At 43.4% G+C, this 235,725-nt stretch overlaps 6 protein-coding genes, 3 long non-coding RNA genes and 1 pseudogene across 24 annotated transcripts; 5 read left to right on the top strand and 5 right to left on the bottom strand.

Annotated features, from left to right (window-relative positions):
- Window positions 1-7,550: 7,550 nt before the first annotated feature.
- Window positions 7,551-122,723, bottom strand: FKBP5 (FKBP prolyl isomerase 5). 13 transcript variants are annotated; one of them, XM_055407236.2, is made up of 14 exons: window positions 122,571-122,703; window positions 117,617-117,777; window positions 117,098-117,206; window positions 83,674-83,784; window positions 74,258-74,383; window positions 62,862-63,006; window positions 47,610-47,752; window positions 46,552-46,666; window positions 27,090-27,246; window positions 21,383-21,473; window positions 18,628-18,711; window positions 13,054-13,239; window positions 10,582-10,912; window positions 7,551-10,489 (listed from the first exon to the last, which is right to left on the bottom strand). In XM_055407236.2, the coding sequence occupies exons 5-14, from the start codon at window positions 74,360-74,362 to the stop codon at window positions 10,461-10,463; spliced, it is 1,386 nt and encodes a 461-aa protein (XP_055263211.2). In that variant the 5' UTR covers window positions 74,363-74,383; window positions 83,674-83,784; window positions 117,098-117,206; window positions 117,617-117,777; window positions 122,571-122,703; the 3' UTR covers window positions 7,551-10,460. The 13 variants fall into 13 exon arrangements, with proteins under 13 accessions (XP_055263211.2, XP_055263210.2, XP_055263204.2 ...); XM_055407235.2 differs by lacking the exon at window positions 83,674-83,784 and adding an exon at window positions 116,199-116,303; XM_055407229.2 differs by lacking the exon at window positions 83,674-83,784 and adding an exon at window positions 121,772-122,181 and having other exon boundaries at window positions 122,571-122,674.
- LOC129543865 (uncharacterized) lies at window positions 10,517-27,276 on the top strand. Its single transcript, XR_008683349.2, has 4 exons — window positions 10,517-10,651; window positions 14,065-14,140; window positions 20,717-20,823; window positions 27,140-27,276. It is a non-coding gene; the product is annotated as an uncharacterized LOC129543865 (long non-coding RNA).
- Window positions 74,393-83,662, bottom strand: LOC148774100 (glycine cleavage system H protein, mitochondrial pseudogene; annotated as a pseudogene).
- Window positions 122,724-145,468: 22,745 nt separating the features above from the next.
- LOC148774101 (uncharacterized) lies at window positions 145,469-146,746 on the bottom strand. Its single transcript, XR_016036001.1, has 2 exons — window positions 146,439-146,746; window positions 145,469-146,213 (listed from the first exon to the last, which is right to left on the bottom strand). It is a non-coding gene; the product is annotated as an uncharacterized LOC148774101 (long non-coding RNA).
- A 4,632-nt stretch (window positions 146,747-151,378) lies between these two features.
- Window positions 151,379-153,721, top strand: LOC148774102 (uncharacterized). Its single transcript, XM_088831033.1, has 3 exons — window positions 151,379-152,251; window positions 152,384-152,497; window positions 153,382-153,721. Exons 1-3 carry the CDS (start codon window positions 152,175-152,177, stop codon window positions 153,578-153,580), a joined length of 390 nt encoding a protein of 129 aa, XP_088687159.1. The 5' UTR covers window positions 151,379-152,174; the 3' UTR covers window positions 153,581-153,721.
- A 4,289-nt stretch (window positions 153,722-158,010) lies between these two features.
- ARMC12 (armadillo repeat containing 12) lies at window positions 158,011-173,689 on the top strand. Of its 3 annotated transcripts, none has more exons than XM_088831032.1 (7): window positions 158,011-162,204; window positions 162,615-163,662; window positions 164,575-164,720; window positions 164,943-165,077; window positions 171,623-171,796; window positions 171,930-172,001; window positions 173,353-173,689. In XM_088831032.1, the coding sequence occupies exons 2-7, from the start codon at window positions 163,503-163,505 to the stop codon at window positions 173,680-173,682; spliced, it is 1,017 nt and encodes a 338-aa protein (XP_088687158.1). In that variant the 5' UTR covers window positions 158,011-162,204; window positions 162,615-163,502; the 3' UTR covers window positions 173,683-173,689. The 3 variants fall into 3 exon arrangements, with proteins under 3 accessions (XP_088687158.1, XP_088687157.1, XP_055262811.2); XM_088831031.1 differs by having other exon boundaries at window positions 162,642-163,662; XM_055406836.2 differs by having other exon boundaries at window positions 158,011-159,112; window positions 162,642-163,662.
- A 16,771-nt stretch (window positions 173,690-190,460) lies between these two features.
- CLPSL2 (colipase like 2) lies at window positions 190,461-192,804 on the top strand. The gene is made up of 3 exons (XM_088831431.1): window positions 190,461-190,544; window positions 191,272-191,394; window positions 192,709-192,804. The coding sequence occupies exons 1-3, from the start codon at window positions 190,461-190,463 to the stop codon at window positions 192,802-192,804; spliced, it is 303 nt and encodes a 100-aa protein (XP_088687557.1).
- A 10,304-nt stretch (window positions 192,805-203,108) lies between these two features.
- CLPS (colipase) lies at window positions 203,109-206,033 on the bottom strand. Of its 2 annotated transcripts, XM_055407077.2 has the most exons (3): window positions 205,382-206,033; window positions 203,781-203,903; window positions 203,109-203,350 (listed from the first exon to the last, which is right to left on the bottom strand). In XM_055407077.2, the coding sequence occupies exons 1-3, from the start codon at window positions 205,463-205,465 to the stop codon at window positions 203,219-203,221; spliced, it is 339 nt and encodes a 112-aa protein (XP_055263052.1). In that variant the 5' UTR covers window positions 205,466-206,033; the 3' UTR covers window positions 203,109-203,218. The 2 variants fall into 2 exon arrangements, with proteins under 2 accessions (XP_055263052.1, XP_088687457.1); XM_088831331.1 differs by lacking the exon at window positions 203,781-203,903.
- A 10,369-nt stretch (window positions 206,034-216,402) lies between these two features.
- LHFPL5 (LHFPL tetraspan subfamily member 5) lies at window positions 216,403-225,242 on the top strand. The gene is made up of 3 exons (XM_088831229.1): window positions 216,403-217,209; window positions 221,970-222,206; window positions 225,178-225,242. Exons 1-3 carry the CDS (start codon window positions 216,798-216,800, stop codon window positions 225,240-225,242), a joined length of 714 nt encoding a protein of 237 aa, XP_088687355.1. The 5' UTR covers window positions 216,403-216,797.
- Window positions 225,243-226,483: 1,241 nt separating this feature from the next.
- Window positions 226,484-227,635, bottom strand: LOC148774103 (uncharacterized). The gene is made up of 3 exons (XR_016036093.1): window positions 226,908-227,635; window positions 226,680-226,791; window positions 226,484-226,499 (listed from the first exon to the last, which is right to left on the bottom strand). It is a non-coding gene; the product is annotated as an uncharacterized LOC148774103 (long non-coding RNA).
- Window positions 227,636-235,725: the final 8,090 nt, after the last annotated feature.

Genomic DNA, 235,725 nt, shown 5'->3' on the forward strand with positions numbered 1-235,725 from the left:
TCTAGGTTGTCCAATTCTGCTGTAATATAATTGTTCATGTGTGTGTTAGTTGCTCAGTCATGTCCAACTCTTTATGACCTGATGGACTGCAGCCTGCCAGGCTCCTCTGTCCATGGAATTCTCCAGGCAAGAATACTGGAGTGGGTAGACATTTCCTTCTCCAGGGACTCTTCCCAATTTAGGGATCTAACTCACATCTCCTGAATTGCAGGTGGATTCTTTACTGCCTGAGCCACCAGGGAAGCTCATAATTGTTCACAGTGGTTTCTTATTTCCATAAAATCGGTTGTAATCTCTCCCCCTTAATTTCTGATTTTAGTAACTTGAGTCTTCTCTTTTTTGTCTATCTAGCTAAAGTTTTTTCAGTTCTTGATCTTTTCAAAGAACTAACTTTTGATTTCATGTATTTTCTGCATTCTTTTTCTATTCTCCCTTTCATTTGTACCTACTGTCATCTTTATTATTTCCTTTCTTCCGCTAGTTTTGGGTTTAGTTTGTTCTTTCTCTGGTTACTTAAATTATAAAGTTAGGTTGTTGACTTGAGATCTTTTTTTTTAGTGTAAATGTTTATAGCTAAAAAATTTCCCTTTAAGATTCCTTGGTGGGCCAGTGATTAGGACTTGGAATTTTCACTGCCAAGGACCTGGGTTCAGTCCCTGGTCAGGAAACTAAGATTTCACAAGCTAAATGGTGCAGCACACACACACAAAATTATTTCCCCCCTTACTTAGTCTCACTTTTACTGTGTCTCTTAAGTTTGTATGATGTGTTTTTATTTTCATTTATCTCTATTTCTAGTATCTCCTGTGATTTATTTTTTGATCTATTTTTTAAAGTATATTAATTTCCAAAATGTTGTGTTCTTTCCAGTTTTTTTGTTATTGTTTCTAACTTCATCTTATTGTGGTCTTGCAAGACATTCATCTTTTAAAATCTGTTGTGGCCTAACATGTGGTCTATCTTGGAGAATGCCCTGTGTGCACGTGAGAAGAATGCATATCATGTTATTGTTGGGTGGTGTTCTGTATGTATCTGTTAGATCTAGTCCTCTGTTTCCTTAATTATCTTCTGTCTGGGTACTGATGTCTCCAACTGTTTCTGTAGAAATGTCTCTTTCTCCCTTCAGTGCTGTCCATTTTTGCTTCATATATTTTCATGGTTGGTCATTAGGTGCTTAAACATTTTAACTGTTAAATTTTCTTGCCATACTGATATATTATTAATATATTTTTGTTGTTATTCAGTCACTAAGTCATGTCTGACTCTGACCTCATGGACTGCAGCATGCCAGGCTTCCCTGTCCTTCACTATCTCCAGGAGCTTGCTCAAGCTCATGTCCATTGAGTCAATGATGCCATTCAACCATATTGTCCTCTGTTGCCCTCTTCTTCTGCCCTCCATCTTTCCCAGTATCAGGTTTGTTTTTTTTTTTTTTTCCAGTGAATCAGCTCTTCACATCAGGTAGCCAAAGTATTGGAGCTAGAGCATCAGTCCTTCCAATGAATATTCAGGGTTGATTTCCTTTAGGATTGACTGGTTTGATCTCCTTGCTGTCCAAGGTACTCTCAAGAGAAAGCATCAATTCTTCGGCACTCAACCTTAATGGTCCAACTCTCACATCTGTACGTGACTACTGGAAAAACTATAGTTTTGACTAAACGGGACTTTGTTGGGAAAGTGATGTCTCTGCTTTTTCAATACACTAAGTTTGTCATAGATTTCCTTCCATGGAGCAAGTGTCTTTTAATTTTGTGGCTGCAGCCACCATCCACAATGATTTTGGAGCCCAAGAAAATAAAATATGCCACTGTTTCCATTTTTTCCCCATCAATTTATTTATATATAATGTTCTTCTTTGACTTGTAACCTTTCTTGGTTTAATGTTTGTTTTGTCTGATGTTAGTACAGCCACTTCTGACCTATTTTGGCTACAATTTGCATGGAATATATTTTTTAAATTTCACTTTCAACCTGTTTGTGTTTTTGGATTTCAGGTGAATTTCTTGTAGGAAGCATATACTTGGACCATGTGTATTCATCCATTCTGCCCATCTCTCTGTTGAATGGAGAGTTGAATCCATTTATATTTAGAATAATTACTGATAGGAAGAGACATCTGTTATTATACTTGTCTTCTATATGTTCCATAGGCTTTTTGTGCCTCAGTTGCTACATTTCTTCTTTTGTGTTTCAGTTCAGTTCAGTCGCTCAGTCGTGTCCGACTCTCCGTGACCCCATGAATCACAGCACGCCAGGCCTCCCTGTCCATCACCAACTCCCAGAGTTCACTCAAACTCATGTCCACAGAGTCAGTGATGCCATCCAGCCATCTCATTCTCTGTCGTCCCCTTCTCCTCCCGCCCCCAACCTTTCCCAGCATCAGAGTCTTTTCCAGTGAGTCAACTCATTGCAAGAGGTGGCCAAAGTATTGGAGTTTCAGCTTTAGCATCAGTCCTTCCAGTGAACACCCATGATTGATCTCCTTTAGAATGGACTGGCTGGATCTCCTTGCAGTCCAAGGGACTCTCAAGAGTCTTCTCCAACACCACAGTTCAAAAGCATCAATTCTTCGGCGATCAGCTTTCTTCACAGTCCAACTCTCACATCCATACGTGACCACGGGAAAAACCACAGCCTTGACTAGATGGACCTTGGTTGGCAAAGTAATGTCTCTACTTTTTAGTATACTATCAAGGTTGGTCATAAATTTCCTTCCAAGGAGTAAGTGTCTTTCAATTTCATGGCTGCAATCTTTTGTGTTTAGCTGATGTTTTTTAGTGAAATGTTGAAATTCCTTTTTATTTTCTTCTTTGTATAATCTATAGTTATTTTTTCAGTTATCACAGAGATTATATTTAACATAAACTTATAACATTCTATTTGAATTTATAGTAGGTTCATAATATACAAAACTGGTCCTTTACAGCTCCATCCCCAATCATTTCAGTTGTTGATGTCATTAAAATTACATCTTCACACACTGTGCCCAATACATAAGTAATCATTCTTTCAAATGTATTAGTTTCCTACATTATATAGAAAACAAGATTTGGAGTTACAAACTAAAGTTACAGTAATATAAACTTTACATTAATAATTGTTTTTTCTTTAGATATGTTAGTTTCTTAAGTCGTATAGAAAACTAAGGACAGTTACAAATCATTTTTATAACATTACTTTTATTATTACCCATGTATTTACTGTTACTGAAATTTTAATTTCTCAATATGCCTTTGAAGTACTGTCTTGGGTCCTTTCATTTCACCTTGGAGGTCTCCGTTGAGCAGGTCTTAGTGGTAACAAATTCCCTCAGCTTTTGTTTATCTGAGAACATCTTAACTTCTCCCTCACTTTTGAAAGGCAGTTTTGCTAGGTAGAGGACTTTTGATTGACCTTTTGATTTGAGCACTTTGAATACACTGGCCCACTGACTTCTTGTCTCTAATTTTTTTGTTTTTTTGAAGTATATTTGACCTACAACATTACAACATAGTGATTAGATATTCCTGTGCATTACAAAATGATCACTATAAATCTAGCCACTGTGTGCCATACAAAGATACAGTATTATTGACTATATTCCCCACACCATACATTTCATCCCTATGACTCATTTGTTTTGAAACTGGAAGTTTGTACCTTAATTTCTCTTACCCCTTTCACTCATCCCACACTCCCTCCCCTCTGGCAAGCACCTTTTTGTTGCTGTTTCTGTGACTCTATTCTATTTGTTCATCTGTTTTGTTTTCTAGATTCCATATGTAAATAAAACTACAGTATTTGTCTGACTTATTTCACTTGGAATAATATCTCTAGGCCCATCTATATTGTTACAAGTGGCAAGATTTCATTCTTTTTTATGGCTTATAAAGTGTTCCACACATGTGTATCTATCCAGTCATTCATTGATTGACACACTGCTTTCATATTTTGGCAGCTGTAAATAATGCTGCAATGATTTAGGATCTTTTCTGTTTCCATACAAATTTTAGATTTATTTATTCTAGTTCTATGAAATTCCACTGATTAAAAAAAAAAATAGCTTCATCAGCTCTTAGTTGTGGCATGTGGGATCTAGTTTCTTCACCGAGGATCCAACCCTGTGCTGGTCCTTTCTTCTCCCAGGTATGCTGAGCATCTTTATGATCATTACTTTGAACTCACTGGATAGCTTATCTCCACTTCACTTAGTTGCACTCCTGTGCTTTTGTCTTGTTCCTTCATTTGGAACATATTCCTTTGTTGCCTCATTTTGCTTAATTCTCTGTGGTTATTTGTGTGTGTTAGGTAAGCTGTTTATAGTTCGCAGTGTAGGAGATGTCCTTGTGGGGCCCAGGAGTACACCACCCCCTGGAAGCAAATTTATAGGGGTGCTGACTTGCTTCTCTCAAGATTGATTGTATATCCTTTTGAAAGTATGATTATAATGTGTTGGTTTTGGTTTCTTTGAATTAATCTTACTTGGAATTTGTTGAGCTATTGGGATGTTTACATTTGTGTGTTTCATTAAAATTAGGAACTTTCAGCCATTATGTCTTCTAATACTTTTCTGCCCCTTTCTTTTTCTGGACTCTCATACCTACTCAATGGTGTCCCACAGGTCCTTCAGGCTCTGTTTATTTTTGTCACTTTTTTTCTTTTTGTTCTTCAGTCTGAATAATTTCCACCATCCTATCTTAATGTTTATTAGTTTTTTCTTCTGCCTGCTCAAATCTGCCTTGGAATACTACATCTAGGGAATTTTTCATTGCAGTTGTTGTGCTTTTCAGCTCCAGAACTTCTTTTTGGCTTCTCTTTATGTTTTTAAAAATCTCTTGATTGTCCCATTTTGTTTACACATTGTTTTCCTGACTTTCTCCATATCTACCTTTAGTTCTTCGAGCATCTTTAAGACAGTTGTTTAAAATTTTGGTTGTGTATCTGTCATGTCTTTTTCAAGGGAAGATTCTGTTGAATTATTTTTTCCTTTGAATGGGCCTCCTGTTTGTGTCTTCCAATTTTTTGTTGTTGTTGAACACTGGCCATTTTAATGTAGTAACGTGGCATTAACTCTGGAAATCAGATTCTTCTTCATCCTCAGGGTTTTGAGTTTTTATGATTATTGTAGGCTGTCTTTGTATTGAGAGTCAGTCTGAGGTATAAACATAATGTCTTCAGGTCTTAGTGAGCCTTTCCCTGGGCACATGTGGTCTTTCTCATTTTTCCCATATAGGTAGTTGTTTTTGAATGTTCTAGTTTTTAATGTTTGGCTCCTAAAAGGGAGGGGAAGATGCAAAACGTGAAAGGTAGGGGACAAAACACTGCTGGACTTTTGAGCCAGAGGCTTACATTGATGGGGGCGAGATGAGACAATGGCTGCCCACCTCTTTGCATCTCAGTAATCAAGCAGAAATCCCACTCAGGGCACAGATCCTTAATATCCAGGGAACAGAGTCCTTTTTGCCCACAAGCTGTGTCAGAAAACTTGCAGAGCTGCCTGCCGTGTTGCTGGTTATAGTGGATGGGTAGCTTCTATTGTGGTCGCTGAAATGAACAAAAACTGCCTACAATTTACCATCCAGCCTGGAAGTTGTAAGGTTTTCATAAACTCCAAAATTCCAAAATAGTTATATCGGACAGATTCTGCCACTGTAGCTGTTGTCTCGGTGGGAGATTCCTGGTGCTTCCTATTCTTTGATCTTCCCAGAATCCTCCTTCACTTCACATTTGATCTACCAGTGTGAGTGGAAATAGATTTAAGATCACTGTGGCCTGAAGACCATAGATCATTCTGCAGATCCACCCTGAGTCAAGTTGTTGGCTGGTTCCCAGAACCTCAAAGACCAAGATCAGGTTGCAGGGACTGCTAGAAAACCATGTGGTTCTGGCCTCCACATTTCAAGGCAAGTAATAGGAATGAAGGGCCACTGAAGTAAGAGATGTGAAGGGGAGGAAGCCAATTTGCTGAGTATCTACTGAGTACTAGTTTGGGTATAGTGTGCTAGATGCTAAGATGGGGATGAATAAAGGAATGTATGAGTTCCTTGATGTCTCAGCGGAGGGTCGAGTTTACTGTGTTTAGGCTGGTGTCACCTTTAGGAAGACTTTGGTATCTGTAGAGGGCAAGGGTATATAGGTGGGTTCATGTTTTTACACTGAAAAGATCAGAAGTTCTCACTGTGGAAACATGGTTGTAAGCAGATATCAAATCAGTAGAGTAAATGGAGTTAGTCACTGCACTGCCAAATACTAATGATTAGCTACTTGTTCTTCCTGCCTTATCTCCTTGGTCAAACTTTTAAGTAGCTAACTTGTTGTTATAGGCATTATGATTTTTGGCTTTAAAGTTATTTAAGAAAGCACATCATCCAAGTAGACCCAGGACAGAAATATTTAATGCCTCAGGAAAGGCTTAGACACTTGGGGAATATTTATAACGTGTCAAATAGCCAGGTTTGAAATACATATCCCAGAATTCCTTCCTTATAGCTTCAGTAAGGACCACACAATCTTCTGTGCAATTCAGAAGATGGCAACAGTGAAGCAGCTACATACTTTTACATGTGGAAGTGTGAAGGGGGTTTAAATGTCTGATGCATAGGATGCACCCAGTAGTTATGACCCGTTTAAGCCTGTGGCTGCAGGGCAGCTTGTCCTATGCACTGTTCTTAGCAACTCGTACCAACCTTACCCATGTCAATGCCTGGCAGATCACTGAAGATTCCACTACTTGCCCTTGATTATAAGGTGGGGGTCCTTCCAAACAAAGATACTGAAGTGTTTGCTCAATATGAGCAGGGTGCAGAGGAAAACCTTTTGCCTTTTACTGCTGCAGGCAGATTCTAGTGAGGATCTAATATCTGGTTTGTTTCGCACTATGAATAAGGGTTCACAATGTATGTGACATCAGCTCTTTAGGCCTTCACACTGTGTGAATATCCAAGAAAAATGCTACTTACGAGGAAATACTTGTTTAACGAACAACAGCGCCTGACACATGCTTATTTATATTTTACATATTTATTAAAGGGCACAAGTAAACCTCTTCCCTTCCTAAACCGACCCTACCTTACAATGAAAATGGTGGAATGTCTACTGGTTAATGAAAACACAGAATCCTCTTCTTTTTCTGATTATTTGGTTAATTTGAACAAAGATGCATAATTCCATTGCCTGTACCCCAATGCTGATCTCAAGTTGTGTCTTAGAGCAAGGAGCAGGACAGTGTTGTCTCTTGTCAATTTTCTGAGGTTTCATTTTTACAGCTGGGCCCCCAAAGTAGTTTCCAAACCAAAACAACCTTTTCCTTGAAGACTATTTGAGCAAAACCAAGAATAATGGTTGGGGTGGGGTGCTTCCCAGGTGGTTCAGTGGTAAAGAGTCTGCCTGCCAATGCAGGAGAAGCAGGTTCACTCCTTGGGTCAGGAAGATCCCCTAGAGAAGAAAATGGCAGCCTACTCCAGTATTCTTGCCTGCAGAATCCTATGGACAGAGAAGTCTGGTGGATTACAGCCCATGGGGTCACAAGAGTCAGACACAACTTAGCGATTAAAACAACACAACAACAAGAATATGGGAAATCACATTTTCTGAATTTATTTAAGGAACACCAAAAAAGGGCATCTGAATAGTTTTAAAAACCTATTTGCCATAATTCATCTGTCTCACCACTCCAAATGCAGTCTACGAGACAGTTGATTTCTAGACAAATTGTTTAAAATTACTGAATTTGATACAAGAATACATGAAGTTTCTTTGTCTTGAGTGGCGATGGGCACCTTGTAAAAGTTTCCTCTGAACCACCTGCCCACCCTTCCCCTCTCTCCCCTCTACACACTTTCTTTTCTGTTCCCATGACCCATAACATACACTAGGGAGACAGTGGGCTAAGAGAATCTAGTTTTGGGGATACTATTTTACTTGTTACCTGCAAAAATCTAACTGGCCTTTTTAGAATCTAATTTCAATCTTGGCCTCATTGGAGTCATGCTCTAGTCAACAGAGCTACAAATACTAGACAGTTAAGCAGATAAGCAAAATCAACTTTTGCTTTATATTCTCTAGGTGAGACTGGGGCTTTCTAAAGAAATACCTCATGAAAAAAGACAAATGTGTACATGAGAAATTAAAAAGGATTTTAGTTATCATTAAAGGAGAAACTCAATTCCATTTGTTCCACAGAGACAAAAACTGGTATAAAAAGGAAATGACTTTATGATTTAACATGGGTCCTAACCCAAGAATAAAAGTGTTTTGTTAAAACCACCATAAAAATAAAAAAGAATCTAAAATATAATTGCCAGTGCTTTTTAGGATTTAAAAAGGTAGATGTTCCAGGTTGAAACCAATGTTTTTCTGGGTTGCCAAATGCATTCCTATGAGTGTTTCTTATTTCTTAGGCTGTGGGCCTAGAAAGCCATGCTTAATCTCGCTTACCCGTAAGGACTAAAATTCAACTACATGTATGTATTTAAGACTTGCCCTAATTCAATGCCCAAGTACTGGAAATTTTAGGCTAGATGTTCCTGCATGGGAAGCTGTTTTCAACTCTTTTCCACAACTCATACCAGAACAAAGCAGCTATCAGTGCAGGAAAAGAAAGCTACTGCATGTCAAACCTGCAAGGAAAACGGTTAATGTAGAAGAGCAATGATTTATGTTTTCAACCTCACAGATTTTGATTTTAAAAATTAAGCTACTTAGTAGTAAAAAGTAAAAAAAAAAAAAAAAGAGGAGTGTAAATATACTTCCATATATCAATATACATGTGTTTATGAGACAGGAATTTAAAAAAGACAACAACAAAAAAATGCTTCAAGGATCCTAGATAGATAGGTTAAATAAAAACTCACTCCACGTCAAAGATATAAGAACAAGTCTGAAATTCTTGGTAAGAGAGGTTAGAATGGAAGTAAGAAACTGAACGGTAGCAATGAGCAGGCATTACTGGATTCAACATCCTTTCCTGACAGAGAAGGGAAGAAAAAGCACAATTCTGACTGCTCTCTTCACATTTCAGCGTCTCAGAACTTCATCCAAAGAGGGGAAAGCTAATCCAGAACCTCCTCCTGCTCACTATCATGGAAGAGTGTTTTAGGAATGACAGGGTTCCCCCTCTGGGGACAGGCTGTGAGGCAGAAACCGCTCTCCCAGGGGGGTTGCTTGACTAAGGTGGCAAAGTCAGCAAGCGAGACGCCTCTGAGGTTCTGGCTTTCAATTGTGTGATGCTGCTGTGGACCTGAGGGGGACCTGGCCCCTCTACAGTGGGTTCTGTTCGTTAAAAATGCAACAGCTTGCATTCAGAGCACTTCAATCATTTGAAAAACAAAGCCTCCCCCACCCCCAACTCTCCCCTGCCCAACTATAGGAAAGAAGAAACTCATCAAGCATTGATTTCTGCAGTGCTACTAAAGTTCAATCAAATGTAAAACCTAACAGACAGCCCCCACTTGTTAGAATGATCTCAAGGGACCCAGAATTGGATATTGCAAGTTGACATCAACTGAAATGAACTGGACTTAAGGTGCTGGCTCACTCTCCACACTGACAAGCGCTGCTCTGTTCCACCTGGAGTGGTCCCACGCCACCCCCTCGATGAGACCTCTGGGCAGCAGCAGGGTGGTGGTTTTTTGGGAAGCTACTGGTTTTGCTGTTTGCTTCCAGAATCACATAGACTATAACAAACTTTACATTAAACACTGTTTAGTCCTGAGTTGGGTGAAAGCCCATGGAGGAGGGGCCGAGTACTTAGGACTCTTCCCTCCATGGCGTGGTGTCATACGTGCCCTTCAGCTTTCTGCTCGTCCATCGACGGACTTCCTATTTCTTTTTCGTTGGTGACCCCTTCTAAAGTCTTCTTGCTCATTGCTTTACTGGCCTCTTCCTAAGGAACAAACAAGGAATCAAGAGGGTTAGAGGAAAAAAGAAATGTCCAGTTGCTTCCTGGCTCCTCTAGACGGTCAGGTCTAACACAAGAGGGCATGAGCACGACTGTATTGGGATTCACGGCTGGTCAGTCCCAGCGCTGCTGCCACAGTCAGCCTGGGAGCTTTCCCTTTTCTGTGGTTAAAGTGACCAGCCTGCCCCAGGGATAGCTTTGACCGTCAAGTCCACGTGCCCGAGAGTCTGAGTAGATGGTCAGTGAGGACCAGAATACACCTGAGCGGTCCAGGGGGCTGACTGCTCCTCTTGGGTTGCTAGGTTGGCTCTCAGGCCTCAAAGTAAAGGGCATGGGGTGGGGGCTTCCCCCTCAGAGCTTATTTCCTAGGAAGCTCCAAAGTTTCAACAAGCAAGTGTTGTGATTGGGTTTTAAAATAATAATAAAAGCCTTAGTGCACTTCTAGGGAATTAATTCCCCTCTTCTCTTGCATGGACGTGCCGGGACCTCACGACTGTGCCTCTGGTGAACAGACCGCGCACCCTCCCGGCTCGTCCTCTGGATCCAAAGCAGCCTCGATTGGCTCTGAAGTCCTCTTCCCTCCTCATGGCCTCTCAGGTTGTCTTCCTGGGCCTGTGTCCCACGAGAACCTCCTTAGGACAGAAGTCAGAGGCGCGGTCCTTCCGGCCTCCCCCCACCTGAAGGTGGGTGGGCTCTTCACGTACCTTTGCGTCCTGCTCCGCAAACTTCTTGAACATGTTGGCATAGATCCTGCGGTCCTCCCCGCACCTGAAGGTGGGTGGGTTCTGCACGTACCTTCGCGTCCTGCTCTGCAAACTTCTTGAACATGTTGGCATAGATCCTGCGGTCCCGCTCGTTGTGCTCCTTGGCCTTCTTCTGGCACATGGAGATCTGCAGTCTCGCAGCCTTATTCTGGGGGTTTACTTCCAACACTTTCTCAAAGTCGCCCTTGGCTGACTCGAACTCATTCATGAGCAGCTGGGCTTCACCCCGCCTGTACAAGCCCTTCTCATTGGCACTGTCCAGTCCAAGGGCCTGGGGACAGATGGGCTATATTTTAGAAAGGATGCATGTACCTTGTGGGAATTTGGAGAGAAAAGTCTCTGGCCAAGGGAATTAGAAAAGACCAGGCTCAAGGCAATTATATACTACTGGTCAAAATAATAAAATTCATTTCTTTTTTTAACGCAATTTCTATAAATATCCCAAGGGGGCTTGGGAGGAGGGCTTTAAGAAGTTCATTTTAAACGCCAGTGGAAGAAGTAAATGCCTAAGACTGGCTGGGAAAAGTTTTGTGAACACAAAAATAACGAGGGGACTTGACCTACCAGAAAGAAAGATACACTATTGAACTCCTGAAACCAAAACAGCTGTGAGCACCCCATGAAAAACAGGCAAGTGGAGCATAGCATCTGGAAACAGAGTCACGTGTATGTATATAAAAAAGGTTTAATAATCACAATAATGGTAACGTACATCATGTAGGAAAAGGATTAACTTCAATAAGTGGGGCTAAAACAGTGACTATCCATGTAGAAAACAGAGATTCTATGTAGACAATAAGATTCAGATTCTTACCTCATAAACACAAAAATAAATTCTAAACCAAATATATTTACATGCAACCCCCCATAAAAATATAATAGGGTTATTATTTTTTAAAAAAGCAAACCTAGTTGAAGTAGGTTTAAGTGCCAAATGGTTATTTTTTTTTTTTATAATCTTAGGATGTAAACAAGCAATTCAGAGAAGAAATAGTAGTTACTTCAATACAGGTAATGAAAAGATGTGCAACTTAGTAACCAAGAACTAAAAATGAAAATAAGAATTTTCTGTTGTCAATAATACTGAGGAATCACTGATAATATTCAATAATACATAAAGTATTAAAATTTAAACATATTTAAATATATTGGCAGAATGTCTTTTGACCCAGTATTTCGACTTCTAGGGATTTTATCCTAGATAAATAATCCCATAAATGTGCAGAGAGACACTATATCATTTGTAGTATCAGAACCCTGGAAATCTACCGAAATGGGCAGTTAAATAAACTGCTAAGATACTACACTGGACGCTACACAGACTTCACAAAGGATATGCCGCACTGATGAGATATGGAGAGACGTCCTTACTTTAGACACTGTAAACCTACACATCCTCATTAAAAAGCACACACGTGTTACCCTACTCATGGAGACAGGAAGACAAGAGGGATGTGTGTGTCAAGTGAATGACCATGGTCTTGGGAGAGGGTCAGTGGGAATTTTATGAATGGACTCAGGTTCTTAGATGTTTCTGTAACGTCTGACTATTGAATGACTTTATACTACTTCTATAAGAAAGAACAACAAAGGTTTAAAAATGTAATAGTAACATTATTCTCTTAGGCAAAATACCATTTAATATATTTAATATATCATGTTATATATTTCATATAACATACTGATCCACAAAACTCAAAATTTTAAAACTAATCTTACAAAGAAGGCCTGAAACAGTTGCTTGCTTTTCTTGTTCCCTTTGTCTATCTTTAAGATACATCCAGTTACTAGCTTGTACCCATAGTAAAATGTACACTGTTCACTCTGGGACCTAATACCTCACACAGTAGCATCATTAGTATAGAAAAGAACAGACTCATACATGCGCGGTACTTCTACCGGTCTTTCAGTACTTAGGTACTGCTTACTATGTTAACAATACAGATGTAAGGAAGGGTGTTGATGCTTTGTAGGTCTTGCAAATTATTTATGTGTAATCCTAGGCACTGAATAAATACAATAAAAAAGTGACTTGTATATATCCCGGGATGAACAATCACAGCCTATTCTTAAAGACCTAAAAGGCTTAATAAGTTAAATCTGTTTTTATAAAATTGTGTAACCTGGTACCAAATGCCATAGACTTAAGGTCATGGGTAAATATTGCTTAATTTTATCAAAACTTTTAATTCATAATGTATTATAAACAGTCTAGGCATTAGGAAAGTATGACTGTAGTAAAAAAAAACAACTTTCTGAATTTCCCAGTTCTTACTGAGAAATAAATAATCCCAAACAAAACAAAATGAAAAACCCAAACCCTGGCTGAGAGGAAGTGGAAGATGACTAAGCATGAAGACAGGGAAAAAGATCCTGACTATGTAACATTCATCCCACACGCGGACACTTTACCTTGTCGCAGCACTCCACGGCTTTGGTGTATTCTCTGAGCTTCAGGTAGCACATGGCCAGGTTCAGGAAGGCAGCGAGCAGAAACGACTCAGAAGCTTTTGATTCCTTTTCTGATAAGCCATATTCCATCTCTAACCAGGACACTATCTTCCCATACTGAATCACCGCCTGCATGTACTTGCCTCCCTAAGAGAGAAAAGCTAGTAATTACTTGCTGTACTGGCTCTGGAGCGAGTTCAAAGGGAGCGTAAGCTCAGCCCTCCCAGAACGAAGCAGATCCTCAGAAGGAAACCACCACCTCATCCCAGGCAGGGTGTGCAACAGTGTCCTGCTCTCCAGATACCTCTCCCTGTTCCTTCTCAACCCCAGTGACCTCTGAGCTGCTGCAGGGCGGGCACCGTGATGCTGTTTGCCAGCATTTACAAGTTCATCCTTTTCAGCACACGGGCATCAAGGCTTTTGAGTTACATTCTTCGGTGTCAGTATTTACCAAACTTTCATAAGGCCTGTGAGTAGCCACAGACTATATCACTAGTTTACCTGAAGGGAAATTACTTTCCCCTTTTCTCCTGATGATCAGTCCTGGACAGTGGATGCTATATTCTGGTAAGTGCTAGTCCCAAACCCAGCAGGTGTTTGTTAGCTAAACCAAGGGTTGACAAACTTTTCCTATAAAGGGGCAGATAATACCTTAGGCTTTGCAGACCAAACAGTGTCTGCTGCAGCTCTGTCTGGCTACTAAAGCAGTGACAGACAATATGTAAACAAAGGGGTGTGGCTGAGTCCCAGGAGAGCCCTGCCTACAGAAATAGGCTGTGGTCTGCTAACCACTGATCTTATACACGATGAACAGCTGTCCAGCATACCTAACTATAAAACAAAAATCACACAGGTGTTAGTCACCTGACTACATGAGACTTTTCTCTTAATCATATTTTCGCTCAGTAACAACTATGAATAAAAACTGTATAATTAATTCACATGAATGATATATATGTTCTATTACTGTAGAAAGGAAGCCCTGATGTCAGTTTCCGGTGATGAGGATGGATAGACACAGTTCCAAGAGAAGGGCCTGGATCTGAAGGTATAGTCTTCCTCAGCTTACAAGGGGTCACCTCCCAGTACGCCCCAGGGAAACTGAAATGCATTTCATATACCTCACCTACTGAACAGCTAGCCTGACCTACCTTCAGTGTGATCTAGCCTACAGTTGGGCAAAATCATCTAACACAAAGCCTATTTTATAATACAGTGTTAAATTACATGAGATATTCATTGAATACTGTCCTGAAAGTGAAAACCAGAAAGGTGTATGGGTCCAGAACCACTGTGTCGGTTGTTCAGCCCCGTGATCCCATGGCTGGGAGCTGTGCTCACTGCTGATGACATCACCAGTCTGGGAAGAGGCAAACCCAAATTCAAAGCTTTCACACAGGTGTAAGTTGGGGGCTGGCTGTCCTTGTAGTTTGTCATAGCGTTAGGCTCCACTACTCAAGATTAAAGTCCTTACCAGTTTCAGGGGCTGGCATTTTCTGTCATTGTCTTTTCTCTTGCTGGATTATGAGCTTTTGGGGACAGGAAGCATGCCCTATCCCTTCTGGAATATTCAGGTTTAACACGAGGTGGCTCTTGATGATGGTTTGCTAAGTAAATATTAAGGTCAAAGGAATATAACTATGGAATCGAGTTTTTCAATCATTGGCAGCAAAATGGAGATATGTGTCCTTTTGTTTAGATTCAGTGAGAAGGGCAGGCATTTTCCCTCTTACGTCTAGTTTCTTCTTCCCCTCTTCTCATCCTCCTCTAATTACCTTTCTATCTAATATATTGTCATAGAGCAGGGAAAGAGCCAGGGAGGACAAAGAGCAGACCCACTCACTTCAGTAGGTTCTGACTGTCAGAATGGCAGAGGCTATAGTTTCTGAAAGAAAATAAAAACCCCCAAAGTATGAGACTTTACGTAGATGTTCTTTACACTTAAAGAGCATTTTACTTTCTTGATAGTCCTTTCATATATAGTATATATACTTTTTATATCTCAACTTAAAATGAGCAAAGATCTTTGTGTTATTTCTGCTTCTGATGGACTAAAACTGGAGTTCTCTACTCAGGTGATTCTGTCCCCAGGTGACCATCTGGCAATGTTCAGAGATGTTCCTTAGTTGTCACAACTGGAGAATATGTACGTACCACTGGCATCTAGTGCATAGGGGCCAGGGCTACTGCTAAATACACAGATCCTCCCACCAAACAGAATTAACGTTACAGCCCCAAATGCCAACTGTGCCGAGGTTGAGACGTCTTCTTTACTTCACTCTTTTAGAGCAAAAGAGGGTTTTGAGTTTTTCTTAACCTAAAATCCAAGAGTCATGGACAACTTGTTTCTGAATCAGAGCACTGGCTTCCTGGTTCAGTAATGGTGGTCAAAACACAGCAAAACCTGGTGTGTCTGCAAAGGGTCCTGTGGCTGAAAGACGACCCTTCAATCAGGTGCTTTAAGAATGCTTTATCCCCAAAGAGCACAAGGGGGCGCAAGAAGTTCTTGGTAAGAAGTGTCCTCAGCCGTCTTATCACTCTGCCTCCAAGTCAGAAGAGAGAAACACTGACCAGGTGTGACAGTTAACGCTCTTGTCTCACAGAATGCTGTCAGCTATGAGGGCACAAATCATGTCTGTCTAACTGACTTGCACAGTGCCGGGTGCAACGTCATGTTCAGTTCAGTCACTCAGTCGTGTCCAACTCTTTGTGACCCCATGAATCACAACACGCCAGGCCTCCCTGTCCATCACCAACTCCTGGAGTTCACTCAAACTCATGTCCATCGAGTCGGTGATGCCATCCAGCCATCTCATTCTCTGTCGTCCCCGTCTCCTCCCACCCCCAATCCCTCCCAGCATCAGAGTCTTTTCCAGTGAGTCAACTCTTCACATGAGGTGGCCAAAGTATTGGAGTTTCAGCTTTAGCATCAGTCCTTCCAATGAACACACAGGACTGATCTCCTCTAGAATGGACTGGTTGGATCTCCTTGAAGTCCAAGGGATTCTCAAGAGTCTTCTCCAGCACCACAGTTCAAAAGCATCAATTCTTCGGCGATCAGCTTTCTTCACAGTCCAACTCTCACATCCATACATGACCACTGGAAAAACCATAGCCTTGACTAGACGGACCTTGGTTGGCAAAGTAATGTCTCTGCTTTTTAATATGCTATCTAGGTTGGTCATGTTACATGTGCTTAATAATTATTTTCAGAGCCAAATGAAGACAGTCCTCTCCTACCTCTCTTTAGTGTTCAGAAGTTCATATGAGGAGTTTATACTCTAAACACCAAGATCACTTCCATTTAAAAGCTTTTTACAATTCTACCCTACTAAGAGCAAAGACTTAACCACTTAGGTGTAAACCAAGCTGACAGGTCACTAAGAATAGGGCTCAATGTGTGGGTGGCATGACTGTCCCCCATCTCTGCTCTAGCCGCCACACCAGGACCCCGTGCTTGTGCATAAGGCACCAAGTCACACACCCTGAAAAGTCAAGGCCCAGGAAGGCTGCTCGGCAGACTGAAACTTGCCCTGACATCTGAAAAGGGAATGTGTATAGGAACCCACCTACCATTTCTAAAGTCGTACAGCTAAAACTAGGATTGCCACTGGGATCTTTTACCTATAAATGTGAAGGTACCTCCAGGGAAGTTTTTATTTTTTTGATTTATTTTTTTTTATTTTACAATATTATATTGGTTGGTTTTGCCATACATTGACATGAATTCGCCCCAGGTGTACATGAGTTCCCCCTCCTGAACCCTCCTCTCACCTCCCTCCTCCCTTTATCCTCCCTCTGGGTCATCCCCGCACACCAGCCCCGAGTATCCTGTAACATGCATTGACCCTGAACTGCTGATTCGTTTCACATATGACAACATACATGTTTCAGTGTCATTCTCTCAAATCATCCCACCCTCACCCTCTCCCACAAAGTCCCAAAGACTGTTCGATACACTGTGTCTCTTTTGCTGTCTCGTATACAGGGTTATATTTCCATCTTTCTAAATTCCATATATATGTGTTAGTATACTATATTGGTGCGTTTCTTTCTGTCTTACTTCACTCTGTATAATAGGCTCCAGTTTCATCCACCTCATTAGAACTGATTCAAATGCATTCTTTTTAATGGCTGAGTAATACTCCATTGTATATATGTACCAACAGGGAAGTTTTTAGTGCAAAATGTTCAGAGACATTCTGGGAGAAAAAGTCTTAGGTCAGTGGTTCTGAATCTTTTCATTAATTTTCCCCCAATAGACTAATGTTTTGAAAGATTTTGTTTATCAAATTGCATGTAAAAATAATGTTCCATATGTGTGATTCAGGTTTTATCTAAACATCAGTAATTTTAAAAGGGTTCATAACATTATGAAATACACAAATCACTATTGTGGTTATGATACTAAGACACAACGAAGTTAAATAATTGTATAGCTACTTTAGCAGTGATTTCTGCTGCTGATTACAAATTCTGGCCATCTCTCTGTATATATTCAGGACACAGCTATATGATACGTGGCTTTGCAACACTGAGTCATCAGCAACCAATTAGAGTTTCTGAACAGCTAAGCTGTTTTATTACACTGAGTTGAGATTGTCATTTAGTCACTAAGTTGTGTCTGACTCTGTGCGACCCCATGGACTGTAGCCCACCAGGCTCCTCTGTCCATGGGGACTTTCCAGGCAAGAATACTGGAGTGGGTTGCCATTTCCTTCTCCAGAAAATATTTCCAACAAAGGGACAGAATCCATGTCTCCTGCATTGTAGACAAATTCTTTACCTCTGAGCCACCAGGGAATCCAGTATATATGAGTTATGAATAAATATATATTATCTATACCCATAGTAAGAAATGTTTTAAGTTATGATTCGTACCCACTCAACTCATTTAAGCGGGTAAAGTGACAGATGGTGTTACATTCATGGTGTCACTGTTAAAGTGCATAATGAGAGTTACTAGCCTTTCTGGCAACTCTATGTTGATTCCTAACAATTTAACTTTATTATTTAAAAATCTAGTAACAAATGCTCTTTGCACTTTTTATATTGGGTTCAGTTCCTTTCAAAATCTGTGCATGAACTTTTCTTTTATCATGTACCTAAGAGACTTCCCCAAAACAGTGAAAAGGGAAAATGATATGAAACGTATCCCTTTGAATTCTATTTGCTAACTATTATTCTATTCATTCTTTGTTTTGTTGCACAAACACTTGGTGACGGCCCCCTATGTACCAAGCACAGTGCTTTAGGCCTTGACTGATACATGGTGAGTGGGAAAGCCAGACCTGGTCTGATTGTTATGGTTACAGTCTAGATTAGAATGTATAAAAGAGGCATTTGTATTCTGTGTCACATTAATTGATTCTGTCTTATCATTTCTTATACTGAAAATGACAGACTTGTAAAAATTCAGGCTTATTCTTATCCTGAAGGGTACTGACAGAATTCAGGGTAGGGGATATCAGCACAATTCACTGATACTTGAGTAAATTCTTTGAGATGGAAAGTATGTACAAAGACTCAACATACCTTGAAGTACACAGTCCCCTTCTCTTTGACAATGGCAGCCTGCTCCAGTTTTTCTTTGGTATCCATCTCCCAGGATTCTTTGGCCTGTTGTATAAATGCGTGACAATGGTTAGATGAACCGAGAAGGAAAAGCATCAGCTGATGTCCTTAAGAAAAAACTATAGCTACTTCTACAAAATACCCACACCTCAAAACACAGTGGCTTTTAAAACTGTGTGCCCTTGCCAATGCACTGGTAGGCTAGAACTCACGCTCCATGAGAACAAAGGTGTAGCTTGACCCACACTGCTCAAGAGGGAGGCCTGGGCGGTAACACTGTCAGGAACATGAACTGTTGAGCACTGTTAAAGAGTGCACCCTTAGAATTATGCGGTGAGGCCACGCAATGAAAGCTGGAGCCTCTTTTCTTCTCATTCTGCTGCTATCCTGTTATTACAATTTTGGGAAGTTGTTTCTCTCAAGATTCATTTTTTAACTCTAACATGGGAACACTACTGCAGGCAAGTCACAGTTTAAAAAATTCCAGGTCATGTAACTGTCTATTCACTGTGAAACGAACAGACCTGAAGCCTCCAAACTGTAGCAACTTGCAGAAGGAAAACATAATTGGGACGATGGAGGTGATGCAAAGACATGAACAACGCTTTCATGATCACCTGCTAATTTTGTGTGTATCATTACTTTCCGGCATTACAGATATGAGTCCAGGGACAACTGCACTTTTATTAAGAACAGCTGGATCATAAAAGTCAACAGAACAATCTGAGAGGTCCTTTAGGGGACCATTGTCAACTGATAAGAATTATGAAGCTTCAGTGGCTAAATATAAAATTCTTTATTTCAAAAGAGTGTTATATTCCTGGTGTCACCTTTAAAGTGATAAATGAGTTACTAGTCTTTCTGGCAACCCTATGTAGATTCCTGACAATTTATTATTTAAAACTCTAGTAACAAAGGCTCTTTGCATTTTTTTAATATTGGGTTCAGTCTTTATGGATTATAAATCTGTTCTTAATATTACAAAACAGAAAATTAAATCATGTTGCTACCAACAACATCACACACTGTCATATGGTTTCAAGTATAATCTCATAGCACTGTGGTCAGAAAAGATGCTTGATACAATTTCAGTTTTCTTAAATTTACCAAGGCTTGCTCTGTGGCCCAGCATGTGACCTGTCCTAGAGAAAGTTCCAGGTGCACTTGAAAAGAGTGTGTATTCTGATGCTTCTGGATGGACTGCTCTATAAATATCAATTAAGTCCATCTTAATTGTCTGTCATATGTCATTTAAGGCCTGTGTTTTCTTACTGATTTTTCTGTCTGGATGATCTGTTCACTGATGTAAGTGGGGTGTTAAAGTCCCCCACTATGATTGTGTTACTGTCAATTTCTCCTTTTATGTCTATTAACAGCTGCCTTATATATTCAGGTGCTCCTATGTTGGACTGTTGTATCTTCGTGGATTGATCACGTGGTTTCAAATATAACTAACAGCAGTGCAGCCTAGAATGTGCCCTTGGGGCCGTGACAGCACAGGCTTGCTGTGGTGTACTACTCAGGAGTGAGAGGGCGCCTCAGTGGGCCAGGGCCACAGGGCCACGATGGGAAGCGGTGGGGGTTACTTTACTGAAATGGAAACAAGAAAGCCAAAGGGCTAAATAACCATGTGCAAAAGATCTTTTCTTCCCCTATTTAAAACTACTTTGTGCCATGGAGACAACTTTGGAGGATCAGGACTTCAGAAGACATTATGTGACAACAAGCAATAGCTGTGCAGGGAGCATGTGTTTGTGTTATGATTAGGAACATCACCGTTAGGAGGGGATCCCAAAGCTGTCCTCCCCTTTCTCAGCCCAACATTAAGAGGCCCTCAGGACAGTGATTTCCTTTCTGTGTCTAATAACAAAAATGGTCATGTTTCTAGTCCAAAGCTTAAAGTAAGGAACATGGAGGTAGTGCTGGAGGGGATGAAAAATGTCTACAAAATGCACTCCCAAGGCTCTCAGGGAAGGGAGACTTTGGTGGGGCAGGGACATAGCTAGATGTGACAGTGTACCCAGCTCACGCAAATGTTTTGTTTGTCCAGGGAAGCTGCTGCCAGGAGCCTCCAGAGGTGGATCTGAGATGGAAGTATGCTCAAGGAGGCGTGCCATTTCTGGATCCTGAGGCCAACACTTTTTTCTACTTGGACAGGTATGAAAAGAAAAGGTCTAGGGTTAACAGATTTGTTCCTTGTGTCCCTTGTCACAGAGCCTGGTGGCCCACGAAGCCTTGTATTTTGGATAATAACTTGGAGCCACACTGACGGCCTCTTCGCAACTCCTCTGAAGGGTACAATCCGTTCAGCCCTGGAAAACTGCACCCCACTCCCCCAAGGAGCTGCTTGGCAAGAACATGAACCTTTTTGTCTTCAACCCAGGAAAAAAAGTACAAAACGAACAAGTCTAGGAACAAATAAGGGAACAAGTCTTGGCTTCTACCCAAAAAAGTTAATAATAATAAAAAAAAGGCTGACACATAGGAACAAAATAAGAACACTGAGCTCCTTGGTTGCGTATCAGCTGTGCTGTATCAGTTGTCCTGTGCTTTAAGAACAGCATCAGAGACAGGGGACAAACTTGGTCATGGAAAGCATGACATACAAACAAATACCATCTATCTACACCATCTGGTAATGTAAGATACTAATTTACAAGAAGTGGATGGAGAAGAAAAATCTGTCATGATTTCAGAGAAGTTGGTATTTTCTCACCTTTTCGAAGCTCTTAAGTGTAACTTCATATATAAGCTCAGCATTAGGTTCAATGCCAAATTTAGGCTTCCCTGCCTCTCCAAAACCGTATCTGAAATGGAGAGAGAAAAAAAAAAACAAACAACAACTTTAAAGAACTGGTTTACTTCCAGGCACCTCCTTCAGTATCTTGAGGCATCATATTAGCTTAGAGCTTTCATTTGCAAACTACACACATCAGAGACCCTGAAGATAAACCAGATGTTGGTCAGAAGATAACAGTGCCAAGTACCACTGCTGTGGTTTTTTAAGAAGTCGGGCTCCATTTAGTCTTCTTCCTTACATTCCTGTGTGATGCAACACCTGGACTCCTTGGGACAGCTTACTTAAGATAATTGTAAATGTCACTGTCTTTTTCTCTGCTTGATTTTGTATCTAGTTCTTTTTTTAAAAAACAGCTACTATTTGACCATCAGGGCTGAAGCTTCATCAGGACCAAGAGAAGACAGACACTGAAACTGTTCCAGTGCTATTTGAAAGAGGCGTGTTTTAATGAGCTTTTAACTTTAAAGTGCTGGCCCCTTCCTGAAGTGCCATTTCCGGCAGATAAAAGGGGGGAAAGGATCACACAACAGAAAGGATATATATCCTCACAGTATTTCTTCACAACTTTTAGAAGGCACACCAGAAAACACAAACTAGATAATTTAAAAAACCAGTGTCAGCAAGCTCTAACACCTCATCAAGAGAAATACCCTGCACTGAATTCCCATAGCTCCCTGGCTGTAACACTACCAAACACTGCATTTTTTTAGCCAAAACTTACTGAATACAATTACTGAGGATATAGAAATTTGTTTTTTTCAGACCATTTAAGATTTTAACAAATGCAAGGCATTCGAGGGAGCACACGTCTACGAGAACGGAAATTCTGATGGAGCTTTGTCTGTCTGGTTCAGTGGTTTCCCAGCATGTAGAACAATGCCCAGCATAATAGGAAAATGTTCCCTGGAATAATTCTGCTCCCATGTGTTTCAAGCCAACTTCTCTTTAATATACGGAATGGCACTGCAAAAAACTTAATAACTCAAACACTCAGGCTATGGGATGCAAGATGCCAAAACCAGATTGATGTATTAATACCTTCAGTTTTCTCTGGGGTAAGAGGACTGGCTGGAGTGGAACACTCATCTCTTGCTGTTTGCACCACTTCTTTCCTCCCTGCCTGAATTTTTCAGGAAGAAAATGTTTACTCACATACCTCTACTGTTACACAAGACAGTGGAAGCTGGAGCCAGAGAAAGGCACAGAGATGGATTGAAAGCTGGTAGGAATGGGGTATGGCAGTTTTAAACTTTTAATAGCAGGGCAAAGGGTATCTTCAGTGAAGAAATAAAAGCAGACATAATTACCAGTGGCCAATTGTAGGAAGAGGTGACTAGTTTTCTACTTTGAACTCTCAGACTGCAATATCTCCTATTTTGTTCCTGCCATCTGGTAAATAAAAGACATTCTTTAACTGCTAGGAAGCAGGTAGGCAGGTGAGTCCTTGCTGAGCATTATGTTTACTGACAGCATAGTTGCACACTCTATTCTGTGAAGATGTATATGGAACATAATCCCAGGCAACTGTTTTGGGAGCATCTAAATTGACTTCCAATTATACAGAAACTTGTCTGATTTACTCTGGAGTAGGCTGGGTGAGGAAGGACCCACAAATTCATCTGATTGAAAGACATGCATTCTCAGTCATGTCCGACTCTTTGCAACCCCATAGATTGTAGCCGACCAGGCTCCTCTGTCCATGGGATTCTCCAGACAAGAATACTGGAGTGGGTTGCTATTTCCTTCTCCAGAGGATCTTCCAACTCAGGGATCGACCCCACTATCTCTTGCACTGGCAGGTGGATTCTTTACCACTGAGCTGCCCGGGGAGCCCAACTGAAAGACCACTACAAATGGAATTTCAGGCTTAACCAAAAGACAAGCTGGGTTACAGTAACAGAAGGAATCCAGTATCAATGTTCTTAAACTGACAGGTGCCTGCGGAGAGCAGAGATACACTGATTGCTCATGACCATTAAGCCCTTCTGTGCACAGAAGAAGCACCTGTACCTTATATGCTATTGTTCCCTTTTTACAGATGAAGAAACTAAGACTCAGAAGTGCTTCCTGAGAGTTACACAGAGACAGTGGTGGAGCCAGGATTTAAATTCAGACTGTGTGGATCCAAGAAAATTGTTTAGTTTTTGAACCACACTGCCTCATAATGAGATACACTGGCTCTTGGCAGCCTGTTTTTGTTTGGGGTTGGTGCCGTACAGAAGACAAGGAAGAAAAAAGTAAAAACTAGCCATCAGTTCAGTTCAGTTGCCCAGTCGTGTCCGACTCTCCGCGACCCCATGAATCACAGCACGCCAGGCCTCCCTGTCCATCACCAACTCCCGGAGTTCACTCAAACTCATGTCCACAGAGTCAGTGATGCCATCCAGCCATCTCATTCTCTGTCGTCCCCTTCTCCTCCCGCCCCCAACCTTTCCCAGCATCAGAGTCTTTTCCAGTGAGTCAACTCATCACATGAGGTGGCCAAAGTACTGCAGTTTCAGCTTTAGCATCAGTCCTTCCAATGAACACCCAGGATTGATCTCCTTTAGAATGGACTGGTTGGATCTCCTTGCAGTCCAAGGGACTCTCAAGAGTCTTCTCCAACACCACAGTTCAAAAGCATCAATTCTTCGGCGATCAGCTTTCTTCACAGTCCAACTCTCACATCCATACATGACCACGGGAAAAACCATAGCCTTGACTAGATGGACCTTGGTTGGCAAAGTAATGTCTCTGCTTTTTAATACACTATCAAGGTTGGTCATAACTTTCCTTCCAAGGAATAAGCGTCTTTTAATTTCATGGCTGCAGTCAAAGCCTTTGTGTGGATCACAATAAACTGTGGAAAATTCTGAAAGAGATGGGAATACCAGACCACCTGACCTGCCTCTTGAGAAACCTGTATGCAGGTCAGGAAGCAACAGTCAGAACTGTACATGGAACAACAGACTGGTTCCAAATAGGAAAAGGAGTACGTCAAGGCTGTATATTGTCACCCTGCTTATTTAACTTATATGCAGAGTACATCATGAGGAACGCTGGGCTGGAAGAAGCACAAGCTGGAAACAAGATTGCCGGGAGAAATATCAATAACCTCAGATATGCAGATGACACTACCCTTATGGCAGAAAGTGAAGAGGAACTCAAAGGCCTCTTGATGAAAGTGAAAGAGGAGAGTGAAAAGGTTGGCTTGAAGCTCAGCATTCAGAAAACAAAGATCATGGCATCTGGTCCCATCACTTCATGGGAAATAGATGGAAAAGCAGTGGAAACAGTGTCAGACTTTATTTTTTTTGGGCTCCAAAATCACTGCAGATGCTGACTGCAGCCATGAAATTAAAAGACGCTTACTACTTGGAAGGAAAAACTAGCCATACTTCACCTCAAACAAGAAAGGTTAATCAGTCAGCGTATTTAAAACAATATTAAAGACACTGTCCTGATGAGAGGTGAGAAAATGATTCTCTGGATGTGTTTTATGAATTCTTTACTATGAAAACATCCTGTCAAGGAGTCTTGTGAGAATCAAAGAGAAGGCATATGCCCTGGAAATCTTCTGGAGAATGAAATACAGGTGACACTAAGTAACACCAAACACATACTTGCAATAGCCATATTTATACCACACGCAGCTGCAGTGTGTTTGTTAAGTGGGAACCTGGTAAGACAAGCGAATTCACTGCACATGCTCCCTGCACACCCAGATTTTCTATGTACACAGATCTTACATGGTGCACGAGTGGGCAGTCTCCTGTTATAGGCAATGTACTTCATGACTCCTTAACATACTAAGCAACATCTTAAAGAGGAAATAACGTGTTCCTTTCTAACCATGCTGTTTACAAAACATATGAAAAACCTTTTAGACCTAGAAATTCATGAAATCTTGTTGCCTACTTTTATGCCTGAAAAATCTACCACATGTTAAAACAAGGTTTCCTTTTCCTTGTGGTCTGAGAGTCAAATGAGAGAGAGAGTCATCAGGACAGCAATAACAGCCAATATGCTGAGGGTCCGGGTATGTCAGGCACTTTGCTACACTCCTTACCTGCATTCTCTGACTTAGTCCTCCACAACTCTGTGAGGTAGATACTGTTATCCCCATTTTATAGAAAGGGAAACAGACTCAGTCAAGTACACACAGCTGGTAAGCTGCATGGTTTTTTTTGTTTTTTTTTAAACTACTAATCATACAACAATTTAAACCTGCAAGGAACCATCTGCATTAATAAATATAAGGGTAATTCCGGTTTCTCTCTGCCCATTAAAATTGAGACATCTGTTCCCACAACTGGCTTATTAGCTAGGCTGAAATGTAATAAACTGATTCATACAATATTATATGTTTACAATACATGCAGAACTCCTCTGCAAGGAACTTAAATCTGAAAACATATGTGCATAAATACCACTCTCTCTATATGAGCTTAGAACTAATGTAACTTTGGGATGCTGGATTTAAAATAATTAGATATTACTTAGATATGGAAGAGATGGCCTGTCTGGGTCTATGCCCCACCTGAGTTAAAAAATAAGTTTATAGAAGAACTAGATTCATCTGAGTGAAATACATGCTACTATTTACATAGTAAATGCAAATAAAACACAAAGGTTGGAATATACTAGTTCAGAAAGGAATACGGCAGAGAAAAAGAAGGTATTAAATAAAAGGTGCCTCAGTGAAGGCTCTAAAGGGTTCGAGATGTAGAGCATTTTGCAAGGTTTTTCAAGTGGATTAGTGGTATGACTGGAACATCACTTGAGAAATACAATTATGGCTCAAGTGTCAGGGCAAAGGTAAATATGCCATTGGATTAGGACTAAGGCTACACAAGGCAAACAACTGTACAAAAGGCACAAGAATACCTATTGGCAAGTGCAGGTCATCAGGATTCCCAGTAACTCAAAATCCTACTGACTGAAACCCAAGGATCCAGGGAGAAAGAAGACACGAGATAAGCAGATGCACTTTCACACAAATAGAATCAAAACACCCTGGTTTCTCTCAAGGGTCCATTTCTCAAGACAGAAGGGTTAGATCCATGGTATAATTTTAGGTCTAAAAATAATACCAAACATGTTTTCACAAGAGAGACTGTTAGCGTCTGATAGTTCTAAGCTTGGAAGTGCTAATGGATATCCTTATGATGGGAAAAATTTAGGCAAAAATGAGTCATCTCCGCTGCCTTTAGATCCAGGAAGAGCACTCTTTTTTCAGGGAGTCTGTATAAGAACAGGTGGCACAAATTCAAGTGGTAATAAATCATCCAAATGTTGCTTCTACTTCCAGCCCCCAGTTTTACCGCCTCCAGCCTAACTCAGAGAAAAGCGGAGAAGGGGCAAGAGCTTCCTGTCTTGGCAACATGGCTGGCAAAACAAACAGAAGCAGAACTCGCCTGTCAGTCCTATCCTGAACACACATCAATCAAGTGAACAGGCTTACAAAGCTCTGTAATATTATAAGGCCCATTAACTCACCCTAACTGTAGCCTGATTTAATTAATTGTTTCCACTCTTGGCATTAACTTCACTGAAAATAGCAAAATACTGATTGAAAAAGCAAGTGTATTCCTGCTCTTTAGATAACGTCAGTCACGGTGTACTGAACCGGGACACTGCTCACCGTGGTCCAAGATGTAAAACACATTGTTCCTCACGCTGCATTTTCTCCAGGGCTTTGTCGATCCCGATTGGAATGTCGTGGTCTTCTCCTTCACCAACGATGAACCCCACATCTCTGCAATCAAACGTCCTCCCACCACAGCGGCCTTCCAGGTGGACTGAGAGAGGGGAGACAACAGTCAGCAGAGCTGCTCCTTGTGACTGGCTAATGTAGGGCCACGATAAATGAGTACTTCCCCTTCTTTGCATCTGGAGACATATGGAGCATGTCTTGTTGAAGCTTAGTCCACCCAGTTGGGAAATTTAAGAGCAATCATATTTATTTCTGTTTTAAGTTTAAACTTAAAAATTATTGTAACTATATGAATAAAATAGTTTAGCAGATAATAAGTGGAAACAGTTCTAACTTAAGCTGACAGAGATATCCTACTGTAACACAAGAAATACTAATTATTTCATAGGTAATTATCCAAAATGCCACAAATTTAATACCAAGTAGATAAAGGCTTAAACATTTTCTTAGCTTCAGATGTCTGGGTTGAAAAACAATTGAATGGCTATTTCTCCAGTGATATACAAGGGTTAACTGAATACAGAAGCTCTTTTTTAAGAGCTTTAACCTCATTCACAAACATGTTTAAATAAAATGGAAAAGTCAAAGGGCAACATCATCAATAACTAACACAGCTGTAATCCCTTAGTGGAATAATAAATGTAAAATGTGAAGGAATCAAGTCTACTATAACTTGACAAATCAAATTTCTCAGCCACCTCCTCAGAAATGTGAAGAGGTCAATTTCTCAGGGCCTACTTCACCACTGCACTCAAATTTAGCTCATTTGCAGGGTAATTTCATATTAGATAAGGGGCTATGTTAGTATAATATAGGAAAAATGCATATAGATATGTATTCTCCTCTTGATTGGCTAGACTTTTCCTTCTGGGATAAACAATTCTCTGAAACTTTCCAACTATGTTTAGTACTAAGGATATTCATTCCTTTCCATTTAGGTCTTTGACTCCCCAAGAAAAATGGATGGTTTGTATGACAGCACAGCAGCCAAAAAGCAATATAATAATTTATCTTTCATAAAAAATTCTTTATTCCTACTTCTGTAATATAATGGCCTTGCTTCAAATGTAATGAATTCCTAAAATGCTTCTTTTCTAAGACTGGTTGGGCTACTTTACTTTAGATCAATAACGTGCTTTAGAGACTAAACATCATTTGTTCTGTTACACCCGTTCCATGAGACAGTTATCTTCCAAATACAAATTCAATTTCAACTTATACTTTTCAACTTCTGAATCTCAAAGCTCCTTTGAAGCTCTAAAACTCTATAGTTCTATGACCCAGTAATGTAACTCTTGACACGGACCAGAAGCTAGTTTCAAAGCTAATTCCTGTAATTTGATCAGGTAACCTTTAGCCCAGGCCTAGGAAATGAGAGAAACCCTGAAGAGTAAACAGCAGTGGCATAGATACTAGGGGCCAAAATGTCACATGGACATTTATGCTTTCAAGTTCTCTACCCTTTTCTAATCACTAGGATTAAACTATCCCAATTTGTTCCCATCACAGATATAGGATGGAGCCAGACACTTGGGCCAAACTAGAGAAGGCCTGACTCGAGTCAGACCCCCTGAACAGGACAACAGCTAGACTGGTTCTCAGGGTGGAGCTGCAATAGAGGAATTTTGTTCTGTTCGATACTCATAAATACAGATGACTCTCAATTAACTCACCTTTGGAACATTCTAGATAAAATACAACTTAGCTTGCAGCACGGTGAAAGTTCTCTCAGAAACAGTCCCAAATAAATTCAATTTTATTATTTTCAAATACGTACACACCTGAGAGATTCTGCATGAAATTCTAAGTTTAAGATATTTTTACTAGAGGGACTTCCCTGGTGGTCCAGTGGCTAAGACTGTGCACCCAATGCAGGACGCCCGGGTTCCATCCCTGGTCAGGGAACTAAACGTCTGTCTGCATGCTGCAACTAAGCCCTGGCACAGCCAAGTAATTTTTTTTTTTAAGATATTTTTTACTAGAGTAAAAGCTCGTATTTCTAAAGGATTTGAGAGTTCTAAAAAGTTTATGTTCTTAAATATTTTAAAATCTGCCCAAGAAATTCAGACTAATGTGATGACACTTTTCATGAAAAAAAGATTTGCTGAGCAAAGTGAATTTCAGCCCACGTATTGTAGCACATCTCAGGCATTGAGATTTACGATCCTAGTAGCTCACAACTTTTTCTGTGTGAGGTTTATTGTTAGAAGTGTTTTCCTCCCTGAAGGAGAGAACATTTAGTGGGGGAGGAAGCTATCAGTACATTCGTTGTGGTTTTAGGTTGATCAACTTTGAATGTGTTTTCAAAACAGGAAATCCAGAGACTCTGCAAAAGATTCCTGCCTGTGTGTCAGTTTCCTAGGCTGGTTTTCAGCTTGATGCATATACTTGATCTTAAAATTATATAAATGATTTCAGAAATTCTCCTTACATGTGATAACCCTTCATGTTCAGTTTAGAAAGAAAAGACTGGCTACTAATAAAGATGCTGGGAAAGGTAAGTGAAGCAAGCAAGAAAAAAAAAAAGTTCAAGTCAAATTATAATGAAGATATAATTAAGAAAGCAAAAAAAAAAAAAAAAAGTTCACTGCAGCTGGTCTAAGAGAGATAATACTGGAAGAACCAGTGTTTTTAGCCACCCAATAGGGAAACATTTGCAATAATGCTTACAAACACTTACTACCTTATAGAGGAACTAATCTTTTTTTTTCTATTAAATCTCTTTTAAGTTGAACCTGAACAAGCACTATAATCTTAAATTGATAAACTGATATGCATGTGTGCACAGTGTATATAAAACCTTTTAATATTGACTTTATCTGGAATGTCAGTGCAAGAGGACGTGTTACAGCCTTAGCTAGTAGACAGCCCATTGATTCTTTACATCTACAAGTAGCAAACCCTATTGCTAGGTTAACTGGTTTCTAAAATTGGAACACTGGTGTGACATGTTTCATGTGACAGCTAATGAGAACTCACACCCCATCCTGGAGCTACAGAAATGTCTGAGGATCGCCACAGCAGGGTCCCCCATCATGGGGACAGATGCAGACATGTCTGGCTCCCACATATCTGTTTTTTAAAAAATTGTCTCAACAATCGCTACCAAAGGAAAACCATGGCAGTTCTGGCTGTGGAAGACCTGTGGTTGCTTTTGACCTTGTATCACTTAGTGCAAATACTCATTTAATAAATATTTAATAATAACCATCATGACTCACTGGGAGCTCGGCCTCTAGGGCTCAGGAGGTCTGTTGCTAATTCCAACCAGCCTGATTTACGGGAAGTAAATGATCTATGACGTGCCCAAAGAGAATAAAAGTACATACAGGATGCTTCTACTTAGGGCTTTTTTTGGGGAGAGAAAGAAATACACAAGTTAAAAAGGGACAACATTTTCTCTTGACTTCAAGTCTACATAACTTAAAGGGGGGAGATCCTCCAAACCCCACGAAATCAAGCCAAACTGAATTACCCGAGCCTCCCTGTGAAATCCGAGTGTAACCACATCAAGTGAGCCTGGTCTGCTGCAAAACATCACTTAAACTGGAGCTCTGACTTATTGTTCTCTTACTGCCCTAGAGCAATTTTGTTTTGAAGAGCACAGAACACCCTGTTCTGAATGTGGCTGGCACATGAACTCGATGTGCTGACAGCAATTTGTACTCTGATTAAAATAGGGGGGGAAAGGAAAGAGTGCACTGCAGTTAAGGAAAGAAAAAAAACCAGAATGCATTTGGGGTATAATTTGTATTTTAAGAAGCAAAACTGAGAAAGAGGCTCCATAACCTAAAAAAAATTTAAAAAAAACTGCTGTAATCCCTCCAGCCTAAAAACGTTAGCTCTGGTGAGTGTTTTTCCCTTTTCTAATTATAGTAGTTGGTGTCTGATAGCTTTGCACTCATTCCCAAAACAATTACTGGGTCATGGGGATCTGAATGGGAATGTTGTAATGGCATTACTACTAGACAAAACTGGCCATTTAGCCAGAGAAAACCAGGTTGTGACAGGTTACTCCCACTCAGCAAGGGTTTTCTCTGCTGCCTACTGCATGCCAAGGGAGTTTCTCTCTGCCTGCGTCTCCTGCCTAACAGAGCAGAGCACCCAAGAGACAGTAGGATCTTAATGACCCCCTGGAGAGGCAGATCCAGAGATGGGCTTCTCAAGTCAGGAGAGGCATATTAATCATTGAGCAGAAAAGAAACTGCTTCCCTCAGGCACAGTGGTCAATCCCCCCACCCCTCACTGCTTCCTGTCCTCCTCCTCACTGTTTTGTACCACGGTGAGCTAACACCACTGGAAGGCTGCTCAAGGCACTGAGCGACAGAAGCTAGCTGAGAGCAGGCATGGAACCCTGCTGCTTGAACAGAATAGCGGTTATGAATATATGGTTATACGTCTTAGTCTAAACAGGAAGCATACACATACACTCTACACCAACAAAACTCCTCACTACTCTCTCCTCTTCACACTAGTTCAGCACTTGCATCACTGCTGGATTCCTGTCCCATTCAGTCACTTAATTGTGGCTTTAGGCAAGGTCCCCGGTGGCTCAGAGGTTAAACCGTCTGCCTGCAAAGCGGGAGAACCTGGGTTCGATCCCTGGGTCAGGAAGATCCCCTGGAGAAGGAAATGGCAACCCTCTCCAGTATTCTTGCCTGGAGAATCCCATGGACGGAGGAGCCTGGTGGGCTACAGTCCACGGGATCACAAAGACTCAGACACGACTGAGCGACTTCACTTAGGCAAGGTCATTTAAATTATCCCAAAATCAGTTTCCTCATCTATATTTTAGGGAAACAATGTTAGCTAACTCCTAACTGTTGACAGGATTAAATTAGGTACTGAATTAAAGCTTTTAGCCCAATACTTGACATCTATTCATTTATATGCCAGGGCAGCTACTATGTGAAAACACTATTATGTGTGGCTGCTGCTGCTGCTGCTAAGTCACTTCAGTCATGTCTGACTCTGTGTGACCCCATAGACGGAAGCGAACTCAATGAACATTAGCTATGATTATTTTCCTGCAATTAGTGGTAAATTATACCAGATTAAACAAAAATTAGAACTTGGTATGAGAAACCAGTTAATGGCTCCACAGAGAGCTGTCAAAACATGAATAAAATTCAAAGTAGTCAAAGGCAATATCTTATTACACTTTTGTACCTCGCAGTGTGTGTAACTGTGTGTACAACACACAGTTCAGGGCCAGAAAGTAAATATTTACTTAATGATTAATCTGAAAACAGGGCATTAAGGAAAACAGTAGTAATTTTCACTCATTTATAGGAATTTTCTCTTTTGAATATATTAGAACTCCTATTTTTAATAAACATAAGAGCCATTTAAATTCTTCAGTGATATGGAGCTTTTGTTTTTAATACTATTCTAAAATAAATGGTCCATTGGCTGAATTTTTTAAATAACAAAAAGATTATTTTCTAATAAGATTTTAATCTACCTGAAGATTTGAAGATAACTTTTAGAGCTATATGGGTTTCCCTTGTGGCTTAGACAGAAAAGAATTCACCTGCAATGTGGGAGACCTGGGTTCGATCCCTGGGTTGGGAAGATTCCCTGGAGGAAGGCATGGCAACCCACCCTAGTATTCTTGCCTGGAGAATCCCCATGGACAGGGGAACCTGGCGGGCTACAGTCCATGAGACCACAAAGAGTCAGACATGAATGAGTGACTAAGCAGCCTTTAGAGCTATGTAAAACTGAAATATCTGAAAGAATAAACACTATCCATTTTAGACCAGGTGCTGTGCTTAGTCACTCAGTTGTGTCAGACTCTTTGCGACCCCATGGACTGTAGCCTGCCAGGCTCCTCTGTCCATGGCAATTCTCCAGTCAAGAATACTGGAGTGGGTTGCCATGTCCTCCAGGGGATCTTCCCAACCCAGGGATCAAATCCAGGTCTCCTGCATTGCAGGTGGATTCTTTACTATCTGAGCCACCAGGGAAGCCCAAGAATACTGCCGTGGGTAGCCTATCCCTTCTCCAGGGGATCTTCCCAACCCAGGAATTGAACCGGGATCTCCTGCATTGCAGGCGGATTCTTTACCAACTGAGCTACCAGGGGAGCTCTAGACCCACGTACCATACAGCATTATTTTGTGAAAATATCTAATAAAATGGTTTCAAGAACTGCTCTCTCTTACTGGACAAAATTTGCCAGGGCATTAAAGCATGTGAAAAACAAACAAAACCAGAAAAACCCTCACAGCTCTATCAGATTTCTTTTTTTAAAGAATTTTTAATTGGGGGATAATTACAATATTGTGTTGGTTTCTGCCATATATCAACATGAATCAGCCACAGGTATACACATGTCCCCTCCCTCTTGAAACTCCTTCCCAGCTCCCACCTCAGCCCACCCCTCTAGGTTGTCACAGAGCACTGGGTTGAGCTCCCTGTGTCATGCAGCAAATTCCCACTGGCTAGTTTACATATGGTAATATATAGGTTTCCATGCTACTCTCTCAATTCATCCCATCCTCCTCTTAGCCTGCTGCATCCAAAGTCTGTTCTCCATGTCTGCGTCTCCACTGCTGCCCTGCAAGTAGGTTCATCAGTACCATCTTTCTAGAATCCACATACATGTGTTAACATACAACATGTCTTTCTCTTTCAGACTTACCTCACTCTGTACAATAGGCTCCAGGTGGATGAACAATAGGCTCTAGGTTCATCCACCTCATTAGGACTGACTCAAGCGTGTTTTTAAATGGCTGAGTAATATTCCATTATGTATATGTACCACGATTTCTGTATCCATTCACCTGTCGATGGGCATCTAAGTTGCTCCCATGTCCTAGCTATTGTGAAAAGCTCCGCAGTGAACACTGGGGTCCACGTGTCTCTTCCAGTTATGGTTTTCTCAGGGTATATGCCCATGGGATTGCTGAGTCATATGGCAGTAGCTCCATTCTCAGCTTTTTAAGGAACCTCCATACTGTTCTCCATAGTGGCTGTATTAGTTTACATTCCCACCAACATGCAAGAGGGTCCCCTTTTCTCTACATCCTCTCCAGCATTTATTGTTTCTAGATTTTTTTAATAATTGCCATTCTCACTGGTGTGAGGTGATACTTCGTTGTACTTTTGATTTGCATTTCTTTAATAATGATAGCTCTATCAGATTTCAACATGGGCATACATTAAATCTTTCCTCTATTTTCAATTTTTGGACCATTTTGGTTTTTGGTGCTATTTATAAAGAACATATGTATTATTTATAAGGAACACATACCTAGATTTTGTTGTCATCTTTGTGTTAACCTCATGATAATTTCTTTTAATAAGTGACTTTACCTCATTCATATTTTTTAATAGATGACTTTGATTTTATTATTTCCGTCTTATTTTCTTATTTCCTATATAATGTTTTCTTGTTATTTTTCCTTTATTACCTTTACTAGATCAGTCAAATTTTCCTTGTTCCTTTACTTCCCCCACTTCATGCTGGTGGTTTGGAAGTTCTACATACTATTCTTACTGGTACCTAACATTAAATTTTGAACAAATCATTTAACACACACATATTTATCAATGCGAACTAATTTCAACCTCCTCCTGAGAAACCTGTATGCAGGTCAAAAAGCGACAGTTAGAACTGGACATGGAACAACGGACTGGTTCCAAATTGCGAAGGCTGTATATTGTCACCCTGTTTATTTAATTTATATGCAGAGTACATCATGAGAAATGCCAGGATGGATGAAGCACAAACTGGAATCAAGATTGCCGGGAGAAATATCAATAACCTCAGATATGCAGATGACACCACCCTTATGGCAGAAAGCAAAGAGGAACTAAAGAGCCTTTTGATGAAAGTGAAAGAGAAGAGTGGAAAAGATGGCTTAAAACTCAGCATTCAAAAAACTAACACGGCATCTGGTCCCATCACTTCATGGCAAATAGATGGGGAAACAATGACAGACTTTATTTTTCTGGGCTCCAAAATCACTGCAGATGGTGACTGCAGCCATGAAATTAAAAGAGGCTTGCTCCTTGGAAGAAAAGCTATGACCAACCTAGACAACATATTAAAAAGCAGAGACATTACACTGCTGACGAAGGCCCATCTAGTCAAAGCTACAGTTTTTCCAGTAGGCATGTGAGAGTTGGACTATAAAGAAAACTGAGCACAGAAGAATTGATGCTTTTGAACTGTGGTGTCAGAGAAGACTCTTGAAATTCCCTGGACTGCAAGAAGATCAAACCAGTCAATCCTAAAGCAATCAGTCCTGAATATTCATTGGAAGGACTGATGCTGAAGCTGAAACTCCAATACTTTGGCCACCTGATGTGAAGAACTGACTCACTGGAAAAGACCCTGATGCTGGGAAAGATTGAAGGCAGGAGGAGAAGGGGACAAAAGAGGATGAGATGGCTGGGTGGCATCACTGACTCGATGGACATAGTTTGAGCAAGCTCCGGAAGTTGGTGATGGACAGGGGCCTGCTGCAGTCCATGGGGTCTCAAAGAGTTGGACACGACTGAGCAACTGAAATGAACTGAACTAATCAGCAGAATCTGAGTAAGAAAATCATTTTAGCTGACTTCCTTCGTCCCATTTTCCTTCATTTCCCATCTGCGTCTCATTTTGTTAAAATGACCCAGACCATTAAACAATTACTATTTTTAACATTAGTTCTACCATTTGAGGGATCCCAACTTCAACTGTCATGATATGGAAATTACTTTTATGCTCACTGATTTTCTTATGGCTGAGTCTTCACCTCTTGGCTTTATCTTTTGTGATGTTTTCAGTTCAGTCGCTCAGTCGTGTCCGACTCCTTGCGTCCCCATGAATCACGGCACGCCAGGCCTCCCTGTCCATCACCAACTCCCGGAGTTCACTCAAACTCATGTCCATCGAGTCGGTGATGCCATCCAGCCATCTCATTCTCTGTCGTCCCCTACTCCTCCTGCCCCCAATCCCTCCCAGCATCAGGGTCTTTTCCTGTGAGTCAACTGATGTTTTAGCATATCCTAATTTTTTTTTCCAAAAAGGGCACAAGTCTGCATACTCACAACAGTTAATTTTGTTCTTATAGTTAAGTAGGAATTTGGCTGGGGATAGAATTTTAGGTTCAAAATACTCATAGACAATGCTCAAAACACTGTCTTTTCTTATGTAGTTTCACAAGTTCATTCTGATTCTTAGTCCTTTGCACAGTTTCTCCCTGGAAGCATGCAAAATTTTAAGTAATGGAATTAAGAAACTTCAGCAGATATAAACACAATGGAATAATACTCAGCCATAAAAATGAAGTCTTGCCACTTATGACAACATGGATGGGCTTAGAGCGTACTTATGCTAAGTAAAATAAGTCAGAAAAAGACAAATACCCTCTAATTTCATGTACATGTGCAAACTAAAAAAACAAAGCAAATGAACAAGTGTAACAGAACAGAAGCAGAGTCACAGATACAGAAATCAACAGGGTTGCCAGAGGGGAGAGGGGACAGTGAAACAGACGAGGGAGATAAAGAGGTGCAAACTTTGTTAGAAAATAAATGTCAGGGAGACAATGTACAGCACAGGGAATGCAGTCAGTAATACTGTAATAACCCTGCATGACAAATGGTAACTACACTTACCATAGTGATCATTTTGTTAATGTACTCGGTTGGCCAAAAAGTTCATTCAGTATCAGCCCACAGAATGAACTTTTTGGCCAACCCAATCTGAAACCAATATTTTAAGTCTATTACAGTTCAACTGAAAGAAAAAAGAAAGTGGGAAGGAGGAATTCCATCAGGATGTATCCAAGTGTAAAAGCACTTCTTTCTCCTGTGCCACTATCAACTGGCCCTTTCAATCTTAAGATTCTTCTCTCTTCCTGTAGGAAGACACATATTATCTATCTTTGATTAATTTTTCATCTCTTTGGGTTTTTTTCTATGTATTCTTTCTATGTATTCTGAGATATTCTTTACCATCTTCTGTATCACTAATTCAGGATTCTGAGACTGTCCATTTTGCTTTTCAGTCCTTCCTTGGTATTCCAGTTTTGATAATCCCATTCTTAATTTACAGATGCTTTCTTATCTTCATTTTCAGAGAAGCTGATCTTGAGTCATGAATTCAATGTCCTGTTAAATATTTCTGAAGGTAGTAATTAGTATTTTGAAAGTTCTATTTCTTAAGTCTATCTGAGTGTTTCTGTTTCATGGTATCTGCTGAGGATTCTTTATTATTTGGCCATATTATAAAGGAAGGATTCAGAAAGATCAAGTGAGTTCAGTTAGCTGGCACAGGTTTTCTAAGCCCTTGGATTAGGTAAGCCTTTTCCCAAGACGGGTGGGCTGATCATGGGGATCTCTGGGTGAAGAGCCCACAGATATTTATTGAGCATTTACTATGTGCTAAGATGATGTGCACAGGAAGGCTGGGGACACCTTTTTCCACTGGTAACATAGGAGAAAGTTTTACCTCAGGAACAAGACACCTCAGCTTATTTACTGTTGGGCAGAGTTGCTCTCTCACTTTTCTCCCCTTCAAATCTGTTTTGAAAGTTCAAAGGTACTTTACGTTATCATTCTGCAGTCCAAGTCCTAACACATGGAGTCTTCCAAGGCAGATCCCTATTTTATTTTAGAAATCTGGCCTGACTTTAGTCTGGGAGAAAAAGTCACAGCCAAGCCCTAGAGTAGTAATTCTCAATCCCTGGCTGCAAAGTAGAATCACCTGGGGAGGTTTTTTTTTTTTTTAAATCCTTATGCCTGGAGTTCCACCCCTTGAGATCTAATATTCTTATTTAACTGGTCTGGACTGAGACCTGGGCATCAGGCTTTAAAAAGCTTCCCAGGTAATTTTAAATTCAGCCAAAGTTGAGAAATTGCTACATACACAAGAGGCTTGCTGGCCCAGCTGTTCCACATTGTTTTATAACAACCCTGATGATTACCCCATAGCCTGCTTTGGCTCCCTTGCACCAGCTAACCAAGCCTGGAGTTCTGCCCAAGCTTGTGGAAAAGAACAGTATGTACCTCTGCAGACGTCTTTACACCTGTTGTGGGTTGGGTTTCCTGAGTCTAGTTTCCATCAGTCCAATTTTATCTACTTTACATATTCCAGAAATTCATAATTTTTGACGTACTTCTTGACGTTTTCCTGCTTTCCACCACTAACATGGATTTCTTCCTTTCTATTGAAATCATTCTCCACCCATCCCCTTCCCTTCCCCAACTCTCATTTCAGTGGGATTCGTGGAAGGAAAGAAGGTGAGAGGGAAAGGTACTCCCAACAACTCAACTCCCTGTAGATCACTCCGTTGAAATTTTCACATTTGAAAATACTGCCAACTGTCTGCGCTCTTTGCATTCAGATGTGGTTGAAAGTACTGTGAGGTAGGAGAGATTCACACAGAGAGCATTTTGATGCACCTACTCCAAGCACAAAGTTAACAAATCAGAAGAGGTGAGAGATGGGAGGTGGGGGAAGAGGAGCTGGTAGCTCTTCAGAGCTTTATGTCAGTGGATTGGTTTTTCTAAGAAAGCAAAGCTTAAAAGCAACAATGTAGCCACTACTGGCAATGAAACTAAAGTATGATGACTAAAGTATCAGTCATCATGATAATGTCAATTAGAGGACCTTAGAACACAGTGACTTTTCTTTAATGGAAAAAGGACATATTGCATAAAAATTACAAGATGGTCATCTTAATTGACATAAAAACACACACTACAACAGGATCTATTGATTTGCAACCATTAGGATCCTGACAGAGGGGGTAAAATATCACAATTTCTTTGAGAAAGATTAAATTCTGTCAAATTAATGTACAATTTTCTCTTCCACAAAGAAACAAACCATTAAAAGGAAGCAAAAGATCACAATTCAATAAAAGCCTTTTGATTCTATCCATAGCTTTGTTCTTCAAAAAAACCAACCAACAGAAGTCCTGGAGAAATATGATTTAGGTAAGATTACTAAGAAGGTATATAATTATTTTCAAGACCGTTACTAAAGACAAACTGATTATGGGTTCTAGATCAACCCTGGTAGAGGAAAAGGATTTGCTGATGGATTGGCTGGAGAATAAAAGGGCAAGAGAAGTCAAGGGTTTATTTCCTTATATCTATTTAAAAGAAGCAAAACATATGATATAAACATAATATAGAGGATAAAGAAATTAAGTGTCTGCCATGTTCTAGGCACCTTTCTTCACTTAACTGTCACAACAATCTGTGGGGGTAAAAAATTATTATTCTCATTTTACAGATGAGAAAGATGGATGCTCAAGGTGATTAAGTAACTTGTCTAAAGTCATAAAAATATCAAGTAGTGAGTCTGAGATTAAAAATTCGTGTCTATCACTTCTGAAGCCTGTGGACCCCCTCCCCTGACTATTCATTGTACCTTTATACAGAAATGACAGAAACTCAGTCACTCTTGTATATCTATAATGACATATTACAATGGATGATCACTGTCTGTAGTTTTTCTTTCACAACTGGCCTTAGTTCTAGATTTCTGCTTGGTTTTGAATAGTCTATAGTGATGCTACAAAAAAGGCACATCAGTCAAGACAAGACTGAGAAGACTTTAAAAGGAACAAGGTGATCTTGGTTTCTGACAGGGACCACTTCTGAGTCAACCTTCTGTCCTTCTCCCACACAGAGTTTCAAAGAGCTTCACATAGGTTTCACAGAGGGAAAGCAGAACACCTTAACCTTGATAACTGACAATACAACAAATTTTTATAAAACTGATTTGTTCCAGAAAACCCAAAAGGGCTTCTGGGAGAAAAAAGAATAAACCATTTACTCTAAAATTTCCCAGGAAAATACAAACACACAAGAGAGACAAAAAAATTAGTCATTGCCTTTTCTTAATATATTTAGAGACAGAAAAGAATAAAATTATATAAAGGATTATTCCAATATATCAAAAATTCTATTCACAGAATATATCAGAATATTACAGAATAGATAGAATTCTATATGGAATATTATATATCAATATAGCATGTTGATAGAATATTAGATATCAATATGTATATATATGTAATAATATATAATATATAGATATATATCTATATATTGATACCTAATATTCTATCAATATATTATACAATATATAATATATATCAATATAGAATATTGATAGAATACAATAAGATAGAATACTATCCTTCATGCAAAAAGGGATTATAAGAAAAAACTAATATATCTGCTCATTTCTGCAAAAAAATACAAGAATAAACCGAGAATTAATGAGACTGGCTACCTATAAGAGGCAGAAATTTAGGAACAGAGTGGAAATAATGAGGTAATGGGGACAGGTTAGTCCGATGAGAGGGATAACACTTCTGAGTGTGTCTTTTTATATCATCTAGAATCATGATACTATACCCCAAAAACAAATAAAACCAACCAGAGTGTGAGGGGAACTCCAATGGAAGGCAAACATAACAGATGAACTTAACTGTATTACAAGTGAGCAACATAACCACTACAATGGAGAGAATGAGAATGGAAGAACTAACCTAAGTTGGAGAATGGTATTTTCAGTGTATGCTACAGGCTCAGGACAAAAGCAACTACTTTCAAGATACTTCCTACTTAGGAAATCTGCTTTACACAGGGGTTGTGTGTGTGCATTCAGTCACTCAGTCATGTCCGACTCTTTGAGACCCGATGGACTGCAGCCCTCCAGGCTCTTCTGTCCATTGGATTTCCCAGGCAAGAATATCAGAGGGGTTCAGTTCAGTTCAGTCCAGTCGCTCAGTCGTGTCCGACTCTTTGCGACCTCATGAATCACAGCATGCCAGGCCTCCCTGTCCATCACCAACTCCTGGAGTTCACTCAAACTCATGTCTATCGAGTCGGTGAGGCCATCCAATCCAGCCATCTCATTCTCTGTCGTCCCCTTCTCCTCCTGCCCCCAATCCCTCCCAGGATCAGAGTCTTTTCCAGTGAGTCAACTCTTCACATGAGGTGGCCAAAGTATTGGAGTTTCAGCTTTAGTGTCAGTCCTTCCAATGAACACCCAGGACTGATCTCCTTTAGAATGGACTGGTTGGATCTCCTTGCAGTCCAAGGGATTCTCAAGAGTCTTCTCCAACACCACAGTTTAAAAGCATCAATTCTTCGGCGCTCAGCTTTCTTCACAGTCCAACTCTCACATCCATACATGACCACTGGAAAAACCATAGCCTTGACTGGATGGACCTTGGTTGGCAAGTAATGTCTCTGGTTTTTAATATGCTATCTAGGTTTGTGGGTTAGCAATTCTGAAACTGCTTTCTGTGTATACTATGATTAAGCAAATAAATAAATATACTGTGGCTAATGAGAGCCAGGTTTCCCACTGTAGGAGAAAGCAGTTTCAAAGAAGCAGAGAGAAGGCTAAAACAAATCTGTGATGGGGTGAAACTGAAAGTGTCAGTATGTACCCATAGTTTTTAACGTATTATTGACCAGGGATTTCGGCAGAAACTCACACCTGTGGCCAGCAATTTTATATAAATAAATCTTGAAAAGTCTCTGGTCAATAAAGTTCAGGTAACAGAGAACGTATTAATACGTTTCTAGTCAATAATGAGTTAATACATATACACATACTAATACAGAAGTACACACAGATATGCACAGATGCACACTGAAGTACATGAATTTCCTGGACCTGTTAAGAGCTTCTAGAAGCAATAACATTCCATAGCATGAGTATACCTAGCACCCAGTTCTTCATTTCTAAATACCATTCTCCAGGAAAAGGAATCAGAGCTCCTTGGAGAAATGGCTGATTCTACACCTGGCGCAGGAAAATTAACCAAATAAACCCTGAGCATCCAGTGGTGTCAAAAGTAAGCAAGTGCTCAAGAAACAGTGTTGAAAGGACAAAGGAGCCAAGCTGAAGGAATTTTGAATCGCCAAATCTAGGACTATCTGAGCAACAAGAATATTGAACAATAACCTACAGAATAAAACAATATCCATGGGTCAATACTGATAAGTAAACAACTGAATAAACATACAGGGGAGAAGAGGCAGCTCTTCCTTACAGCAGAATTCTAATAAAATGTAGAAGAAACAGTGGAAATAGAAAAGTCACCATTAGGCAAATACCACAGTAATAACTGTTGCATACAAAAATTGTTCATTCAAGGGTGCTAAAATTAGTGTGTGAAGGTGTGATGTAAAAGAGGTTATTCCCATAGTTCCCTAATATTTCCCTCCCAATGAGATACTTCGTAATTATGGACAGAAAAACAGTAACTTCATAGTGGAAAAACATGGCAGACAGACCCCACCTTAACCAAGTGATCCAAGTTAATATCACCAGCAGTGAGACATCAATGTCATGCACCTCCTGATAACTGAGAAGGGCACAACATCACTTATGTGGTATTTTTCCAAATATGCAGAGCCTCAATCTGATCAGGGGAAAACATCAGACAAACCCAAATTGAGGGATATTCTACAATAATTGGCCAGTTATCTTCAAAAGTGTTAAAAGTCATAAAAAACAAAGAAAGATGGTAAACTGTCACAGATTGAAGGAGACAACTAAATTACAATGTTGAATATTGAATTTGATGGTGCACCGGAGAAAGGACATCAACATGGCAACTGGAGACATTAAAGTTAAGATTTGCAGAATGGTTAATAGCACTGAATCCATGTTAATTTCCTGATTTTGATAATGTATTGTGGTTAGGTAAGATGGCAACACTAGGGGAAGCTGTGTGAAACACATAAGGAAATTCTCTGTACTAGTTTTGCAACTTTTCTGTTAAGTTAAAAATTATTTCAGTGAAACATTAAAAAAAATGACTCCTATTGAAAATATTACCAAAAGCAAGATTTGATTTAATTTAGCAGTGGTATCTTTGTGGTAGTGCCTGGAACTGGGAAAAGTTTTTCCTTTTAATTTAGTTGACAAAAACCTCCAGTATTAAAATATAAATTGCTGAGTTAGGGAAGTCACTGTAGCATAGGTGAAAAATCCTTTACTTTGTATGTTTGAAAATTTTCATAATAAAAACTTTAAAAAATGTTATAGACAAGACTTCTAAGTGTTTATTAATACACTGAAGAGAACTTCCTATTATTTCTATAACTTTCATAGACATTTAGAATTTGGTCATAGAATTTTTAGGGCTAGTAGGACCTGAGAAATCAAGACAGCTTCCCTTGTGTCACTGTACACGAAAGAAGCTAAAGCCAGAGAGGCGACATGCAGTTGAGTTGGCCAGTCTGAACCCGCTCTCTCAGCTCCTAGTCTCAGTATTTCTCCAGCGTTACACATCTGAGCTCTTCTTCATCTATTCTAAACTTACCAAGGATGGTAACGATCTAAACACTTTAACTACAATAGAACAGCTATACTATTTATAACTGTTTCCAATTTAAACAAGAGAGAAATTTGAATGAATTTACCAGACCTGTGGAAATGAAAAATGGGTTCAAAGTAGAAGTAGAAGGTAAAATAATGTTGTGGTTCAATATGCAACATTAAAGATGAGAGAACCAACTATTCTAGTTTACATTTTAAAAATGAACTCTCATTCCTGTTGCCATCCTTGTTTAGTGACTTGATTTTTTTAATGTGTGTATTTCTTTTTTAGGGCATACAATCCATTTAGTTTAGTCTTTCAATAGTTTATATAATTTCCCTGTAAGGGACTTCATACATATTTTTTGTTAGATATATTCCTAGATATTCAGTTCATTATGCTTCAAATGAAACCTTTATTTTTCAAACTTTAAACTTTTTATTTGGTACTGGGGTATAGCCAGTTAACAATGTTGTGGTAGTTTCAGGTGAAGAGCAAAGGGACTCGGTCCGTACGTATACACATAACCATTCTCCCCCAAACCCCACTCCCATCTTGGCTGGCACATAACACTGAATGGAGTTCTATGTGCTATACAACAGATCCTTGTTGTTTATCCGTTTTGAATATAGTAGTGTGTACATGACCTTCCCAAAGTCCCTAACTGTCTCTTCCTCCCGGAACTGTATGTTGGTTTTCTGTTTCTGTTTTGTAAGTAAGCTTAGTTCGATCATTTCTTTTTAGATTCCATATATAAGGGATGTCATACTTCACTCAGTATGACACTCTCTAGGTCTGTCCACGTTGCTGCAAATGGCACTGTTTCATTCATTTTAATGACTGAGTAATAGTCCACACTATATATGTACCACATCTTCTGTATCCATTCCTCTGTCGATGCACATTTAGGTTGTTTCCATGTATTGGCTATTGTAAACAGTGCTGCAATCAATATTGGGGTGCGTGTATCCTTTCAGATCATGTTTTCCTCTGGATATATGATATATGCCCAGGAGTGGGACTGGAGGGTCACATGGTAGCTCTACTTTTAGTTTTTTAAGGACCTCCATACTGTTCTCCATAGTGGTTATACCAACTTACATTCCCAGAAACAGCGTAGGAAGTTTCCCTTCTGTCCACTCCCTCTCCAGCATTTGTTGTTTGTGAATTTTTGATGATAGCCATTCTGACCAGTGTAAGGTGATATCTCATTGAAGCTTTGATTTGCACTGCTCTAATAACTAGCAATGTTGAACATCTTTTCATGTGTCTGTTGGCCATCTGTATGTTCTTGTTGGAGAAATGTCTATTTAGGTTTTCTGCCCATTTTTTTGAGAGGGCTGTGTGTTTTAATGCTGTTAAGCATTAAAGTGTTTATAAATTTTGGAGACTAATTCCTTACCGATTAAAAAAAACCCTTTTTTTTTGGCTGCACCACACGGCTTGCAGGATCTTTAGTTCCCTGACCAGGGATTGAACCCCAGGCCGTGGCAGTGAAAGTGCTGAGCCCTAACCACTGGACTGCCAGAGAATTTCCTTGACTTTTTTTTATTTTAATGGATGTATTTCTTTATGCTTTCTCACAACTGTCTTTTTTGAAGTACTTTGGCTCAGTAAATGGCATCTTGCTAACATTTATCCATGCAGAAAGCACTTGCTGAACACCAAATGTGTGTACGGCTCTAAGTGACGCTGGAAACAAAAAGATGAAGAAAGGTTCTTGTGCTCCAGCACGCACTGTGCATTGAAGGAAGGAGCAGGTGCCGGCTGGAGGGCACAGTGACAAGTGGTGCACACGGTGGCGCACGACGTGTGTACGCCTCCCTCTGGAAGGGAGGGAGGGAGCTCCGTTACCCTAGTCCTCATCCTGTTCTTACACCCAATTCAGCAAACAAAAAACAAAAAAAAAGGAATGCTTCAGGTCATTCTATAAACGATAAAGCAGAACTTGAACCCAGGTCTCCTGACACTGAACAGAATAAATTATTCCCCAGCTTTGATCTGTCTAAAATGATGAACCATTTTTTATCCTGACAACAGCCTGTGAGAGGAATTTGAGAGTGCTGAAGGGCATTAGTATCTACTGCTGCATTTAGTAAATGTAACCTTGGGTAATTTATGTAACTTCTCTGAACTCACTTTTCTCGCCTAGGGATAACTGATCATACCTCAGAAGGTTACTGTGAGAAATAAATGAATAAATATATAAGGTAACTAATATGGCTATTGGCATGCCAAGAATTCCACAGACTAAGAATTCCTTATTGGATGGGCTTACCTTTTACTCACTGTTTTAAAGAGTTTGAAGAAGCTGGTACAGTTCTTGGCACATATAGGTTGAGTGAATATTTACTAAATGAAGTCATTATTAAATAAATGTTGAATTTAAAACTGCTCAGTGTTATGTAGCAGCCTGGATGGGAGGGGAGTTTGGGGGAGAGTGGATACATGTATATGTATGGCTGAGTCGCTCTGCCATGCACCTGAAACTATCAACATTGTTAATTGGCTATACTCTAATATAAAATAAAAAGTTTACATAGAAAAAAAAAATAAAAAATAAAAAATCCATAGTAGGAACATACACAGAACAATTTGAGTTCTGCAGTAATTAATAATAATAGGAAGTGGTTATTCCCTTTATCCCTTTTGTAAAGTACATTATTCCTTCAAATATCAGGAATTACTTATTGCTATGGTTTGAATGTTTGTGTTCTCCCCAATTTATAGTTGAAATCCTAATGCTTGATGTGATGGTATTGGGAAATAGGGGTCTCTGGGAGAAGACAGAGCCCTTATGAGTAGCATTAAAAGTGACCCCACAGAGCTCCCTGGCCCTTGCCACCATATGAGGACACAGGGAGAAGCCTGTCTCTGAACCTGGAAGCTCTCACTAAACATAGACTCTGCCATGATCCTGGACTTCCCAGCCTCCAGAACTATGAAAAATAAACTTCTGTTGTTTATAAGCCAAAAAAAAAAAAACCCGTTATAGAGATAAATATTCAATACATTTATTCTTTTAAAGATTTTAAAGAGGAAAGCTCCATTTTGTCCACAAAACTGGAACCTCTCACAGCACTACTTACTCTGTACTGTCGCGCCCTCATTTGGGTTTGAATACCCTTCTCCTTTCCGTTTGATTCTTCGAATAATACCTCCATCTTCAAATAAATCCTCTCCTTTGAAATCAAGGAGCTCAATCTAGAGAGGAAAAAGGGATATGGCTGAGAATAGCCCAAAGTCAATTTAACTTACTTAAACGTTAGGGCAACTATTCTCCTTTCATTTTACAAAACAAAACTCTGTTTTATATTTATCTGTGCTTCTCAGTTATTGGAAAAGTAGGGGAAAAAGAACACTGCACTTTTTCAATACCTGGAAAGAACCTTCACGTAATGATAATGTCTAGGACCACATCCTGTGGGGCTACACTGCAAAGACAGACAGGAAATACTAGGAAAACTGCCTTGTGGGCAAAACGCCAGAGTGACACAAATTCTGGCCCAAAACTACTTTGTTTAACTCTAGAGGCCACCACGTATTCACCCCAGATTCACGGAATTCCCTTCTTAAAATGTAAGACTAAACCCTATGAATCAGGCCTACAACCAACTAAAGGTGTATTTTACTTGGGTACAATGTTTCGGGCATTTTCCCTCTTAATTTTTTAATTAAGTGTGGCCAAATATGTGTGACTCGACACAGGATGAAACATTTTATCACCACCTACTGCTTCTAATGAGGAAGTGAGATCTGGGACAGTTATAAGCCTCTGTCATAAAAATAGCTTTACAACTTGGTTTATGTGTATTTCAACATTTATCTCCCACATTTCCCATCCTGTCCTCTGGTTGGGTCTGAGTATGTCACAACTCACACCACTGACCAGAACCTTTATTTCTAAGCCTGGTTTCTTTTGTTTATTTGGATATGACCGTTTTGTGCCAGAGACACGTTTCTAAGAAAGCACTGGCACACACCCCTTGGGTTTGTGGGAAACAATTCAAGAAGCCAAGCTCCAAAATAAATAAGTTGGATCCGATTCTCAATAGCAAGCTTAGCTCCTCATTGCACTGCCTGTCGCCTTGGAGCCAGCACTGTAGTAGAGCAGATGCTAACAGGGCAACATCGCACACATACTTGCCTCGAAAAAGAGAGTTGCATTCGAGGGAATTTTGGGGAGACTGCCCGCTGAGCCATACGCATATTCTGGTTTGCACAGTAAATGACAGATCTCCCCTTTCTTCATGGTAGCCACCCCGATGTCCCATGCCTTGATAACTTGGCCTAGGAGAAAGGAGAAAGTGGTTGAAAGCTATAGGCTATATTTTAAGACTTTCACAAAACAAAAATTCAAACACATTTCCCATTCCTTAAACTACATACTACTCAGCTAGGAAGCAGGGGCTACAAAAAAAACTCAGTAAAAGTTACACACTAAGAAACAAATTGTGATTTTTTTTTTTTCTGAGAGCTAACAGAGAAGATTCTCTGCTGAGAAGCATGAAAGTGGTATCAGATTCTAAACTCCTCAAAGACTAAGTCTTTGAAAAGTGGCAGTAACATAATCTCTGAAATGTGGCTGGGCTGCCAGTTGTTGCTTAATTTATAACTTCAACCATAAGAATAACTGCGTGTTTTCTAGGCAGAGATGGAACAAAAATAGTATAGAAAATGGAATTTCTCCTAAGAAAGCTTATAATTTAGTTGGGTAGACAAAAACAACAAACAAGAAGCAGTCGGAAAAGTATAAATCGCATAAAACGGCCCATGAAACAGATTTCTCCTCAAAGTTTAGAGTAAAAAAAAAAGTGGTTTTTGCTTTTCTAAAAAACCAGAATGATGTCTGTCCTCTTCTGCCAAATCACAAGAACTACAGAACTCAGAATTTTTTTTTTTTTTCGCTTACTTCCAGGAAACTAAAAGTTTACTGCTTAACTGTAAAACTGTATTTTTATTATTATTATTTTTGGACATGGACCATTTCTAAAGTCTTTATTGAATTTGTTACACTACTGCTTCTGTTTTATTGTTCTGGCTCTTTTGGCCACAGGCATGAGGATCTTAGCTCCCGATCAGGGATCAAACCCATACCCCCAGCACTGGAAGGTGAAGTCCAGTGGAAGGTGGTTCCACTGGACCACCGGGGAAGAAACTTAACCTACATAATTGTATCTTACAATAAGCAGTCCCAAATCCTTTCCAAAACAACAGAAAATGTACAAAACTTCAAGGGATGATATACAAATTTGAGGTGCTCTGTCAAAGACTTAAGTATTCAAAGTGAGACCAGGTGAGCAATGAACACAAGAAAAAGCAAAATTTTGAAGATAGCTGTTATCGTGAACTGAGAGCTGATGGTAGGATTACAGTAAGGATGATTAGAATAAGGGGAATGCTACACTAAGGTATGTAAGTAGAGATGGACAAAACATTTGTGACTCATGACTTCAGCTTAGTCTTAAGCATTACAACTTTTCAAAATATCAGATATACTTAAAGTGTATGTAAGGTATACATGCCTATTTTTACAAACACCTAAGAGAGAAAGATTTGAAAAGTCATTCATTCCCTCCTTATAAGAAGCCGCTGTTATATTTCTGTTTTGTGTCTTTCCATTGTGCGCTGTTGCTGTTTAAAAAATTTAAAACAAAAGGACAGCATACTATACATTCAGGTCGGAACTGCTTTTTCATTATATATTTCTTATATACATATTTTAAAATTATATATAAATAGATAACATTATAAAATGTTATAAATATATATGTTTATAATTTATACATGTGTATATATGCATATATACACACACACATATCTTTATTCATCAGCTGACAGGAGGATATGAATTTTAGGGGTTAGAAGTACAGCCTGCTTTAACTCCAGACTGCATAAATTAGAATACCAGGTCTGCCCCATATTAGTTGTGTGACCTTGTACAAGTTTCCTTGTCTGCAAAATGTAGATAATAGTAGTACTTGCCATATAGTTGTTATAGAATTCAAGTGCCTGGCATATAATAGACACTGAATAAAGAACAGTCGTTGTCATCATCATCATAAATTCATACTGATCTACTTCGTTCTCAGTGGCTTCAAAATACTGCAGTCACTCTACTCTTGAGAAACATTATTATCAACAGTACTCTAATAAGGATTTTTGTCCCTTATGTTTGCCTATTTTGTGCAAGTATATTTGGAGAGCAAATTCCTAGAAGTGCAAAGGTGATGTGCACTTTCTATTTGATAGATATTGCCCAACTGCCCTTACAAAAGGGCCACATCAGTAGATATGCCCACACACGGTTCCAAAGTGGAAACAGTCTGGAATCTTCGGAAGAAACGTAAAGTCTGCTGTTGACAGGCTGCTTCACAGTCACTGCTGCTCCTCAAAAACTCTCACTGGTTTTAGTGTAATCCATATAGAACTTTTTTACTCTCAACTCTGCTATTTTAAGACCAATAATACCTTACACCCTCTTTTATTGGAAAAAGAGGAAATCATTATATTGTGGGGGTACTATTGTATATTTGTTCAAGACATTTAGCCAATTACTGAGGAGCAAAGGTCTATCTAAGTTCTAAAAATTTCAAAGTGGCTGTTCCGTTCTTCCATCTAAGAAGCATGCAATGTAGTCTGGCTAGTGCAACAGAAAGACACATGCCTTTTTTTTTAAGTATATGGTGAACACCAACAAAGAATACAAATAGTAGCTTTTGCCTTGGGCTTGGGATCGAAGCAATCAGCAAAAGCTTAATTCACAGATGATGTCTACGGTAGGCCTGAGAAGCTGGAAACAGCAGTCTGGCTATTAAATCCACAGGAGCCCAAAGCTATACAAATCATGCCTGTGCCTTTGGCTTTTCTTCTCATTCAGGAACATTTAAGTTTCTCTTACGCCGAACTTCAGATACTGAATGAAAGGCGCTGAGCAGGAAGCCAGCCTGATATGAACACGGACGTGTATCTAAAACACGTCTTGGGCCCACTAAAAAGCACTTCCCCGATTTAAAAAGAAACAAAAACTCATTATAGAACACGTGAAATGTATATAAAGACATAGAGAATACAATAAGAAGAAAAAAAATCTCTGCAATTTCAGCATCTGGGGTAAATTGTCAATTTCTTGGTTCATTTTCTTCCAACTGTGTACGTCTACTTTGTTTACATATTAAATTTTTGTATATACATTGTTAAAATTCTGGTCATAGTTTATTTGATTTTGTAGCCTACTCTTTACACTTATATTATATGGGTATTTTTTTCTGTTAAAAGACAATATCTGAAAATATGACTTTTAACAGCTATATGCTATCTCATCTTTTGAATATGCCATACTTTCATTACTCCCTTCTAATAAGCATTTAGACTTTTTTATAAAAGCCTCTCACCTGACTCATTAGGACCAAGGTTGTAGGTTAGTTTAAAATGTTGCTTTGAGTGAAGAATCATAAAAAGAACATATACATGATGTCAAACTTTTTCTAAACTTAAAACCTATCAAAGTGTATTAATTCACTAATTCTGTGTTAGAAGGCCAAGGGCTTGTCTCTGAGTGTAATAAGAGTCCTATTTCATCTTCACTATATAAATCACACTTACAGTATAGCACTTGCAATTTACAATGTGGCTATCTTTAATGTGGAGTAAGAACTAGAAGATACTTGTAATCAGTATGTAGACTCCGTCTGGTAAAAATTTGTTCTGAATGGCCTCCTTATTTCACCTGGCATTTACCCACCCCTAATTCAATAGCCATTTTAAAGACTTTTAGCAATTCACTTTAATAAATCTTTCCAAAGATGTTCAACTTAGTTTTCATAGAAATAATTCCCCTTTCTTATTTATACTAATTTCACTGTTTTATATGCTATCTAATGAAACTGCATAATTACAAAAAGGATACTGGATATAAGCAAGTTTAAAATGATTCTTAGTAAGAATCTGAGAAAGAAAAAAGCGGGCCCTAATGTCTGGAAACTGCCTGACACACCTTGGCCTTGGTGATTCTGAAATAGGTCCAGGGCACCCAGCTAGGCCGTGCTATTCTGTTGGACATAACAATCTCACAAAACATCAACATCGGACAGGGCTACTCTGAGACCACGAAAAAGTGAGACAAAAGAACACCACTTCAAAATTTTGTCTAAGCGTGGACAAAAAACAAGGTCCCTAGGCAACCTACAAAATACCAAACATCCCCCTCTCCTGGTGACAGGAGTGACTGCTACTTCTCTACAGGTACAGCTCAAGCCTCACTCCAGTCAGCCGTCCTCCTAGCTGAGATCTGCTAAGATACCCAAAAAATCATCTGCATTCCCACAGTATCAGTCCAGAGCAAATCCCTTCTTCCTTAAATTCTTCCCAAATCACCTAACACAAGCCCCAATCCTACAGGCCTTTTGAACACTCTTATTGGGACACCCCCGGCTTCCCATGGTGTGCAGGTTATATGAGTAATAAATGCAACCTGTTGACTACAGTTGTGTTCCCAGTGGTCTGTGGCTGAAGGACACTGATGACTCTCAGTTGTCTGAGGCAGAGTGCAGGGCCACGACAAAGAACAGCAAACAAGGGGTATCACTCAGCATCTTTACAAGCAGAATGGAGAGTACCAGTTACACTGGAGTTGGTTAAGCAAGCTCCTACCTGTTTCCTTAGAACGGATTCCTAAAAGCATATTTACTGGGTCAGAGCAAAAACATTTTTAGATTGTTGTCTTTGGAGATCTCTTGGTCTCTTTAGGGTCTTAATTATAGGTATAATACACCAAGAACATAAAAACACAAGTTATTCTCCACTTGTTCTGGACTTCAATTTTACTACCTTAAGTACAACTGATCAATTTCAGCAGTTCTATTCTATTAGTAACAAAATATGAAACAAGAATATATACTTAAAGCTCAGTATAAAAACAATGCACTGTACTTTTTTCTTCTTTCTGCAGAGTATAATTTTTTCTGATTAAAAAAACCCCAAAATTTTATAGGTTCAATGTAGGTTCATCAGTTGTAACAAGCGTACCACCCTGGAGGTGGGGGTGTTAAAAAAAGGGAAAGACTAAATTGTGGTAACGTACATAAAAATGACCATTTCAACCATTAGGTGTAAAGTTCAGTTAGGTATAGTCAAACTTGTGCAACCGATGTCCAGAATTTTTCATCTTGCAACACTAGAACTCCACTCACCAAACTCATTTCCTCCTGCCCCAAGTCTCTGGCATGATTTCATTCTACTTTCTGTTTTATGAATTTGATTACTCTCGATTTCTCTAGATGTAAGTGGGATCATGCAATATTTGTCTATTTGTGACTATATTATTTCAGTTAGTATGATCAATCCTGGGTGTTCATTGGAAGGACTGATGCTAAAGCTGAAACTGCAATACTTTGGCCACCTCATGCGACGAGTTGACTCACTGGAAAAGACTCTGATGCTAGGAAAGGTTGAGGGTGGGAGGAGAAGGGGACGACAGAGAATGAGATGGCTGGATGGCATCACCGACTCTGTGGACATGAGTTTGAGTGAACTCCGGGAGTTGGTGATGGACAGGGAGGCCTGGTGTGCTGTGATTCACGGGGTCGCAGAGAGTCGGACACGACTGAGCGACTGAACTGAACTGATTGTCCTCAAGTTTCATCAGTTTTGTCTCATTTGAATAATACTCCATTGTACAAATATACCATTGTAAGTACATTAAAGCATTTTGTTTACCCACCCAAAAACATTTGAGTGGCTTCCGCCTTTCGGCTATAATGAATAATGCTACAAACATGGGCGTACAAATCTCTCTTTAGGATTCTGCTTTCAGTTCTTTTGGTACATACCAAGAAGTGGAATTGCTGGATCATAGGTTAACTGTTTCTTTGAGAAGCTCCCATGCTGTTTTCCATAGTGGCTACACTATTTTACATTCCTACTAACAATGCACAATTTCTCCAAAACCATGCCAACACTTGTAATATCTTTCACAGTACCTGATGGATATGAGGTGATATCTCATTGTGGTTTTGATTTGTACTTCTCTAATGATTCAGTGATGCAGAGCATCTTTTCATATATGCTTGTAGTCCATTTGTATACCTTCTTTATTTAGGGAAATGTCTATTTAAGTTCATTGTCCATTTAAAAATTTTTTTTTATTGAAGGATAATTGCTTTACAGAATTTTGTTGTTTTCTGTCAAACCTCAACATGAATCCGCCATAGGTATACATATATCCCCTCTTTTTTGAACCCCCCTCCCATCTCCATTGTCCATTTTATTATCAGATTATTTGAGGGTTTTTTAGTTGCTGGATTATAGGAGTTCTTTTATGTATTTAAAATATTAACCCCTTGTCAGATACATGATTCACAAATATTTCTTTCTATTCTTTAAGCTGCCTTTTTAATTTTTTTCACTTTCATTTTTTATTTTTGGTTGCTCTGGGTCTTCCCTGCTATGCGAGCTTTTCTCCAGCTGCAGTGAGAGGGGGTACTCTCTAGTTGCGGTGGACAGACTTCTATTACAGTGGCTTCTCCTGTTGCGGAGCACGGGCTCTAGGGTGTGCGGCCTTTAGCAGCTACAGCGTGTGGACTCAGTGGTTGTGGCTTCCGGGCTCTGGAACGCAGCCTCAAAAGATGTGGCACACAGACTTAGTTGCTCCGTGGCCTGTGGGATCCTCCCATACCAGGGATCAAACCTCCATCTCCTGTGTTGGCAGGCAGATACCTTACCACCAGGCCGCCAGGAACCCCTAGGCTGCCTTTCCATTCCATTACTATATCCTTTGATGCACAGAAGTTTTTAATTCTGATGTAGTCAATTTATGTACTGTTTACTTTTGCTGCCTTGCTTCTAGTGTCTTATTCAAGAAATCACTGCCAAATCTAAAGTCATAAAGCTTTCAAGTTCTCTCCTAAAAAAAACTATTTTATGTCTCATATTTAGGGCTTTGATTCATTTTAATTTTTATATGTCATGGGTCTAACTTCATATTTTTGCATGTAAATTTCTAGTTTTCCCAGCATCAACAGTTTCCTTTTCTTAATAAATGGTCTTGGCATCCTTGATAAAATGACTAACTTTTAAATGTATGTTTGCATGTGAAATCATTGATAATATTGACATTGTCTTTCTTCTTTTCATACTAGATAAAGTTTTTCGTGTATATTTTTTCCTCATATTAATTTTATCTTATTTTTAAAATGTCTTATAAAAAAGGACTCTGATAAATCATCCCCACTCCCTACCAAAAGGATATGACTATGAATTCAACAAACTAATTTATATGTTAAGATTCTTTTAAAGTGTTCATGTCTTATGTTACATTCTGTTTTTGCCATTGCTCTAATTACTAAGAAAACTGATCACTGAATGATCTTTCCCCATCCTCATGACTTATCATTTCAAAGACAGGGAGAAAAAACAATGTTTTGGGACAGCCTTCACGGTCAACTCTGCCAGCCTAAACTGCTAGATACCTGAAGTAAGGAATCATGTATTAATTTATTTTTATTTCCCAAAGAACTTAACACCACAATATTATACTTAATAAAGGAACACAGTCCATGCTGCAATATCGACATGGAATTAAAATTTTGTTAGCTTCCCCTAGTCTACTCTCAGTTCAGTTCAGTTCAGTCGCTCAGACGTGTCCGACTCTCCGCGACCCCATGAATCACAGCACGCCAGGCCTCCCTGTCCATCACCAACTCCCGGAGTTCACTCAAACTCATGTCCACAGAGTCGGTGATGCCATCCAGCCATCTAATTCTCGGTCGTCCCCTTCTCCTCCCGCCCCCAACCCTTCCCAGCATCAGAGTCTTTTCCAGTGAGTCAACTCGTCGCATGAGTCTACTCTCACGCATGCCTAAATCAGCTTCTCCTTAATATCCACTCAGTGATGAAACTGGAAGCATTCTTCCTTCATTGGAAAGTACCAGGTAAAGCCAAAGAAAGTACTGAAAGTTTGTTGTCTTTCTGGCTCTCATTTTTGGGAAGGACAGAAAAATTGAATATTTTGGCCTAAAAGTCTTCCCTCCAAATCCTGAATGCTCCTAAACTGCATGTTTAAAAAAAAAAAAAAGTAAACAGATGTTAGGACTATATTTACAGAAGAGCAAGAGTATCAATAGAAATACAAAGGGAACATATGGCTAAACCACAAACAACCCACAGGAAGCTGGCTGCATGGTTACCCATTACTAGTAAGTGTATTTTACTCGCTGTAAAATTTTGTCAAGGCCTAAAATATGTTAAAAAGAAAAAAAAAAAACCACAGGGCAGGAATAGAGACGCAAACGTAGAGAGCAGACCTGTGTACACAGAGGGAGAGAGAGAAGGTGGGACGGCATGAGAAAGCGGCACTGACGCACACAGAGCTCCAAGCACAAGACAGCTGCCTGGTGGGAGACTGCTGCACAGCACAGGGAGCTCCCCTGGTGCCCTGTGTTGACCTGGAGGGCCGGGGGTGGGAGGGAGGCTCAAGAGAAAGGGGACATATGTAAGCAGTAATTAACTTGATTGTGGTAATCATTTCACAATATATATGTATATCCAAAAATGAATATACAAGTTAAAAAAAAAAAACATTTCAAATAAAAGTAAAACTAAAAATAGGAACTAGGCCCTAATACCAAGCATGTAATAGCAATAATTTGGTTTTGATAAACCTCATTAACTACATCACTCCTGTAAGAAAAATGTCTGGTATACAGCAGGCACTCAGTAAATTCTGTTGGACCAGGACCTACTTTGTTTCTGTACCTAGTTTTGGGGCTAGTTTTGAAACCTTAAGATTTAACATAACTTGAAAGAGTTACGGCTCTGCCATAACTGTATAACTGGCTCTGCCACTTACTGTATAACTTTGGGCTAATTATAACTTTAATAATAATTATTAGACCTATAAATAATAGTAATAATTGTAACTCTGTGCTCTCATTTACCTGTTTCCTCATACGTAAACAAAAAACCAACTAAAAGAAAACTAAAATAGCTAATTATAGTAGGTACCTAAGACATTTTAAAAAATTGGTAAAGTGGATTTCATTAAAATTGAAAATTTTTGTTCTCTGAAAGACCGATTAAGAAAATAAAAAGGCAAAAAAAAGAAAATGAAAAGGCAAGTTAGAGACTGGGAGAACACACTTGAAAATACACCTTTGATTAAGTGCTTGTCTTACTGGGTACAACTCAATGGGCACAAGATTTGAACAGATACTTCACAAAAGAAAATATACAAATGTACACTAAGCACAACTAAAGACACCCTCAATGTGACTAATCACCAGGAAAAAAAACTGAAAACCAAAGTCAGACACCATTCCATGTGCATTAAAACGGTTCAAGTTAAAAAGACTGACAACACTAACAACTGAAAGGATATGAAAAACAAACTCTCAGACCTCGTTGGTGAAAATGCTAAGCGGTATAGCCACTTTGAAAACACAGTATGGGAGCATCTTACAAAGTCAAACATACGTTTACCATGTGATCAACAAGTCCACTCCTGGGTATTTACCCCAAAATAAACTTACCCAATATATCCACACAAAGACAGGTATGTGAATGTTCAGTACACTATTCACGATAGCCCCAAACTGGAAACTCCAATGTCCAGTATTTGAATGGATGAACAAATTGTAGTATTTCCATACTTGTAAAATGCTACTTGAAATTCAACATGTATGAATCTCAAAATCATTATGCTAAGTGAAAGAAGTCAAACGCCAAAGATGACATATGATTCCATTTATATGAATTTTTGGAAAACGTAAAACTGTAGTAACAGAAACCAGATTAGTGACTGCATGGCCCAGGAACTATAAGCAAATTTTTAGGGCGAGAAAACTGTTCTATATCTTGATTGTGGTGGTGGTGGTCACATAACTATTACACATCAAGCTATACCTTTAAAAGGGTTAGTTCTAATTTATGTAAATAGTACCTCAATTAAAAAAACCTCAGTCTTAGACACAGATGTTATAATGACTAATTGTTAGCTAAATTATACTAAATAGATTGTACAAAAAATCTAAAATATACTCAGGAGTGATTGAGTTACTTGAAGATGGCAAGAATGGGAATTTCCCACTATTAAAAAAAAAAAAAAGGGCATTCCAGAGCAAAACTGAATACAATTATAAAAAAGTAAAATTACATTTATGAATTCTTAAATTGTCCTTATAAATTTTAAATACCTCACACTTAAAATTATTTATTTGTTTTAGTATCTGTATTCTCTATTGACAAAAATAAGCTTTTAGACAACTGGGATCATAACTACTGCCCACTGTTATATTTTCAGCTCCTAGCACAAAATCAATTACATAATAGCAGCTCAATAAATATTTGTTAAATGAAAAAAAAACAAACAAACAAACCTAAAACCTAACAGTAGGGGCTTCCCTGATGGCTCAGGGGCAAAGAATCTGCCTGCCAATGCAAGAGACCTGGGTTTCATCCCTGGTCCCACGTGCCATGGAGCAACTAAGCCCCATGCACCACAACTGCTGAGCCTGTGCTCTACAGCTTGGGAGCCTCAACTACCAAGTCCGTGCTCCTTAGAGCCTGTGCTCGGCAACAAGAGAAGCACCGCAAGGAAAAGTCTGCACACCACAACCAGAGAGCAGCCCTCGCTCAGCTCAACTAGAGGAAAGTCCACGCAGCAACAGAGACCTAGCACAATCAAAAATAAATAAATCTTTCAAAAATCTTTAAAAAAAGAATAATAGGGTTGATGTGAGGATTAAATGAGATAATGCACATAAGCCCTTTGCCTTGCACTGCAAGTCCCAGAAAGTATTTGCTATTAGTCTTTCAATATATACTTTCTCCCTTAAACCCCAGTATGCTAATGACTGACAATAATCATGGATCATGATGCATCTAATAAGGTTAGATTAATGTTAAAGGCAGATCACTCACATTTACTTCATTACGCTTTACTCTCAATAGTAAGAATAGTAATGTCAAAAATCCAAAATGACTGATTTGTCTTCTTAAATTGAGGGAAGAATATAAGAGATAGGATTTTTATCTTCATAATTCCCAACTGTGTTTAGTCATATACCAAGAACACCAAAGACAACTTCACTGAAATAGCCTTTTATCAAAAATCACCAGATCTTCATAGGGGTAGGTAGGGAATGAGTGAAGCGTTAGTGTCCTTAGATTTACTTATAAGAACAGAGACAGATATAATTACTGCAGCCCCCAAACCCATCCCTTTCCAATTTTAGTGACAGCATATTTGCTGGAGGGAGAGGGAAAAAACAAAGTGCTATTACGGAAGCATACTTGAAAATCCTGAGTCATTCTTATTTTAGCTTCTTTTAAGATGGGCTATGGAACAGTTCTAGGGATTCAGAATACGTAATAAAGATTTAGTTTAAAAAATTCAATGAGGGAAACCATCATTGTTTCATTCTAACTTCTGTAACATACTCTGTAGTGGTAATAACCAGCTGTCTTAGATTGATCCAGCTACTTTCTGGGGCTAAAAAAGATGCTTAAGCATTGTTTCAAAAGGTCTGTATGCAAGCATAGTAAACAGGAGTGAGGACCCAAACTGCTTTAACACAGTTCTTGCCCCTCCATTGTAAAGCCAGCCAGTAAGCCCAGTACATAAGCAATCAAGAGAGTTCAGTGTACAATACTTACGCTGCAGTCCATTTGTATTATTTTTCTTCATTATGATGAAGTAGTTATGGCCATAACAAATAGATATAAAACTAAGCTGCCTAGCCAATGTTTGTTTTATAGGCAACTGAACACATTAAGTCATAGAAGTTTTACCACAGTGATACTGCTCTAGCCTCATATTCCTAATTATCATCTTCAGGGGTCCTCTAAAGGTTTTTGTTTTTGTGTTGGGTTTAATCCTTTACGGTTTTTGTCCTGTACTCTTTACAGAATACACAAGAATGGAATCTCAGACTCAGGACTAATCTCAAAGCTCTTCTACAGACACTTCTTTTTGTAAGGTGACCTATTCATGTTAACATACCACAGGGAAGAACAAAGACAGGAATGCTGGCTTCCTAATAGCCAGCTGGATGCACTCCTTGTGAGACCATGCGACCTCTAGATAGGTGTGCCGAAGGTACCACATCAACTGAAAGCTGCCTCTTTCTGCTCAAAATTCCAGGAAACATAAAAAACTATGTCCAAAAGTTTGTTCCTTCTATCTCCATTGCAGTCCCATAGATAGGTTCATCAGTACCGTCTTTCTAGATTCCATATATATGAGTTAATACATGGTATTTGTCTTTCTCTTTCTGACTTACTTCACTCTGTATAATAGGCTCTAGGTTCATCCACCTCATGAGAAACGACTCAAATGCATTCCTTGTTATAGCTGAGTAATACTCCAATGTGTATATGTGCCACAACTTCTTTATCCATTCATCTATTGATGAACATTTAGGTTGCTTTCATGTCCTAGCTGTTGTAAAGTGCTGCAATGAACACTGGGGTTCTATTTTATGGAAAGAGTCTTTTCAATTATGATTTCCTCAGGGTATATGCCCAGTAGTGGGATTGCTGGGTCATATGGTAGTTTTATTCCTAGTTTTTAAAGGAATCTTCATACTGTTCTCCACAGTGGCTATATCAATTTGCACTCCCACGACAGTGCAAGAGGGTTCCCTTTTCTCCACACCCTCTCCAGCATTTACTGTTTGTGGACTTTTTGATGATGGCCATTCTGACCGGTGTGAGGTGATACCTCACTGTAGTTTTGATTTGCATTTCTCTAATAATGAGCCATGTTGAGCATGTTCTCATGTATTTATTAGCCATCTGGATGTCTTCTTAGAGAAATGTCTGTTTAAGTCTTCTGCCTACTTTTTGATTGGGTTGTTTGTTTTTCTGTTATTGAGTTTCATTGGCTACTTGCATATTTTGGAGATTAGTTCTTTGTCCATTGTTTCACCTGCTATTAATTTCTCCTGTTCTGAAGGTTGTCTTTTTACCTTGCTGATAGTTTCCTTCATTGTGTAAAAACTTCTAAGTTTAATTAGGTCCTATTTGTTTATTTTTGTTTTAATTTCCATTACTTTCACCATAGTGCACTTTACCGAGAAAATCTGGGTACAGAAGGTGGTTGTATAAATTCTCAGCAATTCTTCAGTCTACTTGCAAAGGTAACTGCTGACAGAGACCTATTATCTTAAATCTACCAACTTCAAGACAGAAATTCAAAGGGGGAGCAGTGGGAATAAAGAGGTCTGATGAGGCCATTTACTCTGCGGTCCTCTCAATTAAATAATGATGCCACAGCCATGCTGGTGGCCCTGGAGGTTCACATCCCTACATCAGCAAGAATGAAAAAATGTTTAACCATCGTCACTTTCTGCTCTGTTAAGGAAAAAAATCTGCACTTGACTTTGATTGTTATCTTACTAAACACAAGATTAATCTCCCATGAGCCATCAACTCTCTGAGGACCCAAAGGAGAAGGGGGCAATGACCCAGCCAGCATTAGAGCTTGAAGAGAGGACTGTTGGACAGGAAGCAGAAGTCGCCATGACATACAAATGCCTATGGGTACAAGGAAAGCAGAAACTCAGGAAGAGTTTAACTCCTTAGCTACTTGCTATTTCCTTTCCCAGATTCTTGCTTAGCGAGCAACTCAACTAACATGTAGAGTTGGAAAAAAGAATGAAATTATTCAATGTTGAGGCATGGTGGTGAATGGGGTGGGAGGGATTGCCTCCTGTCTCCTACACTTGGCCTGGGAACAAACTAAAATCTGCTCTATCCGTGACAGATAAAGCTAAAAGGACTTTGTAATTCAGCCACTAACTTCCAACAAGTCACATGGTCCATGAAGTTCAATTTGATGTATGGGCTACTCTTTTTCCAAGATTGAAAAAAAAAAAGAATAGTAAACTAACTGAAGACATTTGAAAAGTATTTATAAAGAAATTAGTAAAAAATCACATTTAAGCTTAATTTTCAAACAGTGGTTCTCAACTTTTTTCCTTAGGACCTTATTACATCTTTACTAGTTCATTTAAAGTAACAATAGCTTCATATGTTAGTATAAATTATTTTTATGGAAAATAATTATATTTCCCCAAAACAAAACACAAAAAATAGTGAAAAGAGTGGTGTTGTTTTATAATTGTTACAAATTCAAAATGTGTCTGACAATAAAAGACAATCTGATTCTCATACCTACTTTTGGATTCATCTGTTGCAACTGCAAGTTTTGGTTGAAGGATATGGAAAAAATCCAAACCCACAAAGATAATAAAAAAGACAGGAGTTGCTTAATAGCCTTTTCAGATAATCATGAATACAATAATCTAATACTATATCAAAACTGGACAAGTATTAGTTTCATAAAGGTCAATTGCAATGTGGAATCTGAGATCATATCAATGAATTTTTCATATGATGTTACATTAAAATCCACTGGTTGAGCTTACACATCCAGTGGACCCTTGACTCATGAGTGATTTTGTAACATCTTGCACCAGTTCCTGGGAAAATACTGTTCACTGAGTCACATAATCTTCCAAATGTTACTACATTTCATTGTATAATATCTTAAAACACATTCATTTATACTCATTGATCTCATCAGAAATCTTTTACGTTCTGGGAAGCTGTCCAGCTCTGAGTAGCAGATACAAATTTTCCCAAACTGCACTTTTCACTTGAAAACTCAATGGTAAGAAATACTGTCACTTGTTGTCCTGGAAGTGACAGGCTCGCTGCATTAATCTGCAAGAAATTACCTTCCAATACAGAATAGTCAAGTCTGAATAATCACAGCTTGCCCTTTCAAATAAAAATGATGCTTCACAGAAAAGACCCAGCTTGTTCAGTTCTCAACCAAAGTGCACAAGTGCTTCCCCTTGAGATAACCTGTGTGTGTGTGTTGGGGGGTGGGGCACGAAGGGGGTTGGCAAAGTGCTTTATGTGTGCTTTCCCATCTGTCTCAAAATACCAAAACAATGTAAAACTCAACGATTAGGATTCAATAAAATTAATATTTTTTTACATCGTATCAAGGACATTCTTAAGTGAAACTGGCTTTCCTTTGTCTTTCTTATTTAAGCAGTAAGTGAGGACAGGAAGAACACACTATTACTGGTATAATCTGATGTCACTGCCTAGATTTGCGCTAAGGCTCCAGCAGTTTTTCACCACTGCAGCTTAGTACCATCAGTGTAAATGTCAACACAGTAAAAAATAATAAATAACATCTTAGTATTATAATAAAAACAATTTTGACAAAAGAATCTCAGGGACCCCACAGGGATCCATGGACCACACTTTGATAATTACTGCTCCAAAGTATCTTCACTTTTGGCAAGGATAAGATCCACTAGCTCCCACATAATGTAAATAGCAATAAATCTAAGCAAAACACAACTCAAAAAAAATACCCTCTTACCTTTGCCAAGACTAAAGACAAATGGTTCATTTCTATCATGACTGGAATCAAACTTCTTTCCATTTGATAATTTCCCTTTGTAATGGACATAAACTTTGTCTCCAATCATTGGTGTTTCCTCACTATTTCCCACTCTTTTGACAATCTAGGAAAGACAAACGTCAGGAAAAAAGGAGGTTAAACATTTTACTTTTAATCGGAGAATAAAAATGTCACTCAGTCCATGCCACATCACTCAGGCAGATTTGTAAACAACTGTCTGTCCTTACTAAAGGCCTCCCTCCCAGTTCTTACAATAACCTTCACTGTTAGAAAACTGTCCTATACCACTAAATATTTAATACTATATTTAATTGTACTGTTAACCACACTATTCTCTCAAAATAATAAACCAATAGAGCTTGTTTTATTGGTTTAATGCCCCATGTTTTGACACTAAAGTCTCTGAAAACACAGAGCAAGTTCATGTACAAACTGAATTAGACCAAAAAGATTAGTGGACTTTCAAAAACAGTCAAAAGTAAGTCTGAAGCAAAGTTTCAAAGGTAAGATTTTAAAAACATTAGCTTTTGACTAGACTCCATTAGTTTGGTTTTATTTCAAAAAGCCCATTTTTCTGATATAACAGGTTATACTTCCTACTATCTGAAGAATATGCAATGTGTAGAAAAAAAGTTTGATATGATACTGAATAACTTGTGTTCTAGTAAAGGAAATGTCAGAAAATTCCAAGTTGAAAAATATTTAACTATCATAAAATCCAGTATATTTATTTTGTTCTTGGCAAAGAAAGACACGTTGGTCAAGTTCTGGGAAAAGAAAATCAAATCCAGGCATGTGGTGTATAATTTATTCTGTCAATCACTTATGCAAAATTAATCATTTTTGCTAGATAACAGAGGATGGTAACTAAACATCTTTTGTGGGGAAGGGTCTGAATTTTTATCTAAAGAATTCAATTATTTGCTCCTGAATTCTTTCTTGAGATATAACCTCCTTGCTCCACCCTCATATCATCACACAAACACTGTGAACTAAGATTCTACAACTTTCTCAGTTCAAAAGCCCAGACATTCTAAATGAAAAAGAAACAAAAATTATTGCAACTTCATAAAAAGCTGAACTTAATCAATGAATTCAGTAAAGTTGCAGGATTACAAACTCAACATACAGAAATAAGTTGTGTTTGTACACACAACAAAATATCTGAAGAGGAAATACTGTAGAGAAAACAATCCCAGAAATGCAAATGAATCAGAATGGCAATTATCAAAAAGACAGAAATAACAAGTATTGGTAAGGATGTGGAGAAAAGGGAACCCTTGTGCATTGTTGGTGGGAATATATACTGGTACTGCCGTCATGAAAAGCAGTATGGAGGTTCCTCAAAATACTAAAAATAGAACTACCATGTGATTCAACAGTTCCACTTGTGGGTATTTATCCAAAAGAAATGAAAATACTAACTGAAAAAAGATATATGCAACTCCATGTTCACTGCAGCATTATTACATTACCCAAGATATGAAAACAGCCTATGTTCACTGATAAATGAATGCATGAAGAAAAAAATATATACATATATATGGTGACTTCCCTGGTGGTCCAGTGGCTAAGACTACATGCTCCCAAAACAGGGAAATGGGGTTTAATCCCAGGTCAGAGAACAAGATCTCGCACGCCACAACTAAAGATTTTGCATGAAACAACTAAGTCCCAGCACAGCCAAATAAATAAATAAATACTAAATATATATATATGTATGTTTGTATACACACACAATGGATTATTATTCTGTCATAAAAAATACTTAAATCTTGCCGTTTGTAACATGGATGGACCTTGAGGACATTATGCTAAGTGAGATAGGTCAGACACAGAAAAACAAATTCCATATGACTTCACTTACATATGGAATCCAAAAAAAAGAAAAAAAAAACAACAACAACCAAATTTACAGATACACAGAACAGAAACAGATTGGTGGTTGCCAGAGGTCAGAGTTTGAGGGGAGGGTGGGAGAAATGGGTAAAGGGAGTCAAAAGATACAAAATAAGTAAGCCACGTATGTAACACACAGCATGGTGTGACAGTTAATAATACTGTAATGCCTACCTGAAAGCTGTTAAGAGAACAGATCTAAAAAATTCTCATCACAAAACAATTGTTTAAACTATGTATGGTGACAAATATTAACTAGACTTACTGTGGTGACCATTTCATAATATATACCAATGTCAAATCATTATGCTGCACACCTGAAACTAATGAACTGTTAAATATCAATTATACCTCAATAAAACTCTCATTCAAATAGCATCAAAAACTATAAAGTAGGAATAAATTTAATCAAAGAGGTAGAAGATTTGTACACTAAAAACTGCATGATTCTAATGAAAGGAACTGAAGAAGACACACATAAAGGGAAAGGTAGCCTATGTTCATGAATGAGAATTAAAAATGTTAAAATGTCCATACTACTGAAAGACATCTACAGATTCAATGCAAGCCATATCAAAATTTCCCATGGTATTTTTCACAGAAATAGAAGAAAACGCTAATGTTCGTAAAGGCCCATGAAAGACCCAAAATAGCCAAAGCAATACCAAGAAAAAAGCTGGAGGCATCATATTTCCCGATTTCAAACTATATTACAAAGCTACAGTAATAAAAACAGACACATGGACCAATAGAAGAGAATCAAGAACCCAAAAATAAACCCCAGCATACACAGTTAACTCCTATTTGACAAGGGAGCCAAGAATACTCAATGAGGAACAGATAATCTCTTTAATAAAAAGTGCCAAGGAAAACTGGATAACCCTATGAAGAATAAGACTGGATCCCTAAATTACACCACTCAAAAAACCTAACTCAAAATCAACAGACTTAAAACATAAGATCTGAAACTACATAAAACATGTAAAAGAAAACAAAGGGAAAACCTCCTTGACATTAAGCCTGGCAACCATTTTTTTGGATATGACACCAAAAGCACAAGCAGCAAAAATAAATAAATAGAGCATCAAACTAAAAAGGTTCTGCACAGCAAAAGAAACAATCACAAAAATGAAAATGCAACCTATGGGGTGGGAGAAAATATCCACAAACCATATATTTGATATCCAAAATATATATGGAACTCATGGTTGTTATAAAAAAAAAAAACTCATGGTTGTTACAAATGACAACTGTTAATAAGGATCTGGAGAAAAGGAAACCCTTGTGTCCTACTGATAGGGATGTAAACTGGGACAGCCACTATGGAGAGTGGTATGAACTTTCCTCAAGAAATTAAAACCACAGCTACCATGTGATCCAACAATTCCACTTTTGGGTATAAATCCAAAGGAAATGAAACGACTATCTCAAAGAAATAACAAATAAAGATGTGGTACATATATGTACTGTGTTGTGTTAGTCGCTCGGTTGTGTCTGACCCCACAGACTGTAGCCCTCCAGGCTCCTCTGTCCATGGGTCTCCCAGGCAAAAATTCTGAAGCAGGTTAGCTATTTCCTTCTCCATGGGATCTTCCCAACAGAGGGATCGAACCTGGATCTCCTGCACTGCAGGCAGATTCTTCACCTTCTGAGCCACCAGGGAAACCCATATAACAATATTATTCACTCATGAGAAAGAAGGAAACCATACCATCTGTGACAACATGGATGTACTTTGAGGACATTATGCTAAGTGAAGTAGCCAGAGAAACACATAAATTGTGTGATATCACATGTATGTGAAATCTAAAAAAGCTGAATTCACAGAAACAGAGCAGAATGATGGTTGCCAGGGGAAAGGGCATGGTGGAAAATGAGGAGATGGTGGTCAAAGGGTACAAACTTCCATGTCATAACATGAATTGAATTCTCGGGATCTAATGTACAGAACGGTGACTGTAATTAACAACAGTGTATTATATACTTGAGAGTTGCTAAGAGAACAGATCTTATATGTTCTCACCACAAAAAAGAAATAATAATTATCTGAGGTGATGAAGGGGCTAACTTAGAAAAGGCAGAGGAACCAGAGATCAAATTGCAAACATGCGCTGGATCATGGAAAAAGCAAGAGAGTTCCAGAAAAACATCTATTTCTGCTTTATTGACTATGCCAAAGCCTTTGACTGTGTGGATCACAATAAACTGTAGAACATTATGAAAGAGATGAGAATACCAGACCACCTGAGCTGCCTCCTGAGAAACCTATATGCAGATCAGGAAGCAACAGTTAGAACTGGACATGGAACAACACACTGGTTCCAAATAGGAAAAGGAGTACATCAAGGCTGTATATTGTCACCCTGCTTATTTAACTTATATGCAGAGTACATCATGAGGAACGCTGGGCTGGAGGAAGCACAAGCTGGAATCAAGATTGCTGGGAGAAATATCAATAACCTCAGATATGCAGATGACACCACCCTTATGGCAGAAAGCGAAGAACTAAAGAGCCTCTTGATGAAAGTGAAAGAGGAGAGTGAAAAAGTTGGCTTAAAGCTCAACATTCAGAAAATTAAGATCATGGCATCTGGTCCCATCACTTCATGGGAAATAGATGGGGAAACAGTGTCAGACTTTATTTTTCTGGGCTCCAAAATCACTGCAGATGGTGACTGCAGCCATGAAATTAAAAGACGCTTACTTCTTGGAAGGAAAGTTATGACCAACCTAGATAGCATATTAAAAATCAGAGACATTACTTTGCCAACAAAGGTCCTTCTAGTCAAGGCTATTCCCGTGGTCACGTATGGATGTGAGAGTTGGACTGTGAAGAAAGCTGAGCGCCGAAGAATTGATGCTTTTGAACTGTGGTGTTGGAGAAGACTCTTGAGAGTCCCTTGGACTACAAAGAGGTCCAACCAGTCCATCCTAAAGGAGATCAGTCCTGGGTGTTCATTGGAAGGACTGATGCTAAAGCTGAAACTGCAATACTTTGGCCACCTCATGCGAAGAGTTGACTCACTGGAAAAGACCCCGAAGCTGGGAGGGATTGGGGGCGGGAGGAGAAGGGGATGACAGAGAATGAGATGGCTGGATGGCATCACCTACTCGATGCACGTGAGTTTGAGTGAACTCCGGGAGCTGGTGATGGACAGGGAGGCCTGGAGTGTTGCGATTCATGGGGTCGCAAAGAGTCAGAAAGAACTGAGTGACTGAACTGAACGGAACCCTTTTGTGGTAGTCATTTTGAAACATTTAAATGTATCAAATCATCACATTATACACCTTAAACTTACATAATGTTATATTTCAATTTTATCTCAATACAGCTGGGAAAAAATAGTTATAATTTAAAAACTAAAAAGCTAATTTTGTAAAAAAAAAAAAAAAGTAGAATCATTACTGCCCTTCTAGGGCTCAAGGGGAAAAAATGTTTCCAAAAACGTTAATCTAAGAGAAATCTCACAATATTCTGAAAGTGCTCATGTTCATGAACTGCATGCAGCACTGGGGAGCCTTGGCTGCCCCTGGAGGGCATCTGCATTTCTAGGACTATAACCAAGTAACTGGGCCCATGGAGTGAAGGGCACCCAGGGAGTCAGAGCTGTTCACATCCACAAGTAATACTGTGGTATCACTTCAGGTTTCCCCAACAAGCCGAGTTTAGTGCCTAAATCTGGAGTTGTCTTAAGAATACAATTTAGTCTCAATTCAGTTTAAAAATGTAAGCTCCATTAAGAAATTTTATATTACCGGGCTAGTTTCTGACTGACTTCCCAGATCGGCCTTGGTCTTAAAAAAAAAAAAAAATATATATATATATATATATGAGTTAATAAGAGACAATTACAAACATGGCACTGTATCAAATGCTTTATATAATCTTATTTCTATGAGGTAGGCAGTATTATTATTCGAATTTTACAAATGAGGAAACTTCATCACAGACATGTTACTAAACTGCCCTAGTTCATGGCAGTTAATAGACCTATTTAATCTTCTTTTTTTCTTCTCTATTTTTTGGCCACTGGATAATCATAAGGGATTTGATTTAGGTCATATCTGAATGGCCTAGTGGTTTTCCCTACTTTCTTCAATTTAAGTCTGAATTTGGCAATAAGGAGTTCACAATCTGAACCACAGTCAGCTCCCAATCTTGTTTTTGCATACTGTACAGAGCTTCTCCATCTTTGACTGCAAAGAACATAATCAGTCTGATTTCGGTACTGACCATCTAGTGATGTCTATGTGTAGAGTCTTCTCTTGTGTTGTTGGAAGAGGGTGTTTGCTATGACCAGTGCATTTTCCTGGCAAAACTCTGTTAGCCTTTGACCTGCTTTGTTTTGTACTCCAAGGCAAAATTTGCCTGTTACTCCAGGTAGCTCTTGACTTCCTACTTTTGCATTTCAGTCCCCTATAATGAAAAGGACATCTTTTTTGGGTGTTAGTTCTAGAAGGTCTTGTACGTCTTCATAAAACCGTTCAACTTCAGCTTCTTCAGCATTACTGGTCGGGGCATAGACTTGGATTACCATGATACTGAATGGTTTGCCTTGGAAATGAACAGAGATCATGCTGTCGTTTTTGAGACTGCACCCAAGTACTGCATTTTGGACGCTTTTGTTGACTATGAGGGCTATTCCATTTCTTCTGAGGGATTCTTGCCCACAGTAGTAGATATAATGGTCATCTGAGTTAAATTCACCCGTTCTAGTCCATTTTAGTTCGACGATTGCTAAAATGTCAATGTTCACGCTTACCTTTTCATACTGTTCATGGGGTTCTCAAGGCAAGAATACTGAGGTGGTTTGCCATTCTCTTCTCCAGTGGACCACCTTTTGTCAGAACTCTCCACCAAGACCCATCCGTCCTGGGTGGCCCTCCATGGCATGGCTCATGGCTTCACTGAGTTGGACAAGGCTGTGGTCCATGTGATCAGATTGGTTAGTTTTCTGTGATTGTGGTTTTCAGTCTGTCAGCCCTCTGATGGAGAAGGAAAAGAGGCTTATGGAAGCTTTCTGATGGAAGAAACAGGATGAGGGGGAAACTGAGTCTTCTTCTGATGGGCAGGGCCACGCTCAGTAAATCTTTAATCCAATGTTCTGTTGATGAGGGCAGTGTTCCCTCCCTGTTGTTTGATCTGAGGCCAAACTATGGAGGAGGTAATGAAGATAATGGTGACCTTCTTCAAAAGGTCCCATGCACTGCTGCACTCAGTGCCCTAAACCCTGCAGCAGGCCATCGCCGACCATGCCTCTGTCGGAGACTCCTGGACACTCACAGGCAACTCTGGGTCGGTCTCTGTGGGGTCACTGCTCCTTTCTCCTGGTGTGCACAAGGTCTTGTTTGTCCCCCCCAAGAGTCTGTTTCCCCAGTCCTGCGTAAGTTCTGGCGGCTCTATGGTGGGATTAATGGCGACCTCCTCCGAGCAGGCTTATACCATACGCAGGGCTCCTGCACCCAGAGCCCCTGCTCCAGCAGCAGTCCCCTGCTGCCCTGCGCCTCCACAGGAGATGCTCACACACAGCTCTGGCTCAGTCTCTGTGGGGTCTCTGGGTCCTGGTATGGACAAGGCTTGTTTGAGCCTCCGAGTGTCTCTGGCAGGTATGGGCTTTAAGTTTAAACACAATTTCACCCCTCTTACCATCGTGTTGGGGCTTCTCCTTTGCCCTTGGATATGGGGTATCTTTTTTTGGTGGAATCCAATATTCTCCTGTTGACAGTTGTTCAGCAGTGAGATATAATTTTGGAGTTCTCACAGAGAAGATAAGTGCACATCCTTCTACTTCACCATCTTAAGTTTGTAGAATCCCTTATGATTATACAGTGGAAGTGACAAATAGATTCAAGGGATTAGATCTGATAGAGTGCCTGAAGAACTATGGATGGAGGTTCATGACATTGATAAAAGGTAGTGATCAAGACCATCCCCAAGAAAAAGAAATGCAAAAACGCAAAATAGATGTCTGAGAAGGCCTTACAAATAGTTAAGAAAAGAAGAGAAGCTAAAGGAGAAGAGGAAAGATAAACCAATTTGAATGCAGAGTTCCAAAGAATAGCAAGGAGAGAGAAGAAAGCCTTCCTCAGTCATCAATGCAAAGAAACAGAGGAAAACAATAGAATGGGAAAGACTAGTGATCTTGTCAAGAAAATCAGAGCTACCAAGGGAGTGTTTCATGCAAAGATGGGCACAATAAAGGACAGAAATCGTATGGACCTAACAGAAGCAGAAGATATTAAGAAGAAGTGGCAAGAATACACAGAAGAACTACAGAAAAAAGATCTTCATGACCCAGATAACCATGATGGCGTCATCACTCACCTAGAGCCAGACATCTTGGAATGTGAAGTCAAGTGGGCCTTAGGAAGCATCACTACAAACAAAGCTAGTGGAGGTGATGGAATTCCAGTTGAGCTATTTCAAATCCTCAAAGATGATGCTGTGAAAGTGCTGCACTCAATACGCCAGCAAATTTGGAAAACTCAGCAGTGGCCACAGGACTGGAAAAAGTCAGTTTTCATTCCAATCCCAAAGAAAGACAAAGCCAAAGAATGTTCAAACTACCGCACAATTGCACTCATCTCACATGCTAGCAAAGTAATGCTCAAAAGTCTCCAAGCCAGGCTTCAGCTGTTCGTGAACCATGAAATTCCAGATGTTCAAGCTGGATTTAGAAGAGGCAGAAGAACCAGAGATCAAATTGCCAAGATCCACTGGATCATCAAAAAAGCAAGAGAGTTCCAGAAAAACATCTACTTCTGCTTTATTGACAACTCCGAAACTTCTGACTGTGTGGATCACAACAAACTGTGGGAAATCCTTAAAAGAGATAGGAATACCAGACCACCTGACCTGCCTCCTGAGAAACCTGTATACAGGTCAAGAAGCAACACTGAGAACTGGACATGGGAACAACAGAGTGGCTCAAAATTGGGAAAGGAGTACATCAAGGTTGTACATTGCTACCCTGCTTATTTAACTTATATGCAGAGTACATCATGCAAAATGCTGGGCTGGATGAAGCACAAGCTGGAATCAAGATTGCTGAGAGAAATATCAATAACCTCAGATATGCAGATGACACCACCCTTACGGCAGAAAGCGAAGAAGAACTAAAGAGTCTCTTGATGAAAGTGAAAGAGGAGAGTGAAAAAGCAGTCTTAAAACTAAACATTTGGAAAACTAAGATCATGGTATCCGATTCCATCACTTCATGATAAATAGATGGGGAAACAGTGACAGACTTTACTTTTGGGGGCTCCAAAGTCACTGCAGATGGTGACTGCAGCCATGAAATTAAGAGACACTTGCTCCTTAGAAGAAAAGTTATGAACAACATAGACAGCATATTAAAAGAGCAGAGAAATTACTTTGCCGACAAAGGTCCATATGGTCAAAGCTATGATTTTTCCAGTAGTCATGTATGGATGTGAGAGTTGGACTATAAAGAAAGCTGAGCACCAAAGAATTGATGCTTTTGAACTGTGGTGCTGAATACTCTGGTGAGTCCCTCGGACTGCATGGCGATCCAACCAGTCCATCCTAAAGGAAATCAGTCCTGAATATTCATTGCAAGGACTGATGATGAAGCTGAAACTCCAACTCTTTGGCCACCTGATGCGAAGAACTGACTCACTGAAAAGAAAGCCTGATGCTGGGAAAGACTGAAGGTGGGCGGAGAAGGGGACAACAGAGGATGAGATGGTTGGATGGCAACACTGACTAGATGGACATGAGTCTGAGTAAGCTCCGGGAGTTGGTGATGGACAGGGAAGCCTGGCGTGCTGCAGTCCATGGGGTCACAAAGAGTCAGACACGACTGAGTGACTGAACTGAACTGATTTTTTGGCCATGCTGCACACCATGAAGGATCTTAGTTCCCTGACCAGGGATTGAACCTGTGCTCCTGCAGTAGCCTGGTGTCTTAACCACTGGACTGTCAGGGAAGTCCATAGACCTATTTATTCTTAACCAAAAGCCCTATGGTGAAATCCGAGGCTTTAGACAGTGATAAATGATAAGATTTAAAGGGTTTGCAATCTCAAAATGTTTCTTACAGGCCTAGAAATCTTATTGGATTTACTCCCTAGAACAAAGCAGGGCCTGAGGCAAGTTGTTCTCTGTACCAGTGCTCTGAAAAGATAAAAGAGCAGAATTTCCACTGTCTTGAGAGGCATTTCTGGAGTCTGAGATGAGTAACTCACAGAGCTACAAGGCTGAAAAGCCCTCTGAATGAAGATGGCATGATACACATCTATAATGCTAAAGTCTTTATTTTGCAAGTCTTCAAACTTTGGCTTGGCATATAGCAAGCTAATAGTAAAACATGTATATTCAGAGAGATTCAAGTTTGTGAATATGTGAAGAACGCTTTCATGTAAGCAAGAATAGCCAAAACAAACTAAAAAAAAAAAAAATCTCATTTGCTACTGATAACATAAAGAGATATTAAAACTCAGCTTACTGATAAAAAGTTTAACATAATCTTTTCAGCAAAAAAAATTAACCTTACAAAACCTGAATACATCACAACAGTGTAGGAGAAAAAAGAACCTAATATGACTAAAGCCATTTAACCTCTCTATTATATAGAATAATAACACATATATCTTCCATACATAAATGGGAGAATCAAATGTGCTCTGTCTCAAAAGATCACTGTGATGTTTAATAAAAAAACAACCTCATGTAAACACAATTACAGAGTGAAAAAAGTGTTTTTAAGGAGGAACACTAATTCAAAAGTGAGATATATTCTCTGATTAAACCTCAAAAAAATATTTTTGTTACACACAGGAACTCTATTTTTATGTAAAAAACAAATCCTTTTGAACTTTGCGAGTTAACTTTTCTTTTTCTTTTAAGAAAATCTTTTAAATTGTCATTAGCTAGCTTTAGATATTAAAATAATCGCCCATTTTTACTCTGTGAGAATACAGACAGAGTCTTTTTGGAGTCAGACATAACATAAATCCTCAGACCTGCATTTACTGAGATAATATGATTTGGGGCAAGTTAATTTACCTAGCTGGCCCTCAGCTTTACCATCTATAATCTGGGATTAAAAATAAACCTGCAGTTAAAGACCAAATGAGAATTTAGCTGTAGCATTTGGTACTTAGTAAGCCTCAATAAACATAATCCATCTCAATGCTCAGTTGCTCAGTCAAATGTTTGACTCTTTGCGATCCCATGGACTGTAGTCCACCAGGCTCCTCTGTTCAGGGGATTCTCCAGGCAAGTATACTGGAGTGGGTTGCCATTTCCTCCTCCAGGGGATCTACCCAGCACAGAGATGGAACCCGCGTCTCTTGTGTCTCCTGCATAGTCAGGCAGGTTCTTTACAACTGCACCATTTGGGAAGCCATCTCCACCTCCAGCCAAAAACAAAAAAAGACATTTATTAACAACCTTTCCAGATAGCAAATTTCCTTACATGTTATGGCCTCACCTTTAATACTCCTCTATCTTTTTTGGAGGTAATATCCTCTCCCTGTTCAGCAACAGCTGCTGCAGGGCTTTCTCCATTGTTCTTGGCAGCTTCATCAGTAGTCATTGTCTTTTAAAAGTAGAAAACCTGCTGAGAAGAAACATATTTTAGCTAGGAGAAGTATCACTTCATTATGTATCTTAAAATGCCCCTAGAAACAGAGCTTTACCTGACCCAAGATTTACATAGGGCCAATAAGGTTAAACACTGAAAAGGAAAATAAAAACATTTGCTATGAGCATGTACTGATGTCATGAGGCATGTAAATAAAACATCATCCAAATCTTCAATTTCCCATCTAGCTCTGGTCCCAAATTAGAGAGCAGCACAAGTCAGGCTTGGCAGTGATTATATTCCTTAGCATGATTACAAGTTGAGAAGTAGTCCTTTCAGAACTTGAGAATGTCCTTTTCCTACAGCCATATTCTTGACAGAGAACTTATCAGGTGATCTGATAAAAGAAACAACAATCTATCACAGTGGAAGATAGGACATGGCTTTGGAAAATGATAGAACCCAGTCTGAGCCTCAGCTCCAGCCATATGTTTGATATTTGCCAACCTACTTAAGATCACTGAGCCTCAGTTCCACATCCATAGTTCATAGAGTTACTGTGAGGCATTAATGAGATAACAAATGTTAAGGGATGAGCATAAAGCTATAACTTAAAATTGTAAACATTTATCATGATTATTGCTGGTTCTTTTACAGAGCCACATTTTTCATTTCCTGCTCAAATTTTCCTACAGAATGATGTTCTTCTCTACCATGGCACTCAACACCTTCCACAACATGACCCTGGCTGGATGGCATCATCGACTTGATGGACATGAGTTTGAGTGAACTCCGGGAGTTGGTTATAGACAGGGAGGCCTGGCATGCTGTGATTCATGGGGTCGCAAAGAGTCGGACACGACTGAGCAACTGAACTGAACTGAACCTACGTTTCAGGTCTAGCCTCCACTACTTTCTTTACTTTCTCACATGCGGCTCAGGCTCTAGCCAAACCAGACCAGGCTTCTCCTGCAACAAGTCCCGGGCTTTCCCATCTCCATACTTTAGGCATTCTTTTTCTTTCCCGTTCTTCCCACTCAAATGCCACCTTCACTGTACCAACTTTAACCTTCTATTTTGCAGTTGTCTACTCTTTACTTTCTTAGCTCTTCCACTGATTTGTTTTCTATAATATATTCATAAGAAGACACATGCATTGGATTTAAGAGATCTTTTTTAAATTTTTTCTTAATATGTATATTTTACTGAAGCATCGTTGACTTAACAGTGTTTCAGGTGCACAGCAAGGTGATTCAGTTATACGTATACACATATGTCATTTTTGAAATTATTCTCCACTACAGTTTATTACTAGACACTGACTATACAGTAAACCTTGGTTGTTGCTGCATATCTATTTTTTTAATTAGAAATCTAGCATTCTATTCATACTAAGTCAAACAAGTGGAATCAAAATGTCTTAAAATTTATAGTTAGGCAAAAATTCTAAGTTTTCTGAAATATATATACATATTGTTTATATATATATGTATACAAAGCTTTTCTACTATAGTTGAGAAGAACATCAAAAAACAAAAAAGAGCTGGAAAAACTGTAAAACAAACTAAATGAAATGGGAGCACTGAATATGAAATAGAAAAAGTGGAACAAACTAGATAAAAGTAAAAGATCATCATATAGCTCAGTTGTTTTCAAATATGGCTGTTCATTAGAAACATATCTAGAGCTATGAAGGAAAAATAGCAATACCTGGGCATTTTTATTTTTCAAAAATTCCAACAATTCTGATATGCAACTGGATTTTAAAAAGTGATTACAGGTTTTTCTATTAAATGGTAGTTTTGGTGATATAGAGTTCTACCGTTTGGTCCATTTACATTTAAAGTAATTATCAATATGTAAGATCCACTTGGAGAAGGAAATGGCAACCCACTCCAGTGTTCTTGCTTGGAGAATCTGAGGGAGGGGGGAGCCTGGTGGGCTGCCGTCTCTGGGGTCACACAGAGTCGGACACGAATAATGTGACTTAGCAGCAGCAGTAGCAGCAAGATCCACTATCATTTTCTTAACTGTTTTGGATTTATTTTCTGCAGGTCTCTTCCTTCTCTTGTGTTTCCTGCCTAGAAAAGTTCCTTTAGCATTTGTTGTAAAGCTGGTTTGGTGATGCTAAATTCTCATAACTTCTGATTGTCTGGAAAGCTTTTGATTTCTCCATCAAATCTGAAGGAGAGTCTTGTTGGGTAGAGTATTCTTGGTTGCAGGTTCTTCTTTTATCACTTTAAAGTGCCATTCCCTTCTGGCTTGCAGAGTTTCTGGTGAAAAATCAGCTGATAGCCTGATGGGAGTTCCCTTATATGTTGTCATTTTTCCCTTGTTGCTTTTAATATTTTATCTTTGTCTTTACTTTTTGTCAGTTTGATGACTATGTCTCGGTGTGTTCCTCCTTGGATTTATATCCTGCCTGGGACTCTCCACTTCCTGGACTTTGTTGACTATTTCCTTCCCTATGTTAAGGAAATCTCCAGCTACCATCTTGTCACATATTTTCTCAGGTCTTTTTCTCTTCTCCTTCTGGGACCCCTATAATGTGAGTGTTGGTGCATTTACTGTTGTCCCAGAGATCTCTTAGGCTGTCTTCTTTTCTTTCTTTTTTATATATTCTGTTCTGTGGCAGTGATTCCACCATTCTGTCTTCCAGGTCATTTACCCATTCTTTTGCCTTAGGTATTTCGCTATTGTTTCCTTCTAGTGTATTACTCATTTGTCTGTCTGTTCTTTAGTTCTTCTCAGTTCAGTTGTGTCACTCTTTTGTGTTCACCTCTTTGCAACCCCATGGACTGCAGCACGCTAGGCTTCCCTGTCCATCACCAACTCCTGGAGCTTATTCAAACTCATGTCCTTTGGGTCAGTGATGCCATACAACCATCTCATCCTCTGTCGTCCCCTTCTCCTCCTGACTTCAATCCTTCCCACCATCAGGGTCTTTTCCAGTGAGTCAGTTCTTCATATCAGGTGGCCAAAGTATTGGAGCTTCAGCATCAGTCCTTCCAATGAATATTTAGGACTGATTTCCTTTAGGATTGACTGATTTGATTTCCCTGCAGTCCAAGAGACTCTCAAGAGTCTTCTCCAACACCACGGTTCGAAAGTTATCAACTCTTCGGCACTCAGCTTTCTTTATGGTCCAACTCTCACATCCATACATGACTACTGTAAAAACCATAGCTTTGACTAGACGGACCTTTGTCAGTGAAGTAATGTCTCTATTTTCTAATATGCTGTCTAGGTTTGTCATAGTTTTTCTTCCTAGGAGCAAGCGTCTTTTAATTTCATGACTGACTACAGTCACCATCTGCAGTGATTTTGGAGCCACCAAAAATAGTCTGTCACTGTTTCCATTGTTTTCCCACCTATTTGCCACAAAGTGATGGGACTCGATGCCATGATCTTCGTTTTTTGGATGTTGAGTTTTAAGCCAGCTTTTTCACTTTCCTCTTTCATCTTTACCAAGAGGCTCTTTAGTTCTTCTTTACTTTCTGCCATAAGGATGGTGTCATCTGCATATCTGAGGTTATTGATATTTCTCTCAGCAACCTTGATTCCAGCTTGTGCTTCATCCAGCCTGGCATTTTTTTTTTTTACATGATTAAAAAGTTGAATATTTTATTAAATTGTTTATTCTCCTGCAGAGCTGTTGCTTCACTGTATAAAAATAGCACCAGCAAACAGTATACTGCAAAATTAAGATAGTAATATTCTTCATTGGACACTATATAACTAAGAAACTTTTCTCCACTAGCAGTTATTTCTAGTGGGAAGATCATTTTGACCCGAAGCCAAAGATAGCTGTAAGCAAGTTACAATGTCATACAAGGTATAAGATAACCATGTTATCCTTGAATTACATAATTTTTGTAATTAGTTTTACCAGCGATAATTTCAGGAATTCTGAATATCAACTGGAGCCTAGCCTAAAAATCACAGGATGCTGTGGGAAAGATGCACAGCGTTTATCTGAAGTCATTAGAAAGTTATGGGGTAGTTTCTTTTAAATATCTATCCACCACTAATTTAAGACAACTATGCTAGATTAAGTTGTTTCAAAGTAGTTTATTTAGGGGTTCCATTTTCACTCTTCAATAGATTTTATGTATTTCTCATATGCTTCTTCACTCATTAGTTCATCTATTTCTGAAGGGTTACTGAATGTCATCTTGATCAGCCAACCATCTTCATAACAAGACTTGTTGACAAGTTCTGGATTTTCTGCTAGACCTTTATTAATTTCAGTTACTTCTCCTGATAGAGGAGAATAGAGTTCACTAGCAGCTTTCACACTTTCCAAAGCACCAAACTCCTCCTGTTTGTTCAACTTTGTCCCAACTTCAGGCAGACTACAGTAAACAACATCTCCCAAAGCTTCCCGACAGCAGAGCAGGGCCGGTGCGCAGTCCCCAGGGCCGCGGCGAACAGCGCGCGCTGGGTGCCGAGATGGCGCGCAGGCTGCCGACCGCGGCCTGCACGCTCCGCACAGCGCGCAGCGCCATGTTGGCAGGGGTGCAGAGGGTCTCCGCGCGGCACCTCCATCCAGCCCGGAATTTTGCATGAGATACTCTGCATATAAGTTATACAACCTTGATGTACTCCTTTCCCGATGTGGAACCAGTCCGTTGTTCCATGTCCAGTTCTAACTGTTGCTTCTTGACCTGCATACAGATTTCTCAGAAGGCAGGTCAGGTAGTCTGGTATTTGCATCTCTTGAAAAATTTTCTACAGTTTGTTGTGATCCACACAATCAAAGGCTTTGGCGTAGTCAATAAAGCAGAAGTAGATGTTTTTCTGGAACTCTCTTGCTTTTTCAATGATCCAGTGGATGTTGGCAATCTGATCTCTGGTTCCTCTGCCTTTTCTAACTCCAGCTTGAACATCTGGAAGTTCTTGGTTCACACACTGTTGAAGCCTGGCTTAGAGAATTTTGAGCATTACTCTGCCAGTGTGTGAGATAAGTACAATTGTGCAGCAGTTTGAGCATTCTTTGGCATTGCCTTTCTTTGGGATTGGAATGAAAACTGACCTTTTCCAGTCCTGTGGCCACTGCTGAGTTTTCCAAATTTGCTGGCATATTGAGTGTAGCACTTTCACAGCATCATCTTTGAGGATTTGAAATAGCTCAAATGGAATTCCATCACCTCCACTAGCTTAGTTCTAGGCCTTTGATAAACATTTCTTTCATCTTCTCCATTGTTTTCCCAAGATTCTGGATTATCTTCACTATCACTACTCTGAAGTCTTTTCTGGAAAGTTGCCATCTCCATTTTATTTAGTTGTTTTTCTGGGGTTTTATCTAGTCCCTTCATTTGGGACATAACTTTCTGCTTTTTCATTTAAATGAACTTTCTGTAATATGCTTTTTGTTTTAGCCACTGTGGGACTGTGGTTCTTCTTGCTCTTTCTGTCTGACCTCTGATGGAGGAGGCTAAGAGGCTTGTTTGTGCAAGCTTCCTGATGGGAGGGACTGGTGGCGGGAAAAACTGAGTCTTGCTCTGGTGAGCAGGGCCTTACTCAGTAAAGCTTTAATCCAACTATCTGCTGATGAGTGGGGTTATACTCCCTCCTTGGCAGTTGTTTGGCCTGAGACAAATTAGCCCTGGGCTCTATAGTACAGTTAACGGGGACCTTCAAAAGGGCTTACACCACAGGGGACCATCTCAAACTGCTGCTGCCATTGCCCCCATTCCTGTGGTAAGCCCCTGCGCCAACCCATGCCTCCACAGGACACCCTCCAACACCAGCAGGTAGTTTTGGTTGTCTCCTGCAGGGTCACTGCTCCTTTCCTCTAGATCTCCGTATGCATCAGATTTTGTTGTGCCCTCCAAGGCTGGAGTCTCTGTTTCCCCCAGTCCTGTGGAGGTCTTGTAATCAAATCCTGCTGGCCTTCAGGGTAAGATTCCCTGGGGATCCCCAGTCCCTTTGTTGGATCCCCAGCTCACCCACCTAGCAGGTATGGGATTTGACTTTATCATGATTGTACCCCGCCTACCACCACGCTGCAGCTTCTTTGTCTTTGGACATGGGATATCTTTTTTTGGTGGGTTGCATCGTCCTCCTGTCAATGGTTGTTCAACAGCTAGTTGGGATTTTGGTGTTCTTGCAAGAGATAAGCACACATCCTTCCAGTCTGCCATCTTGAACCAGAAGGCCCAGATTTAAGAGATCCTTAAGAGAAGGGTCATGGTTTGTCCTTATTTAGATTCTCCAGAACACCTCTATGTTTTAGACTGGTAAGACAGAAAGGGCAAGGAATTTGGAGCTCCTTACAAGCTGTGTGATGTTGCTTACTTTTAACTTCTCCAAGCCTTTTTTCTCTACCTGTGTAATCAGAATAAAAGTAATATCTACTTTCACAGAGTGACCTTCTGGAGTAATGGTATAATGTGTATGTTAAAACTATACTAGCTCTTATTATCATCAATCATCTAAAATGACAGACACTTTTTCATGCAAGGCAAATACTGATAAACTAATCAACAGACAAAACAAAAATCATCTCATTGCCTGCCGTCATGATGAATTCCCTAACAGCTCTCGTGGCTGAGCAGGAAAAGTCAAGACTTAGTAACTTCCACAGTTTTTCGATATTAGGTTAATAATGGACATTAAGGCTCCCTAAGTCACTGTGGGATCCTCTTGCCTACACAGTCAAAAAGAACTATCTTATACTTGTGACAAATGTCTTATTAATAAAACTGATGATTAAACAACTAAATGTATCTTAACTCACTTCCAGTTGACCTAAACTTACTTCAGTGTCAACAAAGACACAAATCAAATTTTGCTGTACTCAAAAATCTTCAAAGAGAACACCAAAAACCAGGGACTAAGCCCCTTTGCTTTATTTACTAGTACAGTTTATACCAGACACCAAAGATCCAAATGCTTGGCTCAGGGTAAGGGAAAGGTCAGAACAAAGAGTTCCTAAACAAACAACAACAAAAACTAAGTACCTAGTTGTTGTATGTGATGCTGGGCAAGACAGGAAAATTAGATGAACAAGATTTGTACCCAAATTCCAGTAACCTACCACTCACAAAACATTTCTCTCATGCACAGAAATTTGCAGAAAGCGCTTCAAAAACAGGGAGAAAAGATCTTTTAAACATTTTGGAGGTCGGACTTTACAGATACATTGACAACCATCAGTAAACCCCTAAGGAAACCACATCAATAAACAAGTTAAAACCATCAAGTGAAAGGTTATTAGGGAACAGGACAGTCAGAGGGTCTCAAAGCATGACCCTACAGACTACATATACTTAAAAAAGGAAAAGGGCTTTCCAGAGGAGTGGTCTGATCACACAAGTAACCGGCATCGTGACCAAACTCTGCATTTTCTTTATTAACACAAGCTGGTATCACTGTGCCTCCTGCTGTGATGCAATAGCAAGTATAAAAGTGGTATTCCTACCAAAAACGTTTAACCTGAAACTAAGCAAGAAGAAAAGACAAAATAAGGGTGTGGAACATTCTACAAGACAACTGGCTTAGACTCCTCAAAATGTTAACATTATAAAAGAAAAAAAGGTTAAAGAAAGGAAAGAAAAGGGGCCTGCTCTGGTTTTAAAAAGACTAAAGGGACACAACCAGCAAATGCAATGTGTGATCCTTGGCTGGATACTGGATTAGGAGGAACAAAAATTTACAGAAGCAAATTTTGAGGAGAATTAGGAAAATTTGGAAAAACAGACTATACATTACCTTATTATTATTGTATAATGTTAGCTTTCTAGAGTGTGATATAGTGTTGTGGTTCTGTATGGAATAATCTCATTCTTAGGGGAGACATGCTGAAGCATTTAGGGATGAGGTGCCATGATGTGTGCCTCTTACTTTCAAATTATTTGACAGCGTGTGTGAGCACAAATATCACAAACAGCTAAAAACAAAGCATTCAGAAAGCATGAATACAACACATCCAAAGGCAAGGCCTTTCTTTTGAACATTCGTCATTTGGTGATCAGCTAAACTTTCAGATGAAAACTGATTCAAAAAAACATTTTCTTTTGGTTCTAACCCTCCCCTTTGGAAACAGTGGCTTGCTCAAATTCAAATAAATAGGGAACTTGTATACACTGATTTGCAAGCTTTACAAATCTCGTTTGATAAAGGAATTTGCTCTTCAGTTTTGGTTCTAACACTTAAAGGTATACAAATAACTTTTGTGATCTCAAAATGATTTTGACCAGTATGGAGTCCACGTGAAAAGAAGTAGCACAAATAATTAAAACACAAAGATAAAAACCAAACTAAAGCTTTGTTGAACTTTCAAAAGCCAGATGAATCCGGAAGAATAAATAAACTGAAATTTCCAAGTACTTACCCTTAATTCCAGTTATGCCATCTGATACAGATTTTTGTATCAGGCAAAACAAATAAATTAAAGAAAAACTTCTTTGATCCAGTGTTACATGAAAAAAAAGGCTGTAAGAACAGATAATTCCTAAAAACCAATTGGACACACTGAGGAAGTTTCACTTTTTTACAAGAGAGCTGTGTCTTTGTTCCCTATCCTACATTTATTCTGGATTTAAAATCACTCTGTAGCTATGGATATTAATCTATGATAAAGCTCACTGTTCTGAACTGTCCAAAGGGGGAAACTGCTGCCCAGTGCCTCAGAAAGAGAACACACAGTTCGTTCTGTTACGGATAAGCAAGCACTCTCCAAAGTGCTGGTCAGCAGACACCTGAGACAGCACAGGAAAACAAGACTGTGCTGAGCATCTCACCAACAGTGCACTGAAAACTTCAATTCACCTAACTATGCTGTAGTATTCCCCCAAGTGAGGAATCATCCTAAAGGTTTACCCACTAATTAACCCTGCATATTACGTACTCTACTCATTGTTCTCTTTGTTAAAATACAAGTATCTTGTATCAAAGATTACCCTTCTGTCTACCAAGTTTTCAGAAAGAAGGCAGAAAAGAATAGAGAAACTGGCTACTTTGGCAGGAGCACAGAAAATTACATTTTTAAGTACCACATATGTCTGGGCCATAAAGGTTTTCAGTCTACTAGAACTAAAGCACAAAAGGAAGAAAACACAAGGAAGGGCTTAAGACTGAATGCAGTGTAAGTGCATCCTAATTTTGAGAATATTCATTTAAGGATGAACCGGAAAGCCATCATTTACATTCAATCCCAGGCCAGTAACATTCAAGTCCAGTCACAGAGGAGTGTCAGGAGGAGTTATTTATCTATAGACAATACATACATATAAAAGAGACGATATACATGCACGCACAGGAAACACCACATATATAGACTACACGTCTATATGAAATTGCACACTGTATTTATTCACCTATGTCCCTCCAGTTATTTGCTTCTTTACACTGGGGTGGGGAATGGAGAGATGACAAAGAACACTCCAAGATATGCTCATACATTTACTTTTCCTCCTTTAAAAAGAAACCTGCAAGAACACATGCAAACAAGCAATAAGTACACGAAAAGATGTTCAACATCATTATTCATAAAGGAAATGCAAATCAAAATCACAATAAGATACCACTTCACACCCATTAGGATGGTTATTATCAAAAAAGGGAAAGTGTTGGTGAAGGTGTAGAGAAATCGGAACCCTCATGCACTGCTGGTAGTAATGTAAAATGGTGCAGCTTCTGTGGAAAGGTTTGGTGGTTCCTCAAAATAGTAAACATAGAATTACCATAGGATTCAGCCATTCCACTCCTGGGTATGTACCCAAAAAAAGTAAAACCAGAAACTCAAACAGGTATAGCAGTATTATGCACAAAAGCCAAAAGCTTAGAAAAAAATCCAAGTGTCCATAAACAAAATATGGTTATGTGTGCAGTATGAATTATATATTGTTAAAATGAATATTATTTGGCCATAAAAAGGAATGAAATTCTGACACATACTACAACATGAAGGAACCTGAAAATGTTATGCTAAGTAAAATAAGACACAAAAGGACAAATACTGTATAATTTTACATATATGAAGTACATAGAATAGGCAAGTTTACAGAGACAGAAAACAGAATAGAGATTACCAGGGGCTGGGGGAGCGGAGATTAGAGAGTGGTGGTTTAATGGATACAGAGTATCTATGGGGGGAGACATAAAGGTTCTGGAAAAGAATGGTGATAACTGCTCAGCAACGTGAAGTACGTAATGCCACTGCACTGTACATTTAAACACAGCTCTCTCCTTAGTCCACTGACCTTCCCCTTAATTGAAGATGCCTTCTGCATTTCCAGTGCAATCCCAGAGTTCTGAGTCAAGCCTCCAGAAGCGTTCTGCATCAGTTCTGGAGGAAGAGACCAAAGACTCTGGGATGTCCAATCATAAAGACAAGAGAGGAAAGAGAATCCTAAATTGAACTACCGCTTGATAGCTACAAATTGCTTTCTCCTTTATTGTCTCTCTCAGATACATACAATGCTTTGCTAAATTTACTTTTCCCAGTAATTACTGAAGAAAGCAAAGTTAACAAACCAAATTTCTAATTACTCCTGTCATTTAACCATTTATTTGGATAAACTACTGTTCTTAAATAAGTAGGAGGCAAAGAGTTAAATTAGTACTAAAACAAAACAAAACAAAAAATCTAGAAAACAAGAGAACATCCAAATGCCAAATGTTGAAAGACAGGACCAAGATCAACTTTCTTCCTCTGAGATGGCACTGCAGAGACAGAAAAACTTATAAAGCTCTGAGCTCGACAACAAGAAAAAGCATATCACTGAACTAGAATGCAGAAGAGATCGGTCCCAAGGAGAGAACAAAGAGCAAACTGCCTTCTAAACACCAACTATAACAGCTCTTCCCAAGGGAATCTGGACAACCTCCCAAAGAGCAGAGCAATTAAGCAGAGCCCCCCGTGGCTCAGAGGTTAAAGCATCTGCTCCCAATGTGGGAGACCCGGGTTCGATCCCTGGGTTGGGAAGATCCCTGGAGAAGGAAATGGCAACCCACTCCAGTACTCTTGCTCCTCCCACAGACGGAGGAGCCTGGTAGGCTACAGTCCACGGGGTCGCAAAGAGTCAGACACGACTGAGCGACTTCAGTCACTCACTCCACATGGGGACAGCAGATGCTATGTTTCATCTAATTAGGCCAGGCAGGCTTCCCTCCTTCCCAAATGCATAAGGTGGCTCCCATTTTCTTCTATAAAGAGGTAAAAATTTTCTTTATTCCAGGGGTTCAGCTATACCACTAGGATATATATGGTATTTGTCTTCTTTCCTTCATCCGTGCAAGGGCCTTAACATCCTGGTCCTTAAACACTGAAAACAAGTCTCTGGGGATCTCAGGGAAGCACCTACTATTTCTTTTCCTTCAATGTCTGTCCTCTGCTTAGACAGACTTGGGCATATCCTTGGTTATATCCTTCAGGTCTCCTAAACATGTTTCTGGGATAAATATCAGAAGTACCCAAGAAGCTTTAAGAAGTCACTGCTGCCTGTGGACCCACTTTCAGAGAGTGGATGTAACTGGTCTGTGGTCAGGGTATCCGTGTTTTTAGAAAGCATCTCAGATGATTCTAGTGTGCACACAGGGCTGAGAAACATTGGTCTTCTCTCTCAGATTCCATCTTTGTCCTTTTGCTCTATATCCTAAAAGATATCTTTTGATGAAGTTTCTAGATCACCTTTTGTCAGCCATGTCCACTGTTGTCACTTAATTTGTTCAAAGGATTTTTTTAAAAATAATGTTTATTTCTGTATACTCTTATTATCTGATTGCTCCTTTTTTCTTAGCATGTCCTTACTTTATGGATGCAATTACCTCCCAAATGTTTCTGAAGATTCTTAGAATAAAATGGGACACCTCCCATGAATACATATGTGGCTACAAAGTTTTTAAGGGAAAAAAATGTATATTTTATGTATTCCCTAGTATCTCCCGACTTCCCTGGTGGTGCAGATGGTAAAGCATCTGCCTACAATGCAGGAGACCCAGGTTCAATCCCTGGGTCAGGGAAGATCCTCTGGAGAAGGAAATGGCAACCCACTCCAGTACTCTTGCCTAGAAAATCCCATGGACAGAAGATCCTGGTAGGCTACAGTCCATGGGGTCTCTAAGAGTTGGACACAACTGAGCAACTTCACTTTCTAGTATCTCCCAAAGGCACTAGGCAGTGGTGAAGATTGAGAAGTTAAATGGAAAGGAGAGAAAGGCAGCATATGTAAAGTAGAAGGGTATGTATAAGACGCAAAAGTGACAGGTGAGAATTTTGATACTAGTATTATGCTTACAAAGGGAAACAGTAAAATGCTTTGGTTGAAAGGGGACTGAAGATTGAAGGCTTAAGAAAGAACTAGACAAGCTTAAATACACAGGGGAAAAAGTTATAGGGAAATGAAAAAGTAATGATTTGAGAGTAAGAACACAAGCATAGATTTGTTCATCAATTAAACATCTATAGATTGCTTAACTTATAGCTAAATTAATATAGTAAATAAAAGTAAGGTTTTTCCTCAAGAGCAATGTTTAAATGAAAACTGACAAATTCATACCATAAGAATATTATGCAGTCTTTGAAAAGGATGAGATAAATCTAAAGAGAATATTGAGCTAAGAGTCTAAACATCAAAACAAATGAATTGAGAAAGAAGTTTGTAAGTGTCCATCCATTAAAAAAGAATACCACTGTAATAAATGAAATGTGTTGTTACAATGCATAGTGCCCAATGATTTGGTTCTCTGGGCTGTAAACAAAACCAAAGTCACTCGATGATGTCAAAAAGGGACAATATATGTGGGACAGACAATGTGGTATATCACAATTACTTATAGTGACCAACTATGGTTCCCAGTATAGATTTGATGCGTACAATCATTTTAGAGCACTGGATTACAATTATGCAAATATTACATACTACATGCCAAAATGTCTTTTTCATCATTGTTCTTTCCTAGAGTTAAGACAACTAAACTATAAAAATATTCACAGGAAACAGGTGAGATCTTAGCTATTCTAGATAAAGTGAAAGTCACTCAGTCATGTCCGACTCTCTGCGACCACATGGATGATACAGTCTGTGGAATTCTCCAGGCCAGAATACTGGAGTGGGTAGCCTTTCCCTTCTCCAGGGGATCCTCCCAACCCAGGGATTGAACCCAGGTCTCCTGCACTGTAGGCAGATTCTTTATCAGCTGAGCCACAAGGGAAGCCCTTATTCTAGATAAGCAATCTTCTAACAATGACATGAAAGTTGGAACAATGTCCAACATGTACTATGAAGTGAATGGGAAGCTGTAGAACAATTAGTATGATCCTATTTTTAGGAAGAAAATGGTGTACATTTACTAATACATACAAGAAATGTATATTTAACCACTGTTAAGACAGTGTTACCTCTGGAAATGAGATTTAGGAGGGTAAAAAGGAATTTTCATTTGGAAAATTTTTTATCATTTAAATATTAACGCTAAGTATATATTTCTTTCATGATTTTTAACTTAAGACAAGTTTTTTTAAAAAAGATGAAATGATGAAAATACTTCATTGCACTCATCAGGATTTTTTGTTCTTTCTGTTCAATTTAAGTCAAACATGGTGGAGTGCCTCCTATGTAGAGGAAGCAAACTCTGGTTGAGTGAGGGGTGCTTGTGAGAGATCCAGAAGGCAGTAGGGAGATGAAGCCTACACTCAGGAGAGCTCTGGGTGACAGTATACATTTGGGAGTTACCAGATTATACAAGGTAATTAAGATAAAAGTATAGGGGCACCCCTAGTTAATAGTCCAGTGGCTAAGACTCAGTGCTTCCAATGCAGGGGGGCCTGGTTTGATCTCTTGTCAGGGAACCAGATCCTGCAAGTCACAGCTGAAGATCTTGCATGCCTCAGTAAAGATCAGAGCTGCAACTAAGACCCTGGTCACAGCCAAATAAATAAAAATATTAAAAAAAAAGATAAAATTCAGTTGCAATTGCTTCTAGGAAAGTGAAATTGGCTTTCAAACTTTTAAAGTCCCAACCTCACTACTGATTACTATGTCCTGTGGCAGTACAGATGAAATAATTTAGATGGAACTTGGATGCTGCTAAGGGTAAACACAGGAGTGAGTCTCTATTCATGTTGTGATAGAAAAATTAAATTTCTACCTGCGCCACAGTGGTACATTATTAACTTGAGTTGACTCATTAGGATCAAACAGTTTGATTCCAAGTCTGCTGATGATTTCTAAGAATAGGACCACAAGGTAACATATGGCAAAAGGTCTGTAAACATCATACAGGCAGAGTGTGTCCTATTCATTTTTGAACCCCCACCACCTAGTGTAAATGGACATACAAGAGGCACTAGATAAACACAAATGCACTGTGATATTCAAAAGCAATCAAGGTAAAGATAATAAAATAGCAGACAGTATAAAGCATCAAGACTGAAATTTAATTATGAGTTGGCTATATTCCTTCTCTAGGTCTACTCTGAAAAATCTAACCTGGAGAATGACAGCATACTTAAGACAGGACCTTCCAAGCTGAGAAGTTAACCTCATAAGTGAATCCTGTCTGCGAGATAAAGATTTGTCTATCTTCCTAAGTAAACAGCCTCTTTGGAATGACTCATATATTCCATGTTTCCAGAACAAATTTCTAATTAGAGGGCATGTATATGGTAGAGTACTGCCCTGTGCCTGAATTTAACCTCAAGCCTGTTCTAACTAAGCTACAGGATCTTTGGTTCTTGCTCAGTTTTCCATTTCTCCATCTGTAAATTTCAGGGGCAGGGTGGGGGGGGCGCGTTTGACTAGAATGATAAATCTAAGGTTTATTCCAACTCCTAATTTTTTTAAAAATTTATTTTTGGTTGCACTGAGCATTCAATACTGCACACAGGTGTTCTCTAGTTGGAGCAAAGGGTGGCTGTGGTGGCTTCTCTGGTTGCAGAGCACAGGCTCTAGGGCACCTGAGCTCAGTAGTTGCAGCAAACGGGCTTAGCTGCTCCAGGGTGTGTGGGATCATCCCGGAACAGGGATCAAACTCATGTCCCCTGCCTTGGCAGGCGGATTCCTATCCAGTAAGCCACCAAGGAAGTTCCAACTCTAATGTTTTATATCTAGGATTACTTTTTAATAAATAAGTGCATGTTTTACCTTATAGGAAAATGAGGTTTGATATGTGGAATGGAAAAGAATTCCCAAGGAATGGAAAAAGTTATTCTGGTATCACAGAGTTCACTTTCTACTGCAACCTTCTGGTAAGACTTTATTAATTCTGAGGGTTATCCTCTTAGATATTTTCTACAGCTGCCACAACAGTCACCAACGTAATGGCTTAACAATATGCACTTATTATCTTACAGTTATGGAGCACAGAAGATAGAAATGGGCCTCACTGGGCTAAAATCAAGGTGCTAGCATGGCTGCATTCCTCCTGGATGCTCTAGGAAAGAGTCTTCTGCTTTTTCCAGACTCCAGAGGATGCCCATCAGCTCAGTGCAGTCGCTCAGTTCTGTTCGAGTCTTTGCGAACCCCACAGACTGCAGCACACCAGGCTTCCCTGTCCCTCATCAACTCCCAGAGCTTGCTCTATCTCATGTCCATCGAGTCGGGGATGACATCCAACCATCTCATCCTCTTCTTGTCATCCCCTTCTGCTCCTGCCTTCAATCTTTCCCAGCATCAGGATCTTTTCCAATGAGTCAGTTCTTCGCATCAGGGGGCCAAAGAATTGGAGTTTCAGCTTCAGCATCAGTCCTTCCAATGAATATTCGGGACTGATTTCCTTTAGGACTGACTGGTTTGATCTCCCTGCATTCCAAGGGACTCTCAAGAGTCTTCTCCAACACCACAGTTCAAAAGCACCAATTCTTTGATGCTCAGTTTTCTTTACAGTCCAACTCTCACATCCATACATGACCACTGGAAAAACCATAGCTTTGACTGGACGGACCTTGGTCGGCAAAGTAATGTCTCTACTTTTCAATATGCTGTCTAGGTTGGTCATAGCTTTTCTTCCAAGGAGCAAGCGTCTTTTAATTTCATGGCTGTAGCCACCATCTGCAGTGATTCTGGAGCCCAAGAAAAGAAAGTCTGTCACTGTTTCCATAGTTTCTCCATCTATCTGACATGGAGTGATGGGAACAGATGCCATGATCTTAATTTTTTGAATGTTGAGTTTTAAGCCAGCTTTTTCACTCTCCTCTTTCACTGTCATCAAGGCGCCATAAGGGTGGTGTCATCGCATAGCTGAGGTTATTGATATTTCTCCTGGCAATCTTGATTCCGGCTGTGCTTCATCCAGCCTGGCATTTATGATGTACTCTGCATATACGTTATATAAGCAGGCTTATGGCCCACTTCCTCCATTTCCAAAGCCAGCAGTATCGTGTTCTCTCTGATCATCCTTGCTGTCCCCAAATGTAGATGGTGCTATAGTCATCATCTCCCTCTGGCCACAGATGGGAAGGTTTCTCTGCTTTCTTAAGAATCCATGTGATTACGTTGGGCTCACCTAGATAATCCAGGAAAATTTCCCCACCTCAAACCTTTAACCTTGATCATATCTGCAAAGTCCCTTCTACTCTGTAAGGTAACATATTAATAAATTTCAGGAGTTAGGATGTGGGCATCTTTGGAGGCATCTTTATTATTCTATCTACCTTAGATGCCTAGTTATCCAAACAAGATCGTAAGAATGTCTCCCAAGCCTACAATTCTGTTGACTTGTACCATCTTACACTCAGTATTCTTTCAACATTCCTTCCTCGCTCTCCATTTATCATCCAGTTGGATTACAATGTTCTAATCTGACAACAGAATTAAATCTAACATTTGATACATCATTATTATAAAAAATTCTTCAGAATTTCAGAAATCCCAAGTTGGAACATTTATTCAGTTTCTCAATTTTGTAATAAGTTAAAAATTATAAGTAAACTTGATAAATACAATGCATGTTTTCTCACCTCAAACTTAATCACTGAAAAATTAGTTTAAAAACTGAGTCCTTTATCTGATTCTGAAATTCAAGCAGCTTGCTATCCCCAAATGTAGAACACACAAAATTTTTTTTAACAGAGTTGACAATAAACTGCATATATTTAAAGAATATACAATTTGTAAGTTTTGACGTACATATATATATTCATAAAGCCATCATTGCAATCAACATAATGAATATTTGTCAGCCACAAATTTTCTTTATCTCTTTATGATTCACTTCTCTTTGGCTCACATCAGAGCAATCTCTGATTTGCTTTCTGAATAGTTTGTGTTTTATAGAATTTCATATAAACAAAATGTCTTTTTTCCCCCTGAATTCTTTCTCTTACTTTGAGAATAAAATACATTGTTGCATGTATCAATAGTTTGTTCCTTTTTATTGCTGTGTTCAGTTCAGTTCAGTCGCTCAGTCCTGTCCGACTCTCCGCAACCCCATGAATCACAGCACGCCAGGCCTCCCTGTCTATCACCAACTCCGGGAGTACACTCAAACCCATGTCCACAGAGTCGGTGATGCCATCCAGCCATCTCATTCTCCGTCGTCCCCGTCTCCTCCGGCCCCCAACCTTTCCCAGCATCAGAGTCTTTTCCAGTGAGTCAACCTGTCACATGAGGTGGCCAAAGTACTGCAGTTTCAGCTTTAGCATCAGTCCCTCCAATGAACATCCAGGATTGATCGCCTTTAGGATGGACTGGTTGGATCTCCTTGCAGTCCAAGGGACTCTCAAGAGTCTTCTCCAACACCACAGTTCAAAAGCATCGATTCTTCGGCGATCAGCCTTCTTCACAGTCCAACTCTCACATCCATACATGACCACGGGAAAAACCATTGCCTTGACTAGACAGACCTTTGTTGGCAAAGTAATGTCTCTGCTTTTTAATATACTATCAAGGTTGGTCATAACTTTCCTTCCAAGGAGCAAGCGTCTTTTAATTTCATGACTGCAATCAGCATCTGCAGTGATTTTGGAGTCCAAAAACATAAAAGTCTGACACTGTTTCCACTGTTTCTCCATCTATTTCCCATGAAGTGATGGGACCAGATGCCATGATCTTTGTTTTCTGAATGTTGAGCTTCAAGCCAACCTTTTCACTCTCCTCTTTCACTTTCATCAAGAGGCTTTTGAGTTCCTCTTCACTTTCTGCCATAAGGGTAGTGTCATCTGCATATTTGAGGTTATTGATATTTTTCCCGGCAATCTTGATTCCAGCTTGTGCTTCTTCCAGCCCAGCGTTCCTCATGATGTACTCTTCATATAAGTTAAATAAGCAAGGTGACAATATACAACCTTGACGTACACCTTTTCCTATTTGGAACCAGTCTGTTGTTCCATGTCCAGTTCTAACTGTTGCTTCCTGACCTGCATACAGGTTTCTCAAGAGGCAGGTCAGGTGGTCTGGTATTCCCATCTCTTTCAGAATGTTCCACAGTTTATTGTGATCCACACAGTCAAAGGCTCTGGCATAGTCAATGAAGCAGAAATAGATGTTTTTCTGGAACTCTCTTGCTTTCTCCATGATCCAGCGGATGTTGGCAATTTGATCTCTGGTGCCTCTGCCTTTTCTAAAACCTGCTTGAACATCTGGGAGTTCACGGTTTACATACTGCTGAAGCCTGGCTTGGAGAATTTTGAGCATGACTTTACTAGCGTGTGAGATGAGTGCAATTGTGCAGTAGTTTGAACATTCTTTGGCATTGCCTTTCTTTGGGATTGGAATGAAGACTGACCTCTTCCAGTCCTGTGGCCACTGCTGAGTTTTCCAAATCTGCTGGCATATTGAGTGCAGCACTTTCACAGCATCATCTTTCAAGACTTGAAATAGCTCAATTGGAATTCCATCACCTCCACTAGCTTTGTTCGTAGTGATGCTTTCTAAGGCCCACTTGACTTCACATTCCAAGATGTCTGGCTCTAGGTCAGTGATCACGTTATCGTGACTATCTTGGTCGTGAAGATCTTTTTTGTATAGTTCTTCTGTGTATTCCTGCCACCTCTTCTTAATATCTTCTGCTTCTGTTAGGTCCATACCATTTCTGTCCTTTATCGAGCCCATCTTTGCATGAAATGTTCCCTTGGAATCTCTAATTTTCTTGAAGAGGTCTCTTGTTTTTCCTATTCTGTTGTTTTCCTCTATATCTTTGCATTGATCACTGAGGAAGTCTTTCTTATCTCTCCTTGCTATTCTTTGGAACTCTGCATTCAGATGCTTATATCTTTCCTTTTCTCCTTTGCTTTTCGCCTCTCTTCTTTTCACAGCTATTTGTAAGGCCTCCTCAGACAGCCGTTTCGCTCTTTTGCATTTCTTTTCCATGGGGATGGTCTTGGTCCCTGTCTCCTGTACAATGTCACGAACCTCCGTCCAGAGTTCATCAGGCACTCTATCAATCAGATCTAGTCCCTTAAATCTATTTCTCACTTCCACTGTATAATCATAAGGGATTTGATTGAGGTCATATCTGAATGGTCTAGTGGTTTTCCCTACTTTCTTCAATTTAAGCCTGAATTTGGCAATAAGGAGTTCATGATCTGAGCCACAGTCAGCTCCTGGTCTTGTTTTCGCTAACTGTATACAGCTTCTCCATCTTTGGTTGCAAAGAATATAATCAATCTGATTTCGGTGTTGACCATCTGTGTAGTACTCCATTGTCTGAGACAGGGCACAATGTCTGCTGTTGATGCACACTTGGACTGTTTTCAATTTTTGCCTACTACAAATAAAGCTGCTATGAATATTTGGGTACAAATCTTTATGTGGTCATATGCATTCAATTCTCTTAAATAAATGCCTAGGTGTGGAAAAGGCTAAATCACAGAGCAGCTGTATATTTTAGGTCTTTAAGAAAGTGGCAAACTGCTTTCCAAAGTAGATGTACCATTTTGTACAGAAGTGTGTAAATGTTTCAGCTGCTCCATGTCCTCACTAACACTTAGTACTGTCGGCCTTTTGAACTGAAGACATTCTAACATGTACGTAGTGGTGTCTTATTGTGATTTTAATCTGTATTTTCCTAATCAGTAACAGTGTTGATCATCTTTTCATGGGCTGACTTGCCATCTGTGTATCTTCTTTGGTGAACTGTCCAAATCTTTTGCCTATTTTTGACTTAATTTTCTTAAGCTTTGAGAGTTCCTTATATAATCTGAATATAAGTCTTTAATCAGATGCGATCTGTTAATATTTTCTCCCAGTCTCTGACTTGTCCTTTTATTCTCTTAAAGGTGGCTTTCAAAGAGATGTTCTTAATTGATACAGTCCAATTTATCTTTTTCTTCTTTTATAAATCATGCTTTTGGTGTTGTATCTTAAAAATCTTTATCAAAATCAAAAACATTTTCTTCTAAAAATTTTATTGATTTGGGCCTTACATTTAGGTTTATGATCAATTTTGAATTAACTTTTATATATAAGGTATGGAATAAGGTATGGATTTAGTTTTTCTATATGAATATCAAGTTGTTCCCCTACCATTTGTTGAAAAGACTAACCATTTTTCTATTTAACTGATTTGGCACTGTACTCAAAAACTGACCATATTTTCTGTTTCATGGGTCTACTTACCCTTACATAAATATCACTGTCTTGATTATTGTAGCTATATTAAGTTTTAGAAATCAGATGGTTTTAAGTCCTCTCTATTCTCCTATCCTAAGTGAAGTGAAAGCCACTCAGTCATGTCCAACTCTTTGCAACCCAGAATTCTCCAGGCCAGAATACTGGAATGGGTAGCCTTTCCCTTCTCCAGGGAATCTTCCCAACCCAGGGATCAAACCGAGGTCTCCTGCATTGCAGGCAGATTATTCACCAGCTGAGCCACAAGGGAAGCTCTCTTCTACCCTACGACATTTGCATTACCATATAAACTTTAAAACCAACTTGACACTCTCTACACATTGCCAGTTGAATTTCTGATTGAGGTTGCACTGAATCTATACCTTTAGAGAAAACTGACAATATTGAGTCTTCCAATCCTTGAATACAGTATATCTTCATTTATCTGAGTTTTCCTTAATTCCTTTCAGTAATATTTAATAGATTCCAATGGAGAGATCTTACATATCTTTTAGGAAATTTATCCTTAGGTACTTTGTATTTCAAATTTTACTACAAACGGTATTCTTTAAAAATCCCTACTTCTGGATGTTTGTTTCCTAGTATATAGAAATATAGTTGACTTTTCTGTATTGATCTTGTATCCTGCAATTTTGCTTGTTGGCTGTTCAGTTGCTAAGTCATGTCCAACTCTGCAACCCCAAGGACTGTAGCACACCAGGCTCCTCTGCCCTCTACTATCTCCAGAAATTTGCTCAAATTCATGTCCATTGAATTGGTGATGCTACCTAACCATCTTATCCTCTGCCCCCTCTTCTCCTCCTGCCCTCAATCTTTCCCAGCATCAGGGTCTTTTCCAATGAGTCAGCTCTTCACATCTGGTGGCCAAAGTACTGGAGTTTCAGCAAGTCCTTCCAATGAACGTTCGGAGTTGATTCAGAACTCTTCGCTATTACTCATCTGTCTTGGATGCCCCTGTACAGCATGGCTCATAGCTTCACTGAATTATTTGAGTCTCTTTGCCATAAGGGTGTGATCCATGAAGGGGGCCACTTTGCTAAGTGCACTTAACTCTAGTAGCTTTCTTTCTTTTTAAAGAAATCATAGGCAATCATGTTATCTGTGATAAAAAGTTTTACTTCTTCTATTCCAATCTGAATGCCTTTTATTTCTTTTTCTTATTTGATTGCCCTGGCTATAAGTTCAAGTACAATCCTGAATGGAAGTTGTGACTCACAGTGGACATCATGCCTTGTTCCTAATACTGGAAGGGAAGGATTCAGTTTTCCAGTGGTAAGTATGATTTCAGGTATTAGTTTTTCATGGACGACCTTTAAAGTTTCCTTCTTTCCCTAATTTGTTGACAGTTTTTAATGATGGATTTTGTTAAATGCTTTTTCTGCATCTACTGAACTGATCACATGGTTTTCCATTTTTACTTTACTGAGATGGTACATGATATTGACTTTGAAATGTCAAACCAACCCTGAATTCCTGGGACAAATCTCACTTGGTCACTGTATTTTTTTTTTATCTTTTATGTTTTTGGAGTGTATTTGCTAAAATTTTGTTAAGAGTTGTGCAACTGTGTTCATGAAGGATACTGGTCTATAACTTTTTCTTGTAGTGTATCTGGTTTTAGTATCAGGACAATACAATTGTTATACAATAAGTTAAGAAGGATTCTCTCCAACTTAATCGAAGAATTTGTGTAAATTTTGTATTATGACTTCCAAAAATATTTGCTAGAATTCATCAGGGAAGTCATCTGGGCCCAGAGTTTTCTTTGGGGGAATTCAATTTCTTTAAAAGACATAAGATTATTCAGGCTATTCATATTTTCCTGAGTTAGCACTGGTATTTTGTGTCTTTCAAGAAATTTATTCACTTCATTTAAGTGTCTAATGTACTGACATAAAGTAATTCATATCCTTCTTTTACATAGCCTTTTAAAGACTACAATATCTGCAGCTTTGCTGACTCTTTCATTCCTGATACTGGTAACTTGTGTCTTCTCTTTTTCCTGATCCAACAGGATAGAGATTTATCAGTTTTATTGGTCTTCTTAAAGAACCAGCTTTTGATTTCATTAACTTTCTGTTTTTCTATTTCATGGTTTTGGCTTTGATCTTTAGCTCATTTCTTCTGCTTACTATGGGTCTGATTTTCTCTTCTAGTTTCTCAAGGTAGAAGCTGAGGACAATGATTTGCTCAACTTGACTTTCTCTAATGTAGGTATTTAGTGAATTTTCCCCTGAGCGTTACATTAGCTACATCCCACAAATTTTGATATGTTGTGTTTTCATTCACTACAAAATACTTTCTAAATTCATCTTTTCTTCCTTTGACTCATAAGCTTCTTAAAAATCAGTTAGTTTCTAAATATTGAGACATTTTCCAGATATCTTTCTATTGTTGACTGTAAATTTAATTCCCTTTCAGTTAGATAACATACCTTTTATGATTTCAGTTCAGTTCAGTCGCTCAGTCGTGTCTGACCCCATGAATCACAGCACGCCAGGCCTCCCTGTCCATCACCAACTCCCGGAGTTCACTCAAACTCATGTCCATCGAGTCAGTGATGCCATCCAGCCATCTCATTCTCTGTCGTCCCCGTCTCCTCCCGCCCCCAATCCCTCCCAGCATCAGAGTCTTTTCCAGTGAGTCAATTCGTCGCATGAGGTGGCCAAAGTATTGCAGTTTCAGCTTTAGCATCAGTCCTGTGACTTAGGAGGTTTATTCCCTTTGGCTGGTGGGAATACATACTAGTTCAACCTTGAAAAAGAATCAGGGATTACTCCCTCTACTCTCTTCAGGTGGTTCCTGGCTTTAGGTAGCTTCCATACAACATATGCACTAATTATTACTCATCTGAAAGCTTAAGGGGGAACACTCTACAGACCTTTGAAGTTTCCTTTATGTGCTCTCTTCTCCAAACTATAGCCTCCTTTACCTCTAGCTCTGTCTCCTCTACTAAAGAGACTGCTGGGCTGAGGCTGGGTTCGTCCTCCTTATGCTGCAGCCTGGAAACTCTCTCCAGGCAGTAAGCTACGATAACTGTAGACTTCATCTGTTTCTGCTTTCTTGGGAATTATCATCTTTTGCTGCCAGTTGTTCAGTGTTTGAAACTTCATATATTTTTTTCTGGGGGTTTTCTTTGTTTGTTATGTTATGTGATTACAGCGAGAGAGTAAATCCAATCTCTGTTATTCTATGTTGGCCAGAAACACAAGCTCACAAGTATATTCTTAAACCAGATAAAGGGAGACACAAGAATTATGAATGGAACTTCAAATGGGAAGAAAGTATTTTATAAAATAAGAATTATTTAGAACTAATTTTTACAGTCTGAAATCTGAAGGATATAGTTTTTCCATAACATTACAAAAGCCAAAACCTATAACTGGCAGTAAGACATCTCTCTCCTAAAACGGCAGGTATTTGATTTTAAAACAACTGTGAAAACTATGGCTTTGCAAACATTTCTGAAAACCTGCATAACTTTAGCATCTCATTTTTCTTTAACATATGTAAGAAGTTTTAGCCTTATGAGAATAAAAAAGTACGATTTTACATTTCTAAATGCAAGTAATAAATATAATACAACTTTTAAAAATACGGGTTAAAAATCCCCTTCTTTTATTAATTCAACTTAAAAATACAGTGCAAATCATCTTAATATTTCAAAGTCTTAATACTACAAAAAAGTTGGCTTGTGGTTGACACTGGTATTAATAGTTTTTAGCAGGTCTGTAAAACTTGCTTTTGTTTTGAAACAAACTTCAAATGGACACTTATGATACACAAACCTATCAAGAATTTCAATATACTGGGATTTTAACACTGCTTCAACTGGAAAGAAAGTCCCCAGACTATTTACAACACACACACTCCGCAGTGGTCCTGACAAGCAACACAGGAAAGGCAGTCTGTCGCTGAGCCAGTCACAGGCTTGCGTCCCTGTGCACCTATTTAAGCTTTTAACTCGCACCACCTGCAGATCTCCACTCTCACCATGGTTTCCCAAGAAAATAACACACAGACGCAGAGAGCTAAAGGAACAAAAGGGCAGAGAAGCCAGTAAAGAACTCTGCCTGGATGACCTCCCCCTGCCCACTTCTCAAAATCAACTTCCATCAGAGTGACTTATGCAGTTCAGACTGCATTATCTGGCTCCTTGCCCTAATGCTACTCAATCATCATTCATGCCATTTATGGATGGCAATTATACAGAATAGCCAGATTCCAAAAATTCACCTAAATATTTGGAGGAAAGTCTTAGTTAAAGTGAGAGGGAAGGCTTTTAATGGAGAGTGAGAAGGCAAAGAAGAAACTGATGGAAACTGACTGGAGACAGAAAGGCGCATTCATGGAGCCGGGTGTTAAATCTGAGTCTGGCTCATTCTAAACGTAACCTTATGCCCCAGCTCTTCACTTTCATACATTCTCCCTGGAAAGTTAGGTTACTCTGGTTTTTAGCTACAAAGCTAAGAGTTGCCTGTTGAGTTAAATTATAATATAGTTATATGTTACAGCAAGTTTAGGAAATGAAGGAGGAAAGAAATCACCATAATCCCAACATCACAATTTAGGAGTTCTTTTTTAAAAACAGATTTTTTACAGCAGTTTTAGGTTCACAGCAAAACTGAACAAAACAGTCAAAACAACCTTGAAAAGAACAAAGTTGGGAGGAGTCACACTTCATGGTGCCAAAACTTACTACAACATTGACAGGAATCAATATAGTGTGGTACTAAGATGAGGACAGACACATTGATCAATAGAACAGAACTGAGAGCTGATAAACAAACTCTTACATTTACGGTCAATTGATATCTGAAAAAAGTGCCAAGACAATTCAATAGGAGAAAGACCAGCCTTTTCAACAAATGGTGCTGGATCTCAATATGCAAAAGATTATGAAGCTGGATACTCTATTTCACACCGCATACAAAAAATTAACTCAAAATGGACCAAAGACCTCCTCATAAGAGCTAAAACTATCAAACTCTGAAGAAAACACAGGAGTCAGTCTTCACTGACCTTGGATTAGGCACTGTTTTCTTATGTGAAACTGAAAGCAAAAAAAAAGATACATCAGCCTCCATGAAAATTAAAAACTTTGTGCTACAAAGGACACCATCAGGAAAGTGAAAACACAACAGGATGAAAGAAAAATTTTGAAAATCAAATATATGAGATTTTATCTAGAATATACTAAGAACTCCTTTAACTCAATAATAGACAATAGTTAAAAGGGGGCAAAGGATTCAGACATTGCTCCAGACAAGATTTACAAACAGCAAATAAGCACACAAAAAGATGCTCAACATCATTAGGCATCAAGGAAATGCAAATCAAAACCACAATGAGATAGCACTCCAAAACCAAGAGGATGGCTATTAGTAAAGAGACCGATAACAGCTGCTGCTGCTGCTAAGTCACTTCAGTCATGTCCGACTCTGTGTGACCCCATAGACGGAAGCCCACCAGGCTCCCCCGTCCCTGGGATTCTCCAGGCAAGAACAAGTACCGTCAAAGATGCAGAGAAGGTGGAACACTCACACACTGCTAGAAGAAACGTAAAAGGACACAGCTGCTTTGGAAAACAGTCTGGGAGTGCCTCTAAAATTCAGAGTTATCATTTGATCAACAATTCCAAGAAAAATGAAAATATGTCCACACAAAAACCTGGACATGAATATTCATAATAGCCAAGGAGTAGACACACTCCAAATGTCCCTTAGTCGGATATGCCCATTAGACATTAGCCAGAAATGGCCATGAGGCAGACAAAAGTCATATGTCCATACATTAGAATACTGTTCAGTGATGAAAAACGATGCAGTACTTTAACATGCTGCAGTGTGGATGAACCGTGAAACAGTATGCTAAATGAGGGCCAAGCACAAAGTGCCACATCTTACACAATTCCATTTACACGAAACGTCCAGAACAGGCAAATCTATACAGACAGAAAATAGACTGGTGATTTTATCAGGTAATCAGGAAAACGGGATGACTGCTAATGGGTATGAGATTTCTTTGGGGGTGATAAAGTGTTCTGAAGTGGGGTAATGGTAATAGTTGTGTAACTGTGAATATACCGGAAACCACAGACTTGTAGACTTTAAAGGGATAAATATGTTATGTGAATTTTATTTCAATAAAGCTATTAGAAGATTAATCTATTCAATGGATGAACCGTAATTAATGATATACATTGCTTCCAATTTATCTACATTATGTATCACTGCTGTGAATAGTTCTGTGCCTAGGCTTTTATCACATTATAAAATTAGGGGTATAAATTCTGTTTGTAGGAATCTTGGCTTGACAACATAGCAGCAAGTCAGTTAACTTCTTTTTACCTCAATTTCCCCATACATGACATGAGATTACTAGCATCTATATGTCTTTGGATTCTGAGAAAGTAAAGCGTGTCAAGGGCTTTACATGGTGCCTGTCACACAGTAAACTTTCAACATTAGAGGTAGAGGTAGCTATTGTAATTGTTATTCTAGTCTGCATTATTTTCTGAAGATGATTTCCAGAAGAGGTGTCACCAACTCAAAAAAAAAACCATGGACATTTATGTCTGAATACATCCTGCCAAACCACACATATCGAAAGGGGGGCACTAATTTCCGGCTGCTGCTACTGCTGCTAAGTCACTTCAGTCGTGTCCGACTCTGTGTGACCCCATAGACGGAAGCCCACCAGGCTCCCCCGTCCCTGGGATTCTCCAGGCAAGAACACTGGAGTGGGTTGCCATTTCCTTCCGGCAGTAGTAACTATATGAGAATCAGAGTAACCATGGCATCATCAATATTGTTATAATAAATTTGCCTTCTTAACAGGCATCTCACTGTAACTGGTCATTTGTGCTGCTTTTGAAACCCAATAGCTTATCAGCTTGAAACCCAACAGTTTTTCTAATTATCATATAAATCCGACATACCCTGAGCATCTACTTAACGAGAAGCCTGTGCAAGACACTATAGTGGGGGCTACAACAGAAACTAAAAATGAGTCAAGCAGAGGATTCTGTGTGAGGTAAGGCAGAGAAGCACTTTAACTCAGGATGATTAAGTATAACAAAGCTACAAAGTATGAGGGCAGGTTTATAAAGATTTATAAAGGGGAAAAGATGGCAGTGTTTCAGCTGCTTCTTGAAGGATGGGCAAAATTTCAACTGGCAAGGGTGTGGCAAGAGTGAAATCAAGGCTGGTAAAAGAACACAGCACATTACAAGACTCTGCGACTAGAGTACAAAGTGGCCAGGGGAGGGGACGGCGAGAGAACAAGGCACACGGTGCCCTGGGAGCACAAAGAGGCCCCTCTGAAACAGAGCCATGGCCATGTGAGCTCTCCCAGGACAATCAGCGTGCGGAAAAACACGAAGACACAAATCACTGTGACCCATGCAGGGAACTGCACGTAATCCAATTTGGCTAAAGTGGAAGGTACATGTGGGAAGGAGGCATATGATGCTAAATGGGCAGAGCCTGACTATGAAGGACCTTGTGTGCCAGAAAAAAGCATTTGAACTTTTATTCCAAAGCAAGTATAGAGAACTGAAGTATTTTTAAGAAAAGAAGTGACAATCATACTGACTTAAAAAATGAACTCTGGTAACACTCCCAACGGCTTCCCATCTCACACAGAATAAAGCCAAACTCTTCTTATGCTTAAAACTCTTCATGTACACTATCGATGCTATCTATAAAACAGGCAATTAGTGAGGACCTGCTGTACAGTTACAGGGAGCTCTACTCAGCACTCTGTGGTGACCTAAATGGGAAGGAGATGTGAAACAGAGGGGGTGGTGCATGCATAGGCACAGCTGATTAACTTTGCTGCACAGCAGAAACTAACACAGCACTGTAAAGCAGCTAAACCCCAATAAAGATTTTAAAAACAGTAAGAATAAAGGGAAAAAACCCACGTGCTAGTCGGTGGCCATCTCTGAAATTATTTCCTGCTGCTCCTCCTCTCACTCTGCCTGCTGTGATTCTGGCCTTCTTGCTGTACCTTCGATATGCCGCTCCTCAGGGTTTCTGCACTTGCTGCCCCCTCCACCTGAAACTCTTGCCCCAAGTCAGCGTCCTCACTGGTCTCTGGTTTGCTTCCTCACTTCCAGCAGGTTTCTGTTCAAACACTTTCTTATCAGGCAGACCCTCCCTATTACCCAATATAAAAGAGCAAGAAACAATGACAATCAATCCTATCATTATTTTCCTCCACTTACCACCTGGCACATGTATTTATCTGAAAATTTTCGTCTCCCATTACTAGAATGTAAGTTCCAGGATGGATCCTCTTAATTACCCTGATAAAGGAATTATTATTAGCATGTCCAGATGGTGAAATTCAGGGGCATAATACTGCTCGTGTGCAGTGGAATTAGGCAGAATGACTCCTGAGCCTGCATTTGAACCATTTCACCTACTGACTCTGGTGAAGTCATAGGTCCCTGGCTTTGACTCTATTTTCTGTGACTAGGCTCCATCCTGACAAGCACCACAACAGTACACTCTACATTCACACTACGTTCTTCTAAACAAAAAGATACTCATTCTTATCATTTGTTATTAGCTGAGTTTCCAAAGCCAAGAAACATTTTTTAAATAATCATTTAGAATGCACAAGGTATCTGGACTTGTATCCAGTCAATAATAAGCTGGCATTTTTTTTCCCCTTGTGTTGGACCCATAGATATTAAAACAAAATGAAAAGATTTCATGAAACTATACAAAAAAGAAGCATAGCACATGACACCAAAACTACTTTTCCAAGACCTTTTTTCAAGTGTAATAGTCAATTTCAGGAATAAAACTAACTCCAACTTTAAAATACACACAACAAAATTTTCTGAGGTATTACACCAAAGGAAGAACATGGGAGCTACCTGGAAAACATACAGTAAATACAATATCATATGCAGAGAAAAAAAATGAAGGTGAGGGACTCCCCAGGTAGCCCAGTGGTAAGACTCTACGTTTACAATGCAGGGGCTAGGGTTTGATCCCTGCTCTGGGAACTAAGATCCCACATGGCTCGTAGTGCAGCCAAAAGATTAATTAATTAAATTAAAAAAAAAAAAAAAGGCCATTAAAAAAAATGAAGGTGAGTTCCCAGTAAGATTTCTCCTGATTCTTTTCCTGTTTCTCAGATTACTGACTTCTTTTCTTGATTGCTCTTTTCATCCCATCACCTATTACTGCAAGTTGTTTAGTCACTAAATCATGTCCGACTCTTTTGCAACCCCTGGACTGTAGACCAGCAGGCTCCTCTGTCCATGGGATTTCCCAGGCAAGAATACAAGAGCGGGCTGCCATTTCCTTCTTCAGGGGATCTTCCCCATCCAGAGATCGAACCCACATCTCTTGCATTGTCAAGTGGATTCTTCACCACTGAGCCATCTGGGAAGCCCATCACTGCAAGTACCTCTTTTCAAAATGTAGTTTTCAATCAACAGCTTTTCCCCTGTCAACCACTTCATCCCAGAACTCACCCACTCTTAATTTCAACTTTACCTGCAGATAACTTCCAGATCTAGTTAATTTCTCCCTCTTCCCTTCTCCAGATTTTTCATCTCTCCTGAACTGCCTGGTTATAGACACCTAGAACCCTTTTATAGTCCCACTTTTTTTTTTTTTTTAAAGAAAGTCAATTTTTTCAAAATTGGCTCCTTCTCTATTTACTTCATCATCTGTATTGTCTGGCTATTCTTCTACAACTTCAAAAACTTCATTATTCTCCACTTAATCAACAGGACCCACCAACTGTGCATTGTTTCCTACTATCTTATCAATTCCACAGCTATCACCACATTCTGGTTTTCTTCCTTTCCTTCCGGAGTCACCACAGCCCTCCAGCCTACTCACTCCCATCTATTCATTCGGTACATACCACCAGTAAACCTTTCTCATACAGTACACGCCCCAGTTCAAGGACTTAAAATAGTTCCTGAGAACAATGAAACCAAACTTCTCAAAGCAATACTCAGGGCCTTCCATCCTTGCATACGGTCACTTGTGAATGTTGAGCTTAAACATCCCAAGGAGACAAAACCTTTGAAAACCAACATTTTGATCTTTCACATCTGGATTAGTGTAACGTATACTCTAAGTCTATAGAAAGTATAGGCTTCAACTACTTATGTCAGGCAATGGGAATATTTGATTTAATCCATTTTCTGAACCACTCAAATTACCAGAAGGAGGATTCATTTTTAAAAGTTGAACTCTTCTAACCCACAAAATGAAAGCATGTAGTTATTAGAAAATAACAACTCATGTTCCTAATGAGTGCAAAGCAGTATACTATCTTTAAGGGGGAATTTTCCAACATCTATAAAAAGTGGTAAGAACACACAGAAGAACTGTACAAAAAAGATCTTCATGACCCAGACAACCACGATGGTGTGATCACTCACTTAGAGCCAGACATCCTGGAATGCGAAGTCAAGTGGGCCTTAGGAAGCATTGCTACAAGCAAAACTCATGGAAGTGATGGAATTCCAGTTGAGCTATTTCAAATCCTAAAAGATGCTGTAAAAGTGCTGCACTCAATATAACAGCAAATTTGGAAAACTCAGCAGTGGCTGCAGGACTGGAAAAGGTCAGTTTTCATTCCAATCCCAAAGAAAGGCCAAAGAATGTTCAAACTACTGCACAGTTGCACTCATCTCACACGCTAGCAAAGTAATGCTCAAAATTCTCCAAGCCAGGCTTCAGTAGTATGTGAATCGTGAACTTCCAGATATTCAAGCTGCATTTAGAAAAGGCAGAGGAACCAGAGATCAAATTGCGAAGATCTGTTGGATCATCAAAAAAGCAAGAAAATTCCAGAAAAACATCTACTTCTGCTTTATTGACTACACCAAAGCCTATGACTGTGTGGATCACAACAAACTATGGAAAATCCTTAAAGAGATGGGAATACCAGACCACCTGACCTGCCTCCTGAGAAATCTGTATGCAGGTCAAGAAGCAACACTTAGAACTGGACATGGAACAACAGACTGGTTCCAAATAGGAAAAGGAGTATGTCAAGGCTGTATACTGTCACCCTGCTTATTTAACTTATATGCAGAGTACATCATGCAAAATGCTGGGCTGAATGAAGCACAAGTTGGAATCAAGATTGCCGGGAGAAATATCAATAACCTCAGATATGCAGATGACACCACCCTTACGGCAGAAAGTGAAGAACTAAAGAGTCTCTTGATGAAAGTGAAAGAGGAAAGTGAAAAAGTAGTCTTAAAACTCGACATTCAGAAAACTAAGATCATGGCATCTGGTCCCGTCACTTCATAGCAAATAGATCTGGAAACAATGGAAACAGTGACAGACTTTATTTCTCGGGCTCCAGAATCACTACAGATGGTGACTGCAGCCATGAAATTAAAAGACGCTTGCTCCTTTGAAGAAAAGTTATGACCAACCTAGACAGCACATTAAAAAGCAGAGACATTACTCTGCCAACAAAGGTTCATCAAATCAAAGCTATGGTTTTTCCAGTAGTCATCTATGGATGTGAAAGTTGAACTATAAAGAAAGCTGAGCACTGAAGAACTGATGTTTTTAAACTGTGGTGTTGGCAAAGACTCTTCCAGAGTCTCTTGGACTGCAAGATCCAACCAGTCAATTCTAAAGGAAACCAGTCCTGAATATTCGTTGGAAGGACTGATGCTGAAGCTGAAACTCCAATACTTTGGCACTGATGCGAAGAACTGACTCACTGGAAAAGACCCTGATGCTGGGAAAGAATGAAGGCAGGAGGAGAAAGGGACGACTGAGAATAAGATGGTTGGATGGCATCACTGACTCAATGGACATGAGTTTGATCAAGTTCTGGGAGTTTGTGATGGACAGGGAAGCCTGGCATGCTCAAGTCCATGGGGTTGCAAAGAGTTGGACATAATGAGCGACTGAACTGATAAAAAGTACAAGTGCAAATATCCTTTAGCCCTCCAACAGCACTTCCAGGAAATACCCTGTAGATAGTCTCACAGAAGAAAGCAAAATTATATGTGGAAGGTTATTAAACACAATATTGTTGAAATGGTTAAAAAAAAAAAAAAGGTGGGCACACTACTGAAAGTTCCCTGACTATTATTGTGTATCTCCACAGTGGAATATTATGCAGCAGCTAAAAATAAAGAAGCCGTTACAAGGACTTCCCTGGTGGTCCAGTGGCTAGGACTCTGCACTCCCTGTGTAGGGGGCCTGGATCCAATCTTTGGTCAGGGAACTGGATCCCACATGCTGCACCTGGGAGCTTGCATGCTGCAACTAAAGATGCCACAACTAACACCCACTGCAGTCAAATAAATAAATAATCTTAAAAAAATTCTTTAAAAATGGAGCTGTTACATATGAGTTGATATGGAAAGACGTTTAAGAAGGGAAAAAGCAAGTTATACAACAATGTAAACTACTATTTTATTTGTATAAAGAAAATGGACATATATTTGTAAATGCAAGAAAATATCTAGGAAAAAAATACCAGTCATCAACAGTAGCAAATTCTGGAGAATGAGATTCAGAGAAAGAAACAAGGGAGTTTTATTTTTTGTATGGTGTTAGTGTGTGTGTGCACACATACATTATCTTTTTTAAAAAATCATCTTAACTTTCATTTTTAAAACAGGACTGAGCACAGCAAAGACTCTTTAACTTTGGATGAATGTAATTGAACTTGATTATCTACAGTGCAGGAAATATGAGCTACTCAAAGTGCTTAATGAGAAACTCATCCATTCATTCAACAATTATTTATGGAACACTAACTACATGTCAGGCACTGTACCTGATGATACTGACATTATAGTGAACAAGAAGGACCGCGTCCCTGCTCCATTTTTCCTGTTTGCCTTGTAAGAACCACTGACTTTCAGGTTTGTGTTCTCACTGTGCCTCCTGTGCCTACAGTTTCTCATAAAATAGATACAAATTAATAGAATAATTGCATCAAACAAAAACAAGGGCTTTAAAGGTTATTAACTATCTCCTTCATAATTAACTGAAAAAGTTATCAGAGACACACTGTGTGAAAGAACAATTCAACAAGCACCATTTCAAATAAATTTTAAGAAGTAACTTAGATGGTAAATGAAATTTAAGGGAAATTAGCTAAGAAAATTCAAAAGGGAAGAAATATTATATGAACTTTTTCTTTTCTGTATGGATTTATATATACTCACTAAATTCTTCTACAATAAACATGTACTATACAATAAGAAGAAAGTAAGAGCTATTCTTGAAAAGAACCCTTTGTTGCAAAAATAGATCAGCTACTGCCTAAAGTCCACCCCCCTAACTCATTATACCTGGCCCCGCATGGTCTGGCCTGGTCGGTATTCTTTGTGTTGTCAGCCTAGAGCCCATTCCACCCTCTACTGCAAACAGCATTCTGGGACTTTCCACTAGGGAATCACTGCTCCTCACCCCTGGGGGTGGGCCCTAGGCCCATCCCTAGTCCCTCCAGTCAGCTCTTTATAGACCCCTGGCCATCCCAATGGTTCAGAGGCAAAAACATGACAGATCCAAATCCAATTAATTCTGAAAAAGGCTAATTTTAACGAGGCTATTAAAATAATATTTGCTGACATATAATACAGCTAAATTTCCTAGAAGAAATTTGTAATAAATAGAATTCTCATTTAATGTGGTCCCTGAATATTTTGAGTGACTGTAACTTCAAATCACAAAACTGGAGTGAAAGAAACATAACTGACCTCTTTTGCTGAAATAGAACAACAACAACAAAAAACAACACAGTATTAGAAAATTCCCATTTCTAAGAAGCTACTAAAACTTCATGCTGTTTCAAACAATAAGAATGTTGAAACCATATAGATCACATCCTGTTAAAACAGCTAAGTATAGAAACCGTAAGAAAACAGGTTACCCAGCATATACGTTAATCACATGTCCTGTGACAGAAATCTTCTACACCACTTCAAAAATAAAGACCCCAACCTTTAGTATTTCCTGAGGCACCTAAAATGCCACAATACCTAAAACAAACAAACAAAACCCAAACACTTGAAATGTATAATAAACAATTATTTTTTTTAAATAATTTAAAAATTTTTTTAAATATTTTTATCAGTTAACCATTTTCTTTTCAAAACGAAGAAAACTATAGAGTACATTAATAAATTACAAGGGAACAAACTTCAACCCAATATGAGAAAATAAAACTTAACCATTAGAATTTCCTAAGAGTGAAATGGACTATCTTGTAAAACAGGGACCTCTCCTTCCCTGAACTAAAACTAAAACGAACACTCTGTAATTCTCCGAAAATAAGACATCCTTGAAGAATTCGACTGCTGTGCCAGCTGTTTTATTTCTTGAGAGTATAGCTGAACACATATAATAATACATTGCATTTTTTTCTAGCATTGCACAATTTTCCTGGCACACAATGTGCATACTGTATTTATTATCATATTTAAGCATCTGACAGCATTGTAAGAATCCATAATATTATTCTCTAACTAAATGCACACATAATTTTTTAGTCTTCAAACGGCCATGGATTTCAGTAAAGTATCCTATACATTCTTTCCACAAAGTTTAAATACATTTCCTGAACCTTTAGCTTTCAGTTTCCTGTTCATCAATGGCTACAATTCTAGAGGCAATATATAAACACACCCTAGCCATGGAATTTCCACTTTTGACAACAGTGGATGTAAACTTAATATGACCAAATATAACCACAGTGCATATGCATGGTATATGGCAGCCAACACAGCAACAGCAGCAATTAGTTAAGGCATAAAAATGGAAATATAAATATATTCCTTATTAAGAATTCACATAACCTCTTTTTAAACTTAGAACTCAGAAAAGGTTTCTCTCTCATTGAAAACTGATAAGCTTTCTTTATTAGACAATAACAATGAAACCCATCCCGTTCCCTTTTTTCTCTTGCTTGCCAGGAGGCTCAGAGCTAAATTCAATATTTAAATACAGAAAATATCTTGCCTCAGATTAATGGTTTAAAGATTTCTTTTCACTCTCATCCTGCTCATTATTTCTCAAGTATTTTATACTTGAATTCTGGTTTTTAATAGTGCTTGCCTTTTAATTACAAGATATCAAATCTTTTCAATGAATACAGAAAATCTTAATTTAAAAGACATATCTTTATCTCACCTGTTAATCCAATTTACAAGAAATGTAGGTCCTAAAATGTATCTTTACTTTCCCATTTTAAAGTTGTTTCACACATTTCATGATTTATTTTTTAAAAAGTCATTGGTGAGTTCTCAAAAGACTGATAAAATGACACAGGCATCAAAACAAATCACTAAATTAGGGACACTAGATTAGGAGAATTATTAATTTTTAAATGTTTTCAATTTTTTAACAAAATTGGTCTGGCAAAGCTAGATAACTGTCATAAAAAATTAACTCACATAAACTGTACTAAAATTTTGTTTACTGTAATCAGCATTTTAGATGCAAAATAGACAACAGGTATAAAAATCTTAGGAATCCTAAAGAAGAAAACTCAGTCACACTTGTTTAGCAGCTATAGACACACAAACACGAAAGTATTCAGCACATGGTAATACCAAACAGTTTATTAAAGGAGATATTAATAAAATGAACAAAAACAATATGAAGATTGTTTCATATTGCTACAACCCAAACTGACAAATCTAACCAAAAACTAAACAAAAATTTACCATGAATTGAACAAAAAGTCTAAATAGTCATATTAAAAATGAAAAAAGAAATAAATTCATTTTGTAACAAAGACTACAGTCTATAAGAATGTATAATATTAAAGCTCTCCACTTATAGAAGTAACAAATAAAAAATGGAAAATAATAAACGGAATAAGCAAGACAGCCAAATAATTTATATAAAGGTTACAAAAACCAACGGTTCCTTTCTCTCTCATACGAGAATTGGAAGGCTTACACCCAAAGCTAAATTATATTAACATATACTAATTTATGCTATATGTTACATACATAATATAGTATTATACACAGTGCACATATTATAATTATACACAATATAATTTATATAGTACTACTACTATATAAATTTAGAAGCAAAGGCTAGAAACCACTCAAAATATAATTTAACAAATTTCTTTAAAACAATAAAATAGTTTACAAGAAAAAAATTTAAAAACAGAAAACGAGCTCCTATAATTTGAAGAGGCTAAGAGAAACTCACACACATAGCTATCAAAAAAATCTAAAATTTAATTTTGAAGTATTTCTCTTTCCTATTAGCATAAATAGAAGTTATAATTTGCTATAAAGAATAATCATCTATATAAAACAAGTTGCAAATCATAAGAGAAAAAAGTCCTTCTCAGAAAAATGAAGACAGGAAAAAGAAACTAAACCACAGACAATACAACTAAGGGATGTGATACAAAGCACTGAGCACACAGAAAAAATTCTTCTTTGTGTACTACACAATTCAGCTTCACAGTGTTTCAAAATGATAAAGAAAAATAAGTATTTCAGGGAAAATGAATCTGGTTAGAAGCTTTTTTTTTTTTAAGGAATATGGCAGGATGAGTAGAGAAGTCTGGGGCATCTTTATGTAACCCATGACACTTATTCTTTCTTTCATCTTGGGGAGGAATACAGAATATGAAAATATTACCAGCTGTGAAATAATTTTACGATAAAATTATGCTTAAAGTGACAACACAAGAAAAGCATCTTGCCAAAGTTAAAACAAGACATTGCAAGAGCAGAAAAGTGGTGTGACAGTGATTTGGAGATTAGGAACTGACATTACTGAGAAAAAATTACATGCGCTGTAAAAAGTGAAGGAAGCATTTATTGAACAACTAGAGTATCCAGACACTATATATACAGATTAGGGCTTTATAAAATATAGTCTGTCAGATTCTATCTAGGTAGGAAAACGATCTAGAAGAGTACAGTGCTTAACAGTGCTTAACTAAGTTTCTCACCTTTACATGTGGCACATGGTAAAATATAAGAGACTGAAGAAAATGGAAGCTTAGAGACAACTGTCTGAGCAGAAGTATAGGTTCGGGGGCTGTGAGGTGAAAGTACAACAGTTCCTAACATTTCATGCTAACCTTGCGGGCCCATCAATCACTCTATAAAAGAACCTGTGTTCCACCATGATAGGAACAAAATGTCCAACTTTTTTTTGAGAATGTTATTAATAATACTATTTATAATTCAAAACTTTAGAAATAAAAGAAATCCTTTTCTTTCTAAAGCAGACTTTGGTTTTAAACATTAAGAACAGTAATGCTAATCTAAGAAGTGTAATCATGGGCTTCCCATTAAGAATAGAGTGAATTATCATCACACTATTCCTAGCAGTAAAATTATTCTTATCTTGGGGTCTGATAGTTGTTAGTAGAAATATTATTAGTGATACTACTCTAACTCCCACCCAGATTGTTAAGAATCATACTAGGGTAACAGTTAAAAAAAAAAACCACAAAACAGCCCTTGTTTAGCTCGGAAAAATACAGGCTGCTAATTATTAGCTGTGGATCTTCACGTAACTTCCTCTGGACCTCAATGTCCTCATCTGTAAAATAAGACTGCTGGACTAGAGAATATTTCCCCACCTTCCTCACCATTTTGCCCTATCCCTTTTTACTTTGTGACTTTGGTGATTTAGGATCTCTACTGGGATTTTTAGGACAGAGAAGAAAACAGCAGAAACCCACTAAACTTCGAAGAAAAGAAATAAGCAATAAGAAAAGGAACAAATAGAATAAGGAGAGAAATAGGGCGAGTTAGCCAAAATACATGTTTACAAAAAGAAATGGAGAGATTAAAGAGCCATAATGGTTCAAAGTAGATGATCATGAACTTCATTGTCAAAATTAGTATGAACAGCAGTTTCAGTTATACTGAAATCAGGAAAGACAGTGAGAAATGCAAGAGACACAGACTTGGAAATGTTATTTATAACACACAAGAATGCTTACAAATAACCCAAAATATCTTCCCAAGTTCCCCCAAAATATATGGAGAAGATGTCATACTCCCTGGCTTGATCACTCATAATTCTGCCCCAACACAATCCCCCACTATTTTCCACAGGTTATTCCCTTGAATTCATTTGGCTTCATCATTTCAAACAAACCTACGATACCTCTCCTTCATTATCATTCAGTGTTCTACCTAAAATGCATTCTCCCTTCTCTCAATTTATAGCAACAATTTATCATGCTCTAACTACGTGGCTTGTTTCTGATTTTTTTGGGTTGTGCTGGGTCTTCTAACCATGTCTGAGGCACTGTTCTAAGCACTTGGCATGTATTAACTCATTTAATTCTCTCAACAATCCTAGGAAGGAGGTCAAGTAACTTGCTAAGATTACACAGAAGCAGAGTCAGGATTCTAATACAGGCAGTCTGGCTCCAAGGAGCCTATCCCCTTAACCTGCTAACTAGTCCTACAAAGCTCAGGTGGAGTTCTGTCACCTTCCTGAAATTCTCATCTGCTTAGCAATTACTCCTGTCTCACGAGTTCTTAAGTACACCACTCATATGTCACTTACCACAGGACTTGGGTTGTTACTTATCTTTTGTGTACATGTTTTATCTTGTCTAAGGACAGGATCTTATTTATTCCATAACAACACTACTTAGAACCTAACAGAACTTATTATCCAAACACAAAATTGCTTATTAATGAAACGATAATTGTATTTAATATTTACTGAAGACATATGCCAAGTTCTGGGCTAAGTACTTTGTATGTATTGTCTCATTTAAACCTCACAACCCTTAGGTAGGTATTAATACTGCAGGTACCTCCCAATATTATAGATGAGGAAACTGAGGCTCAGAGAGAAGCTATGTATCTTGTCCCATATCACAAAGCAGTGGCGAGTCTTACCTTAAGGGTCTAACCAGACTCTTAATCTCCACCCAACCACAATATACCCTGAAGACAAAATCAGTCCTAACAACTCAACTCTCACCTACTCTGCAGCACTATTCTGAACACCAAGCATTCAGGATCAAGAGGCACAGCTGCTCACAGTGCAAGAGGACCTCAGGACCAAATTCTGATACCACAGGCAGAGCTGCCATCCCCAAAACTTCAGGAAGATTTTAACTTATATTTTAAACCAAAATAATCCTTGAAAACTCTTCCATCCCATTCCTTCTTCCCTTTAGGTTTCCCCACTCCCTGTACCCTAGCACTCATCTCTAGTTTCTGTACTATAGAGAAGGATCCCACTAATCCTAACTGTAACTTGCCCAAGATCATGTAGCAATATTCCTCATCAAAGGCCTATCCCCACCATACTAGCCTTCCTATAAATGGTGTAATTTTCTCCTCCATTTTCCACTCTTAATAACCATTAATTTCTGCATAAGCATCTCAGAATCCCTGTATTATTCCTACTTCCCACAGAAGAAAATAATCAGATATACTGGATTACCTAAAACAGTATCAAATTTTATTCTCTTATCACCGAGTCAGTAATGTAAAATTGCGTCTTGATTTCCACCAGGAGGAAATTCAAACAATTCCCAGAAGAGCAGAAAGAAGAAAGATCTCCATAAGCTGACCAAAGGCAAGCCACATTGATAAGCTACAATCCATTTGGAAAGGATTCAGGCCCAAGATCACTGGAGGCTGGCTACTGCTCATGTGAAGTGCAACAGACATCACTTACTTTCCCATTTTTATTTTATATCCTCTCAACTAACCTCAGGTTCCTATCTCTCTGACAAACCTCAACTCTAGGAGCCTGTAAAGAGAAGGGAAAGCAATGAAATAAGAGTATAAAGTCACTTTTGGCATAATGGCTTTTTGAGGAGACCTCTCTTGGACAGGAAATTTGCCACAAGGAATAGGAGAAGGGTTTTCAGGTAAACCAACAGATCTCTTATTTTTACCAAAGAAGCACAAGTGTTATATACACTTAGTATCTCCCCCACTGCAAAGCACCTGCCAATATTCTGGACTAGAAGGAACTCAGTTGGGCCATTTCTGTGATCTAAGAAAGTCTGCTGCCTATATCCCTGCCAGCCATCATTCACCAGGTTGAGTGGTTTGGAAATCATCTATGTCACCTTGGTTCAAATATAATGATTTCCTAGGCCTTAAAAATCATGTGTTTGCTTATAAGACTGAAGCCTTTCCTGAAAGGGAAGAAAATGCCCTATTTTACTTTAGTAATATCTTAATTTTGATATATATCAAGTTCATTATAGATTAAGGATAACTTCCTGCTAACATGTTACCCAAATTAGAGTGGAAATGAAAAGGACAAAAAAGCCTAAATTTAGAAACAAAGTGATTTTAGTGACTCACTGAGCTTAAGTAAAGGAAAAGTAAGAAAAAAAAAATTACCAGTAAGAATAACAGTGTCTCGAACAGCTAAAGAGGAAAGTCTTAAGAAAGTGTTTTGACTGGGGGCGGAGGGAGGGGTGCTGGTGTGCAGCTGCTACAGAGATGGTATTTAAACATATTTAGTTTCAAGACACAGGTGAAAATTTGGGCCTCAGTTTTGGAAGGCCTCAAGAAGATACAGATTTGGAGCCTAAAAAAGCACAGCAATGACTTAGTTTTTAGAGAAAGAGAAAATAATAGCAAAACATTTAAACAACAACATTCCTCAGACACTGCATTTTTAAGAAAATCTAACTTTTCAGATGAATAGTATTTTATTCTACAGTGTATTTGGACTAGTTTACTATAAAGAAAAAGCTAAAAAATTTATCTTTCTTTTCCAGGCTATGAACTGACAGAAAGGAACTAAGAATAAGAATGGTTTCAGAATTACTGATTGTCCAAAGCTAAGTCTCTGACCTAAAACACACCACTTTTCAGGTTTCTCTATGTACAACAAAATTTTCGGGGAAAAAAAAATCTGGTATACTAATACTACTGCTTTAAAATATTTGTGAGAATGTAACAGTTTTAAAAGCACATTAACTGAACTGTTGATAATTAATAAACCTGGAGAATAGGTATACAGATGTTCATTATACTAGTGTCTCCAGTTCTGTGTATGTTTGAAACTTTCATAATAAAAAATCTAAAAGAAAAGCTACCTATAAGTATTTTCAAAGTTCTATCTGCAGTTAAGGCTTGACAACTCAAAACAAAATTCTTAGAACTTTGCCAATAATGTTTTATTCATGCTCAACAGACCAGTGAAATTTAGTGTCTATAAAAGGGAGAAAAGGCCCAGCCATTTCAGAGGAACATGAGCGTGTTCACTAAATGAAGAAAGTCAATCCTATTACCCACGTTGGGGGAGATCGACGTTTGTCATTTTTCTCGTCAAAGAACTTACATTTGTTAAAGAAAAAATTTACAGACAATATATACGTACAGTTTTGGTTAGTAAAGGCAACATAAGTGTTTATCCCCAGTCATCAATGATTCATTTGTTAAGCCTGTTGGTTAGTTCTCCTGTTACTTCAAATCATCTTCCACTCTAGCAAATACCAAATAAACAAATTTCTTATGTAGATGAAAAAAAAAAAAAGGATGAAAAGTAAATATCCATAAATAATGCCCAATCCTAAACTGTAAAGAACACATATTTAAGCTTACATAAAATAGTAAGTTAAGAAAAAAACACTGAATGTCTTAACAACTGACATATTTTAAGATATGACTTAAATAGGTTTAACTCAAATCAAATCACTCTATGGGAGCACTAAAACTAATAGAGAGCACCAAATTCACCATTTAGATTTACCACTTACCTATGATCAAGATTAGTTTCTATGGTTTGTAAGCACCACTCTTTCCTCGCTATTATAAATACCACCCAAAAATGACAACCAAATTTGTTTCCCTCTTCTTTGGTGAATTCTAGGACAGTAAACATTGTACATGTTTGAGAAAAACCTAGCACACTGAAGATGTGCAACTCTCTTAACAGGAATTATCACTACCTTTAATTCCCAAGACGCTACCACTAGGTAGCAATTACACAGCATAACAAAATAAACCAGTTTCCTTGCTGGCAATTGTGCCTTGAATCGTTTTCAGGATCCTGTTTCTTCTAATAGAAATATGTTGTCATGAGACTTCAGAGAGAAGCAGCACAGATACATATACGTAGAGACAGAAGACATGTCAGTAATCCTCTTTTTCTATATTATTAAAGCACTGCTTTCATATTTCAAATTGAGGTATTTCACTTTTTTCAGATAACAAAGTCATTCTCATCTTCAACAAATATTTATAGCTTTTTTCCTTATGAAAGTAAAAGTTACATACCATAAAATGCAGAGATCTTAAGTATTCGGTTTGGTAAATTTGAACAAATGTATATATACACCACCAACTGATCAATCTGGACGTTCTGTGTACTGGTCTTCAAACTGTTCTGTAAGTCAAAAATATATGAAAATTTAAAATTACCCTGAGAACGTATACTTGAATTTCATCACTCGAATCCCAAACCAAGCTATAGAATATTTCTATCACCCTCAAAAGTTCCCTTCTGGGACTTCCCTGGTGGTCCAGTGGCTAAGACTCCACACTCCCACTGCAGAGGGCCAGGGTTAGATCCCTGGTCAGGAAACTAGATCCCACATGCCGCCAACAAAGACCCAGCAAAGTCAAATTAATTAATTTTTTGAAAACTGAAGAGTTTCTTTACAGAAAGTGTTCCCCTTTGTCCCTTTCCAGTTATCCACAGCCTTTACCCAGAAACGGCTTTCCTGATTTCTATCACCGTACCTAAGTTTTGTCTGTTCTTATATTTTTTTATAAATGGCACCTAACAATACATACTTGTGTTTGATTTCTCTTGCTCTGAATAATATTCCTGAGATTCTTCTATGTCATTGTACGAGTCATTAGTTTATTATTATTGTGAAGAAAGATTCTATGAGCATTTTTATCAGTTTCTGTGTGGACATGTACTTTGTTCCTCTTGATGAAGCAAGATTTCACTTGAAAAAAAAGAATTCACATATAAATAAGCCTGTGAAGTCCTACAGATGATTTATATGTATATATATAATAAACATATACAGTTACATATATAATGCAAATACATATACTACAGATATTTATCTACCTACCTGTGTGTGTGTATACATGTGTGTGTACACAAATGGACTCTGAGAGGTCTACCTAAGAATAACCCCAAAGATATATTAAACGAACTTATAAAGTTCACAATGAAAATAAATTTAGATGACATTTCAATTCCTCCTAATAAGTATATTTTAACCTAGTATAATTCAAAAGAGAAACAAATTTCTCTCCATGTAAGTTACTCTATTTCACATCAATGAAATACCATCTTCTCACAACAAATCCCCTTTCCAAACTAGAATTTCAGAACATTAAATATGACCATCCATCATGAAGTAATTTTTTTTATGCTAGGCGGTAAAATCCAAAATATGTTAAGGTTACAAGATTTTATTTTATTGTCTTGCTTCTTAAAAAAGTTAAACATGGAAATAATTCCATTGGCTAATATTTAACATGAGTAAAGACCATTTCATCCTTATTCAGAAAAGACCTCCATTCCAAAAAGCAACTTACTGCAGCACCGTCTGTGACAGAGACATTCTGACCTTCAAATTCCATGTGTAATTTTCAGCAGCTAGAAGGATCTTTAATTTCCAGAGACAGGAACATTGAGAAACATACACACAAATCTGATTTTTTATGAGATCAATTTGAAAATCCCCAACCCTGTTTTTGATAATCAGATGATCATTTTCAGGGGACTAGGAGTGGTTCTTCATTTAACATCACACACAAACTTGCAGACCAGAAACTGAACATTACAAATGGTTCCAAAAATTTACCATTGCCTGCTTTAGCAAAGGTTTGCAAACTACAAAAGGGAAAAAAACCCTCTTCTAGTCTTTGATCTTTCTCCATCTTTTATTTCTCCTTCCAAAAAATGAGCAATTTCAAGTCCATACAACTCAAATGGACTGTATTTTTAATCTTAAAAAACATTCTGAGCATTTGGATGTTCCCTAACTTTCACAGATGTGGTACTGTTTATTTAAAAACCCATTATTTCACTCTGAAAATACGTGATTTTTATTTTTCTAGTAACTGTACCTTTTTCTAAAAAGAAAGAAACAAACTTGACCAAGTGTTACAAAAATGACAGCAGTTCCAAAGAGCTACAATTCCCAACTTTCAATATCTTTCTGCCTGTTTTAGAGAGCTAAAATTTTATTCCTATTTTTTAAAATGTTTCTCCTCTTCCAGACCAAGAGTAGAAAATAGGTTAAATCAAATGTGTAGACCCCATACTCCCTCTGGTGGTCCTTCACTCTTATTAACTAGCTGCTTTCCAAAATACTAGAACACTAAAATAAGAGTAAAACCAACTTGCCCCATTTAAGGATTATAGCCTTACATGTTTTGAGTTTCAGTTGAATGCAGGTCAAGTCTCATCATGACAAAAATGAGGTATAAATAATTTGAGTGCTTGAATTTTAGTGTTTCAAATACTACTGAAATATCCTTAGGAACTTGTCAGTTACGTCCACAAGGTCCTGCTATAAATGACTTTAACCTGTTTCATGCGGCAGAACTATCTTTTACCCAATAAATAAGCATCTTTTTGCAAAAAAAAAAAAAAACAAACAAACCACTTAAGTGGCTACTGTTTTTAAATCAATAGTTATATGATTTACCTACCAACTTCCATCTAGTCTCGAATGACTGTAAATTTAATTTTCCTTAAGCTTTTAACTTTCCTGGCATAATGTCAGAAGTTAAAAATGCACTGTAAAGAAAGTTCAGAATGTAAAATAATGAAAAACAAAATCTGATTACTTATCAGCTAGGTTAGAAAGTTCAAATAGTTTCAGAATTATAAAAAGTATAAGATATTTAACTGTTCAGCATAAAATAAGTACAGAATTCAGTGTGCCAAAATCTGTACAATATAGATTCTTTGTTAGGAATCGTGAAAAATTATATTAAAGGCCTACAGAAAATATTCTTAATAACAGATACAGCACGCATTTTACTGTTAAATAAACAAGTATTACTATCTAACAGTTTCATGTGATTTAGCCTCAAACGTAGCTTGTTTCACGTGTCCCTGTTTTTCTGTAGCTTTGTTTAATCAAAAATATTTGCCCACCCCAAAATTCAAAAGGAGCTACACCTCAGAGTAAGTGACTTAAAAATACTCCCAACATTTATTATGTAGACGTAAGAATTCAACTTATATTTAATTTTGAAACTATAATGTGGTTGACCATTTTACGATACAGTCTACCACAAGTTGAAAGTGGACAAAAATCAGTGATGAAAACATGTAAAAATTGAATTTGAAAACAGTATTTTAATTAAAAGGCACTCTTACAGTCAAAGTTCCCAAAACATGCTTTTGTAAATAAAACTATGAAATATAGCTTTAATTTATGGTATGTGGTACATTTAAGCATCATCACAAGATAAAAACTATAAAGCTTCTAATTATACACAGTAGTTAGACTAATACACTCCTACACAGTTTAAACAACAATTCTATACATCACTCATAACCCTAGTCTCATAAGATTCCTCAGAACTACCTAGAATAAAACCCACTCTGCACAAGTCACTGCTCAACCTTCGCCAAGCATCGAAAAGTCAACTCAGCTTTCAACAGTAATAATTTCTTCTACAGCTATAAAAAGAGGATGTTCTTCCTTCTCTAGACTGATTGTTCTAAGCTAAGAAGACTTTAGGAAACAAAACAACCGAAATATGTTTTTTCCAATGCAAGAATAAACAGAAAATTGAAGACTTCACTAGTTGCCTAATCCAATATTATAAAATGTTCAAGTTTGAAAGACAAAGAACTCACAACAGATAAGCCTGTTGTTTCAGAGAAATTTTTTAAAAATTTATAAAAACCATCTCTGACTAAAAAAAAAAAATCCCGAACAGTCACAACTAGCCTATTGGTTAGAGTGCACCTTTCAAAGGTGTTACTAATTAACATGTGACTAAAATTACCATTCAATGAAGCACTAATAAAGTAACACAATTAAATCAAGTGTAACTGTCCTAAAGAAGTTCCTTACATCTTATTCAAATCATATCCAGCACAGACATTTAAAAAAAGACACAGAAGAAGAAAAGTCTGAGTTATCTAAGCCTTCATAATATATTTTAAAATAATTATATATTATTTTAAAACTTTTTTTTCTATAGATGCCCTAAATTGGTCAGGGCCATAACTGTAGATTTTAAGTGAGGTCAGCTGGGAAAGAGAGAAACAGAAAATAAGTGAAAGTATAAAATAAAAACTTCCCACAAGAATAAGAAGTTTTTCAACTCTACCCTCGAATTTTAAAATAAATACTTTTGTGCGGGGCGGGGGGGGGGAAACGGATGAAGGAGAATTCCCATAGACTATTAAAAATACTGAACCAAAATATGCCTTAACTTTTCCCTTGTCTACAACCTAACAAAATGAGAAGACAATGAAAATAAACACTCCTGTGTGCCCTCAGAGAGGCAAAGAAAGCTTCCATTCAAAGCTAAGCCTTATTCCACTCTTGTAAAGTAAATCCAAAACCACGAGCTCAAACTGCTTCATGCAGAATTTACTGAATGGCGGCCAAACGTTGTACACTCTGTCCTGAACCACAGCGAAGGATATCTCGAGCTCTGCATTCTCCATTTACAACTTGTACCTTACTATGCATGCTTTCACCACCACTGCAGAAACCCATTTTTAAACTAAGATGTTCCTCCCGGCCAAGTCAATGGAAAGAAGGCAATCTACACGCAGGCAACACTCCCCACCTTCCCCACCCACCCCGCACCCCAATCAATACTGGTTTTTTACTCCTATACTGCGGTCAGCACACCTTTAAAAAAAATTCATTATGGGAGAAGGCGTTACAAAGCCCCCGGAGTGAACTGAATTACCGAACCCTGAAACAACTTTTCAGTGGCTCTCACCTGGCACTTGGGATAATCACCTGTTGGAACGGCGCTGCCCCGGTCCCCTCTACCGGCAGTCGAGGGCGGGGAGGCCGTGTTCCCAGTCACTGGTCCCCTTCCCGGGGCGGCAGGTGAAAGGCGGCGAACGCGCATATCCACACCCACCGCGCAGGGAGCTCAGACCGAAAGCGGGGGACCGCGGCTGCGGCGGGACGCTCCGTTATCCCTCCCTCCGCGGCCGGCCAGGTGAGCGAGGCTGCATCGCGCGCGCGATGCGTCCCGGCGCACGGCCCACCGCGGGCCCACTTCTCCCGCCGCCCGGGCCCGGGAGACCGAAGTTTCTCTCCCGCTCGCGGCGGCGGCGGCTCACGGGCCGCCTGGCTCTCGGGCGAGTCGGGGGCCGCCGAGACGGGAGCCGGAGCCCGGACCTGTTACCCAGGGCGGGAAACCAAAAAAAGAAAAGAAAAAGCCGAGTGAGAACAAGCGGGGCGCGACCGGCCTCGCCTCCCCGAGGGAGAGCGCGGCAGGGGCGGGGAGCCGCTCCCGCGGGCGCCCGGCTCCGCGCCTCCCGGAGGGGAAGGGAGCCCCGGCCCCGCTCGCCCGGCGGGACGCAGAGGATTCCCGCGGGGGAGCCTGGGTGCCTCCAGCGCGCCCGCTCCGAGGCGTCCCGGGCCCGCCGGCCCCGCCGCGCGGTTCCCGGGCTGGGGTGCCGCGTGAGGAGGCGGCGCGGTGGCGGCAGGACCGCGGAGGAGGGAACGCGGCTCCCGGGGCCGGGCGGCCACCCCGCCTCATCCCCCCGTGGCCATGGCGCCGGTACCTGTCGCCGTGGCGGCTCGCCCGCTCTGCCTCTCTGCCTCAGCCGCGAGCCGCCGGCCCCTCAGCCCGTCCAGCAGGCCGCCCGCGCGCCGGACGCCGCCGCCGGAGACTGGCAGCGCCCGTGAAGCGGCTCGAGTCCCCCCGGGCAGCGCCCGGCGCAGTCCCGCCTCCGCGGGCCGCAGGACCCACCTCCCATAGGGCCCCGGGGCTGTCAGTCCGCCCCCAAAAGACGCGCGGGCTGTCGCTCCTCCCGTCCTGATTGGCGGCCGAACGCCGTCCATGCAAATAAGGCCCCGCCCCCGTCCATTTGCACCTCCGCCTCGGTGTAACCTCCGCCTCCCCCAAGCCAGCCCACGTGTCTGGTCCTTGTCCTTTTGTAGGGGCTGCAGGGAAGAGAGGGAGGAAACTGACCGACGCCCCCTCACTCCATCCGTTATCTCCGAGGAAACTAATGCCCAAGCAAGCTAGTGGACTTCACATTGGGACCTCTCTCTGACAGTTCTGCCCTTCTGTCCGCCCACCTGACCTGATCCGGGGATGGAGAGGGGCAGGTCAGGCTTGTTTGCCTCAGGTAAGCAAGCCAGGTTAGCCCCGGGAAACAATACCAGGGGAGTCAGGTAAGCAAGCCAGGTTAGTCCAGGGGAACAATACCAGGGGAACTGGTATCGTCCATTTGGAACTGGGCGGAAAAATCCCATCTGGAGAACCATAGCACGTAGCACTTGCCTCTGGACACTCAGGGACTATTAAAACTAGGCTTTCCCACGGTCATTTTTGAGGAAACAGAAACCTGAAGTACCACAGCTGCGGAGCTTAATAATTACATGGAAACCTAAAGGTCTCCTAACTCCACATCTGGTCTCAACACTATATCACCTAGGGTCATTTAGGTATTTATGAAGAGCTTCTTCTACAAATAACCATCCCTGCTTTCAAGAGGTGCCACCTGCAGAAACAACCACTAGAGCTGACACTGAAACCTCCTCAATGAGGGCAAAGGCCCTGCTTCAGTGCCTAGAAGCTTACCTTTTTACCAGATACCAAGGAGTGTCACTGAAACAGTTTATTTGTGCATTAATTCTGCATACTAACACCAATCATTTAAGCATCTACTGTGATTTTAATGGGGCTTCTCAGGTGGCGTGCTAGTGGTAAAGAACCCACCTGCCAAGACCTGAACTTCAAGAATCACAGGTTCAGTCGCTGGGTTGGGAAGATCCCCTGGAGGAGGGTATGGCAACCCATTTCAGTATTCTTGCCTGGAGAATCCCCATGGATAGAGGAGGCTGGCAGGCCACAGTCCACAGGGTCGCAAAGAGTCAGATACAACTGAAGTGACTTGGCATACACTTGCATGCTTTTTAACAGCCTGGAATTAAGCACTGTGCTACATGCACGGTATACTGAGGTGAGAGGACATTGTCCCAGACCTGAGAAACAGTGCCATCCACGTTGCATGTCCATGGGCCTCATGTTTCAGAGATTGTGACAAGAAAGCTGCATAGGGAGTGGCTATGCATAGACCAGGGGAGGACTCCCAGGAGCAGGGCAATCAGCTCTTCCTGGGGGAGGGAGTCAGGAAGGCCTCATTGAAGGTGACGCTAGATCTGAATCGTAAAAGAGTATCAAGAGATGGTGTTTGCCAGACTGATGGATGTGGTGAGAGAGGAAGAAAAGAAACTCTGGGGGTGGGGGGAGGGGACGGTGGGAAGAGAAGGGGAGAGCATGAGCAAGAAGAATGCAAACCTGGAAGAGCCCAGTAACTGAGGGAACAGCAGGAACCATGTGGTCAACTCTGCTGTGCCGTGTGGCCATGTCACACGGCCTGGGACCAGGCGGAGGAAGAGAGAAAGACGCCGGAGGCTGCCAGGCTGTGTTGTAACACACCGCAGCAAACAACAGCAGGCCCTGTAGATACAGCTGCAGGCTTTCTTTTTTTTTTTTTTTTCCTAGGCCAGAGTCTGTGGGGGAACAGTCAGTTCCGATGGCAGCCGGGCTGGCCCCACCCTCTCTCAGAAAACCACTCCGGTCACTGCACTTGCCCTCCTCAGCACTTGGAAACACGTGTGCTTTGCAATTTCCCTGAGCTTTGCTGCCCTTCAGAATTCGAAGATAATATGGGCCCCAGCTACAAACACCCGGGTGTGGGGTGAGCAGCCCTCTCCTCAGGCACAGAGCAGTTTGCAAAACCTGTCACCCCAGCGGGCCTCACCGGCCTGTGACCCGTGCGCCGATTAACGCTTTGCTGTTGCTGTCTTGAAATTCTTAATAAGTTTTTAACAAGGGGCCCACATTTTTATTTTGCAGTTGGACAAACTGTCGGTCCCACCTGTCCCTGTCAATGCCCCTGGCAGTGCTTTGCTACGGCTCAAGCCATATCTTACTTAAAGCACTTGGCACAAGGAACTCCCTGGTGGTCCAGTGGTTAGAACTCCACAATTTCACTGCTCAGGGTGTGGGTTCATTCCCTAATCAGAGAACTAAGATCCCAGAAGCTTCAGAGTGCAGCCAAGACAAGAAAAACATTTGGAATTCACTTGGTTTGTTCACATACACTGTGTCGCTCATTCTCACAATGATAATGTGGAGAAGGCTTGTGTTACTGGTCCTGTCAGTTGAGAAACTGAAGTGTGGCAACTTTCTCCAGGTGGCATAGCTAGGAGGTGGCAGAGTTTGCACTTGAACTCAGCCCTCCTGGGCACTATTCCATTCGCCTCAGTGCCACTTCCATGTTGGTTTCGGAATCCTCTCAAAGGCAGATTTGTAAAGGAAGGATTCTGAGTCACAATATCATGGGATGAGTACCTGTCATTTCATGGATATCACTTTTTATATAATTTTTCATCAATTTTGAAAAACTCTCAGGCATTATATGTTCAAATACTGTTTCTGTACGTTTTCCTCTTTCCTTCTGGGCTCCTAGTTGAAATATATATTATACCTTCTGACTACATCCCTTTCTTCTGTTTTTTCTGTCTTTTGTCCTTAAATGCTGTATTCTAAAATTTTTCTTCTCTTTTCAATTCACTAATTCTTTCTTCAGCTTTTAAAAAAATTCTCCTCCATTGGGATCTCAAATTTGGTTATTCTATTTCTTTTTTTTTTTTTAATTCTAGACTTTCTATCTGGTTCTTTTTCAGATCTGCTATGTCACTTTCTCTTAGTGCCCTACTTAATTCTCAGGTTTGGCTTTTCTCTCCTTAAACATAGTAAGTATAGTAGTTTCAGGGTCTGTGCCCGTGGTGGGTGGCATGGCACAGTCTAGAATCCTCCCGGGTCCACTTTCATTGTCAGTTTTTCCTATGGATTCTTCTTCATGCTGTTTTATCTCCTCATGTATCTGGTTATGTTTTGGACATTGTATTTAAAAAATCATTTGAGGCAGCAATGATATCTTCCTCCAGAAAGGATTTCTAGGGACTTCCCTGGTGGTCCAGTGGCTGTGACTCTGAGGTCCTAGTACAAGGGACAGTTCGATCCCCAGTCAGGAAACTAGAGCCCACATGTCCCAACTAAAAGATTCTACATGCCACAACTAAAGACCCTGCATGCATACCTCAACTAAGTTGCAGTGCATCTAAATAAATACAATGATTTATAAAAGGAAAAAGGAAGGATTTCCATTTGTTTCCCCATCTTGGGGAAACACTAGCAAGTTAGGATCCTCAACCCAATTTTGGCTTCCCAGGTGCTAGTGGTAAAGAACCTGCCTGCCAATGCAGGAGACGTAAGAGACACAGGTTTGATCCCTAGCTCAGGAAGATTCCCTTCAGGAATGGCATGGCTACCCACTCCAGTATTCTTTCCTGGAGAATCCCACAGACAGAGGAGCCTGGTGGGCTATGATCCATAGAGTAGCAAAGAGTCAGACATGACTGAAGCAACTTAGCATGCATGCAACCCAATTTCAGGGCTTTTGATTTTGAGCCTCTCTGATAACTTAAAGAGTCTGTGGGAGTCTGTGGGAGGGTTTATTCATTTATGGGTCCCCCTTAGTCAGTGCTACAATTCTCCAAGGTCCCAGTCAAAAATGGGGAGGATTTTTTTCTTTTAGTTATATACTGTTTCATAGCAAACTGTCCCCAAATTTAGCAGTTTGAAACAGATGTCAGATTATTTTTTCTTAAAGGTCCAGATGGTAAATATTTTAGGCTTGCAGGCCATACGGCCTCTGTCATAACTACTCAACTCTGTCACAGTACAAAACACCCATAGACAGCACATAAATGAATGGCCTGACTATATAATATTAAAGCTTTATTTGTAAAGATAGACAGCCATCCTCAACCTGATAGAACATCTTCCAAAAAGCTCACAACTTGGTAATACTCTACCTAATACTGAAAAACTGGATAACAAGTCCAGAAAACAAGACAAAGAACAAAACAGGATGTCCACTTTTGCCACTTCTATTTACTATTGCTTTGGAGGTCCTAGCCAGAGCAGTTAGTCAAGAAATAGAAATTAAAAGGCACCCACAGTTTGGCCACTATGAAAAACAGTATAGAGTTTCCTCAAAAAAAAAAACCAAACAAACTAACTAAGTACCATATGATGCAGCTGTTCTACTCCTGGGTATAGATTGAGAAAATGAAAACACTAATTCTAAAAGATAACACACACCCCAGTGATCATAGTAGCATTACTTACAATATCCAACATATAGAAGCAACCTGTGTCCATCAACAGGTCAATGGATGAAGAAAATCTGACACACACACACACACACACACACACACACACACATATAATGGAATATTCCCTTGTGGCTCAGCTGGTAAAGAAGCCGCCTGCAATGCGGGAGACTTGGGTTCGATCCCTGGGTTGGGAAGATACCCTGGAGAAGGGAAAGGCTACCCATTCCAGTGTTCTAGCCTGGAGAATTCCATGGACTGTATAGTCCAGGGCATCTCAAACAGTTGGACATGACTGAGCGACTTTCACTTCTTCTACTTCTACATGGGATATTCAGTTCAGTTCAGTTTAGTTGCTCAGTCGTGTCCGACTCTTTGCAACCCCGTGAATCACAGCACGCTAGGCCTCCCTGGCCATCACCAACTCCCTGAGTTCACCCAAACTCATATGCATTGAGTCAGTGATGCCATCCAGCCATCTCATTCTCTGTCATCCCCTTCTCCTCCCGCCCCCAACCTTTCCCAGCATCAGAGTCTTTTCCAGTGAGTCAACTTGTCTCATGAGGTGGCCAAAGCATTGCAGTTTCAGCTTTAGCATCAGTCCCTCCAATGAACACCCAGGACTGATCTCCTTTAGAATGGACTGGTTGGATCTCCTTGCAGTCCAAGGGACTCTCAAGAGTCTTCTCCAGCACCACAGTTCAAAAGCATCAGTTCTTTGGCGATCAGCTTTCTTCACAGTCCAACTCTCACAGCCATACATGACCACAGGAAAAACCATAGCCTTGACTAGACGGACCTTGGTTGGCAAAGTAATGTCTCTGCTTTTTAATATACTATCAAGGTTGGTCATAACTTTCCTTCCAAGGAGTAAGCGTCTTTTAATTTCATGGCTGCAATCAGCGTCTGCAGTGATTTTGGAGCCCAAAAAAATAAAGTCTGACACTGTTTCCACTGTTTTTCCATCTATTTCCCATGAAGTGATGGGACCAGATGCCATAATCTTTGTTTTCTGAATGTTGAGCTTCAAGCCAACCTTTTCACTCTCCTCTTTCACTTTCATCAAGAGGTTTTTTAGTTCCTCTTCACTTTCTGCCATAAGGGTAGTGTCATCTGCATATCTGAGGTTATTGATATTTCTCTTTCTGCCATGAGGGTGGTGTCATCTGCCTATCTGAGGTTTTTGATATTTTTCCTGGGAATCTTGATTCCAGCCTGTGCTTCTTCCAGCCCAGCGTTCCTCATAATGTACTCTGCATATAAGTTAAATAAGCAGGGTGACAATGTACAGCCTTGCTGTACTCCTTTTCCTATTTGGAACTAGTCTGTTGTTCCACGTCCAGTTCTAACTGTTGCTTCCTGACCTGCATACAGGTTTCTCAAGAGGCAGGTCAGGTGGTCTGGTATTCCCATCTCTTTCAGAATTTTCCACAGTTTATTGTGATCCACACAGTCAAAGGCTTTGGCATAGTCAATAAAGCAGAAATAGATGTTTTTCTGGAACTCTCTTGCTTTTTCGATGATCCATTGGATGTTGGCAATTTGATCTCTGGTTCCTCTGCCTCTTCTAAAACCAGCTTGAACAGCTGGAAGTTCACAGTTCACGTATTGCTGAAGCCTGGTTTGGAGAATTTTGAGCTTTACTTTGCTAGCGTATGAGATGAGTGCAATTGTGCAGTAGTTTGAACATTCTTTGACATTGCCTTTCTTTGGGATTGGAATGAAAACTGACCTTTTCCAGTCCTGTGGCCACTGCTGAGTTTTCCAAATTTTCTAGCATATTGAGTGCAGCACTTTCACAGCATCATCTTTCAGGATTTGAAATAGCTCCACTGGAATTCCATCACCTCCACTAGCTTTGTTCATAGTGATGCTTTCTAAGGCCCACTTGACTTCACATTCCAGGATGTCTGGCTCTAGGTGAGTGATCACACCATCGTGATTATCTGGATTGTGAACATCTTTTTTGTACAGTTCTGTGTATTCTTGCCACCTCTTCTTAATATCTTCTGCTTCTCTTAGGTCCATACCATTTCTGTCCTTTATCGAGCCCATCTTTGCATGAAATGTTCCCTTGGCATCTCTAATTCTCTTGAAGAGATCTCTTGTTTTTCCTATTCTGTTGTTTTCCTCTATTTCTTTGCACTGATCACTGAGGATGGCTTTCTTATCTCTCCTTGCTATTCTTTGGAACTCTGCATTCAGATGTTTATATCTTTCCTTTTCTCCTTTGCTTTTTGCTTCTCTCCTTTTCACAGCTATTTGTAAGGCCTCCTAAGACAGCCATTTTGCTTTTTTGAAGCGATACCCCATGTCCAAGGTAAGAGAAACCCAAGTAAAACGGTAGGTGTTGCAGGAGGGCATCAGAGGGCAGACACACTGAAACCATAATCACAGAAAACTAGCCAATCTGATCACACGGACCACAGCCCTGTCTGTCTCAATGAAACTAAGCCATGCCATGTGGGGCCACCCAAGATGGGCGGGTCATGGTGGAGAGGTCTGACAGAGAGTGGTCCACTGGAGAAGGGAATGGCAAACCACTTCAGTATCCTTTCCTTGAGAACCCCATGAACAGTATGAAAAGGCAAAATGATAGGATACTGAAAGAGGAACTCCCAAGGTCGGTAGGTGCCCAATATGCTACTGGAGATCAGTGGAGAAATAACTCCAGAAAGAATGAAGAGATGGAGCCAAAGCAAAACCAATACCCAGTTGTGGATGTGACTGGTGATAGAAGCAAGATCCGGTGCTGTAAAGAGCAATATTGCATAGGAACCTGGAATGTTAGGTCCTTGAATCAAGGCAAATTGGAAGTGGTCAAACAGGAGATGGCAAGAGTGAATGCCGACATTCTAGGAATCAGCGAACTAAAATGGACTGGAATGGGTGCATTTAACTCAGATGACCATTATGTCTACTACTGTGGGCAGGAATCCCTTAGAAGAAATGGAGTAGCCATCATAGTCAACAAAAGAGTCCGAAATGCAGTACTTGGATACAGTCTCAAAAACGACATGGGATATTACTCAACCATAAAAAGAAGGAAATTCTGCCATTTGTAACAATGTGGATGGACCTAGAACTTATCATGCTTAGTTAAGTAAGCCAGATGGAGAAAGACAAATTTTCTATGTTATCATTATATGTAGAATCTAAAAAAATAAAACACTCAAATGTATATCACAAAACAAAAATAGACTTACAGATATAGAGCATAGACTAGTGGTTACCCTTGAGGAAGGGAAGGGGAAGTAGCAAGTAAGGGTTTGGGATTAAGATGCAAACTATTCTGGATAAAATACAGAAGTGGAGCTTCTGTGGTGGCTCAGTGGTAAAGAATCCACCTGCCAATGCAGGAAACGGGTTCGATCCTTGGTCCAGGAAGATCCCACGTGCTGTGGGTCAACTAAGCCCACATGCCACAGCCACTGAATCCCGCACACCCTAGAGCCCGTGCTCTGCACCAAGAGAGACCACCGCAGTGAGAAGCTCATATACCACAGCTAGAGAGCAGCCCCGTTTGCCACAACTAAAGAAAAAGCCCATGCAACAATGAAGACCCAGCACAGCCAAAAGTAAACATTTTTTAAAAATACATAAGCAACAAAGATATATGGCACAGGGAAATATAGCCATTATTTTGTAAAACTTTAAATGGAATATAATCTATAAAAATACTGAATCACTACATCGTATGACTGGGATTCCCAGATCGCTGAGCGGTAAAGAATCCACTAGCCCATGCAGGAGGTACAGAAGACTTGGGTTTGATCCCTGGGTTGGGAAGATCCCCTGGAGAAGGAAATGGCAATCCCCTCCAATATTCTTGCCTGGGAAATCCCGTGGACAGAGGGACCTGGTGGGCCACAGTCCATGGGGCTGCAAAGAGTTGGACATGATTGAGCAGACAACATGTGTGTTGTATGCCTAAAACTAATATAATACTGTAAATCAACTGTACTTGAATAAAAAACACATTCACACACATACAAAGGAAAAGAAATGGAAAGGAAAAAGTAAAACTATCACTATTCACAGATGACATGATCTTGTGTATAGAATATCCTAAGGAATCCACCAAAAACATGTTGGAACTAATAAATTCAACAAGGTTGCAGGATACAAGATCAATAATAAATAGCAATTGTGAGACTTCCCTGACGGTCCAGTGACTAAGCTTCCATGCTCCCAGTTCAGGGGACTCAGGTTCAATGCCTGGTCAGGGAACTAGATCTCACATGCCTCCTCTAAGAGCTTGCCTGCCACAACTAAAGATCCCACACGCTATAGTTAAGACCCAGCACAGTCAAATAAATAAATTTAAAATAAAATAATAAAATATAAAGGATACATTTTAAAATAGCAATTGTATTTCTATCCACTTTCAATGAACAATCCAAAATAAAATTAAGAAAAATTTCATTTATAATGGCATCAAAAAGAATAAAATACTTAGAAATGAATTTAACAAAAATAGTGCCAAATTTATACAATGAAAACTATAAAACATTGTAAGAAATTAAGGACCTGAATTACTGGGAAAACATCCTATGCACCAAAAAACTTAACATTGTTAAGATGACAATACTTCTAAAATTGATCTACAAATTTAGTATAATTCCATTAGACTCCCAACTGACTTCCTTACAGAAATTGGCAAGCTGATTCTAAAATTCTAATGAAATTGCAAGGGACTTAGAATAGCCAAAACAATCTTTGAAAAGACAGTCTAAGTAGGAAGACTTACATTTCCTGATTTTAAAACTTACTGCAAGACAACAGTAATCAACTCTTGGTAACAGCACACGGGTATACATATCCTTGACAATGAAATAGATTAGGTCAATGAAAGAATTGAGAGTCCAGAAGTAAACCCATACATCTGTGGTCAGCTGATTTCCCACAAGGCGACTAGTGTTGATAAATATGGGGAGAAATTGAAACCCTTGTGTTTTGCTAGTGGGAATGTGAAATAGTTTGGCACTTCCTAAAATGTTAAAGAATTACCATATGACCCAGCAATTCTACTCCTGTGTATACCCCCAAAGAATTGAAAACAAAGATTCAGACAGATACTTGTACACCAACTTAAGTATCAGCATAAATTCATAATAGCCAAAAAGTAAAAACAACCCAAATGTCTATCAACTGATAAACAAAATGTGGTATATCCATACAGTGAATCATTATTTGGCCACAAAAAAGAGTGAAGTACTGATAGATGCTACAACATGGATGAATCTTTTATTTGCTTATTTTTTACGGCTGCGCTGGGTCTCCATTGCTGCACATATGCTTTCTCTAGTTGCAGCAAGTGGGGTTACTCTCTGTTCCAGTGCACAGGCTTCTTCTCCTTGCCGTGGCTTCTTTTGTGGCAGAGCATGGGCTCTAGGGCTTGCAGGCTTCAGTAATTGTGGCACACAAGCTCAGTAGTTGCAGCTGGTGGACTCCGCATTTGTGGCACACACACTTAGTTGATCCGCAGCATTTGGAATCATCCCGGACCAGGGATTGAACCCACGTCCCCTGCCTTGGCAGGCGGATTCTTAACATGGATGAATCTCAGAAACATTATGCTAGGTAAAAGCAGCCAGTCACAAAAGACTGCATATTATTTGATTCCATTTTTATGAAATGTTCATAAGAGAGGAGACAGAAGAGAGGAAGTAGATTAGAGATTGCTTAGAACTGGGAGTGTAGGGGAAGAAATGATAGGAGGATAATAGGTAAATGGCACAGGGTTTCTTTTTGAGGTGATGAAAATGTTCTAAAGTTAACTGTGGTGATGGTGACATGTATCTGTGAGAACATTAAAACCACTGAGTTGCATAACTGGGCTTCTAAACATGGCGGTTGGCTTCCTCCAAAGGGCAAATGTGGAAGTTGCCAGGCCTTCTTAAGATTTAGGCCTGGAACTGACAGTGTCATTCCACTATGTTCTGTTCATTAAAGCAGGTCATGGGCCAGCCCAGATTCAAGGGGAGGGAACTTATAATAATGTCATTTCAGAGATACATGGTTCACTGGGGCCCATTGAAGTAATAATCTGTCACAATCTGTCCTCTGTCCCCTAATGATATACTTCCTCCCATATGCAAAATACACCTCTTAAGACCTCTCTCCCCAGGGACTTCCCTGGAGGTTCAATGGCTAAGTTCCATGCTCCCAATGCAGAGGGCCTGGGTTTAATCCCTATCCAGGGAACTAGATCCCACATGCCACAACTAAGGATTTTAGATGCCACAATGAAGATTGAATATCCCATGTGCCACAGCTAAGACCCAGAGCAGCCAAATAAAAATAAATATTAAAAGAGACCCCTTCCCATCGCACCCCATTACTGTACCAAGATTGAACTTGAAGTCCGTAATGTCATTATCTAATTCAGGTTCACATATGATTGAGGTTAAGGAATTCTTCTCTGAATCTGACAACTTTGAATTAGAGACAAATTATCTACTCCCCTCAGGTAATGGTTAGGCAGAAGAAGGAAAATTCCAATACATACTCCTGCTCGGAAAGGAGAAAGTGGCAGACACATAGCAGCCACAAAGAAAGAAAGTGAAGTCGCTCAGTCGTGTCTGATTCTTTGTGACCCCATGGACTATAGCCTACCAGGCTCCTCTGTTCATGGAATTTTCTAGGCAAGACTACTGGAGTGGGTTGCCATTTCCTTCTCCAGGGTATCTTCCCGATCCAGGAATCGAACCCAGGTCTCCCACATTGCAGGCAGATGCTTTACCATCTGAGCCACCAGAGAAACCCTATAGCAGCCACAGGTCCATGACAATTCTGAAGTCTAGTTGGGCACCTGTCACCATTCCTTGGTTAGGTCCCAGTTCTTTAGGGTAGTAGGACTTCTTACATGGCAGCTGGCATCCCCCAGAGCCAAAATATAGAAGCCTTCTTCTTAAGGCTTGAACAAGGCCCAGCGCAACATCACTGGCCCTACTTTCTATCAGGGCCAGCCCAGAGTCAGGAGAATACCCATAGTTATGGTTCACTGGGGGTCACTGAAGGAATAGCCTCCCACAGTAGTGGTCTATCAGAATCTCCAACATTGGGAGGCCCTGAATTACAAATCTATACAAAAGTGCAGCTCAGCCTCTCTGATGACTCAGGCTGGCAAATGCCCTTGGGTAAAAGCAGCTCCAAGTGCTGGCTTCACTTCTCTGTTGGGTTGCCAGATTTAATAAACAAAACACAGGACATCAAGTTTATTTTAATTTCAAATAAACAGCAAATTATTTTCTAGTATCACCGTGTCCCAAATATTGTATGGGCATACTTAAGCTAAAAAATATTTTGTTGTTTATCTGAAATTAATTGGGAGTCCTGTATTTTATCTAGCAACTCTAATCTCTCTGAATTCTTTTAGTGTATCTTGGTCCGGTAATTCCTCACTACCTTGCTAGATTTTTGATGCTTTTAAGATTCAAAAGTATTTGTCTAATGTATATAGCTGTCTTTGATAAGAGGAATGTTCCGAATTCTAAATGGCATTTCTATACTTGGGGAAATCCTTCTCTCACAAATTTCACCTCTCAACCTGGAAATCAGAACTCAAATTCCTAACCTCCCTTGCAGTTGGATCATAGCTCTACCAATCACACATCTCAGGGAGAATTTGGAAATTTCTATTTGGAAATGTAGGACAAGAGGTTTGGTGACTGGCTCCCACTTTCCATTGGACAGGTGGCTATAAAAAAAATTCCAGTTTTGAAAATGGGGCAAATCTGTGTATACTCGAGCAGAGATTGTTAGTCACCCCGATATCCATTCTCCTTTCTCCTCTTTTTTTTTTCACCATGCTTTGCAGCCTGTAGGGGCATTGGACCCTCACCCTCACCAGTGAAAGTGCAGAATCTAACCACTGGACCACCAGGGGATTCCCTCATCTGCCTTTTGAACTGGTATACATATCTACCTAGAACACAGCCTCCTTTGTAACTAGATGTGTCCCTGTGCTCTGACTAATGGGAGCTGAGCGGAAATGTCATAGGAAATGTCTTAATGGGAGAAAGGATGTCTCTCTCTTTTTTATCCCCTCTTTCTGCTGGCTAGATACAGATGTAATGCCTGGAGCTCAGACAGCCGTATTGGGCCATGAGGTAGAAGCCCATGTTGAGTATGGCGTAGCAAAAGACAGAAGGAATCTGGGTCCTTGATAATTGTGTAGTCCTAGTATTGCCTGGCTACTTTCCTCTGGATTTCATTAGTGGAAGAGAAACCAATGTCTAAGTTTTCAGGACACTGATATTTTGAATTTTCCATCACTTGTCGCTGAACCTAATCTTAACCAATACACATACTGATGTAGAGTGATTTCTATGATAAATTGTTAATTGAAAAGCTAAGGTACAAAGCAATGTACACAGAATGGTCCTATTTTTGGAAGAAATTCAGATAGCTGTAGCTCTGTTTGTATATGAGTAGCTTTTTCCAGATGGATATACTGTTTGAATTTTTTTCCATGTTGAAATATTATTTAATTAAGTTAATATTAACTTTAAAAAAATCAAATTTTAAACTTAGTCAATAATTTTAAGTGATTTACATTTTAAAACCACAATATTTGGTGGAACTATGGTTGATATTTCTCCTCTTTCTACTTTTCTGTATTTTTAGATTTCTAAGCATATTTACATGCAAAATCAATTTTCCCCAGGCAAAAAGAGTAATTTATGCTTTAAATATTTTTTTCTCTGTTGATATGCATACCCTTTAATTCCCAGGACCTCAAATATCAATATATCAAACATCCATTTTGGACTGCAAATCTGTTCAACAATACACATTGAATATTTACTCTAATGTTAAGCTCTAGATAAACAAAACACACAAAGTGCCTTGGGTCCTGGAACTGATGTTCTTATTGGGAAGACAATTAACAAGTAGACAAACAAATAAGATTCTTTCACACAGGACTCACCTCTACAAAGGAAGAAAAAAACAGTAACATGATAAAAAATGTTGAGGACACCAATGGAGAGGGTGGTGAGCAAAGGCCTCTGAGGAGGTGACACTTGTGCTGAGAACTGAATCATGAAAAGGAACTAGTTATGGAAATTTTGAGAGGATGAGAATTCCTGGAAAAAAGCTCAGAACATGGGAGAAACAGAAAGATGGTCAGGGAGACTGGGGAAAATGTGGGGGCGGGAGCAGCGGTCCCAGAAGAGGTTAAAGAGGTGGTCATATGTGTGCTTCAGTGAGAGACCACTGCACACCTAACCAGTACCACTAAAATGAAAAAGACCAACAATGCCAAGAGTTTGCAAGGCTGCGGAAAAATTGGAACTCTTGTCCTCTCCTGGTGGGAACACACAGCCACTTGGGGATACAATTTGGTAACTTCTTTTAACTTTAATCATACAGTTACCCTATAACTTAGCAATTCTGCTCCCACAAGAAACAAAAATGTATGTTCACAGAAAGAGTTGTATATGAGTGTTCATAGTAACTTTCTCATAACAGACTCAAACTATGATCAGGGACTTTCCTGGTGGTCCAGTGGTTAAGACTCTGTGTTCCCAAAGAAGGGGACCCGGGTTCAATCCCTGGTCAGAGAACTAGATCCCACATGCGGCAACTAAGCGTTCACAGATCCCACATGCCTCCTCTAAGACCTGGAGCAACCAAATAAACAAATATTTAAAAAAGGATAACCTCCAGCTACAGGAGATGGGATAGCAAATAGTGGTACAGTCATATGATGGAATAATATACAGCAATCAAAGGGAAAAAACTATTAATACATGCCAAAACAGGAACAAATCTCAAAATCATTATGGTGAGCAAAAGAAGCCAGTTTCAAAAGAGTGTGATTACATGTACTTGAAATTCTAGGAAATACCAACCTAATGCAAAGTGACAGAAAGCAGATTAGGGGCTGCTAGTCCAGGTGGAGATTGATTGCGAAAAGGAACAAAGAAATTTTTAAAGAAAATACTCTATGTTGTGATAGAGGTTTCCCAGGCAAACACATTTGTCAAAACTCATCAAACTGTACAATGGGTGTGTTGCATTGTTATGTAAATTTTTGCCTCAGTAAAGTTGATGGAAAACACACACCATGTGCATGCTTATTTACTTGTCTGGTACATTATCTGCTTCCCACTGTATTTTCTAGGAAGTAGCTTTCAAATAATCATTTCTAAGCTCCTTACTTGTTCTTCTCCTAACTCCAAAGAGAATTAAACCTGTCACCCAGAATTTCCAACTGTTGAATCTGACTCATTCATCTCAACCCTCCATACAGAAATGTTTATCTGCATTTTACAGAGAACAGGGGTCCCTTGTTTTTTTTAAAATACTTATTTATTCATTTATTTTTGGCTGTGCTGGGCATTTGTTGCCGTGCAGGCTTTTCTCTAGTTGCAGCAAGCAGATGTTACTCTATAGTTGGGGCACACAGGATTCTCACTGTGGCAGTTTCTTGTTGCAGTCTCTATGCTTTAGAGCACAGGCTCAGCAGTGGTGGTGCGCTGGCTTAGTTGCCCCACAGTATGATCTTCCCAGACCAGGGATCGAACTCATGTCTCCTGAATTGGCAGGCAGATACTTTACCACTGTGCCACCAAGGAAGTTCCCCCCACACCCAGTCATGTGGTTATGTCAGCAGGTGTGCTTTCCCCAGAAGCATCCTTGGTGGGTTTGGGGGAACCTCTTAAAGCCCCCAAGGAGCCTCTTTCCTCAGCTACTTGGTGCCTGAAATTCATGAGTCCAAGGGTCATCCCTTCAGCGTCCGGCTTTAACAGCATGGGAAGGCAGATGGCACCAATCTTGCTGACTCAATGAATGAAGAGAAACCCTTGCAGCTGAGTGTTCCATTCAACAGTGAGGCCCTTCAGGGACACAGAGAGGAGTGACACCTAGGCCCTGCAGTTGGAGCACTCACAATCTCCTTGAAGTGGTCTCCCTTCAGTACGCCAAAGACTCAGCCAGGAACTTGTTCAAAACAGACTCCCAGGGATTCTTATTTGAGTGGAGTGTCATTAACAAGCTCCCAGGTGGTTCCCTGCAGACCATCTTTGAGACACAATAGTTGGGATAGGATAAGTAATGACAGAAACTGTTCCAAAGTTGATGAATGAGCCCCAAGTAGGATAAACACAAGGGAAATCTCACCAAGGCACATCATTCAGTTCAGTTCAGTTCAGTCGCTCAGTCGTGTCCGACTCTCCGCGACCCCATGAATCACAGCACGCCAGGCCTCCCTGTCCATCACCAACTCCCGGAGTTCACTCAAACTCACGTCCACAGAGTCGGTGATGCCATCCAGCCATCTAATTCTCGGTCGTCCCCATCTCCTCCCGCCCCCAACCTTTCCCAGCATCAGAGTCTTTTCCAGTGAGTCAACTCGTCGCATGAGGTGGCCAAAGTATTGCAGTTTCAGCTTTAGCATCAGTCCCTCCAATGAACACCCAGGATTGATCTCCCTTAGAATGGACTGGTTGGATCTCCTTGCAGTCCAAGGGACTCTCGAGAGTCTTCTCCAACACCACAGTTCAAAAGCATCAATTCTTCGGCGATCAGCTTTCTTCACAGTCCAACTCTCATATCCATACATGACCATGGGAAAAACCATAGCCTTGACTAGACGGACCTTTGTTGGCAAAGTAATGTCTCTGCTTTTTAACGTACTATCAAGGTTGGTCATAACTTTCCTTCCAAGGCACATCATTATCAAATTGTTTAAAAAAAAAAGTAATAAAGAGAAACTCTGACTTAGAGGATTTAAGACAAAGTTTTGCAGGATGGAAGGTGTTAGGAGAAAGCCCTAGAAGCAGGTTAAGAAGGGCAGGATGGTGGGAAGGTGAACTTGATCATTCAAAGAGAATCATCAAAGCCCTGGGGGTTTGCTAAGCAGCAGACCACTGGCCTGGCCCCAGGAAAGAGTCCAGGTTCTGTTTTGGAAGCTAATAACCTCGCCACCTGATCCTAGGCCAAGAGGAGCCACATGTGTAGTCCATCCCAGTCTGGTTATCAGGATCTTCAGCCTATAATTGCATAGCTGGAATCTGCTCTCACCTTGCCATGCAAAGAACCAACAGGTATTTCCCAGGCCTGGCTCCCTGCAGGGCTGCGAGTTGGCTGGCACCCCGCACCCGCTCCGGGAGATGCTGAGGCACCAGTGCCGACTCCCAGGGACTTAGCTCTCATGTGTGGAACCTGGCTGACTCTCGAACTGAAATTGGCCCCATGCCCTGTGCACTCCCAGGAAGTATTTACTCAGGTTTCTTTGCAGCTTTGCTTTCTCGTCCCAGCCCTACGAGCACAAAGCAAAATTAACCTCGTCGCAAAAAGTCAGTGTATCAGCACAGTGGGCACAAGGTGTTGTTGTTCAGCCGCTCAGCCATGTCTGACTCTTTGCGACCACATGGACCACAGCACGCCCAGCTTCCCTGTCCTTCACCATCTCCCAGAGTTTTCTCAAACTCATGTCCATTGGGTCGGTCAGTGATGCCATCCAACCATCTCATCCTCTATCACCCCCTTCTCCTTAAACCATTTCAGTATTCTTGCCTCAAGAACCCCATGAACAGTATGAAAAGGGCATTAAGTGGGCAGGGGCAAAAATTTGGGGCACTGACTTGGGGCATTTGGTGAGTGAGGAGGGCAACAGGAACCACACAGCAAAGGCTCAATCCTGTGGCCCAGACAAGGGATAACTCAATGAGATTTAACACCATTATGAAGACCTCTGGCTGCAGTGACCATACTAGCTAGTATCTACTGGCAGCTGTGAGAAGCTGGATGCTTCCAATGATCTAGATGATAAAATGCTTTAACTAATTTAATCTTCAATGACAACCTAAGGAAACTGTGTCACAGACGGGTTGAATGACCTGCCAAGACAGCAAGTGGCAGAATCATGGCTTACCACCTTCCAGAGGTGAGTGTAGGACTGAGCTGTTGGCATTGGAGGATCAGTAATCTCTCCTGTCCTGGGGATGCTCATTTGAGCGTTTCTCCAGGCTTAAATGATCAATTTGCCCACAGGATAGCAGAAAATTAAAAATATTTTTTTTGACCATGTTTTGTGGCTTGCAGGATCTTAGTTCCCCAACCATGCATTGAACTTGGGACCCAGCAGTAAAACCACTAACCTCTGGACCACCCAAGAATTCCTGCAGAAACTTCTAACATCAGCCACTTGTTCAAAACTGTACAGCTGCCCGGGATGGAAGTGAAGGTGATTTCACACCTGCCACCCCACCAGACACTGTCACCTGCCTGGTCTCACCTTCCATCACATCCTTTTTCCCTCTCTTGTTTTCCTGCCTTGCCCTTCCTACCACCCAACTCTGGAGTCCAAACATTCACTGGCCTTCCCTGCCCCTCTCCCTTTTTGCCAGCAGGACATGGTAAGCAGGTCATTAGAAGCAGCTGAGGACATTTGTCTCCATTGACTTGAAAAAAACGTAGACTTAGAGATCCATGGAAATTTTACATAAAAAGCAAGATGATAAGATGATAACACACTGTATGGGATTTTTCTTCAAAATCTATTTTCTTTAAACTGTTCTATGTTCTATAAAACAGCTTTAGCATGGCAGAATCTTATAAATGAGGAGGAGCCCTACTTCTTCATTCCATCCAATTTTAATGAGTCACTCATTTATTTATTCATCAGACATTAACTGACTCTGATTGCTCAAAAGCTATATAAATTAGCAAACACAATAGTGAATGAGGCAGTGTAGTGTAGGGATTAACTGCAAAGACTCTTCACTGGCTTCTACCGCTTGCGAGGCACATCACCTTTGGTGAATAAGTCACTGAAGTTCTCTGGGCATCAAAATTTCCAGTCTATAAAACAGAGATGATAATCTCTGTCAGGGTTGTTATGAAGGTTAAACAAGCTTATATGTATATATAATATATATCAAGTGATGAGTCAGAAGAGTGCCTAGTATGTGGCTTTTAAGTCGCTTTTGTTAGCATTCTTATAAAAATGTGTTTTCATAGAGACCAAGAAGGACCCCCCCCCAAGTCTGGAAAGATGAGGAGGTCCTTGCTAGGTCAATGAGGGAAAGGCATTCCAGGCAAAAGGAACAGCACGTACGAAGGCTTAGAGGTGTCCACCAGCAATGCCAGTTGGGGGAACTGGGAGTTGGGAGCAGGCTACATGGTACAGGGATACTGCGTGTGCTGTATACAGATGGATGCCTGTGCCGTGTCAGGCATTTAGGACTTTATTCTAATGGTAATAGGGAGCCAGTGAAGGCCTCTAAGTGACAGAGCCACTGTCTGAGGCAGGTGCTTTGGCAACAGTGTGGGGGATGATATAAACCTGGAGGTGAGACTTCCTCCATCCCTTCAAAGTCCAGGAGGGAGGTGGTGAGAGATGCCCAGACCATGAACCCTGAAAGGAGAGAGCAGATGGAAGAGATGGGACAAGAAAACCCACAGGATGGGGGCTGACGGCTGGGGTAGGAGAGGGCAGGGCTGGGGCAGCCCCCCAGGTGTCGCCCTGGGACGACATGGCCTTATATTAACAGTAAATCAACACAGGAAACACAGCAGGAGGATCAGGCAGAGGGCGCGTTTGTGATGCTCTGGGGAGGGACGGGCAGAGGTGATGGCTTCCGTGTGGAGCACGTTGTGTTTAAGTTCTCCTCCCAGGGGTTGTTCTGCCTGTGTGGGGTTTCATGGGGCGCCACCCAAAACACACACACACACTCTCTCTCTCACTCACTCACTCTAAGAAAACAGTTACTGTGTCTTACTCATTTGTGAATCCACCCCCTCCTTGTCCCCACCCGCCCCAACACCACATCAGGCACACACTGTGTGCTCGGTGACTGCAGCTAAACTGGGTTTAATAGAATCCAAGCTTGCTCCCTGCCCAACCCTCTAGATCGGGTAACTAGGTCACAAACACAACCATTCCACCTCCTGCTCTCTGGACTACTGCTGTGCTGCCTTGGAGGAATCCAAGAGAAGCCCCCCCTTTCACTTGAGGGGGGGCCAACCTGCCTGGCACCCTGCTGTTAGCCCCAGAGATGCCATATCAACCTTGAGACTGGGCCCTGTTCAAGGACTTCCACCGCCCCACCCCCGCAACATACACACACAGGAAGAGAACAGGGGCCTGAGGCCCATCAGTGGATGGAATGGAGTGAAGAGCATGACAGTGAAAGCGGAGAGATCAGCCTGACAAAACGAGCCTCCTTGGAGACATCGTCCCCAAGAGTGACAGAGTCCTCCCCCCCGCCCTCCCGCCCCCATTCCTGTCTGTCACCCACACAAGGTGCCGCCCTGGATTGAGCTCACAGCTCTGAGGGCTTTCCCTGCTTTCCACAGGGCCATCCCTATGGAAAGTTGGGAAATAAAAGACTCCAGTTTTATATAAATCCAGAGACACCAGACCCCAACAATGGAGCATTCTCATTCCAAGTACAAGCTGGACCCCTTCATCTGAGGGCTGAGGATGGACAGGAGAGGGCTCGTGGTGTGCAAACATGCATGCCTGTGTGCACATGCGTGTGAGTGTCCCCCCCACAAGGTCCTTGTTGGCATGACCGTTGCCCGTGATGCACCCACATGTGTGCCCTTGTGTCTGTGTGTGCCCACGTGTCTATGTGCGATGATCATGTATCTGTGTGCAGTGCCTGTCTGGGGGAGGGGCAGAGGGAGCGATGGGGTGCATGTTTACAAAGTTGCCAGTCTGTTTGTGAGCAAGTGCGTAGGCGTAGGTTTGGGTGTGGTGATGGGAACAGGAGCCATATGTTTGTGGTAAGAGAGATCTGCCCAGGTGTCTGTGAATAAGGATGGGTCGGGTGAAGCAGAGCAGCCATCCTTCTGCCTGAGACCCTGCCCATCCTTCCCATCCTTCCTGGGCTCACCTCCAAGGGCAGGCACCTTTGCCAAAAGGGCGCCAGTTTGATGCCCTGGGCAGGGCTGGCTGCCCAGCAGGAAGGCACAACCTCTTGCAGGCCCGGGGGAAGGATGAGCTCATTCTCGGCAAGTTGAAAGGAGCACATGAAAGTGTGGGGTGGGAGCAAAAATTCACTTTGCCTCTGGTGTGGCTGACAGAACAAACACCTCCCCACCCCACGGGAGGCCCCGTCCCAAGTTGGGGAGCGTCGCAAAGGGAGAGAGGCTCTGCCTGTCCTGGTGGTGGAGACCTGGGGGATACCCCCTCAAAAAACCCCCTGGACTGCAAGGGCCTCAGAGGGTAGCCCTGGGATTAGATAGCAAAAGACTGGGAGGCTGTCAGAGGAAGGAAGCTGGAGGGAAAAGGGCTTCTAGTAGGAGAAAAATTTGAGCAAAGGCCCTGAGGCAGAAAGATGCCCAGTTCGCCTGAAAGACTTAGAGCTAAAGGAAGCTTAAAGCTCCTCTTGAGGCTGCCGCCTCAACCGTCTTGGGAGAAAACCGAGACCCATAGCGAGGGCATGCTTCTGAGCCCCAGACGCAGGAGCGAGGGCTCCTGCCCTCCAGGTCAGCGTTCACTCTGCTGCTCCCGAGAGCCTGCAAGGAAGGAAGCCAAGGAGCCAGGCTGCTGGTTTCTCTTCCTTTGCTTTCTCATCCCCAGCTAGGCTGAGTCGGGGACCCCCTCCCTCCGCCAGCAGCTAGCTGTAGGACACTGACCAAGTCACTTTACCTTTCTGGCCCCTCCTCTCCCTTAGGAATTGGGCACCTGGGAATGCTGACTTTGAGTCCCTAGGGAGCTGAAGTTTGTCATGTCATTCTCCAGTCCCCAGCAAGAGCAACGTGGGTGCTGTATCTTCAGTGTAGGTGCTCAAAGAAGTGTTTTTCTCTTAAGGCTTTTTTTGATGTGGACTATTTTTAAAGTCTTTATGGAATATGTTACAATATTGTTTCTGTTTTTTACGTTTTGGTTTTTTGGTCTGTGAGGCATGTGAGATTGAACCAGCATCTTCTGCATTGGAAGGCAAAGTCTCAACCACTGGACCACCAGGGAAGTCCCAAATAAGTGTTTTTAAATAAAGGAAAGAAGGAATAATGGGCTCCTTGATTCTTCCTCTCCCACCCTCCTTTGAGAGCCTCAGCCTCTCCCCTTCCCTTCATGTAGGGTGAAGGAGGCCCAGAATCACAAAGATCTTGAAAGGGAAGGCAGTAAAGACTAACAACCTTGACTGCACAGAGGCTCTGACTTCTCCCTGTCTCTAGGTGAATGCCTTTGAGAGTGCCATTTCCTTGCAGCTTTGGCCTTGCTGAACACTGCTGTGGTGAGGGGGCTGGAGGAAGGGCCTGGATCGCTAGCAGAAAATGCGGGTAGCTGGATCTGGAAAGAGCCCTGGCAGGAGTGAGCCCCGCTCACTGCCTCTCTGCTCAGGGGAATATCACAAGCCCTCCAGTCCCAAAGCTGAAGGGTTGAGCTAGTTCTGGAACCTCCCATTTCCCATGCCGATTTTTCCTCAGTTTTTTCTAATTTCAATTACCCTCCTTTTTTGAGGCCCTCTTTCACGTTAAATTTTTTATTGCCCATTTCTTTCTTTTATGATAGCAGCTATATTTCTTCTAACCTTGTAAAACACACACATGCACAAAACTAGTCTTCAGTTCTGTTCACTCACTCAGTCGTGTCCAACTCTTTGTGACCCCAGGACTGCAGCACGCCAGGCCTCCCTGTCCATCATCAACTCCTGGAGCTTACTCAAACCCATGCCCATTGAGTCAGTGATGCCATCCAACCATCTCATCCTTTGTCGTCCTCTTCTCCTCCCACCCTCAATCTTTCCCAGCACCAGGGTCTTTTCAAATGAGTCAGTTCTTCGCATCAGGTGGCCAAAATATTAGAGTTTAAGCTTCAGCATCAGTCATCACTCCTTCCAATGAATATGGGGATAGAAATCAGATCTTGGTCATCTTGGGGTGGGGCCTGACTAGGAGCAGGCATGAGGGAACTTAGGGCTACTGAAAACGTTCAAAGTCTTGATCTAGGCGATGGGTTACACAGGTATACATATTTGTCAAAATTCACTGAGCTGTGCAGTTAAGAACTGTGCATTTTACTGAGTATAGGTTATACTTCGATAAACTACTGCTAGCAGAAAAGACACCCGTACAGAGAAATACACAGACCAGGCAAGATCAGTTTAATGAATTATAAAGCAAGTACCCACATAAACACCACCCAGAATAACTGGTGCCCCCATGGAGTCCATAGTGCTGGCTCTCCTTGGACCCCAACTCCCACACACTGGGCATCAGGCCCCCCAGATTTAAGGGAACGCAGAGACCAGGGATGAAGGCAGACCATGGGCTTTGGAACCTAGAATTTCCCATCAGGGTGACCCCAGGCTTGACTGCAACTCCTGTTCTGGTGAGTTGAAGGAACAGAAAACACACCCGTTTCCCCTTTCTGGGAGGGGGGTTTCCGAAACAGCCTCCCCAGGGAGAGTCTTGGCTGGGGGGTGGGGGGTGTCCCCAGTGAAAGTCCGGGAGAAATGTGCCTTCCCGCATCCCTGCTAAAAATAACCCCAGGCAGCACTGCCAGCGCCACCCGAGCAGCAGGAAGGACGGAACCAGGTTTTGCTTTAAACTTGGAAGCAGCGCAGCAGTTGGGGGTGAGGGAGGGGTAGGGGGAGACAGGCTAGGGGTCTGAGAGTCTGCTCCCACCCCCAGCTCCAGCTGGTCCTCTCAAGGGTGCCTGGGAGGGGTGTTGCGGGGGGCGGGGGTGACAGGGCCTCCCCACCGAGCAGAAAGCCCAGGAAGGCTGGGGATGCGTGGGGAGGGGTCTCTGTCCTGCTAACTGGAGCGTGCAGGCTGAAAGGTCAGGAATCACGTACTCCACTGGGTCCCCACCTCCTTTAAGAAGGGCTCTGCCCCAGCCGCCCACGCCAGGCTCCCTCTGCCGCCCCTGCCCTCCTGCAGCGGGGCCACCCGCCCTCCACCCCCAGGGAGGGGGGGGCTTCTGGCACACACAGGGTTGAAGATGGTCACTTCATTGTCCCCAGCTCTGTCTGGCTTGCGCTCTGCCCAAAGAGATTGGGAGGTCTTCAAGGGCGGGTGCGGTCCAGAGGCGAGGAATTTCCCTGGAAACGGGAAGTACAAGATGTGTCAGAATGGGATCCCAGCACGAGAAGCCGGCGGCTGGGCAAAGGGAAGAGGCCCTCCTGGCCACCCTCTTCCCCCGCAGCGCCCCCACCCCGCACGTGCGTCAGAGGCCTGCACGTGGTGACAGGACCATTCTCCTGCGACCCCAGTTTTAAGAACAACCACAAGTGGAATGTGTGCCCTACTCCAGGCACTATACTGACCGTACATAGATGACCTCATTCAATCCTCAATCAGCAAGCCTATGCCATTGGAATTCTATTTGCTGATGATGAAACTGAGGCTTAGGGGGATGATACACCCATCCTCGGCTGTGGCTGGTAGAACGTGGCAGAGACAGGGCTTGAAGTCATGATTTGGGACACAGAGAACGTCCAGGGTGAATGTCCAGAGAACAGTGAGGCAGAATTTTGGAAACTGGATGGTCCGAAATAATTTAGGACACTGATTGTACAGCAACATGATACTTTGGTAGAAAAAAAGAGCAGTGGATTTAGAGCCCAAATTTGGACTACCAGTTAGGATATTGGCCAAGGAACTTAACCATTCTGATCCTCAGTTTCCATCTCTACAAAATGAGTACAATGATCCTTTCATAGAATTGCTGGAGAGTAATGAACTGGGAGAAATATCAATAACCTCAGATATGCAGATGACACTACCCTTATGGCAGAAAGTGAAGAGGAACTAAAAAACCTCTTGATGAAAGTGAAAGAAGAGAGTGAAAAGGTTGGCTTGAAGCTCAACATTCAGAAAACAAAGATCATGGCATCTGGTCCCATCACTTCATGGGAAATAGATGGAAAAACAGTGGAAACAGTGTCAGACTTTATTTTTTTGGGCTCCAAAATCACTGTGGATGCTGACTGCAGCCATGAAATTAAAAGACGCTTACTCTTTTGAACTGTGGTGTTGGAGAAGACTCTTGGGAGTCCCTTGTACCGCCAGGAGATCCAACCAGTCCATTCTACGGGAGATCAATCCTGGGTGTTCATTGGAAGGACTGATGCTAAAGCTGAAGCTGCAATACTTTGGCCACCTCATGTGACGAGTTGACTCACTGGAAAAGAGTCTGATGCTGGGAAAGGTTGGGGGCGGAAGGAGAAGGGGACGACCGAGAGTGAGATGGCTGGATGGCATCACCGACTCTGTAGACATGAGTTTGAGTGAACTCTGGGAGTTGGTGATGGACAGGGAGGCCTGGCGTGCTGTGATTCACGGGGTCGCGGAGAGTCGGACATGAGTGAGTGACTGAACTGAACTGAACTGAGCTGAATGAACCCAGCATTTTTCTAAATCTGAAAGACACCAAGCTTGGTCATGTTTCAGGCCCTTTGCAAGTGATTTTTCTGAGGCCTAGAACCGTAAGTCCCCACATGGTCACATACTGGTTGGTTCTTGCCATCTCGTTCTCAGCTCAAAGGTAACTGTCCTTACAGCAGCCTCCATTGACTACCCAGCCCACCCCATCACTTGCAATTGCACCACTGTATTTTGTTCTTTGCACTCAGCATGATCTGAGATTATCTTTTTCATTTACTTCTTTTATTTTGTTTGTTTGTGGCCTATCCTCCATCCCCAACTGCCAAGGAGGTAAAATTTCTTGAGAACTGGGACCTCAGTGGGGGGGTCAATGACCCCTTCCCAGTGCTCAGGGCTGCACGTGGCAAACAGGAGAACCTGTGAAACATTTATGAATGAATGAATGATTATGCCTTGGAAACAGCATTATATTGAAGTGTCTGCCTCTCTCTCAGGTCTTGAGGAGCCAAAGGGCAGTAAATGTGGGTTAATGGCGACTAGAGAGTATTTCAGGCCTGGCCCCAGCCCAACCCTGGGGCTCCTAAGCTGTAGGGAGCCATCAGGCTGCTTTGGTTTCTGGCTGCTCCAGGATAAAGGTCAACTCTTGCTGAACAGGAGGTTCTGTACCATCTGGGGCTGCCTGCCTCTGGCCACATCTGCTCAGGTTCCCCAGCCTGCACTCCAGGTTCAGGCCAGACCAAACAACTCAAAGTGCCCGCCAGAGAACCCAGGGCAGCTTCACGCCATGTGCCTTTATACACACTGTTCCTTCTACTTGGCACGCCCTGCACCCTTTCTCTGCCTGGCCAGCTCCTCTCAGACTTGAAAGACTGGCCTCCTCAGAGGAGCCCTCCCTGAGGCTTCTGGTCACACCCAGTCTGTGACTTCCCAGGGCATTATAGTGACTTGGTTATATGCATCTTCCCAAGTAGTCTGGAGATCTTTGGGGGCGGTGCACTGTACCACTTGGGGGATCTTAGTTCCCCGACCAGAGACTGAACCCAGACTCTCAGCAGGCCTGGAGTCCTAACCACTATACCACAAAGGAATTCTCTTACCTGGAGATTCCTTGAGGACAATGACCAGCTTACGTGTCCCTAGGTGAAGCACAATACCTGATGCACACAGTAGGTGCTTAATAGATGCTCCAGCACAGCTTTTGGACTTCAGATCCTAGGCACTAATGCAATTCCTGCGGCACAGAGTAGGCATTCATTAAGTGCGCACTGAAGGCATGAACCAGAGTAATCTGACCCCTCTTCTCAAGCTGGAGGCGAAGTGAGGAGTGGGGGTGGGGGTAGAAATGGAAGATGCTTCCTTAAATACAAGATGGTGTCAAGGGTAGAGGGCACGGAGGACCTCAGGAAACTTCCCAGGAGAAGGGACATACAAAACGCAAAGGTAAGAAGCAAACACAGGTGGATGGAGGCATATAAACAGGACTCTCAGTGAGCAAAGAGCGAAAAAGAAGGAAGGATAAAAGAGGAAGAAAGAACTGAGCTCAGAAGGGACAAAATGTGCCTGTGAGAGCTGCAGAGGACAGGAAGCCAGAGCCCAGGCCAGGCCAGCTGACTACAGGATGTCTGGGGCCCTTGCTTCAGCTCCGGGGTAGATAAGGGTGGCATGGGCAGCATCCTAGGGTGAAAGGGCTGGATGAAAGGTCACATGTCACCAGGCTTGGGGACACCTTGGGAAACTCTTTGTCTCTTAGAAGAGGCTTTGTTATGAAACAAAGAACCCCAGATATCAGAGTCACAAATCTAGCTTCTTGCCCTTGAGTGAGCAACTGAGCTGTTCAAGCCTCAGTCTTCCCATTAGGAGAATGGGCACTATTCTCCTTCCTGTAGAGGAACACGAAGATCATAGTGAGCATAGCGAGTTAGGAAGTATAAGTGAAATGGACACACCCTGATATGGCCAGGGATCTGACATAATGGTGGTGATTTCTGCCAAAGCCCTGCTGTAAATGTAAATGGGTCCTTGGAGAGGCCATGTACCACAGAAGTTCTGAGTTCAGAGACCTGGATCCAAGTCTGGGTTCTTAGTTCCCAGAGTGGTTCAGTTCAGTTCAGTTCACTCAGTCGTGTCTGACTCTTTGCGACCCCACGAATCATAGCACGCCAGGCCTCCCTGTCCATCACCAACTCCCAGAGTTCACTCAAACTCATGTCCATAGAGTCGGTGATGCCATCCAGCCATCTCATTCTCTGTCGTCCCCTTCTCCTCCCGCCCCCAATCCTTCCCAGCATCAGTCTTTTCCAGTGAGTCAACTCGTCCCAGAGTGGAACAGTGAGACAAAGTTTACTCCCAGGTGAGGGGCTGGGTGCCAGCCAAGAGATGACTGAGGCTGCCCATAGCCAGCAGGCCTGACCACTTACCTCCACCACTGAGTGTCCCCTGGGGCCTCTGCATTTCAGCCTGTCCAAGGGGCTGAAAATGGTTTTCCTGCTGTCATATTATACTTCCAGGCATGTATAGCCTCTCAGGAGGCAGAGTTCCTGGAATCATTTGAAGGGTAGGAGGAATAGGACTCTGAGGCTTGAGAAATGGAGGGTTTGTGATTCAGATACAGACCTAAGTCATTTAGCAGGACACTCAGAAGTGCTGGCTTTGCTGTGAGACAGACCTAAATGTGGATCCCAGCTCTGTTACTTCTCTAAGCCTCAGTTTCCTTAACTGTCAAAGGTGGGTACAGAAGCACCCACCTCCTAGAGTCACTGTGAAGAGTAAATGAGTTTGTATATATAAACCCCTGAACCCAATGCTTGGTCCCTAGGAGGCAATGGACCTTAGCTCTTATTGTGAATAATAACATCACGTGCTCTTGGGGGAGGAAGGCTATATCATAAATGTATTGATCTCTGAATGTCAAACCCACTTTGAGGAGATTAAAGTGGTCACAACTCAAAAATTATTTTGTAACCAAGTGTCAAATTCCATTTTGCAGCTTCTATTTGGTATGCTTGACTCCTAGGGTGGGGAGAGTGGGGGTAGAACCCCCCACCCCGACTCCCACCTCTGATTTGTTCTGTGACTGATGCCTGGAGGATCAAGGTTTAACAAGTCTGCCAAGGTTTTGGAGTGGGGGGTGGCAACTTAAATAGAGCCTTCAGTTCACTTCTCTAGCTGGGCTCAAGCACACTGCTGAAGCACTCAGGAAAATAAGGGTGCCAAGGAGTGGCAGAGGGGGGTCAACCTCAAAGGCCCAGAGAAACTTCAGACCCAGCTTGGAGTGTCCATGGCCTTGGAGGCTGTTTCGGGCTGGCTGACGGGAGGGAGAAGGGGACTGACGGCTTCAACCTCCCAGAGTCCAACTTTCCTCCAGGGCTTGCTCAGGCCCCCACTCTTACAACCCAGAAGAGTGTAGAACCCCTGGTGGGTGAGGGAGCCCAGGTGGGAGGTGGGCAGATGAGAGCAGGGGTGACAGGCAGCAGGACGCCACGGCTGAAGAAGGAAGTATAAATATAAAGCAGCCAGTGTAGGACTGGACAGAGGCCATATGAAACACACGGTACATTCCGGCCCCAGCGTAACAAACTGTACCAGCCTTTTTCAGAGCTGGGAGCACTGAGGGGAGGTTCCTTCGAGGCTGGCCCTGCCTGCTCCTCCCCCACTTCTCCCACAGCAGGGAAAGTCCCGATGTTCCTTTTGCAACCACAGGAAACCTCCTATCCCTGCTCACACTCTGTACCCAGTGTTTCTCTCAGCAGCTCCAGACGGGGAGGGAGCAATGAGGCGGGTAGGGGCGAGGGGAGGGGAGAGCCTCAGCAGCCCAGGTCACGTCAGGGGAGGTGGCAAGCATCCCTGGGACACTGACTCACAGAGTCACAGCCTGGAAGAGCTGCAATGGGGGCACAGATGACGACGACGGGGAGGTGCAGGGAAGGAAGTGCCTGGCCCAAGGTCACACAGCCAGTTGTGCGCCAGGGAGGGACCAGAGGGCATCCAGAGCTGGGCAGTGCTGGGCAGCTCTCTTGGGTGTAGTATGCAGGAGTGGCAGCCCAGGGAACAGACAGTGCCTGGGGAGTGAGGGTGGGAAGCCCAGATCCAAGGCTGCCTCTGAGCTCTGGTTGGCTCTGGGCACATCTGGCTTGGGTCCCCTCCACTCTTCCCAAACCCAGCCCGCCCTCTTAAATATTAGAGATAATGCATGGTGAAGTGCCTAGTGTGGAGGCGGGTCTGCGGTGATGTAAACCAGACTGAGTCACCTCCACACCTTCTTTCTCCTCCTCCACACACACAGCTCAAAGCCTAGAACCTCCTGGGATCTTTCTCCCATATCATCATCTCCTTCCCACTGAATCCCTATAGCTCTCACACGTTTGGTACTCACCACCTGCTAGCTTGGGTTATTATTTAACCTCACATGCCGTGTGTTTGTCTCTTCAACTGGCCTGCAAACTGCCCAAGGGCAGGAAATCATTTCAATACACCTAACATTTATTGAACATCAACTCCAGTGCCACTCTTGGCCTGTGGGGATGAGCTCAAGACATGGGAGAAGGCTCAGAGAAGCAGACTTTGTTTCTGCCTCAAGGACTTTTTAATCTGGTTAGAAGAACAGGATTAGTAAACAGATCACTAGAATATGAGACAGGCCACACGCTGTGCCCTGAGAAAGGTACAGACTGAGTGTGATGGGCTTTCAGAGGAGACAGGAATCAGATTTGGCTGGCACTGTTCCAAACAGGCTTTATGAGCTGGGGCTTGAGAGGTGGGTAGACCTTGCAGGATGGGCCCTCCCAGCATGGGGGAAATGGCACAGCAGACTGTGGAGGTTGGAAGGAGGGAGAAGAAAGGACTTTCTGAATTGTGTTGGAAACTTTTTTAATGACCTTCTTATTAGGAGCGAATGCAGCCTTACATATGGTAGGCGCTCGGTATGTAAGTCCTTTGTCCTCACGCTGGTCCAGGAACCTTTAGGACAAGTGCTCAGGGACCTCTTTCTGCAGAAGGATGGGTAAGAAGACGTGGCCGCGAATACACCCAGGTTTGGGCTGGACGAAGGGAGGGGTCAGGCTCGGGTTTGGGGTCGTCTTCTTCCACCCCGCCGCCCACTCCCACCCGCTAGTGTCCAGGCTCTTCCTACTTACTCCTGGCGTTCAGCCAGGGGGTTCCCAAGCTAGCCGAAAGTTGGGCTTGGTTTGCCAGTCCCTTGGAATCACTGGAGTCTCCAGACTTGTGTGAAGAAAGGATCAATCAGGGAAGGGGTCGGAGAACGGGGAGGCTCCGGGGAGATGGCTTGAACTGGCCCCCGCTAGCGGGCTTCCGTTGTCACGTGACCGCATCCCCGGTCTCGCAAGTATGGGGCTGGCGCGTCTCTTGCTCTCCTCCTCCAGAGTCCTGGACTGAGCACCCATGGGGCTTGGGCGGCAGCCTGGGTGGCTCCTTCTCTCACGTTAGCTACCAATTCCTGCCCCCGCCCCTTCCCACTGTGCCGCCCCAGGCCCCCACTGGCCCAGGGATCCAAACCGGAACTCAGGTGGGGGATGGAGTGATCTGGGTTTGCTAAGGCCGGTGATCGGCAGAGCCTCAGGGACCCCTGGGCCGGGGGGGATCTGGGGATGGGTGCTAGAGTTGTGCACCAGCCCGCGACCGTCCCCGATGTCTGCGCCGGGCCCGGCCCCAGCTTGCACTCGCGGGACCGCGGCGGCGGCAGCGGGGAGGCTGCGTGCCGAGCGCAAGCCGCGAGCACAAACAGGGCGAGGAGGCTGGTGTGAGCGCCTGGGCCCGGTGCCAGCGCGCCGGGGCTGGAACACAATGTCCCGAGCGAGCGGGCGGGCGAACGGGGAGCGAGAACAGCCTGACTCAGCAGCTGGGTAAGTGGGTGTGCTCGCTCACCAGATCAACCGCTCTCGCAGCCTGCGGTCAGCGACGACTCAACTCTCTTGGAGGCTCCCTCGAGCTGGAGGAACGAGCCTACGGCCCGCTCGCGGCTCCCGCCCTTGCCAGTCCCTCTGGACCTCCACGTGGCCGGTTCGCGCAGCCCTCTGCCTTCTCGCCCCTCCATTCCAGCGTTTTGCGGCCCCCCGGCCGGACCTGAGTGGGCTCTGCCCACTCGGGAGGGGCATTCACCTCACCCAGCCAGGTGTGGCTCGCCAGACAAATTGATCGTCCCCTTCTCCCACCACTCTGGGAGGCCTCTGGAAGTCTTGGCATGGTGGGGGGTTGTAACTCTCAATTGCAGATGGAGGTAGAAATTCGGTCTAGGGTAGCGGGGGTCAGAAGAAGACGCTGGGAGAGGTGGGATGGATGCAGGGCAAGGAAGTCTTCCCTATTTCTGTCTTCGGTTGACCCAGAGTTCAGAGTCTCTTCCTGTCCCCTCCCCTCAAAACCACTAGGCCCCTGAAGATTACCCCGCAGGGAAGGAGAAGCAGGTGGGGAGGTGCTTTGAAGCCTGAGACCCCACTTTTCTGCCTTACCCACCCTCCCACCCAAAGCCACAATAAAGACCCACGAATCCTGCCACCCAGCCACAAGACTTCTCCTTCCTCCTCTGGGCCTGCCATCCCCTGGGGTCTGGTGGGGCCATTGTGAGGATGACAGCCGCAGGGCGGGAGCTCAGATGTCTGCGCAGACCAGGACTCTTCCTGGGGGGTGGGGACCTTTCCGACACCCCAGGCTCCTGGGGTGTCTGCAAGGTCCCCACCCCCCCACCCCACATCCCAGGACACAGTGTACCTGGAGCGTGCCAGCGCAGGCAGGGAGGGGCTCCATCCTCTGCCAAGTTCCAGGAAATGCCCTGGCAGTCAGCACAGTCCTGGGCTCCAGGGCCTTCCAAGGTAGGGGGGGGAGGGGGAGGGGGGGTGGGATCCTAGGCTGCTGACATGCCATGCCTCACCTGGGCCTCAACCCCCACTTCCCAGGCATCTCAGGCACCTCTGTAGCCAAGAGGCGATGGATGCCAACCATCTTCCCACACATACAGGCATCCTTCCCACACATGTGCTTACCCAGCCAACGCTCACCAAATCCCTCAGTCAGGAGCCACTTTCACTGTTGTCAACTCCAGCCTCCTACCTGATGTATGAAATCTTTCCACAGTATCCCAGGCCAGTGTTCTGAAGCTGTTTGCATACCCACTGTGACGAGGACACTCTTACGAGGCAGCCACAACTCTTCAGGATGTCCCTGTGTCCAAGTCCAATCGCCTAGAGGTTACCTGCCCTCACATGGCCCAGGAGTGACGGAACTCACCCTCAGGTCCCTCACACCAGCTCCTCCTCCTTGCCTGCAGTGACCTTCCTACTGCCCAAACTCACCATGAAGGAGGATTAATTCTTAACTCTTGGGGCTTCCCTGGTGGACCAGTGGTTACGAATCTGCCTTGCAACGCAAGGGATGTCGGTTCGATCCCTGGTCCAGAAAGATCCCACATGCCATGGAGCAACAAAGCCTGTGTACCACAACTACTGACCCCACACTCAAGAGCCCTTGAGCCACAACTGCTAAAGCCCGTGCACCCAGAGTCCATGTGCTCTATAGCAAGAGAAGCCACTGCAATGAGAAACACTGCAACTAGAGAGCAGCCCCCACTGGCTGCATCTAGAGAAAGCCTGTGTTCAGCAGTGAAGACCCAGTGCAGCCAAAAATAAAAATCTAAAAAAAAAAATTAACTTTAAAAATTCTGAACTGTTTTCTCTCCTTCACCATCTATTACCAAATTCTTCCCACTCCTGCTTTTATTACAAGGTGTATTCTTAGTTACTTTCCTCACCCTTTCCTTTCTAATACCGTAGATTCCACCTTTGGCCCAAATTCCCACAGTCACTGCCACACTGTCCTTTCTGAGCCAGGTTTTTCCTTCCTCCTACACACCCTGCTGGAATAATCTTTCTCAAACACTGTTTATTGTGTATGTTATCAACTTCAGACTCTTCAAGCACACTGGGTACACCAGCTACTAATCTGTGTGTTCCATACGAAGGGGCCCACACTCGTTCATGGTGTACCCAAGCCACAGAAACCGGTGCATAGTAGGAAGGCGTCCAGTGTTCCTCGAGTGTCCAGTCCATTGGGTTGTGCCTCTTCTCTCCTCACAGTTCTCTTTCCTGGCTTGGTCTCCTTGTCAGCATCAAGCCTATTGGTTTCCTGATGCTCATGCAGGCCCTTTTGTTTTGAGCAGCCCTGGTTTTTAAATTTTCCAGAATCTTTAGGGTAGAGGTGGGGAATGAGAAGAGAGAAGCTGACATCCAAATTAACATCAGAGTGAGTGAAGTCGCTCAGTCCTGTCTGACTCTTTGCGACCCCATGAACTACCAGGCTCCTCCATCCATGGAATTTTCCAGGCAAGAACACTGGAATGGGTTTCCATTTCCTTCTCCAGGGGATCTTCCCCACCCAGGGATCGAACCCGGGTCTGCCGCACTGTAGGCAGACACTTTACTGTCCGAGCTACCAAGGTTGTGCCAAATACCAACTCTAAAGTACTAGAGTGCTGAATGGAATGAGTGGAACAGAAAACCACTGAGGAGGGTGGAGGGCAGAAAAGAGCAAGTAGCGGCTGTGGGAGGGAACTTGCCATTGGCGAGTCCAGCCTACCTAGCTCTGGGTCGCTGGTCTGATGCCCTTAAGTTGTTCTCTTTCTTGGCACCACATCACACACGCACACACAAACACACAGACCCAGTGAGCTCGATCGCATCACCACCTTATAACCCAGCTCAAAGGCTCTGATAATCTCCACCCTCCTTGGATCATTTTGTCATCAACTTCCCTCTACGCCTTATGGGTGGCCTTTAATCTTTCCTATATTTTATTGCTTCATTATGTCCTATAATATTTTCAGCCTCAAATATTATAAGCTCCTTCACGGCAGGGACAGGGTTATTTGTTATTTAATATCATCTGCCTTGAAAGACTAAGATTGGGCTCTTGGATTTTGAAGGCCACAGTGACCTAGGTCCAACACTTAGCTGTATGGCCTTGGGCAAGCCTCTTCACCTTTCTGAGCCTGCCTCATCTGTAAAGGGTGATAGAGATACGTACCGTGCAGAATGAGAGGCAAAGATTACAGAGAACACCAAGTGCTGGCTGCAAAGTGAGCAGACAACAGCCTGCACTGTGGGAGCTTTTCTTGAATTGGGGGATGAGGTACTTTAACTACTGTCCTCCAACCCACCACTAAGACATTTCTAAGTGAGTAAAAGGACATTGTTGCCCGTTAACACCAGGTAACCTGGGATGCATAGCCACTTTACCCTGACTCAAAATAATAAACGAGGGCAGGGTTCGGATCCAGCGCCGCCAGAACGCAATGCCTAAGCCTGATGCCAAGCACGATCCAAGCTCAAAGAACGTCTGTCGAATGAACTGAACCTGTCCTGCCCTCAGCTTTTTGGAGCACCAGCAAGCGAAAAGCAAAGATTGAAAAGGCCGCCCACGCCGCCTCCCCAGCCCAGTGTCTCTAGCAACCTTGTTTCGCTAAGGTCTCGCCTTCCCTGGCCCGCGTCTCCGCCCCTGGTTGCCTTGGAAACAGTGACGTGTACGCGAGAGGCGTGACCTTTCTCCATCCTCTCCCGGAGACCCGGGGGCCCCTTTCTCATCCCGACCTGGGAGAGGATGAGGTTGGGGTCCTCGAACTGGCTGACCCTACGCCTGGCGTGGCGCTAACTCCGCCCAGCTGGCTGCCCTCCTCGGTCGCGGGACTCGCCGGATTAGCGGGCACCCCAACCCCCAGCCCACCCGGCACCGGTGGTGAGCTGGCCTGGGGGGTCCGGAGAAGGCCGGCTTCAGGCCCTAGGATCTCTCTTCATCCCTTCCCCTCCCACCCCCGACGGGCCAGTGGATCCGGAGAACCAAGGCCCAGGGCTCGGCCGGGGCCCGCTTCTTCCCATGCCGCTCTCGATCGTGCTCCGTGTCCTGGGGGTGGGCGGGAAGGCTGGGACCCTCTCCGCACCCCAGGGCGCGCCGGGCGCCGCGAAGCGCGGGAGGGAAAGAGTTAAACAAGGTGCCGGCGACGGGAGTGGGGGATGGGAGCGGAGGGAAAGTGAGAGCGGGGGCGGGGGCGGGGGGCCCGAGCGAAAGAACATCCTGTGCCCGCCGCCGGATGCGCGCGGGGCGGGGGAGCAGTCGGGGGAGGCGGGGCGGGAGGAGCCTCGGCCTCCGCCCCACGCCCGCTCCTCCTTCTGCGGGGGGCGCCGCCCCCTTCGCTTCCCCGGCTTTTCGCCGCCTTTTCCCCTCGTCCCCACGCCTGCGCCGGCGTCACGAGCTACTCTAGAGGCCCGCCAGCCGGGTCCCCGGCCCGGGGTTTGCGCGAGCTTGGACGCACGGTCTCGCAGCGCTCGGGGTCCACGTCAGGGCGCGGGCTGTCCCCAGACGTGCACCTCTCCGCTCTCTGCGGGGGCAGCTCGCACGTGCAGAGCTTCCCCAGTTCACCCGGAGTCACGGGCGTACAGCGTCGCGTTCAGTTCTGATGGCGCGCTTCCGTGTAGTAGGCGGGTATTGATAGACCCATCTTCCGGAGGAGGAAACTGAGACTCAGATTATGGAACTTGCCCAAACCGAAGGTCGAAGGACTCCAAAGCGCTTTTCATTAGAGAGTAAGCTGATTTCCCCTTAGTGTCTCCTGGGCATGAGGGTGCGGGACCACCGCTGGGTCACACTTCTTAATGGCCTACTTGCACAGCAGGTCCCCAATAGCGTGTCAGTCTCCTCGAGTTAACTAGGCTGAAACACCCATGACTCGAGTCGTGATAGAGTAAGCAGGTAGTCTTAGGGTTTTACAAGTGGAAGGGTGGTTTTTAGGAACTGAGTAGCCCAGGGCAATGAGCTGGGTGCCCCTAGCTCTCCAGGTGGGGTTGAAGGGTTCAAGGAGGACTCCAAAACTGTCAAAGTAAATGGGTTACAGGAGTTGAGATTGATTAGCCTGAAGACGACCAGAGTGGGAGGGATAGAGGATAAGGAAGGGGCTGAATAATGCACGTTTCAGGCCTCATAGAGGCCAACCGTCTGTGTGCTCACTTCCTTCCCACCCCTGACATTTTTGTCCAAGGGAAAACCTGCTTATAATCGAAATTAGTCACATTTGGTGAGCTCTGTGTGCTGAGCACTGTTCTGGTAAACCCAAGAAGTAGGTATTACTATTTTATCCATTTTATAGGTGGGGGAAATGAGGCACAAAAAGATTACAAAGCTAACTCAGTAACTGAGCAGGAAGTCTGGGTTGAACCCACACTCACTAAATAAATTGCAGCTAACATGTTGGGAAATCAGCCCTGAATATTCATTGGAAGGACTGATGCTGAAGCTCCAGTAAATTCGGTCACCTGATTTGAAGAAAAGACCCTGATGCTGGGAAAGATAGAAGGCAGGAGGAGAAGAGGACAGCAGAGGATGAGATGGTTGGATGGTATCACTGACTTAATGGACATGAGTTTGAGCAAGCTTCCAGAGATGGTAAAGGACAGGGAAGCCTGGCGTACTGCCGTCCATGGGGTTGCAAAGAGTCAGACATGACTGAGCTACTCAACAACAACGTGATGGGAACATCATCAGCCTTCAAGGTGGAAAGCTGGTGCAGATGGCCGAGAAGTGTGCTAGGGCAGCCTGTGTCCTTTTGCCTTGGTGAGGGCAGGTAAGAAACTTGGGGTTGGCTGTGTGTGTATATGGCGTCTCAGACTTCTCTCTAGCCAGTATTCCAGACTTGGGGATTTGACAGGGGAAAAGAACCAAAACCCAAGTTCTCACTGAGAGCTGCAGCCTTCATTTATGTTCCCCAAGAACATTCACTGTCATGTGTTGTCACCATCATTTCACAAAAGCAAATGTATTTTAATTCTCCTCAAAAGAAGACAAACATCATCTGAATCAAAAGCAGTTACTCCCAAGAAAGAACAGTCCTTGACTTCCCACCAACAAATACACATTCTTTTTTTTTTTTCTTCTATATCGTGCTGTGGATTAGCAAAAACATACAGTGGGGCGGCTGCCTCTGCTTCTGATCCCTTTGAATCATTTGAGAGCAGAACCAAAAAAAAAGAAATAGGCTTAGATATAGCAGGAAGGAATTAGCTTAGAGCCAATAAAGAACTCTGCATCTTTGGAGAGCTTTAAAGAGCAGGTGAGCACTGCATTTGTTTAGGATGTGAGGGTCATGGGGTCAGCTCCACAGACTGAGGAGGCCAGTAGCCCTGGGTCCTCCTTAGAAGAGGGCTGGAACTTTGTTCTGAAGGACCTCTCCTCGGATCCACCAGGGGAGTCGGGACCTAGAACAGTTGCATCAGGCAGCCATTTCTTGCCCAAAGTTCATGGAGCCTGATAGGTGGTCTCATGGCAGTGGAGGGAGGGGGCCTCCAGCGGCTTCTGTCACCTTTCACTGCGGGGAGTCCGTGTAGTCATCCACTGGTGGGCTGCACCCCACAGACCTGTAAGCCTCAGAGTTGCCCAACCTTGAGACCAAAAAAAGATCCTAGGACAGCAACAAAGACATTCATAATGCTGAAGATGGGTGGGTGGTATAACAGCCCACAGGGTATAATGGCACTTTTTCTCTGTTAGGAGCTGGATTAATTAACTTTAGTAGTCTTAGGCGGATCTAGTATAAATCCAGGTGAAATCTGTAATTCCCTTGCCAATCCTACTCCCCATGAGGCAGCAAACCCAAACCACCAGGGACTTAACTGCCGGTCCCCGGGTCATTTGATAATGTGTTCCTCTGGGGGTAAGATCCTGTGGTGAGAGCAGAAGTAAGTTTTCTGGATAGTTGGCATTCGTCCTTAGGCAGTCAACAGTTAGGCTCAGACGGTATTGACTAGTCACTTGTGGCAGACGGTATTGACTAGTCACTTCTGGGTTAACATAGCCCTGGGCTGATTGCCCCTGGGATGTTCAGTTTGAGTTCTTAGAGCTTAAGTTAGCCTCTGGTCCACCCGTGGAAAGAACAGGTTTCCCTTTCAGTTAAGTTGTTCTTTCATCCTTTCCATTAGCCTGGTCGAAGTGAGGGGAGGGGTGTCCGTAAGGCAAGTGGAAAGGCCAGTGTGTGTCATTTTTATCAGCCCATTCCTGAACTTCGTGGCTGGTTAAGTGGAGTCTTTGGTCATTATCGATGTCTGTGGGGGTCCTGTATTTGACACACAGCTATCCTAGACCCCAAGTAGTGGGTTTTGCATTGCTAGACTCAGGCAAGCCTTTGGCAGTGTAAGCTGCACGTGGCTGTTGTCCCTTCGCGGTCTGTGTCATTGCTCTGCCCCCTTCCACAGCTGGGACCAGAAGCCCAGGGGTACTCTTTATTTTGTTGTTGCCACAGGCCACAGCTAGACTTTTCAGCCACGTCCAATTCACAAGCCTGTCCCTGAATTAAGATCCCCTAAAGTCTGCGTCTGTAACTGTTTAGTGGTGAGAGGTTGGAGGTATGCTTGTCCTCTGTAGACCATCCACTTCTTTGCATTTTGTCTGTATTCACCAGCCATCCTCGTGCAGTCAGATGAGCTATAAGTGTAGGGCTGCTGCTTTTAAACTGAAAACAGAGGCTCCGAGGTTACCAGAGTGGAAGAGAATCAATTTAGTGGAAGAGAAAGACCTCTCTCATGGCAGTCAGCTGCCACAGGGCCCCACCTGCTGGTGAACAGCCACCTCGAGATCATGCCTGCGACCTTTTGTTCCCCATCCTTGACTTCTCGACATCTTGGGTGTTTCTTTGGCCTCCCGGCTGGCTGACCAGTCGTTGGGCTGCACCCCGCAGTCCCGAAAGCCTTGTGGTTGCCCTACCTCAAGACCAAAGAAAAGAGTCTGGAGACAATGATGGAGACCTCAGTGGTTTTTTGGACCAGAGTTTTGGGGAGGGTGTTGGTGCTGGTCTTAAGCAAAAGGTCCTGGAACAACAACCCGTGGATTATAGCTGGCAGGCCATAGCAGCAGCCTTCCCCACTCGGGGTAGGAGGAGACTACTATTTGTAGGGGGATTTGAGGTCTGGTTGGCTCGTCAGTTACCAAGGAAACCAGCTGGGGCATGGCCTTCACAGCCCCTCAGTTAAGAACCATCATGAAGGCAGATGTTTCCTTTAATAAATTAGTAAGTAGAGCAGGGGTGAGATCAGCCATTAGCTGGGGCAGGGGGCAAACCTGGTCATGTGAGTAGGATGCAGGCAAAATCGGGACTGGTCAAGGGACTTCCCCAGTTGTCCAGTGGCTGAAACTCTGAGCTTCTAATGCAGGGGGCCCGGGGTTCAATCTCACAAGCCACAACTAAGAGTTCTCATGCTGCAACGAAGATGGAAGATCCTTTGTACCGCAACAAAAGACCTGGCGCGACCAAGTTGTTTTTTTTTTTTTTTTTAAAGAAGGGACAGATAGAGCAAGGGAAGTACAAAGAGCAAGAGAACAGCCATCTTGAATGGACTGGCTATACACCCACCTTGGGGCTGTGTAGAGGGCCAGGAATGACCCTTGAGGAGGGCCGAGGAGGGCCGAGGGTGGAAAAGAACGGCTTCCCTGGGAGTGTTGCCTGCAGCCTGGGGTGATGTGGATGAAGGCTCTGAGTGGACAGACCTGGCTGGCTGCTGTAGCATCCTTGGTGATGTGTTTCCACGCCTCCTGCAAGCCCAGATGCAGCAGCCCAGGGCCCCAGGCCTTCCAACAGGAGGCTCAAGGCCAGGCAGGAGAAGCCCTGCTCAGGGCTGACTCTGGGCCTGCGCCTGGCTTGGACTCCTCCCTGTTCTGCACCAGAAGGTGAGGCCAGAGGCTGTGGGGATGCTGGGGGTTGGGGGAGAAGGAGGAGAGAAGGGTCTGGTTTCATCTGCCCCATTGTGGTGGTGGAGGTGGTGGAGACTGAGGCTTCCAAAGCTGGGTTCTCCTCCTCCAGGGTGGTGGCATTTTCCAGAGGCCTCCAGCCCCATCCAACCCTGTGTGTGTATGTTGGTGGGGGGATGAGGTGCGATACTCCCAGATTCAGGCCTCCAAGGTTTAATGGCACAGACCCCCCAGGTTTTAACCCTGGAGTTTTAGAATGCTAAATCTGGGTCCTCTCAGGTTACAAATGATCAAGGCAAGGGCCCCTTCTCCTCCAGAGACACACTGGTTAAGTGGGCCTGGCATCCCCGTATTCAGATTCTCTGACGTTCTGTCCTCCCATCCTCAAGGAATAACAGAAGTTATAACTTGTGCAGGACTGGTGGATGTTGGAGATGCAGAGACAACTGCCCTTATGAGCTTTTGGTCAACACTGAGGGGAACACGTGGATGCTGGAAGATAATGGATTTGCCTTGAGACTCTGGAAAACTTTGTAAGATGCTCGTCATCTTTTCATCCTCCAATGGAAAGGGGGGCCTTTGCCTACAGAAACACTTCAGGCCCAGAAGCGGAACCATGGCAAAAAGATCAAAGATGGGAGGGCCAGGCAAGTGAGGGAACAGGGCTGCCAGGGGCCACATCCCAAGACCCCGGACACCCCCAACCCCGCCCGACCCCCACAGCAAACTTCCAGAAATTGGACCTCTGCTGCCCTCTAATGGTGAAGCCCCCTTGTGGCTCAGATGGTAAGGCGTCTGCCTACAGTGCGGGAGACCCAGGGTTCAATCCCTGGGTTGGGAAGATCCCCTGGAGAAGGAAATGGCAACCCACTCCAGTAATCTTGCCTGGAAAATCCCATGGATGGAGGAGCCTGGCAGGTACAGTCCATGGGGTTGCAAACAGTTGGACACGACTGAGCGACTTCACTTTCACTTTTCACTTTGCCCTCTAATGGAGGAAAGGAAGCCTCTGGAGCTGGCTGCTGGGGCCCCACCAACCTGGTCCCCTAAAAATGGGGGCTGTGAAGGACCTTCCTGCCCCAGATCATCTGTTTCCCTGGAGTCTTGAATTTGATTTCCTGCAGCCTCCGAAGCTCCCTGGCTGCCCTGTTCCCAGACCGCCACCCTCCGTCCTACTTCCCCAGTTCCCTTTGTTGCCCATGTTCTGATTCTGGTGCCCTGGTTCCTGGCCCTGCTGGAGTTCTGGTTCCGGAAGGCCTTCGTTGGGTGCCTCAGGCATGTCCTGCAGCCACCAGCGCCTGGGGCAAATGGACATCCGCAAAGGTGTGGTGAGCCTGGCCACAGGCGCCGGGGCTGTCTACCTCCTCTACAAGGCCATCAAGGCCGGCATAAAATGTCAGCCGCCCTTCTGCTCCGCCTCACCCATCTGCATCGCCCGTGAGTGTCCCCGCCCTGGGGAGAGGGCTCGGCCCCAGGAGGTACCTATTCCCCAGGTCTCTGAGGGGCCCAAGGGGACTCCTCCACATTCCTCTCTCATGCCTCTTTCTCGCCTCCATCTTCCCCAGACCCATTCTAGAGATGCTGGAGCAGGGTCCCCAGGTAGTGGATGGTGCTCAGGTGCATCCTCAGGAGTCATCTGGCAGGTTCCTAAATTCTACATTCACTCTGGCATCTAGGATGGATAGAAACTTGGTATCAGCAGTTCTCCCCAAGGGAAAATGGGGACCTATGTGCCCAGAGCCTCCACTAATCTCTATGACCACTCAGTGCAAAGTTGAGAAAGAAACCCTTTCTGCAAGACTTTGTGTTGCCACCTGTTGGAATATCATTGCTATATACCAGTTATGGACTTCCCTGGTGGCTCAGATGGTAAAGCGTCTGCCTACAATGCAGGAGACCCAGGGTTCAATCCCTGGGTCAGGAAGATCTCCTGGAGAAGGAAATGGCAACCCACTCCAGTATTCTTGCCTGGAGAGTCCCATGGACAGAAGATCCTAGTAGGCTGCAGTCCATGGGGTCGCAAAGAGTCGGACATGACTGAGTGACTTTCTTTCACTTTCATAGCAGTTATGATGAAACACTGTATGACTGCCATATGCCAGAAATTTGTTATGATAAACGTACAAAACGTTTTTGTTTATGATGTGAATGATGCAGCATTAGATGTGGTGCCCTTGTGCAGTGCACACCCTGATCAACTGCACATGGTGGTCCTGTGTATGGCAGAAAGTCTTCTCTTCAGAAAAGGCAAGGCAGCCTTGTCTCCCAGGTCCCTCTGCCCCGCTTCCCAATCCCCTTCTTTCATCACCTCTGAGTCCACAGCCTGAACCGGTTGGGGTGGCTGTCTAGGCCTGGCAATCGAGCGAGAGCGACACGGGCGGGACTCAGGTGAGCTCCGGAGGCTCCTCAACTCTCTGGAGTGCAAGCAGGATGCGTACACCAAGAGCATGATCCTACACAGCATCACGCGCTGTGTATACTTGCTGGAGTCTGAGGTGAGGGAAGGGAGGCAGGAGACCCCTCCCCATCAGCCTGGCCCCTGGGGGCTACCAGCATGTGTACCCCCCCAACGCCCTGACTAGCCAGACGGTGTCCTGGGACCTGTCTCTCTGATGGTGGGAGGGCTTGTGTTGAGGGGTCTTGGTGACAGGGTGTGTGTGGGGGGAACCAGGACACCCGCTTCTCCCGCCTCTTCCATCTCTCCTGGCACACTCTAGGCCTCTGCTTGTACTAACGATGACATCACGTTGGTGGGCTCCATGCTGGATGAGAAGGACAACAGTGTCAAAATCCAAGCCCTGAACACACTTAAAGCTTTCTCTGGCATCAGAAAATTCCGGCTCAAAATCCAGGTGAGCCTAGCAATCAAGGTGGGGCAGAGCCCGCGGGGTATCCGTAGGCCGTGGGCCCTTTAGTGGGCCCAGGATGAATGGTCATGTTCCAGAAGTCTATTTGGGTCTGAGTTTGTAACCCAGAAATATGTTTTTCCTTGGAAATTGGTGGGAAAATGGTGGTCAATTTCCCAATAGGGGCAGAAAAGTCTTTGAATCCCAGGATAAAACTGAATTCAGTCCCTTGGAGAATCTCTGAACCCCAAACAGAAACCCCCGAGGTTCTTTCTGACACTTGCCAACTCTCTTGACACCAGCTGGGTGTCCTATAGTTCAGTTCTGACATGTCTCCCTGGGGTTAGTACAGACCCCACCACTGAAGGCTGAGTCCCATAGGACCGTCTCCCACTGCTGACCGACCAGCTATAAAGTTGGAAGTTCCCATGACCTCTCTCCTCAGACTTGATGATTCACTATGAAGAGTCACAGAAGGCAGGAAAATGTTTTACTGTTAATTATAAAAGATACAACTGAGGAGGGACTTCCCTGGTGGTTCAGTGGTTAAGATTCCGTGCTCCCAATGCAGGGAGTACAGGTTCGATCCCTGGTTGGTGAACTAAGATCCCACATGCCACACACTTCAGAGCCAAGGGGGGAGAAAAGAACAACTGAGGAGCGGCCAAATGGAAGAGGTACAAGGGCAGAATGTAGGGGAAGAGCTTCCATGCCTTCTTCAGGCCTGCCACCCTCCTACCACCTCGATATATTCACCAACCCAAGGTTCTCCAAACCCTGTCATGCAGAGGTATTTATGGAGGCTTTATTATGTAGGCATAATTGATTAATTATTAGCCGTTGGTGACTGAACTCAGTCTGTAGCCCCACCCTTCTCCCCAGAGGTCAGGTATGGGAGTGAACGTTCTAGCCCCCTAACCTTAGCTGAGTCTTTCTGGCCTCATCCAGCAGGAATCTAGGGATCTGCTTAGAGTTACCTCATTAGCATAAATTCAGAGGCGATAGAAATAGGCTCATTATAAAAACCAAAAGCACTCCTAGCAGGAAATTGCAAGGATTTTAGGAACCTTGTGCCTGCAGTCAGAAACAAAACCCAGATATATTGTCAGACCACACCCCATGCTGTGCTGGTCTGAGGCTGGCGGCTGGCCCACTAATGTTTTCAGTACTACGATGCAAAGAAAACAGAAGCCAGCAAATGTCAGCATCCCCAGCTTCCTGATGCCAGGCCTGCAGGCTTACCTGTTCCTCATCCTTTCCTGCTGGTGCCATGGAAGAAAGGCTTTCTCCCTGCCTGTGTTCGATGATAGCCTCAGTCCTGCATCGAGCCCCCTCCCCTGAGGGCCCCTCCTTGATTAAACTGTCTTGTATAACCTCCCCTGGCTCCTTCCCATTAGATTCAACAAGCTCTGTTCTTTCCATCTTAAAAGGCAAAACGAGAAAACATCTTCCTTGACCTCTGCTGCTGCTGCTGCTAAGTCGCTTCAGTCGTGTCTGACTCTGTGCGACCCCATAGACGGCAGCCCACCAGGCTCCCCCGTCCCTGGGATTCTCCAGGCAAGAACACTGGAGTGGGTTGCCATTTCCTTCTCCAATGCATGAAAGTGAAAGTGAAGTCGCTCTCATGTCCGACTTTTAGTGACCCCATGGACTGCAGCCTACCAGGCTCCTCCATCCATGGGATTTTCTAGGCAAGAGTACTGGAGTGACCTCTAATCTCTCTCTAGTAAATGATCTCTCCCAAAATATTTTACTTAAAAATACCTAAAATATTCAAAACATGTGAACCTTTTATGCATGTTTGATAACAATAAAACACCAGAATTTCCCTTGTGGTCCAGTGGCTGAGACTCCACATTCCCAATGCAGGGAGCCTAGGTTCGATCCCTGATCAGGGAACCAGATCCCACATGCTGCAACTAAAGATCCCTGTGCCAGCCACAGCCAAATAAATCAATAATAAATATTTAAAACAAAAACAGAACACAGGCTAATAATCAGAACTCAGGCTAAGAAATAGAACATGACCAATTGGCTAGATGCCCCTGGATGCATCTAATACCAGCCTCTTCCCCCACCAGAGGCAATCATTCCTCTGCATTTTGTTTCAATTTCTTGATTTTCTTTGTAGTTTTATCATGTATGCATGTTATCATTTTCTAGCAGGCCACAGCAGCAGGCAAAAATAGGAAAATATAATTGGAATGTTTTTATCCTTCATATATCTGAAAGTCTGCAGTTTTCTTTCTGTGGTTTGTCTTTTCCCTCCGACATTGAAAGATTCTTCCTTATTGATAGGGACTGCTCTGTTTCTTTTTCACTGTTGTGTAGTATTCTAGTTCATGACTATCCTGCAATTTTATTTATGCAATTGCTCATGGGTAGGTATTTGAGTCATTTGCATATGGTGCCCTGAGCATTCGCATATGCATCACCCTTGGGACATGGGAGACTTTCTCTAGGGCATGTATGCAGTTGTGGGATGGTCAGGTGAAAGGCACGCCCAACTTTTTGAGAAGGGCTGAACCAGTTTACACCTTCCACCAGCCCCGCATGAGTGTTTCTGTTGCATCATTTTTTCCCTAGCACTTGGTCTTTTCACATTTTAAATTTTTTGCATCAGACTTTCTTTGGAGGAAAAAAAAAGTTATGAAGTCTCCACTTGCTGGCTGCTTCTACTTCATCTCTCAGCCCTCTCAGTTGCCCTAAGGCTGTGATTCTCATGCATATCAGAATTGCCAAGAAAGTTGATTAAAAATGAAGATTTCAGGGCATTATAGCCAGAGAACCAGTTCAACAGGGAAGCTTTGTTTTTCATAAGCCCCTCAGGAGATTCCGATGCAAGTGGTGTGGGCACCACTGTCCCTTTCTTCCCCCAGGGTCTGTATCCTGAGGACCTAACTCTGGGTGAAAGCGGCCACTCCCTAGCCTGTTTCCACCTGGATGTGCTCTCCTGTGTCTCTGTCTAAAGCCTGCAGGCTCCCATGACCTCCAGACCCATGGCCAGCTGCTCCACTTAGTCTGGAGACCCTCTGACCCAACTTCCAAATGGAGCTCACCCCTGTTCCCTGAGCCAGACCACCCTCTTGAGAGAGATCTGATGGCATCAGTTCCCTGCTGGGTCTTCCTCAAGGCTCTCATCAGAAAACATATGACCAGGGACTTCCCTGGTGGTCCAGTGGCTAAGACTCAGCGCTCCCAATCCTGGGGACCCAGATTTGACTCCTGGTCAAGGAACTAGATCCCACATGCTGCACCTAGAGATCCTGCATGCCACAACTACGACCCAGCGCGGCCAAATAAAAATACAAAAAAAAATTTAATGTGTACAACCAGCTCCACCTCCCTGCCCACACCCCAGCTGTTCACACTGTTTCAAGCTCTCTCCCCTCCCAGCTTTTGCACCTGATGTTCTGCCGCCTGAAAGCCCACCCCAGATTTGCTAACTCCTACCTGCCCTTCAGATCTCAGCAGTCAGCGAGGGATGAGGGCAGGAAGGAGCAGGGTACTAATGGGAAGTCTGTGCTTCCCACTCCAGGCTTCTGGCGTCCTTCTTAGGTGACTTGCAAAGGTATAGCTTGTAAGGTACCTGCCTTTGGTAATAAGCCCCAAGCGTCTGCAGCTCAGAAGCCAAGATCTCCTTTTTCATTCAACAGACGTGTACTGAACACTTCCTTCATGCCTGGGCACTGTGCTAGGCATATGAGATACAGCAGGGAATGGAACAAGAAGGAACTTTATCCCAAGTGAACTTAAATTCTAGCAGAAAGCAAAGCAGGCAATACACAAGTAAATGAGGGCTTCCCTTGTGGTTCAGTGGTTAAGAGTCTGCCTTGTAATGCCTGGGACACAGGTTCGATCCCTGGTACGGAAAATCCCATATCCCATGGAGCAACTAAGTCTGAAGGCAACAACAGAGACCCAGTGCAGCCAAAACTAAAAATCAACAAAATCTTAAAAAAAAAAATAAGTGAAACATATAGTGTTTCATGGGGGCAAATGCTATTGAGAAAAATCAGGAAGAGTGGGAAAGAAGGCTGACATCAGGGTAATGCTGCAATTTCAAAAGAGAAAATCTTTGGGGTCTTGGGCTTGATAAAGAGGTCATAGAAAAAACAAAGCACAATCTATAAAAGAAAAATGACAAATTGAACTTCATCAAAATTAAAAACATTTTTTTAGTGAAAGACCCTGTTAAGAGGATGAAAAGATAAGCTACAGATTGAAAGAAAATAGTTGCAAACCACATATCTGACACAAGACTTATATCTAGTTTATATAAGAGCTCTGAAAACTCAATATTTAAAAAAATTCAGTTAGAAAATGGGCACAAGATATGGAAATATATCACTGAAGCAGATATACAACTGCAAATAAGCACATGAAGAAATGTTTAACATTTAACTAAACACTAGGGAAATGCAAATTTAAGACCACAATGAACTATTACTATATACCTATTAGATGATCTAATCTAAAAAATTAGTGACAGTACCAAATGCTGGTGAAGATGGAGAGAAACTGAATCTCTCATATGTTGCTGGTGGGAATGTAAAATGGTAAAACGGCCACTCTGGAAAATAGTTTGGTAGTGTAAAAACAAAAAGCTCTACATTTACCACGCAAACAAGCAGTTGCACTCTTGAGCGTTTATCCTGGAGAAATAAAAACTTCAGTTCAGTCGCTCAGTCGTGTCCGACTCTTTGCGACCCCATGAATCACAGCACGCCAGGCCTCCCTGTCCATCACCAACTCCTGGAGTTCACTCACACTCATATCTGTACAAAAACCTGTTCACAGCAGCTCCATTTGTAACAGTCAAAAATGGGAAACAACCAAAACGGCTCTCAGTAGATAAATGACTAAGCAAACTGGTAATCTAGTACTATGGAACATCACTCAGTAACGAAAAGGAATGAGCTACTGATACACATGACAACTTGGATGGATCCCACGGGCATTATACTGAGTGGATAGCATCAGCTTTGGAAGATTACAAAGTATGTTTCCGTTTATATAACCTCAAAATGGACAAAATGAGAGAGGTGGAAAACAGACTGGGGGCCCGCACTGGTGAGGGCTGGTTTTGATGGGCAGGGGTAAGTGTGGCAATCAGCTCACCCACAAGGGCGATCTGTGGTGATTCCGATGGAATAATTTGTTGACTGAGGTGGTGGTTACATGAATCTACATACGTGCTAAAGTGGCACAGAACTATACACACACATTGTGCCAATACCATTTCCCTGGTTTTGATACTGTAATTATTTAAGATGTATCTGTGGAGGGAAACTGGGTGAAAGGCACATTGGGACCTCTCTGTTTTTGCAACTTCTAATGAGCTTATAATCATTTGGAAATAAAAATTTTAAAACAAAAAGTGTGTTCTATGTGACAGTGGTATAGGGAAAAATATAAAAGGGGTAGATAAGGAAGGCAGGGATGGGAGTGGGGTTCTCATCTTAGAGGAGACAGTGGTCAGGGAAGGGACCCCCTCCCCCCGAGAAGGTGACATTAAGTAGCAAAGTCTTGAAGGAGCTAAGAGTCAGAGTGAGCTACGAATATCGAGTATCGGAGGGAGACCATTCTAAGCAGAGGGACCAGCCTGTGCAAAAACCCTAAGATAGGTGTGTACCCGGCGTTTTCAGGGAATGGCTGAGGCCATTGTGATGGAAACTGTGGGAGCAGAGGAGAGAATAGATGAGGCAAAGAAGTAATGGGGGGAGCAGGGGATGATCTTGTAAGCCACTGTAGGGATTTTAGCCTTTATCCTGAAGGAACCAGCGACCCTGGAGCAGAGGCGTGAATGTCCAGCCTTTGTGCTGTTCTGAGAATAGATGCAGGGGACAGGGCTGCAAGCAGAGAGGAGGCAGCTATTGCAGAAACCTGGGGGAAGAGATGCTGGTGGCTTGGAACAGGGTGGTGGCAGGGGTATGGCGAGGAGTGGCTTGACTGTTGGTAGATTTTGAAGGTAGAGCCAACAGGATTTTCTGAAGGATTATAAAAGGGTGTGAGAGAAAGAAAGTCAAGGAAGACCAGGGAGTTTTTGTCTGAGTAACTGGAAGGCAGGTGTAACCAACAGCAGAGACAGGAAGGGTGGTGGAGAGAGCAGGTGTGGGGATGGGAATCTGTTAACTCAGAGGTTTAGTAAGATTCTGGGAAAGAAGTGGAATTGGCACTTGCATCTATGAGTCTGGAGTTTAGGGAGAGGTCTGGGCTGGAGACAGGAACTTGGAGGCATCAGCATATGGGTAGTCTTTAACACTGAGTCTGTGAGTCTTTAGCACCGTGTCACTAAGGGAGGGAGGACGACAGAAGAGGAGGTTGGCAGAAGAACCGGGCAAAGAAGCTTGTGACAGAGAAGCCGAGTGAAGACAGATTTTCAAGGAGGTGGGAGGAGTCAACTAGGTCAAACCACGGGGAGAGTTTAAGTGGGGAACTGTCTGTGGGGTCGGCTCAGTTGTCCTGAGTGAAGGCAGAGGGTGGGCTGATGTTGAGGGTCATCCTGTGAAAGCAGGAAACCATTCTCTTCTGCCCCCGCCCTGCCCCAGGAACACTCCATCAGGGTGCTGGAACTGATCTCCACCGTCTGGGACTCAGAGCTGCACATTGCAGGCCTCAGACTCCTCAACAACTTCCCGCTGCCTGACTTTGTGCATCCACAGCTACGACGGGTGATGCCTGCCCTGATGGAGATCCTGCAGTCGGACTACATCCTGGCACAGGTGCCTGAAGACGGGGGCCCAGGCCCCAACCCCTGCCCGGCCCTGGCACAAACCTAGAGGGAAGAGCAGAGATTCGTGTCATCCCTGCTCAAGCCCACCTGCCTTCTCAGGTGTGATCCTTTCCTTTGTTCAGGTGCAAGCCATACGATTGCTGAGCAACCTGGCACAGAAGAACGACCTTCTCTATGATATTCTCAACTGCCAGGTGAGAAAGGAGCTGAGGGGCGGGCTGACGGATGCTAACTCAGATATTGGGAAAGGAGGAATCGTGGGTTCTTCAGACAGACTTAGCCCTGACAAGATCATCTTGTTACTCTTTCTGCCCCTGCACTAGACACATATTGCAAACCACCCCCCTCCTGTCCCTTAATAGAATCAGATTTTCCTTTGAGGGACGTTCTGAACTCTGAGAGTCAGGAACACAGGTGACACAAATTAGTCTAGGTATTTTAACAATAGGGAAAAATTACTTATAACATTGTGAAAAGATTCCTACCATCTAATTAATTAACGCAACTATCCCCTCACCTCACATATTTGTTTGTTTTTGGCGAGGACATTTAAGTTCTATTCTCTTAGCTAATTTCAATTATATAGTACAGTATTATTAATATCAACTGTAGTCACCATGTTTTGTATTAGATCTTCAGATCTTTTTCATCTTTTAGCTAAAAGTATGTACCCTTTGGGCTTCCCTGGTGGCTCAGATGGTAAAGAATCCACCTGCAATGTGGGAGACCTGGGTTTGATCCCTGGGTTGGGAAGATCTCCTGGAGGAGGGCATGGCAACCCACTCCAGGTTTTTACCTGGAGAATCCCCATGGACAGAGGAGCCGGGGGTTGCAAAGAGTCAGACACGACTAAGCACAGCACATGTACCCTTTTACTAACCTTTCTCTGTTTTCCCACACCCTACCCCAGCCCCCAGCAACTACTTTTCTACTGTTTATATGAGTTTGACTTTTTTTTTTTTTTAAATATTCCACATGTAAGTGATACAATGCAGTATTTGTCTTTCTCTGTCTGGCTTATCTCACTTAGCATAATGTTCCCTGAGTCCATCCATGTTGTCACAAATAGCAGGATTTCCTTCTTAACAACTGAATAATTATAAAGAAAAAAGGACATGTTTACCACCACAGTGGAATATTTGGAAGGTTTTAACTATTGTTTCAGCAATTAATATATAAAATATCTAAAACTAGTAAAGTTACACTTGCTACAAATAGCGCAAATAAGCTTAAGCCATTAGATATATCCAGAACACTCGACAATTAGTACATGCATATTCTTCTCAAGTATACAAAATATTTACAAACATTAACTACATGCTTAGTTTTAAAAGGAAGCTCAACAAACTTCCCTGAATCAATATTATCATAATACTCATGTTTTATGACCACAATGGAATTATGTTAGAGAATGATATCAAAAACCAAAAGATAGTACACAGTCGCATCTGAAACTCAGGTATATTGGGAAGCTGAGGCAATAGGAGGATGCAAGAACTTTAGAACTTGCCTTGGGCTTGACTCCTTGCTGCATCCTGCTAACAGGTGCACTGCAACTTCCTGAACCTGTTCCAGTCCACGCAGCCTGGGAGTCTGCTGTTTGAGGTCCTGGTGTTCGCAGAGCGGTTGAGTGAAGGCCGGAGTTCACCCCACTACCGCGCCGTGAAGTGGCATTACAACGAACAATCTTTACATGAAGCTCTCTTTGGGGATGACTCACGACTGGCAGACCGGCTGCTCGCCTTGGTCATCCACCCCGAGGAGGATGTTCAGATCCAGGCCTGCAAAGTCATAGTCAGCCTGCAGTGCCCCCAGGATGTGGGAATCCGGCCTTCCTGCCCACCCAGTCATTCCTGCTTTAATAACGGGGAATAAAATTACAGAGAGCCAATGAATGAGTGTGGGAGAGGAGGTTGGGGGACTGTGTCTGTCCTGGGCCTTCTGGGGTGGGTGGAGATTTTAGCCAGCATAACTGCCTGTCCAAGTGTGGACTTATCTCCTCAAACGCATTCCCACTTCCCTGTTTAGTTGGACAGACTCCCTTCTCTTGCTGCTTTTTAAAATGTATTTATTGTGACCAGACCATGAAGCATGTGGGATCTAAGCCTGCACCCCCTGCAGTGGATGTGTGGGCTCTTAACAACTGGACAGCCAGAAGAGTCCCGTATTTTTTTTTTTGAGTGATAATTTTTATTGGTGTATAGTTGATCTATAGTGTTGTATTAGTTTCTGCTGTACAGCAAAGTGAGTCAGTTACACATTTACCTACTCTTTTAAAAATTTTTTATTTTGTATTGGGGTATAGCTGATTAACAAACAGTGTTGTGACAGTTTCAGGTGAACAGCAAAGGGACTCAGCCATACATATACATGTATCCATTCTCCCCCAGACTCCCCTCCCATCCAGGCTGCCACATAACACTGAGCAGAGTTCCATGTGCTATACAGTAGGTCCTTGTTGGTTATCCATTTTCAATACAGCAGTGTGTACATGTGCATCCCTAACTATCCCTTTCTCTCATCCTTCCCCTGGCAACCATAAGCTTGTTCTTGAAGTCTGTGAATCTGTTTTGTAAGTAAGTTCATTTGTATCATTTCTTTTTATATTCCATATATAAGTGATGTCATATGATATTTCTCCTCTATCTGACTTACTCCACTCAGTATGACACTCTCTGGGTCTGCCCATGTTGCTGCAAATGGCATTATTTCATTCTTTTTAATGACCGAGTAATATTCCATTGTACATATGTACCACATCTGTATCCATTCCTCTATGGACATTTAGGTTGCTTCCATGTCTTGGCTATTGTAAACAGTGCTGCAATGAACACTGGGTTGCATGTATCCTTTCAGATCATGCTTTTCTCCCAATATATGCTCAGGAGTGGAATTACAGGCTCATATAGTAGCACTGTTTTTAGTTTTTTTAAGGAACCTCCATACTGTTCTCCGTGGTGGCTATACCAATTTACATTCCCACCAACGGTGCACGAGGGTTCCCTTATCTCCACACCCTCTCCAGCATTTACTGTTTGTGGATTTTTTGATGATGGCCGTTCTGACTGGTGTGAGGTGATATCTCATTGTGGTTTTGATTTGCACTTCTCTAATAATTAGCAATGTTGAACATCTTTTCATGTACCTGTTGGCCAACTGTATGTCTTCTTTGGAGAAATGTCTATTTAGGTCTTCTGCCCATTTTTTGAGTGCATATGCCCATGTAGGTCATTACAGAGTACCGAGTAGCGATCTCTGCTATACAGTAGGTTATTAGTTATCTACTGTATATATAGTAGTGTGTGTACGTCCCAATCCCAATCTCCCAATTTATCCCTCCCCGTCTCTTGCTGCTTTTAAATTTGAATGTGGAGCCAATGCTTTCAGGGAGTTTCAGGGAGAGAGTGGGTTTGGGGACTGAGGCCAATCAGTGAGAGAGACTGTGGCGCTGCAGACAGTGTAGCACTGGATTGCTCGGAATGGGCTGGGCTACACAACAGGAGCAGCAGCTGCCAGATCTCAGGGCTTAAACATGGCCACGGTTATTTCTTTTTCTTACCACATGCTCCTGAGAGGTCAGCTCGGGGGTGGAGGGGCAGGAAAAGTGACTTGCTCAAGGTCACATGACTAGTCTGGGGCAGAAATAGGACTGGAACCTCCTAATTTTTACTGGACTGTTTCTTTCATATTCCTTGGCTTGAGCCCCGTGAGAGGAGACCATGGATTCTAAGCCAGAGTCTGTGGCAGTTGAGAAAGACCTCAATGCTTCTGGATTTTAGAGGCCAGTTTAGGACTGAACTACGAGCAAATTTGTCCCCACTGTTTCCCTGACCCAAGACCCCATCACTTGAGTGGATGGATGGTGGTTGGATGGGTATAGGTTAGGATATGCTGATCAGAGAGCCAGGGTTTTTTTTAATGTTTTATTATGAAAACTTGCAAAACATGTGGGAAAGTAGACACCTTTGTGGACACTCGTCCAGGCTCAGCAACCATTGATGCAAGATTGATTTCATTTTATCCACCTACTTTTCCACCAAGAGAGCCAGGTCTTACTAAGGGACCATCCTTGTCACCATCTCCCCAAGTTTGATCACCATCTCTGGGTTAACAGTCACTACCAGGTCTGAATCACCAGCTCTCCTCTTTCGCCTGAGCTCAGGACTTAGCTGCTCCTCCCTGCTACTTGGCTACAGTACAGTCACCCCAATGGAACTTGTCAAATGCCAACATCATCCTACCCACCTCTCTGCCAGCTCCACCATGTTCCCATGTCACCAGCAAGGTATGGGGAGTCACCTTAAATTCTCTTCCGCATCACATGCTCCAATTCCCACTGCTTTACTCTCCCCCACGGCAGGACTTCTGGAAAGTCATTTTCCTGTTTCCGTCCTCCATCCTCCAGCCCTACACACTGCAAACTAATCTTTGAATCCCACACCGGGACTTACCTGGCAGTGCAGTGGTTAAGACTCTGTGCTTCCACTGCAGGAGGCATGGGTTTGATCCCTGGTCAGGGAACTAAGATCCCACGTGCGATGTGGCATGGCCAAAAAATTAAAAAAAAAAAAAAATCAAAACCCCACATGGCACCTTCCTCAAAAACCTTGAGAGGTTTCCCACCACCAAAGTGAACTTTTCTCAGCCCCAAAGCCAAGTCACCTGATCTGACAAGTACAAGTGTACCTACGTGAAAAGCAGACAGGATTTTGTCCTGGAAGGTTTGGTCACTGGAGCCCTTTGCTACACAATAGCACCAAATTAATTCGGTTTGCATTTAAGGCCCTTCAGCATCTGTTCATCCTGCCTGCCACTAGCCAAGCATGTCAACACTCTTCACTAGTCAAATTGGAGCAAACAAGTCACAGCTGACCTAATCCTGTCATGTTTAGTCTTGCCCCTGAGGTTTTGATGCAAACTTCTCCCTGCCTACAGGGCTTGTCTTCCTGCATTCCCTGCATGGGCTGTGTCCCCATGACCTGTGCTAGTCTAGAGTTTTCTTCAACAGTAGAAGCCCCCGCTTTTGGGGGCTTCCAGCAGCACTTCTCATCTGAGTCTCTCATGTGGCATTTGACAAATTAAAGCTCGGGTCTTATAAATTTTGTTCTTTTTGCAGTAGGTCCTATCTGACTGCTTATAAAAGCCTTGAAGGAAAAGCCTGCTCTGGGCAGGCACATGATAACAATTGGCTGATGGTAATGAAAGAGCTGGCAGTGGACAGTGACATGGGGTGTGCTGTGTTGGTTATTGGTTGCTGCGTAACAAATTATGGCAAAACTTAGTGTATCAGTCTGGGTCCAATCAAGAGAGAGAAACCACACCATAATTTGAACAGGGAGATTTAAAAATAATTGTTAGTCCAATCCCCTCTTATAAGAAATAAAGAATTGGTTAGTTAGGAGTAAATGGACTTCCCTTGTAGCTCTGTTGGTAAAGAATCTGCCTGCAGTGCAGGAGACCAGAGTTCAATCCCTGGGTTGGGAAGATCCCCTGGAGAAGGAAATGACAACCCACTCATGGACAGAGGAGCCTGGTGGGCTGCAGTCCATGGGGTCGCAAAGAGTCGGGCACAACTGAGCGACTAACAGGAGTAAAGTGAAAGTGTTGGTCACTTAGTCGTATCTGACTCTTTGTGACCCCATGGACTGTAGCCCCCCAGACTCCTCTGTCCATGGAATTCTCCAGGCAAGAATACTGGCAAGAATACTGGAGTGGGTAGCCATACCCTTCTCTAGGAAATCTTCTCAACCCAGGGATCAAACCCCCGTCTCCTGCATCCCAGGTGGATTATTTACTATCTGAGCCACCAGGGAAGCCCAGTAAAGAGTAAGTGAAAGTGAAGGTTGCTCAGTCGTGTCCGACTCTTTGCGACCCCATGGACTATACAGTCCATGGAATTCTCCAGGCCAGAATACCGGAGTGGGTAGCCTTTCCCTTCTCCAGGGGATCTTCCCGACCCAGGGATCGAACCCAGGTCTTCTGCATTGCAGATGGATTCTTTACCATCTGAGCCACAAGGGAAGCCCAGTAAGGAGTAAAGAGAACTCTAAATACATGAACAGCAGACACAGCAGCAGCCCTTGTGCCCAAGACTAAGGTGGAAACAGAGCATTCCAGGAAGTGATACCTGCCTCCTACCTCAAGGTTGAAATCTAGATACTGTTGAAGAGAACAGTCTGTGGCTTGCCAGATAGCAGAAAGGTCACGTTGGTGTCATGCCAGGGGCACTTGCAGAAGTCTGCCTTCTTAGATGCCAGGGAGAGCTCTTCTCAGGGATGTGTCGAGCCAAAGGCACTCAACCCACAACAAAACCGCCTGGGCAGGGTACAGGAGCCCCCGTGTACCGAAGGAGCATGGTGCCAGAGGACCCGTCAGTGCCGCAGGAACCTCCGGCTGGAGAAGCCACATGCACAGTAGGTACCGGATGCTGGAGAAGCTGCAGGAGGTGGAGGCACTCTGCTGACACTGCTGCCCAAGAGGCAGCACTGGGAGGACCTGCTGGTTACTGGGTTTTGCTGGCTGTTCCAGGACCTGGGCACTGGTGAAGCCGTTCGCACTAAAGGAATCTGCCGATCAAGTACGCTAGAACAGGGAAGCGGAAATCTTTTCTTCCTGCCCTGTCTTTCCAGTTCTTTTCCTCTTTACAATTTAAAACTTCGATAAGAGCTTCTTATCTCTCGGAGGAATTTGGGAGCCATCTTGACTTGGTGCTTCTGATTCAGTCAAGTTGTTCTTGAGGTCAAGTTACATTGGCCAGGATTGCAGTCATCTGAAGACTTGACTGGGGCTGGAGGGTGACTTCCAAGAGGCCCACTCATGTGGCTGGCAAGTTGGTGCTGGAAGCTGGCATGAGGTCTCAGTATGTCTACACATGGGCATCTTCACTTGAGCATCCTCGTGACATAGAAGCTGGCTTCTCCTAGAGTGAATCATCCAAGAGAGAACAGGGCAAAAGCTGCTGTGCCTTGTCTGGCCTAACTTCAGAAGTCATACATTATCACTTTCACCACCTTCTATTTGTTAGAAGTGAGTCTCCAGGTCCAGTTCACATTCAAGACAAGGGGAGTTAGGTGCTACCTTTGAAGAATGTCAAACACTTTGTGAGCATTTAAAAGCCATCACAGGGTGACCTAACAGAAGGAAATCCAAAAAGAATGGATATATGTATATGTATAGCTGATTCATTTTCTGTACAGCAGAAACTAATACATTATTAAGCAACTATATGCCAATAAAAAAAAGAAAAAACCTGCCACAGGTGGCAACAATCAACAAGGACTAGGGAATTCCCTGGCAGTCCAATGGTTAGGATGTAGTGCTTTCACTGCCATGAAAGTGAATATGTTAGTGGCTTAGTCATGTCTGACTCTTTGCAACCCCATGGACTATAGCCTGCCAGGCTCCTCTATCCATGGGATATCTCCAGGCAAGAATACTGGAGTGGGTTGCCATTCTCTTCTCCAGGGGATCTTCCAGACCCAGGAATTGAACCCAGGTCTCCTCCATTGCAGGCAGATTCTTTATCGTCTGAGAAATCTGAGTTCACTGCCATGGTCTGGGTTCAGTCCCTGAGATCTGAGAAGTAAGGTCCCACAAGCTGCGAGGTGCCACAAAAAAAAGACAAAACAAAAATCAACAAGGACTAATCTGCACTCAGCAGCTCGATGTGCCTGTTTTCCCTCTGGGAGGGTCTCTGCCAAAGAGAAGAAGTTCACACCAACGGTTGCCACCCTGTCTATCCCATCCCTCAGTCTGACTTCCAGCTGGTTAGCTTGTTTCCCTACTTGCAGAGTTATTTTATCTTTGGGCAATTATTTCTCCAAAGAAGCACCTCTTTCCATCTTTTCAATTGATTCTAAGAAGACTTCAGAGAAGATATGGGTTTGAATGAGATCTGGAGAGAGGGAAGAGCTTTCCAGGGTGGGAAACTATTACACTTGAAATTTTACCAAAAGGGAAATCAGAGTTTCCTCTGATGGAATTACGAGATGGGCTGGTGCTGGTAGATGGTATTTGGCCAGGCAGACTGCCAATTACTCCTGTAACTGATTTCCTGAAGGAGATGTGTGACAGACAGAGATGAGGTAATGCCAAACCCCACTGGATTGCTTCCAGCAGGATCCCAACACAGGGTCTCAAGCAAACAGGGCTGGAGTCCTCGGCTTTATCTTAAGACTTAAAACAGAGCCTCTCTTCTCTAAACTCACATGTAACCATTGCTGTTGTGTAATTTTCTCCCCTTGAATATGAGAACTGGACCTGGTGACTTGCATCTTACCAATAGGATATGGCTGTCAGGCTGCACCTTGCAGGCCTGCAACTCTTGTGATTGCCTAGCCTCACAAGTGAAGAAAGAACTTGGAGACAGTAACAGAGAGATAGGGCATCTTACATGTGTGAAACAAAAGGTCCTGGAGCAACATCCCACCATTATGGCAGAGACCAGGCAGAACACGACAGCCATCTTCACTCCTTGGGGGAAGAATGAGGCAACTAGTTATAGGGGGATTGATGTCAGGTTGACTCATCAGTTAGTTACCAGGGAAAGCATCAGCTGGGGCATGACCCTCATAGCCACTCAGATTAACGACCATCACAAGAAAGGTATTTCCCTTAATGAACTAGCAGGTGGAGCCCCTCTGGCTGAGGGATTAGATCAGCCACTAGCTGGTGCAGGGGGCAAGCATGTTCTTGTAAGTAGGGTGCAGGTGAAACAGGGTCTGGTTGAGCAGGAGATGTACAGAGAGCAAGAGAACAGCCATCTTGAGTGGCCTGATCATGCAGTGGCCAAGTGAGGAACTGTTGCTTTAAAGATCAGATTACAGGGACTTCCCTGGTGGTATAGTGACAAACTCCGTGCTCCCAATGCAGGGGGCCTGGGTTTGATCCCTGATCAGGGAACTAGATCCCACATGCCAAAACTAAGAGTTTGCATGCCGCACTAAAGATCCTGTGTGTCACAACAAAGATTGAAGATCCCACATGCCACAGCCAAAAATATTATTAGATTACAAAACACTGTGACTTCCATCTTGCTTCCATTCTCCTTTTGCTTTCACTGGTTTGTGCTGATGAAGCCAATGGCTGTGTTGTGAGCTATCCTATGGAAAGGACAGCCAACAGCCTGTGAAGAACTGAAGCTGTTGGTCTAACGACCCGCAACGCACTGAAATCTGCCAACCACCACCTGTGTAAACTTGGAAGTAGCTCCACTCCCAGTGGAGTCTGAAGGTGACTGCATCCCTTGCTGACACCTTGATGGCAACCTGTGAAGAGAGCCAGAGCCAGGGGACCCAGCCAAGTTGTGACTGCGTTCCTGACACACAGAAATCTGTGAAGTAATAAATGATGTGTTAAGCCACTAATTTTGGGGGTAATTCATTATGCAACAGTAAGTAACGAATGCAACAAGCGACTCTTCCAAGGGTCTTGTCACTGGTTCATTCCTTCCACTCAAGGATGAGAGCAAAAATCACCAATACCACTCTCAAGTATGAGACTTTCAATGCCCGTGACCCCTGCCCACCAATAACTATGGCCATTCAAATGTCCTGGAACACAACACAGTTTACTTTGAGAGAAAAAAGAAGTGGGTAGAGAGAGTTTTTACCCTCCATGATACCTGCTTCCATGGAGCCAAAGGGTGAACCAAAATGCCACCCTGGAAGGTCCCTTTTTTCTTAAGGAGCTGTCCTCCCTTCCTCCTAACCCTTTCCTAACCCCAGAGATTCTCAGTCACTGGCATCTTACAACACCTCGTTTCCTTGAGCTGGGTCGAGGACTCCCGTAGCTGAAACTAAATAGTGCCTGTCTTTCTTTAAAGTAGGAGGGAAAAGTGAAAAGGTATTTTTTTCACCTAAATGTTTGGCACCTGCTATAGCTTATCTGCCGACGAGTAACAGATTTCAGAATGAATGAGCAAGGAGCAAACAAATAGTAATAGAAAAACATAGAAATGTGATTTCTTAAAGTAGTTTACAAGTCATTGTTCAAGATACAGTGACCTAGACACATACACTAGAGTAAAAGGAGGGAGGGAAGGCAGAGAAAGAGAGCCGAGTTCATGAACTTGGGTCCCATCTCTGGCATTTCCTGGTGTTCTAGAGAGCACCGAGGCCACCAGGGTGTCGAAGCTGCCAGAGCGAGTGTGGGAACCTCCGCTACTTCCAAGGCAGTGAACTGGTTCCCAAGATCTGACCTCTGGATGGAACCTCAGAGAAAATTCCCCAAGGCTGGGGGCACCATCATTGGAAACGGGGGGAGGAGGTGCTCAGTAACGGAGGCCGTCTCCTAAGACTAGAAACCGTCAAGGTTAACTGCCCAGCTCCAGTGTCATACTCTGGGCACATGGCTGGCAAACATTTTTTATTTCCAAGGGTTGTATGTAAATTGTGAGCCACCGTGTCCCAACTTTGTTGGTCTAGTTTGACAAAGAATGACAAAGGGAAATGAATCATTGGAGGGCCTCTCCACTCTCATATCACTCTGGGTATTTGTATTCTGGGAGGTGGCGGGTGCTGGAGTCAAATGTGAGTCCAGGAGACAGGACACAGAATGGAGATTGCACGGTTAAGAAGATTAGACAGGGCTCTGTGAGTATAACGTACGGAATTAGAAAGCATACCCCCTGGCAAATACACACACACACACACACACACATACACATATACACACACATACTTTAGACTGCATGTCTGATTTTTACCCGGGCACATGTCTTCCTAGAGTAGCTACTACATTTCCCAGTTTTTCTTGCAGCTAGGATCAGTCATGTAACCATGACTAGCTGATGGAATGGAGAGTATTAAAGCAAGCAGTCAGGCCCTCCCACACCCACCCTCATCCTTCACTTCATACCTGAAATATGAACAGGTTATAAGGCAATCTTTGACCAGGCTGATGACGAGAATGACTATAGATGCCAGAACAGTGAAACTAAAGCAACCTGGACCGCTAAGACCATGAGACCCCATTTTCGCCTTGGACTGCATATCCTTGGGATGTTATGGGCAAGAGAAATAAACTTCTGTCTTATAGTAAGCCATTGGTTCTGTGGTTTCTTTTGCTGCAGCCAAACCTATTTGTATATCCTACAGCTCTGTCTTGGTAAATGAAATTCTGCTATTAGTAATTTACTTGTTTCATAATTTTCTTATTAGACAAATATTTTTCAAGCTTTGAGTCCTCTTTCTGTATCCTCTTAAATAGGAACTGGCAGGTGAGCACAGAGCTGGGTACCAGGGATGGGAGCAAGTTGGGTCCATCAAAGAGTAAACTCATCTATCTGCCCATCTTTCCTAGAATCATCTTTTTTTAAAAAAATTTTTTTTTGGCCAAGCCACATGGCATATGGGATCTTAGTTCCCTGACCAGGGATTGAACCACTGGACTACCAGGAAATTCTCTCCCAGGACCATTTTTTGCCTTGGTTTCCACAAATGGCAGTTATCATCATCTGTCTGTGAAGCAACTGTTTGTAGAGAGGGGAACTATGATTGCCATGGAAACTGAGAAGGGGATGAGCAAGTTCAAATGACCAATGCCTGAAAGAGGACAGAGCTCCTAATCAGCAGCTCCTGGACCCCGGGCATTAGTTCAGTAAAGACTGACAATGGCACAGAGCAGAGGGAGCATTCTCTCTGGACTGTTGCTGGAAGGAAATGACAAGGGAGCAGGAAGTGGAAGCTCACCTTTCCGAGAGTGGGTGTGCAAGTTGGTGAGGGAGAAGATTGTGAGGCACGGGATTTCCCTAACAAATTCCCAGAAGAGGGAAAAACCCCTGATCAATGGAGATGTGATTTAAATTTAAAAAAATAAGACATGTTAAATATGTATGAAAGAGAAGCAGGGAGTTCCCTGGTGCTCCAGTGGTTAGAACTCTGTGCTTTCACTGCCAAGGGCATGGGTTCAATCCCTGGTCAGGGAACTAATATAATCTAAGCTGCATGACATGGCCAAAAAATGAGAGAGAAGCACAGGAATAAAAAGCATAGGTTGACATTCAAAGTGATCTGTAGCTGTAAACAGTAACATTTTCCTTCTTTTAGGCCCCTGACAGGTAGAGCAAATACAGGCAATACTTTTTGATGGCAGTCTCCTGATTCTGAGAGCACAGCTAAGGTGTGTGTTTCCTGGGTCCCACAGTCACAGCAATGGCCTCCTGACTCCCATCCTGCTAATGGTGGCAGAGTTGGTAGCTTCCTTGGCAGCTCAGTTTTTAAATAAATTTTATTCCAGGAAGTTTAGCCTAGATTCTACCCCTCAAACCCTTTTGTTGACTTTATAAGCCCTCAGTTACTATATTATATCCCTTTCTGCTTAAAACAGGCACAGTGGTGTCTGTTGTCTGCAACTGAACTCTGATGATGAAGTGCCTGACATAGAGTAAGTGTCGCTAAAATGTTTGTTGAATGAATGAGTGACTGGGCAATGGAGGCTGCCAAGGTATCTACAGTGGGTTGGGCAGTCAAACTAGTTGGACTCAGTACAGACATAAGTGGGCAATGAAATCAATTTAGAATTCTGATCGATATTTTTAATTTTTTTTATTTTTTAAACTTCTAATTTTGTATGGGGTATAGCCAATTAACAAACAATATTTTTATATTTTCAGTTTCATATGAACAGTTAAGGGAGTCAGCCATACATATGCATGTACCCATTCTCCCCCAAACTCCCCTCCCATCCAGGTTCCCACATAACTGAGCAGTTCCATGTGCTATACTATGTGCTGTAGTCCTTGTTGGTTATCCATTTTAAATATAGCAGTGTATACGTGTCCATCTCAAACTCCCTGTCACTTCTCCCATCCTTCCCCCCAGCAACGATAAGTTTCTAATTGACATTCTGAAAAGATGAAATAGAGTGGAAAATCTCATAGCAGATCACATATAGTAAATGTTAGTATTCCTTTGGGAACCTTGCTTCATACACATATACACATGTTACATATATGTGTACACACACACACATACACACACACTGTGCAGTGATAGTAATCCAAATATTCAACAACCAACATGACAGAGTCAGTCAGTTGGAATGGATGCCAACAATATCTACTAGTTCTCTGAATACCAGTATAAAAAGTATCTTTGTAGTAAAAAAAAAATGATTGAAACCCAGTGGTCTATGGAACATACCTTACAGCTTGGGGGGGTAGGAGGCAGTGGGCACATGTTTCTGAGGACCCTTCCGTAGGCACTGCCCCTGGCTAGAGGAACTTAACCATGATGGATTTCTGCATCTGGAGGCACAGCAATCTTCCTGCCCACCGGCATCCATTCCCATCCCAATCCTCCATCTCCATGCCTCTGGGAACCTGCTCTGACCAGGCCTCACAAAGTCCCACCAGTAACAATCCCTGGCCCCCTGGGCACACTGCTTGACCCAGCTGCAGCCAGTTGAGTCGTCTAGGGTTTTGTATAATGGGTGCTGAGGGGAATGTCTTGGGGCTTTACACAGCTTTGCCCACCCTCCTGCCACTGTCCAGAGAGGCAGCCACCCTCCCAAGAGACACACAGACTGAGGCCCCCACAATGCTAAAGCCAAGAAGGAGACACCTAATATCAGGGAGTGTGCCTCTGGGCCCCTGGGGCCAGCCTCACACAGTTGCTGGCCCAATGCTGGTCCTTTGATTTTTATTTTTAAAACAAGTTAGTCTTGCATTTCTTTGAGGTGTAGCTAAAGGAGTTGTGATTACATCATGGCTCCTTGAGGAGGTCAGAGACACTCTTTGCCCAAACGACTAAGTACAGTTGTGGCTCAGAGGCTCCACTGAGTCAGAGAAGGATGAAGCTCCCATCTGCATGGGCAGTGCGGGCTGGGTGCCGGGTCAGGCCACCCCTCCATCACCTGAAGCTGCAGGGAGATCTCTGAGGAACCTCGTCATGAACATTTCCCCCGAACACAGAGGTTGTGGGGGGCCCTCTCTGGCCCCTCCGAGGAAGCCTCCGTCATAGGCTGACCTGTCGAGATGCTCCTGCGGATGGAGAGCAATGCAGTAGCACACGGGCCACCAGGTGTGACTGCCCACCTCTGTCCTCCAGGCAGACGCCTCGGGGTCCAAGAGCTGGCTACGCATGGAGGAGGCAAGGCTGTGGTCAGCTCTATCCTCTCCCTCCAGGCCTGTCTTCCTCCCCCACTGAGCTGACAGCCCCTCCCCAGGACCAGTCTGTCCCGGGAAGAAATAAGATGGGAGCTGTGTGTGTGAGAGAGAGAGACGACCTGAGGATGGATGTGAGGTACCCTCCCTCAGGACTGGGCCTCTTGCTCTCTCAGGAGACCGCTTCTGTCTTCACAGAGCAGCAGAGAAACCCCACCTCATGAAACCCCTGGACCCCAGGCTTGGTCCGACTCCAACACGGCCACCACCAGCCCAGATTTCCACTGAGGAGTCACCAAAACTGGGGTTATTCCCAAGGTCCCCCAAGTTCCCTTGAGCGCTGACCACCCCCGATTCCACCCTGCATCCTCTGTAAGCAGAGAGCCAGCCTGTCCCCTACTCACCTCCAAACCTGTGTCCCTCTGGACTCCTGCTTGTATGTTTAGCTTGGCCAAGTCTCGCAGCTTGTGGGATCTTAGTTCCCTAACCAGGGCCCCAGCCGTGAAAGTACCAAGTCTAGTCACTGGACCGCCAGGGAACTGGACCCCTGCTTGCAAGCCTTTACTCTCAGCCTGCCCAAATCTTGGTCCCCCTTCAAGCCCTCATGAAAGAGCACTGTCCCCGGCTGCAGGCTTTCCTGCCTGTCCCGGGCATCCTGTGAAGGACCCCGACGCCTCCACCCCTGCACCCATGGACACCACCTGACCTCTTCCCCAGGAAGCCTTGGCTGTCCTCTCTCTACTTCCGAGGCTCTTTCCAGCCTCTGTTCATCATTCTCCTCAGACTCCCTTGAGCATTCCTTCAGGAATGAGTAGAGAAATGGGTGATTTTTTTTTAACCTAGGGCAGTTTTCACCAGATTTCTATTTTGGATTTCCCAGATTGATTAAAAACTCCAAAAATTTTGAGAAACTGACAGAATTTGTGTATATATATAGATAGATAGATAGATATAGATATATCTAATATATTGGCCAAGAAACAACATGGAAAACCAAATAAAATTACTGCTACTGCTACTGCTAAGTCATTTCAGTCGTGTCCGACTCTGTGCAACCCCATAGACGGCAGCCCACCAGGCTCCCCCGTCCCTGGGATTCTCCAGGCAAGAACACTGGAGTGGGTTGCCATTTCCTTCTCCAATGTGTGAAAGTGAAAAGTGAAAGTGAAGTCGCTCAGTCGTGTCCGACTTGTAGCGACCCCATGGACTGCAGCCTACCAGGCTCCTCCATCCATGGGATTTTCCAGGCAAGAGTACTGGAGTGTCTTGCCATTGCCTTCTCCGAAAAAAAACTACTAGTATTGTCTTATTTTCCATTGTTTCATAACCATTTCTTAGCCATTGGAAGGCTAAGAAAGCAGGAAGGATGTAATTTCAGAATAAAGAATGGTTCTTTAAATATGTTTAACGACAAGAACAAAAACCACATTGCCCCAATTTTCCCCATTTTGCTGTAGATCAGTGAGAATATTGTTATGGAGACCAACAGGTGGATGCAGGGACGGAGAAGAGGCGGGAGGGCGTCTGAGGATGGAAGAATGGATGGGGAGGGGGAGGCGGGCTGCTCGCGGGGGTGGGAGAACAGAGGACCATCAGCCAGGCCCTTCCTGCCCCCTTCTCCTCATATGAGACTGGGCTGCAAAGGTTTGGGTCCTGGCCAAAGGGCAGAGCTGGAGCCGCTCTCACAGGTCAGGTGTCTCAGGGACCCTAGTAATCGGGTGCCCAGCCCCTCACACTGCACATGTGTCTTGGATTTGTGCCGGCTGGATCTGGGAAACAAGCCATGGGTACAAAAGAAAGAGCTCAGGACTTGGAGTCAGGAGCCCGGGTCCAGATCTGGCGCTGCTGAGTCACCTGGGGAAGTCCCTTCTGTCTCTAGGCTGCCGTTTCTTCACCTTAAAATGGAGCCACTAGTGGGACTTCCCTAGTGGTTCAGACTCCACTGCAGGGGGTGCAGGTTCAATCCCTGGCCAGGGAACTAAGATCCCACATGCCGTGAGGCACGGCCAAACAAAATAATAATTTCTAAAAATGAAGGCTCTATCAACTAGACTTCAAAAAAATTAAAAAAGAAAAACCCCCCAAAGTTTCTGAACCAGTCTCTGAGGTTAATGCAGTCCTGTGCCTTAAATTTTTTTTTTTTCTTTTTGTAGAGAATTTAGAATTTCAGGGGCTTACCTCCCCCTCGGGGCCTTCAATAAGCCTCTCTGAGGTTCCTGGACCTCCGCTCAAGAATTCCAACCTGCCAATCCTGACACACAGTCACTGGTCTCTTGCCCCCAGATCAGCCCCTTTCCTGAGCAGAGACACTATTTACCCATTATCAGCCACTCACAAGGCAGGGCCAAACACCTCAGGGAAGTAGGTGACTCCACACGAAGAATTATTATACCCTGGAGCTCCTCTTGGGTTCACAGTGAGCTTTACAGACAAGAAACAAAGGATAAGAGAAATTCCTTTAGGGGACAAAGGCTTCTGGCTGCTCACAGCAGCGGGGCATGGGAGAGCGTGACCTCAGGAGCTAGAAGGCCCTGGGTTGATATCTCACCCTGTGACTTAACTGTTATTTGGGTAAATTATTTTACCTTGAGCCTTTGGGTTCCTCACCTGTAAAACAGGCAGCATAAAATGATAGTAGACGCTAACGCTTCTAGGACTTGGATTTCCCAGCCTCCCTTGCAGAAGGTCGGGGTCACGTGACTTGTGGCCAACCGGCTGTGCGTGGAAGAGGCAGCTGTCGGGCCTGCTCGAGGCATTGAGGTGTCCATGTACCTTCTCCTCCTCTCTCTCCCTTCCTCCATAAGGACCTTGGGGGCCAGTCTTCCAGATGATGTGGCTATGAGATGGAAGAGAGTCTTCCTGCCCCATATCAAAATTTACATGACCGACAAGTAACGCATGATTGTGCCAAGCCACTGAAATTTCAAGAGTTCTCTGTTATGACAGACTGTGGTAATTACCACGACTGACCCAGGGAGGGCTGACAGATCTTGGACACAAACCCCTCTGAGGACAGAGGGGGCCCTTCTTCTTAAAGAAAAGACCTAAACCCTCTATAACAGTCAACTCACATTGCCACAGCAAAACACCGTAGTCTGGCCGAGACGACAGACGTTCATCTCTCACCCTCTGGAGGCTAAAAATCCAGGTTAAGGGTGGTCCTGGATTCTCTTTATGGCTGGCAGACAGCGGCCTTCTCACGGGGTCCTCACATGGCAGAGAGAAAGAGACAGTAAGCTCTCTGGGGTCCCTTCCCATGCGGGTGCTAATCCCATCCTGAGGGGACCCTCATGGCTTCATCTAACCCTGATTATGTCCCAAAGGCCCCACCCCCAAATCTCATCACACTGGGGGATAGGATGTCAACTTATGAACTTGGGGGAGGGGGGAACAACTCGGTCTATGGCACCCCATCAAGTCAGGGCTCCTCAGATCTTAAGGGCCAAATTTTACATATACATACATTTTTTAAATTTTATTATATTTATTTACTTTTGTCTGTGCTGAGCCTTCCTTGCTGCGCGCAGTCTTTCTCTAGTTGCAGAGAGTGGGGGCTACTCTCTAGCGGTGGCGCCTGAGCGTCTCACTATGGTGACTTCTCTTGTTGCAGAGCACAGGCTCTAGAGAGCCAGTTCAGCGGTTGTGGTGCCCGGGTTTAGTAGGTGCCCTGCAGCACATGGGATCTTCCCCAAGCGGGGATCGAACCTGTGACTGTGCATTGGTAGGTGGATTCTTAACCACTGGACACTGGGGAAATCCAAGAGCCAAAATTTAAAAGCAGAGAGGCAGCCCAGGGTGAGATGAGGTGGGAGTTTCATCCAGAGGAAGAGATGAAGCAAGTGTGCCTCCCCCACGGCCCAGGATTGCTGCCTGAACCTCTCCCCAAAGAAACCTCCTTTTCCTTCCCAGTCTTCCAATCCTCCATCCTGCCCTCATACCAAGGTGGCTAAGGCACATACGATTCACAGATTCTTAGACAGTTCATCGACTTCTTAGAACTGGGAGACCTCTAGGTCTTAGAGGTCATCTTCTCTTGGCTCCTGATTCTTACAGACCACACATCTGGGCCTGGAGAGGGTATGGGAAACACCAGAGGTCCAGGCTGGCTTGTCCAAAACATAGGGTAGGCCGGGAGGTAGTTTGGTGCAGCAAAGGCAGAGAGAGGGTCCGAATATCAAGAAGCCAGCTGTTTTCATTTCACCATATAAATTTTGCATAATTTTGCAAGATAAAGTCTTAGTTTACAGTTTTTACTTATAAGTATTACACACGGAAGGCTCCAGGGCCCCGAAAATCCGATCATCTGGCCTGTCAAAGCCTGAATCAGGGTCTCCTTCCATCCTTTCCACCGGCCGGGAGCTTCCTGGGTGCTAGAAAGGGTTTCCGCGGGGTTTGGCCTCGGCTCCCGAGCAGCCTGTGACCATTAACTTCCTCACCCTCCGCCTCCAGCCCAGGGCGGCTGCGGGGGAACCGGTCACGAGGCCGCCAAGGGGTTTCTCCCACCGCCCCTCGGCTCCACGGAGCCGCCGCACCTCTGCCTCCCAAGCCTATGGCCTTGGCCATCGCGCTCCTCGCGGGAGTCCTGCTCCCCTGCTGGGGAGAGTTCGCGCTCTTTAAAAAGGGGTCTACAAAGGTGAGCCAAGAGACACTTTGAACCTTCTAGCCAAGGGTGGTGGCCGGGGCATCACTCTCCATCTAGAAGGGGCCAGTTGGGCTTGGAGAGAGAAGTGGGGGGACGGGGCGGGGGTGGGGGTGTGGGGGAGAGGACAACCCCCTATAGGGGATTTCTTCTCAGGCTGGAAGCTTGGTGTGCTCCCATAGGACTTCAAAGCCCTTGCTTCACCTCCCTAGTGGCTCTGGAGGTAAAAGAAAGTGGCCTTAAAACCAGCAGCATCCTTTCCCTCCCCGTCCCCTCCCCTGCCTAGCCCCCTCCCCTCTCCCCTCTCTGGGACACTCAGTCCTGCCCCCAGTCACGCCTTGCACACCTGCCCTCACGCTGCCCCTCTCCGTGCCCTAGGCATGCAACTCTTTCCTCCTTTTCCTTCCTCGTCTTTCTCTCCAACCCATTCCCTGTCCCTTCCCCATCCCCCACTAAAGTGTGATGGGGAGTATTTGGTCCTTCAACACTGTATTTGGTCCTTTGGGACCCACAGAGGTGAGGGGGTCCCCCAGGAAAGATGAAGCAAAAGGAAAAGTCCTAACTTCCCCCTTCCTCTCCCCTCCTCCTCTGAATGCCGTGGGGGTAAACTTCTTTAGGACTTCTCTTTCTGGATCCATGGGACTTTGGCAGTGTCAGGGGACCCCACCCCCCACAAACACACACAGCCAGAGAGCTGGTGACTTAGGGCTTGTCCCCACAGGCAAATGGGGCTAGGTGCTCCCACCACTCTGAGTGTTTCAGTGACTGCTGTCTCGTCAACTTGGACTCCGGTGGTGCCTTCTGTGCCCCTCGGGCCAGAATAATCATGACGTGCTTGCCCCAGGTGAGACCCTGCCCCTGCTGATATGTAGGGTGGGGACGGTTCAAAAACCCCGCATGGCTGCACCTGCTTTTTTCACCCTTTGCCTGAAGCATCCTTTCCCCCTTCTCCACCTGGCAAACTCCTGATCATTCTACAATGCAACTCCAGGCGCCTCCTCCAAGAATCCTTCCCTCCTATGAACTCGCATACCCTCGGGACCCACACCCTCAGCAGAGCATGTATCTCCCTGATTTGCCTGCCTTCTGTCTGCCTCCACCACTGGTCAGAGCTCTGCAAGAGCATGATTAAAGCATATTCACTTTTGAACCCCCAACCCCCCAGCTTAGTGCCTACACATAGTAGTTGCTCAACAAACATTTATTGCATGAATGAGTATCTCTGCCCTAACATCACTGCAGCAAAGCAGGTGGGAAAATACCTCCCACACTGCCGCAATGACCGAATTTCTTGAGAGGAGCTGCCCAGGCAGGTCGACGGTTTGGGGATTGGACTTGAATTTAAACCCTGGCTTTACCAACCCCTGTCTTTGTGACCTTAGACAGATCATTTCTGCTCTCTGAGCCTTAGTTTCCTCAACTGTAAAATGGGGCTAAGGTACCCACCCAACCAGCTTGTTGGGAAAAGTATGTGATCCTGGCAATGACGGTGCTCAGTGAAGCATGGTTGTTATCAGCTGGGGGAAATGCAGGGAGCAGAACACAGTACGTCTTGTTCTTGCTTGCCTTTTTTCTGGCCCTGGGCCCAAACCTTTCTAGGGAGGCTGGGCTCAGTCTCCATCTCTCTGTCTGGAGAACTGCCAGTGCTCAGGGAGACAGCCAGGTCCCTCCTGTGGCAAACTCTACAGCTGAAGTAGCCAGAGGGTCTTTTCATTATGGGCACTTAATCTACTTCATTTTGTTTAATTCCCTCAATGACAAATGGGGTTACTATTATTTCCTTAAAAAAAATTATTTGTTTGACTGCACTAGGTCTAAAGATCTCGGCATGGGGGAATATTTAGTTCTAGTATGGGAACTCTTAGCTGCAGCATTTGGGATCTAGTTCCCTGACCAGGGATCTGGGCCCCTGCATTGGGAGCTCAGAGTCTTAGCCACTGGACCACCAGGGAAGTCCCTTATTATTCCCATTTGACAGATGAGGGAACTAAGACAAAGAAGCTTCCCTAAGGTCACAATGTTATAAGCTGTAGAGCTGTCAGACCTCAAGTCTGTCTCACTCCATCACTTGGGCTCTTGCTTCTGCTCCCCAAGAAGTTTAAGCCTCCTTCTTCCCTGCTCCTTGGTGGCTGTCAACTCTCTCACCCATTTTCTGCAGACCAGGAGTGCCATCAACATCGTATGTCCCTGCCAAGTAGGCCTGAGCTGCATACACAAGGTCCCAGGCTGTAGCCGTCGGTGCCATTTGATTTAGAGGAGGATGCAGTCTGGTCACTAGCACCCTCCTCCCCACCCCTCCTTGAGGGGCCTCATCTTGCTCAAAAGACATTAAAGTCACTTCCTGGCTCTGGCCTCTGTCTGTGCTTCCTGGGAGAGGGAACCGGATAGGGATTGTTCTGAAAGAAGAGACGTGATAGAGCTTCCCATGGTTTGGCCCTGTCTGGAAGCCTGGTGGTCTCAGGGGGAAACTGTGGGAAGAGAGTGGGCTTGTGGGGGTGTAGTTGCTGGGGGAGGGCAAAGGGATGGATTGGAATTTGGGGATTAGTAGATGCAAACTATTATGTATTGAATGAATAAGCAACAAGGTCCTACTGTATAGCTCAGGAAACTCTCCTGTGATAAACCATAATGGAAAAGAATATAAACGAAGAATGGATATGATGTATAGCTGTATCACTTTGCTGGGCACCAGAAATTAACACGGCATTGTACATCAACTACACTTCAATCAAATAAATGTTTAAAAATAGAAAGAAACTGAGGCTCAGGGAGCTACATGACTTACCCAAGTCTCACCATGGGGTATTTTCTGTTGCAAGTATCCAAAAAATAAAACAATTGCAACTGGTCTGGATGCTGAGGGAATTCATTGGTGGCCAGAACTGGAAGTGCAGTAGCAGGTTGGCCTCGGGTCTGGTTGAATCCAGTAGCTTCATGGCCCTCTGGCTGGATTCCTTCCCAGTAGCTGTAAAAGTTCCAGGTGTCAGGTAATAATAACAGTTAAGATTTATCCGGCACTTACTATGTTCCAGACACTGCAATGTGTTTTCTTATCTGTATCAACTCATCTTACTGTCACAACAAAGTTATAGTAGGTACTATAATTATCCCTAGTTTAAGAATAGGGCGTTGAGGCTCAAAGTATCCTTCTTAAAGGTTCCGAGTAGGGGTGGGGGTGGGGCTGGAACCCAGGCTGTCTTGCTCCACAGGGCAGGGTCTTAACCACAAATCCACCTCACATATGGAGCAATCATGCTCCCCAGAGAAAGGAACCCTCTGTGTCACAATTCCCAGCAAACATCCTAAGACTGAATCTAGTGGATCAGTCTGCTTAGCCTGCATACTCAGCCCTGACCCACTCTCCTGGGTCAGACTGGAACGCTGAGTCTCTACTCAACCCCAGTCCAGTCTGCCTGGGGGTCACCTTGCCCTGGACCCACTCACCACTCCTCATTTGACATAATCACAGTGTAATTCAGAGATCCTTTGCCTCTTCTCGAGATCATACATTTCTTTTTCTCCTATCTCATTATATCTCAATCATTCCCCTCATGTCACCAACATATTTTTAAAAACAGCAATGACTTGCTACTATGTATAAAATAGACAACTAAGGAGGACCTACTGTATAACACAAGGAACTCAACTCAGTGCTCTGTGGTGACCTCAATAGGAAGGAAATCCAAAAAAGAGGGGATATACATATATATATATATATATACACATATAGCTGATTCACTTTGCTGCATAGTAGAATCTAACACAATGTTGTAAAGCAATTATTCTCCAATAAAAATTTAAAAAAAACACAGTAGTGACTGCCTAATTTTATTTTATATGTGGACCATATCTGCTTAACTATTTCCCTATGAGAAGACAATAAGATCATTTCCAAGTCCAAACTATGTTCTGTAGGACACAACTTTATGGCTGCAAAAGCAAAATCCTATTCTAACGATGGCTTCAGCAAGGTGGATGCTTTCTCTCTCACCTGGTGGTTGGGGGGAGGCTGGCTGGAGGCTCTGCTGGGAGAGATCATGCACGCCCCCACCTCCTTCCACCTTCTTGCTCAGTCATCTGCTGCTCTGTTTCCTTCTATTTTTCCCCTTGATTTTTTTACAACATGGCACACATAGAAACATCATATTGATATAGCACCTTGGCATAAGAGTAGAAGGGTCTTGGGGCCCTAAAGAGGCTCTCCTGAGGGCAGAAGGCATCCACATCTCCAGACACACTAGTTGGGAAGCTCTGCCCCAGGTTGCGTCTTTCCTTCTGCTAGGTCCACTTTCCTGTTAGACGAAAGGGGGTAGAGGGGCAGCAGGGAGCTCACCCTTCCTAAAAGGGCAGCAGGAATTACTTTCACTTATACCCTACTAGGCAGAAATTGGTGAGCCACTACTTCACCTGGTGGCTCAGATGGTAAAGAATCTGCCTGCAGTGTGGGAGACCTGGGTTCGACCTCTGGGTCAGGAAGATGCCCTGGAGAAGGAAATGGCAATCCACTCCAGCATTCTTGCCTGGAAAACTCCATGGACAGAGGAGCCTGGCTGACTACAGTCCGTGGAGTCACAAAGAGTCAGACAAGACTGAGCAACTAACATGTTCACTTTCAGGCAAAAGTTAGTCACACGGCTGCAGCTAGCTGCAAGGGAAGCTGGGAAATGTAATTTTCATCTGGACATCCGTGTGTCCAGCTAAAGCTTGGGGGGTTCTGTTACTAAAGGACAAAAGGAGAATGTATAGTGGGAGCAATTTGCTGTCACAAAAGCCTAACTCCCAGGACCCAGAGCTAATGACTGTTAGGCAGCTCTAATCAGGTTGTTTTGTTGTTGATTTGTAGGAGTTCTTCGTATATTTTGGATTGTCACTCCTTATTGGACATATCATTTGCAAATATCTTCTCCCATTTTCAGTACATTGTCTTTTCATTTTTTTTGATGATTTCCTTTGCTGTGCATAAGTTTTTATCTGCTATAGTCCCATTTGTTTATTTTTGCTTTTGTTTCCCTTGCCTGAAGAGTCACAGCTATTAATAGAAAGATACTGCAAAGACCAATGCAAAGACTTGTCTATGTTTTCTTCTAGAATTTTATGGTTTCAGGTAGAATTTTATGGTTTCCTCCTTTGGGGGAGGGGCATGCTGCGTGGCTTGGAGGATCTTAGTTCCCTGACCAGGAAAGGAACTCACGCCCCTTACAGGGGAAGCATGGAGTCCTAACTGATAGATGGCTAGGGAAGTCCCAAGGAAGACTCCATTTTTGATTGGCCAATGATGTCTTCTGGGCCTTCGCACCCCTTCTGCCCCACATCTAGGCCAGCCAATAGTAGCCCCCGTCCATCCCTCAGTGCTGGTGGGAGATGGAAACTATACAAACCTCAGCCTGCTTGGGGGACCCTCACCCTGGCCCCATCTCCTAGCTGCAGTAATAGTCAAAGTCGCCCACCCCTTCATCCTTACCACTCAGACCCCCTTGCACCTGCCCTGCTGTCCCCAGAAAGGTCCATTATCTGAGTAATAAACCTTCCCATTCTGTTTTCATATGTGTGACATCATCCATTCCAACATCCAAACCAGTTCTGGGTGGGGGTTGACTTCATCCTCCAAGAGGCACCCAGAAAACCTGGATCGCTCAATTGCTTTTCAGAAACTATGACTTCAAGTTCTCCAGTTCTCTTTCCCTGCCACGGCTGGGTGACCAGGGGACGCTCTGTGCCTGGGAGAGGCCTGAATTGCTAAGTCACCACATGGAGGATGGTGGCCCTGGAGAATGTCCTGATTCACAGCTGACCTTGCACAAGCAAGAAACCCACTTGTGTTGTGTTAAGCCTCTATGCCTCCTGGGTGGTTCGTTTCCACAGCATTTCCTCACCTGCCATGATTATTGTATATTAGGATGTCTCTTGCCCCACTGCCCGCAGCGTTACCACCTGTTTCCACTCTGAAGACTCAGGCACTTTGTTCTGATTATCTGCCGCCAGACCCACTCACAGTTCGTGTGTTCTGAGCTCGTAATCCTCGTGCTCACCGAGAAGGCCTACAAAAATGTGTTCAGGTGACCGCACTTTCACAGGAGAGGGAGTTACTGAAATTCTCATTGAAGGTCTCTGGAGGAAGGGAGTGGAAAGATAAAAACCAGAGTCTAATCTTCTGTTATTTAATAGCTTTGTGACTTTGGGAGGTTTGGCAACTTCCCTGGGCCTTAGTCAACTCATCTGTGAAACAAATATTCATAATGCTATTTGTTAACAAAAATATACAATCAGATAGGATGAGAGAGTCTTTTGAAATCGTTCTGAGACCTTCTAACTGTATAGATAATGACAACAGCTTCTATTGATTGGGTGCCTACTCTATGCATAGTAAAATCAGTTCAGTTCAGTTCAGTTCAGTCGCTCAGTCGTGTCCGACTCTCCGCGACCCCATGAATCACAGCACGCCAGGCCTCCCTGTCCATCACCAACTCCCGGAGTTCACTCAAACCCATGTCCACAGAGTCGGTGATGCCATCCAGCCATCTCATTCTCTGTTGTCCCCTTCTCCTCCCGCCCCCAACCTTTCCCAGCATCAGAATCTTTTCCAGTGAGTCAACTTGTCGCATGAGGTAGCCAAAAGTATTGCAGTTTCAGCTTTAGCATCAGTCCTTCCAATGAACACCCAGGATTGATCTCCTTTAGAATGGACTGGAGGGATATACCTGCTATTTATTTTTTTTATTTTTTTTTTTTGTAGAAGAGCAGTTTATTTAGCACCTGTCTGGACTCCGCAGTTGCCTCCAGAGGCTGAGTGCACAGGCTTTGGCTATCTTTTATAAAGCATGGGATTCTGGGTCCTAGTGACTTTCCCGCCTAAGCAGTGTGGCTGACCCAATAAGCAGGCCAGTTCTCAGAAGCAGAGGTGGTGAGCATAGCAATGAACTTAAGCAACTGTTTTTTTTTTCTCTTCACTATGAACACAGGAGTGCATCTTATCTTTTTGAGTAATTGTTTTGTCTGGGTATGTGCCCAGGAGTTGGACTGCTGGATCATATGCTGGAGTTGGAACCCCCATACTGTTTTCCGTAGTGGCTGCACTAATTTACATTCTCAACAGTGGTAAGAAAGCTCTTTTCTTGGTGTTTGGAAGTTTTGAGGGTTACCTTGATGAGTCAGAAAAGCGTGGCACTTAGTAAGGCAGCCTCCAGTCAGCTAGTGGTGGCCTCTAGAATCCCTTATACTTGATGGCAGGCGAAGGGGGTCTTGATTTCCACCGACTTTCCAAAGGTTAGCGCTTCCCTGGTGACTCAGCTGGTAAAGAATCCATCTGGAATCCAAGGACCCCCGTCAGGGCATCAAAGCCCCTTAGAAAGACTCTGACCTCAAGGTCTCCAGCCGGGTCACTGACAGTCCTCTGGGAAGCAGAAACAATTCGGACTTCCAACGGAACTGGGTTGAGAGAGAGGCAGTGGGTCGTAGAGAGCTGAAGACCAACGTGAGCGCTCGGGCTGAGGGAGGAGCCCGGGGGCCAGATTGGCCAATGAGTTTGGGCCACCTCCCCGGGCCCCGCCGGGCGAGGGTCCCTCCACCAACGTGCAGCACTGTGAACCTAGAGTAACATTCTCCACCATGTGCTCGATCCCGAAAGCCCTGCTATTTAATTTAAGCATTGCATCATTCCTGTGATGTACTGTTATTATGTCCCATTTTGCAGATGGGGAAACTGAGGTTCAAAGAGGTTAAGAAGTCTGCCAAAAGCACACAGCCAGTAGATAGCAGAGCTATCTGAATCCAGATCTATCTTGCTGGTGCCAGAGCCCAAGCACATGGACTGGCTACTCTGTCAGCAGCAAGACAAGCACAGCGAACGGTCCAGGAAGCAGCAGTGGCTCTTGGGGAACATCTGCTTCATCCCCATTGCTTAGTCCTCTGTCCCTTTGGTCTGGGAGCTGGCACTGTTGGCTTCTCCCTCTCACGCCCAGGACTGGGCATTCATACCTCATTACCTGCCCTCCAGGCCTCAGTCACGTGGAAGATGCAGGGCTTTTAGCTGGAACATAGAGGCGGCTGCTCCTGGTCTTCCACTTCCTCCTCTCCTTTTTATTCCTCCTCACTGGGGAGGAAATCAAAAGTTTGGGAGGGAACCTAGAGGGTACACTATCTACCACCATCCTAAGACTCTGTTTGGGAAGGGTGGGTAGACCCAGAGGCTTATGTGGGCGAAAGCCGTAAGTTAGGGGGCAGCAGGGAGTGCTGGTGTTTGGGGGGACGAAGAAAGCCCATCTGGATCATGAGAGCCCTACTGGGGCACCGCTGATGGTCTTACAGAGGTGAACACAACAGAGCACTCCTTTCCCAAGCTCTCTCACGTCTGGTAAGAGACACAGACGTTCGTTTCCCCTCACGTTTTATTGAACACTTGGTACATATAAAGGATTTTGCTAGGTGCTAGCGATAGATCTGTGAACAAGACCCAAAAATCCTTGCCCTGGGAGAGCTGACATTCTATTGTAGGGGGTAAATAAGTAAAATATTCATATATTCCACGTGATCAACATCTGAGGACAAAAAAAAGAGAAGATAAGGAAGGGGCTTCAGGAGTTGTGGTGTGAGGAGAGGGTATTCAGGGAAGACCTTACTAACAATGGGAAATTTAAGCAAAGATCTAAAGGGAGTGAATGAGGATTAGTCACTCAGTTGTGTCCGACTCTCTGAGACTTCATGGACTGTAGCCTGCCAGGCACCTCTGTCCATGGGATTCTTCAGGCAAGAATACTGGAGTGGGTCACCATTTCCTTCTCCAGGGGAATCTTCCCAACCCAGGGATCAAACCATGCTGCAGGCAGATTCTTTACTATCTGAGCCACCAGGCCTTTCCTAAAGGGAGCCAGGCAGGCCGGAGAAGGAGTTGCCCAGGTGGAGGAACAGCCAGGGCAAAAGTCTAGAGGAGGTACCTTGGCTGGCATATTCAGGAACACCAAAGAGGATTGAGAGAGAATGGAAATATTAGGAGAAGAGGTTAGAGAGGTCGAAGGAACATTACAGTATTCTCCTTTAGTCAGCAGTTCTGCTTTCAGCACCAACTGTGTGTGAGGACTTAAGTCCTAGTGGTAAGAGATAGAACCATGAACACGAGTGCAAAAATCACTGCCCTCCTGGAGTTGAGGGGGGATAGAAAAATTTAAAAACAGGATAAAGAAGATAAATTCAGAGAGTCATATATACTGTGAACATGGCAAACCCAGGCAATGGGCCTGCTCCGGCTGGGTGTCCGAGAGGGCCGCAGCCTGGGGCAGGAGAGGGAAGCAGCCAGACAGGGCTCCCGGGGCAGGGCACGTGGAGCAGGGCAGGCAGTTTTTGGTTTTGTTCCCAGCTGGAACCCCAGGGCCTGCACACAGTAGGCTCTCAGTATTTGCTCCTTGAAAGACTACTGACGTTGTCAGACAGAGGGCTGATGGATGGCAATGATAGATAATGTCATCAGCCCCGGCCCTGGGGACCGCTGGCGTGTGAGAGTGTGCACGTTTGGGGGTGCGGGTGCCAATTTTGTGCTGCAGGCAGGTGGGTCTGGCCCACTCTCCCATGCACCAGAGGAGAAGCTACATATTTGGGGGACACTGTGGACAAACCTTCCAAAACTGCTTAGTCCCCTCTAGGTACAAGTCAGGTCCCGCAGACTTGTGTCCCCTGAACCCCATCCACACAGACGCCCCTGGGGCCTTAGAGACTGCCCAGCCTGGCGGGTGGGGAGGGGGTGGTGTGGGAGAAGGAGGCAGGCCAGGCTGTTTCCCCGCAGGACATGGGGGAGATTTGCTTCCAGAAGAAGAGGTGCAAGAGCGGGGGCTCTCGCCGGCCTGCTGAGAACTGCTAGTTGCACTGCACCGTAAGGGGTCCGAGGGCAGGACATGTACCCAGGGGTGGGTGTTGGGGCCTCAGGGGACCTGAGGGGGAGAGACCCACGGAAGGCGGAACTGGAGCACACCCAGGGACCAGGGGAAGGAGGGAGGGGTAGGTGGGCGGAAATGACCCGGGAATTCTCTGTTGGGGGAGACTTTGGACAGACCCAAGGTGGGTCCCCCGCATCAAGGCTGTGGAATCCTGGATGGTGGGGCAGGGATGGGCTGCGGCGATGTTTCTTTTTCTAATATGGGTTCCCATTCTCCAGGGGTCTTCTCAGTAGACCCTGAAGTAGCACGGTCAATGGCACAGTTCAGGTCTGGCCCTAATCCTGGGTCTACCTCTGCCTTAACCAGACTCATCCCAAGCCCCGGGAGTTCTGCTGTGGCTTCCTGGGAGGAAGTGGGCTGAGAGAGGAACTACGTGTGCTGGAGAGGGGAGTTGATTGACCCATGAGAGGATTTAAGGAGAGACAATGGGGCCCCCCTCAGTGTTCATCCACTTAGGACTGGCAGGTGGGATAACAGGGGAAAGGCAATGCCGGGGCGGAGTGACGAGGGCACTATGCAACCCTAGAGGTCAGCCTGGAGGAGGTGACCAGAGGCACAGACTCAGAGCAACTGAGTGAGAAGGTCCTTTATGCCCAGGCTCCTCTGCTGTGCACAAGTCGAGGGGCCCCAAGCTGGTGAAGGTGGGGGCTGCCCCCAGAGCAGCCCTCAAGGCTGAGGTCAAAGTGTCACCTTTCCCTGGCATTCCTTGGCCTGGATAACAGGTATCCCTGCCAGCTGGACCTGACTTGTGTATTTCCAAAGAATCAGAAATAGTTTAAAATCATCTACAGCCATTGTAAGAAAATTGAAAAAAAGAAGCCAGCTAAGAAAGCTTTCTTTTAGTGATTGCTCTTCGTTGCCTCCTCCCACTTCTCCACCTACTCCTGTGCCATCCAGAACTGTGTGCTCCTTTCCCTGGTTCCCAGAGCCTCCCCCAAGGGGGAGGGGCGAGGAGGGAGAGATGATGCACTACCACTGAAACAAAAAGCTTGCAGTGTGTGCTGGCAGCCATTGCCCCCCTTCCTTGCTAAACCCCAGTATTGTTTGGGCAGGCCACACTCCCAGCCCTGGAGCAGGACTGTAATTAGCCTAAGCCAGTTGTGGCAGTCCCATTCTCTTTGCCCAGTGCTTGCTTTTCCAGCCTCCCTTGCAGCTAGCGGTGGTCAGGTGACCCAGCTGTAGCTGTGTAGACATGGAGACGTCAGCCTGGAAATATTAGGGCAAGGAAAGAAGGTCCTTACCCCCCCCCCCCACCCAGCCTCTGTCCCCAGGCTTTCTAATTTAGTACATGGTGAGAGGATCTGATGTTAGGAGCCCCTGTGAAGGCATTTGCTGAGAGGAGCTGGCACCCAAGCACATGCCAGCACTTCCATCTCCCAGACTTCTTCATCCTGAGAAATATCTGCCCGCTTTGTGCCATAATTACTTGGGTTTTGTCCCTCACAGCTGAATCCAGACTTATCTCATAAGCCTAAGGGTTACTCGTGAGGATTCATCATCCCAGAGCTATAGAACCCCGGGCGGGTGGAGCACCTGTTTCCCTCAGTTCACCCCTGTTTATGTGAACCTCCTCTCCAGCATCGCCACCGAGGGTCACTGAGCTTCCACTTGCACATCTGAGTGCCTAGCATCTCAAGACTCTCTAAGGAAGCCCAGGTTTGTTGGCTCCAGTGGGTATAAGGTTTTGATATTAAGTCAAAACCAAATTCCTTTTGAAAATGAAAGTGATAGTCACTCAGTCATGCCCAACTCTGCGACCCCATGGACTGTGGCCCACCAGGCTCCTCTGTCCATGGTCCAGGCAAGAACACTGGAGTGGGTTAGCCATTCCCTTCTCCAGGGAATCTTCCTGACCAAGGGATCGAACCCTGGTCTCCTGCATTTGCAGGCAGATTCTTTACTGTGTGAGCCACCAGGGAAGCCCTTTCCTTTTAATTCCACCCATTTGTCTTAGTGTGAGTAACTGGGAAAGAACAGGAAATTGGGGTTGGGGGTGGAGTTGGAAGGATTTAGTGCCAACTTTTTCTAATTACATAACATTGAGCAAGTTACTTAACATCTCTGAACCTCAGTTTCTTTTATCTGTAAAGTGGAGACAATTAGTTCTCCTTCCCAAGGCCACTGTGAGAATTTGCTGGCCACAGTGTAAGCCCACAGTGATTGTTCGTGATCTGCCTCTTTAACGCAGATTGTGTCAGATAGCTGTCATCTCTGAGAGTTTGGCCCAGGAGAAGGGTGAGAGACCGGGAGAAGGGACTGGTAAGTTTTGATGCAGGGCAAAGAATATGGGCCATTATAACTCCCCACCAGAGATGTGTGTGCATGCGCGCGCGTGTGTGTGTGTGTGTGCGCGCACATGTCTGCCTGCCTGCCTGCCTGAGAACTTGGGGAGCAAGGAGGGCCTCCCAGGGAGCTGCGATGCTCCTCAGAAACGGAGAGGTTCCCAGCCCGAGTGGGCTTGTTTCACAACCTTGTCTCCAGCCTGTCAGCCTCGTTTGGTCTGGCTCCCCCGACCCGTTTCTCCTTTTCCGATGACACCTGCCTGATGTGCAAGAAGCTTGATGTAACATCAAGGAAGACGCTGACTCAGCAAGAGTATCCAGGTGACTGGGGAAGGTTTGCAAGAGGGGTTTTAATTGCCAAGAACCCAGTTAGAAGGCGGAGGTGCCAGTCGAGGCGGTGGCTGGCCAGGGGCGGGTCCTGGTGGAGGAGTGTCCTGGAGTGTGCCGGCCCGGGCGAGCTCGCTTACTCTGTGTCACGTCCGAGATCAAGGCAGACGCCGAAGTTGGTGTTGGTGATGGAGCCCACGATGGTCTTGTCGACGTCGCAGGTCAGGCCCCGCTCACAGGGACACTTGTAGTAAACCCCATAAAGCGTCTGCAGAGACAAAGGGGTATCAGACTGTGGGGGCCACCTGCCCCAGATGGTGCTTCTCCTTCCTGCCTCCCCAGAGGGTACAGGGTGGGGGGCGCTGTGGGCCCGGAGGACCTGGGTTCTGGTCTCCACTCTGTGGCTCAGTTGCTCTTGCTAACTCGATCTTGCTGGGGAGCCTCTGTTTACCCATCCATGAAATAGGGATAACACCTTGCTGCCCCGCCCACATCACCAGTCAGTTGTGAGGCTCAAGAGAGCTGATTGGATGAGAAAGGGCTTTGAAATGTGCTGACCTCCCTGCACCTCCAGCATTCGGTGTCCGGACTCACTCTCTTCCCTGAGCGCACACCCAAGACTTGAGGGCCCTCCCTCACTTAGCTGTACCCCCCAGCTGTCTCCGCCGCCCCCCGACACCCTGTCCCCCAGCACTCACAAAGGCGGAGCACTCGCTGTTCTCGCTGGCCTTGGGTGCGCAGCGGGCCAGGCTCAGGCCGTCTTCCCGGTGGCAGCACTTGCTTTTGCACTGGGCACTGTTCAGGCAGAGCTCGCCCTCATCCTGCCAGGGGGCAGCCGGTCAGCCCAGCCCCCTCCCTTTGGTCCTCTGTCCATGCAGACCCCCAACTCACCACCCACTACTGCCGACAGGGCCTCCACCATGGCGGGCTGGTATGAAGGAATCCAACCCCCGGGGCTGGAGGCCTCTGCCCACCCTGAGCCCCTGACCCACCCGCATGAGACACAGGCAGTGTGGCATCGTGAAAGTAGCCCGGTGGGGACAGGACACCCAACTTCCCAGACCGGCTGTGCCACCAGCTCCCTGGGTGACCCTGAGCCAGTCGCTGCCCCTCTCAATGCCTCAGTGTTCCCATCTGGAATGGAAGCCTGTGGCCCACAAACGGGGTCTCCAAATCTCTCTGGGTCCCCCAGTCCTTCGAGGAGCCTGTGAAAGTTGAGAACCATCTCCCTGGAGACTCCTCCCTCCACAGACTCTTACAGGTAATCGCAGGGGCATCCCAGCCCCTCTGAACCCATGCCTGGCCCTGAGTTAAGAACCTGCGAACTGGGTTCCTAACCCAAAGGGCTCTTGCAGTGCCCTCTTGTGGAAAGGCCACATGGACAGTGGGGAGAGCCTGGCTCTGGAGCCTGCCAGCTGGTCGCCAGTCCCTGATCAAGGCTTTCCAGCTGTGTGACCTCAGGCAGGAGACTTAACCTTCCTCTAAGTCAGCTTTCCATGTGGAGATGGGATTGATCGTAATAGTACCAATCTCACTTGGCTTTGTGTGTGTGTGTGTGTGCGCGTGTGTGCACACGCACATGCTGTGTCGCTTCAGTCATGTCTGACTCTTTGCGACCCCTCTGGACTGTAGCCCACCAGGCTCCTGCGTCCATGGGATTCTCCAGGCAAGGATACTGGAGTGGGTTGCCATGTTCTCCTCCAGGGCATCTTCCCGACCCAGGGATCGAACCTGCGTCTCATACGTCTCCTGCATTGGCAGGCGGGTTCTTTACCACCGGCCCCATGTGGTTCTTACAAGGACTAATTAAGTAAGCAATCCTCAGACATTTAGAGCTCAACTGGTCGGTGTAGGTCAGAAGCCAGAATCACTGGGGAAGCTTTTTAAACTACTGGATCTTCTGAGTCAGGGTTTCCAGGATGAGAGCCCAACACTCTGGATTTTTCTTTTTTCTTGCCTCGCTTCATGGCTTGTGGGATCTTAGTTCCCCAACCAGGGATTGAACCTGTGTCCCTGGGAGTGAAAGTGTGGAGTCCTGACCCCTGGACCTCCGGGGAGCTCTGCGATTTTTATCAAGTTCCCTCAGTCGGGTGGAACCATGCTCTGAGCGCGCTCCATGCTAATCATCCTTCTCTGGGACCCTGGGGAAGGGGCAAGGGAGACAGGGGGTGGGCAGTCAAGGAAGAGATGTTTTACTTCCCAGATCTTGGGCAGCTGACCCACCAGGGGTCAAAAAGCCAAGCTTAAAAAATATCCCACATGGAGGCCCAGATGCCTCCTGCCTGGAAGACCCTCTTACCAGGTTGATTATGATTCCCCGGGGGTCGGGAACTGCATAGACTACCGCGAAGGCAACGAGCAGAAGGACAAGGATCTTCTCCATGATGAGCAGGCACAGCTGGTGTAGGCCGCAGCCGGCAGGTCAGGTCAGGTGGCAAAAGACGGAGCCAGAGGGGGTGGTGGGGCTATAAAAGAGGCCTCGTGCACATGTGACCCACCTTCCCAGTCCCACAGGGCCTGCCATGGGCAGAGGCCCAGCTGTGGCCAGCCTGCTGGGGTGGGGTCCTGATAAGCTACTGGGTGCCACCTGGCAACCGTACCTTGTTTGTGTGTGTGTGTGTGTGTTGGGGGTGGTGTGACATGGTGGCCTGGCTAAGAGAGGGGACTCAGGGGCACCTTTGCCTGTAGGAGTTATTAGCTGGGCAAGTTACCAGTTCTGTTTCAGTCTCCTTATCTGTCAACTGATAAGAGTTGTGAGTGTTAAGTGATTTAACATGTTATACACAAAATACCTATAGCCTGGAACAGGGCTCCGCATATGAGCAGTACATGTTAGCTGCAGCACCTCTTCACTGCCGTTATTCTCCTCTGGTGCCTTGAGCTCCCTGACAGGGCTGGGACTCGGGTGAGGCAACAGAGATACCTAGAGTGTGAGCACCTCCTTTCGCTTTCCTTCCTAGACCCCTCTCTTGCCTCACCCGAGTCTGGGTCCTGCTTTGACCCCACCCAAACCCAGGTATCTGGCAGTATCAGGCTCAGGGGAGGAGGGGTCCAAGGCCCCCTTGGGCTTTTCTGGCAGGCACAGGTCCCTGGGGCTGACCAGCTCTGTGGCCGCTGGCAGGGGGGTACCGCCTTGCTGTGGGTGTCCTGATCTGGGTGTCCCGCCCTCCCACTCTCCCACCGGGGGACGCCTGCAGGAGTGATTCAGGGACTCTCAGGAGATCCTTCTCCAACTCTCTCCCGGTTCCTTTCCACTTCAGTTAATATCTGCAACCAGTATCAAAGACTCGCCCCTTTCGTTAAGGCTTCCACTCTTCTACTTGCCCTGTCCCCCGCCCAAGGCCACGTGTGTGCCTCAGCAATTGTTAGTCCTGGCCGAGGATGAAAAGGTCCCTCGGGCCTCTGCTGGCCCAGGGTGAAGGCTGGGAAGGGCACAGCTGCCCGAGTGTGCTCAGGTGCGGGCCGGAGCGGCTTTCCCTGGAGGGCTGGCCATTGTAGCAGAGCACCCCTTCCCCACCCCGGGGAGTGGAAGACGGCCAACTTGGGGAGGCCCCAGACTGGGTTGCCTTTATCCAAACAGACCTGACTTCAAAACTCACCGTAACTAGCTGCACGAACTTCGACAGGTTATTTAAATTTGTCATCTCCGTGATCTTCAGTTTTCTTATCGAGGCAAAGAGGTCAATGGCTCTTAGGAAGGTCAGGATTGAATAAGACAGTGTATGTGAAACCCCACGGAAGTGCCTGACACATGGGGGTTGTTCAGCCAACATAGCGACCCTTCACCCTTACAGCACTGAGGGTGCCTAGAGAGGAGCAGCTGAAGGAACCATCCAGGAGATCCTCAAAATGAGAGAAGCCCACCCAATTCCAGAGACCTGGAAATGCCACTGATGAAAGAAACACTGTCTTCTCTCTTTTTTTTTTTTTTATGGAGCTCAGTGTTTTCAGCCACTTTTCCCCCTGAGCTTATCCTGGCCCTTCCGCACTGCACTGTTTCTTCTCCCAAGTCAAGACGAGGAGGCTGGGAAGAAACTGGAACCAAAGGGTTCTTTCTGTCAAAATGCATCAGTTCTAGTATTTCCAGCAGGTCACGGCCTTTCCAGAGGTGAAAGAATGCGGATTTTTCCATTCCAAACAAAGAATATAGCAAAAAGCACTTTGATAATGTTTGTGCTTCCAAAATCCAAGCAAAAAGTAGTTAAGGACTTTTTTGTACCCAAACCTCACATGGTCTAACCAACCCCTTCCCCAATCTAAAGAGTGTTTTGCTTTGGCTTTTTCCCCCTCAAAAAAGAATTGATTTCTGATTCCCACATGCGATCATATGCGTTTCTCTCACATACATAATGTTGAATGAGGGACTTCCCTGGTGGTCCAGTGGCTAAGACTCTGCACTCCCAATGCAGGGGGCCCGTGTTCAATCCCTGCCAGGGAACTAGATCCCACATGCCACAGCTAAAAGATTCCACGTGCTGCAATGAAGATCGCAGATCCCAAGTGCTGCAACTGAGACCCAGCACAGCCGAATAAATAGACCAGTTTTAAAAAAGGAATCCCCCATGATACTGAATGAGAAAACCCATGGACAAAAGAACACAGACGGTTTGATTCCATCTACATGAGATTCAAGAAGAGGCAAGACTAACCTAGGCTGGGGCTTCCCTGGTATTTCAGTGGTAGAGAGTCAGCCTGCCAATGCAGGAGACACGAGTTTGATCCCTGGCCTGGGAAGATCCTACATGCTGCGGAACAGCTAAACCTGTTTGCCACACCTACTGAGCGTACGCTCTAAAGCTTGGGCGCTGCAGCTATTGAGCCCATGTGCCCCAGAGTCATTGCAATGAGAAGCCGTTGCGACAAGAGGAGCCACTGCAATGAGCGGCCCACACACTGCAGCTGGAGAGTAGCGCCCGCTTGCCACAGCTGGAGAAAAGTCCACACAGCAGTGAAGACCCAGCACAGCCACAAATGAATCAATCAAAACCTAACCTTTGGTGGTAAAAGTCTGCAGGGTTTATTCCCAGCCGGGATGTTGACTGGGACGGGGGTCAGGAGGGAGCAAACCTCTGGACTGCTGAATTGTTCTAAATCTTCATCTGGGGTATTGGTAACACATAAAAATCTATCTGGCCATGCACTTAAGGTTTTAGTACTTTACTGTATGTAACATAGATACTGTACCTCAATTAAAAAACAAACAAAAAAGGAGCAGAATTCTCCCTGGTCAAGTCTTACCACCTGGGATGGCGGGGATGGGTGGTGCCTTGCCTCCCACTGAGGGTTTGGGGCACAGCAGCTGTAGACCCAGAGGAGATGTGGCAAACTCCTCTGGGGTGTCACCCAGTCCACATTCTCCAAGACCCACCCCAGACACACAAAAGTGGGCTTTTGGCAGCCACGTTTGTAAATGAGCCCGTCTTTGCTCCGCCCCACCGGATGAACTAGACAAGGAATGAATATCTGACCCAAGGCACTTTCCTGGGTGGTAGGCTTGTGTCCAACAGCTCGCCTTCGAGCTGATCTGAAACATGAAACTAGGGAGGCCCAGGAAGGGAGTTTTCTGCTGTGTTGATGAAGAAGAAGTTGGCTTAAAGTTCAACATTCCGAAAACTAAGATCATGGCATCTGGTCCCATCACTTCATGGGAAATAGATGGGGAAACAGTGGAAACAGTGTCTTTATTTTTGGGGCTCCAAAATCACTGCAGATGGTGATTGCAGCCATGAAATTAAAAGACGCTTACTCCTTGGAAGGAGAGTTATGACCAACCTAGACAGCATATTAAAAAGCAGAGACATTACTTTGCCAACAAAGGTCCGTCTAGTCAAGGCTATGGTTTTTCCCGTGGTCATGTATGGATGTGAGAGGTGGACTGTGAAGAAAGCTGATCACTGAAGAATTGATGCTTTTGAACTGTGGTGTTGGATAAGACTCTTGACAGTCCCTTGGACTGCAGGGAGATCCAACCAGTCCATTCTAAAGGAGATTAGTCCTGGGTGTTCATTGGAAGGACTGATGCTAAAGCTGAAACTCCAATACTTTGGCCACCTCATGCGACGAGTTGACTCACTGGAAAAGACTCTGATGCTGGGAGGGATTGGGGGCAAGAGGAGAAGGGGATGACAGAGAATGAGATGGCTGGATGGCATCACCAACTCGATGGACATAAGTTTGAGTGAACTCCGGGAGTTGGCGATGGACAGGGAGGCCTGGTGTGCTGTGATTCATGGGGTTGCAAAGAGTCAGACACGACTGAGCGACTGAACTGAACTGAACTGATGAAGAAATGAAGAAAGTGGTCTGCTAAGGGGAGGAAGAGTGGATTTGCCATTTGGGGAGAAGCAGCGGCAGCCGTGCCTTGACTTCCTGGTGGATTTCCAGGTCTTGTTACATGGACGTGTCGCGCACACACACACCCTTCCCATGGCTGTTGCATCCTGCCCCTGTGGTACCCGAAACACCCCCTCCCCCACCCCGTGCATAATGCATTCCCTTTGCTTAAGCAAAAAACACAGACATCTCAGTTCTGGGAATGGGCTCATAGCTTTGGACCAAGGTCAGATGTGTGACAACCCTGGAGTCACGTGGGGAGCAGGTAAGGAATCCACTCAAGAGTCAGAGTCCCTATCGAGAGACTCAGGTTGACTTAGTTTGAGTATTCCAGCCCCCTACCCATGATCTGCACCGGTCAGGGCTCTGAGGCAGACAGCCCCACCTGGACCTCAAGGAACGGGGAGGGGCAGTGCTTCAAACGGAGAGCAAGTTTTTGTTGCCAAAGAAAGGGGAAGGGTTCTGGGTGCACACGAACAATAGATACACCCTCCATTCCACCTGCAGCTGCCTGACTCACAGATCCCCTTTCTTCCCCTAAGAGACATGCTCAAATTATAACTGCTCTGGTGGTCCAGTGGCTAAGATTCTGCATTTCTGATGCAGGGGACATGGGTTTGGTCCCTGGTTGGGGAACAAGGCTCCCACAAGCCATGCAGCAGTTCAACCAAAAAAAAAAAGCAAACCCAAACTGGGACGTGCAATAATTTTAACTTTTAAATTTACATCTATAATCCAGGATCCATTTTATTTAGATGAGGGTAGAAAATGAGACTGGAGAAGGCAATGGCACCCCACTCCAGTACGCTTGCCTGGAAAATCCCATGGATGGAGGAGCCTGGTAGGCTGTAGTCCATGGGGTCGCTACGAGTCAGACACGACTGAGCGACTTCACTTTCACGCATTGGAGAAAGAAATGGCAACCCACTCCAGTGTTCTTGACTGGAGAATTCCAGGGACACAGAAGCCTGGTGGGCTGCCGTCTATGAGGTCATACAGAGTCGGACACGACTGAAGTGACTTAGCAGCAGCAGCAGCAGAAAAGGAGATATTTACTGACTTCCAAGTTACCACTCTTTTTAAAACTTGGTACTCAGCTTTTAGGATTCCCCTTACCACCCCATTCTCCTGACCAGATTGGACCGAGTGTGGAGTGAAGCTTATATGGATTTAAGAAGTAGGGGAAGGGGTCTTTATGATCTCCTGGGCTCTCAATAGCTTCTGTGAAGATGTCCCTTGTCCCACCTTATCCTTCTGGTCCTGCTGAAATTTGTGCTCTGTTCTCTTAGCACGGTCCCTCCCTTCACTGGCCAACAACCACGTGAACTTTTTTCCCCCATATTCATAGTCCCCACGTCTTGCTAGCGCTCCTTTCAAACACATCACAACCATCCTCTGTAAGACGCTAGGGAGATGGCCCGGTGTTTCAGCAGTCATTGCCCCAGCACTAAGCCAGGATGTCTGTGTGACGTCACCTCTCTTTTAGTTTGGTAACAGCCACATCTCAATGTGCAGCTCGTGTGTGCATGCGTGCTCAGTCGCTCAGTCGTGTCCAACTCTTGCAACCTCATGGACTGTAGCCTGCCAGGCTCCTCTTGGTCCATGGAATTTTCCAGGCAAGAACACTGGAGTAGGGTGCCATTTCCTACTCCAGGGGCTCTCCCTGACCCAGGGATCGAACCCTAGTCTCTTGTATCTCCTGCATTGGCAGAAGGATTATCACTGAGCCACCAGAAACCCCCATAATACTGTTTTTGATTTATTATTTGGAGAGTGAGAGGGAGCACCAGGGGCGTTGGCTTAGCTCTTCCTAATATACAACGCTTTAGCTTAAGGCTCAGGGGGCTAAGGTGAGGATTCTACGAGTTCTTGAGGTGAGCTAGTCTAAATGTTCAGGAACACGAGATGGGTTCAAGGCCTTGCAGTTCAGTCCTTTCACACTCCTGAATCTTATTTTGAAGATCCTATGCCCTCTTGCAGAAGACAATGGATTCTTCGAGCCATAACACTTAAAGGTCTTGAAATTCATTTTATTCTAGATGACTGAGCTTGAACATTATCTTGCTTGACATTATTCACTGCCATTATAAGCACCTGTCCCACTCTGTGTTCCTGATTTCTCCCTTACCTTTAAATCTGTTTGTAGCCAAAGCTATGCAGTTCCCCAGAACTTGACCCTCAGATGGCTCATGATCCCTAGAGTTCACAGCTGATAATCTGACTAGCTGTTTCTCCTCTCTGTTCCATGGGCTGCTGTTTTCCCAACTCCAGACGTAAACAGGGATCTCAAAGCCTTTTGTCTGAAGTCTGGGCCTGAAACCCCTTTGTTGGCGCTAATATTTTGGATCAGGTTAGGGCTCTTAGTACCAACAGCCAAAACCTACTCTAGTCAATAAAAGCAAAAAGGAAGGAAATGGAAAGATAGTGAGAGAGTCACAGAATTGAAGGAACAGGGCCACCTGTCTTAGATGGAGCGGGTATCAGGTGACTCAGAAGCTCCTGGTAGCAGGAAGTCATGGATTATCTGTTGAGGATGTTGCCAAGGCTTGACTTAACAACACCGTTTTTCCTCATTTTAATCCACCACCATTCAGATTCCCTAAGTGGAGGCTGATAGCCTCGCTTGGGTCTCATACTCAGCTCTGTCTCTAGGATCCATGTGCCCTGTGATGGCTGTCCCACCAGAACCTCAGAAAGCCGGAGAGGCTTCTCTCAAAGGCAGGGGAAGTTCTGCTGATCGGGCCAAACAAAAGGTGTCTGCCAGTCCTGAAGAGCCTGGCCCCAGGTTAGTGCCTTTTCTGAAGGGGGGAACATACAGCCCCTGCTCTGGAGAAGCTCCCAGCCCGACGGTGGAGATACAGGTCATGCTTTGTTGAACTTTCAATCTGATGGGGAGGCCTGATCACAAAACTGAAGAAATTTAAGAGGAAACACAGGTTAACAGTACAGTATGCTTATGGCAGGGTTCTTTTCAATAGTGAAAAATGGGAAACTGTCAAAATACCCCCACGGAGGGGAATAATTAAACAATTACATAAAGATTAAAGATCACGTTTTTGAAAAACTAGTACTGTGAGAAAACATTGATGGTGAAATGCTAGATGAAAATAATTGGATACTAAATGTAAACTGGAGAAGGAAATGGCAACCCACTCCAGTATTCTTGTCTGGAAAATCCCATGAACAGAGGAACCTCACAGGCTATATAGTTCATGGGGTCGCAAAAAGTTGACCATGACTGAGCACAAATACATATACATTATTATCCAACTGTATAAAGCAGTATGTCCAGAAGGAGGGGAATACACCGAAATCTTAACAGAGATAATAATAATAAAAAACATTTTTGAGTATTTTTATATGTGAGGCCCTGGGTTAAACATTTTCCATATGTTATTTTACCTAACCCATATGTGATAGATACTATTATCATACTCATCTTATAGACGAATAAACTGAGGCTCAGGAAGCTAAACCCTCAGTTAACAAGTTCAAGTTCTGTTCAGTCACTCAGTTGTGTCCGACTCTTTGTGACCCCATGGACTGCAGCATGCCAGGCTTCCTTGTCCATCACCAACTCCATGAGCTTGCTCAAACTCATGTCCTTCGAGCCAGTGATGCCATACAACCATCTCGTCCTCTGTCGTTCCCTTCTCCTGCCTTCAATCTTTCCCAGCATCAGGGTCTTTTCCAATGAGTCAGCTCTTCGCATCTTGTGGCCAAAGTATTGGAGTTTCAGCTTCAGCATCACTCCTTCCAATGAATATTCAGGTCTTATATCCTTTAGGATTGACTTGTTTGATCTCCTTACAGTCCAAGGGACTGTCAAGAGTCTTATCCAACACCACAGTTCAAAAGCATCAATTCTTCATCACTCAGCTTTCTTTGTAGTTAAACTCTCACATCCATACATGACTACTGGAAGGAAAAACCATAGCCTTGACTAGACGGACCTTTGTCGGCAAAGTAATGTCTCTGCTTTTTAATATGCTGTCTAGGTTGGTCATTGCTTCTCTTTCAAGGAGCAAGTGTCTTTTAATTTCATGGCTGCAGTCACCATCTACAGTGATCTTGGAGCCCCCCAAAATTGTCACTGTTTCCATTGTTTCCCCATCTATTTGCATGAAGTGATGGGTCTGGATACCATGATCTTTGTTTTTTGAATGTTGAGTTTTAAGCCAGATGTTTGGCTCTCCTCTTTCACTTGCATCAAGAGCTTCTTTAGATCTTCTTCGATTTCTGCCATAAGGGTGGTGTCATCTGTGTATCTGAAGTTATTGCTATTTCTCCCAGCAATCTTAATTCCAGCTTGTGCTTCACTCAGCCCAGCATTTCACTTGATGTACTCTGCATATAAGTTAAATAAGCAGGGTGACAATATACAGCCTTGATGTACTCCTTTCCCAATTTGGAACCAGTCTGTTGTTCCATGTCCAGTTCTAATTGTTGCTTCTTGACCTGCATATAGGTTTCTCAGGAGGCAGGTAAGGTGGTCTGGTATTCCCATCTCTTTCAGAATTTTCCACAGTTTGTTGTGATCCACACAGTCAAAGGCTTTGGTGTAGTCAATAAAGCAGAAGTAGATGTTTTCCTGGAACTTTCTTTCTTTTTTGATGACCCAATGGATGTTGGCAATTTGATCTTTGGTTCCTCTGCCTTTTCTAAATCCAGCTTGTACATCTGGAAGTTCACAGTTCACGTACTGTTGAAGCCTGGCTTGGAGAATTTTGAGCATTACTTTACTGGCATGTGAGATAAGTACAATTGTGTGGTAGTCTGAACATTCTTTGGCATTGTCTTTCTTTGGGATTGGAATGAAAATTGACCTTTTCCAGTCCTGTGGTCACTGCTGAATTTTCCAAATTTGCTGGCATATTGAGTGCAGCACTTTCACAGCATCATCTTTTAGGATTTGAAATAGCTCAACTGGAATTCCATCACCGCCACTAGCTTTGTTCATAGTGATGCTTCCTAAGGCCCACTTAACTTCACATTCCTGGATATCTGGCTCTAGGTGAGTGATCACACCATGGTGGTTATCTGGGTCATGAAGAAGTATAGGTCTTCTGTGTATTCTTGTCATCTCTTCATAATATCTTCTGCTTCTGTTAAGTCCAAACTATTTCTGTCCTTTATTGTGCCCATCTTGGCATGAAATGTTCCCTTGGTATCTCTGATTTTCTTGAAGACATCTGTAGTCTTTCCCATTCTATTGTTTTCCTATATTTCCTTGCATTGATCACTAAGGAAGGCTGCCTATCTCTCCTTGCTATTCTTTGGAACTTTGCATTCAAATAGGTATATCTTTCCTTTTCTCCTTTGCCTTTAGTTTCTCTTCTTTTCTCAGCTATTTGTAAGGCCTCCTCAGACAACCATTTTGCCTTTCTATATTTCTTTTTCTTGAGGATGATCTTGACCACTGCCTCCTGTACAATGTCATGAACCTCTGTCCATAGTTCTTCAGGTACTCTATCAGATCTAATCCCTTGAATATATTTGTCACTTGCATATGAATCTATTTATATAATTGTAAGGGATTTGATTTAGGTCATACCTGAATGGTCTAGTGGTTTTCCCTACTTTCTTCAATTTAAGTCTGAATTTTGAAATAAGGAGTTCATGATCTGAGCCACAGTCAGCTCCTGGTTTTGTTTTTGCTGACTATATAGAGCTTCTCCATCTTTGGAGATGCAAAGAATCTTTGGCTGCAAAGAATATAATCAATCTGATTTCAGAATTGACAATCTAACTTGAGTCAGCTAACAAGTGGCTGACTCAAATTCAGATCTATCTAAAGCTGAAGTGAATGTTTGTGAAATGATCTTGTTTGTCCTTAGATCCCATTTTTTAGTTATGAGTTACTTTTATTCTTTTATGTAACTTTTTGAATTTTCCTATGTATGTATATTAATCATGAATTTGCCTATACATTTAGGAAAAATATAGGTATTTTGAAAAAGAAGGGGGAAAAGGAATAAGCAAGGGTGTGGAGGAGGAGGGATGGACTGGGAATTTGGAGTTACTAGAGGCAAACTATTTATATAGAATGGATAAACAGAAGGTCCTACTGTACAGAACAGGAAACTATATTCAATAATCTGGGATAGGGACTTCCCTGGTGGTCCAATGGCTAAGACTCCATTCTCTGAATGCAGGGGGCCTGGGTTGGATCCCTGCTCCCGCATGCTGAAACAAAGAGTTTGAATGCTGCAACTAAAGATTCTGTGTGCCACACCAAAAAGATCCCATGTGTCTCAGCTAAGACCTGGTACAGCCAAATAAGTAAATTTAAAACATATATATATATATATATGTATATAGATATGTATACATATATATATATCTCCTAGGATAAACCTAATGGAAAAGACTATAAAAAAGAATGTACATATGTACCTTGAGTGACAGCAGAAATTAACACAACATTGTAAATCAACTATACTTATAAAAGTAATAAAAAAAGAAATATGCAACAAAAACATACACAAGAGGAGAAAGACATTGTATTGAACAAAAAGCATATGTTAAAGTCTGAGAAGGCTCATAAGGACTGTTCTCTGTGTAGTAGGTTCTATTATCACACTATCAGTCTGCATTTCAAATATATATTTACATATATGTAAATACCTCACTGTCTTTGAGAGCAGGGGCCCCGTCCTTTTTAGTATATGGTTCTTGCCTCCAACATAGGGCTCAGTACGCAGAAGGCTCTTATAATTGTCCCCTGAATGATATAGGGAGGACAAACCAGTGACCCGGAAGACTTTGCTGGCCTCCAAGGGATTGGAGGTTCTAGAAGGACATACAGGCATCCAGGGAAGGATGGGCTGGGCTGGGGACTGCGCTCCAGAAGTGGTTTGGCGGCAGGACACGAGCGAGAGGAAGGTGACAACCACAGCCCCGCCCTTTCGGTCCTTGCCAGCCCGGCTCCGGAGGGTGAAGAGGGGCCTTGCTTCCCAGGCGCAGGCTTGTGGAGTGGGTGGGGCGGCCGCTCTTCACTCTCCTCTGCCGCGGGGCCCGAGGCGCTGGCCACGGTGCTGAAAGCTGCGTTCTCGGTGGAGGGAGCGGGGCGGAGCCGGGACGAGCGAAGCGGGCGGAGCTCCCTGGGGCTCTTCTCAGGAAGCGGGCGGGGCTGAGCGGCGCCCGCAGGCCCGGGACCCTGGCGGGTTTGAGGGGAGGCAGGAGACCCGAGGCAGGCCGGCTCAAGCAGAGCGGACACAGCCCCCTGCACAAGCTTCCCCTGGAGAAGCCAAGGTCATCCTCCCTGACCTCAGCCTCCTCCCCACACCCGGTCGAGGGGGTGACCCACTTCTGGGCCTCCATCCGTTCGCAAATCCACGTCCAGCCCACAAGTCCCCACCCCGGGACCCAGCGCCCTCACGATGGTGAAGTTGCTGCCTGCCCAGGAGGCAGCCAAGATCTACCACACCAACTACGTGCGCAACTCGAGGGCCGTGGGCGTGATGTGGGGCACACTCACCATCTGCTTCTCCGTGCTGGTCATGGCGCTCTTCATCCAGCCCTACTGGATCGGTGACAGCGTCAACACGCCCCAGGCGGGCTACTTTGGCCTTTTCTCCTACTGCGTGGGCAACGTGCTGTCTTCTGAGCTTATCTGCAAGGGTGGCCCGCTGGACTTCTCTTCTATCCCTTCTAGAGCCTTCAAGACTGCCATGTTCTTTGTGGCCTTGGCCATGTTCCTCATCATTGGCTCCATCATCTGCTTCAGCCTGTTCTTCGTCTGCAACACGGCCACTGTCTACAAGATCTGTGCGTGGATGCAGCTGGCTGCGGGTGAGCAGGGATAGTGGGAGGGCAGGGAGCCCCTCGCCTGCCCCAAGGCCACAGGAGCAGGTGCACCGTCCCACCTTCCCTGGAGTTGCTGAGTCTCCAACTCAGCTGTTGTCCTGTATAGCCCAGCCACACTCTGTGCTCTTCAGATACTTCTGAAGAGTAGCAAGTCTCAGGATGGCTGAGACCAAAAAGACTTTAAAGATCAAATGGTTCAACTCTCTCATCTTTAGATCAGGAACTGAGGTCCAGAGAGGGGAAGTGACTTGCCCAGGAGCAAATCACTCATGGTACAGTAAAGGTCTTTGTTCCCCAATTCCAGCATTCCATCCTTGTTATAGCAAGTGTGAGCACTTGAGGCAGTGAATGGAGGTGATATTTTGTGGTGCGGGAGGGAAGTAGGGTCTTTGAGAACTATGTGGCTACTTGTGGTGCTGAGAGGCAAGGCCTTCTCTGACCCTCTTTTCCTGCTTCTGGCTATAGACAGGCATCTGGTTTCTGGGGTCAGCTGGTCCTGCTATCCTCTAGAGCCCAGGAAGGGATGCCTACCCAAGACCTTGTCCTGCAGCCCTGGGTCCCTCCTCACTCCAAGCACCACACACAGACTGTCCATACAAGAGAGGTGTCCAGGAGCCTTGTTGGGGACTGCAGACTACAGTGAAATCATCTTGACATCATTGGTTAGAAGGAGAAGCAGTGTTATCCTTAGCAGGGGGAATGGAACAGGGAACTGAATCCCAGACAACCAAACACATAAACTTAGGACAGTCAGAATTGGAGGGGGCTCTAGAGAGCTAGAGCGCCCTCCCCCCAACTATAAACGAGGGATCTGGGGCTGAGAGAAGACAAGACTTAGCCAAGACTGTAATAGATCACCTGGCAACCAAGGAAATAGAATTATGGCAGTGAGTCCCAAGAACTAGATGAGGAGCCTTATCATGACCCAGTGAGGTGGGTTTTCCTTATTTGATATATGAGGCTCCTAGCGGGTAACTTGTATTTTAGCACACAGGTCGTGAGAGACAGAACCTTCAAACTCTGAATCTTGTACTCAGGCTACTGACCTGGTTCCACAGCTGCCTTCCCAATCCCCTTGCCATCTCCCTTTCTCTGTAGTCTCTCTAAATGGTGAAGGAGAGGCTGGGGCAGAGATGAGGCAAGTCTTGGTGGGCTTTGAGTGGGGAGTAGGGGAGAGAGAAGGGAGAATGAATATTTAGCAGTTTTGTGACAAAGAGGAGCAGAATGGACCCTGGCATGCTTGCCAGCTGGTCCTCCAGAGCAATGGGATGCTGGAAACACCACCCGCCCTCTCTCATTCTCTGCACTGCCCCACTCCCCCAGCCTCTTGCAGCAGGTGCCATCTGCTGAACAGGCAGTGCTGGAAGGGCCTGGCCATTTGAGTCAGATCCTTGTCTGGGTCACGGAGCTGAAGACACTGATAGCAGAGGTGGCCAGGTGCCATGCCATGAAACATTTATGTTGGGGGAGAACAAAGGTGGTGTCGTGTTCCCTTCTTTGGTGCTGGGGAAAGGAGGGGGTGGCAAAGGGAGGGATGAGAAGGAGGTGTGTCCAACAGCCAGTCATTGAGTGCTTCCTCCATTAGAGGAGCCCTAAACCAGTTAGCTTAATCTTGACAAGGTTAAGGACGAGGGAAGGGCATAGGAGAAGGGAGAGAGACTGATGGGTGGGGCAGTGAGGAGCTGCCGCTTAAAGTTAATTGAGCTTCTGGATGCCAGGCGTAGGCCGAGGGTGGCCCCAGCTCCCAAAATCACAAGTAGAGCACGTTACGCATCTCTCTGAGTTCTAGTAACTTTGTCTGTCGAAGACGGCAGAAATACCCCATCACAGGGCTCTTGCAGGAATGGGATGTTATAATGCATCTTGAACAAGGCCTGACATGTGGTAGGTGCTCAGTAAATGTGAAAAACCCAAAACAGCTTTTTCAGTCAGGGATGGATGGGGTGATGCCACAGTAACAATTCCCAAATCTTTGTGGGTTAGAACAAAGGTTTATTTCCTGATCATGGTACACACTCATTGAGGATCAGCGAAAGGTTTTGCTCTCACTGTTCTCTTCCAGAGCCCAGTCTGATGGAGCATCAGCTGTCATCTGGCTGTCATCACTGCAAAGAGAAAAAGAGCTCTAGAAAGTCTCCAACAGCAGTTAAATGCTCTGGCCTGGAAAAGCGCACAGCATCTCTGCTCACATTTTATTTGCTGAAGGAATCTTTATGACCTAGCCTAACTTCAAGGGGGACTTCCTAGGTTGCTCAGTAGTTAAGAATCTGCTTACCAGTGCAGGAGATGCAGGAGACACGAGTTTGATTCCTGGGTCAGGAAGCTCCTCTGGAGCAGGAAATGGCAACCTGCACCAGTATTCTTGCCTGGAAAATTCCTTGGACAGAGAAGCCTGGTAGGCTACACTCCATGTGGTCACAAAGAGTTGGACTGAGCAACCGAGAATGCACGCACGCATGCACACAACTTCAAGGGAGGGAGGCAAGGAAGTATAATCCTGTCCTGGACCTTGAATATTTGTGAACAGCTCTAATGACAGCGACATCCATTGAGGGTGCTTCCATCTGACTTTAGTGCCAGTAATAGTAGCAACAACTAACATTAATTGGCCACTTACCATATACCAGACACAGCAGTAAACAATCACATTTAATCCTCATAACCCTGCTCTGAGTCAGGTATTATTATTCTTATTTTTCCAGCAAGAGACTGGAAGTCAGAAATGGTAAGTAAACCTGCTTGAGAATACCATGCTGGCCTCTGTTTAGAGCCCTGAGATGCCACAGTGGGGTGGATCCTCCTACTAGGTGGATGGGTGGGGTGCTCATACAGCACTGTGGCACCCATAGAAACAACCTGTTTCTAAGTCAGAGACCCTGGGTTCTTTTCTGAAACCGCTATAGGGAGGTGCTGTAGGAGAAGGGGGCCATGCCAGGTACCAGAGGACTCATCACACACCAAGTTGGGGAGGCCACAGGTTTTACCAAAGGGTTCAGGGAGGGTAACCCCTAGGGTAACCACCCTAAGTATCTTCCTCTTGTCACTGAGTCTGAAATGTCATGGCTAAATACATTCAGCTTTTTGGAAAGATGTTTGTCTGGGAGTCTAGGGGAATTAACTTTGAAGCCAAGAAAGTCAAGAGTTGTGGGTGCCGGTCTTGGCTCTGCCATAGCTAAAGGACTGGGCAACTCACTTGATTTCTCTGGGACCTCAGTTTTCTAGTCTGTAAAATGGGATATTAACACATAACCTATTTCACAGAACTGTTGTAAGGATTGACAGAAAAATGGTATATAAAGTATTTTGTGATCTGTAAGAGAAGTCTGTATTAATAAATCAGCTCCTCCTAGAAAAAACAAAGGAGGCGCTCATCTAGGTGGGAAGGTGGGATCTGGTACATTGGTATATTGATCTTTATATTTTGTTGTGCTTTTGTTTGATCTGCTGACCTTCCTTGCAAGAACAAGCTGAGCCCCAAGCAGTGACTTTGGGTCCTGTGAGGTGCTTCTCCATGGTGCTCCTGGATAGGGCACAGCTTTGGGGCTGAAGAGCCTCAGATCCTGTGAAAGGAGGGCCGGGGTGGGACTGCGGCACAGATAAGGGAAGGTGCCCCGGGGCTGCCTGGTGGTCCCGGAGGCTGCCCCGGTCACATCCCGGGAATATGTACCTTCCTGCGTGGCTACGGTGGGTGGAAGTTTGGTGGGAAAAGTGGAGGGAAGGTGGGGAAGAAGAAATGTTTGGCTGTCAGTACTAAATCAATGAAAGCACAGTGTGGCATATGAGCTGTCACTCGGGAAATGCCAACCGTGTGTCAGGCGCGCTTCTGAGCACTTCTCCAGTATTAGCTGATTTGAGCCTCACTGCAATCCAAACAGGCAAATATTATTACCCTCATTTTACAGATGAAAAAACTGAGGCACAAAAGCTTATGTAACTTGCTCCAAGTCACACAGCTGGTTAGCGAAGAGCTGGGCTTGAGATCCAGGCAGTTTACCCTAGTGTTCCCCAGCTTTTCCTGTTGAGAGAGTCACCCAGAAGAGTGCTTTTAAAGAAGGGATTCCTGAGCCCAACCCTGACCTAGAAATCAACATTTTAAACACATTCAGGGAGGTATGGACAACTGCCCTGTGCTGTAGTGGGTAAAGGTGTGGAGATTCTATTTGCTTAAATGGAAGGTTCATGAAGGAAGCAGCCAGAGATGGGGCTGGAAAACTTCCTGTACTCAATCTAAAATACCTGAGTTGTAGGAGACATAATTATTCGATGTGCTGTAAAAAGGAAAAAAAGCTTCTAATCAAGTTATAGCCTAAAGTTTTGTTATTACACTTATTGCAGAGATGCTGAGGTCTGAACAAAAGTACATCTTAGGAGTGATGAGTTCTCTGGGCTGGAACTGGATTTTGGGGAGGACTTTGAAGCCAGTGCCTCATCAAGTTCAAAGTGAGGGGCACAGCTGAGGGCCCGGCAGAACTACCTGGTGCCCTGGCAGAAGCTCCCAGGGCTGAGAAGTCCTGCTCTGAGCCTTCACCCCTGATCAGTGGCTCCCAGGGGCAGATGGTTTTAGCTCTTGGAGCCTCAGTTTTCTCCTCTTTGTTCTACAAGAAAGATGGCAGGAGCTGCCTCTTGTGCCTCTCAAGGCTGTTAACATAGGAAGGGAGGTGGCAAGGTGACGGCAATGCAAGGTGGGAGGGGGCAGACTGAGCTTCCCTAGCCTGACACCATCTGCACCTCCCCTACCCCCTCAGCCACAGGCCTGATGATCGGCTGCCTGGTCTACCCAGACGGCTGGGACTCAAGTGAGGTACGGCGCATGTGTGGGGAGCAGACAGGCAAATACACGCTGGGTCACTGCACCATCCGCTGGGCCTTCATGCTTGCCATCCTCAGCATTGGAGACGCTCTCATCCTCTCCTTCTTGGCCTTTGTGCTGGGCTACCGCCAGGACAAGCTGCTCCCTGATGACTATAAGGCTGATGGAAAAGGTAATTCTCTCCAACCCAGGGAGCTGAGGCTTCCTCTCTGCCAGTTAGTTGCCTGAGGTGTGTCCCCTGGCCAAGGGTGGGGACACCAAGACCAATCAAACACAGCTTTTGTCCCAGAGCCCAAGGGTCAGTGGAGGGTTGCAGGCTGGCATGTGATGAGGCATGGACAGACCTACGTGGCAGAGGCTCTCTGTGATAGAAGGGTGTCCCTCGTCCCCCTGCACTCTCAGGGTCTACGGGGGAGAGAGCCCTGGGCCAGCCTGGGGAGCTAGGTGTGGCCTTCCAGTGGAAGGCAGCACCGAGGCTGGGTCTTGAAATAACAGGGGAGTCTGCTGGTGGAGAGAGGAGCAATAGGGGAGCAGAGGGATGAGTTGCTCTGGAAGGAGGAAAGGCAGTTGAGGGGGCAGATGTGATGGCTCCTGGACTTCGGGTGATGGGAGCCTAGCTCCCTCGGATTAGAGTCACCTTGGGATTCTCCATATATCCGTTTTCTGATCTGAGCTTCATTTCCCCTCATTAGGGGGTAGAAGGCATGTTTTTCCTCATTTGTAAAAAATACCTACTTACAAGATTGTACTCAGGAACAAGATAAGGCTGTCTGCTCTTCTACTGAAGATTGTACCTGAGATTATAGCCAGGGAAACTGGACAAGAAATAGAAATAAAAGAAATCTATTTTGGAGAGGAAGTAAAACCATCTCTATTAGCAGATGACATGATTTTGTATATGGAAAATCCTAAATAATCCACTAAAAAACTATAAAGCTAATACACAACTTCAGCAAGGTTGCAGAATATAAGAACAATATACAAAAATATACTGTATTTGCATACACTAACAATGAACAATCTAAAAATGACATTAAAAAACAATTTCATTTATGATAACAACGAAAAGAATACAATACTTAGGTATAAATTTAATAAAAAAGTAAAACTTGTATGTGAAAATTAGAAAAACATGTTTAAAGGCCTAAATAAATGGGAATATCCATGTTCATGTATCAGAGGACTTAATGTTGTTGAGATGGCAATACTCCACAAACTGGTCTACAAACTTAATGCAATTTTTATCAAAATCCCAGCTGGCTTGATTTTAGGATCAGTTTGTCATTTGGAAATGCAAGAGACCCAGAACAGCCAAAATAATCTTAAAGAAAAACAAAGTTGGAGGACACACATGTCCTGATTTCAAAACTTACTAGACAGGTATAATGATCAAGTCAGTGCGGTCCTGGCATAAGGATAGACAATGGAATAAAATAGAAAGTCCAGAAATGAAATCAAACATCTACGACTGACTGATTTTCAACAGGGGTGCCAAGACCATTTAATGGGGAAAAGAATACTCTTTTCAATAAATAGTGCTGGGATAACCAGATATTTATAAATATAAATAAATAGAATAAAGAATAAGTTGGGCCACGTACCACACTTCATATACAGAAATTAACTCAAAATGGATCAAAGACATAAATGTAAGATATAAAATTATAAAACTTCTAGAGAAGACCTTGGATTAGGCAATGATTTCTTATATTTGACATCTAATGCACAAGTACCAAAAGGAAAAAAAATAAACTGGATTTCATCAAAACTGAAAACTCTGTGCTTCAAAGGATACCATAATGAAAGTGACAAGGCAACCCATGGATAGGGAGAAAATATTTGTAAGTCATAATCATAATTCGAGTATCCAGAATATATTAAGAACTCTTGTAACTCAACAATAACAATAAAAATAACCAAATTTTTTAAATGGGCAAAGGATCTGAATAGACTTCTCATCAAATAAGATATACAAATGGCTAAAAAGCATATGAAAAAATAGTTAACATCATTAACCATTAGGAAAATGCAAGTCAAAACAACAATGAGATATCACTTTATACCCATTAGGATGTCTGTAACAGAAAAGGTGAATAATATTGAGTATTGATGAGCATATGAAGAAATTGGAATCCTCACACATTGCTAGAGAAAATGTAAAATTGTGCAGTTGCTGTGGAAAGCAGAATGACAGCTCTTCAAATGATTAGACAGAGTTACCATGTGACCCAGCAATTCCACTCCTAGGCATATATGCAAGGAAATTGAAAACATATGTGCCCACAAAAACTTGTGTGCAAATGTTCATAGTAGTTTTAAGAGTCATGTATCTACTGATGACTGAATGACAAAATGTGTATATCCATACACTGAGTTATTCTTCAGCCATAAAAAGAAATGAAGTACTGGTAATTGCTACAATGTGGAAGAAAACATTGTTAAGTGAGAGAAGCCAGATAAAAAAGACTAGATAGTGTATGATCTGATGTATGTTCGGAAAAGGCAAATCCATAGAGATAGAAAGTAAAGTTTAGTAATTCCCTGGGGCTGGGAAGAAAGGGAAATTGGGAGTTATCATTAAAAGTCACAGGGTTTTTTTGGGGGGGTGATGAAAATTTCTAGAATCAGTGGTGATAGTTGCATAATGAATACACTAACACCCACTGTCTTGTACACTTTAAAAGAGTAAATTTTATGTAAATGATATCTCAATGAAAAAAATAAAAGGGCTTCCCTGGTGGCCTAGTGGTTAAGAACCCACCTGCCGATGCAGAGGACACGGGTTCGATCCCTGGTCCAGGAAGATCCCACATGCTGTGGAGCAACTAACTAACTAAGCCCATACACCACAATTACTGAGCCCACACTCTAAGGCCTGAGAGTCGCAACTACTGAAGCCCTTGCACCTATGCTCTGAAACCACCTCTGTGTGAAGCCCGCATTCTATAGGGAAGAGTAGCCCCCACTCGCCACAAACAGAGAAAGCCCACGTGTAGCTAGGAAGACACAACACAGCCAAAAATAAAATAAATCTTAACAAAAACTTGTGCTGAGGATTAGATAGTGTATACAAAGCCCCAGCGAAGCCTGCACGTTGCAGGTGATGGCTAAGTGTTAGCTCTCTCCATGCGCTGTCTTTCTAGTGCCACCACTCGTTATATCTGCCCCACCATCTCCCCCGACACCTTCTGGCCCAGAGGTCCAGTGAGGGAGGAAGTCTACATCTGGACCTCAAGTCTATTAAGGAAGACGATCACGCGATATGGAAGCACAAGCTGACAAACATTATGAACAAAAAGTGCAAGCTTTCCTGACAGTGAATAAAAGGGGGAATCGTGTGCAGGCAATTAGCCTGGAAACAAGGCTTGATTGTAAACACATCCTGTTTGTTCTCTTTCTCATTGCAGAGGAAGTCTGAAGCAGCTGGAGCACTGGTGAGTAATTCCACTGGAGGGTGATCTGCGTGCCTTTGGAAGTGCTGCAGCCTCGCAGCATGACTCGGGAGGCTGGGCTGTAGGGCCGAGGGAGAGAGGGGCAGGGGGCTGAGTGTGGAGTGTGGGGTAGCAGGGGGCATGGGCTAGCTGGCAAAGGAGACCGTCACTAAGGGGCAAACAGGAATCCTCTAGTTTTACTTGTGTCTTGAGAAGAGGGAAAAACACAGGGAAAGAAGAAATAATTTAAAACAGGCAGGTGGTTTCATAAACTCTTCTTTTTGTGGAGCCTGGCCAACAAGAACAGACGGCTTTTAGAAGTCATTATTGTAATTTGGACCCTTATTTTCAGAAGATTTATAAGAGACATAGTGGAAAACCTAATGAAACATAAAAGACACAGAGAGGAAAACAAATACTACAGAAATCTGGGCTAATAGAATTAGTGTGCTGAGTATTAAATTTAGTTCCCTGCTTCCTGATAGCTGAAGCAAAAAGCAAAACACAACTTAATCAATTTTAATATCTGGTTGAAAAGGAAACATAACATGTAAATTCCCTTACTGTCTTTTAGGTTTCTAAGACATGAATTAACAAGAACATGAAGGAACACCTTTTAAAAAGAAAGGGGAGGGGAAGGAAGGAGGGAGAGAGGAAGGAAGGGAAGGAACAGCCCACAGTGGCATCATACAGCTGTCACTCACTGAGGACTCAGAGCTGCTCAGGCATTGTGTGTGGGTAGGAGAAATATCTCCAGTTTAACTATTTTAATTTTTTCTAAGAACCTTCCAATCCCCGACCACATAAACATACTTTTTTAAAAAACAGTAAATCAGTACTGCCCTCCCCCCCCCACAGATTTATTGGATGATGAAACCTGCCTTGGGGACAGGGGCTCTGGCTGCAGCAGACCTGGGAGCCAGGTGTGGCAAAAGTCCTCTTGGAGGAGACGACCCACAGACTGGAGCACAGTTACACCAGAGAAGTTCTTGCCCTGTTGCAGAAATTCTAGGGCCCACAACAGATTTCCAAACCTGGGGATCAAGCAAAGGGAGAACCCCCAGGAAATCTGACTGTGAAGACCAGTGGGATTCGATTACAGAACTTCCCCAGGACTGAGGAAACAGACTTTTGGAGGACACAGCAAAACCTTGTGTGCACCAGGACCCAGGAGAAAGGAGCAGTGACCCCACAAGAGAGTGAGCCAGACTTGCCTGTGAGTGTCCGGGAGTCTCCGGGCGGAGGCGTGAGTCGACAGTTGCCTGCTGCAGGGTCAGGGGCACTGAATACAACAGTCCTGGGAGCCGTGGTATGCTGACCTAAGTCCTTTTGAAGGAGGTCACCATTACTGCCATTATCCCTACCATAGTTTGACCTCAGGCCAAACTACAGGGAGGGAACACAGCCCCATCCATCAGTAGAAAACTGGATTAAAGACTTACTGAGCATGGCATTGCCCATCAGGGATGCTGCTGCTGCTGCTAAATCACTTCAGTCGTGTCCGACTCTGTGCGACCCCATAGACGGAAGCCCACCAGGCTCCCCCGTCCCTGGGATTCTCCAGGCAAGAACACTGTAGTGGGTTGCCATTTCCTTCTCCAATTTGTGAAAGTGAAGTCGCTAGGTCGTGTCCGAACCTTAGCGACCCCACGGACTACAGCCTACCAGGCTCCTCCATCCATGGGATTTTCTAGGCAAGAGTACTGGAGTGGCTTGCCATTGCCTTCTCCGATACAGCTCCCTCCGTTCCGTTGCGTCCGACTCTTTGCGACCCCGTGGACTGTAGCCCACCAGGCTTCTCCGTCCATGGGATTCTCCAGGCAAGAATACTGGAGTGGGTTACCATTTCCTTCTCCAGGGGATCTTCCCGACCCAGTGATCGAACCCGGGTCTCCCGCATTGGAGGCAGACGCTTTAACCTCTGAGCCACCAGGGAAGCCCATACAGCTCCCTCCTCCCCTCTAAACAACCCTCAAATGCTTCATGACGGTACACAAGCCTGCACGATCTAGTCTCCCGCTTCCTCTCCGACCTCATCGATTCCCCAACGCCTCGCTCCTGGAGCCTCTCGCTTTCCTATCGCTGCCTGATTAATTCCGACGTGCTCAGACGTCCCCTTTTTCAGGAAGCCCTCCCAGACTAACTCGAGGGGCTCTCAGCTTCCCGGCTCACACAGCGACCCTACCTGCGCTCCCGACTCCTCCGCCTCCGTCTGCGTCGCCCCTCGTCGTCTTGGCGACGCCGGTTTCGCCGCCCATGGCTTCTGCTCCGAATTCGGCTCCGACTCCGGCTCCGACTCCCGCTCCGGCTCCGTTGCCTTCGACCCCTGCGACCAGCAGACCGCGATCGCCAGCGTGTATCCCGACCCATCGGCTGGGACGGTGGCGACGGCGCTGACACAAATACCCGGGGCCTGTGCCGGGGGGCCTTCCTCGCTTGTGGCGCGTGCCTGGTTGCCCCGCCCACGCCTGAGCAGGGAGATTGGAACCCATCCTGTCGCTCCTTAACCTCTCAGACCCAGTTTTCCCCACAGCCAGTCAGAAAGTTTCCATGAGTCTGTAGTCCTCATCCCTCAAGGGTGGAAAGAATGAAAACCACAATCACAGGAAACTAACCAAACTGATCACATGGATCACAGCCTCATCTAACTCAATGAAACCATGAGCCATGCCGTGTAGGGCCACCCAAGACGTACGGGTCATGGTGGAGAGTTCTGACAAAACGTGGTCCACTGAAGAAGGGAATGGCAAACCACTTCAGTCTTCTTGCCTTGAGAACCACATGAACAGTATGAAAAGGCGAAAAGATATGACACTGAAGGATGAACTCCGCAGGTTGGTAGTGCCCAATATGCTACTGGAGAAGAGCAGAAAAATAGCTCCAGACGGAATGAAGAGGCTGAGCCAAAAGGGAAACAATGCCCCACTGTGGATGTCTCTGATGGTGAATGTAAAGTCTGATGCTGTAAAGAATAATATTGCATAGGAACCTGGAATGTTAGGTCCCTGAATCAAGGCAAATTGGAAGTGGTCAAACAGGAGATGGCAAGAGCGAACATCGACATATTAGGAATCAGTGAACTAAAATGGACCAGAATGGGCGAATTTAATTCAGATGACCATTATATCTACTACTGTGGGCAAGAACCCCTTAGAAGAAATGGAGTAGCCCTCATAGGCAACAAAAGAGTCCGAAATGCAGTACGTGGGTGCAATCTCAAAAATGACAGAATGATCTCTGTTCTTTCCCAAGGCAAACCATTCAATATCACCGTAATCCAAGTCTATGTCCTGACCAGTAATAGTGAAGAAGCTGAAGTTGAATGTTTCTATGAGGGCCTACAAGACCTTCTAGAACTAACACCCAAAAAAGATGTCCTTTTCATCATAGGGGACTGGAATGCAAAAGTATGAAATCAAGAGATACCTGAAGTAAAAAGTTTGGCCTTGGAGTACAAAACAGATCAAAGGCTAACAGAGTTTTGCCAAGAGAACGCCCTGGTCATAGCAAACACCCTCTTCCAGCAACACAAGAGATGACTGTACACATGGACATCACCAGATGGTCAATACCCAAATCAGATTGATTATATTCTTTGCAGCCAAAGATGGAAAAGTTCTATACGGTCAGCGAAAACAAGACTGGGAGCTGACTGTGGCTCAGATCATGAACTCCTTATTGCCAAATTCAGACTTAACTTAAAGAAAGTAGGGAAAAACCACTAGACCATTCAGGTATGACCTAAATCAAATCCCTTATAATTATACAGTGAAAGTGAGAAATAGATTCAAGGGGTTAGATCTGATAGAGTGCCTGAAGAACTATGGACAGAAGTTCATCTACACCGTACAGGAGGCAGTGATCAAGACCTTCCCCAAGAAAAAGAAATGCAAAAAGGCAAAATGGTTGTCTGAGGAGGTCTTACAAATAGCTGAAAAAAGAAGAGAAGTGAAAGGTAAAGGAGAAAAGGAAAGATATATCCAACTGAATGCAGAGTTCCAGAGAATAGCAAGGAGAGATAAGAAAGACTTCCTCAGCGATCAATGCAAAGAAACAGAGGAAAACAATAGAATGGGAAAGACTAGCGACCTCTTCAAGAAAATCAGAGATACCAAGGGAACATTTCATGCAAAGATGGACACAATAAAAGACAGAAATAGTATGGATCTAGCAGAAGCAGAAGATAGTAAGAAGAGATGGCAAGAATACACAAGATCTATACAAAAATACACACGAACTATACCAAAAAAGATCTTAATGACCCAGGTAACCACGATGGTATGATCACTCACCTAGAGACAGGCGTCTTGGAGTGTGATGTCAAGTGGGCCTTAGGAAGCATCACCATGAACAAAGCTAGTGGAGGTGATGGAATTCCAGCTGAGCTATTTCAAATCCTAAAAGATGAAGCTGTGAAAGTGTTGCATTCAATATGCCAGCAAATTTAGAAAACTCAGCATTGGCCACAAGACTGGAAAAGGTAAATTTTCATTCCAATCCCAAGGAAGGGCAATGCCAAAGAATGTTCAAACTACCACACAATTGCACTCATTTCACATGCTAGCAAAGTAATGCTCAAAATTCTCCAAGCCTGGTTTCAACAGTACGTGAACTAAGAACTTCCAGATGTACAAGCTGGATTTAGAAAAGGCAGAGGAACCAGAGATCAAATTGCCAACATCCGCTGAATCACAGAAAAATCAAGATAATTCCAGAAAAACATTCACTTCTGCTTCATTGACTATGCTAAAGCCTTTGACTGTGTGGATCACAACAAACTGTGGAAAAGTCTTAAAGAGATGGGAATACAAGACCACCTTCCCTGCCTCCTGAGAAACTTGTATGCAGGTCAAGAAGCAACAGTTAGTACTGTTCAGTTCAGTTCAGTTCAGTTCAGTCGCTCAGTCATGTCCGACTCTCTGCGACCCCATGAATCACAGCACGCCAGGCCTCCCTATCCATCACCAACTCCCTGAGTTTACTCAAACTCATGTCCACAGAGTCGGTGATACCATCCAGCCATCTCATTCTCGGTCGTCTCCTTCTCTTCCCGCCCCCAAACTTTCCCAGCATCAGAGTCTTTTCCAGTGAGTCAACTCGTCGCATGAGGTGGCCAAAGTATTGCAGTTTCAGCTTTAGCATCAGTCCTTCAAAATTGGGAAAGGAGCATGTCAAAGTTGTATATTGTCATCCTACTTTTTAAACTTATACGGAGAGTACATCATGGGAAGTGCTGGTCTGGATGAAGCACAAGCTGGAATCAAGATTGCCAGGAGAAATATCAGTAACCTCAGATATGCAGATGACACCACCCTTATGGCAGAAAGTGAAGAGGAACTAAAGGTGAAAGAGGAGAGTGAGAAAGCTGACTTAAAACTCAACATTCAGAAAACTGAGATCATGGCATCTGGTCCCATCGCTTCATGGCAAATAGGTGGGGAAACAATGGAAACAGTGAGAGGGTTTATTTTCTTGGGCTCCAAAATCACTGCAGATGGTGACTGCAGCCATGAAATTAAAAGAGACTTGCTCTTTGGAAGAAAAGCTATGACAAACCTAGACAGACTATTAAAAAGCAGACATTACTTTGCTGACAAAGGTCCATGTAGTCCAAGCTATGGTTTTTCCAGTGGTCATGTATGGATGTGAAAGTTCTACCATAAAGAAGGCTGAGCGTCGAAGAATTGATGCTTTTGAACTGTGGTGTTGGAGAAGACTCCTGAGTCCCTTGGACAGCAAGGAAATCAGATCAGTCCATCCTAAAGGAAATCAACCCTGAATATTCATTGAAAGGACTGATGCTGAAGTTGAAGCTCCAATACTTTGGCTACGTGATGTGAAGAGCTGACTCACTGGAAAAGACCTTGGTGCTAGGAAAGACTGTGGGCAGGAAGAGAAAGGGACGACAGAGGAGGAGATGGTTGGATGGCATCACCGACTCAATCGACATGATTGAGCAAGCTCTAGGAGATGATGAAGGATAGGGAAGCCTGGTATGCTTGCAGTCCATGGGGGTCTCAAAGAGTCAGACACAACTGAGCAACAAATTTTAATATGCATAAATTACCTCAGGAACCTTGTTAAAATTCAGACTAATTTAGCTGAAGTTCAGAAATCCAAGCACTGTGTTTCTAACCAGCCCCCCAGTGATAAGCTGCCAGTTAGGGGTTACACTTTTTGAGTAGCAAACTATTAGAGTATAAACATTTTCTCATGTCTTTGCAATGTTCCTTACTAAGTTTTTTAAAAGCCAAAAACTCCACAGCACTTTTGTACCATTTCATTGCTAAACCAGACCTTAGTGAGCCATTCAGGACTGCTATCATGGAAAACTTTTTGCTTTTGTTGATAAATTCTGGGGTGGCATTGCTGAATCAAAGATAAACTAGCTGTCTTTTTCTTGCCCTATATATTTTTTTACATCTTAAAAGACATTTATGGATTTTTACTTGAAGGACACTGATATTATGTTAATGAGGAATTTTGCATGTCTGGAGTAGAACTGATTTAAAATGTGAGTATTGTGTTTTTATTTGCTTAACAATATCAAATTCTATAATCTTGCTTTTTTTTTTAATGACAGGTCATCTATTTCCCTGACAATGGAAAAATGAGTGAATCAAATTCTTCAGAAAACTTGTTCCATGCTTCCCTGTGTCTGCTAGTCTAGGCCTGAAGTCCTGAAGCCTTTCATTATAGGATTAGAAACTGACAAGTTTCAAGATAAAACCTCTTACTATATTCGGAAAACTCCAGTGAGGCAGAAACAGTGACCACATCCAAGACGTTCAGAGTAATGGTTTAACTCTCCTGACTAGGAACCCACCTTCTCTTCCTATCCCTTCACCCCAGCAAGTCGCTTTACCATCTCAAGGCCTCTTTGTAAAATGAGAGCAAAATGAGTCTGTCTAGGATGAGTCCCTGACAGTCTAATTCACTAAGGATACTTGTTTGAAAGCACCCAGAAATTGCCATCCAGCTCTTAGAGGGCGATTAAAAAGAGGCGGCTGTAACAATGCTGGTTGAGGCTTAGGGGGTCCTTTGCTTTTTTCCTCAGATTTTTTTTTAATTGATGCACAGAGGAAACGACTAGAGGGGTTACCGGAACCTGAACCCATCAAGAAGTCTCATAAAGACTGGGTGACTTTAGGATGTAAAAACTTTCAAGACTAAATTGACTTTTTCCCCTTTGGAACCAAAAATCTCATTTCTTCAGTGCCCATACTGACCCAGTCAGAATGGGCTACCAGTTTCAGAAAAGTTGCTAGTGGCCGAGTAATTTGTTACAGTATAGATGACCATCTCTTGTTAAAACAAAACACTTTAGGTTTGGTATGTTAATTGGTGAATCTTACCAGTCTCCAGAGGGGAACTCAATTTAGGTAATACCTCCCTGTAGCAAATGCCAAGACAAAGACAGGCTCAGGATGGTGTTAAAGCAGGGTTTTGTGGATTACCTGCCCTGAGTGATCCAAGAACAAGTATTCTTTTTCTGACCTTGGTACATTTCCTCAGTAACGTATGGGTGCTGTTCTTTCACAGGTTAGAAAGGGGGTAAATGCTGAACAAAACCGTAATGGATCTTGATCAACCAGCAGTGACATGGAAAACAGGCTTCTTATTCTGGACTGCAGGGCATGCTTTTTAACCAATGCACTTGGACACCTGCCCGTTCAGTGCAGTTACTCCTCTAGCTCAGATGGGCTAAGTACTGAGTATCCCAGCATCGTCCCACTTGATGATGGGAACTATTGGGATGGGACTTATGATCACATTCATGTTTTCTTGTGCTGGTAAGATTATTTCATTGTCAGGCATCTACTTTATGCAAGCAAGCTTTTTTTTTTTTTTGGCCACATAGCCTATGGGATCTTAGTTTCCCAACCAGGAATCCAACCCTGGCCAAAAGCAGTGAAAGCAATCTTAACCAATGGACTGCCCGCAAGTGACACAATTTGGCCAATTCTGCAGTATAGTGACATTTCTAGCTTGGTTTGTTATTTCTTGTAACTTTCTATAAAAGGCAAAATTTCTAAGGCCTCCTTACCTTTAAAAGATTTCTCACTAGAATGGCAACTATGAAGGTCCAGAGAAGCTTCTAGGGGCTTCAGGTACATCTGCCAATACCCTTCACCTTGCCCTCAAGAACAGTGAGTTTCACCAGAGGAGTGGATGTTTACCAATGACCAGTGTTGGAGATCTGCAAATCTGAGTCATATTAGTCAGCATTTCATCTTTTGCTTTATCTTCAAGATAACTCAGAATTCAACCTCTCCAATAAAGTGATTATTTTTCGTTGACAGGAACTGCATCATCGGCCTTTCTCAAGTGGTTTGATCTTTAAATTCAGATTTCACCTTTTAAAGTATACAGAAAAATAATAAAACTCAGCACTTCTCTGTGATGCCCAGGCTCGAACAATGACTAACACTGAGCAGGTCAACAGAGGAAGGCTTATGATTTATTTCTGAAATGTGAACCAGAAGGATGTCCTTCCTAAATGCTTTCATTATCTTACATCTCTGTATTAGTTACCTGTTGCTACATAAATTACCCCAGGACTCAGTGGCTTAAAACATTTGTTTCTGCAGGTTGAAAGTTGCTGTCGTGTCCAACTCTGCAAATTCTCCAGGCTAGAATACTGGCATGGGTAACCTTTCTTCTCCAGGGATCTTCCCAACCCAGGAATCGAACCCAGGTCTACCTGCATTGCAGGTGGATTCTTTACCAGTTGAGTCACCAGGCAAGCCCAAGAATACTGGAGTGGGTAGCCTATCCCTTCTCCAGGGGTTCCCCTGCAGTGCAAGTGAATTTTTCACCAACTGAGCTATCAGGCAAGCCCTTCTTCAGGTTAAGAATTGCAAGGATTAGCCAGGTGATTTGGCATCAAGGTTTCTCACAGGGTTGCAACTAAGGTGTTGGATCTGCTTCCAAGCTCAGTGGTTGTCTGTAGTATTCAGCTTCTACAGGTTTGGGCCAAGGACCCAAGTTCCTCGCTGGCTGAGGGCCTCTCCAAAGGGCTATTCACCTGGCAGCTTGCTTCCCCAGAGCAAGGGTTAAAAGACAGAGGAAGAGAGGGTGCACAGACAGAAGCCATAGCCCCTTTGTAACCAAAAAGTGACATCCTGTTACTTTTGAACAGTCACGAAGTCCAGCACATGTTAAAGGTGAGGGAATCATGTAAGTGCTTGAGTACCAGGTAAGATCATTGGGGCCCTTTAAAAAGTTGTCTCATAGTTATTAAAAATTACTTTTCTGCTGAAATGGCCCTTTACCAGAACGCCTTACTGCAACGAAGATTCTTGTAACCTTACATGCTGATGGATGTTTGTTTTGTAATAAACTGAAGATGAAGGGCTCTAACCCTCAAATTCCTCCCATTTTTGCTATCCAACCTCAAGGATTTATAGTAAGGTCCTCTAATTTCCAACACTGACCATACTCTCCTCTGTATTTAATAAATCCAAAGCAACCAATGAAATGTCTTAAGGGCACAACTTCTAAGAACACAGCTCAAATTGCAGGCAGCTGATACTTTCCTAACACGGTCTAGTTCTGCCTAATGTAGAGCAAGGCTTGTTATTGTTACAGTATTAAAATGGGCAACAACTAGATGTGAATCAAGGACAAAAGAGAAGATGATGATAAAAGGGTGAACTTGGTTGGATATAAAACCAGATAATCTATGTATGGAAAACCCTCAGTCAGTAACAGAAGTAGGTACTAACGTAAACTTGCTTAGTTAAAGCTTCTGAACACATGATCTCAAGTTTTCTGGTTTTTAACTGAGATGTTTCTGATATCATAAGGTGGTGGTGTGGGTTAATATTTGTGCAACGACTTAAAGGACAAATACATATCATCTAAGTAGTTTTTTAATTTCACCTCTGGAACAGCTTAATGGTTTCCCTGGGGATACTCAGGGCTGTAACCAACTTGATGGTTCTTTTGAGACAGCTTAACACAAGACTTAGAGGGACTTCCTAGAACTGTCAGTCTGATGAACAAACTGGTTTGAGGAATTCCAATTTAATTTTTGGTTCTTTTTTAAACAGGTTACACACAGGTCAATACTACAATATGAACACACTGTGTATATACCTTAAAGCACAGTTCAATTAAAACAAAATAATTAAGCAGTTTATGTAGAGTTTAGGGCTAGAGAAGGGCTTTATGAATAAACATTATCACAAAAATGAAAGGCAAATTAAAAACTGGAAAATGTGACAGAAAAATGGCAAATATGTTACCAAATCATCA

Source organism: Moschus berezovskii, chromosome 23 (genome assembly GCF_049115385.1).
Source record: "Moschus berezovskii isolate FMDL1 chromosome 23, NW_MosBer_1.0, whole genome shotgun sequence".
Taxonomy (NCBI): Eukaryota; Metazoa; Chordata; class Mammalia; order Artiodactyla; family Moschidae; genus Moschus; species Moschus berezovskii.

Excerpts from the sequence above, each read along its gene's own strand:
- LOC148774102 (XM_088831033.1), top strand. The coding sequence starts at position 152,175 with ATGGGCTTTCAGAGGAGACAGGAATCAGATTTGGCTGGCACTGTTCCA. Across the intron at positions 152,252-152,383 it reads TATGAGCTGGGGCTTGAGAG|GAGCGAATGCAGCCTTACAT; the intron begins GTGGGTAGACCT and ends CCTTCTTATTAG. Across the intron at positions 152,498-153,381 it reads CTCTTTCTGCAGAAGGATGG|ATCAACCGCTCTCGCAGCCT; the intron begins GTAAGAAGACGT and ends CTCGCTCACCAG.
- LHFPL5 (XM_088831229.1), top strand. The coding sequence starts at position 216,798 with ATGGTGAAGTTGCTGCCTGCCCAGGAGGCAGCCAAGATCTACCACACC. Across the intron at positions 217,210-221,969 it reads GTGGATGCAGCTGGCTGCGG|CCACAGGCCTGATGATCGGC; the intron begins GTGAGCAGGGAT and ends CTACCCCCTCAG. Across the intron at positions 222,207-225,177 it reads CTATAAGGCTGATGGAAAAG|TGCCACCACTCGTTATATCT; the intron begins GTAATTCTCTCC and ends CTGTCTTTCTAG.
- ARMC12 (XM_088831032.1), top strand. The coding sequence starts at position 163,503 with ATGTCCTGCAGCCACCAGCGCCTGGGGCAAATGGACATCCGCAAAGGT. Across the intron at positions 163,663-164,574 it reads CTCACCCATCTGCATCGCCC|GCCTGGCAATCGAGCGAGAG; the intron begins GTGAGTGTCCCC and ends GTGGCTGTCTAG. Across the intron at positions 171,797-171,929 it reads CGGACTACATCCTGGCACAG|GTGCAAGCCATACGATTGCT; the intron begins GTGCCTGAAGAC and ends TCCTTTGTTCAG.
- CLPSL2 (XM_088831431.1), top strand. The coding sequence starts at position 190,461 with ATGGCCTTGGCCATCGCGCTCCTCGCGGGAGTCCTGCTCCCCTGCTGG. Across the intron at positions 190,545-191,271 it reads TTAAAAAGGGGTCTACAAAG|GCAAATGGGGCTAGGTGCTC; the intron begins GTGAGCCAAGAG and ends TTGTCCCCACAG. Across the intron at positions 191,395-192,708 it reads TCATGACGTGCTTGCCCCAG|ACCAGGAGTGCCATCAACAT; the intron begins GTGAGACCCTGC and ends CATTTTCTGCAG.
- FKBP5 (XM_055407226.2), bottom strand. The coding sequence starts at position 74,362 with ATGACTACTGATGAAGCTGCCAAGAACAATGGAGAAAGCCCTGCAGCA. Across the intron at positions 47,753-62,861 it reads TGTCTTTAGTCTTGGCAAAG|GCCAAGTTATCAAGGCATGG; the intron begins GTAAGAGGGTAT and ends CCTTTCTCCTAG. Across the intron at positions 10,913-13,053 it reads CCGTGGAGTGCTGCGACAAG|GCCCTTGGACTGGACAGTGC; the intron begins GTAAAGTGTCCG and ends ATCTGTCCCCAG.
- CLPS (XM_055407077.2), bottom strand. The coding sequence starts at position 205,465 with ATGGAGAAGATCCTTGTCCTTCTGCTCGTTGCCTTCGCGGTAGTCTAT. Across the intron at positions 203,904-205,381 it reads GGGGAATCATAATCAACCTG|GATGAGGGCGAGCTCTGCCT; the intron begins GTAAGAGGGTCT and ends GCCCCCTGGCAG. Across the intron at positions 203,351-203,780 it reads ACAGCGAGTGCTCCGCCTTT|ACGCTTTATGGGGTTTACTA; the intron begins GTGAGTGCTGGG and ends TTGTCTCTGCAG.